The sequence below is a fragment of the Schistocerca americana genome, chromosome 1 (genome assembly GCF_021461395.2).
Source record: "Schistocerca americana isolate TAMUIC-IGC-003095 chromosome 1, iqSchAmer2.1, whole genome shotgun sequence".
Taxonomy (NCBI): domain Eukaryota; kingdom Metazoa; phylum Arthropoda; class Insecta; order Orthoptera; family Acrididae; genus Schistocerca; species Schistocerca americana.
Window position 1 is genome coordinate 829,291,377 of NC_060119.1, and position 288,358 is coordinate 829,579,734.

General features: G+C 42.9%; 1 protein-coding gene and 1 non-coding gene across 2 annotated transcripts; both read right to left on the reverse strand.

The window, feature by feature from the left end:
• Window positions 1-45,739: 45,739 nt before the first annotated feature.
• LOC124594466 lies at window positions 45,740-201,438 on the reverse strand. The gene is made up of 9 exons (XM_047132845.1): window positions 201,434-201,438; window positions 197,353-197,547; window positions 182,194-182,332; window positions 150,866-150,999; window positions 147,595-147,679; window positions 114,513-114,810; window positions 104,146-104,311; window positions 48,114-48,211; window positions 45,740-45,891 (listed from the first exon to the last, which is right to left on the reverse strand). Exons 1-9 carry the CDS (start codon window positions 201,436-201,438, stop codon window positions 45,740-45,742), a joined length of 1,272 nt encoding a protein of 423 aa, XP_046988801.1.
• Trnas-uga lies at window positions 64,362-64,436 on the reverse strand. Its single transcript has one exon. It is a non-coding gene; the product is annotated as a tRNA-Ser (tRNA).
• Window positions 201,439-288,358: the final 86,920 nt, after the last annotated feature.

Below are 288,358 nucleotides of genomic sequence, written 5' to 3' on the forward strand. Positions count from 1 at the left end.
TAGTAAACAGGGAGCATGCTGAACCGAGGTTACCGAAATGCTAATCATTTTTGAAGGACATACTAATGCACATGTCCTGTGAATATGAACATCCAGTCTCTAGTCATTCAAGATGTTCTGTTTTTCTTTTTTTTTCTGAACATGAGTATGTTTAGTTTAAGTACAAATTGTATGATGTAAAAATTATTGTAAACTGACACACGTACTGCTGATCTACTAACAAGAAGGACATTAGTCTAGCATATGGATTAGACATCAACCTTAGCAAGTCCAAACTCATGTTAATTGATCGATAAGAACAGATCAAGCTCAAAGGTCGATTGAAGGAACTATCTTGGGTCAACCATCTGTAGCACGGGAAGTTGTGAAGAGGAGATAAGAAGACGGATCACGCTAGGGCCAGTGGCTTTGGAGCAGCTCACCGAGATCTGGCAGAGCAGAGCAATAACAAATAGCACAAAGATCCTGCAAATCGAAACACTCGTGTTTTCTGTATTCTTTCATGGTTTGCGAAATATGGACACTCAAGGGCAGAGACAAACAGTGCATTGACGCGTTTAAGCATAAAACGGACCAAAAGAATAACAAATGTGTCCATTGTTGAACAACTCAATATCTCCAGACGCCTTTCTTTTCGAGTCACCGAAAAAATTCTCCAATTATTTTGCCATATTGTTAGAAGAGATGGAGAAAATCTAGAGAAAATAATTTTGCAAGGAAAAACCGAGGCACGAAACCACGGGGATCAAATCAAGATAGATCAAATAAAGATGATCTCCGGTCTACCTCTTCAGCAGGCACTAAGAGAAGCTGGCAACCGTCCGGGATAGAGACGCTTGGTTCATGGGGTCACGATGCTCAGCAATGAGCACAATGACTTATGATGATGATGATGATGATGATGATATGATGATGATGATGATGATGACTGCTTCGGTTTAGGAATAAATATAATCTGTACTTTTAAGCGAAGTAGGAGGAAGTTGACAGTTGATAGCAGACAGTTTATTGGAGTGGAAGTAAGCAAGTGTGCACTGTTTTACGAAATGCGGTAAAGAGGAAGTGAGGTGTTAAGAGAAGTGCTTAATAGTACAGTAAAAATTGAAGTCGGTTTTGTGAGATATTGTAGAGTGATAAGGACTGTTGTAGTGTCGTTGGGTAACGGTGATGAGTTACATATGTTTTGATGAACTTGATATTGAACTACCATTTATTTTAAATAAACATGGGCTGTGGTGGTATAGAAGGAAAGTAGAAAAGTGGACTAGAAGTTTGCGAAGTGGATAGAAGTGCTTACTGGAGAAGGGCCACGAGCGAGAAGGAAACAGACGAAGAAATTCTGGAAACGTTAATAGCGGATAACGTCTGTATTAAATTCGAGAACTTCTTCAGCTGAAGGACCCTAAATCAAGGCGTATAGCTGGAAGAGATGTGGTGGAACAGTTGCTGTCTAGAGTTAATAACCTGATTATCGAGGAACATTCAACGTTTGGCAGTGCCTAATTTTCACATGTTCTTGTTGTAAAATACGTATTTTGAAGATAGTCTCATTTGACACTTAAGGTCAATAGCCTTGGGTGTAACGTGTTGGCCGGCCGCTGGTGGCCGAGCGTTTCTAGGCGCTACAATCTGGAACCACGCGACCACTACGGTCGCAGGTTCGAATTCTGCCTCGGGCATGGATGTGTGTGTTGTCCTTAGGTTAGTTAGGTTTAAGTAGTTCTAAGTTCAAGGGGACTTATGACCTCAGCAGTTGAGTCCCATAGTGCTCAGAGCCATTTTAACCATTTGTAACGTGTCGTGTATTAGTCTATAATCTACATGTTTACTTTCATAGAATATTTATGGAGTAAGCAAAAAGCAAGTTGAGGTATAAGCCAAAAATAAACCAAAGGAAAGACGCTGCACGAAGGAGTTTCGTACTTGTCATAAACTGATAGACATACAGGTGTCGACGGAAAATACAAAATCGTAAATTTTGGCGGCTGATGGACGGAAAATTTTGGAAATTTGTGGTAAGGTCTTATGGGACCAAACTGCTGAGGTCATCGGTCCCTAAGCTTTTGCACTACTTAATCTAACTTAAACTAACTTACGCTAGGGACAACACACACACACACACACACACCCATGCCCGAGGGAGGACTCGAACCTCCAACGCGGGGAGCCGCGCAGCTACTCCGCGCGGCCAGATGGATGAATGTGTGATGCTGCAGCGCAGTTTCACGTTGCAGTTGGCAAGTGTAGTAAACAGGGCATGTCGATACCAGCCTACAAAGTCTTTGCGGCTCTCATTCCGTGTACTCAGATGGACAGAGCTATGCCTCGCAGACGGGCACATGAATAATATAGGCAGATGTCAGTATTTGAGAGAGGACGTGTGGTTGAGGTCAAAGAAGCTGGTTGGAGTAATCAGGGAACCGCTCGATATTTGAATAGGAGAGATGCCAATAATCGCCAATGTTGGCAGGAATTTGTGAAACATGGCGAACACAGTGTCAAGAAGAAAGCGGTCGGTCTAGAGAAACTATGGAACATGGGGACAGAATAATCGTCTGAGAGACCCTGCAACGGTACTTTCGCGTTCTCGTCAATACGGTACCAGAACGTTCAAGTTCTACCACTGTAAAGACGGAAGATCCGCGATTCGGAAAGTCAGAACTGTGTAGTAAGTAGCGGCAGGAACACCACCACAAAATCACGCAGCACTAACACTCCAAACCATCAACTGTCGGAGAGAGATGTTAACCGTGTTCAACCCAATGGTAAAGTATCGAACTATTTTTCTCCGAATCATACAGTTTGGGGGAAAAGCAGTGAGAATAATTACTTTTGGAAACCTTTTATTAGACAAAGCCTGTTAGAACAATAAACTGTTTCGCTTAATAAAACGGCCACCAGCCCAAATCGGGCACAATGTCTACACAAAAAGATGAAGTCAATTTTCGACACTGAATAAACAACTACTTCCATTTACTACGGTCTTGGCAATAAGTACTATTAATTCCACTTTCTGTTACTTATGGAATTAATCACTATACTTAAGTAATTATTTGAAGAAGACACAAATTTGTTTCAACAAGGATATAAAGAAAATATTGAACTTACAGCTATCATTCATATGACCAAAAGTATTATTTAACACGACTAAACTTCATTTCTTTAGTACTGTTATTTGTTAACGTTTTACTAACACCAGTATTTGTCTGGCTTTCTTTGACATGGAGAAGCAACACGAACAATTACTGTTAAGATTGTTGCAGTTAAACAATTATATTATTTTACTTTCAGAAATACTATTGAAAACTTATCCCCATGGTCACGCAAAGCGGTGGCCCTTAAATTGATACGTGCAAACTTAAGTATTTAATAATGATTTTCAGAATTTACTACCAAAACAGTACTCTTGCCAGTAATTTACTATTCAATAAACATCAGGATACTCGGAATAAATTCGTTTAGGTAAGGATCCTTCTGAGGTAAAGGAAATCACGGTTAAACACAAACGTACATTTAACTCTTATATTCCACTGATTGAAGATGGATGGTTCACACTGTGATACAATTCTAAATAAAGTACTTTGCCTGTTATTGATGTCGAAGGTGGCGTGAGGCTGTGCTGCGTAGTAACATTGCGCAGGTACGGCTCTTGATGTACATAGCTCTGTCTTCCTCTTGGTGGCGACGATAAAATTGCAAATTTCTGAGCTATTAATTTATTGCCGTACTGCGCCAATCATGTAGAACACGTCCGAGGCCAAAAACCCAGTCTTGCAGGTAAATTCGAGGCCTCTAGTGCTTGTCCAACGTAATGCGTGTTCGCCACTTGCAGGGCAGCTACCGACTATATGAGCCTCTTGCGCGCCAAATGTCACTCGCGCGCCCCCTACCTTTTCCATTCCACCACAGAATGGAGTTCCGTTCTACCTATGATCCCTACACCTTTTCAATTTACACTTCTGCTTATAAAAACCCTAAGTATGAACCATCTACAATTGCATGACAGCATATACATACAAGATTGACATAATTAATTACAGTTGTACTTGAAATACTACATAATTATTTACAAAAATATGTATTAATACATTTATTCCACCTAAGTCAAAGAGGTTATTTTAAATAGATAAACTACACTTAACAAAAGCTTACTCTTGTTATAGTATTTTGTTAATTGTTCAAAATTATTATGGAACAAACAAATTTTAAAATATACAGATTAATGGCAGTATTATATTTACAATAGCATTACAACCCTCAGAATCACTTTTTCCTCATCACCATCTACGCGCCCTGCAATTAGTGTTTCACTGCCCGCAAGGACCATTAACAGGCGGCTCACAGAAGAGCGGTTCAGCTCACGACACCCCTTACGCCGATTTCTATTGACCTGTGTACACCAGAAATCTCGGCTGCGGTTGTCTCTGGCACATTCGGCTTGTAATCTCATTGAATGGAGTGGGACTGTTTTCAGTGACGAATCCCGCTTAGAAATGAGCCCCGATGACCAGTGAAGACCTGTCTGGAGACAAGCCGGACACTTATAGGACGCCAACGTGACTGTTGCCCTCCAGACGGCTCGACAGCCAGGAGAATGGTCTCGGGTGTTATTGCATTTCATAGTGATAAAGCGCATGCCTGGTCGAATTCCGGTCGGAATACGGAATATTCCACTTGTCGATGATGTGAAAATTACCCAGGAACGAAATGTGATTTGGATTCTACGCTAAACGGTGGGTCGCCTTTTATTGGAAGAGTCACTGGGGTGGGTTAGGGTCATCAAGCCGTCGAAGTGGCGTCTAATTCAAAGATTTGCAGAAGACCGCTGACCCATACAGTATTACTATTATGATTATTATTTATCAAAACTAGACATGATTGTCTTAATGGGACTTCCGCAATCGTTCATTGAATAACAATATGGAATTTCAGTCTTTTGATCGCTAGCTGCCCATCTTCAGATATGTTAGGCAAAGTTAAAAATATAATTAACAAGAGAGATACAGTTAGTGAGAGAAATATCTTAGTTTACAAAAAGAAATTTTTTGGAACGTATTACTCGTAAATCCCAACATTAAAAAGAAATTTTAAATTAGTGTAAATTATTTCGGTTCATGGTCCACTCAAAAAAAGACTATTCATATGGTATTACTTTAAAAATTGTTTTATTAAAAAGTATATTCGCCATTAATATGTACGGTGAAAAAATAACAAATGCACAATTCTTAAAGGTAGAGGGCACTTTTTACTGTTTCCAATCAGGTTTCTCTAAAACTGCGATATAAGGTTTTAACAGATTAAAATTTACTTTAGTTACGACACAGAACCAAAATTTCTTTTTGTAAACAAAGACGTTTCTATCACTAACTGTATCTCTCTTGTTAATTATATTTTTAACTTTGCCTAACAGATCTGAAGATTGGCAGCTAGCCTGAAACCGGCCATAGAAAATGAAAAAAATAGCGATCAAAATACTGAAATGCCATATTTTTATGATTATTATTGTTTGAAATAAAGCTTGCATGTTTTTCGTGTCAAGTTGATTCTATAATTTGAAGCCGTGTACTACAGGTAGGTGCTACAGGGCACAGTACTAAAACAAATTTTTCTGTGACCTGTCGAAGTGCACCATAAAGCGTCATTAAACCAGACGGCCCATTTACAGAATGCAAAATAAATTTTAACGTATTTTTTACTTTGTTTGGAAAATGACATGATTCTCCGCCAGCAACTGCTGATAAAAATTTCTTTATTGTAGAGTCTGTTTCGGATAAGAAACCATCATTAGGTATCATGCATACGAATAGGCGAAACACATGAAAAGCATATCAAACTGAACTGTCAACGTACCGCTAACTGGAGTGCACGTTTACGAAAAACTCTCGTACTAATATTCCAAATACATAAAATATTTACAACAGCTTGCAAGGCGTAATGAAACCAGTGCTGTCAAATAATACGAACTCCATGATTCGTCACTGAAAATAAAAGTACGATACAGAAAGTAATGTAACAGACTGTATCAACACATATCACGAAATACTTAGATACACTGCATTTGCCGGCGGTGTGGCCGATCGGTTCTAGGCGCTTCAGTCTGGAACCGCGCGACCGCTACGGTCGAAGGTTCGAATCCTGCCTCGGGCATGGATGTGTGTGATGTCCTTAGGTTAGTTGGGTTTAAGTAGTCTTAGTTCTAGGGGACTGATGACCGCAGATGTTAAGTCCCATAGTGCTCAGAGCCATTTGAACCATACATTGCATTTACACAGAGCTACCTGTCATCACATACACTGAGGTGACGAAAGTCATGGGATACCTTCTAATATCGTGTTTTCCAGGCGTAGTGTAGCAACTCGACGTGACGTGAACTCAAGTAGTTGAAAGTCCGATACAGAAATACACTGATCAGCCCGAAAAAGATGACCACCGACCTGCTATCGATATAAACCAGTCTAGGAGATTAGCTTATGACGAGGATTGGCTGCTAGCCAGGCACAGGCACATGCACATGCACGGTGCACGTAATACCAGTCAGTGTGCTGTCCGTGTCTAGATGGTGAAGGCGCTCGATCTATTTGAATTTGACCGACGGCAGATTGTGATGGCCCGGAAGCTCGGTACGAGCATAGCGGAAACTGCACGACTTGTCGGGTGTTCGAGGAGTTGGGCGGTCACTCCTCATTACAGACGTCGGATGTCGTAGGCTAGGCAGACTGGTAAAACAGGTCAGGCGGCGAACTGTGGCGGTAACATAAGCTTTCATGCTGAGCAGAGTACACACAGTGCACCGAATACTTCTAGCGATGGGCGTCCGCAGCCGACGACCCATGCATATACCAAAGTTAACACTACGACATCGGCAACTGCGACAGAAATCAGCACATGACCATCGACACTGAACGTTGGCGCAGTGGTAGAGCGTTGCATGGTCTGATGAATACCGCTACTTTCTTCTTCATCGCGCCGATGGAATAGTACGAATCCCTCGCCTTCCGGGGGAACAGCGCCTTGACACCTGTACTGCAGGAGGGAGACAAGGTGGCGGCGGCTCCATTATACTCTGGGGAACAATCACGTGGTCATCCATGGATCCAATGGAGCTCGCACAAGGCACCACGACGACCAAGAAGTGAATACTGGTTGCAGACCACGTACACTATTTCATGACGATCATGTTTCCCGACGGCAGTGGCCATTGTCAACAAGGTAATGCGCCATGTCACGAGGCCAGGAGTGTGATGGAGTGGTTCGAGGAACACAGTGGCAAGTTCTAGTTGATGTGCTGGCGCCCCCACTCCCCAGATCTGAGCCCGATGGAACATATCTGGGATGTGATTGAACGTGGTGTCAGAGCTCACCGCCCCTTCCCCAGAATTTACGGGAATCAGGTGACTTTTGCGTGCAGATGTGGTGCCAGCTCCATCCAGTGACCTACCAAGAGATCATTCTTTCCATGCCACGACGCGTCGCCACGATTATCCGTGCCAAACGTGGACGTACCGGGTATTAGATGGGTGGTCATAATGTTCTGCCTGATCAGTGTATTGGCCATGATGTGTCTATAGCCGTCCATTATTGCAGAAATGTTGCCGGAGCAGAAATTTGATTGTGTCCCATAAATGTCGCCCGCCATTCGCTCGAACTGTCCAGAGTATCTTCAAACCAATCACCAACAGTTTTGATCCGGTGACATGGCGCATTTTTATTCATAAAAACTCCATGGCTTGGATGAATGGCTGCATATGGTTTCCAAGTAGCCAACACGCAGAGGATCCACTCAATTCCACGTTAACACAGCCCACATCGTTATGCAGCCACCACCAATTTGCACTGTACCTTGTTGACAACTTGTGTCCATGGCTTCGTGGCGTCAGCACCACACTCGCACACTATGTCTGCATCACACTCGTACACTACCATCAGCTCTTACCAACTGAAAAGGTGTTGCAGACCATGTCGTGCTCCTAGCAAAGGCACTCGCGTCAATAGTTTGCTGCAGTAGCTCGTTAACGCCAAATTTCGCACACACTGCTAACGGATGCGTTCGTCCTACTTCCCACATTGATTGCTGTGGCTGTTTCAAGCAGTGTTGCTTCTCTGCTAACACTGACAACTCTACGCAAACGCATCTGCTCTCTGTCGTTGGGTGAAGGCCACTGCGTCGTCTGCGGTGAGAGGTAACGCTTCAAATGTGGTATTCTCGGTATTCTCGTGATATTATGGATCAAGGGGTACTGAATTCCCTAACAATTTCCAAAATGGAAGGTCCCATGCTTCTAGCACCAACTATCATTCTGCGTTCAAAGTCTGTTAGTTCCCGTCGTGTGGTCATAATCACGTCGGGAACCTTTACACGTGAATCACCTGAGTGCAAATGACATTTTCACCACTGCACCGCGTCCGCAGCTCGTGGTCGTGCGGTAGCGTTCTCGCTTCCCACGCCCGGGTTCCCGGGTTCGATTCCTGGTGGGGTCAGGGATTTTCTCTGCCTTGTGATGACTGGGTGTTGTGTGATGTCCTTAGGTTAGTTAGGTTTAAGTAGTTCTAAGTTTTAGGGGACTGATGACCGTAGATGTTATGTCCCATAGTACTCAGAGCCATTTGAACCACTGCACCGCCCTTTTGTATCTTGTGTGCGCGGCACTACCGCCACCAGTATGTGTGCGCATCTTCATCCCATGACTTTGACCACCTCAGTTCGGATGTGTATCGTTCAAATGGTTCAAATGGCTCTGAGCACTATGGGACTTAACAGCTGTGGTCATCTGTCCCCTAGAACTTAGAACTACTTAAACCTAACTAACCTAAGGACATCACACACATCCATGCCCGAGGCAGGATTCGAACCTGCGACCGTAGCAGTCGCACGGTTCCGGACTGCGCGCCTAGAACCGCGAGACCACCGCGGCCGGCAGGATGTGTATCGTATTATATTATTATGACCTTATATGACAGACATAAGTGTTAAACGTTCTAAACGTTGTATACAGCAGGACATTAAGGGTGTTACAAAAACATTAGCGCTGACAGTGGTAACACCTTAGAGGTTCGTCTCTCAAAAGTCGCTATACATCAGGAAAAATGTGGATACTAAACGTAGGGATAGCTTATTTCAAACAGACGTACATGTATTAATCTAAGTCTTTGCTCACTGCCGTTTCATTACAGTCAACGCTAATGTTCTTGTAACACACTTGATGTCTGCTGAATACAGCGCACAGGACGCTGAACTTTTATGACTGTCGTATATGCTTATAGTGACATATGATACACAGCACGTATAACTGCAAACATACCAGTCGCGGGAATCGCACTGTAGCTATCGATGTGGGCAAACATGGGCAAACATCTGGGTCAGGTTTCGTTGAAACCGTAACCTTTGCAGTCGGCAGTATTTAGAGTGCCTCCTCGAGCAAAGTTCTAAGCTGACTGAAAATATAACACGGAGAGCAGTGCATGATTCAGTTTTAGTACTGACTACGTAATTTATAATACTATTTGACAAAAGATAAAACTGAATAAACAAAATGTATGTAAGTATTGCGTGTTACTATTTTGCTACAGTCTGTTACATTATTTAATATGTCGTACATTTACTTCAAATGACGAACCATGGATTTCATATTACTTGACGACACTGATTTTATATCGTCTTGTAATCTGTTGTAAATATTTTATGTCAGTATGTAACGTTTTATAATGAGAGCTTTTCGTAAGGATTCACACCAGTTAGCGGTATCTTCACAGTTAAATTTGAAACGCTTTTCGTATGTTTCCAGAAAGAGCTTTTCACACTGCAGCGGAGTGTGCGCTGATATGAAACTTACTGGCACATTAAAACTGTGTGCCGGACCGAGACTCGAACCCGGGACCTTTGCCTTTCGCAGGCAAGTGCTCTGCCAACTGAGCTACTAAAGCGCGACTCACGACCCATCCTCACAGCTTCAAGGTAGGAAACGAGGTACTGGCAGAATTGAAGCTGTGAGGACGGGTCGTGAGTCGTGCTTGGGTAGCTCTGTCGGCAGAGCACTTGCCCGCGAAAGGCAAAGGTCCCGGGTTCGAGTCTCGGTCCGGCATACAGTTTAAATTTGTCAGGAAGTTTCATATCAGCGCACACTCAGCTGCAGAGTGAAAATCTCATTTTGAAAACATCCCCCAGGCTATGGCTAAGCCATGCCTCCGCAATATCCTTCCTTGAAGAAGAGTTTCTGTGAAGCTTGGAAGGTAGGAGAAGAGGTACTGGCAGAATTGAAGCTGTGAGGACGGGTCATGAGTCGTACTTGGGTAGCTCAGTTGGCAGAGCACTTGCCCGCGAAAGGTAAAGGTCCCGGGTTCGAGTCTCGGTCCGGCACACAGTTTTAATCTGCCAGGAAGTTTCTTTTCATATGTTGTTTCGACTGGTACACAGGGTACCTGATGATGGTCTGTGTACAGTGATCGGTAGCATAAGGAAGAAATTTTTATCAGCAACTCTTGGAGGTGAGTCATGACGTTTTTCTGATTATTACGAACTGTGGGGCACCACCTCCTTAAAATCATGATGTATTTTGTGCTTATTTTGCAGGATATTCCACATCCATGCGGTCACGTCACTGTGGGCCCACGAAACAGGCCAGATGTCTGATCTGAAACTAATCTAATCAGGCGACGGCATTTCGCTACATTTGCGGACTCGGAAACTTGCGTGACAACTGCGAGCTAAAGAGCCAACTAGCGTTCGGCTGCCGGGTGAAATATCGGCGCACTATTTCAGTGTCACTGCAGTGTTGATTTGCATTTCATTGACGGCTACGCCGAAAAAACAAGAAGCAGAAAATGCGGGGCGCCATTTGTCGGCCGATGAAACCGCCAGAGCCGAGCGGGCCATTTGTCTGCATCAGACAGCGCAGTGCCCGCCGAGGGGGTTCCCCGCCGCCGCGGCGTTGGCTCTGGCCAGTGCGCAGGTGCGGCTGCGGCGGCCGCTGGCCTGGCGGGCCGGGCTGGCGCGTTGCCTTCCGGAGCGCCATCCGTCACCCCGGACACGGCCCGAAGCTGCGGCGCGCTCTTCAATTTCCGGACGAATCTGTGCAGCCGGTCAGCTGGACAGCGATACGGTCTGTTCCGCGCTAGCGCCTCTGCTGCAGGCGGCACTGCCGACGTACGAGGTGTGTGAGAGAGGTAATGAAACCACACTCTAAAATAAGACTCGCGACACACCGACTCTTTTCTGTTACCCACAGAGGTAGCAGTGCCCCAAGAGTAAGGAGTCCATGTACTGCCATAAAAATCGACACTAACTAAAACATTGAGCCGTGCTGCGGCTCGCGTTGGTGCTGTTTGTAGGTTTCCGCCTTTACAACGGTGAAAAATAATATTACGACCATGTCAAACCTTATTTTCATGATATAAAGAAGAATTGACGATACTAAAAATGTAATTATAATTTTATTATTTTAATTTTTGTGCTCAGTGAATCAAAGACTTTCTAGTGCACGGAATAAACTAGCATTGTTTGTACTACGAAACTGTATATGATTGTTAAGTCAGAACTGATTCTATGTAAGACATTTTGTCTGGGCGGATTTTGTTATCATACTGGTCGGTAGAGAAAGAAAAGTTTCTTAATCGAAGTATGTAATGTGAATGTATAAAGGCTATAAAAAAGAGAGAGAGAGAGATAATCCTTGCGGACAATCACCATATTGTATAAGAAAAGGTAAATACAAGTTATTCAAAACAAATATCTCTAAAGTGCATCGTCTTGTGATTTCTAAAGACTGAAAATTGCGGTGTTTAATCTAAACCCGTGCTGAATAACAGCGGAGAACATTTATGTCAGCATATATTTTCTTCGTTTGACCACGGTTGTGATTCGCATGTTACTTTTTGTTACGCGACGTGTTAGGAATATTTTCATTATACGCGCAAAAGTGCACACAGCTTTGATCGAAGCAGCATCTTTCGGAAACGATAACTCTTAATCAGTATAATTACGCGAATACCGTCTAAATCTCAACCGTGATCACAAAAGTGTTTCCCGGACCTGATTTTTATAAATGTGTAGACTTGAAAGCGAACAGCATTGCACCATCGCTGGCTCGCAACAATTGAAAGAAAACAAAACAGGGACTGAACAACTTTAAATTTTAACGCCATCAGCGTTACGAAATCTGAACGACGTAAGTTAATTAATTAAATATTAACAGGAAGAGAATTATTAAATTTTAAAGATTAAATCACAGCAAGAATTTAAAGCATTTTAGCATCATTAGGTTGCTTTACATTAGTACTTGAGTAACCGATACCATCGTATCTATTTAAAAGACAGTGCGTAAATAAAATTGCCACCTTTTATACTTATTATTATAGCAATTCATGCCCTCTGTGGCAGGCCACACGGTTTGGTTTAGTTGGCATGGTTGCAGTTGTCTTCTTCTCTTGTTGACTGGCGCCACTCGATTTCGCAAGCGCTGCCTGTCCGCTAGTGGCAGCAGCGGCGGCTATCGATATGTAGTAACTGTTGCCCTATCATCGGGGCAACGTCGCTGTTTTTCCGGGTCGTGTGAGTGGCTAGTTCGGTTGGGGACTCAGGAGAAGCCAGGTCCGCAGAATGAAGAACACGCCGGGGCCGCAGGCGGCACGCATGGACTGCCGGATGGAAGGGCTGTGGTCACGAGGGTGCACGACCTCGTCGTAAACCTGATCCAGCAAGCTTAAGATGAGTGCATTTAAATCCAAGTAGAGCAGAGTCAGTCACCCGTGTGGGCCCTGTTGTACGTATGTGACGCTGTGACGTATTATCATCGCACCGTCATGAGCAGTGTGGTAGATCTGCGTACCGCATAGTACTTGAAGACCCTACTGTGTTAAAAGCACTTGGCTCAGTGATTACACGGTGTGGTTACTCAACTGTGAATTAATACAGCAGTGAATAGATTTGTGTTATTCTGCCAACCGTCATCAGAGTTGTCATAGTGAGTTCAGTGTGCGTTTGTGTGCCTAATTAATTTGATGTCACTCATTTGGTACTTGTTTTGGCTCGCTTTTCGATTGACGTGTGGTTGCTGATTCTGGTAGGTTACATTTCGGTTTTGCCTCGCACGCAAATCGAGTGGGTGTTAGTTACTGTTAGTTTGTCTGGTGTTCTGTACTGTGACTTGTTTGTTCAGATTTTCGGGTTTGTGGAATCGGACGGAAATCTGGTAGTGGTTCCTTTCTCGTTCCGGGCGCTCTAAACACAGTATTCTGGGGACATAGTGCAGACCGTCGTTGCATTTGGTTTATCGGACGTCAGGTAGCTTCAGAAAGGTTATCATTAGTCATTCGTTAGACTGTCGCTAGTCTGAGTTACCATCTTGTGAAGTGTATGCATCTCTTGTCTGCCTATCTCATCGCTCGCGAAAAAGTTTGTTGCTGGACCTTCTCGGAGGGCGATTCCTGGAGCACCGTCTGTGACTGGTCCTTGTGTTTTATTATTGTGTTCTTTATTACCATATCTTGTAATGCCTACATTAAAGGTTATGTATGTCCTTTTAATAGTTCTGGTCGCCTTCTGGAATAAATCAAACAGTGGTGGTCAGTTGATTGTTTCTTTTAATTAACCTTTGCTCGTATTGGCTATTTTACAGAAGGTTTCTAAATTTTTTACATAGTTGCCGTTCTTGGCATGTAAGGCCTTCAGCAGTGATCACAGTGGCTTGTTTTTTTTTTAAACATTATCTGTATCTGTATTTTATGGTGATTGCTAATTTGTAACGCACTGAAGACACTATTATTTACACAGTTGTTTATTCCTTCATTAATAACGTGTGGTATTTTTTAAAAATTTATTGTTGAGTCTGCAATTACTGTTTTAAAAATAAATGTGTCTAACTGTAAAAGGTATCCAATAGTAACTGATTACGGTCCCGTCCACAGTCGTAACCGACTCCTCCCTTCCATTGACCACCAGGTTTCAAATATGGGGCCACATAGGTCATCCTTTAGTTTCGTAAGCAACCTGGGAGGTATGGAACTGTAATTTACTAGGCAGTTTACTTACGATTCTCGTCTAACGTACAGATATTTTTTGAATAATGACGTTTGCACTTAATAATAAGAAATTGCTAGTAAACTCCAGAAGACCTGATCTCCTGCAGAAAGACGTCGTATATCTCCCGAGCAGTGTAGTTTTTTGTTCGCCACACTTTCAGCCAAATTAGTGAACGTGGATTGTAGGAAACATACACTCAAGAGCCAAAGAAACTGGTGCACCGGCCCAATATCGTGTAGGACCCTCGCGAGTACGCAGACGTGCAGCAACGCAACATAGCGAGGGCTCACCTAATGTCTGAAGTAGTGCTGGAGGCAACTGACACCATGAATCCTGCAGGGCTGTCCGTAAATCCGTAACAGCCCGAGGGGTTGGAGATCTCTTCTGAACAGTACGTTGCAAGGCATCCCTGATATGCTCAGTAATGTTCATGTGTGGGGAGTTTGGTGGCGAGCGAAGTGTTTAAACTCAGAAGTGTGTTCATGGAGCGCCTCTGTAGCAATTCTGGAGGTGTAGGGTGTCGCATTGTCCTGCTGGAATTGCCCAAGTCCGTCGGCATCCAGAATGGACATGAATGGATGCAGGTGATCAGACAGTATTTTTACGAACGTGTCACCTGTCAGAGTTGTATCTAGACGTATCAGGGGTCTCATATCACTCCAACTGCACACGCCCCACACTATTACACAGCCTCCCCTAGCTTCAGCAGTCCCCTGCTGACATGCAGGTACACATCCATCCGCTCGACACAATTTGAAACGAGACTCTTCCGACCAGGCAACATGTTCCCAGTTATCAACAGTCCAATGTCGGTGTTGACGGGCCCAGGCGAGGCGTAAAGCTTTGTGTTGTGCAGTCATCATGGGTACACCCATGGGCCTTCGGCTCCGAAAGCCCATACAGATGATATTTCTTTAAATGGTTCGCACTCTGATACTTGTTAGTGGCCCAGCGTTTAAACCTGCAGCAATTTGCGGAGGGGTTGCGCTTCTGTCAGGCTGAACCATTCTTTTCAGTCGTCACTGGTGCCGTTCTTGCAGGCTCTTTTTCCGGCCGCAGCGATGTCGAAGATTTGATGTTTTACCGGATTCCTGATATACACGGTGCACTAGTGAAATGGTCGTATGGAAAAAACCCCACTTCATTGCAACCTCGGAGATACTGTGTCCCATCACTTGTGCGCCGACTCTACCACCACGTTCAAACTAACTTAAATCTTGACAGCGGCGCGGGGTAGCCGTGCGGTCTAGGGCGCATTGTCACGGTCGGTGCGGCTCCCTCCCTCGGGATTGGGTGTGTGTGTTGTCCACAGCGTAAGTTAGTTTCAGTTAGATTAAGTAGTGTGTAGGCTTAGGGACCGATGACCTCAGCAGTTAGGTCCCAAAAGACCTTATCACAAATTTAAAATTCAAATTTTCCAAATCTTGATAACCTGTCATTGTAGCAGCAGTAACCGATCTTACAGCTGCGCCAGATAATTGTTGTATTATATAGGCATTGCCGACCACAGCGCCGTATTCTGCCTGTTTTCACTGAATACGCGTGCCTATACCAGTTTCTTTGGCGGTTCAGTGTATATGGAATGTAATACTTACGTTATTTAACGTACCAAATAATTTACCACAACTGCAGCTTAAGAGGAAACCACACACACACACACAAACGTGTTAATAAATGTCCAAAAGCAATAAAACTGTTTCTCAATATAGAAAGAAGCTATTCAACAATTGTTGCTAAATCTGAGCCACAAACGGCAAGAACCTTCAACACATTCGCTTTTGAAGCAAAATTAATTTCATTTACAAAAATATTAGTGTATTAGAAAGTCGAGTGATATTTAGGAATGGGCGAATCACTGTACGCGATAAAATCTTTTTAAGTGTCGAGGAAAGTGCCTATGATGATAACTAAATAAACGCCGTTTCCAGGGCTCTCGGATGTGCAGCCGCAAGCGATCGTTGAAGTACCACGAGATTTCGGCGAATAAGAAAGGGAAAGCCTCCGACCACATATCAGAATAAATGTTTCTCATGCATGAAATGTGTGTTTACATTCTCTTGCTGCAAATGCACATATTCGTCAGAATTTCTGCATGAATAAGTTCTAGCTTATGTCACTGAATTGGTCTGATTCGGCTGTTGCACGTGCATTTAATGGTACTTCATGCCTCTTGGTAACTTCCGAACCCATGGAACGAAAAATGTATCAAGTATAACAACTGTTTCGTTTATTAAATAGAAAATAACTGAAAATAAAGATTAGCCTTACGATGCTTGAGACTGTCTGCTTTCTAATCGCTTGGAGCGTTAGTGTCGCTCCAACTGTCAGACGGTAACCACTTTCGCACCAGAGTGTCGTGACTGTATTAGATGTGTGAGACAGACAACACTGCGAGTGATTTGGCAACGACGTGTTGTTCTCGTTGTGTAGAGTGGTGTGTTCATCCCATTCGTACGCTCAGTCCAAGTTTCAGCTCCGTACAGCCATCACTTGATATTTGGGAGAGCTATCGCTGAGCCGGCCGCTGTGGCCGAGCGGTTCTAGGCGCTTCAGTCCGGAACCGTGCTGCTGCTACGGTCGCAAGTTCGAATCCTGCCTCGGGCATGGATGTGTGTGATGTCCTAAGGTTAGTTAGGTTTAAGTAGTTCTAAGTTCTAGGGGACTGATGACCTCAGAAGTTAAGTCCCATAGTGCTCAGAGCCATTTGAACAAACTATACAACTTGACTCAAGACTAATTAGCAAACAGAGCGCCGTGTGTTGTTCATAATGGAGGGAAAGTAGCGTCCAACATACTCCAGTGGAGTATTGAGAGACCTTTATTGTCCGCAATATACAGGGTGTCCCAGGAGGAGTGGTTAGCATCCAGCGATATGAGAGGAATGGCACATTCGGAATAGTTTCTGAGATAGAGCATATTTAACACGCAGTTGTTTTTGGGCTAGTGGCATGTACGTACGTATCTTAGCCAGCCAATCTCTTTGACTTTTTTGTAGCCCAACCTATCTCGTTGCTTTCAGCCTGTTTGCTCGGGGTGCACTGCTGCCATTAAACGAGCCGGTTCAACGCGCAGATGTTCCTGCTGTGTTGTGAGTGAAGCAGTGCGAGGGACTGAAAGAATATCAGAGAGAAACATCTGTTAACTGTGTTTGTACACGTGCTAATCAGAATGCCACACATCTGTACTAATGAAGAATATACGGATAAGGCTTATGTTTACGGGTTCAGCGATGATAATGCTCCTGCTGCTGTCGAAGAATACCGTCAACTCTTTCCGTGACCTCATATTTTTGATAGTAGAGTGTTTACCTGAATTTTTAGTGTGTTTCGTGAAACAGGTATTCTTTCAAGTTTCCTTCTTTCTGTACATGTAGTTAAACAACCTGTGCAGGAACAGCAACACATTTTTGAAATGGTGAAGCGTAGTCCCGCTACCTTGCACGAACCGTAGTACCACGAACAAGTGTATGGTGAAAATTACGTGCTGAAAACTTCTACACAATCTTCGCATTATCGACATGTCACATGATTTTAAGTTTTTCCACTGGTAAATGACAATTATCATTTGCTTCCATTAATAGTATTCACCGATCAATCCGCGTTTACACGGAGGCAATCAACAACACACGTAATCATCGATCGTGGCAGAAAAATCCACCCACTACAATGGGAAGCACTTCGAAGTACGTTTTTCGATCAGTGTTTGGTGCTGCATTATCGGTAACATATTCATCGGTCAAGACATTTTAGAAGATCGAATGACGTGACAGAATTACTTGCACTTTTTTGGAAACTCCATTTGTTGAACAAATTGAGAACGTTCCTTTGGCCACGTGTACGGCAATGTACTTCCAGCACGACGGAGTTCCTCCACGTTTTACCAGACGCTTTAGTTAACGTCTCAACCGCATTTACCCCAATCGCTGGATTAGTCGTGGTATTGCAATTAACTGGCCCTCAAGATCACCAGAGCTAGGGTTGTATGAAGCCTGAGTTGTAGGTATTCTCGGCACACTCTCGACACTGAACTTCGGAATGTTGAATTCCCTAAAGATTTCCGAGATGGACTGTCCCAAGCGTCTAGCACCAACTGCCATTCCGCGTTCAAAGTCTGTAATTGCCGTCGTTCGGCCATAATCACATCGGAAACCTTTTCACATGACTCACAAATGAGAGCTCCGCCAATTCACTGCCCTTTTATATCTCGTGTACGCGATATTACCGATGGCTGTGTGCGTACATATCACTTTCCGATGACTTTTATCACCTCAGTGTATGTTAGGTTGGGACGACGCCAGTCAGTTGTCAGTCGTTTGTGTGCAGGAAGTTGTCGCTCAGTACAGGATGCGACAGAACTAAAGAGTGTCTGTTCTCATGATATGAACACATCTGTTGTTTGGTTAAGGAATTTAATCAAACATTGCTTTAACTGAAATTTCACACTGTTTACAAGAATTACCGTCCACTGCCGATTTGTTATGTTTAATTTCAGACCTTTTTATTGCATAAATAAACCGTGAATTTTGCACCATTTTACATTGTCGAACGCTTTTTGCAGGTCGTGCAAGATGTTCGAAATTTATGAGAAAAATAGGGGTAAGCTATAGGGAGAGACGGGTAATATACAATATGTACAAGAGCCAACAGGGAATAGTAAGCGTGGACGACCAGGAACGAAGTGCACGGATTAAAAAAGGTGCAAGACAGGGATGTAGTCTTTCACCCCTACTGTTCAATTTGTACATCGAAGAAGCAATGATGGAAATAAAAGAAAGGTTCAGGAGTGGAATTAAAATTCAACGTGAAAGGATATCAATGAAACGATTCGCTGATGACATTGCTGCATGGAATGAGCAGCCTTACGAGTACAGAATTTTGATTGAAAGTAAATGGAAGAATGACGAAAGTAATGAGAAGCTGCAGAAATGAGAACAGCGAGAAACTTAATATCAGGACTGACGGTCACGAAGTAGATGAAGTCTAGGAATTCTGCTGCCTAGGCAGAAAAATAACGAATGACGGACGGAGCAAGACATCAAAAGTAGATTAACACTGGCACAAAAGGGCATTCCTAGCAAAGAGAAGTCTATTTGTATCAAACATAGGCCTTAATTTGAGGAAGAAATTTCTAAGAATGTACGTTTGGATCACAGAATTGTACGGCAGTGGAACATAGATTCTGGGAAAACCGGACCACAAGAGAATTGAAGCATTTGAGATGTGGTGCAACAGACGAATGTTAAAAATTAGGTGGACTGATAAAGTAAGGAAAAAGGAGGTTCTGCGCAGAATCGGAGAGGAAACGAAAGGAAAATGCGGAAAACACCGACAAGGAGAAGGAATAGGATGATGGGACATCTGTTAAGCCTTCAGGGAATGACTTCCATGGTACTAGAGGGAGATATAGAGGGCAGAAACTGTAGAGGAAGACGATGATTAGAGTACACCCAGCAAATAATTGGTGACGTAGGTTAGAAATGTTACTTTGAGAGGAAGAGGTTGGCCCATGGGAGGAATTCGTGGCGGGCTGCAACAAACCAGTCAGAAGACTGATGACTCGAAAAAAAACCATGAATTATACAACGTCTTTTTGTTTACTCATTCATTTTACCTGTGTGTGAAAAGTGTGGACGTAGATGTTAAAGCAGGGAGTGTAGTGATAGGCTGTGGTGTAGTAATGATATATTTCTCCCTAGCTGTGGAACGTAAACTCTGGAAGTCGATAGGATATTTATGTTTAAGGCACAATGCTGGTTATGATGCTCAAAAAAATGAATGCATTTTTTGCTTGTACAGAGAAAGAAAATTTTGTGGCGGCGTTCGTAGCGACAAACAATTCGCTGTAGAAACGGCTGCGAAGTCACCGCCACACTTTTAGTAGCGGGCCGACCGGTCCGCTGGAACAGTGAACAGAAAGATGAAAACCCAAACACTGATTAAATAAAAGTCGGTACTTATCTTTATTAACGAAGATACAGAAACAGTAGTGAACTCCGTGTCTACAGAAATCTGTCTAGTTCGAGTCGGAGCGGCTAGGTCAGCGTCGGCTGACGACAAACAACAACTCTGCTGCGATGAACACACAACTGACTAGCAAGTACACAATTCGGTGGCGAGTATACAACTGAGCGGCGAATACAGAACTGTGCTAGCGCTCGCGACTCCAGCGCTTAAGAAGCCAGAAGCCAGCGGTGGCGCGCGCAGACTTGCGGCGATTTCCTGTATCGCTGGCGCTGCTTATGCGGACGGCGCCCGGACTTTGATGCTGCCAACCTTTTGGCAGCGGGCTCGGGTGGCATTACTGGGTAGGATATAACACTCCTCCCCCCCAAATCGCCGCACCGTCGTTGAATAATGACGTGGCGAGCGTCGACGGCGGGGGAGGGGTCCGGCCGCAGGCGTAGCAGAAGAGACCGGGGCGGAGACTATTGTCGGTGGCAGTCCCCGGTCCGCACCCCAGCATTGGCTGGGCGGGGCCTCGGGAAACACCTACTGAAAACCGAAGGCAGGGTGCACGCCTGTGACCACGGGCGCAGCTTCTGGTACTGGACGCGATGGGGCGTCGGGACCCACGAAGAGAGGCAGCGTCTCCTGACGCTGCTTCGACGGCTGCTGAGTGGGCGCCGGACAAGGCGCTGCGGTGTCAGACTCCTTGGGGGTGCGCAAGGAAAGCGGCTGCAGGACAGGCTGCACAGCCACCGCTTGGGAAGGCGGCCCGGCTGAGGGGTCGACGTCCATCAGCTCCGAAGGCGGTGGCGACTGAAGAGGGACCGCAGGCGCCGGAGCGACCACCTGGGGCGCTCCCGGATGAAGCTGCGCGGGAGGCATCAACGGGACGGGCTGTAGGCGTGGTAGCGGCGACGGCTGCTGCTGCTGCTGCTGCCCCGGGGGCGGCAGCGAAGTCGGAAGGCGCGGCTGGAACCCGCCGCGGACCAAATCTGTGGACAAAGAACGAGCGGCAGAATCCGGGCGGCCAGCGCGGTGCAACTGGTTCTGATGCCTCCTGTGCACCCCAGTAGCACCTTGAGCAGTATAAAAACCGCGACCCTGGACACTTATCACGGTACCACGTTCCCAACGACGGCGACCGTGATAAACTCTGAAAAAAACGGCGTCGTTGCGCTGAAAACGCGTGCGATGCTCAGAAGCGGCGGGTCGACCCGGGGGGGGGGGGGGGGGGGGTGCAACAACCGTAGTAGGGTGCGATGACGACGGCCGTGGAGAAGCTCCGCAGGCGAAGGGCCGTCGCGTGGCGTGGTCCGGTACGACGACAGGAACGTGACGAGGGCCTGCTGACGAGAGTGCGTAGCACGAAGGCGGTCCATATGATCCTTGAATGTGCGTACAAAACGTTCCGCTGCACCATTCGATTGAGGGTGGAACGGCGGAGTAAGAACATGGCGAATGCCATTGGCAGAACAAAAACTTTCAAATTCAGCAGAGGTAAATTGTGGACCATTGTCAGACACTAAAACTTCTGGAAGACCCTCAATACAAAAAATTGAAGTCAACGCCTGTATAGTTTGTGCAGACGTTGTAGACTGCATGGGCACAACAAACGGAAAATTACTAAATGCATCTATCACGATGAGCCAACGAGAATTCCAATATGGACCAGCGAAATCAATATGTACTCGCTGCCAGGGACCGGTAGGGCGTGCCTACTCAAAATAGCGTTGAGGCGGAGCAGCTTGGTGTTCGGCACACGTCGAACAATCTGTAGACATCTGCGTAATCTGCTTATCAATGCCGATCCATGTACAATGACGGCGGGCAAGCTGCTTGGTGCGGACCACTCCCCAATGACCTTGATGCAACAAGGCGAGGACCTTGGAGTGGAGCACTTGGGGAACCACTACACGAAGCTGGTCATTCTCGGTGCGTAACAGCAAAACTCCGTGCGAAACAGACAACAGATGACGTTGCGGATAATAGCGACGAACCACAGGATCCGATACGTCCTTTGCCTTGGACGGCCAACCACGTTGAACAAAACGTAATAGTAAACTCAGATGAGAATCCGTAGCTGTCTCACGTGCCACTTGACGATAATCAATCGGAAAATCCCGGAGGGATTGATGCTCATCGGCGTCAATCTGATGGCAAGAGTCGTCAGAGGAATCGAAGACATCATCCGCAGCAATCGGCAATCTAGAAAGCGCGTCAGCGTTGGCATGCTGAGCTGTAGGGCGATACAGTATCTCATACTGGTATTGTGATAACAAAAGAGCCCAACGTTGTAGTCTCTGAGCTGTCCGCTGAGGAACTGGTTTAGACGGATGAAACAGTGACGTCAGGGGCTTGTGATCTGTTACTAAATAGAATGGTCTACCATAGAGGTAGTGATGGAATTTTGTGACACCGAACACAATAGCCAACGCTTCCTTGTCCAATTGGCTATAATTACACTGAGCTTTGTTTAGCAATTTAGATGCGAACGCAATAGGACGTTCGGTGTTACCGACTCGGTGAGACAACACAGCACCGAGGCCGAAGGAAGAGGCATCACAAGCTAACACCAGAGGCTTGTTAGGGTCGTAATGGACCAGACAACGATCATTCAATAAAGCCTCTTTAAGCTGCTGAAAGGCTGATTGGCAATCAGCTGACCACACAAACGGAACATTCTTACGGCGGAGACGATGCAACGGTGCAGCAATCTGTGATGCATTAGGTATAAACCTAATATAATATGTCAATTTGCCAAGAACTGCTTGCAATTCATGCAGATTGCGAGGGGCGGGCAAATCACGAATAGCTGCTAAATGTGACTGGGAGGGATGAATGCCTTGAGCATTAAAAACATGTCCCAGATACTCCATCTCCGTAAGGAAAAATAAACATTTATCGATGTTGCAACGTAGGCCTGCCTGAGACAACACTGTAAACAAACACTCCAAATTACGGAAATGTTCAGAAGGCGTCCGACCGGACACAACAATATCGTCTAAATAGTTGCAACACGATGGCACATTAGCCAGAAGTTGTGACAAAAAACGCTGAAAAACAGCTGGAGCTGACGCACAACCAAAAGGCAAACGCAGAAAACGGAACAACCCCAACGACCTGTTTATGACAAAATACTGTTGTGATTGCTCGTCGAGGGGCAATTGCAAATATGCTTCACGGAGATCAATTTTGGAAAAGAAACGAGCTTCCCCTAACTTATCCAACAGCTCGTCCGGTCTAGGCAAAGGAAAAGAATCAATGACAGTCTGAGGATTAACTGTCGACTTAAAATCAGCACACAAACGTAACTTGCCAGACGGTTTCTTTATAATAACTAAGGGAGAAGCCCACTGGCTCGCTGAAACGGGTTGAATAACACCGTTGTTTTGCCAACGACGAAGTTCATCTGCTACAGGTGCCCGGAGGGCGTGAGGCACTGGACGAGCACGAAAAAATCGAGGCTGAGCATTATCTTTTAACGTAATATGAGCGGCAAAGTTCGCAGCACAACCTAGTTCGTCTTTAAATATGTCACTGTATCTTTTACACAAATCGGTTATGCTGTCTTGCGGAACAACAACAGAATTAATTTGCAACACATTGTCTTGGATAGACAGGCCAAACAAGTCAAAACAGTCTAATCCGAAAATGTTTGCACTGTCTGTAGCGCGGAGCACTGTGAATGAAACTGTTTTTGTATTGCCACGGAATGTGGCTGGCACGCTACATACACCTAACACAGGAATTTGTTCTCCACTATAAGTAGCCAAAGAATGTTTTGCCGCTCAAAGTTTAGGGCGGCCGATAGCCGCATACGTAGCACTATGAGAGTCACAGACGCACCAGTGTCTAATTGGAAATTGAAGGTCTGATCCTGGATGCGTAGCTTCACAAATAGTTTATTACACTGTCTCTGGATCGGTGCAGTGGAGGCGGGAGACACAAAATCAGCGCGTTTAGCGCGTGTTCGCTGCTTGCGACAACTCGTGGGCTGGGCGGGTGGAACAACAACTCCCGCTTCACTTGCAGTCTGTACATTACGTTTTACAGCGTTTGAATTACGCTTGGGTCGCATAGCAGAGGGCTGGGTGGGTGGCTTATCGTGAACAAGTTTATTACCCACACGAACCGTGGAAGAGTCTTTAAACGCGACCTTCTGGGCGGGCTGGCTTTGAAGAACATGAATATCCATGGGCTGGGCAGCACTAGAATTGTTCTTGCGTTTACGCAAACAAACAGTCTGGATGTGTCCTTTCCTTTGACAATAGTGACAAACCGCGTTTCTTAACGGGCAACGTTCACGAGGATGAGCAAGAACACACTTAGGGCAAGACTTAACTATCATTTTGCACACGCGGCTGACGAATGTGTTTAACATAACGTGGCCGGCTAGTGTTTACAGTCTGACTCTGCCGGTGGGGCCGCGGGCGTGACATAACTTGCTTAGCACAGGCAATTTGAGAAATACATGGCTGATGTAACTCACACTCAGCATTTGTCAAAAGTATCTTGGGCTTCAATGATGTTCATCACAGTCTCTAATGACGGGTCAGGCAACTTTAAGATAGCAGCACGAATACGAGAATCTGCAATGTTTTGAGTAATAGCGTCTCGTAACATGACATCACTGTAGGAAGCTCCACACACACAATTAAATCGGCACTGACGGGTGAGGCCCCGTAAATCTGTTAACCACTGCTTATTAGATTGATGTGGCAGTTTCTTTAATCTGAAGAACTTGAATCTGGCTGCTGCCACATGAACTCGCGACTCGAAATACTCAGCAAGCTTGTTAACAACAACGTCATAGTCTAAAGCTTCTGGCTGGGATTCCGGGAACAACTTACAAAGTAGTCGATAGATTTCCACGCCTGCAGTGGAAATTAAATAAAGCTGCCGCTCAGTACCTGTGATTTTGTAGACTGTCATGTGCGCCTGCAACTGCGCGAAATATTCTCGCCATTCTTCTCTTGATGCATCAAAAGCACGGAAAGGTGGTGCTGCCTGTGCTTGTTCCTTTTGTGTTGGAGGATTAGCCGCTTGTTTGGCGATTGCTTCCACCAAACTTTGTATTTGCTGACTCTGTAACAAGATCAACTGTTGTAATTCGGCAGACATAGTGAACACAAATTAAACCAGCCCCCAAAATTTTATCGCTATAATTAGTATAACCAGAAACAAGTTGAACCAGCCCTGCACACGAGTTCGGAAGTCCTTGTCGCCAGTTTTGTGGCGGCGTTCGTAGCGACAAACAATTCGCTGTAGAAACGGCTACGAAGTCACCGCCACACTTTTAGTAGCGGGCCGACCGGTCCGCTGGAACAGTGAACAGAAAGATGAAAACCCAAACACTGATTAAATAAAAGTCGGTACTTATCTTTATTAACGAAGATACAGAAACAGTAGTGAACTCCGTGTCTACAGAAATCTGTCTAGTTCGAGTCGGAGCGGCTAGGTTAGCGTCGGCTGACGACAAACAACAACTCTGCTGCGATGAACACACAACTGACTAGCAAGTACACAATTCGGTGACGAGTATACAACTGAGCGGCGAATACAGAACTGTGCTAGCGCTCGCGACTCCAGCGCTTAAGAAGCCAGAAGCCAGCGGTGGCGCGCGCAGACTTGCGACGATTTCCTGTATCGCTGGCGCTGCTTATGCGGACGGCGCCCGGACTTTGATGCTGCCAACCTTTTGGCAGCGGGCTCGGGTGGCATTACTGGCTAGGATATAACAGAAAATGCTTAACAATGTGGTACTGATATTAATTGGCGAATGACAAATACTTCATACTGTATGAAAAGATAGGTTTCAGTATCGAAGGTTGTGATGGATTCTTCCTATCGTTTTTATTTTTGTATATGTTTTTTTCTTTATGTAATATTATCTATGTTATATGAAAATTTATATGTAAATAAATGTGGTATACGTATATTTTCTGTTGCATGGGTGCCGTTCCCAGAGAGATTAATCTTCTTCTTTCTTTCGTTTTTTCTCCAGCGGTTATCCCTTTCTAATATGGTGTTTGCTATATCAGGATCTGGCAAATTTTACTTCATTATTTTACATGTAGCCCGATGCCCTCCCTGTCGTCAGAGTTGTCAAGGAAACCTAAGGGAGGGAAGTCGCATGCTACAGCTTTCTGCGACAGCGTAAATTTAATTTTGTTCTGCTTGTTATCGTATTCCTTGAGAAGGAATTTGTCAATCAGCCCAGAATTTGCCTAAATAAGCGTGAGAAACTGCCTAAAACCATACTAACCCTCGCCGGTGCACCAGCTCACTGTCGTTATTTCGCCGTTAGGAGTCCACGCGGATCTGGCTTCACTCCATGTCTCACAAGTTAGCGAGCTGAGCATTACGCTGTACGAGCAGGTATGTGCCCGGAGGTATATATATATATATATATGTGTGTGTGTGTGTGTGTGTGTAAGAAGAGCTGAACGGATAACTGAAGTAAGAGGGAAAGAAAAAAGGACGGTTAGCGAGAAGTTTCACCATATCGAATGTATGAAAATTAGGAGTGGAACGACACAGGAACTCACAGTTAGTAATGGAGGAATCGGTCTTTTTACTGAATTACGGCGAGGAATTATTGATTACTAAATAACATTTTTGTGAAGACATAGTACATATAATTAAATTATGTGTCGTTTCCATTTAATAAGGTATTGCGCCCCTACAATTACTGTCCGCATTGGGCATCGCTATCAAATACTGACACTCAGAGATTGAGGCTAAAATGAAAATATAAATCCCACATAGATATTCCTTGCTATACTACTCCGAAGCTATTCGTACTATTCAGAAAAGTTTTTTAATTCAAGCCGGTTTGTCATTCAGGAGTGAATAATTATTTCAGTGTACATTCGCATAAAACCGAGGAAGGCGCCACTCCATTTTAGAAAAGGTAGAGTTTGCAGCAATGTCGTCGTCATTCATTTTGCGTTCCTATATATCTTCAGGCATCAAAAAACAGAGATAGCAAAAGAAAAGTTGTACATAGCAAGAACGAACACATAGTTTAAAGACGTCTTCCTCTTATGTAGAAAGAAAGGCGAAGTTAAGTGTGTAGTAGAATATTTATCTAGTTGAATTATGTAACTCTTAAAACATTACCCTGGCTACCAACAAAAAAATTTTAAAAAAATTCTCTAATCATGTTTTTTAACCTCTAAAATATGTACGTAATGTATGAGGCAACACAGTTTCAAAAATTGTAAATGGATGTTCAGTAGTCAAGTGCAGTTCAAATTAATTGTACTTAAAGTATAAGAAGATTTTTTTATTCTTTCAAGTAATTAAATAAAATCTGCATGTTCATCATATTCGTCTTTCGCGACCTGATGTTGAACACTGGCATCCTGCTAGTATCAATGCTCTCTGATAGATCAGTTGATGTTCTAGTGAGGTTTCCTGAGAAGAAATGTGTAAAACATTTTGTTGGACTGGTTACCGGTGAAAATGAAAGTAAATTCTTGAGAAAACGGCATTCAAAACTTAAATGAAGTAAAGTGATTTTGTTGTTTGAACCTAATGGAACTAATCTATCAGGTGTTACAAAATACGACAATTGTAACATTTTCTAAGAGTCTCAAACTGATAGGTGATAATACTGTCTTTCGTTGTTACTTTTATGGTTACGATATGTCTTGAATCATTCTTTTCTACATGGGTTTACAGTTTGTGTTTGGTAATACTAGCCTTCCCCTGTGGGTTCCCCCGCATATATTTCACACATCTCTTCCTCCCTCTCTGTGTCCACCTCATTGTCCCTCCTCTGAGTGTCGATGCCCTCCTCCTCATTCTCTTTGTCTCCTCCTCCTCCTCTCTTTGCCATTCTCCTCCATCCCTCTCTCCAACCATACCTTCCTTCCCCTCCCTTTGTTCATGTCTTCCTCCACCTTTCTCTGTTCATTTCCTATCTCCGCCACTTCTTTTTCCAGCTGCTCATTACTCCACTACATCTACCACCTGCCTCATGCATCTCCCACTCCTCCCTCCCCCCTCTGTCCATCTTCTTCTCCCCCGCTCTCTTTGTCCATCTCCTTCTCTCTCATTCTGTTTCCTCTTGGCCCCATCTCTCTGTCTATCTCTTCCTGCACTCCTCCCTATCCATCTCTTCCCACCCCCCCTCTCTCTCCACCTCCTCTTCCCCACCTCTCTTTATTCGTCTCTTCCTGCCCCTCTCCCTTTCCATCTAATATTTCCTCCTCTTCCTATCTATCTCCTCCTCCCTCCCTCTCTCTCTCTCTCTTTTGCCACCTCCTCCTTGACCCTACCTCTGTACATCGCATGCCCTTCTCTCTGTCTCAGTCTGTCTCATCGTCCCCCACTCTCCACCCATCCCCTCTTTTATCCATTATTACTGACCTCATTGTTATTTGAAATTATCTCACAACAAGAAGGTCATGAAATCTTTCTTTTATAGGTTGCAGTAATATTTCAATAGGATCAGCTATAAAGTCGTTGCAGTTGTGAGAAGTCGTTATCTAAGCTAAATAACATTTCTGAGCTCAGCCTTGAATTATTGGCAAAGCACGTTATATTTTCCCTTTTACTCACATGTGGAGCCAATTATTTTCCTTCTTAAGAAAAACACGCTGATTTCTGCTCAAGCCAACGTTACTGAGTAGCTTCAGATTGTGTGGTTGCATATCAAATAGTATCTACTGTAAAATTATTTGCAATATTAAATCCAATGAAATATCTGATTTCAAAAGCATATAAACTACGTGCAGGTTCTGTTGAATGGCAGATAAAAGTAGTGACTGTTAAGAATCAAAATAAGTTAATGGTGTTACGAGAATCCACACTAGCTTCCAGTAGTACAATCACAGTTGCCACATTTCACTTTAATGTTTCAGAAAAATAAAGGATAGGAAATGACGTAAAGAAGGTGGAGAGAATCTTTTCAGTCGTTATTATTTCAGTTGGAAACAGACACTTACATTCATCAGAATAAAGGCAGCAATTGCAGTGGTAACCGTAAAGATAAAAGAAGACAATGGAATAGAATAAACGAGTCTTTGCCGTGAATAACTGTTGTTGTTGTTGTGGTCTTCAGTCGAGAGACTGGTTTGATGCAGCTCTCCATGATGTGAATAACTGTATGTACTGAAACATGAAACAAATCCGAAGCTCTAGCCACTTACTGTATGTTTAATCTTAGACAAACATGACATTTAAAGTAAATCATAATACTATAGGATACAATTATTTCCATTATACACATAGAATTACTTTGAAAAAGAATAAATTTTCTTAAATTACGAAGCTGTTCATAGAGAGACACCACACCATCTCAGTATCTGCCCAGCTATGCCCGTCCACACACGGCTCCCCCCAAAAGTTTTTTGTCCCTGATGTGTAGACTGCCTTGCAAAGCAGGTCGATCAGAAAACTCAATATTCTCCACACACGATATCTGTCGTTCAGGACAGTCTATACAGCAGAGGATGAAGGAATGCATTTTTGCCTGTCTGTCTGCTCCTATTGGAGCCAGAGGTTAGAAACCCCACAATGCTGATGCTCATGACGTTTGCTGTTTTTGTGCCATATATTGTTGCAACCGATTCACGGGTTTGGGAGAAGATACTGTATTTACAAACATGCTGCTTTATACGAGGGCTATCCACAAAGTACATTACGTTTTGGAATTAAAAATAAATAAAGTATTGGACAATTTTTTTATTATATACAGATGAAAGCCACACTTAAATACTACTTTTCTACATAGTTGCCATTTAAAGTAAGGCACTTATCATAGCGATGGACGAGCTTGGAAATTCCTTCGTCGTAAAATTCGGCCGCTTGCGCCTTCAACCACTGGTTACCTCTTCATGAAGCTGTGCGTCGTCATCAAAACGCCGCGTAGCCAACCACTTCTTCATTGCTGGGAATAAGTGGAAGTCGCTCGGTGCCAGGTCGGAACTGTACGGAGGATGAGGAAACAACTCCCGCTTAAAAGATTCGAGAACTTCACGAGTGGCATTTGCCGTGTGGGCCCGGGCGTTGTCGTGAATCAGCAAGATCTTTGAGCCCAACTTTCCCCTGTGCTTGTTTTGTATTGCTCTTCTGAGGTTGTGCAGAGTTTGGCAATACCTTTGAGAGTTTATTGTAGTGCCTCTTTCCAGGAAATCCACAAAAATCACACCTTTTCTGACCAAAAAGACAGTCGCCATCATCTTCCTTGCCGAAATTGTCTGCATGCATTTCTTGGGTTTTTGGGGGGAATTTGTGTGCATTGACTGCAATTTTGTCTCGCAGTTCACATGCTTAACCCATGTTTCGTCACCAGTAACGATGCGATCGAGTAATGAGTCGCACAGCTTCAAGTAGAGGTAACCACGTGGTTGAAGGCGCAGGCGGCCGAATTTTACGACGAAGGAGTTTCCAAGCTCGTCCATCTCTACGATAAGTGAATTAATTTAAATGCCAACTATGTATAAAAGTAGTATTTAAGTGTGGCTTTCATCTGTATATAATTAAAAAAATTCCAATACTTTATTTATTTTTAATTCCAAAACGTAATCTTATTTGTGGATAGCCCTCGTATATGAGGCATATCCAGAAAGTAAGAATAAAAGGGCTGTGCAAGACATACAGATTTTGTTTCCAGCGTTGGCGCCAGTGTCGTGTAGAGGGGTTTGTCACAAAACTTTCAAACAAATCTATGGTTCCAGAACGAAATTTTCACTCTGCAGCAGAGTGTGTGCTGATATTAAACTTCCTGGCAGATTAAAACTATGTGCCGGACCGAGACTCGAACTCGGGACCTATGCTTTTCGGAGGCAAGTGCTCTACCAACTGAACTATCCAAGCCGACTCACCACCCGTTTTCGCAGATTTGCTTCGGCCAGTACCTCGTCTCCCACCATCAAACATTTGCAGGGGAGCTTTTGTGAAGTTTGGAAGACAAGGAGACGAGGTGCTGGCGGAAATAAAGCTCTGAGGACGGGTCCTGAGTCGTGCTTGGGTAGCTCAGTTGGTGGAGCACTTGCCCGCGAAAGGCAAAGGTCCCGAGTTCGAGTCTCGGTCCGACAAACAGTTTTAATTTGCCAGGAAGTTTCACATCAGCACACACTCCACTGCAGAGTGAAAATTTCATTCTGAAAACGTCCCCCAGGCTGTGGCTAAACCATGTCTCTGCAATATCCTTTCTTCCAGAGAGCTACTGTGAAGTTTGGAAAGTAGGAGACGAGGTACTGGCTGAAGTAGAGCTCTGGGGACGGATTGCTAGTCGTGCTTAGGTAGCTCAGTTGCTAGAGCACTGGCCCGCGAAAGGCAAATGTCCTCCATTCGAATGCAAGTACGATACACAGTTCCAATCTACCAGGAAGTTTCAAATCTATGGTTCCCATTCACCTTCTCTAATAATGATTTTATGTGGCCCCTCACGTTTCAAATAGCTTGTTAACACTACCTATCAGTACTTACGTGATGCGATGTGCTCAAAATATGCAGCACTAATTCAGCATTCAGATGCTATACATCCCTTCTCTTTGTTATAAGGATTATCTTACATATATGCACATTTAAAGAGTGCTACCATTCACTACAGCTGTGGAAATTTTGTCCCGGTCTTTCTGCAGTTCCTTACGATCGTCCAACAACTATGTTTCCAGCACAAACTCTATTACCCTTGCTCGGAGTACGCCAGTTGTTCCTTTCGTTTCCGTCGAACATTCGACTTACAGTATGTTATTTTCTTCTGTTAGTCAAATATTCCTCAAGCCAGTCACGTGTTTTCGAAAACATTACCGTATGGTCCTAAATTGCTTATGAGGGGAACACGACCGTGAACAGATTTCCCAGAAACTTTGTTCAGTGGAAGAGGGTTCAAACGTGTGTCTCGGCTTATACGTAGATAAACGGCCATTTCTGACAAAACGGCGGTCAAAATTTTCGAAGTAATTTATGTGCGTTTTTGCGAGTAAGTCGTTCAACCTAAGGGCTGGCACAGTGACTAGCACTGCTGCATCACTCTTTTTGAGCATCACGTTCGAAACCCGATTTTTGCTTTTATTTTTGTTTCCCTTTTGTTTACCCATGTCAGTAGAAGATAACTACACAAATGTTTTCCAGTGTATATTGAAATAACGTTGTCCCTTTTCGTCTACTAAATATATGTCTGCTGAATAAATTAAAAAAAGCGGTAAATGAATCAAAAAGTGACTTGAAATTGTTTTCGGAGTAGTTCCTGTAGTGTACCTTGATCCATAATCCATTGCATGCACCAATTTCTCGAAAAGTGATCCGTTGATTTCCAGCAAAATTATTGGCAACGCGTGAAATGTTCAGCAATGTTGACGACGTTTCTTACCCGAATGATATTCATATGAAGAAATGTCACTGTTCTAACCTAGCTTCGCGCTCTGCTCGTGGTGTTTGGAATTTCTGTGTTTCGGATGTTTCTACGGTCTGTATCATCCAAGGGAATGCAACAAAACTTCCTCAAGAATAAATATAAGAATAAAAACAAAAATTAATATAAGCACTTATATAAGAATATGTGAATTTAAAAACACTGTAACCCCTGAAAATACTATACACACATACATAATACACTGAAGCGCCAAAGTAACTGCTATAGGCATGCGCATTCAAATACAGATATATGTAAACAGGCAGAATACGGCACTGCTCTCGCAGCGCCTATATAAGACAAGTGTGTGGCGCAGTTCTTATATCGGTTAATGCTGCTTCAATGGCAGGTTAACAAGATTTAAGTGAGTTTGAACGTGGTGGTATAGTCGGCGCACTGGCGATGAGACACACCGTCTCCGAGGTAGCTATGAAATGGCGATTTTCCCGTACGACCATTTCATGAGTGCACCGTGAATATCAGGAATCCGACACCGCTGTGGCTGGAAAAAGATCCTGCAAGAATGGGACCAATGACGACTGAAAACTTCTACACATTTCACATACAGTGTATCCATAATCTTCGCATTGGCGACATATCACATGACTTGACAGATGTACAACCCTTTCGCAAACTGCTGCATATTTCAGCGCTAGGCCATCAAAAAGTGTCAGCGTGCGAACCATTCAACGAAACATCATCGATATGGGCTTTCGGAGCCGAAGGCCCATTCGTGTACCTTTGATGACTGGACGACACAAAGCTTTACGCCTCGCCTGGGCCCGTCAACGCCGACATTGGACTGTTGATGACTGGAGACATGTTGCCTGGTCGGACGAGTCTCGTTTCAAATTGTATCGAGTGAATGGACGTTTACGGGTATGCAGACAACTTCACGAATCCATGGACCCTAATGTCAGCAGGAGACTGTTCATGTTGGTGGAGGCAATGTAATGGTGTGTGTGTGTGGGGGGGGGGGGGGGGTTGCAGTTGGAGTAATATGAGAGCCCTCATACGTCTAGATACGACTCTGACAGGTGACACGTACGTAAGCATCCTGTCTGATCACCTACACCCATTCATGTCTATTGTGCATTCCGCTGGAGTTGGACAATTCTAGCAGAACAATGCGACACCGCATACGTCCAGAATTGTTACAGAGTGGCTTCAGGGACACTCTCTCCACTACCCACCAAACTCCCCAGACATGAACATTATTGAGCATATCTGGGATGCCTTGCAACGAGCTGTTCAGAAGAAATCTCCACCCCCTTGTGCTCTTACGGATTTATGGACATCCCTGCGGGATTCTTGGGGTCAGTTCCCTCCAGCACTACTTCAGACATTGGTTGAGTCCATGCCACGTCGTGTTGCGGTTCTTCTGCGTGCTCGCGGGGACCCTACACGGTATTAGGCAGGTGTAGCAGTTTTTTGGCTCTTCAGTGTATTTACAGAACGAAAATCTGCTTTGTAGATGTTAACGTTTCGTCACGTCCATGATACCCGGGAGTTGATTCTGTGTCCCTTGACTTCCGGAAGGCGGTCTATACAATTCCTCACTGTGGCTTAATAAACGAAATAAGAGCAAACAGAATGTTAGACTAACTTTATAAGTTGACTGAAGACTTCTTAGCAAACAGAGCGCCGTATGTTGATCATAATGGAGGGCAAGTAGCGTCCAGTGGAGTGTTGTGAGACCATTTTTGTCCACAATGTACAGGGTGTCCCAGGAGTAGTGATCAGTATCCAGCGATATGAGAGGAATGCCACTTTCCGAATAGTTTCTGAGATAGAGCACATTTAACACGTATTTATTTTTGGGATAATGGCATGTACGTACGTGTCTTAGCGAGCCAATCTCTTTGACTTTTTTGTAGCCCAACCTTCCTCGTTGCTTTCAGCCTCTTTGGTTGTGGTGTATTGCTGCCTGTAACGAGCCGGTTCAATGCGCAGATGTTCCTGCTGTGTTGTGAGTGAAGCAGTGCGAGGGACTGAAAGAATATCAGAGAGAAACATCTGTTAACTGTGTTTGTACACGTGCTAATCAGAATGCCACACATCTGTACTAATGAAGAATATACGGATAAGGATTATGTTTACGGATTCTGCGATGATAATGCTTCTGCTGCTGTCGAAGAACACCGTCAGCTCTTTCCGATACGTCATATTTTTGATCGTAGAGTGTTTACCTCAATTTTCAGTGTGTTGCGTGAAACAAGTATTCCTTCAAGTTTCCTTCTTTCTGTACATGTAGTTCAACAACCTATGCAGGAACAGCAACACATTGTTGAAATGGTGCAGCGCAGCCCCGCTACCTTGCACGTATCGGAGTACCACGAACAAGTGTATGGTGAAAATTAGGTGCGGAAAACTTCTACACATTTCACATACAGCGTATCCACAATCTTGGCATGGGCGACATGTCACATGACTTGAATTTTGTCACTGCTAAATGACAATCGCCATTTGCTTCCGTTAATACTATTCACTGATGAATCCGTGTGTACACGGAGGCAATCAACAACACACGTAGTTATCATCAATCGTCGCAGAAAAATCCACCCGCTGCAATGGAAATCACTTCCAAGTTCGTTTTTCGATGAGTGTTTGGTGATGAATTATCGGTAACATATTCATCGGTTAAGATATTTTAGAAGAACGAATGACGGGACAGAATTACTTGCACTTTTTTGGAAACTCAATTTGTTGAACACATTGAGGATGTTCATTTGGTCACGTGGACTGCATTGTACTTAACAGCATGACGGAGTCCAAATGTTCAAATGTATGTGAAATCTTATGGGTCATCAGTCCCTAAGCTTACACACTACTTAACCTAAATTATCCTAAGGACAAACACACACACCCATGCCCGAGGGAGGACTCGAACCTCCGCCGGGATCAGCCGAACAGTCCATGACTGCAGCGCCCCAGACCGCTCGGCTGATCCCGCGTGGCTGACGGAGTCCCTTCACGTTTTACTAGACGCTTTAGGTAAGGTCTCAACCGCACTTACCCCAATCGCTGGATTATTCTTAAGTGGCCCTCAAGATCGACAGAGCTGGTGTTGTATGAAGCCTGAGTTGTAGGTATTCTCGGCACACTCTCGACACTGTGAACTTCGGAATGTTGAATTCCCTAAAGATTTCCGAGATGGACTGTCCCAAGCGTCTAGCACCAACTGCCATTCCACGTTCAAAGTCTGTAATTGCCGTCGTTCGGCCATAATCACATCGGAAACCTTTTCACATGACTCACAAATGAGAGCTCCGCCAATTCACTCCCCTTTTATGTCTCGTGTACGCGATATTACCGATGGCTGTATGCGTACATAGCACTTTCCGACGACTTTTATTGCCTCAGTGTATACTAGGTTGGGACGACGCCTGTCAGTTGTCAGTCGTTTGTGTGCAGGAAGTTGTCGCTCAGCACAGGATGCGACTGCATTAAAGAGTAATATGAACACGTATGTTGTTTGGTTAAGGAATTTAATTAAACATTGATTTAACTGAAATTCCACACTGTTTATAAGAATTACCGCCCACTGCCGATTTGTTATGTTTAAATTCAGACCTTTTTATTGGATATATAAACTGTGAATTTTGCACCATTTTACATGTCGAACGCATTTGGCGGGCTGTGCAAGATGTTCGAAATTTTGAGAAAAATAGGAGTAAGCTATAGGGAGAGACAGGTAATATACAATATGTAAAAGAGCCAACAGGGAATAGCAAGAGTGGACGACCAAGAACGAAGTGCTCGAATTAAAAAGGGTGTAAGACAGAGATGCAGTCTTTCACCCCTACTGTTCAATCTGTACATCGAAGAAGTAATAATGGAAATAAAAGAAAGGTTCAGGAGTGGAGTTCAAATTCATGCTGAAAGGATATCGATGAAATATTCGCTGATGACATTGCTATACTGGCTGAAAGTGAAGAATAATTACATGATTTGCTGAATGGGACGAACAGCCTAATGAGTACAGAATTTTGATTGAGAGTAAATCGAAGAAAGACGAAAGTAATGAGAAGTTGCAGAAATGAGAACAGCGAGAAACTTATCAGGATTGGCGGTCACGAAGTAGATGAAGTCTAGGAATTCCGCTACCTACGCAGAAAAATAACGAATGACGGACAGAGCAAGGACATCAAAAGTAGAATAACACTGGCAAAAAGGCCATTTCTGGCAAAAAGAAGTCTATTTGTATAAAACATAGGCCTTAATTTGAGGAAGAAATTTCTGAGAATGTACGTTTGGATCACAGAATTGTACGGTAGTGAAACATGGATTATGGGAAAACCGGACCAGAAGAGAATCGAAGCATCTGTGATGTGGTGCTACAGACGAATGTTAAAAATTAGGTGGACTGATAAGGTAAGGAACGAGGAGATTCGGCGCAGAATCGGACAGGAAAGGAAAATGCGGAAAACACCGACAAGGAGAAGGAACATGATGATAAGACATTTGTTGAGGCATCAGGGAATGACTTCCATGGTACTAGAGGGAGTTATAGAGGGCAAAAACTTTAGAGGTAGACAATGATTGGAGTACACCCAGCAAATAATTGGGGACGGAGGTTAGAAGTGCTACTTTGAGATGAAGAGGTTGGCCCATGGGAGGAATTTGTGGCGGGCTGCATCAAAGCAGTCAGAAGACTGATGACTAGAAAAAAACCCATAAATTATACAACGTCTTTTTGCTTACACATTCATTTTACCTGTGTGTGAAAAGTGTGGACGTAGATGTTAAAGCAGGGAGTGTAGTGATAGGCTGTGGTGTAGTAATGATATATTTCTCCATAGCTGTGGAAGTCGGGAGGATTTTTATGTTTACGGCGCGTTGTTGGTTATGATGCTCAAAAAATTGAATGTATTTTTACGTGTACTGAGAAAGAAAATACCTTACAATGTGATACTGGTGTTTATTGGCGATGACAAATATTTCATACTGAATGGAAAGATAGGTTTCATTATCGAAGGTTGCGATGGATTTTTGCTGTCGTTTTTATTTATACATATTATACATATTTTTTCTTGTAATATTATCTGTGTTACATGAAATATGTAAATAAATGTGGTACATGCATATTTTATGTTGCATGGGTGCTGTTCCGAGAGAGGTTAACTTTCTTCTTTCTTTCGTTTTTTTTTCAGAGTTTATCCCTTTCTAGTATGGTGTTTGCTTTATCGGGATATGGCAAATTTTATTTCATTATTTAACATGTAGACCGACACTCTCCCTGTCGCTAGAGTTATGAAGGACCTAAGGGAGGGAAGTGGTCTGCTCTAGCTTTGCGTGACCGCGTGAATTTTGTTCTGCTTGTTATCGTATTCCTTGAGAAGGAATTTGGTAATCAGACCAGAATTTGCCTAAATAAGCGTAAGAAACTGCCATACTCCCCCCCCCCCCCCCCCCCCCCACCGGTGCACCAGCTCACTGTCGTTATTCTGCCGTGAGGAATCCACGCGGACCTGGCTCCCCTCCATGTCTCACAAGTTAGCGAGCTGCGCATTACGCTGTACGAGCAGGTATGTGCACGGAGGTATTATTATTGTGTGTGTGTGTTTTATGTTAGAGCAGGTGAACGGATAGCTGAAGTAAAGAGGGAGAGAAAAAAGGACGGTTAGCGAGAAGTTTTCTCCATGTCGAATTCATGAAGATTACGAGTGGAACGACACAGGGACTCACAGTTAGTAATGGAGGAATCGGTCTTTTTACTGAACTACGGCGAGGAATTGTTGATTACTAAAGAACATTTTTGAGAAGACATAGTACATATAATTAAATTATGTGTCGTTTCCATTTAATAAGGTATTGCACCCCTACAATTACTGTCCGCATTGGGCATCGCTATCAAATACTGAGACACAGAGATTGAGGCTAAAATAAAAATATAAATCCCACATAGATATTCCTTGGTATACTACTCCGAAGCCATTCGTACTTTTCAGAAAAGTTTTTTAATTCAAGCTGGTTTTTCATTCAAGAGTGAATAATTATTTCAGTGTACATTCGCATGAAACCGAGAAAGGAGCCATTCCATTTTAGAAAAGGTAGAGTTTGAAGCAACGTCATCGTCATTCATTTTGCGTTCCCGTATATCTTCAGGCATCAAAAACAGAGATAGCAAAAGAAAACATTTTAAACAGTATCAGTTGTACATAACAAGAACGAACACACAGTTTAAAGAAGTCTTCCTCCTATGCAGAAGGCAAGGCGAAGTTAAGTGTGCAGTAGTCAGATTTATCTAGCTGATTATGTAGCTGTTTAAACATTACCATGTCTACCAACAAAAAAATTTTAAAAAATTTCTCAAATCATGTTTATTTTAACCTCTAAAATATGTGCCTCATGTATGAAGCAACTCAGTTTCAAAAATTGTAAGTAAACCTTCACTAGTGAAGTGCAGTTCAAATTAATTGTACTTAAAGTATAAGAAGATTTTTTTAATTCTTTCAAGTAATTAAATAAAAACTGCATGTTCATTTTTCGCGAGCTGATGTTGAACCCTGGCATCCTGCTAGTATCCATGCTCTCTGATAGATCAGTTGATGTTCTAGTGAGGTTTCCTGAAAAGAAATGTGTAAAACATTTTGTTGGACTGCTTACCGGTGAGAATAAATTAAATTCTTGAGAAAACGGCATTCAAAACTTAAATGAAGTAAAGTGATTTTGTTGTTTGAACCTAATGTATCTAATGTATCAGGTGTTGCAAAATATGACAATTGTAACATTTTCTAAGAGTCTCAAACTAATATTTGTTTTTATGGTTACGATATGTCTTGAATCATTCTTTTCTACATGGGTTTGCAGTTTGTGTTTGGTAATACTAGCCTTCCCCTGTGGGTTCATCCGCATATGCTTTCAACGCATATATTTCACACATCTCTTCCTCTTCCTCCCTCTCTGTGTCCACCTCATTGTCCCTCCTCTGAGTGTCGATGCCCTCCTCCCCACTCTCTCTGTCTCCTCCTCCTCCTCTCTTTGCTATTCTCCTTCATCCCTCTCTCCAACCATACCTTCCTTCCCTTCCCTTTGTTCGTATCTTCCTCCACCTCTCTCTGTCCATTTCTACCTCCGCCAATTCTTTTTCCAGCTGCTCATTACTCCACTACATCTACCACCTGCCTCTTGCATCTCCCACTCCTCCTCCTCTGTCCATCTCCTTCTCCCCATCTCTCTTTGTCCTTCTCTCTCATTCTGTTTTCTCTCTCTGTCCATCTCTACCCACCCCCTCTCTCTGTCCATATCCTACTCCCCACTTCTCTTTATTCATCTCTTCCTGCCCCTCTCCCTTTCCATCTAATATTTCCTCCTCGTCCTATCTGTCTCCTCCTCCCCCCCCCCCCTCTCTCTCTCTCTCTCTCTCTCTCTCTCTCTCTCTCTCTCTCACCCGCTCTCTCTCTCTCTCTCTCTCTTTTGCCACCTCCTCCTTGACCATACCTCTGTACATCTCATGCCCTCCTGCCTGTCTCAGTCTGTCTCATCGTCCCCCACTCTCTACCCATCCCCTATCTATTATAACTGACCTCTATTGTTATTTGAAATTATCTCACACCAAGAAGGTCATGAAATCTTTCTTTTATAGGTTGCAGTAATATTTCAATAGAATCAGCTATAAAGTTGTCACAGTTGTGAGAAGTGGTTATCTAAGTTAAACAACATTTCTGAGCTCAGCCTTGAATTATTAGCAAAGCATGTTATATTTTCCCTTTTACTCACATGTGGAGCCAATTATTTTCCTTCGTAAGAAAAACACGCTGATTTCTGCTCAAGCCAACGTTACTGAGTAGCTTCAGATTGTGTGGTTGCATATCAAATAGATATCTACTGTAAAATTATTTGCAATGTTAAACCCAATGAAAAATCGGACTTCAAAAGCATGTACACTACGTGTAGGTTCTGTTGAACGACAGATAAAAGTAGTGGCTGTTAAGAATCAAGATAAGTTAATGGTGTTACGCAAAACCACACTAGCTTCCAGTAGTACAGTTACAGTAGCCACATTTCACTTTAATGTTTCAGAAAAATAAAGGATAGGAAATGACGTAAAGAAGGTGGAGAGAATCTTTTCAGTCGTTATTATTTCAGTTAGAAACAGACACTTACATTCATCAGAGTAAAGGCAGCAATCGCAGTGGTAATCGTAAAGACAAAAGAAGACAATGGAATAGAATAAACGAGTCTTTGTCGTGAATAACTGTTGTTGTTGTTGTTGTTGTTGTTGTTGTTGTTGTGGTCTTCAGTCCAGAGACTGGTTTGATGCAGCTCTCCATGCTGTGAATAACTATATTTACTGAAACATGAAATAAATCCGAAGCTCTAGCCACTTACTGTATGTTTTATCTTAGACAAACATGACACTTTAAGGAAACCGTAATACTGTAGGATACAATTATTTCCATTATACACATAGGATTACTTTGAAAAAGAACAAATTTTCTTAAATCACTAAGCAGTTCATAGAGAGACGCCACACCATCTCAACATCTACCCAGCTATGCCCGTCCACACACGGCATCCCATGATGCTCAAACACAACACACCTACTGTGAATGACGGCCAGCACTTTCGTGTGACTGGGGGGGGGGGGGGGGGGCTGCTGGAAAAAGTTTTTTGTCCTTGACTTGTAGGCTGCCTTGCTGTTTTTGTGCCATATATTGTTGCAATCGATTCATGGGTTTGGGAGAAGATCCTGTATTTACAAACATGCTGCTTTATATATGAGGCATATCCAGAAAGTAAGAATAAAAAGGCTGTGCAAGTCATACAGATTTTGTTTTGAGAGTTGGCGCCAGTGACGTGTAGAGGGGTTTGTAACGATTGAAGCAGGCCATCGAGCACCTCCGTCAGGCCTGAAATGTCGTGGCAACAGCATAACATATCTAGTGCGTCCTCTGTTTGTTTCACCTACAACAGGAATGTGATTTGGTTCGTCATTGTTCCTCACCTTGCCTAACGAATCAGCGACCAGCATCCCTCACCAGCTTGCGGAAACCTACTCATCTGAGGAAATGAATCGTCAGGATTTTATCAAGTGGGTTACCCCTTGACGAAGAAAGATGCTGAAGGTCGTCTGTCAATCCAGAAGAGCCTGTTACTAGACTGCAGAAATAGTTCGCGATGATCGTCATGTGATTCTCAGCTCCATTAAAGAAAATTTTCCATGAGTTTCACGAAGTCTTCTGAGTGAAATCGTGTCACAAAGACTTGGTTTAAGAAGTTGTGTGCATGAAAGGTGTCAAAAATTTTTAAACATTTTCAAACTGAGGTTGAATCCTTTCTCGACTGAGTTGTGACTAGGAAATAAACGGGGTTGTTTCACTGTACTCCTGAGTCAAGAAGACAGTCTCTGCAGTGCTGCGACATCCATTCTCCAGCCCCTAAAAATTCGAAGTTTAATCTTCAGAGAGGAACATCAGGGCGCCCATGTTTTGGGACAGGAAAGGGTACTTGGTGTTCGATTTCATGCCCTAAGGGATCACCATTACCGCTGCTGTGTATTATGAGACACGGTATAGGTTGAGAAAAAAATTAATGACAAAAGGGGGGCAAAGCTGACTTGTAGTGTGTCACACCTTCATGACAACACTGGACTCCATACCATCTGATGTGCTCAAGATCCGATCATGTCAGCTGCATGTGGCATTGTGACTCGTCCATCCTACTCCCCGGCCTGGCACCTTGCAATTACCAATTCGCTGCATTGAAGGAGCTCTTGGGGAGCAGCACCTTTCAGACGATCAGGAGGTCATGGAAACTGTGATAAAATGGCTTCAGGATTTGGGGCAGGTCATATATGAGGAGGGTATATGAAAGCTGGTGCCAACGCTTCAAAAATGCATTGACCTTAGTGGCGATTATGTGGAAAAATAATATGCTTTTGTAAGTTTCATTAAAAACATTCACTGTTCGAATTTTAACAATTGTTGCGTTCTTACTTTTTGGATGCCCCTCGTATATACTAGCCTTTTAGGTGCTTCGCTCATGTATGCATTTGGCGCATATGAATCGCTGACTGGAGAAACGACACATGTACAAAATTTTCAAAATTCGTTTCATTGCACCCAATAAGTTAAGCTGGATAGGTGCATTATTTACTGCAGACACAGTCTTGTTCACAATCAGTAAACGACCTTTAACAGCAATGACAATTCACGACTTACAACAAAAAGGGAACATGTCCTCCATGTATTCCCTTTCTGCTATTAACAATATTTCCTGTGGCAAGTGTACTGCTGCTCTAGTGGCTCTGGAAATATCAGATTACACGGCATTCGAAACAGCTCATCTGTCTGCTGTTCTTTTTATTCTCATGGAAACAGAAGACTTCACAGATTACAATACTTGGTGGTCATTATTCTAAAAAAATAGCTTAGTAAAGATGTTCCAAAGGGGCAAAAGATCTATTTTGTCCTGTCAAAATATCATGAATTTAGTTCCAGCGAAGCTGCACAATTGGTGTAAGATAAATATGAATTGCCCACAAGCTGATAGCATTTATTTAGAAAATACTCATATGAATTTAAAAATTCCCAACGAGCCTGCCTATAAAGCCAAACCACTCATAAACACATTAAATATGGATGATATTAAAAAAAAAAAGTTTAATCCCCTTTGTGTAAGGAAATATGCAATGAAATTTTGACAGATCCAAGAACAGAAGGAGGTGACACTGAAGAGGATTTTTAAGTCCACGAATCTATTTTGATGTAATAATGCTTAAAATGTGTTTAGTTTGAAAAAGATTTGTAAAATAAATTTGTATTCTCAAAATGTATGGCTTTTAATATACGAGTATATTATACATTTTTTTTTGCTGCAAAAGAGAAGATGCCCAATACAAAAAATTTTAGGCAACTATTAACAAAAAGTTGGATAAAAATACGGAAATAGCAATATCTAAAACACTTTAGACACCTTTTTTAGAAAAAATATAGACTAATTTTGCTTGAGTGTTTTTGCATCAAACAGTTTTTGTGTCACTCGTATGAAATTTAGAAAAGTGCAGTTGTTCCCTTTCTGCAGGTACTAGTTCATACGAGGGTAATCCCAAAAGTAAGGTCTCCTATTTTTTTATAAGTACAGAATTCTGTGCGGCAGTTGGTCACACTGTTATGAAACGTGCTTTGTGTAAACATGCGCACGCCACGCTGAGGCGCTGTCTTGGCTTGGCAGCCGTTGAGAATGAAGCTCCCGTTGGATGTTATCGCCAAATGCGAATTGCGCGCAGTTATTCGGTTTTTGAACGCAGAGGGCACTGCGCCGATTGAAATCCATCGTCAATTGACGGAAGTGTGTGGTGAGTCGTGCATGGATGTCAAAAATGTTCGTAAGTGGTGTAGAGAGTTTACAGCTGGTCGGACCGAAATTTACGACGAACAAAGGAGCCGGAGACCGTCAGTTTCTGAGGAGACGGTGTTGAAGGTTGAACAAAGCATGCGTGAAGATCGGCAGATCACCCTGGACTCTGCTCGTTGGTTCCAGAGGTTTCCCTAAGCACATCTTTCAGAATTTTAACGGAAACATTGAACTACCGGAAGGTGTGCGCAAGATGGGTGCCACGCATGCTAACTGAGGACCACATGCGGCAATGAGTTGATGCTTCCCGCGCATTTCTTCACGGCCTTGCAGCCGAACAGGACAACTTTCTGGACTCAACTGTCACGGGTGAAACCTGAGCATACCACTTTACACCTGAGACCAAGCAACTTTATGAACAGCATGGCGGCGAGATGGTATGACATGGGCATACAAAAACTGCCACAGCGTCTACAAAAACTGCACCGATAGAAATGGTGATTATGTCGAAAAATAGCTAAATGTTCAAGCCGTAAACTGATGTAAACCACTGTAGAAATAAACAGGCTTACGTACTTACAAAAAAAATAGGAGACCTTAATTTTGGGATTATCCTCGTATATTGCACAAATCTCTTCCTCCTCAATCTGTGTGACCACCTTTTCCTCCCTCCATCTCTCTGTCCAACTCATTGTCCATCCACAATTTGTCTGTCTTCTCCTCCTGATTTAGAGTCCATTCTCCCCCTCTCTCTTTGTTCATATCCACCATCCCCCCTCTCTCTGACCATATATTTCTACCCTCTGTCCATATCCTCTTTCCTTCTCTCTGTCACCCCCACCTCGCGTTTCCCGGCGGGGTAAGGGATTTTCACCTGCCTCGAGATGACTGGGTGTTTGTGTTGTCCTCATCATTTCATCATCATCCAGGAAAGTGGCGAAATTGGACTGAGCAAAGATTGGATAATTGTACGGGCGCTGATAACCACGCAGTTGAGCGCCCCACAAACCAAACATCATCATCATCACCCCCCCCCCCCTCTTCTCTTCCTATCTATCTCCTCCTGCTCCCTCTCCCCGTCCCTCTCCTCCTCCCTACCCATCTCCCCCATCCTTCTCTCTTCGTTCTTCCCCCCCTCTGTCCATCCCATCCTAATCAACTCCCTCTCTAACCCCTTCCCCATCCATCTCAATGACCCTCCAGCCATGGCCTTCCACGCGTGTAGCTCCTCAATAACAGGTCGATAAGGCAGACCAATACTACTCCAACACGACACACATGTTTTGCTGGGCAAACTACGCAACACAGACGGGAAAAAAACACTCTTTCGACCATATCTCCGTTGCTATGGCAGCTAGGAGCTTCTAACCCGCGCAGTGCTGATACGTCTGACGATTTGTGTTTGTATACAAGTTAGGGTTGAAACTGATCCAGTCGTTTGGAAAGAGATGCTGCACATACATACACACCACACAGTATATATATTGAAATTAATTCTGAAATCCCTGATTTAATACATTTTACCTTTAATCACTTCACATGGAATTGCCATGTAAACGAAAATCTGTAGCAAGGAAAATAATTACATGTTGAAAGTGACCATCACCAGAGTGTGACATTGAACATTTGAAAAATAGTAGAAACAGAATACTGAATATGTGTTGTATAATGTGTGATTTCTCTCCGAACTTATAAATATTGTCAGCACATATTTACGTCGTTTTCGTGAAAAATATTTTTTTAAATGACGAAATATTTTGAATCGAATAATAAACTAACAGCAAGCAATATTACAATTTTATTTATCAGAAACTATGTAGTTTACAGATGTCCAGTTTGCGTGTATGCATGAATCTTACACAGATATGTGCATTGTAAAAACAATTTTTCCACCTAAGTATCAGGAGAACATTAGTAAGGGAAAAAATGGAGTAAAAGTATAGATAGTGTTATAAGGTGTTTGATAGGAAGCACTTGCGTAGCGTCCACTGAATTCAATTGCCGTGCAGCACAGGAGAGATGCTCTAGGTAGGCAACAGCTCTATGTTATGAGAGTGGGCTAACACTAGGACGGACAGCCGCATGCAGAACTTGCTGCGTGACGCCTGGCTACGGCAGGAACGGCATACGTCCGGTCGGCGGAGGCGGCCGGCTGTGGCGTGCGGCGCAGCAGCGAGTTCTGAGGCACAGGTAGTAGGGCAGCTCCACGAAGCTCAGCAGGCTGGCGCCCGCGAACAGGCCCGCCGCGCCGCCGATGGACACTGGCACACAAAGTTACACAGGTCAAACGAGAACAATGCACACTTCTACTAGCACACAATTCGCTCCTGAATCCAGATGAAATTTCAGAATTTCTGTACAAGTCCTGGCTTTTATAAATGCTTACGTCAGTCCTTTGTGTTATACACTGAAGCGACAAAGAAACAGGTATGGGCATGCGTATTCAAATGCAGTGATGTGTAAACAAGCAGAATACGGTGCTGCGGTCGGCAGCACCTATACGAGACAAAATTTGAAACTTCCTGGCAGATTAAAACTGTGTGCCGCACCGAGACTCGAACTCGGGACCTTTGCTTTTCGTGGGCAAGTGCATTCTAAAATTGTGAATAGAACATTTGTTTTAGATATCTTCAACTGCAACAAAGTTCTATCCTACCACATCTCAAAATCTGCTTCTCTAATTTTTTCTTTAGCAGTACCTGTACAGCTTACTGGTGCATACTGTCACGATCAATCACTGGTTATTGGTGTTATTTAGTAGTTGATCATGGAAACGAAATAGAGTCTGTATGTATTTAAGAGAGCATTAGCACCATGCTTTCGATCGGTAAATTTTGCAGCATTCCTCAAAAGTTTGTTTTTGCACATAATTTAGAGTAGGCCTAGGTCAAATGTAATAAAAATCAGCATCATAAAATATATCTTTCTAGCGTAGAACATTGTGCATTATCATCTTCTCACCTGAAACCATGCTCGGTGACGTGATACATTACTGAAAAACTAAAATTTTTGGCATACATTTTAGACATGGAAGTACTGTACATTACATCCTTTAAGCAGTTTTTTGAACTTTTTAAACATGAAAGTAACATTGTGATATTAGACATAAACATTGGCTATGTTGTTATGTACTTCCCACTAAAATGCTGCTTGCTCAGGTTTGCTTTTGTTCATACTTTAGTTTAGTCCTAGGATGAAATGTCAGTTGCCTGCTTAGAAAGCTACAAGTATTTTATACAGCTGTAGAACAATTTTTGATGTAGAATTAACATTAAAGTTTACAATCATGATTTTGGCGTCAAGTGTACGTTACACAGTAACTGCATTCTTCCAGTAGTTGATAGTAATTCAGACAGCTATTTGCGCGTGCCAGCTATCACTGTTCGCTTACTCATCACAGTATTTCAGCAAACATGTCTTTTATGCAACTATAAGCTTGGCCACGTGTCTTTTTCTACACAGCCTCATTTAGGCCTAAAAAGAAAATGTCAGCTTCTTGCTTAGCACTTTATTTTTTTAACCGCATATATTTTGTAACTGTTTAGACATGAAAATGGCATGGGGCTACTAAAATCACTAAAAGTCACGTTTTAGTCGTCAATTTCGATGTGTGTGTGTGTGTGTGTGTGTGTGTGTGTGTGTGTGTGTGTGTGTGCGCGTGTGTGTCGCAGCTGTTCTGTCAAGATATGGCCAAGATCATTGCCCGAAAATATAAATGAGTCACCCGTTGTGACTAACAAATTTTAGCACCTGGTTGTGATTTACGTTTTGAGAATTTAGTGTCTACTGCATCAACACAGTTTTTACGTGTGGCTGCTACTGTCAGCGGGAATGCGTGGCAATGCATACATATCCACAAAAGGAGGAAGCAAGATAGGTGTACTTTTAACACTGCTTTCACGACGAATCAGTAGAGATGTACCCTCTGCTTTTATGTCGGAGGGATGGAGAAGAAAATGAATTGTGTCCTTTCCAAAGGAACCATTGTAATGCATGTTAACCGGGGGCTCCCGGTGGACACATCCCCCCCCCCCCTCCCGTCAGGGAACGTCTCACACCAGACGAGTGTAACCCCTATGTTTGCGTGGTAGAGTAATGGTGGTGTGCGCGTACATGGAGAACTTGTTTGCGCAGCAATCGCCGACATAGTGTAGCTGAGGCGGAATAAGAGGAACCAGCCCGCATACGCCGAGGCAGATGGAGAACAGCCTAAAAACCATCCACAGACTGGCCGGCTCACTCGACCTCGACACAAGTCCGCCGGGCGGATTCGTGCCGGGGACCAGGCGCCCCTTCCCAATCCAGAAAACCGTGTGTTAGACCGCACGGCTAACCGGGCAGGTTCAAAGGGACCATACCAGCATTTGCCTCAAATTATTTAAGGTAATCTCAGAAAACCTTAATATGGATGGTTAGATGGGGAACAAAATCAAGGCCCTTCTGAATGCGAGTTCAGAGTGTTACCGCCTTGCTCGGTACTTACCCACAAGGCTGAGTCCGTCGTTAGCGACGAGCCTGAAGTCCCGTTCCGTAGGCAACTGGTTAAGCCGCAACTCGTAGAATGATGTGTGACTCGCAGTGCTGCCAAAGAAAGGACAGACCGATTAGGCGTGAAAGTCAGTACAGTGACACTGTTTTCCCTACTGGCCTACTGTCCTTGGCTGCAAAGCAGATCAAAGAAATTAGAAAACCCTTTACCTCTTATGCATGTGCACTGTGTTGATTATTTGTGTCAAATAAGAAGCGTTAGCCTCCAGATTCTAATTTTGGTGCAGCAAACTATTTTAATTTTGACGATGATCAAGGAATATCACATCTGTACTGCAGTTTTACTCTTTAACGAATAGTTCTAAAATTACACTATTGAGCGGCACACTGCGTGTTTGTACGCTGCGGCAAAGACTGAATTTCCTCATGTTGAGAAATTACAAGGAGTGAGCTATGTTTTTCTTGGTAACAAAATTTTGACAGCCAAGGTCGCATTAATTCGTCTTTGTTTTCGACAGCCAGTTTCGACAGATAAAACTGTTCAGAAAGAAGAAATTCCTATCTCTGTTTCATTCGGACAAGAAAAGAGTTCATGAAAATTTGTTCCAAGATCAGGGTTTAAACCCAGGTCCATAGCTCACCAGGCAGATCCATTAACAATCTAAGCCACTTTGTCACAGTAGTTAGACACAACTGCATGGACTATTGAAGCACGCCTACCCCTCAATCCAAAATTCCCATCTGACACAAACGTAATGTTCCCCAGTCCCCTAGACCCATCGGAAAGGACGCCACTCATAGAGATAGATACAACTGTCATCTTCTAGTCTGTAACAAACTGCATATACATGGGATAAATCTTGTTGTGGTTTATGACGTTATAATTGAGAAAAAAGTTTTTCTTTGATATTACAAAAACGGAAACGAAAACTGTACACTTACATACAATCAAAAATTTTTGTTAAAAAATGTTGATAGCGAGTTTGAACCTTATGACATGTTGTCATTATGGTGGGTAAAATACAGCACATTACACAAATGTTCGCCAGAAATAAAACATTTACAGTTAAAAAGCACCTTGTGTCACATGGCCATGACTTTGTACGTAGCGCTCACAGATGATATACTTTAAACACACATTTGAGTGATATGTTCCATACATTGAGATTCTTAAGGCGTGTACAGCATGTTACAGCCTCTAGATGGCTCCTACATAGACTAAATTATTCTGTTTCTACATTTAAAAGTTACAAGGTATTGTGAATCGTCTTTAAAGATTGTAACGATTACGAAACTCTACTGCATTTGTACACGAATCATTGTTTGCATTCTCACAAAATCTTTGAAAAGTTCTTATTATTACATGCATGATGTGTAACTCTGGTATTTACTCTGCTACAATATCATTTGATGTTGGGCGTGTGCATGCCACCACAAGAGAACCGCACCATGCCGCAAGTCACCAAATATGGCAGATGTTGTGAAAGAAGGGGGGGGGGGGGGGGGGTGAAGGCGAGGGATTGAGGGATAGGGTGCAAATGTGATGCGAACGCAGGCAACTGAATATTATAGTGCACAAACCTAGCAGGGAAGGTAAAAGGGGGTGGGGGGAGAAGAGGTGACTACAGAGGTGCAATTTACAGTGTCTAGAGAATACTTACACACAATTTAATTTCAGAAATAGTAAAGCACTGAAGCTTGCGGAGGGGGTGGGGGTGGGGGGCAGTTGCCTATACGTACCATGAACACTTGCAAACTAAAACTTACAGTGCACAGATTCAGTAGATCCCATCAATTTACAAAGTGCGTATAAACCAGCCATTACAGAATATTAAAGCATTGAGGCACAATTCATTCACAATGGCAGTGCACAATAGCGTAAAATGATGTAATATAGTGACACTGGTGAATCAAAGAACAAGTGGAATTCAACACAAGTATAAGTCTACCTTATCGCAGGAAAAACTTGAACTCACAAATAATTATAGGTACAAGTAATACTCTGCTCTCGAGCGCTGCGTTAACATAGATGTGAATCAAGTCGTACTTCGTCATATATAGATCTGCACATCAAAGTAATTTCCACATAAGTAGGAGTACGTGACATATAGAAATAAACACATGGAATGCATGTTTTTTACATAATGTAGGTAACTGTAAGAGTGCAATTAAAAGTAAAGGCGTACAAGTGCCATCACTGAACAAGTTAAAAAAATTAAACTGCTATCATTTATAATGAAAAGTCTCGATAAACACAATGGGAATTATGTGGCGTAATTGTTATATAACAGTACATGCAACAATCTTACAGAACACAAAGGAGTTTGGTTGTGCATAATACATCATGATGACATAGGTTGACTATGTATATATGAACAAAAATTTTATAGCACTGTACAGCGAAGTCAGAAAAGTATAATAATATGACAACAAGGATATAAACATTCTTTTCAGTAAAGAGTTACGCTATGTACTTATTATTCCGAAATACAAATAATGGTTAACTACAAGCTCAAATGAAAATGTATCAGTCGATTATTGCGACGTAAAGCCCCAAAAAGCAGAAGGGTAAACTATGTGGTAACATAGAAAAGAAGGAAATGTTTATTGCATGAAGTGCATGTTATATAATATGGTACAAGAACGTAAGCGAATGCACTTCAAGGCAAGGTGTTACTTGCGTAGGTATTTGTGACAAAGCCAAACACAAACAAAAGCAGTGAATAGAACAACATGGAAAAAAATACACAGCACTTACAACACGCTGATCATATGGGATCTTGTGTCGTATAATACATAGGCATAAGCTACCTAAAAATATATACATATCATATTCTGATTCAAAAATTGTATGGTATGAGCACAAAATCGGACTCTGTATATACTTTGGTATGTTATACCCTGCTTTAAAGGTATTCGTGACATTACGTCTTACAAGGACGAATTACTGTCGTTAAGTAAGATTAGCTCTGTGATAGATGTGAGAAAACAGAGATACAGATCGATAAATACTTATGCTGCGCCACGAATAAGTACAGGCGCGGATTTGGGGAATTCTTGTGAATCTGGCGCAGCTATGGCTGGAATGCTGTAGCTAAAGGACCGATTGGCAAATCGGATGGCAGGTGCGAGCAATGTTGAAATTTTGCAAAAGATTCTGCGGAGTCAGGTTTACGACACCGCTCGCAGGCTAGAAGGAACGGCGTGACGGGCACTGTACACTAACGTGAAATAATCAGGACAGCACAAAGCACTGACGATTTGTGAAGAACCCATACATTGCAGCTAGTGACTTGTGTGTAGGGGCCGAATTGGGCTGAGGAAAGCTGACGTTGTAGCCAGCAAAAAAACACTCCACTTGTCCTCTCCAGAGGTATTATGTCAGAGGCCTAGGGAAAAGTGTTAGTAAGCGAGCGCGAAGGTTCAAAGAGAGTAGTTATGTCGCCATTCTGTTTGCGTCTAGAACTGGAGAGAATAACGTTTGTTTAAGTTGCAGGCTAACCACGACGACCTTTAGGTGATGGATATCGGCGGCCAACTGGTCTGCTGGAGCTACCTCCAACCTCCACTGCACGGACACGTCATTGCTGTGGCGCGGTGCGTCGCACCTTGGAGCTACACCGGCGCTAGGAGGGAGAGGGCTGCTAGCCTCCGCTCTCTGGATGGCATCGTCCGACGGACTGCAAGCTGTCGTTAGCAGGGGCGGAGCCAGGCGCGAACTCGCGGCCTCCCAAGTGCAGAGCTGTCTGCGGGCACTGAACGGGCTGCCCTGGGCGGACGGCTGGAGCTGCTAAGGCTCACTACGCCGACGGCGATCGGCTGTTCCCTTCGGCGCTCTACATGGAGTCCACGGGTCGCGCTTGAGGGAGCAGGCAGCCGTGTTCCAGGCTATCGGGCGCGTCTAACATACATGGCGACAACTTAGCCGTGGCCGCGAGGCTGGGCAACCGGACACCGACGCTGCAGGTTTCGACATTTCGCTTTGGTGCTGACCCACGCACGCTGGGCGGCGCCATCGCCGAGTTCAGCAGAAGACTCGCTATGTATCTTCGATGTAACAAAGTCAGTGACACACTTACCTATGTTTCTCTGCACCCTTCGGCGTGAGTCGTCCCTCTCTCTCAAACCATACCACATTACAAACCATGCCACATTACAACCACTGAGCTCGGGTGGTTGTAACAATTTGGTGACAGGAATGGTTGTTTCGCTTTCCAACACAATACGTTGAGTCGTAAATTGTCCTACCACGTCCAACGTTACGTTTTGGTGAGAGGTGAGTGAGGCAATAGCGCTTGACGTAGTTACCAGTGTAAGGTGTCAGGCAAATCCAACACCTTCGATGAAAACCCTGACATGATAAGCAAATCCGGTAGTATGTCATATAGCTCCGAATAAATCCTGACATTAAAATATCCAAAGTAATACCATCAATGAGTGAGCAAATGGAATACCATAGACTAACATAAGAACGCCTAAATGCATGTCATACCTTCCCACCGTGAAACAGACGCAGTTCCGAGGGAAGAAACGAGAACAGAAGCGGAGAGCAGAACCGTGTTAAGCTAGAAGACCCTACGATAAGGGACGGAAACCCACATGGCCCCACCACGAAAAGTAACCGCCAGGACCACCCCCCAGCCCATGTTAAAAGATAGAGCCCTCCAGAAGAACAGTATAGATCTTACGATAACACTAAAAGGGCCACACCAGCTGCAAGTTTTAGCGTGAGACTTTTTCGCGTCTCTGTTACGTTGCAAACGTTTAAAACATTGCCCCACCACGAAAAGTATAACGTTTCTCATTGGATAGAATTTTTGTAGGCAGAGCTTAAGGTTAACATTGAGACCCTGATTGGTCAGATGAAAACACAGCCAGATAGTTTTTTTTAAACCAACTTCGGTAAATTGTAGTAAGGAGAAGTTAGGAGAGAGTTGCTTCCGAGACGGCAAGGTGCGTGGAGCTGTGCCGCTCGCCGCCCCCTGACGAACACCGACAAGGTAATGAACGCACGCGATGCCGCATTTTTGAGCGCATAAGGCTTCACTCAGAACTGCAGAAGTCTCATCTGTTACATCCCCTTTTTACGTAATACTAGTGTCGATCGTCAATTGAAGCTCATGGTATTCACATTTGTTACGTAAGTTAAAATCTGAAACGCGATGATTTTTCTGTTATATAATTATTCAGAAGCCACATCAGCCACTGTAATTTACGACAGGTTAGATAAGTAATTAAAGATAATTGAGGGTCACTGTAGACCATTTTGATAGTTTTCTCTCTTGTGAAACTTAATTTAAACCTAGATTATAGATGTGATATGGCATAGGTCATCCTTTGATCCACTGTAGAACTTGGAAACCCACTCAGGGAATATTCGTTCACATTTTTGTTGAACGCAGTTGGTATTTATCATCCTGTATTAAAATGTTTCCTTTTATCAATAGTGCAATTTATAAACAATATTTTGTGAGTAGAATAAAATTTCCAATGATAAAGTTAACTGCTTTTTCAACGTTATTTTACCAGCTAACTAAAAATAGGAAAGCCTTGAACCCCTTCCCCTAATTTAGTTAGTATTAAGATTCTTTTACAGGGAGTGCAGTGGAGCTGACGCTGAAATCATTAAGTATTTGGTTATATCATCGCTAGTCTCACTGAACTCTTCTGAACTCTGCATGTCATGTGTGGTCTGGCGTCTCCTTACCAGCAACAGGTCCCAGGTTCAAACTAGTCAATTCCCTAAAAAACACGCTCAGAGCGTCGTTGCGCGAAAATGGTAGGGAGACACGACTTAGAACAAACAGACACCACGCAGAATGTTAGACCAGCTCAGCACAATGTGGGGTGGTGAGTTTAAGTTTTAGTTATATTATTTTTGAGGCTTGCTCTCGTTGTCAGAATTAGTTGCGTAAGCAAGGGTACAAGATGTTTAGAGTTTTACTATCGTGATGTCACAGGAATCCGTGGACTTGTTTTGCTTAGAGGTAATGGTGGACGGGATAATTTAGTGCCAGTGAGGTGTGCATTTCGCAATTTGTCGTGGCACGAGTTTCCGTGTACGATAGCTGTTTGTTGTGTATGTAGACGTACTGGTCATCTGTCTAGTAGTTTACTGAATGTGAATGGGCAATGATTCAACGAAGGAATTAATTTTTGTGAGAGTTGAATGAGAGTTAGTGTTTTGTCTTTTTTTTGTTTAAAAATATCGTTTGCTTTAAGGTCGAAGTAGAGTACGCAAAATGGTGGAAATACGTGGTGCTGCCGCAGATGCAGTTATTGCTTTAACTCGCAAGTTCAAGCGTTAACAGCTCAGTTTGAGAGCATGAAAGAGAGGAATTTCGAATTTAATCGTAAGTTAGAGGCTCGTAAAGAGAGTCTTGATCAATTGCAAACCAGAGTCTCTGGAATGTAAATCTGCATTGAGAGTCCCTTCTGTTTCGCATGACCCAGCAGTGGTACCACTGATTGATCCCTTCACGGACAAGGCAACGGAGGACATGGCAATTTTCGTTAAGGATGTTAAAGATGCTGCAGAATCACATGGCTGGTCAGATGACGTAACCCTATATGTTGCTAATATGCGTTAGGCGGGGTATGCCAAGGCATATATTGTCTAACACGAGACATTGAATAAAGCACTTACTTTCCAGGAGTGGGCCGCGTGATTGTGCCAGCGATATCAAATGCAGAACAGTGCGCGATTTTTCCAGGAGGAATTAAGTATGTTGTCGATGCAGCCCAACGAGTCTGTGGAAGCGATCTCGGATAGAATCCGTAAGCTAAGCGCAAAAACATATGTGGAGACGCAGAATGCAGAAGCTAATAGGGTGTGTTCTGTATTAAACCGGGGACCTAGAAACGACGAAGAGGCTTCGTTCCACCGTAGCTCTCAGTGGTTCACAACTCCACAACAGGCCACAGCAGTCCAACCACCACAACGTCGCCCTGTCCGTCCCTGATAGATGAGTGGTCAGCGCGACGGAATGTCATACCTAACGGCCCGGGTTCGATTCCCGGCTGGGTCGGAGATTTTCTCCGCTCAGGGACTGGGTGTGGTGTTGTCCTTATCATCGTCATTTCATTCCCATCGACACGCAAGTCGCTGAAGTGGCGTCAACTGGAAAGACTTACATCAGGCGAACGGTCTACCCGATGGGAGGCCCTAGCCACACGGCATTTCCACACCGCCGCCCTACATCGAACCCAGAGTTCCGTCCCGAGTGGAGCCCCCCCAGGAACGTCTTATACAAGACGAGTGTAGCCCCAAATGTTTGCGTGGTAGAGTAATGATGGTGTACGCGTACGTGGAGACTGTTTGCACAGCAGTCGCCGACATGGTGGAGGCGGTATAAGGGGAACCAGCCCGAATTCGCCGTGGTAGATAGAAAACCGCCCTAAAAACCATCCACAGGCTGGCCGACACACCAGACCTCGACACTAATTCGTGGGCAGATTCGTGCCGGGCAGCTAATATAATACTATTACAGGAGGCAGAAAATAGAGCGTTGGATGATTTTTTAAATTTTTTTAATTTAATTTTTTTTTTTTTTTTTTTTTTTTGCGTGATATACCCGGTGAAGTGTGACGGAGGGTACGGATGGAGAAACCAGAGGACTTGGAGTCAGCGCTTAGGATCGCAACATTTATAGAGGAGGTGGATATGACCACAAAGCAGAGAGTGGACTATCGCGTGTTCGCTTCTGAAGTGTTATGGATGTGACAGGGTGGGCATGTAAGGAAGCAGTGTAAGCAACCAGGGTACTATGCGTGTGGCATAGTGGGCCACCGGGCATTTGAATGTAGAGGTAGGAAGGGTGGAAAGCACCGGCAATGGAAGCAGCCATTAAACGCAAACGGGATTAGTTCAACCGTCAGAAAGCAGTCCCCACAGGCCGTAATACGGCACAAGTTAGAGCACCCACGGAATGTAGATTGATGGCCTTACTGGATGGCATGAAACAGAGGCCGGCCGGGGTAGCCGAGCGGTTCTAGGCGCTACAGTCTGGAACCGCGCGACCGCTACGGTCGCAGGTTCGAATCCTGCCGCGGGCATGAATGTGTGTGATGTCCTTAGGTTGGTTAGTTTTAAGTAGTTCTGAGTTCTAGGGGACTGATGACCTCAGAAGGTGAGTCCCACAGTGCTCAGAGCCATTTGAACTATGAAACAGAGTTTTGGTAAACACAGGCGCAAATGTGTCCGTTATCAGTCTGGACCTCGTGGGACAGAGGAGCCTGGGACCACCACGTGGGGTTCGCGATTGTAGGGTGGAATCATTGGGTACGGCAGTACTGGTGTTTTCAGTCGGGAAAACTAAATTTAGAGAACGCATGGAGGTGATGTTATGTGTAAATGAAGGTTATTCAGTGATTCTCGGGCTAGACTTTCTCGACAAACATTACGCTAAGATCGATGTTTTGCAAGGCACAGTGTAACTCAGTGAGACTTTGTTTCAGCTGGGGGAAACAGTTGCAACGGAGACAATGTCGCAAGGGTCAACTATCATGAAGGTGAAACCAACTAAACTATGTACGTTTTCAGTAAAGATCGATCACCAGGATAAGATACCAGCACGTACGGGAAAGACAGTGCGGGTTTCATTGGATGCCGATTTGCCGAGGGAAACATTACATGTGTTTTTTTTTAAATTTATATATATATTTTTTATTTGGCCTTTGAGTGTGTACTCAATTTAGCCATGGGCAACACATAGTGACAATTTACACGTAATTGAATAAACAAATAAAGAAATGCATATATACAAGAATAAAAAGCTTAACTGTTACAGGTTTGTACATAATGTTTTAAAAATCGAATGGAATTGATTTGGAAAATAATTAAAAGTGCCTTGGCTTACAGTTCACACCAATTATGAAATAACTTCATCAGCAAGACATATTTATAATTTACGTACACCACTTAAAATTGCACCTTGCGGCAAGCCCTGGGAGACATAAAAAGGTCCGATCATGGTACCTTTGAAACGGACGTACAAATATTGTCATCGTGCCAAAAAATTCGGCGGACAGGACCCGGAAATACAGATTTTGCTGTGAATACAGATATCTAAACGAGTGACCCATTTCGGATGCTTATACAATTTGAAACATCACTGAAACTTTGGATAATCTGGGTCAGTGTCGGTTCTTTGCAACTATGGACCTCAGGAGTGGATGCCATTGGTTTGGAGGTGGCACCTGAAGATAGGCCGAAAACAGCATTTACCGTTCCAGCAGGACATTTTCATTACAAACGCATGCCATTTGGACTAAAGAAAGCACCAGCAACTTTGCAGCAGTTGTTAGATGGGGTACTAAGAAAATTAAAGCTAAAAACTTGCCTATTCTATCTCAACGACGTAATTGTCCATTCGGAGGATTTACCAGAGCATGTGACACTTTTGGAGGATGTCTTTAGTAGACTACGATCGGCACGTTTCATGTTACATGTGGACAAGTACCATTTTGCGCAAACTCAAGTAAGCTATTTGGGGTACGTGATTAGTGAGCATGGCGTACAGACCAATCTTCGTCTTATACGCAATTCAAAACTATCCGATACCACAAACAAATAAGCAGGTACAATCGTTCATTGGCCTCTGTAATTATTATAGACGGTTCGTGAAAGACTTGGCGAAAATAGCTGGACCCTTGAGTAAACTACTGAAGGAGGGGACGAAACACCATTGGCCACAGGTATGTTCGAAAGCATTTGAAAAATTGGAAGAAATGTTAGTTTCAGATCCAGTACTGGTTCTTCCGGATTTAGAGAAAGAGTTTATCCTTTCAAGTGATGCTTCAAGTCAGGCAGTCAGTTGTGTTTTGGAACAGATGGTAGATAGTCAGGAACTTCCGGTAGCTTACGTTTCAAGGCAATTAATCAAAGTGGGCTAAGCAAAGCTGACGTTGTAGCTAGCAATGGAGAAAGAGATGTTGGCGGTCATGTACGGTATTACATATTTTCGGGGTTCTCTGTGTGGCAGGAAGTTTAAGGTCGTGACAGATCATGCCTCACTGAAATAGTTGCTTGGTTTGAAAGACCCATCAAGTAAATTAACTCAGTGGGCACTTCAAAAATGGCTCTGAGCACTATGGGACTTAACATCCATGGTCATCAGTCCCCTAGAACTTAGAACTACTTAAACCTAACTAACCTAAGGACATCACACAACACCCAGTCATCACGAGGCAGAGAAAATCCCTGACCCCGCCGGGAATCGAACCCGGGAACCCGGGCGTGGGAAGCAAGAACGCTAGTGGGCACTTCAGCTTAGTGAATTCGATTACGTGATAATCCAGAAGCCAGAGAGATCACATGCAAATGCGGATTCAATAAGTCGCGGGGCAGCAATGTTAAGTACGATAGGGAAGAGCGTTGAAGACTGGCAGCAGGCGCAGGCAAAGGATAAGGAGCACCAGACATTTAAGTCATAGTCACATTTCGTTATGCGTGAGGTTTTGTTGTGTAGAAGGACGAGGTGCGGACCACATGTGGTGGTTCCAGAGGGTTTTCAGAAGGAAGTTTTGCAATGAGCTCACGACCGTATGTTGTAAATTCATGATGGGTCACGTACAATGGACAGACGTGCAGCAGAGCAGTTTTGATGGAGGAACAGGAAGCGTGACATGGAGCAGTATGTTAAAGACTGTGTACCATGTGTGGAAAGGGCCGACATTACGCATCAGAAAGTCCCGTTGTATATATAATTTTTCTCGATTTTTGGCAACGGAACTAATACCAGACCAACGGCCTAGTACTGTAGCGCAGGCGTTAGAAAACAACTAGATATTAAAGTTTGGGGTGCCTGGGACCATAATTAAGGACTAAGGTACGAATTTTGTCATGGACTTAATTAAACAAGTACGCTATAAGGAAGTTACAGACGAGTCCATTTCATCCGTGGACCGATGGGAGAACGGAACACGTGAACAAGACAATTGCAAAATATGTTGAGCTACTGCGTATGTTTCAGGAATAACGATTGGGATACCTATTTATCACATGTACTGCGTGCATATAATTCGAAGGTTCATACTGCAACGGGTTTGTCGCCATTTGTGGTGGTGTATGGCAGGAAAACGCCATGTCCCTTTGACGTTTTGATTCCTAAATCAGGACCGGATGGTGAGTCGGTGACGGAGTTTGCCAGAAGAATTAGGGATGTTAAGAGGAATGTGCAAAAGGCAAACACGAAGATGCTAGAACACCAGGAACAATCAAACAGACGCATGGGCAAACTGCCGCAATACCGTGTGGGGCAATGGGTAATGGTCACTAGTTCCTGTACGTCAAAGGGGAAAACGAAGTAATTTTTAACAAAATACAAGGGACCATACGAGGTCGTGGAAATGACCTCACTGGTCAATATGAAAATACACTTCCTCACAAAAACGTCGGTCGCGTGAAACCGTTTAAAGGAATTGGAGAGAGGATACCACAGTTATCAGCAACCAATCAGGAAGTAAAGTTACAAAGGATTTAAAAAAAAAGGACCCTGGAATTGGCGAAAAATGTAAAGTGCCTGATCTGCCATACAGGTTAAGGTCGCATAAATAAGTTGTATAGTTTAAATTTGTCTCTTTTTTATTTTTCTTTAGTATATCACGGAACATGTATTTTTTGCCACACGGATATTTGTGTTTTCCTCTATTTTTGCAGAGTTGTTAGTTTTTCATGTCATTATCACTGATATTGTTGTTTGGTGGATTGAGCTTTCTTGGAAAAAGGGAGGGGTTACAGAGTGATTTGTGATCTGTCTTGTGGCCAAATACGGACTGATAAGCGGACATGGGAAGCGAGTTTTTTTCTAGGAGACGTGTTGTGGGAAGGAGCTTCTGCCAGCCCAAACGTACTTCCAGAGGGTGGGTACTCATTGGTTATGTTCAGTATTCACGTCAGAAAGTGTATGGCTGAATTACTACCAAGAAGATAGATTGTAGGGTTGAAAACACTCGAGCTTTGGGGAAGCAGAATGACCATTAATGGCACGACTTGTGAAGTAGTCAGGACGGATTTTAGTTTCCGGCTGTGCTCACAGTCTCAACTGTTATGACACTATCGCGAATAACGTTGTATTGGCTAGAAGGATCTCTGAGGCTATTACCCGTTCAGCATTTAATGTATTTAAGTGACACACTCAATCTAGAGTTTTTGCAGTCCGTTGACGGAATTATAGAGTTCCAGCAAGGGGGAATTTCAGTGAAACAAATGCGGCAGTATGTACACCATTTCGAGGAAGAACAGGGGCACAAAGTATTAATGGTGAATGTATTGGCCACCAGTTGTTGCGTGTTTCTATCAGCCTTCTGGGTAAGACGCAAGAAGGCACAGATTGTGGATGTGCCAACACACCAGTTACCTGCATAATGGCTAAGCGGCATTGGTCGTGGAAGAAATTAGTTTTAAGGTCTTAATTTGTATATAAAAGGGTATGATAAGGAACACATCGTAGTAGTAAAATCTGAGCGGGAGTCCTGTATGATGAATCTGTAAGATTGTACTGAATATGTAAATTACTGGAGTTATGGTAGTTGAGTGGGAGCACGATGTTGAAGATTCGGGACGAACCTCATAGGATGGGAGGAGGTATGCTGCGCCACGAATAAGTACAGGCGTGATTTGGGAAATTCTTATAAACCTCGTGCAACTATGGCTGGAAAGCAGTAGTTAAGGGACTGACTGGCACGTAGGACGGTAGGCACGGGCGAAGATTTTTTGCAAACGATTATACTGAGGCAGGTTTACGACACCGATGGCAGGCTAGAAGGAATAACCCGACGGGCACTCTATACGAAGGTAAAGTAATCAGGACAGCACAGGACACTGTCGTGCTATGAAGAATCCTTGCATTGCAGTTACAACAGCGCATAGTGACCTGTATATAGGGAGCAAAGTGGGCTGAGGAAAGCTGAGGTTGTAGCTAGCAAAGAGCACTCCACTTGTTCCCTCCAGAGGAACTACGTCAGAAATTAGAAATAAGCGAGCCTGGAGGCTCAAAGAGAGTAGTTGTGTCGCCATTCTGTCTGCATCTAGAACCGAAGAGAATGATGATTGAGGCCAACCACTACGACCTTTTGGTAAAAAATGTAAATGTCGTGTGTCTAGGGTCTCCCGTCGGGTAGACCGTTCGCCGGTTGCAAGTCTTTCGATTTGACGCCGGTGACTTGCGCGTCGATGAGGATGAAATGATGATGATTAGGACAACTCAATACACAGTCCCTGAGCGGAGAAAATCTCTGACCCAGCCGGAAATCGAACCGGGGCCCTAAGGATTGATATTCTGTCGAGCTGACCACTTTTTTCTTTCCATACAGTTCGTTGCGTTTGGTCTGGGCGAACGTCACAAGACATCCGTTCAAGTCGATCGTTGATTCCTTGACTCAGTTTTTTTATTACAGAGAGCACGCAGCCCTCTGACCGAACACGCTGAGCTACCGTGCCGGCGCCACTCAGCTACCGGAGGCGGACACCTTTGATGATGGATATCGGCATGGGTACGAAAGTCATATAAACGTCTTTCGCACGATTTTCGCAACACACAACTGATGCAAAACTATCTGCATTCCATACAGGCTGTGATGTCGTACATAACCAACAACAAGAAAAACCAGCTGTAGACATCACTGACATCGATTTCTGGCCATCCACTGCCCACCTCCCCTCAAATGCCACACCAGCCACTACAGTAACTAACAATGGACAAAAAGTTCTAGTTTAATTTAGTTTCAGACAATTTAGTTTTAAGTAATATTTCTCTGTATTTATGTATGTATAATCGCCTGATGATAAACACAACATGTTCGAAACGCGTTGTGTTATGTTAGATTAAACGTAAAACAAAAAATAAAAGTGACTGGCAGCACAAAATTAGAAATAAATAATTATCTACACAGTTACGGTTCACAGATGTAACCGTTATGGACGAAAATAATCATGTGTGATTCAAATAACTTTATTGCGCCAGACAGTCCAAAATCTGAACGTAGTAATGTTGATACAAGCGATACTAGTGGGCCAGATAGGACAAATTCAGAGAAAGGAGATGTAGTTGCGGATGATTCAGTGGCGTGGTTAGGAAATTCTGACAAACTTGAACTCTAAAATGGGGTGTTGGGTACAGAGATAGGTTCAATAAAAACAGAGGTAGGTTCAGTAGAGACAAGTGTAGTAGAAAGTATAAAAGCTGAGGTGAAGAAAAGATGATGAGTTGAAGAAGAAATTATAGATCCAAATTAGAAGCTGTAAGGGCAGATGTAGGCAAAATTTCTTAAGAGGTTGGCCAGGTTAACACCAAGTCGACACAGTGGAAAAAGATTCCGGGGACAAGTTGGAAAAGACACATTAGTAGCTGGGTGGCGAGATAAAGAATTGTGTGCTGAGGCAAAATGCCCTTGGGGAAGTGACCACTAAGTATATTAACAGTTTGTCTGGTAGAGCGGTAGAGTGTGAAAAAGAAGTGGTGAAAAATAAACAAGTTTTGGAAGCAGAGATTAATAACCAAGTTCTGCGGCGGGAATAGCAAATTAAAGATGTACGGGTAGAATTAAATGCTCCAGCAGCATATCAGGCTGCTGTTGTGATGGGTGTCCTGTGACGTAATTCAGTGCGTTGGAGATGATGAAAAATACCATCTAGTTAATTTTCTTGCTACTTGTAAAGATGGTTTAGTGAGAGGAATGTCGGAAGAGGCAAAGATTAAGTTCGCTAAAAGACAGGTTGAGGGCAATGCACAATCATGAGCAGATTTAATGAGTGCTTTATTTATTACCTATGAAGTGACTAACAGTCGTTTCCTGAACAAATTATGGAGTGAAGCGAAACCAACGCGACTTCAGAATGAGTTGCTAAACGGACCAAGTTTCATCTATGGCAGTGGGTCGATGCGGGGTTTTTGTGAGCGTGAACTGCTACGTTAACGCTTATAAATCGTCCGCTGGGAGTGTTGACGGAGATTTCGATGCCCAAGACACAATTACCGGAATTTTTGCAAATAGGGGGATCTTGGCACGATCCGACAAATTCCATTGAGGAGTTTTTAGATTTTATTGAGAAACTTGATCCAGCTTTGAATTTCAACCCACATAATTGGAACTGTAGAAAGGGAAATGGATACCAGAGCAAACATAAAGAGGGCGGAAAAAATACTATAAAATGTGTTGAGAGATTCGATAATTATTGAGACGTGGGGCCCTAAATTTTGGTGGGCATGCCACTCCACAGGCTACACTAACTACTTGTACAGCCGATATCGATCCTGGTCATGTGCCAGGACCAGGGTCTTCGCTAGAGGAGTGTGTTCTTGGGCTAGGCGGGTCGTCGTACCGGAGTGAGCGGGAGCCCACAAGGATGGCGAGTTGGTTTTCGCGGTGTTCCTGTTGTACGGGCTTGGAGCTCCATAAAGCCGCGACTTGTTAAATTGGTCGCACCCAAAGTTTTCCGACTGGATTAAGTACTGATAGTGGTGAGCTGCGGGAAGGGCAGCTGACGCAACGTGCAACCTGGCCAGCAAGCACCGGGCCAACTCTGGAGGCTTAAACATTACGGCACCTGCAGATCACCTGCACGGATTGGAGGCAATAACACCCCTACTGGGAATTCTGGAAGTCATGGCTCCTTCACACATGAATGAAGTTAAGTACTGAAATTTTATTGGTACTTTTGATCGCAAGCCCACGTCTGTGTTAATCTTGAATTTAAGAAAAAAAATGGTTCAAATGGCTCTGAGCACTATGGGACTTAACAGTGGAGGTCATCAGTCCCTTAGAACTAATTAAACGTAACTAACCTAAGGACATCACACACATCCATGCCCAAGGCAGGATTCGAACCTGCGACCATAGGGGTCGGGCGGTTCCAGACGGAAGCGCCTAGAACCGCTCGGCCACTCCGGCCGGCAATCTTGAATTAGACTCGTCATGAAACTTCCTGGCAGATTAAAACTGTGTGCCGGACCGAGACTCGAACTCGGGACCCTTGCCTTTCGCGGGCAAGTGCTCTATCAACTGAGCTACCCAAGCACGACTCACGCCCCGTCCTCACAGCTTTTCTTCTGCCAGTACATCGTCTCCTATCTTCCAAACTTTACAGAAGCTCTCCTGCGGACCTTGCAGAACTAGCACTCCTGAAAGAAAGGATACTGCGGGGACATGGCTTAGCCACAGCCTGGGGGATGTTTCCAGAATGAGATTTTCACTCTGCAGCGGAGTGTGCGCAGATATGAAACTTCCTGGCAGATTAAAACTGTGTTCCGGACCGAGACTCGAACTCGGGACCTTTGCCTTTCACGGGCAAGTGCTCTACCAACTGAGCTACCCAAGCACGACTCACACCCCGTCCTCACAGCTTTACTTTTGCCAATACCTCGTCTCCTACCTTCCAAACTTAACAGAAGCTCTCCTGCGAACCTCGCAGAACTAGCACTTCTGAGAGAAAGGATATTGCGGAGATATGGCTTATCCATGTCTGCAAGGTTCGCAGGAGAGCTTCTGTTAAGTTTGGAAGGTAGGAAACGAGGTACTGGCAGAAGTAAAGCTGTGAGGACGGGACCTGAGTCGTGCTTGGGTAGCTCAGTTGGTAGAGCACTTTCCCGCGAAAGGCAAAGGTCCCGAGTTCGAGTCTCGGTCCGGCACACAGTTTTAATCTGCCAGGAAGTTTCATATCAGCGCGCACTCCGCTGCAGAGTGAAAATCTCATTCTGTGGTCTCGTCATGTTTATTATGCCTCCGAGTGATTGTTTGGATGGTCACCCGTCAGTGTAAATAATTTTAATTTGTTTCTTGCAGATCATATTCATTACGGGTGTATGAATACTCCCTCTTTTTAACTGAGTTGATCTAACGGGGACTAATTATTCTGTGTCGAAGGCAATTCTCTGCTAAAAGAGGGGTGCCCTGATATTTGGATTTGCATGTGGTGGTAGTTCACGTCGTCAATTTTCATGTACTATTAAGGAGCGTCAAGTTCGTGGCTTGTACACGTAGCCACTTCCCCAATAAGTTAATATTCCCTACATCTTAGGTATTGTCATTTGTAGCCTTATTTGGACAGATTACTGTCTCCTTTCTGATGCATGTTGGCAGGTTAGTTATGGCAGAGGACGACTCGTTCCTGTTTCCTGGGGCCGTAGCAGAGACGTGTTTTCTTCCTGCTGCGGCGACACTTCCGTCTAGGTTTTCCCTTAGCCAACCGCCTCTACCAGCTGCCTCGTGTCAGCTCAAGTTAAGCAAATTTGATCGTTCTGTATGTGCCACTGCGGAGTGTGCCCCAATTAATTCCGGAACCCTTGATCTGCTCATACTGAGAGCTGAGCAAGCACACAAGCATTATGGTATGTTCTACAAGTATGAACCTCCTTGTGATTATATTTGCCCTTCAACGACTTTTTTACATCTTGCAGGCCCTATTTGCTATTTCTGGAGCGCGTTTCCTTTTAAAGGCTTTTACTTATGAGTATGTATTGTTGAGTTTTGTATCCGTAGTCATTAGCTAACTCCGTTCACTCAAAAATTTGCGTGGTTGCTGCCAGTTTGCTGTAACTTGTCACCCTTCTTGTACTTTTAGGGATTGTATTTTTATTTAAGGGTCATTATTAATGTTGCTGCTGGTGTGTACCAGTTGGAAGTCACCTTTATATGCCTTCCGAACTTTTCTTGTATTTTGGGGGACTGTGTATTTTATTGCGTAAGCGATTTTACTGAGGTTTATATGTTGTTAAGGGCCTTCCGACAGCCACAATCAGTGATGTGACCTGTTATCCCTTCTGTATTTTGGGTGAGCGTTGTCTGTTTGTTTAAAGTTTTGTCCATGCTTGGGGATTGTTAGTACTTTTAATGGCAGTCGTTTGTAATTCATGTTACTGATAAAATTCGGTTTGTAGAACGAACTTGTGACTTCTTACCTGTATTTGAGGAGTTATGTATATTCCTGGTTTTAAGCCCTGTTCTTAATGGTATACATTGTTAAAGTTTTTATTAGTGAATTGATCTTGTTCAAGTTATTTAAATTATTGTGAGCGTTGTTATTCATTTTTTGACAAGGTGTTTAGTCTGTCATCATAATAATTTTCGTTAAGTATTGAATTGTATTCCATGAAATGACAACTGACGAAGTATGTGGGTCCACCTTCCATGTGTTTTTCCTCAAAATTATCCCAACCCTTGTTGTGATGCATCAATAATGATATGAGGCTGGAAAATTATTTTGGTGGACGATTTGGTGAAAGGGAAGTGAATGACTGAATGAACGTATGTTTGCTGAAAGATTCTATGTTCAAAAGAGAGGCAGAGGTGGATCTGAATATAGTAGTGGTTGAATGTATGAGGCATAGGTCAGTAGCAACTATTATACAAAGTAGTGATGTATGTGAAAGTAAAGTAGATGATTTTGTGTCGGTGGCAGTAGATGGAGCAATGTGTGAAGGCGGCGAAGCTGTAGGCTCGTTAGCCAGCCGTTATGACCGAGCGGTTCTAAGCACTTCAGTCTGGAACCGCGCGACCGCTACGGTCGCAGGTTCGAATCCTGCCTCGGGCATGGATGTGTGCAATGTCTTAGGTTAGTTAGGTTTAAGTAGTTTTAAGTTCTAGGGGAATGATGACCTCAGATGTTAAGTCCCATAGTGCTCAGAGCCATTTCAACGATTTTGTAGGCTCGTTAGCTGGAGATGAGTCTTGTAGCCTATGGACGGATGTCTGTGAAGCTGTTTATGAAGGTGGCGTAGCATTGTCTCGTCAGCTGGTGATGACTTTTATTATGTGCCGGCGGAAGTGAATGTTTTATTGTTAAAGGGAAGTGAAGGTGATGTTTTAGATGGTCAAGGTGAGAAGGTTGACGCTACTGGTTTAGATATCTCGTAAGAAGGAATATGTGCATTTATTTTCATTGATGGAAGCGGACCAATGGCTCTTGATAAAAGAATGAATTATGGATGAACGTTGAAGAATGAATGTGAAAGTAATGTGTTGGGTAGTGGATCAGAATCCAAAGTTTCGGAGAAATCTTAGAGTAGGGGAAATGTGAAGGAGAAGGGATTAGATCCGAGTTTGGCAGAATTCGTGTGCACTGTAAGTTCTAATATGGAACGATGTAGTAGCGGCAATTTATATGGTATATCGATGGAGGTTAACAGAGTTATTAGTGCTGACTTCTATAACGTATCGACGGATGTAATGGATATTTTAAGTAACAAATCTTATGAGTTATCGGCGGATACTGATACAATTAATTCTGCTAAAGTTTGTAGTGAATTGGGGGAAATAAGTGAGAATTTCTTTAAGAGAGTCGAACTTTTACGTTGTGTGGTTAATTTTGAGAATGTTGTAACTATTGACATTGCTAGTTCAGAGGAAGGGAACAGTATATTTGACCCTTACGAGGATGATAAGATGAAGGACTCTGAGGTCGATTTAAGGCCTATAGATGAGCTGGAGGTAGATATGGAGAATTTAGGCATGGCTAATGAGATTGAGGGCGCAATGTTTGGAAAGGGATGAAAATAATAATGTGCAGCCTATAAGTGAATTGATTGATTTTAATGAGGATGAAAGAAAGTGTGCATTTCTCGAAACTAAAAGTGGTGCTCCAGCGGTAGTCACAAAATTTTCCTGTAAACGTAGGAGTCTGTTGGTGAACGAGGGAAGAGGGCTCGAGTTTGAGCAGTTGAAAAGACGCAAAAAAGTGAGTTTCAGAACACACCCACACAGGTGAGAAAGATGTCATAAGAGGCAACGGTTGCAGAGTTGGCTTTGTGAATGAAAAATGTAGCTTGTATTGATATACAGTACGTGTGTATATAAGTGTAATTTCATGTGTAGTATGTAAGAATATTGGAGGTTTATATTACTTGTGTAAAGGGTAAAAATGTATTTAAGATGCTTGTAAAATGTGCGGAGGCACAACTTAGTGCAAGGAGAGTGTCGACATTGGCCGCACGACTATTGGTGCGCGGAGGTCAGCAGAACATAATTAATTTCGTTATTTACGTAAGAGTAGAATATGAATTGTTCTGTACGTAAGATTTAGTGAGGGGGAGGGGAGGGGGGGGGGGTGGAAATTAAAGGGGTTATTAAAATGTGTTATGTGTAGTATTTTTGATGGGTTTCTCGAGTAATATGTGTAATTTAATTCTAATTATTGTTCGCGCAGAAGTTAGTGCTTGGAGGTCATCAAATTTTTATTGCTTGTGGGAGTAAAACAACTAGTTCCATGCAAAGCATGAGCTGATTTTTGGGAGGTACATTTCGTTGAGTAACTCTATAATATACATTGCTTTGGAAGGGTTTGAATAGATTTCTATGCGAAATTTTGGGGACAATTCCGTAATATGTTTAAGAGAATAATTTTCGGGATGAGCTTTTTATCATCCGAATAGGATATTGATGAAATTAGAACGAAGTTATCTGTGGAGTTGGAAGAAAAGTTAAAAGAGGGATATCTGCGCAGGGGAGTATTAACTTTAAAGTTTCTAGTTGTAAGCGGTAAAATTGCAGACAAATGACGAAATGTTAGTTGCTTTGTTGTGCCGAACAAATTAAACAACTCGAAAGACATGCTTCCTAGTGGAAACATGTACTGAGTGTATGAAATGTCGAGCTGAATCAAATGTTTTGTGTACGCTATAAATTAGTTTTTGTTTACTACCCTGTTTGTGAATGTATCGATTCCACTGGGGAGAGCATTAAGCGTCTGATCTATGGAGATTCTGGAAGTCATTTGATTATTGGTAACTAAACCACATTCGTATTTCGACTGCTATCATCCTCCAGCACTGGCGCTGACTGCGGACTGACGCATGTTTTGGCGTAGTACGTGACCAAAGGGGCGGTGAATTTCGATAGAGGTGGTTGGACTGCAAACGATCTGAACTTCGACGTTAGAAAACCGATCATGTGGTGTGTTTCTGTTAGTGAAGTGCTGCGATGTGGTCAATCCAAAAAGTGCTATCAAATGAGTGCAGAAGAGCTAAAAACTTTTCAAAAGGACGAGCTTACTCGACAGTTTTGATGTGTTTATTCGGTCATCTAATTAATATGCCGCAGTATCTATGATTTGGATTAGATTTAGTAGATGTACGCTGATAAGGTGTTACGACACACCCTAGGAGGAACATGCTGTTTCATACAGCACCAAAAAGACACACTATTGTTCTGACACACAAGTAGGGTATTCTATTTATTATGTAATGCACGTTTTATTATGTAAGTATGGAAAATTTGGTGCGACTTAATGTGTTAAATTAACGAACTAATGCGCAATATTAATCGCAAGTAACGTTACGCGTATTTAGGCGAGCTAATCGACTGCCCAGTATTGGTACAGGGTGATATGTGTTTGTTGTGTGACTGAATGCAAGCGGGCCCAGGTCTCAGGGCGCAACGCGGCAGTTTCGGGTTCTAGCTAGGTGGCCGTTATGGATCAATCGAAGTACAAAGACTAGCAGCGCCACTGGAAACGGGTAAATCCCAACGCTGGGAATCTGGATGGCTTTCGCTTGCATTGCACATATGCAGGAGACAGTGCTCCAAGAAATGGTGGAGTGTCAGACAGTCTCAAAGATGGCTAAGTTACAGCTCTTTGAGATTCGACAATAACTCGCAGACAAATATTAGAGCAAATCTGAATACCGGGTGATCAAAAAGTCAGTATAAATTTGAAAACTTAATAAACCACGGAATAATGTAGATAGAGAGGTAAAAATTGACACACATGCTTTGAATGACATGGGGTTTTATGAGAACCAGGCGCTCCACCCCATATTGCTAGACGCGTGAAAGATCCCTTGCGCGCGTCGTTTGGTAATGAACGTGTGGTCAGCCGCCACTTTCGTCATGCTTGGCCTCCCAGGTCCCCAGACCGTGCGATTATTGGCTTTGGGGTTACCTGAAGTCGCAAGTGTATCGTGATCGACCGGCATCTCTAGGGATGCTGAAAGACTACATCCGACGCCAATGCCTCACAATAACTCCGGACATGCTTTACAGTGCTATTCACAACATTATTCCTCGACTACAGCTATTGCTGAGGAATGATGGTGGACATATTGAGCATTTCCTGTAAAGAACATCATCTTTGCTTTGTCTTACTTTGTTATGCTAATTATTGCTATTCTGATCAGATGAAGCGCCATCTGTGGGACATTTTTTGAACTTTTGTATTTTTTTTTGTTCTAATAAAACCCCATGTCATTCCAAGCATGTGTGTCAATTTGTACCTCTCTATCTGCATTATTCCGTGATGTATTCAGTTTTCAAATTTATTCTGACTTTTTGATCACCCGATACATCTGTGATCTCAGAAAAATGAGGAACATTCAATGGCACAATAATACTTCAATATCTTTAAAACTATAGAAGTCAATATTTCGCAGGGAATAAACATTCACACAATGAACGTTTGAATTAAAATTTAATCACACCATGCGATTTCAGCAAACAGTATCTCGGATGGCAGCATTACACTATAGCTATCATTGCTAAAGCTAGGTATTTGTACCTATTTCTTGAATTACGCCGTCTTTATGCAAGTATCTGTTTCATTATGCAAATGTTTGTCAGACATCATATCTGCCACAGTTAAAAAGCAAATGAATACAGTATGAATACCTCATATTTTGTCATACTTGTGTAGTTATTTAATGAACAGTTTACTATTTTGCCAGTAACTTTGTTTAAATTTTGATTGCAATGCTATTAATAACTGTGCTCATTTAAAAGTGGTCAATCACATGCGTTAGTGGACACCAAATCTGAAAAGAGAACCAAAAGATGCTTCCGCAAATGCTTGGTGCCACAATAGTGCGATCCTACCATGCGGTGATCACATGTAATTGACTGGACCTTGACGACTCTCACGTCAGAATCTCTAAAAAAATCTGGATATTCCACCATTTGTCCAGCTGCTCAATTGCAGACTCACGATGAGGCCCTTTCAAACTCTATCAGGTGCTGATAACACAGTCTTACACGAGTAGATGGCATCTCCATGTCCTTCACAGAGGTCACACGATATATGACGCTGCTGATGGCCTTTACATACCTTACCAGGCCTGTTAACAACACTAAATACTAACAATACTAATGCACTCCATTGGCCGTTCTGTCAGTCAGAGAATTGCAACTTTTATCATTGACATACCCGCCAATGAGCTGTACGAAATTACATGGACTTCCGACCAAGTCTTTGGGGCTTCACTTTCATTGTCAAGCAGAGTGTGTAGCATCTGACCTTCTATTTAAGTTGTTCGGTTGCCATTGCCTCAGCAGATTATTTCAGATACAGCATTGTATCTTACCGGTAATTTTACTATGGGTTTTATGATGTGTCTGGAGGACGTATTTTATTTGTTACATCATTGATGATGAATATGTGAGTGCAATTGAGTGAGACTGGAACAAATATCACCTACGAATTTCACCATCTAGAACGCGGTTTGAAATATTTTAATAGCATTCACCTCAACAATTTAAGTGAGGGAGTTAATGACCTAATTATTAAGCGTCCTATACATTCAACAATAAATCAGACAAATAAGAATTATGACGTACCTTTCGAAGCCCCTACTAGTTATCAATCTGAGAAACTGTTTTGGCTTATATTTATTTTCTTTTGAATATACATAATAATTTTATGTGTTATATTAATTATTTTCCCTCGTCTGTAGTCGTCGTAAAGAAGGGGAACGGGCTGATGTTTACTGTAGCGGATATTATAGCGCTTAGAAGTCGTTAAAGATTCGTAGAAGTTTGTATTTCATTTCATCGCCAGCAATTTAACTTTCAGCGGCAGATATCTCGAAGAAGATGCTTGAGATAAAGTTAATTGGAGAACTATATTACGAAGTAGCCTGAAAGGAGGATTTCTTTACAAGAAGTCCAGCAGTTAGCTTGTTGACTGGACAGGCCATTAAATTGGCCGCGAGGCTGTGTTAACATTGCGGAAAGAGTACCAGACAGAGCGAACAGATTATACTAATGAGAACTCTTGCCGTATAAGTAAACATCTCACTGGACGTGCCTCAAAAGTGTTTGTTGATGTCTTAGAGAATCTTAGATCAAACACTTAAAGAAGAACGGAAGATAAAAGAAAACTTGAAACAACTCTTTTAATTTGTTTCTCATCTCCGGCGCCGTAGGGCAGCGTATGTGGTACCCACGTTAAGCCCGGAGAATAAAGAAAGGAAGAAACAAGCATTTCTTTTCTTTGTGATAATTTCGAGAAAGAGTGCAAAGTATAGAGCGTGAAACCTGTATCTGACCAACTGAAACAGCACCAGAGACGCAATAATGTCGGACTGTTCGAGATCCCTGAGAGCAACAGCGAATACAGACGAGTTAGTGATCAATCTTGCCCGGAAGAAGCTAGGTCTTCAGAATTATACTGAATGACATCAACAGAAGTCATGGAGTGGGACATAAGACGCTAGGATCTTCAAAGCCTAGACCCATAATAGTGAAGTTTGCATCGCATGGTGAGAGATCGGAAATCTTCAGAGCGACAGGTCTGACAAAATGAGTGGATCTCATCTCTGAAAGACTAAGAGTTTTTAACAATGCAGTCTCGAGATCTGGGCTGCAAAACATGTGGACAAACGACCGCAGGGTAGCTTTGAAGACCGAAAATGACAAACGATCAGTCTGCAATGCAGACGAACTCGAACGCCTGTGGTTGTGGAGCTAAAAAGGTGTCTACTCTTTTTGCCTCTAGTTTGTGTGTTTATTTTTGTGTCTTAAATTTGTAAAGAAATAATTTATTTTGTAATACCTTCCTTCAAAAAGTTTCCTGTTATTGTCATATGTTTGCTTAGGTTTACTTATAGTACCAATTAAAAATTTTCGTTTTTAGTTTTCATACTTTCAATGGAAATGTCGTGTGGCTAGGGTCTCCCGTCGGGTAGACCGTTCGCCTGCCCGTCGGGTAGACCGTTCGCCTGGTGCAGACCAATGTAGTTCGTTATTTCACTATTACTTCATTATTTCCACAGGGCTCTGATTCAGATGATTACCTTACTGTCTTACTTCCATTGTTATTTAGCATTTTATTATCATATTATTGTTGTTATTCATCATTAGGACCGTTAACACTATTCCCTGTTTTATTCCGTTTATCTATCTTTAATACTATTGCCCACAGATTTTTCTAGCTCTGTGTATCTAGTCGGCTGTTTAGCAACGGCTGCAACGCGTGCAGGCATTGGCTGCAAAAACCTCCATTCTCCCTCGAGATACCTGCCTTCCTCGCTTCCGGGATCCCACTTCCCTGCCTCAGTGCGATTCGCTATGCTTTGTTTCTTCGCCAGATCTGAACCATAATCGCTAATGTCCAGCAGCATCATCCTCGCAAGCTTTGCACCCGAACGCACTAAGCTCCAATGTGGAATCTCAGCCAGTTCATCTCAACGAGTTTCGTAATATATTCCATGACATAGACATCCATGTAATTCTTCTGTCAGAGACCTGTCTCAAACCAAGTGTTCCCATAAGTTGAATATATCTGGACAGCTGCATCTTTCGAAGATATGACTGATGTAACCGATGAGGGCATGGAGTAGGGGCGTTCATAACCCCTGATTTATCACCATTTATCACCTGTGCTACACATATCCAACAATAATGGTCAACAAGAGGAATATATGTTCATACAGACCAAATTCCTTAACAGACAGTGCTTGATACATGTCCTCTACGAAGCTTTAAAGAAGGCGGATTTGCCTGCTTCAAAATTGGTCTTTCAAGACTCGAACCGACATCCGAGGATATAGCTGGTGACTCTAACATAAATTTTCTGCAGAGTAATTTTTCCACTGTAAAATTTAACTGGGTGTTTTCTTCTTCAAACATGTTGCTAATTCAGCTTGTTCCCACCCATCACACAAACAACAGTCCCACTATCTTAGATTTGCAACGAAATCCATAAACTGAGTAGTTCGCACCTCTGAAGTATCTGCACCTTCACTGCTGCCCATGACATAGTTTGGTGATGTACTCGCTAGAATGCCCCAGAAAGAAACCGCAACTGACAACATACCGAGACTTCCAACTGAGGCACAAGAAATAGTTTAGGGGACGTCTTCTACTCGCATCTCGGAGATACAGGAAAAACTTAATGGATTCATTAACAAATTTATTCAATTAGCTGACAAATATGCTGTCCCAAAAGCCGAAAAAGTAAGAAGGAAACCAGTACTTTGGCTAACTGAACAACTAAAACACCTCATGAATCTCAGGGACGCTTCGCATAGGACATACAAACTGTGCCCGATGCCTGAAAACGATATTGCTTAGAAGAAGTGGAACAGAGTCAGTCAAACTGTGAGAAATGCATAACTCGGGCATTCCTATACATTAACCCACAATGAAAGTAGACCAGCTTTCGTATTGAAAAATCTGCGTAGACTAGGTATAGACCAAGTAAAAGCTGCAGCTGATCCCACTGTCCCAGCCAAAGAACTGAACCCATACTTCACTTTACCTGTAACTACAGCTGAACTACAAACGAAACAGAGACTCATTGATTACTTCATGGGGGTTAACGACGATAGCCACGATAAATTCTATATAAAACATGTTACTTGCAACACCGTCAGGAAAGCCATCACGCATATCAGATCAGCATCTACTAGACACGATGGCATCACAGTCCAAAATCATGAAACTTTTTGCTGATCCATTACTGCACACCATAACAGATATCTTCAACTTCTCTTTAATCGCAACTGTTTTCCCTGAGGTCGATAAACAGGGGCTAAGGTATGGTGGTACAGTTTCGATATAGGTACAATTCCGATCAGCATAATGTTTCGCGCCATTTGTCAGTCTCGTAGTGCTGGTAGCACTTGCCTTTCAAAAAATGGTTCAAATGGTTCTGAGGTCATCAGTCCCCTAGAACTTAGAACTACTTAAACCTAACTAACCTAAGGACATCACACACATCCATGCCCGAGGCAGGATTCGAACCTGCGACCGTAGCGGTCGCGCGGTTCCAGACTGTAGCGCCTAGAAGCGCTCGGCCACCCCGGCCGGCGCACTTGACTTTGTGTGGCGTTATAGTGTAGCAGGTTTCTACAGCTCCTCCTGTCTTTTCCAAGAATACACCACTTTGTGCTACGGAGATATAAATTTTTTCCTGTTAACAGGTAAGTGAAGCTACTTAGTCTAACGTGCTCTTACAAATTTTCTAGTTTTCACGCGCTTGCAAATTATATATTAGTGAGGTTAGAAACTTTTCCGTTCGGTCGTGTTCTGAGGCACCTACAGAGAAAGCCTCTGTGAGATGTGCTGCCATCTCCTGGCACGATTCACTACTATTTTCTCGTCATTTCACTCACTCCAATAGTACATTTTCGATCAGAAAAATGGTACAATTTCGATACCCTAGTACAATTTCGTTCAATGCAGTTTTTCAGTTTAGTCCATCACTATTGGTTACCATAGACATGTTATACACAATTACTGCAAATAATTTCTGTATATTTAAACTTTTCCAACGTGATTTTTTAAAGTCAGCTCTTATTTTCTAAATGCCACGAAAACGAGCAGAAAATAAAATCTACAATAAATGGAGTCCAGCGGCATTAGATGATGCAATAAAGAATGTAATGAGTGGACATTTGAGCCTTCGAACTGCTTCAGAATTATATGACATTCCTTTCGGCACTTTACATGGTAAAATGCAAATGAAAATGAAAATGCAAGCTGGATTAACTCCAACTAGTCCTATAGAAAACAGAATTGGTCGTCCCGCAGCAAGAGAAAACGTTTTCAACAGGTCACAAGGAAAGCAATGAAAAAATGCAACAAGAACAATAAACAAAAGTGTATGTCTGTGAGTAATGATGAAAGAAGTGTACCAAGCTTCAAATCACCAGCAAAAAACGAGAATAATTGTGGATTTTGTTTATTGAATTATTATGGTGCAGAATCAGTAGCTAAGGGTGTCTGGATTCGCTGCCAAAAATGCAATGTTTGGTACCACGAAGTATGCGATGCAGCCAGAGGGGAAAAGTGCTTTTTATGTGGAAGATGCCAGTGATCAAAATTGTACCAGGAAGTGATCACAATTATACTTAGTTTGGTACATTTTCGATTGATTTTTCTCAATTCTGTAACCTTTTTTGTGTTTATACCAACATTTGTAATTGTCTGTTATTTGTGTTCATTAAACATCCAAGAACAAGTGCATAGTTAAAGTTAATTCCTTTCTCAATATATTTCCAGTTACAATTATATTTGTCTGAAATGATCGCAATTGTACCACCTTAGCACAATTAAGCCACTACCTAAAAAGGACGTTGCCTTATCACCGTCTGAGTACCGACCTACTTGCATTCTTCCTGCGCTGTCCAGGGACTTAGAATATATAATCCACAACCAGCTAACAAACTATCTAACTATGAGCAACCTACTAGACGAATAGCAATCGGGTTTCTGTAAACATCGCAGCCCAACATAGATGCCCTCAAACTTGCTGTGCATACACAAGAGGCAACTATCAGGTGCTTCTTCAGCAAAGTCATTAACACTGACGACTTCGACATTTTATTCGCCAAACTTGGCAGCCTAAAGTTTTCGCCAGGTGCAGTGCAATGGCTTCACTCATAACCTTACCTCTCGACAGGAATGCGTCATGTTTTCCACCATAAAGTCGTAATGGCGCAGGTGCTATCAAGAGTCTCCCAGGGCTCGATATTAGGTCTTATACTCTTTATATTGTATGTCAATGATGTGTCATCAGTTTTGTCCTACTGGAAACACCACACATGCTCTGGTGACCATCAGCTGTATCTAAGTGCAAAACCAATAAACCTGAAGACAGCCACCGAGATTCTGAATACCTACCTTTGAGCACTCTAAAAAGTGGGCGTAGGATATAGCGTTAAAGCACAACCCATCCGAAACCCAAGCGGTGCTGATTGGTCATCCCAGGCTCAGTATCCTGAAATATCGCGAACCCCTGCCATCTTTAATCCTAAATGGGACAAATATCAGCTTTGGTCCATCAGCAAAGACTCTAGGAATAATAATAGATGGAAATATAAATTGGACTGAGCACGTAACTGCAATGTGCAAGAAGGCATCAGTCTCACTCCGTGCCCTACAAAAATATAGAAAGCTCTCCCATCTTAATCTGATAAAAAGCTTGTACAAACACTTATTCTTCTGTGTATTGATCAAAACGATGTTATCCTGGAAGACCTTTCTCAGGAAAGCTCAAGGCACCTTGAACTGGTTATGCTTGCCTATTTTAGTTATATCTATGACGTTCGAGTTTTGGATCACATTTCACCATAATATGCACAGCTATCCGGGCTGCGTGCAGACAAGTGCAGAAATTTCCATACCCTCCGCCTTCTCTACTGTATTATCATCGAACACTGTCCCTCATATCTCTCCTCGACCTTAACGCTCTTCTGCGAACAAAATGGCAGAAACGACCGTTCCCATCAGAGAAAAATCCTTTCTGTTTCACTCTATTGTTCAGCCACTTTCTCGATATCCTTCTCAGTAACAAGAACCTGACTGCAATAACCCACCGCATTGTATTGGAGAACTGAATAGCATCTCTTGCTTCAGAAGACAGTTAATGACGTATCTACTAAAGCAACAATTAAGATTACCGTTGCCCTTGGATTCACCTGGTATCCTTGTATATATTTGTTTCCAAACTGATCTTCCTCGTTCTTCGCTGATGCAGTCTCCTTAAATTTCCTTTCTCCAGTACTCACAATATCAGAAAATATGTTTTTTGTACATCTATAAATTCTTTTTATATCTGCCACTATAATTGTTATTACTGTCATTATTATTATTACTATTCGTGGTAGCAGCTGCAGTGATGCAAGTACTGCCAGTATTAACTTCATTAGTTTGTAGTCATTATTATTTACTCGCAGTATCATTTCAGACACTCAAATCATTTTGCAGTGAACACATCGTGTGTAGGGGGGCAATCACACTGTTGTAGAAATAATTCAAAAGCCAAGATCGCTTAAATACTGTTTACTGGATAACCGATTTCAACATACTAAAGGTGCCATCATCGGATCTGATGTAGATTAACATTTATAAACCATTTGGATGTAACGATACATGAGCTGGTCTACCCTTGGATTATTGCTAATTTTTTTTTTTTTTTTTTGGTCATCAGTCTACTGACTGGTTTGATGCGGCCCGCCACGAATTCCTTTCCTGTGCTAACCTCTTCATCTCAGAGTAGCACTTGCAACCTATGTCCTCAATTATTTGCTTGACGTATTCCAATCTCTGTCTTCCTCTACAGTTTTTGCCCTCTACAGCTCCCTCTAGTACCATGGAAGTCATTCCCTCATGTCTTAGCAGATGTCCTATCATCCTGTCCCTTCTTCTTATCAGTGTTTTCCACATATTCCTTTCCTCTCCGATTCTGCGTAGAACCTCCTCATTCCTTACCTTATCAGTCCACCTAATTTTCAACATTCGTCTATAGCACCACATCTCAAATGCTTCGATTCTCTTCTGTTCCGGTTTTCCCACAGTCCATGTTTCACTACCATACAGTACATCCTCAGAAATTTCTTCCTCAAATTAAGGCCGGTATTTGATATTAGTAGACTTCTCTTGGCCAGAAATGCCTTTTTTGCCATAGCGAGTCTGCTTTTGATGTCCTCCTTGCTCCGTCCGTCATTGGTTATTGTACTGCCTAGGTAGCAGAATTCCTTAACTTCATTGACTTCGTGACCATCAATCCTGATGTTAAGTTTCTCGCTGTTCTCATTTCTACTACTTCTCATTACCTTCGTCTTTCTCCGATTTACTCTCAAACGATACTGTGTACTCATTAGACTGTTCATTCCGTTCAGCAGATCATTTAATTCTTCTTCACTTTCACTCAGGATAGCAATGTCATCAGCGAATCGTATCATTGATATCCTTTAACCTTGTATTTTAATTCCACTCCTGAACCTTTCTTTTATTTCCATCATTGCTTCCTCGATGTACAGATTGAAGAGTAGGGGCGAAAGGCTACAGCCTTGTCTTACACCTTTCTTAATACGAGCACTTCGTTCTTGATCATCCACTCTTATTATTCCCTCTTGGTTGTTGTACATATTGTATATGGCCCGTCTCTCCCTATAGCTTACCCCTACTTTTTTCAGAATCTCGAACAGCTTGCACCATTTTATATTGTCGAACGCTTTTTCCAGGTCAACAAATCCTATGAAAGTGTCTTGATTTTTCTTTAACCCTGTTTCCATTATTAGACGTAACGTCAGAATTGCCTCTCTCGTTCCTTTGCTTTTCCTAGAGCCAAACTGATCTTCACCTAGTGCATTCTCAGTTTTCTTTTCCATTCTTCTGTATATTATTCTTGTAAGCAGCTTCGATGCATGAGCTGTTAAGCTGATTGTGCGATAATTCTCGCACTTGTCAGCTCTTGCCGTCTTCGGAATTGTGTGGATGATGCTTTTCCGAAAGTCAGATGGTATATCGCCAGACTCATATATTCTACACACCAACGTGAATAATCGTTTTGTTGCCACTTCCCCCAATGATTTTAGAAATTCTGGTGGAATGTTATCTATCCCTTCTGCCTTATTTGACCGTAAGTCCTCCAAAGCTCTTTTAAATTCCGATTCTAATACTGGATCCCGTATCTCTTCTAAATCGACTCCTGTTTCTTCTTCTATCACATCAGACAAATCTTCACCCTCACAGAGGCTTTCAATGTATTCTTTCCACCTATCTGCTCTCTCCTCTGCATTTAACAGTGGAATTCCCGTTGCACTCTTAATGTTACCACCGTTGCTTTTAATGTCACCAAAGGTTGTTTTGACTTTCCTGTATGGTGAGTCTGTCCTTCCGACAATCATATCTTTTTCGATGTCTTCACATTTTTCTTGCAGCCATTTCGTCTTAGCTTCCCTGCACTTCCTATTTATTTCATTCCTCAGCGACTTTTATTTCTGTATTCCTGATTTTCCCGGAACACGTTTGTACTTCCTCCTTTCATCAATCAACTGAAGTATTTCTTCTGTTACCCATGGTTTCTTCGTAGCTACCTTCTTTGTACCTATGTTTTCCTTCCCAACTTCTGTGATGGCCCTTTTTAGAGATGTCCATTCCTCTTCAACTGTACTGCCTACTGCGCTGTTTCTTATTGCTGTATCTATAGCGTTAGAGAACTTCAAACGTATCTCGTCATTCCTTAGTACTTCCGTATCCCACTTCTTTGCGTATTGATTCTTCCTGACTAATGTCTTGAACTTCATCCTACTTCATCACTACTATATTGTGATCTGGGTCTATATCTGCTCCTGGGTACGCCTTACAATCCAGTATCTGATTTCGGAATCTCTGTCTGACCGTGATGTAATCTAATTGAAATCTTCCCGTATCTCCCGGCCTTTTCCAAGTATACCTCCTCCTCTTGTGATTCTTGAACAGGGTATTCGCTATTACTAGCTGAAACTTGTTACAGAACTCAATTAGTCTTTCTCCTCTTTCATTCCTTGTCCCAAGTCCCCATTCTCCTGTAACCTTTTCTTCTACTCCTTCCCCTACAACTGCATTCCAGTCGCCCATGACTATTAGATTTTCGTCCCCCTTTACATACTGCATTACCCTTTCAATATCCTCATACACTTTCTCTATCTGTTCATCTTCAGCTTGCGACGTCGGCATGTATACCTGAACTATCGTTGTCGGTGTTGGTCTGCTGTCGATTCTGATTAGAACAACCCAGTCACTGAACTGTTCACAGTAACACACCCTCTGCCCTACCTTCCTATTCATAACGAATCCTACACCTGTTATACCATTTTCTGCTGCTGTTGATATTACCCGATACTCATCTGACCAGAAATCCTTGTCTTCCTTCCACTTCACTTCACTGACCCCTACTATATCTAGATTGAGCCTTTGCATTTCCCTTTTCAGATTTTCTAGTATCCCTACCACGTTCAAGCTTCTGACATTCCACGCCCCGACTCGTATAACGTTATCCTCTCGTTGATTATTCAATCTTTTTCTCATGGTAACCTCCTCCTTGGCAGTCCCCTCCCGGAGATCCGAATGGGGGACTATTCCGGAATCTTTTGCCAATGGAGAGATCATCATGACACTTCTTCAATTACAGGCCACATGTCCTGTGGATACACGTTACGTGTCTTTAATGCAGTGGTTTCCATTGCCCTCTGCATTCTCATGTCGTTGATCATTGCTGATTCTTTCGCCTTTAGGGGCAATTTCCCACCCCTAGGACAAGAGAGTGCCCTGAACCTCTTATCCGCTCCTCCGCCCTCTTTGACAAGGCCGTTGGCAGAATGAGGCTGACTTCATATGCCGGAAGTCTTCGGCAGCCAATGCTGATTATTTATCAAAATTTAGGCAGTGGTGGGGATCGAACCCGGGACTGAAGACGTTTTGATTATGAATCAAAGACGCTACCCCTAGACCACGGGTACAATTTGCTAAGAACGGTAGTGATATCAGTGAATGCCAAGATTATGCCATCTTTTCCTATCGTTTAGCCTTCTGATTGGAAATCTTTCCATGCAGAATAAAAGACACTGCTTTTGAGCTGTAGTCTTGGGAGTCATGGATAAGCCACTCCTGGGTCTGCAGGCCGAGATCACCACAGCGACACTTTGTAAAGGATAGAGGTTTGCTTCTGAGGCCCGGCCGATGGGAGGAGGGGTAGCGCTTCTGGTCTGTCGGGCTGCAAGTACTCATCCAACATAGTTCTGCTACGCGCCATTCAAGATGCCCCGCAAATTTTTTCCACGAGCTGTAAGCAGCCAGTGCACGCATCCCATATCCGATTAAAGTGCGAAAATAATGAACCGTGGAGAGAGTCACTTGTAGCAAACCGTTTCATAACCAGGCCGGGCCTTGTACTCGGGCCACTGAATTCTTCGAAGGCATGTGCAGCGGGGAACAGTTTCCGCATATCCCTGTCTGCCGTCCTCCCCAAGGAAGCGACGCTCTTCAGCATTGTTTACTGCACTGTCTATCTCCTGGTGAAAGCAAATTGCGTCAGGCGATGTCGACTCGGAAGAACAGGGAAGTTTTCCTCCCAAAATATGGAGATGTGTTCACTGGACGTTCTTAAAAAATACTAGAGAGTAGAAGGCTATGTAAGGGATCCATGATCCCACCGACATAGATGCTAGTTTCCGACGCCCAGGTCGATAGTAGACAGGAGCCGATTGTCGAGTACTGCAGTAGGCAGTGAGACGAGTGTCAAGTGAGGAGTAGCACTGGAGTGTGTCGAGTGAGAAGTAGTGCTGGAGAGACAGGCAAGAATGGTGGTCGAGTGGTTGTAAACGGTAAAATTCACCGGAGTATGACGAGTGAGCACGTCCCCCTGATCTTCGAAGGGTTGACCCTCAGTGATACCGATTCGCGAGTGATATGAAACCGAAAGTGACAAGTGCCGAATTACGTGTTTCGCGTCAACCGTGTCGGCCAGCAACAACCATGGATTGCAGTGAGGATTGTTGTGAATGTTAACCATCAGCATTGCGTGTGACGAAGTACTGAAAATCAGCAACCAATAAAAAGATATAACTGTAATTAGAAGTGTAAGGCGAAGGTAGCAACTGCTTCAGAATTTGTGTGTTCGTAGAAAATACAATACAGTTTGTACATCGCAACCTTTGTGGTCCTTGATAATAGACAAACTTTCAATCATTCCACTATTCAGTCTCAGAACAGCCGCACTCGGTTGAAATACCCCCGAAACCACAGCAGAAAAACCGACAGCCTTTCATCCATTAAGCACACGGTCATATAATTATAATAATTAGCTGTTTGGCGGCTTCGGTAAATTACACAAAACCCAATAAAGGAATTTAAATGGGGGTGTTTCATCATGGCTCCCGTGAAAAGGACAGTTGCAATCTTCGGATTCGAACAATGGTTTATTAAGCACCATTTTTGGTTCCAGTGGAAAGACATTGGCACTTATCGGATGATTTTTGTGCAAAAATAATTTGGTATTGTCGTTACCGTGACTAAAATCAGAGTGTTTCAAATAGAAACATTGTAATGTAACATATTTATGGTGAAATTAGAAATCGCGGGAACGAAGCACATTATTTAGCAATACAGTGTAAAAGTGACTTTAATAGACAATAAGTGCAAAAGTGACTGAGAAACAGTAAACAATTTGTTTTTACGAGTTTAAGTGACAAAAGCAGTGTTAATAAACAATGTATTGCTGTAAAATTCATATTCTAAGAAAAGGCGCGTTTGTGCATAGTCGCGAGTGAACCAGCCAAAATTCCGTTACGAAAGTATCAGGACATGTTTTCAAGTGACTTTGTATGCGAAATTGTTTTCTGAACGGTGTAAATCACTGAATTTGATGTGGACCCATAAACTGTTACCGCATTTGCGAGTGTTGAGTTGACTGGTGTAATTGTTGGATGACGTCACCCAGACTCCGTGAGCGGCTAACCAAAGCATCTGAAGCAGTGAAGAAGTTCCACAGGCCGCGACAGCGAGGATTTGGATAGCGGAGATGTACCACACTGACCAGTGACCACAGCGGAGCCAAGTGGCTGAAGTAGAAACAACGACGACGTGGAATTCGACATCTACTGGCGAACCCCCGAAGTATACGACGTCTGCGCCACCTACCCGCCGATCAACAAAATACGTGTCCGCAGCTGCATCCCATCGCCAACAACCGAACTACGAAACTGCGTCAGCGCGATTCGCCACGAGCTTCGCTTTGCATATGGCACCACACACCAGCTACAGCAACGCATCGCCTGACAGCCGCCGCGCCGGAGGAGCCAACGCCAACACGACTAGTAGCGCGACTTCAAACGTCAAAACATCGCGACTTCGACGAGCGTCGAGGGGTGAGTGAAGACGATTTGCTGGCGCGAGATTAATTAATATTGCACTATCTTCAGAGCGCGGAAGGAACTTCAAATTAAATTTGACAATTGCAGAAATTATAAAAACAATATTTTTTAACATTTCTTTGCGAATTTGCTCTGAAGCATGGTATGCTAATATGCGCCTGTTTTCATGCTGTAAAGCACAGAATAGTGCTTCATTTGCATTATTTACTGTAAACTACATATTTATATGTCTTCTAAGTTGTTGTGTGTATGTTACTCCAAGAATTTTGTGTATAAATACGGTTATTGATGTTTGATCTGGATAGGGATATGTAATTTATGGTGTTCAATGGAGAGGTCTCGTTTGCCAGTCTGGGTTAACTTAATACAGTGAAAATTTTTTTAATTTTTAGCTAATTAGTGAGTGTTTGGGTTACTAGGAGGCTACTTTTTATTTTCCTTGTCTGTGCATAGTGAATAGTTGAGAATGGATCCTGAACTGAAAGAAAAGGTTGTGGAGGAGGTAGTTAGAAAAATGGAGATAGGGCAGGAGGACAAGGATGAGTCAGGAATTGGTAGTAGTGGAATGTCAATGAACAGCCCATTGGGTCATTCAACCAGTTACCCTGAGACACCAGTAAAACCTATTGGAAAAGAATTGAGTCTAGAGGATGGAGAATCGCAGTTAACAATATTCAAGATGTTCCAAGAAATCGAGAAAGGAAATGACGAAATCAAGAAAGAAAACAAAGAAATCAAGAAAAGTATAGCAGAGATGTTCCAAGAAAACCAAGAAAACTTAAGGAAAGGACTGCAGGAATTCCAGGAACAGATGAGAATAACTCTTCAGGAGAGAGATGACAAGCTTCAGGTGAAAGTAGATCGACTCCAAGAAGAGATGAACGATATGAAAGTAGAGATAATCGGAAAAGCTGAGGAAGATGTCAAGGATGTCAAAACTGAATTGGAACGGTGTAGGGAGCCAGCAACTCTCTTGCTGGTATGCCAAGTGGCGACTGGTACTCTCCCAGCTGGGTGAGACTTTATTTCTCATTTCAAGTTTCACTCCTCTACCATCTTTCTCTATCCTTAGGTTAAGAAAGTTAGTGTTTAGTAGTTAGTTAATTCAGTCAGGAACCATGTAGCAGATTTATAGTTGACTTAAAACAAGGATAAGTAGTTACTGTTGATGTAGAGTGTGAGATGTCAGAGAATCAATAAGTCAAAAATCAGCTTAGTGCCAGTACATTGCAAAATTATTAGTGCCAGAAGTAATAAAATGAGAACCAGATCAGAAAGCTGGTGTTTATGAAATGTGGTGGGAAGCTAATTGATCAAATAAGAGTTTGTGTAATGTTATAGAGTTGTTTTATGAGGCATGAAAACGTCAAGCAATTGTAAGAGAATTGAAGTAATGTATCAGCTTGTAAGTAGATGAACTTATAAAGAAACAAATACATGAGGAGATAGTTGTTTGAATAAATGATGTGAAATATGATGAATGGAGAGGCCAAGGAGACGGGAGTAATATTTTTATGTAGTTATTGCAGTGAATACGGAGGTTTGATGTAGGTTGAAGATATATATTTATTTCCAGTTGATCTTGCTGTTAAGTTGAGGGAGTTATGGGTAATGAAGTGTATTCAGTATGAGATGTTGAAGTATTGAAGTATATGGAGGATTGATGTAGGTTGAAGATAGATACACATTTATTTGCAGTTGAAGTCGCTGTTAAATTGAGGGAGTTACATGTAATGAAGTGTATTGAGTATGAGATGTCTAAAGTGTTGAAGTATGTCATTTAGCACATGAGCAATATCTGTTTGCAAGTTATTTGTAGGTATACATGTTGATCTGAGGTATGCTGATAAAACAGAAAGTGTAATTTATGAGTAATGAGTAATTCATGTATCCAATTAGCTATCAGAGTCAATTATGGTTATACTTAGGTCAAGCTTTAGAAGCAGAATTCTGGCTCTGTGTATGAATAATAAATATACATATAGCAGATTTGAAATAATGTCAATATAATAGGAAATATTGTACCTCTCATCTAAGCTTTAGCGATAACAATTCACATATGGCAGTAAATGTTTGGCAAAATGAAATGATGAGTAATTTAAAATTTTCATTGGGTGAACACATTAGTTATAGTGATGCAAATAGTTATGTAAGGTGTACTTAGTGCAATAATGGAGCATTTAATATTATTGAATCTGTAGAGGTATGAGGGATTGTAAAATAATTGCATAAGTCAAGGCGTAAATGCTATATTTTGTTTTGATATTCAATTTTGCTTGTGTTCAAGACTCAAATGAATAAGTTGTGAATTTCTTCCTAAAGTTCGATGTGTGTTGGCCAAGTGAGTTATAAGTTAGAGTGATAATAGTATGGATGGCAGGAACCCCGCTGACAGGACGGGATACCAAAGGGGTACCTGGCATTCAACTAGTTTGTTTTCTTGTCTTTGCTGTAACAAGTTATAACGAATACGTAGTTAAAAGACCATACAAACATTTGAAAGTGAAGATTTTTGGTAACTGAATGTAAGATAAGTTTGTAAAAAAAAAATATTTACCATGATATGTTAATTAAGATAGAGTGATCTTATGTGATGTTTCTGTAGGGGCAGTTTGCTACCAGAGTCAATAGCGTATTATTTGTGATACGATGTAACTTTCAGTATGTGAACCAGAACCTATGTTCCTCATTTTCAATTATATACTATGTGATAATTTTTTCCTATTATTCTTTTTCGCCTGTGGCTACAAAGAAGGTTTTTAGGGCGGGGATGTGAGGGATCCATGATCCCACCAACATAGATGCTAGTTTCCGACGCCCAGGTCGATAGTAGACAGGAGTCGATTGTCGAGTACTGCAGTAGGCAGTGAGACGAGTGTCAAGTGAGGAGTAGCACTGGAGTGTGTCGAGTGTGAAGTAGTGCTGGAGAGACAGGCAAGAATGGTGGTCAAGTGGTTGTAAACGGTAAAATTCACCGGAGTATGATGAGTGAGCACGTCTCTCTGATCGTTGTGGGGTTGACCCTCACTAATACCGATACGCGAGTGATATGAAACCGAAAGTGACAAGTGCCGAATTACGTGTTTCGCGTCAACCGCGTCGGCCAGCAACAACCATGGATTGCAGTGAGGATTGTTGTGAATGTTAACCATCAGCATTGCGTGTGACGAAGTACTGAAAATCAGCAACCAATAAAAAGATATAACTGTAATTAGTAGTGTAAGGCGAAGGTAGCAACTGCCTCAGAATTTGTGTGTTTGTAGAAAATACAATACAGTTTGTACATCGCAACCTTTGTGGTCCTTGACGATAGACAAACTTTCAATCATTCCACTATTCAGTCTCAGAACAGCCGCACTCGGTTGAAATACCCCCGAAACCACAGCAGAAAAACCGACAGCCTTTCATCCATTAAGCACACGGTCATATAATTATAATAATTAGCTGTTTGGCGGCTTCGGTAAATTACACAAAACCCAATAAAGGAATTTAAATGGGGGTGTTTCATCATGGCTCCTGTGAAAAGGACAGTTGCAATCTTCGGATTCGAACAATGGTTTATTAAGCACCATTTTTGGTTCCAGTGGAAAGACATTGGCACTTATCGGATGATTTTTGTGCAAAAATAATTTGGTATTGTCGTTACCGTGACTAAAATCAGAGTGTTTCAAATAGAAACATTGTAATGTAACATATTTATGGTGAAATTAGAAATCGCGGGAACGAAGCACATTATTTAGCAATACAGTGTAAAAGTGACTTTAATAGACAATAAGTGCAAAAGTGACTGAGAAACAGTAAACAATTTGTTTTTACGAGTTTAAGTGACAAAAGCAGTGTTAATAAACAATGTATTGTTGTAAAATTCATATTCTAAGAAAAGGCGCGTTTGTGCATAGTCGCGAGTGAACCAGCCAAAATTCCGTTACGAAAGTATCAGGACATGTTTTCAAGTGACTTTGTATGCGAAATTGTTTTTTGAACGGTGTAAATCACTGAATTTGATGTGGACCCATAAACTGTTACCGCATTTGCGAGTGTTGAGTTGACTGGTGTAATTGTTGGATGACGTCACCCAGACTCCGTGAGCGGCTAACCAAAGCATCTGAAGCAGTGAAGAAGTTCCACAGGCCGCGACAGCGAGGATTTGGATAGCGGAGATGTACGACACTGACCAGTGACCACAGCGGAGCCAAGTGGCTGAAGTAGAAACAACGACGACGTGGAATTCGACATCTACTGGCGAACCCCCGAAGTATACGACGTCTGCGCCACCTACCCGCCGATCAACAAAATACGTGTCCGCAGCTGCATCCCATCGCCAACAACCGAACTACGAAACTGCGTCAGCGCGATTCGCCACGAGCTTCGCTTTGCATATGGCACCACACACCAGCTACAGCAACGCATCGCCTGACAGCCGCCGCGCCGGAGGAGCCAACGCCAACACGACTAGTAGCGCGACTTCAAACGTCAAAACATCGCGACTTCGACGAGCGTCGAGGGGTGAGTGAAGACGATTTGCTGGCGCGAGATTAATTAATATTGCACTATCTTCAGAGCGCGGAAGGAACTTCAAATTAAATTTGACAATTGCAGAAATTATAAAAACAATATTTTTTAACATTTCTTTGCGAATTTGCTCTGAAGCATGGTATGCTAATATGCGCCTGTTTTCATGCTGTAAAGCACAGAATAGTGCTTCATTTGCATTATTTACTGTAAACTACATATTTATATGTCTTCTAAGTTGTTGTGTGTATGTTACTCCAAGAATTTTGTGTATAAATACGGTTATTGATGTTTGATCTGGATAGGGATATGTAATTTATGGTGTTCAATGGAGAGGTCTCGTTTGCCAGTCTGGGTTAACTTAATACAGTGAAAATTTTTTTAATTTTTAGCTAATTAGTGAGTGTTTGGGTTACTAGGAGGCTATTTTTTTATTTTTCTTGTCTGTGCATAGTGAATAGTTGAGAATGGATCCTGAACTGAAAGAAAAGGTTGTGGAGGAGGTAGTTAGAAAAATGGAGATAGGGCAGGAGGACAAGGATGAGTCAGGAATTGGTAGTAGTGGAATGTCAATGAACAGCCCATTGGGTCATTCAACCAGTTACCCTGAGACACCAGTAAAACCTATTGGAAAAGAATTGAGTCTAGAGGATGGAGAATCGCAGTTAACAATATTCAAGATGTTCCAAGAAATCGAGAAAGGAAATGACGAAATCAAGAAAGAAGACAAAGAAGTCAAGAAAAGTATAGCAGAGATGTTCCAAGAAAACCAAGAAAACTTAAGGAAAGGACTGCAGGAATTCCAGGAACAGATGAGAATCTCTCTTCAGGAGAGAGATGACAATCTTCAGGTGAAGGTAGATCGACTCCAAGAAGAGATGAACGATATGAAAGTAGAGATAATCGGAAAAGCTGAGGAAGATGTCAAGAATGTCAAAACTGAATTGGAACGGTGTAGGGAGCCAGCAACTCTTTTGCTGGTATACCAAGTGGCGACTGGTACTCTCCCAGCTGGGTGAGACTTTATTTCTTATTTCAAGTTTCACTCCTCTACCATCTTTCTCTATCCTTAGGTTAAGAAAGTTAGTGTTTAGTAGTTAGTTAATTCAGTCAGGAACCATGTAGCAGATTTATAGTTGACTTAAAACAAGGATAAGTAGTTACTGTTGATGTAGAGTGTGAGATGTCAGAGAATCAATAAGTCAAAAATCAGCTTAGTGCCAGTACATTGCAAAATTATTAGTGCCAGAAGTAATAAAATGAGAACCAGATCAGAAAGCTGGTGTTTATGAAATGTGGTGGGAAGCTAATTGATCAAATAAGAGTTTGTGTAATGTTATAGAGTTGTTTTATGAGGCATGAAAACGTCAAGCAATTGTAAGAGAATTGAAGTAATGTATCAGCTTGTAAGTAGATGAACTTATAAAGAAACAAATACATGAGGAGATAGTTGTTTGAATAAATGATGTGAAATATGATGAATGGAGAGGCCAAGGAGACGGGAGTAATATTTTTATGTAGTTATTGCAGTGAATACGGAGGTTTGATGTAGGTTGAAGATATATATTTATTTCCAGTTGATCTTGCTGTTAAGTTGAGGGAGTTATGGGTAATGAAGTGTATTCAGTATGAGATGTTGAAGTATTGAAGTATATGGAGGATTGATGTAGGTTGAAGATAGATACACATTTATTTGCAGTTGAAGTCGCTGTTAAATTGAGGGAGTTACATGTAATGAAGTGTATTGAGTATGAGATGTCTAAAGTGTTGAAGTATGTCATTTAGCACATGAGCAATATCTGTTTGCAAGTTATTTGTAGGTATACATGTTGATCTGAAGTATGCTGATAAAACAGAAAGTGTAATTTATGAGTAATGAGTAATTCATGTATCCAATTAGCTATCAGAGTCAATTATGGTTATGCTTAGGTCAAGCTTTAGAAGCAGAATTCTGGCTCTGTGTATGAATAAAAAATATACATATAGCAGATTTGAAATAATGTCAATATAATAGGAAATATTGTACCTCTCATCTAAGCTTTAGCGATAACAATTCACATATGGCAGTAAATGTTTGGCAAAATGAAATGATGAGTAATTTAAAATTTTCATTGGGTGAACACATTAGTTATAGTGATGCAAATAGTTATGTAAGGTGTACTTAGTGCAATAATGGAGCATTTAATATTATTGAATCTGTAGAGGTATGAGGGATTGTAAAATAATTGCATAAGTCAAGGTGTAAATGCTATATTTTGTTTTGATATTCAATTTTGCTTGTGTTCAAGACTCAAATGAATAAGTTGTGAATTTCTTCCTAAAGTTCGATGTGTGTTGGCCAAGTGAGTTATAAGTTAGAGTGATAATAGTATGGATGGCAGGAACCCCGCTGACAGGACGGGATACCAAAGGGGTACCTGGCATTCAACTAGTTTGTTTTCTTGTCTTTGCTGTAACAAGTTATAACGAATACGTAGTTAAAAGACCATACAAACATTTGAAAGTGAAGATTTTTGGTAACTGAATGTAAGATAAGTTTGTAAAAAAAATATTTACCATGATATGTTAATTAAGATAGAGTGATGTTATGTGATGTTTCTGTAGGGGCAGTTTGCTACCAGGGTCAATAGCGTATTATTTGTGATACGATGTAACTTCCATTTTCAATTATATACTATGTGATAATTTTTTCCTATTATTCTTTTTCGCCTGTGGCTACAAAGAAGGTTTTTAGGGCGGGGATGCGAGGGATCCATGATCCCACCAACATAGATGCTAGTTTCCGACGCCCAGGTCGATAGTAGACAGGAGTCGATTGTCGAGTACTGCAGTAGGCAGTGAGACGAGTGTCAAGTGAGGAGTAGCACTGGAGTGTGTCGAGTGAGAAGTAGTGCTGGAGAGACAGGCAAGAATGGTGGTCGAGTGGTTGTAGACGGTAAAATTCACCGGAGTATGACGAGTGAGCACGTCCCCCTGATCTTCGAAGGGTTGACCCTCAGTGATACCGATTCGCGAGTGATATGAAACCGAAAGTGACAAGTGCCGAATTACGTGTTTCGCGTCAACCGCGTCGGCCAGCAACAACCATGGATTGCAGTGAGGATTGTTGTGAATGTTAACCATCAGCATTGCGTGTGACGAAGTACTGAAAATCAGCAACCAATAAAAAGAAGTGTAAGGCGAAGGTAGCAATTGCTTCAGAATTTGTGTGTTCGTAGAAAATACAATACAGTTTGTACATCGCAACCTTTGTGGTCCTTGATAATAGACAAACTTTCAATCATTCCACTATTCAGTCTCAGAACAGCCGCACTCGGTTGAAATACCCCCGAAACCACAGCAGAAAAACCGACAGCCTTTCATCCATTAAGCACACGGTCATATAATTATAATAATTAGCTGTTTGGCGGCTTCGGTAAATTACACAAAACCCAATTAAGGAATTTAAACGGGGGTGTTTCAGCTAGGAGCTGACTTTGTTCGTGGGAAAAGCGCGCTTTACCAGACTAAAAAAGAATTTGATGAGACCGGACTGTTTCATAGAACAGCCAAGATTTTAATTGAGTCGTTAGTGAATCCTTTTTGCATGCAGTATACTTTCAATGATTTTTGTGAAACCCAACACCCTGGACAAATTTCGTCGGGCCACCCCTTTTGCTATTCTCAAATGTAGTGTGCAGTGATGGTGATACAGTATCTGTACCCCCTGTGGAGTGATCTGTCTGTCAGTAGCCCAGCTGTTGCAGATCTTTGTAGCAGCAGGAAGGACTGCATTTGTTATATCGGTTGGTGCTTCGCAATCACAACCTAAATATTCATGTAACAAAAGTTGTGAAGACTTTAGGGGTGGATGACCTCTATGGTAGGTGGTGGAAATGGACTGTTACTGATCAGGAGACCTGTAGTTCATCGCCCTATCAGTGGTTGCAGTAGTGTGGTGGGTTGGAGCCAGGTGGTTGCACGATACCCTGCCATAGAAACAGCAGTCACAAATAACTGTTTTGTTCCAATAAAAAATAGCTTTGGAAGTAATGGGCGATGGCCAGTTCCCACAGGATGCAGCTGGACTTGGCGTCCAAAGCGTGCTCACTCTGCAATGGCCTGTCGTCACGGCCATCAAGTGACAGGCTTACTTTTGTTACGTCAGGGCACCATTATGATTCGTGGTGACTTCAGGGCAACTATTATCTTTGAATAAAGGTTTCATTTCTGCTCGTCTCATTGCATATTTCTTGGAGGTATCTTCTGTATCGGACTGCACTGTAGCAGTTATTTCTATGTATGCTCTAGATTTCATAGAGGTATGTTACCTGGCTGTGGCAAAGCATGTGAAATTTATATTTCTCCTTAAGTTTTGCACACCAGTGTATGTTATAAATACAGCTACCAATCACAAAGTTTGAGATGTCATTACTTTTACCATTGCTGTTACTGGAAAGCAGTATCTAAAGCCGCCCAGTTGTATTGTACCTTTACTTCTGGAAGGCACTATGTACAGTTCCGCACTTCCGCCTGTTGAGCAATATACGAGCGAATGGAATATCAGACCAACTGTATGATTGGATTAAAGAGTTTTTAACAAACAGAACACAGCATCTCATTCTGAACGGAGAGAAGTCTTCGTACGTAAAAGAAGCTTCAGGAGTGTTCCAGGTGAGTATTATAGGCCATTACTTCTCACAATATATGAAAGTGACCTATTAGATAACGTCAGAAGTTCCACGAGGATTTTCAAGAATGACGCTGTTCTATATAGAGAAGTCCGATGCCAGAAAATTGTAGCTAAATGCAGGAGGACCTGCAGGGCATCGACGCTTGGTGCGGTGAGTGGCAATTGACGCTCACCAGAAACGGATGTAACGTAGTACCGATATATAGACGGAAAGACCCTTTATTTTATGATTACGAAGTTACAGGACAATCACTGGAAGCACTTACTGCCATAAAATAAGGAAGAATATGCGCAGAGAGCGATTTGAAATAGAATCACCACACAAAACGAATCGCGAGTAAGGTAGACGCCAGACAGAGATTCAGTGACGGAGTCTTCAGGAAATGTAATACACCAGCGACGGAAGTAGCTTACAAAACACTTGTTCGACCAATAATAGAATTAGAGTCGTCAGTATGGGATCTGCACCACACCGGACTGACAGAGGAAATAGAGGGAATCTACAGTAGAGCAGTGCGTTTCATACAGGTTCATTTAGTAGGCACAAATGCATCACAGAGGTCACCAACCAACTGCAGCGGCAGACGCTGCGAGAGGAGCGTTCTGCATCACGGTGTGGTCTACTGTTAAGGTTCCGAGGGCGTAAGTTCGTAGACAAAATGGTTCAAATGGCTCTGAGCACTATGGGACTTAACATCTGAGGTTATCAGTCCCATAGAACTTAGAACTACTTAAACATAACTAACCTAAGGACATCACACACATCCATGCCCGAGGCAGGATTCGAACCTGCGACCGTAGCGGTCGCGCGGTTCCAGACTGAAGCGCCTTTAACCGCGTGGCCACACTGGCAGTTCGTAGACGGGTCAACTAATACACTCCTGGAAATGGAAAAAAGAACACATTGACACCGGTGTGTCAGACCCACCATACTTGCTCCGGACACTGCGAGAGGGCTGTACAAGCAGTGATCACACGCACGGCACAGCGGACACACCAGGAACCGCGGTGTTGGCCGTCGAATGGCGCTAGCTGCGCAGCATTTGTGCACCGCTTCCGTCAGTGTCAGCCAGCTTGCCGTGGCATACGGAGCTCCATCGCAGTCTTTAACACTGGTAGCATGCCGCGACAGCGTGGACGTGAACCGTATGTGAAGTTGACGGACTTTGAGCGAGGGCGTATAGTGGGCATGCGGGAGGCCGGGTGGACGTACCGCCGAATTGCTCAACACGTGGGGCGTGAGGTCTCCACAGTACATCGATGTTGCCGCCAGGGGTCGGCGGAAGGTGCACGTGCCCGTCGACCTGGGACCAGACCGCAGCGACGCACGGATGCACGCCAAGACCGTAGGATCCTACGCAGTGCCGTAGGGGACCGCACCGCCACTTCCCAGCAAATTAGGGACACTGTTGCTCCTGGGGTATCGGCGAGGACCATTCGCAACCGTCTCCATGAAGCTGGGCTACGGTCCCGCACACCGTTAGGCCGTCTTCCGCTCACGCCCCAACATCGTGCAGCCCGCCTCCAGTGGTGTCGCGACAGGCGTGAATGGAGGGACGAATGGAGACGTGTCGTCTTCAGCGATGAGAGTCGCTTCTGCCTTGGTGCCAATGATGGTCGTATGCGTGTTTGGCGCCGTGCAGGTGAGCGCCACAATCAGGACTGCATATGACCGAGGCACACAGGGCCAACACCCGGCATCATGGTGTGGGGAGCGATCTCCTACACTGGCCGTACACCACTGGTGATCGTCGAGGGGACACTGAATAGTGCACGGTACATCCAAACCGTCATCGAACCCATCGTTCTACCATTCCTAGACCGGCAAGGGAACTTGCTGTTCCAACAGGACAATGCACGTCCGCATGTATCCCGTGCCACCCAACGTGGTCTAGAAGGTGTAAGTCAACTACCCTGGCCAGCAAGACCTCCGGATCTGTCCCCCATTGAGCATGTTTGGGACTGGATGAAGCGTCGTCTCACGCGGTCTGCACGTCCAGCACGAACGCTGGTTCAACTGAGGCGCCAGGTGGAAATGGCATGGCAAGCCGTTCCACGGGACTACATCCAGCATCTCTACGATCGTCTCCATGGGAGAATAGCAGCCTGCATTGCTGCGAAAGGTGGATATACACTGTACTAGTGCCGACATTGTGCATGCTCTGCTGCCTGTGTCTATGTGCCTGTGGTTCTGTGAGTGTGATCATGTGATGTATCTGACCCCAGGAATGTGTCAATAAAGTTTCCCCTTCCTGGGACAATGAATTCACGGTGTTCTTATTTCAATTTCCAGGAGTGTATATTGCTTCCTGCTATGTACATCTCTCAAAAAGACAATGAAGATAAAATCAGAGGGATTCGAGGCCACTGGGAGGATTAACAATGATTGCGAACTATTAGTGACTGGAATAAGAAAGCGGGTGGGGGGGGGGGGGGGGGTTAGTGACAGCGATAGATAAACTACCTTCCGCTACACACCGCAAGGTCGCTTGCGGAACGTAGATGTAGTAGCAGTAGTACTAGGCAGAGAGCCTCGATGCTGACTGGGCCTGTGGCTGAACACCAAACGGAAGCCAGCAAAGGTGGCCGCACCAGCAACTACAGATGTACAACTCAGGGCTAGACACACTGGGGTGTGTAGTGTCGAACCGTGGATTCCAGTGCGGACTGCTGCTGCTCACAGAGGTGACGTGCCAGGAGGTGGTGAGAAGTAACAGTGTGTCCTGCATAGGGCGACGATCAGCGACAGTGTTCGCCCACACAGGCGACGGTGGTTAAGCAACTAGAAGGCGCGAGCTCAAACCGTGGATCAGCTGCCAGCAGGTGGCCCAACGGTTTGAGGGTGCCAAGTCAGTTGCATTCAGACTTAGCCCGGGTGGTGAATCCTTAGCTACTCGAGACAGAGTTTGGCAGTACCAGCTTGTTGGCCCATGCTGACCCGTACACTGGTGTAGACGTGGCGTAGCTGGCGGCTTACAAACTGAATATCACCTGTCTCAAATGCGTAGTATTTACACGTCTCTGTTTCTCCAAGGCATCTTTTCCTATCACGTAAGCCACGACAGAGACACAGCTCAGTCGCCCAGCAATAGGGTCACCACCACAACTGCTTCCGCCTTTCTGCTGTCAGTGATATTGTGGCTCTAGGTCCAGTGTCAGGGTTTGAGTATGTGATAACTGCTCCAACGCGGTGCCAAAAATACTTGCAGTACAGCCGGTAACGCTGGCGCAACTGCGTTCTGCCAGCCTCTGTCTGACCTGCTTCCATGGCGTTTCTTGTATGGGCGGCGCCTTTACTTTTATTTACTCATGCCACATAAAAAAGCTCCAGTGCAACAGTTAGTTCAGATGTAACGTAAAAGACAGTTACGAGGGCTATTTTTTTTCAAAGTTCGGTCGATTGTATAGTGCAAATTGCAACGAAAATAAAATAACTGTTTTATTTGCAACATTTAGCTATACCTTTTAGCTCCTATACGGCGTAGTCACTTCTCCGACTTAGACATGTGGCCTCATGTTGTACCAACTTTCCCATCAGAGAAGACAGCAGCCTGTGCTTTCCACCAGTTCTCTAGCAAGCGGTCATTGAGCAAAGAGACGAAAGTCGGAGGGAGCCAGGACCGAGCTGCATGCTGCCTGACCTAACACGTACAATCGAAAACGCTGCAGCAGCGTCTTTGTTGGAGCTGCAGTGCGCGGCCGAGCATTGGCACAAAGGACAACATTCCTCTTAGTTTGTTGTGAATTTCCCTCCGTAGATAATTTTCTGTAATCGCCTGATCTACTCACTGAGCAATATCGTTGGTTGACAGTCACTTCCTTCCCAGACCTCCTGCATCATGATCGTCTGTGCATCCTACTTCAGAGTTCCTCCACCAAAGCCGAAATCTGCTATGCCTGGCAGTTGCGTTGTGGCTGCCTGAAATCAGGCGGAAGCCCTTAGCATAGAGAAATGTAATGACAATACGCACTTCATACTTAGCGGAGATTCTATTGCTGTGGCCATCTTTATGTGCTCACTGTGCGATCAGAACTGAAAGGAACGACTCGACGCGATCAACAGTCGCACTAGACACACCGTGCAACAATTCTGCGCAAAGCTTCATTGAATTTTCACTGTGGTTTTAATTTCACGATTAATCGAACATTGAAAAAAAAAGCAGCCCTCGTGCTAACTACTTAAAACATTGATTTAAATGTTTTGATAACTTTTGTATCAATTTGCTTGACGAAATTTGACTTCATATTTCTACTTCCCTGTTCAAACTGAATCATTTAATATATGTAAAACAGTGTTATGTTCGATTTTTATTTTAACATTTTTATACTGACTTGTTTTTCTACGCCTTCAGCAGTAATGCCATATGAGTTTATTTTAGAGGAATACTCGCAACGTGGTCTTACATTTGCACTACTTTAAAAATACGCTATTTGATTTTTCGAAGATGGCCCTTATCATATATAAATGCACGTCATACGACATGCAAAAGTAAGTTAGTCATGATATATAAGTAACATTTATGTAGACTGCAGTTTCAGTTTACATCTTTTCTCTGTCTACAACATGCAAGTATCAATTTCAGGACATTACACTTACAACAATGTGCACAAAGGCAAGTACTAGTCACGTGTTTTCGAAAATGAGCAGTACACTGTTCACTTTGCATGACGAAAATGCCAATCACGTTGTGTTATAATGAAAATCGTATGCGGCTTTAATCGAATTATATACTGAACAGTCGATTTATCAACATAATTTGACACACATTCTCGGTACTCATCCTTTCTTAATTCGCTGATGAGCGTTTTACTACTTTCATTTTATGAATGACGGGCTAGGTTTCAGTTTTGAGAGCTCACATGTTTACTCTCAGTCCCACGAATTCTGTATTAATACCACCTGATAACAGACCTTTTATGATGCCCACTTTCTTGTTATTGACGCAGGGAATATTATAAACGCTACTATCAGCGTACTCCAAACCGTCAAATCACGTATGCACAGCACATTTAATAACATTATAAATATGTGAAGAAGTTATGTGATATAATAAGCTATCCCTGTTTGTGTAACATATTTTACCATTTTTCCCTCAAACTTCTGAAACAAATAATCACGATGGAAATTTACTAGAGGCAATTTATAAATATATAAAATAGCCATCCCTGCAGCTGTGTATCTGTCAAAAACAGTATTAAGTCTACTTAATTCAATGACAGTCAAACTGACCATGAAAACGACACTGCACTTGAAATTCGATCTTGTACTCCGAAAACAGCTCGGTATCTACCTTTCCAACTTATTACTAGCTTCACATCACTAATTTTTCGCACATTCTGCACAGTTTTTCCATAAATACTATTATTCATTAGTTTGAAAAAAAAAGTTTTTCGAATTCGTTTTTTGCATTCATACGTTTCTCAGCTTTAATGTTGATACATGGTTTCATCGAGCGAGCTTGACGGAATGATAATAGCCAGTGAGTCTGGTCACTACTTCAGATTTCTGTTGTGAACCGCATAATTTATTTTCATAATAAGGAAATAAGGTTCTTTGGAATTCCTGGCTTGTTGATTGCTGGTGATGGTTCTATTTCCTCTGAATATAATAGTGGATCAAAGTGAAGTTCATGGATACTTTCTGGGTATTACTTCTAAAACGTAGCCGATGTCTGAATAATTTGGTAAGCTCATTTCGTGAAAACTCTACATAGACAGCCATGCAAGATCAGAGTGTTAGGTACTGCATCGTCCCCGAGCTATAGAGACTATTAATATAGAGATATATAATGTAAGAGGCATTGTTATTTTCATTACAATCAGCTATGAACCTGTTGTTTGCAACAGCCTGTCTATGTGAGCAATGGGCAATACCGCCTCTGCTGCCACACTTATCAAATTATAGTTGTTATATGTCCGTAATAGCTGCAATTTTACGATAGTTATTTTCAGCAAAGCAACCATGCTTTACGAGGTGAAGAGTTAATGGAAATCTCCAAAGACGTAGGCTAAAAACATGATCTCGGTTTACAAATATAAGCCAGAGCAATCTCCTCATGTCTTGCATTCAAATAAACACCACACTTTGCATGCTGTTTGGTATTCATATTATTTGATAGTTGTTTGACCAGTCAACAAGCATTTGGAAGCTTTAACTGATGGCAAATGTACATTCAACAAAACGGGTTCGGCAGTTACATATATGGAAACACAACTTTATTATTAATCAAACTAAACTTTTCACTGTAGGTGAAATACTATATTGTTATTTTCAACTCATCAGATTTTAAATATGACACACTCTTTTCTACAGAATGTGGCATAAAGTTGAAGGAATCTGCAAAGCGAAATTTAATGTGACAGTGGTGTTACACTGCGATAGATCCAGTGAATATTTTGTATCTCCCTTTTCTTATGGTCAGTTTTTTCCACGTATTTGTGTAATTTACGTTATAGCTGGTAAGTGAAGCTCCTCGAAAACTGTCAGTAAACTGAAAATGGCCTCTGTGTTTTGCTTAAATCGTTCCTGAAGTTACTGTAAATTCCTATTGCTCGAAACGTTTGTTCTTCATCGAAACTAATAATGATCTGCATGTTCTGAAACAAGCATTTTTTATATTGTCAGCAGTCAAGTACAGCTGCGTGCTAAACCATTCCTCATAGGACCCCAGTACACCTGAGACTGTGGACATTCCTCACTGTAGCTGCAATGTAGATAGTAAGTAGTACTAAATGATTTATACACATGAATTTCACCAGTGACATTCTGTTTTAGCAAGCAGTCAGTATCTGCTTATATGACAAATGGTAGCTCTAATTGCTTGCCTGTCGGATTTTGTGTACGGTTTCTCTGCATTGGGCATCACATCTACATCTACATCTACATGGTTACTCCGTGGTTCACACTTAAGTGCCTGGCAGAGGGTTCATCGAACCATTTTCATATTACTTCTCTACCATTCCACTCTCGAATGGCGCGTGGGAAAAAGGAACACCTAAATCTTTCCGTTCGAGCTCTTATTTCTCTTATTTTATTATGATGATCATTTCTCCCTACGTAGGTGGGTGTCAACAAAATATTTTCGCATTCGGAAGAGAAAGTTGGTGATTGAAATTTCGTAAATAGATCTCGCCACAAAGGAAACCGTCTTTGTTTCAGTGACTGTCACCCCAACTCGCGTATCATATCAGTGACACTCTCACCCCTATTGCGTGATAACACGAAACGGGCTGCCCCTCTTTGCACCCTTTCGATGTTCTTCGTCAATCCTACCTGGTAAGAATCCCACCCCGTGCAGCAATATTCCAGCAGAGAACGGACAAGTGTAATGTAGGCTGTCTCTTTAGTGGGTTTGTTGCATCTCCTAAGTGTTCTGCCAACAAAGCGCAGTCTTTATTTCGCTTTCCCCAAAATATTATTTATGTGGTCTTTCCAATTTAAGTTCCTCGTAATTGTAATTCCTAGGTATTTAGTCGAATTGACAGCCCCTAGATTTGTGCGATTTATCGTATGCTCGAAATTTATCGGATTTCTTTTAGTACCCACGTGGATGACCTCGCACTTTTCTTTGTTTAGTGCCAGTTGCCACTTCTCGCACCATACAGAAATTCTCTCTAGATCATTTAGTAACTGGAATTGATCGTCTGATGATTTTACTAGACGGTAAATTACAGCATCATCTGCAAACAATCTACCTGATTATGTAGCTGCTCAGATTATCTCTATGGCACTACCTTGCGGAACGCCAGATATAACTTCTGTTCAACTCGATGGTTTACCGTCCGTCACTACGAACTGTGACCTCCCTGAGAGGAAATCACGAATCCAGCCACACAACTGAGACGATACTCCATATGCACGCAATTTGATTAATAGTCGCTTGTGAGGAACTGTTGACACGGTTGACTGGCTTGAATTGTGAACAATCAACTAAATGAGCAGTTATCTTCTCTTTAGAATGAAAATAACACAAACAACGCTAACACACTCATTTGGATGGTGATTAGGAGCAATGCTACTACGTGATATGTTTCAAAGGTTTTTTATGTAACAGAAATTGTAAAAGTTCTGTATTTTCAATTGGCAGGTTTAACAGGTTCACATGTTACGTTTATGTTGTTGGAGACTTGCAATGGGACGACACTAAACTCTTTTCCTTCGTACTCATTTTTTCCCTGCTGTAATCATCCATCATGCTCAGAATACTGAATATCCTACATATTAAATGAATAATTTTCGTTGTTTTTCCCAAATGTGTGTACAATTTTCAATTTAGTAGGAAATGATAGGTCTAATAATTTTAATATATCTGAATAAGGAATATAATTAGGCACACAGCTCACATTCTCAGTTATAATTGGCAATTTTAAGCAATAATTATCATTCGTCGAATCAACACTTATGATGGCATGTTCATTTGAAATAATTTTTGGTAATTTTCTGCTCATTCCCACACAAGAGCTTTCATTTATATTTAGAGTGAAGCAAAGTTTTCGAATTTCTTTTATCTCCCAACCAGAATCATAGACTTCGAAAATTTACAGTGTGTGTGTGTGTGTGTGTGTGTGTGTATGTGTGTGTGTGTGTGTGTGTGTGTGTGCACGCGCGAGCGCGCGCAAAACCTCTGGATGACACCTACACACGGGACCAGAAACAATATCAGTGGCTTATTAGTAGTTGTTGCCTTGCTTTTAAAATCTATCTTTCCGTTTTTTCAGCAATGTCTCAGATGAGTCAAGAGTTAACGTATGTCCACGGGTATTTAAGGAATTGGTTACACAATCTTGCAGGGTATCATACTCCACCGTGTCGACATAAATGCATGAGCGAGAAGCATTTGTTTCAAGAAAAAAATATATCGTACACTCCTAACGAAATTTCGATTCTTTCGATACATTACAGTCCTTTCTGATTCTTTTTGATACTTTTCGATACATGTGATATTTTTTTATACTTAAGAATTTTTCCGGTACTTGTCATAATCTTACAATGCTTCCAATATTTTTAGGGAATTTTTTTAATTTTTTCGATTTTTTTCAATATTTTTCGATGTTTTTCGAGCCTTTACAAAATGGTTTTTAGGCACTTTCACGCAGCCTTACACAAACATCAACTGGTTTTGTAGCAATACGCACTGAATTTACAGAAATATTAAATAACTTGAGAAACATTCACGCTTTCATAACCACATACCAAGAAACTCGGCAGACATAGTTTCCATAAATTACCAAAAGTGACTGTAAACATAACATGATAAGTGTTGATTCAGAAAACGATAATTGCTGCTTCAAATGCTTGGTTGTAGCCGGTAGCAGATGACAGTGTGAGCCATGTGTCTGATTACCTTCCTTATTCACTTATATCAAAATCGGTGGATGTTCAATATCATACTCAATTGAAACATGTGAGAAAAGAACGAAAATTTTTGATATTCTGAGCATGAGTGGACAATTATAGGAGAGGAAAAAAGTACCAATGGTGTGTTTTACTTTAGATAGGATGAGATTCTCTCTGGTTTCGAGCGGCTAAGAAAAGTGGCAAAGGCTGCCAGTCTCGCTTGCGGGATGAAAGCAGAGCTCGCCATTTGCAGACGAGTGGAGGGTCTGAGTCAGAGACTCAGACGGGTCTGCAGCCGTGTAGATTGCAGATTCCTCTACTTACACCATAGTGTGGTTGGATTTCGGGTTCCGCTGAATAGGTTAAGAGTCCAGTACACGCAGGAGGAGGCTACATGGGTAGCAGGAACTGTGGCGTGAACTGGGAGGTTTTTTAAGTTAGAGGATCTCGGAAAACACAAGAAGGGCTTCTGTCACAAAGGGTGCAGGCCGAACACAGGAAGAACGTAGACAAAGGAACCATCGGTATAATAGTTGTGTTGGGAAAGTACCAGAGCTCCAAGCGCTAATAGAAAGCACTGATGCTCAAATCGTTATAGGCACTGAAAGTTTCATAAAGCCGGAGATAAGTTCAGCTGAAATTTTTGCGAAGAACCTAACGTTGTTCCTAAAGGATAGGCTAAACACAGTTGGCGGTGACGTTTTTGTTGCTGTTAGAAATAGTTTAGCTTGTCGCGAAATTGAAGTAGGTAGTTCCTGTGAGTTAATATGGGCAGAGATCATTCTTGGTAACCGGAATAAAATAATAATTGGGTCATTTTACCGACGTCCCAATTCAGATGATACAATTGCTGAAAGGTTCAAAGAAAGCTTGAGTTTGATTTCAAATACGTACCCGACTCATACAACTGTAATTGATTCAAAAATTGTTCAATTCACGTACAACTGTAATTGGTGGCGACTTTAATTTACCCTCCATATGTTGGCGAAAGTACTTGTTTAATTCCGGAGGTACGCATAAAACATCATCCGAAATTGTGCTAAACGCATTCTCTGAAAATTATTTCGAGCAGTTAGTTCATGAGCCCATGTGAATAAAAAAAAGGGTTGCGAAAACACATTTGACCTCTTAGCGCATCCACTGATGTGGATAATCGTGGATTAATGCGTTTAAACGATCTTCCTGGACGTGGAGAGTCACTGATGTCAAAACGAAATCCTTAAAACGAGATAAACCATTTTCTTGCGGTGCTCTTTCCAAGGGGGATTACCCCCAGGCATGACGAAAATGTTTCCGGCTGCCTTTGCTGCTGTCACCCCTCTATTGAACTGAAACAGAATAATATGTTGGAAATGTTCCGATTTCTCCACTTGGCACTCCATTTCCTAGCGTCCACAGCTCCACTCATCTCCAAATGACAATATGTAAACTCAAATAACAACAGTGAAATACAAATAAAAAATAACACTCGATAAACAAACCCGTAGCAACTGGAATACCAACGTGCAGAACAAAAACCAACTGACGCACCGATCTGATATGTTAGAAGTACGGCTCCAGGAAAGGTAGAAACATAAAATAAAAAGAGTAGTGGAAGTAAATAAGGGCGTAAGAGTGGAGTGTGAGCAGCAGCAGCAGCAGCAGCAGCAGGTGCGACGCTCACCTGTCAGCGCGCTGGTGGACGGTGTCGACTTCGGCGTCGAGGCAGGCGAGCGGGCAGTCGCAGTGCAGGCCGCGGCCGGGAGGCGCCCAGCTTGGCGCCTGCCGCAGCCACTGGCCGGCGCTCCGGCGCAGGCAGCCCAGGCCCGCCAGGTCGCACTCCTCCGCACCTGGCGACACGACACCACCGCACACCGCGTCACCTGCCGGCTCGCCGCACCTGTCCAGTGGGTAGACCGCACTGCCCCACAACCGGGCTCACAGCTCAGCTACACTGGGGAGCTGAGAAGAGCGCCTGCAGGAAGTGAGGCGGGGAGTGGGGAAATCTTACCCTCTCTCCCTTCCTTCTTGCGGCTGCTTACGGCCTATGATATTGGCCGTCAAAAAAATGTTGTCTTACCAGTAGACTTCAATCAGTGTTTCATCATTCGCCATTTCTAGACTCTCGATTTTACTATTTTAGGGTTTCGTGCCTTAGTCTGCAAAAACAGAAGTCTTACAGAATCATTTTGTTTCTCGGTCTAATAGTTAACAACCCTTTTTTCTCAGGAACAGAGAGACGTATCAACTGACCCGGTACCGCTCACTTTTTAAATTTTGTTTGAGAGGTGGCATGCCTTTACGATGTACACAGTGACTTGCCCACTCTCATATTTGTATCTTACTTTGAGTAATTCGATTTGGGGAAGTACGGCCGAGTATTGTCATTACAAGGCTAGTATTGAGAACTCAGAAGATATGAATAATTTCCTCTCTAACTGCATGCGGTGAAATGTTGCTATTCCTTCACACACGGACTTCCCATGCAGCTTCTCTTGTCACCTGGGTAGTCCGGTGACAGGCGGGTTCTGCTGATCTTGAAAGGGTTATGCCAACGGGTGTCAGGCAGTCGAGTGGATGCTGTCCAGACGCCGACACTGTCATAAGAGCGAGGGCGACACGCCCACAGGGGTCTGAAGGAGCGGCTCGGGCTACAGATTCCGTTACTTCGCAGAAACTTAGTGAAAACACTTTCTGACGGGCTACCAGCGAGGCGTGGGAATGACTTACGTTCCCAGGCAGTCTTGGCGGGCAAATTTCCGCGTTTTCTGCAAAATCATAACTGTGACTGGCTTGCTCAGGGGATAGCTCCGTGACGTAGCAAAATCGGCGCAGAAATTGGCGCCAAGTATCTCCATTGGTGGAGTAGTAGTGCTTCGGCAATAGAATGGAATTTTCCGCCGGTTTTCGAGTTGCTGATTGGCACGTTTAACCACGGCCACTGTCGTGGGGGCGGGAATGTTCTGTGTTCGGATTGTACGGGTGCTCTTGAGTAAGTCGGCTCTCGCCTTTCGGTCGGAGTAGGTTACGAGATTGAGCTCTCGCTGCTCTGGACAGCCTGCCTTCTGGTGGGTGTCTAATATACTTTCATTTAATTGTAACTATTTGACGAAGTTGCTGAAGTTTAGACTTCAACGTAACTTTCCAAGTACAGTTGGCAATTGAGCGTTCTGCGTACAAGCGGCCTATGTTGTCTGTCTTGAGCAGTTTTGGCTAAAGTTGACTATATCGGGGTTACTGTGTGACTTCGCTCGTTAAAATCAATCACTGTACCATCCATGATTGTGTAGCGAGCCTTTTCCATCTCCCTCAGAGGCGCATTTGTGTTGCTAGGATGTCTTCAGTCTGGAACAACCAGACCAGGATAATTTGTTTCGGGCTATACTCGAGATATTATCATCACCACGACGGGACGTCGAAGCAACCAGCCATCGCCTCCGGTATGCCAGATCGTGTCCTTGCAGTTAAGAAGACAGCTTGGTGAAGTATGTTCGCAGCACCGGCAGATTAGAGAACTTTGCGATGTGACAATCAGAGCTCAGCAGAGCGCGCCTGTTCCCGTCTTTTCTAACGTGGTTCTGTCTTGGATGTTCATTGTCTGAGTTCTCACTACTGTAGCAGCAATTAACGTTGGGTTGGCTGGGTGTCTCTGATTTGAGTTGCAAGGAATTGGCTCAACATGCCACTTGGTCATAAATGTCACAATCTAGTTTATCGACAACTTCACCTTCACAGCATTTATTTGAGTATCTAATTTAACGTATTTTAAATGTTTCATGTTTTTTGTTTATTATTTTGAGTTTAGTCATAATAAATCAAATTGTTATTTTGGACAGAACTTTCATTGTGTTGATCGGTAGAGCAATCCCTTCATTTCTCACTACGTTAATGAAACTTTCCTTTATCAAATTAATTTCTATCAAATTAAATTATTGCAGGTGCCAAACTCTTTTCTACTCCACTTGCAGGGTCGATTACAGTCAGTTCGCGTTTCTTCTTAATCCATGTGCAACAGCAAAAGTCGGAGTTAGAAAAGGGGGGGGGGGGGGGCGGGGGCTTTGAGCATCATTTCCATATGAAGATTGTAGAAGAATTTAGTGTTACATACACTGCTAGCCCTGGCACCTCGCATGTTTTTTGAAACCATCCGCCTTCTCAGTACTCGCCGCGATGTCAGAATCGAGATCGGATTAGAGTATCTGGTCGCCGCATATCTTTGGCGAGTTGGCTTCTCGAGTGCCGCGAGGAGACAGAACGATGAAGAAGGGGCTTGTTGTGAGTAAGCTCGGGACTGTGCGTGAGGAGCGACGTCGGCGTCGGAGGCATGGCTGCTTGGTCGGTGGGCCCCGGAGAAGCAGTCGGACGGGAACTGAACGCCGTGGGCTCGCAGATGCTAGTGTGGAGGGTTGGTGTTGTCCCTTCGGCGATCATTGAATACAAGGGCTGAGAAGTGATTTCTAGTTTCTGCCTTTGGATTCCGACGAAGAATTACGGAAAGTTTGATGTAAGAGGTAAACATAATAATTCTAAAAACGTGCACGCCGGTGGCGCGTATATCAGACTTGTGAGTGGTGTAAGCTTGGCTTCTGTACTGCAGTCTCCAGTTAGAGCGCTGCTTGGGCGGAGAGCGTCGATATCGCCATTGACATTTATTTAGCTGCTTTAAAGTAAATGACTGTTTTGTGTCGAAGGTGGATCCAAGTGAAGGGCCGAATCATTGCTTGTCTTATTGAGAAACCTAAGTCTGCCCCAGTGTGTTAAACTTTGTTATCTACAGTTATAACGAGTAATTGACAATATCGTAGTGTCCATGAGTGAACTTTGCAGCTACTGTTAAGTGTTTGTAGTAGGGGAAAGATTGACTGCCGGCCGGTGTGGCCGTGCGGTCCTAGGCGCTTCAGTCTGGAGCTGCGTGACCGCTACGGTCGCAGGTTCGAATCCTGCCTCGGGCATGGACGTGTGTGATGTCCTTAGGTTAGTTAGGTTTAAGTAGTTCTAAGTTCTAGGGGACTGATGACCATTAGATGTTAAGTCCCATAGTGCTCAGAGCCATTTGAACCATTTCAAAGATTGACTGTTCTTACGGCTCCCCCCATCGGAGGTTCAAGTCCTCCCTCGGGCATGTGTGTGTGCGCGTGTGTATGTGTGTGTGTGTGTGTGTGTGTGTGTGTGTGTGTGTGTGTTGTCCTTAGCATAATTTAGTTTAAGCTTAGGGACCGATGATCTCAGCAGTTTGGTCCCTTAACACCTTACCACAAATTTCCAAAGATTAACTGTGGAGCTTTTCCGTCGGACGCTTATGAATCGTGTTAATTGCAGTTCACTTCTTATAGTATTTTACAATTTTTCTTGTCGTGGTGAAATCGCTGGTAGTATTTTCATAATTTAGCTTGGGACGTCATTCTGTAGAATGGTGTAGCCCTCCCAAGTCCCAGATATTTTCTTACTGCCTTGCTGAGGTTGCTCTGCAACAGTTGTTGATTTGTCTCTTGTCTATCTCACAGTACTGCTGTTTGGTGCGGTGTGGTATAGTCGAAGTGTTCATTAGTACCGCATCTACTCCCTCGCCCGTTTTAAGATTTGCGAACCGCATCCATATCGACGTATAATTCCAGTATGCAACTTGTGTAAGCTGGTTGCGCCCTGTTAAAGTTTTGTACATCGTGCCGCATGTGATCCTGAAGGAGAGCACAGTGCACAACAGCGCATGACGACGACTAAATCAAAAGATATGTATTGTAAATTTTTTAATGGATATATCCTCTGTGATTTAGAGTTGATTTGTGTTTTTTTTATTTATTTTGAAAGTAAAAGATTACATACCTGGTTAATTATAACATCTATGCTTAGTTGTCATAATTCGTTGGGCGTAGTATGCATCACATGCAAGGAGGTTTATGGGATAAAGTGTTTAATGTAAGGAAAATATTTTGTAACACGGGGCGCATCGTAGTGGCTACGGGGTTTGAGTGTACGCTGATAGTAATCAGATTTTATTGTATTTAAGTTGTTTTAATTTAAAAATTGTGATCAATATTTAATTGACTTTAGAGATCATAAGTCATATCTAGGTTAATTTTGGTATTGCAATGTGGCGTTAGGATAATTAACCTTGAATTATGCAATTTGTATTTTTTTCCTTTGCTTGGAAAGGTATTTTGAGTTTTAAGCGCTGTAAATTGATTTTTAGAGCTGTTCTTTGATCGGTTAAAATAACTCGGGACCTTTCATTAACAAACTATATTGAGGGTCTTATTGTTCAGGATAACGAATGTTTACTTACTATTTTAAAATCAAGTGAATAAAGTTGTAAAATTTTGAAAGTGAAAGAAAAGGCTTTTATTAGAGGAACAGTGCCTGCCCGTACTCCCCGCAACTTCCACGTATTCAAAGCATTGGCCTTCGGGGCGTTCTCTGATGTCATCCCTGGTATCTACCCCAGCTAACGCCTGCGGAGCCGTGTCAAAATGGTAGCAGAGCGTGGTTGCGATCTTTCGTGACCTGGGTAGGGGGCATTATAGGACACCCTCTCTCTAAATTCTATTAAAGCTGTTAAGAACTTGTTTCATCAGAACTTGACGTAATAATAATTTATTGTTGAGAACTCGTTCTATTAGGATTTGACTAATATTAAAATTTTACGTATTTGTTTTATTAAGATTTTTGCTAATATTAAATTGTTTTCCAGGTTATAAGCCGATATGGAAGCGCGGCGTTATCTAGTTCCAGCGCTACTGAAGCGTAAACAGAATATGAAGCGCGAGTGCGCAGACAGACGGGCGAGGGAGGAGTGCCTGAATTACTGACTCAGGTAAAGGCGTCCTTGGAAAACCCGGTGGTAATTTCTCTACAAGTCATCGCTGAGGTAGGAGATGCCTTGAGTTTTGAGTTTACATCGTTGTCCTCGTTGGATCAGTTCAAATGGCTCTGAGCACTATGGGACTTAATATCTCAGATTATCAGTCCCCTAGAACTTAGAACTACTGAAACCTAACCAACCTAAGGACATCACACACATCCCTGCCCGAGGCAGGATTCGAACCTGCGACCGTAGCAGTCGCGCGGTTACGGACTGAAGCGCCTAGAACCGCACGGCTACCGCGGCCGGCTGTTGAATCAGCAGGCTGAGCTTTTTGAGAATGTTTCACCGCCTTGCCGGCCGCGGTGGCCGTGCGGTTCTAGGCGCTGCAGTCCGGAACCGCGGGACTGCTACGGTCGCAGGTTCGAATCCTGCCTCGGACATGGATGTGTGTGATGTCCTTAGGTTGGTTAGGTTACACACATCCATGCCTGAGGCAGGATTCGATCCTACGACCGTAGCAGTCGCGCGGTTCCGAACAAGCATTATTAGTGGGTGCAGGGGGATAATGGACCCTTGACTAAATTAATCGAAAGTGTGCGAACATCCAGCCTGGCTCTTGAGCTACAGGTGTCGGAAACATTTTGGGGGGAGTTAGACCCGAAGACAGGTCGCGGATGACGCTTGCCAAGAAACCTACCGCTTTGGGCGAACTTAGTGTATTAGCATCAGAAACTGAGAAGCTGTCTTACGCTGACAGTCAGCGGGTGAGCTCTCAAATTAGGGGTCGACAACAGAATTATTGTTCACTCCAGGGCAAGGTGGCGCGACCGATAATTTGCAAATCAAAAGTATGTTATCGTTGTCGCCAGGAAGGTCATCTTGTTCGCGACTGCCCATATGATCGGAAGAAGTAAAATAATAGTTGAAGGTGTAGGAAGGAGGGTAGAAATACGCAGGTTAGGATTCCCAAGCGTTTTCGCCGAATAGTGGGAGTTACGGGCACCCAGTTGCCTTTCGTGTGCGCCCAGCTGAATCAGGAACCGGTTGTGCTCTGCTGGTTTCGGGTAGTACCATATCAGCACTGGCCTATCAGTGGCTTTGGAATTTCGCACATTATGTCGCTTGGGTCCCCTGTGTCAGTCGTTCTAGGTTTGTCCCTCGGTCAACCGATAAAAGTTGGAGATAGTGGGCGAGTGTTCGGCTAGTGTGGGCATAGGAAATTTTACTTGGTCGTTTCGATTCGTTCTTTGGTATACTTCGTCCGACCCTGTGTTCGCGCGCGACCGCATATGGTAGTCTTCAGTCTAACTATTGTCGCGCTGGAGGGCACTAGAAAACACGCAACCGTAAATCTCACTGTCGGTCCCAGAGAGGCTTAACCGCTTGTTGTCGCTCCTCATAAAGGTTTTACTTACTCTTTTATCGACTGAGATGCAGTAACTGTGACCTCACATGCCGCAGCATAATTTATTAATACAGAGACTCTGTAATACGCTGAAACGCACATCGAAAACTAAAAATAAGCGGTGGGTACCCATTCTTTTTGTATAACAAAAGAAAGTCACATCTGAGGTGTGACACTAAAACGTGAAGTGCCCTTGTGTGTCTCTTTACAGCTTTAAGAAAAGTTCTTTCCACGTATCGACTGAAAATTGTTAAGGCGCCTATGAATCCCGTGTATCAAATCCACTGTGCTACTACCCGGGGTTTGTGTGAAGATCATTCAAAATCTACAGAGTGCTCATGGGAAACCTTGAGGGACCTACACACCTATAGCTTATCTATATAGTTATCCGCCCAAGCCAGTATCTTTACGATTACCTGACCTGAAGATATTTAGGTTACATTTAATTTTTCTCTTAGATCCATTGTGAGTTCTCTCAGATCTGGTGTTCCGTTCAGTGTTAGTAAGATAATGTGACAATGCCTGAGCCGGCCGCGGTGGTCTCGCGGTTCTACGCGCTTCAGTCCGGAACCGCGCTGCTGCTACGGTCACAGGTTCGAATCCTGCCTCGGGCATGGATGTGTGTGATGTCCTTAGGTTAGTTAGGTCTAAGTAGTTCTAAGTTCTAGGGGACTGATGACCACATATGTTAAGTCCCATAGTGCTCAGAACCATTTGAACCATTTGACAATGCCTGACAGAAAAATAACAGCCGCTATTTTCTGCATACTTACAGCTGTGTTAGTTCTCCGACTGTTTCAGAAAAGCGAATGGAACGTCGTTTATTTTCTTCACTAAGCTCTTTGAATCGTGTCCGTCTCCAGAACATTGTACGCCCTGCTATTTCTTCTTTTTTACACTATTAGAATGTGAGCATCGAAGTTCACGGAGATACAGGTAGCCGTCAATAAGAGCTAAAAGCTTATGTTTTTTCATGGATGTCGTGAGGACAAGGGGTTGAGATTCAGATGACTTGGGACGACAAGACTCTGCGAGCTATACAATTACCGGAGAGAATTGCGCAGTTTATCGTCACGGAATACTCGCGTGCACGAGAACGGGCTGCCTGAACTGCGCAGTTGTATCTGGTATTTTGACGATTTATCGGACAGATATGGCGTCAGGTGCGTATATACGTCGCACCTTAGTCACGTGGCTTTGGGGGTGACATATGTCGGGGACAAAAATTCTGTTCTGTGCATCTGAATGTCCACACCACGGCTATTCTTACTCAGGCACGGCATTTTCTTAGAAGTAATGAGCCGAATTCGCCACAAAATGTACATTAAAAAAAATATTTTTCAATTATGTGTTGTAGAACATAAATTATCAGGAAGTACTTAGAATATTTTTCACATGTCAATAGTGGGTTCCATGTGGTTCCCAAGTAGTGCAGCTACCGTAAACCATAAAATTACCAAATATGCAGCAACCAGTCGCAAAATCATGTTTTATTTATTCACTTTTGCAAATCGATTTCAATTGATTAACAGCCATCATCGGTGCCTTCAACCAATATGTGCCCTGAGTAGTAATACTGCCTTAAGCAGAGGTCAAACATAAAGTGACTATTCCATGTCTGAATATCAATATCCGTGCATTGGAGGAAGAAGATAAAAGATTAAACGTAGCAATATTAGTACAGATAATAATGTTTTTAAATCTTCGTCAGTGTTCTAATCTGAGAGGTTAAATTACACCATTGACTAATTACTTATACACTCTTGGAAATGGAAAAAAGAACACATTGACACCGGTGTGTCAGACCCACCATACTTGCTCCGGACACTGTGAGAGGGCTGTACAAGCAATGATCACACGCACGGCACAGCGGACACACCAGGAACCGCGGTGTTGGCCGTCGAATGGCGCTAGCTGCGCAGCATTTGTGCACCGCTTCCGTCAGTGTCAGCCAGCTTGCCGTGGCATACGGAGCTCCATCGCAGTCTTTAACACTGGAAGCATGCCGCGACAGCGTGGACGTGAACCGTATGTGCAGTTGACGGACTTTGAGCGAGGGCGTATAGTGGGCATGCGGGAGGCCGGGTGGACGTACCGCCGAACTGCTCAACACGTGGGGCGTGAGGTCTCCACAGTACATCGATGTTGTCGCCAGTGGTCGGCAGAAGGTGCACGTGCCCGTCGACCTGGGACCGGACCACAGCGACGCACGGATGCACGCCAAGACCGTAGGATCCTACGCAGTGCCGTAGGGAACCGCACCGCCACTTACCAGCAAATTAGGGACACTGTTGCTCCTGGGGTATCGGCGAGGACCATTCGCAACCGTCTCCATGAAGCTGGGCTACGGTCCCGCACACCGTTAGGCCGTCTTCCGCTCACGCCCCAACATCGTGCAGCCCGCCTCCAGTGGTGTCGCGACAGGCGTGAATGGAGGGACGAATGGAGACGTGTCGTCTTCAGCGATGAGAGTCGCTTCTGCCTTGGTGCCAATGATGGTCGTATGCGTGTTTGGCACCGTGCAGGTGAGCGCCACAATCAGGACTGCATACGACCGAGGCACACAGGGCCAACACCCGGCATCATGGTGTGGGGAGCGATCTCCTACACTGGCCGTACACCACTGGTGATCGTCGAGGGGACACTGAATAGTGCACGGTACATCCAAACCGTCATCGAACCCATCGTTCTACCATTCCTAGACCGGCAAGGGAACTTGCTGTTCCAACAGGACAATGCACGTCCGCATGTATCCCGTGCCACCCAACGTGGTCTAGAAGGTGTAAGTCAACTACCCTGGCCAGCAAGATCTCCGGATCTGTCCCCCATTGAGCATGTTTGGGACTGGATGAAGCGTCGTCTCACGCAGTCTGCACGTCCAGCACGAACGCTGGTCCAACTGAGGCGCCAGGTGGAAATGGCATGGCAAGCCGTTCCACAGGACTACATCCAGCATCTCTACGATCGTCTCCATGGGAGAATAGCAGCCTGCATTGCTGCGAAAGGTGGATATACACTGTACTAGTGCCGAAATTGTGCATGCTCTGTTGCCTGTGTCTATGTGCCTGTGGTTCTGTCAGTGTGATCATGTGATGCATCTGACCCCAGGAATGTGTCAATAAAGTTTCCCCTTCCTGGGACAATGAATTCACGGTGTTCTTATTTCAATTTCCAGGAGTGTATATGTGAATAAAACGGAGAAACAAATGGTTTTACGGAATGTAAATGACATTACATGTTTTATTATTCTCAGTTTCTAACAAGGTCGTTGCTTGCTATTGGTGTTAACTTAATAAAGTATGTTTTTTGAATAAAGATATTGTTGATTGAGACGTATTTTCATGTGTTTTGCAATCTGTGCGTTACAGAGAACTACCAAAGCACCTTTTTAAGACATAGTTGAAGAGGAGAAAAAGGAAAATTGTAAGGACTCTTCGTCACTGGAGAATTGGAAGATATTCGCAACCATTCCCGTGGACGGCAGGTGGCGAGAAACACTATTGAGAAAATTTAGGGAACCGGTATTTCAAGCTGCTTGCCGAACGATTCTACTGTCGGCAACATACATTGCCTGTAAGGACCACTGAGATAAGATACGAGTAAGTATGGCTCTACGGATGCATACAGACAGTTGTTTTTCCCTCGGTCTGTTCGCGAGTGGAACAGGAAACGAAATTACAAGTTGTGGTACAGGGTACCCTACGTCACACACCGTACGGTGGCTTGCGGAATACCTACGTAGATGCAATTGTACTGAAAACGAACTGTCGCTGTCGCTTCTCAGTGTAGGTGACAAGGTACGGTATACGAGCGTGTTGGAGCGTTCTTGTGTGGAGTGGCGCACCTGGGAGCCGGGGCGTGAGCGGCGGCGTGCAGTTGCAGAGTTGGAACAGGCGGTGCGCGCGGCAGCTGGCGACGCAGGCGCCCCGAGAGTAGACGGGGTACAGCGCCGGCGGCCCGTCAGCGAGTTCGCCGGGCAGGCGGCAGCCGCGCCGCGCCGCGCCCATCCTACCCACGGCCGGCTCGAAGCGCGCCTCGCGCACCCGCACCATGTGAAGGTGGCGCACGCCGCGGGCCGGCACCACCGCGCGCGCCATCGTCGTCGTCAGGTGCGGCACCTCGTCCCGAGGGTGCACGAACATCTGCCATTTTTAAAAATATTGTGAAATGCCAGATACAGGAGCTTCGTGGTTCCCCTGGCCATTAAAATTGCTACACCAAGAAGAAATGCAGATGATAAACGGGTATTCATTGGACAAATATATTATACTAGAACTGACATGTGATTACATTTGCACGCAATTTGGGTGCATAGATCCTGAGAAATCAGTACCCAGAACAGCCACCTCTGGCCGTAATAACAGCCTTGATACGCCTGGGCATTGAGTCAAACAGAGCTTGGATGGCGTGTACAGGTACAGCTGCCCATCCAGATTCAACACGATACCACAGTTCATCAAGAGTAGTGACTGGCGTATTGTGACGAGCCAGTTGCTCAGCCACCATTGAACAGACGTTTTCAGTTGGTGAGAGATCTGGAGAAAGTACTGGCCAGGGCAGCAGTATCCAGAAAGCCCCGTACATGACCTGCAACATGCGGTCGTGCATTATCCTGCTGAAAAGTAGGTATTCGCAGGGATCGAATGAAGGGTAGAGCCACTGGTCGTAACACATCTGAGATGTAACGCCCACTGTTCAAAGTGCCGTAAATGCGAACAAGAGGTAACCGAGACGGGTAACCAATGGCACCCCATACCATCACGCCGGGTGATACGCCAGTATGGCGATGACGAATACACGCTTCCAATGTGTGTTCACCGCGATGTCGCCAAACACGGATGCGACCATCATGATGCTATAAACAGAACCTGGATTCATCCGAAAAAATGACGTTTTGCCATTCGTGCACCCAGGTTCATCGTTGAATACACCATCGCAGGAGCTCCTGTCTGTGACGCAGCGTCAAGGTTAACCGCAGTCATGGTCTCGGAGCTGACAGTCCATGCTGCTGCAAACGTCGTCGAACTGCTCGTGCAGATGGCTGTTGTCTTGTAAACGTCCCCATCTGTTGACTCAGGGATCGAGACGTGGCTGTACGATCCGTTACAGCCATGCGTATAAGATGCCTGTCATCTCGACTGCTACTGATACCAGGCCGTTGGAATCCAGCACGGCGTTCTGTATTACCCTCCTGAACCGACCGATTCCATATTCTGCTAACAGTCATTGGATCTCGACCAAAGCGAGCAGCAATGTCGCGATACGATAAGCCGCAATCGCGATAGGCTACAATCCGACCTTTATCAAAGTCGGAAACGTAATGGTACGCATTTCTCCTTCTTACACGAGGCATCACAACAACGTTTCACCAGGCAACGCCGGTCAACTGCTGTTTGTGTATGATAAATCGGTTGGAAACGTTCCTCATGTCAACACGTTGTAGGCGTCGCCACCGGCGTCAGCTTTGTGTGAATGCTCTGAAAAGCTAATCATTTGCATATCACAGCATCTTCTTCTTGTCGGTTAGATTTGGCGTCTGTAGCACGTCGTCTTCGTGGTGTAGCAATTTTAATGACCAGTAGTGCACACGACAGAAGACAGAGTATGGATGTCAATCACTGAGCAACAGTCACTCACAATTTCGTGAAATCTGTGTACTTCATGGTTATCTTAGTGGTCCTATATCATTTCTGCTCAGGGCCGTATTTAGGATCGAGAAATCCCTAGCCGGAAACTCTCCGCAAGTGAAAAAGAGAGATAACGAGAGGGATTTATGTGTATATGATAAATCCCTTCCCTCGGAAATGTCCTTCCCTCATACCTCTTCTGTGTTACCACATACGACGTGTCACTCATCTCGTTTGTACAGGCGAGGTGCCTAATTTCTTCCACCGCCCTGAGAGGAATGCATAAATTCTGAATGATGTTCACCAACCTGCAGTCTTCTGTACTCGTTGTCCTGTGCGTAGAAAGCAGTACGTAGGTCGTGATTCAGTTGTCTTGAAGCAGTAATAAACTGTTAGCGAAGAACTGGTATTGTATAACTAAATTTTGAATTGGTTTGTTTAAACGGGATGGCACTCGCTTTTTGTTAGAATACGAGAAACTGCACAATTATAGTCCACTTTATGACTCAAAAATAATTTGTATTCTTCACAATTTTACAGGAGTAAACAAAATAATGAAATTAATGTTTGCATGGTTACTATCAAACTAGTTCTCAGTTCCATGTCCAGAAACCAGAGATTGCTAATTAAGTTCTTAACCAATACCGACTGCTGCAGACAACATGTCTGTCCTCCGAGACTGCCCATCGAGATCTAATCTGACAGCCGAACCACGACGCTCACCATCCAAGTTAGGCGCCGACCGAAGATCTCCGAAGTGCTTCTTCTGCCTTTTCGTTTAGCGGTTGTTTGTTATTCTCCTGGTAATTAACACTATTGAAATAATGGAACGATAGCCTGCTATTGAGACATGCTTTTGTATGAAACGCAAATAAATTCACTGTTTAGTTTCTCTAATATTAATAATAGTAGTTTATCATTTTGGCGCGCTATTCCGAACACAGTAGCCAATCGCAGAGAACGATCAAAAATTCGGCGGTCTGTCTCACGATACACGTACCCGACAAGCCATCTGTCACCGGTACCTCACATCATATTACGTCATCTTCCCACTGCTGCCTTCTCAACTGCTCTAAGAAAAGCTTCTTATTGCTGATTATGATGGTTGTAAAGGCAGAAATATTACAACCTGTGGTACGAGCTCTACTAAATGGAAGTTTTGTGACAACTGTTCTGTAAAAACCTCATTTTGGAGCAACTTTAGAATTAAAGCCTGTTACGTAGCATTTAAGTATAAAACTTCACTGTTTATGATTTAATGAACTGGTATTGGAAAATGAAGACAATTTGACATCGTTAAGTTATTCGGTCTTGTTCCTCCTCGCCTTTTCCCCTTACTATGTGGGATCCGTTTTCTTATGTGGGTTTTCGCAGTCGGTCGCCGGATGCCTTCCTGGTGTCTCCACTGGCCCCGGGACGGAAGCTGTGTACCCTGTCTGTCTGCGTCTAGTGCAAATCTCATGTTAAAGTGGGAGAACGATTCCTAAATGTTTGCCTAGCGTGTTTCTGACTTGGGTACCTGCCCGGTATTCACCTAGGTGGATGTGGGAAAGCGCCTAAAAACACATACAGATGGCCAGCTCATCAGTCCTCGCCGTTTATCCGCGAGGCATGTTCAATATGTGGTATGCTCGCCTTCCCGAATTCCGGAAGCGGCATACTAACACTCTCGGCTGTCTCAGTGGATCATCAATTTATTCAATAAGATTTATTAAAATCGCTATCAACAACTGATTTTCAAAGTAAGAACAACATTTAGAGACTCATGTCGATCCAAATACCTGTCTTCCAATTTTAAAAATGGCTTATTTTAACTATAAGCAAGCATGTTTCTTAGGTGAATGCAAGATAACGGAAGGAATATAAAAGCAAACTCCACCTGTAATTAACTCAAATATAATTTTCAAGCAGTCAGCCTTAAAATAAATGTTTGAAGTATTCTTATAAGCTAAAAGCTTTCTATATTTAGTTCGTACTAACGAAGCAACTTCCAATGTAATAATAACGAAGTGACTTAAAATATCAATTTCATTATTGAGTGAAGCCATGAACGTTGAGCCTGTCTTCTAATGTGGAGATCTTAAGCCTCTGTTTGGTTAGCTTCACTTCCGAAAATGGGTATTTCCACTGTTGTACGTGATCTACATTCGTAGAGCGATCTTGATACAATGAAAGCTATCTTTCAAGTTTTATGGATCATGGTTAGGATGCAATGAGGTATGGAGCAAAATAATTTTCCCCGAAAGCGACATCATTTCATAATTGACGGTTCAGATACTCTTCCTGCCATGCTGATTTACGTATTCCGTGATGTCCCTAAATCCCTCCAGGCAAATGCCGGGATGGATCCTTCTAAAGTGCACGTCCGATTTCCTTCCCCATCTTTGTAACAAACCCAGCTTGTTACCCGCCTCCAATCACTTTGATGTCAACGGGATGTCAAATGCTAGTCTTCCTTTGTTCATTTCAAACTCCAAAATTCCGTCAAACATGTTTTGAAAAGTCTCAGTCCTTTTGGCTGATGGAGAGCAACGCATTTGACAGGATGCCACTCGTAATTTGATCATTTGAACGATTCTTTTATCAAAATGATTTGGAACGAGTCTGTTTACAGGATATGTATAGATGATTAGTGTTAACATTAATGAACACATTATTATTTTAGCTCTACTCATGCAGCTACGCTTAAAACAATTTTTTTTACTGGTCACTAATTTTTAAATAGAAACGCATCGGTGGAATAGGAGTGACCGGGAGAAATGATTTGAAAGCTTGCTTTGCTACATGTCATACATTTTATTGGGAAATGATCAAAAATTTTATTGCTGTATACTGAACTTCGCTCCGAGCCACTGATAGCTACAATAACAGAGTGAGATTTTCACTCTGCAGCGCATACTCCCGAGTTCGAGTCTTGTTCCGGCAGACAGTTTCAATCTGCCAGGAAGTTTCATATCAGCGCACACTCCGCTGCAGAGTGAAAATCTCATTCTGGTAACATCCCCCAGGGCGTCGTTAAGACATGTATCTACAATATCCTTTCTTCCAGGAGTGCGAGTTCGGCAAGTTTCGCAGAAGAGCTTCTGTGAAGTTCGGAAGGTAGGAGACGAGGTACTAGCAGAATTGAAGCTCTGCAGAGGAGTCATGAGTCGTGCTTGGGTAGCTCAGGTTGTAGAGCACTTGCCCGCGAAAGCCATAGGTCCCTAGTATGAGTCTCGGTCTGGCACACAGTTTTAATCTGCCAGGAAGTTTACGCTTCAGTAATAGGTAGAACAAGTAATTTTTCTCTCTAATGTTGTAGGTACGGAGATCACTGTTCTTCTCAAGTAATTATGGAGTATTTATGACGAATTTCATTAGCGAATATATGTATTGTGACGGTACAGTTAAATTACCCAGATTCGTGAAGAGGAACCTACATGACGTCAGTCGGTGAACACGACATATTGTCTTTACTGTTCACTTTTCCGCAATCAGTACTTTCTAAGTGACGAGTTAACCGAGTAAAATATTGCATAGGACATTACTGAGTAGAAATAACAAAGTACGTCAAGAGATTAGTTGGTTTCTTTCCAGGGTTAGCAATTACATGAACAGCAATAGTCGCTTAATTATTTGAGAAGCCAGTGATACCATTCTTCCAGTTCAGCTTTTCATCGATGTGTACACCCAAAAATTTGAATCATTCTACCTATTTGCTGACTTTTGCTCGTGTGCTACTTCAACTGTTGATATGGCTCTGTTTGTTGAATACACTGTTTTTTTTTTTTTTTTCAAAATTTAGGGAGAGTTCATTTTCTGACACCCACTTGGAAAATTCGTTGGAAAATATAATTTACAATCTCTTACGTTGCCTTCTCCCTCCTTGGATTTATTATAACTCTGGTACATCTACATTTATACTCCACAAGCCACCCAGCAGTGTGTGGCGGAGGGCACTTTGCGTGCCACTGTCGTTACCTCCCTTTCCTGTCCCACTCGCGTATGGTTTGCGGTAAGAACGACTGCCGGAAAGCCTCTGTGCGCGCTCGAATCTCTCTAATTTTTTATTCGTGATCTCCTCGGGAGGTATAAGTAGGGGGAAGCAATATATTCGATACCTCATCCAGAAACGCACCCTCTCGAAACCTGGACAGCAAGCTACACCGCGATGCAGAGCGCCTCTCTTGCAAAGTCTGCCACTTGAGTTTGCTAAACATCTCCGTAACGCTATAACGCTTACCAAATAACCCTGTGACGAAACGCGCCGCTCTGCTTTGGATCTTCTCTATCTCCTCCGTCAACCCGACCTGATACGGATCCCACACTGATGAGCAATACTCAAGTATAGGTCGAACGAATGTTTTGTGAGCCACCTCCTTTGTTGATGGACTACATTTTCTAAGGACTCTCCCAATGAATCTCAACCTGATACCCGCCTTACCAACAATTAATTTTATATGATCATTCCACTTCAAATCGTTCCTCACGCATACTCCCAGATATTTTACAGAAGTAACTGCTACCAGTGTTTGTTCCACTATCATATAATCATACAACAAAGGATCCTTCTTTCTATGTATTCGCAATATATTACATTTGTCTATGTTAAGGGTCAGTTGTCACTTCCTGCACCAAGTGCCTATCCGCTGCAGATCTTCCTGCATTTCACTGCAATTTTCTAATGCTGCAACTTCTCTGTAAAGTACAGCATCATCCGCGAAAAGCCGCATGGAACTTCCGACACTATCTACTAGGTATGAAAAAAGTGTGAAAAAAGTACCAGATCTGCTTGTTGAATGTTATGTGATAGGTCATTCACATACGACGAAGCACGAGGTTTCAGAGTTTAATGCTGCGTTAATAACTATGACAACATATAGTTCAGACGTGGAAAATTCAGAAAAAGTATGTTTAAAATTGAAAGATGGTGTCAACTGCGTTCTGGATGTGTAAGTCCCAGGTAAAACAATAAAACTCTGCAAAGACTCACGCTGGTTTAATGATACGATTCGCAAAATGTTGCGAAAACAGGAACTAATACATTATCGCTGCGAAAGATGTTACAGGGGAACTGATAGACAAGAGGCAATGAAGCATAATAGGAACTTCCACATACGGGACACGGTGCATTATAAGACTGATCGCTGACGATACGATTGTGTACAGGGAAGTACCGTAATTGACAATATTCATAACGAATTGGCAATAAATATATGGTAATGAGTATAACAAAGAGAAGGACAAAGAACCGTATAGCGTCTTATTAGAAGATTAATGGTGAGTATTTTGAGCATGTTACATCGTGTAAATATTTAGGGGTAACGCTAAGAAGCAGTATGAAATTGGACGGTCACCTAAAATCGGTGTTAGAGAAGGCGAATGCGAGATTTAAATTTGTTGGAAGTGTTATGAGGAAGTACTGTAAAAGGAAGTCCCACACAAGACACTAGTGCGACCAATTCTAACTACTTTTGCAGTTTTGGGAGTCCCTATCAAGAAGAATTGACAACGGACATCCATCGAATTCAGAGACTCGCCGCTTGGATCATAGTACTTTGGTCCAGACAACGCAAAAGGCCAACAGAATTGCTCTGGGTACTTAAACCTGAAATAATTTTAGAACTCATAATTGGAACGTCAGCGATTTTATATCGTAATCTAAAAAACAAAAAAAAAATAGAAACGACAGGTGTTTCTTGCACTCACATCGGCTCCACGCATTGACTTATCGCGTCACCAGTGGAGACATTACTGGTCTGAAGACACTGTATGTACTACTGAAAGCCGGCCGCGGTGGCTGAGCGCTTCTAGGCGCTTCAGTACGGAACCGCGCGACTGCTACTGTCGCAGGTTCGAATCCTGCCTCGGGCACGAATATGTGTGATGTCCTTAGGTTAGTTAAGTTTAAGTAGTTCCAGGGGACTGATGACCTCAGATGTTAAGTCATAGTGCTCAGAGCCATACTACTGAAATCGGTTACCATACCATAGGAATAAATGGCATTTGTGATCTAGACTGGTATTTTTTTTACTTAAACGATGAATCCTTGAAGAAAAGGTGTTATAGTTTTTACGACAACCTTTCACGTTAATTTAGACAACATGTAATTTGAAAACGACTTATACTGTCCCCAAAATATACCTCGCGTATGGATATCGAAGAAAAGATGCTAGATGTTGGGGCGCGTAAGGATTCTTATAGACAGTCTTTGTTCCCTCGCTCAGTACCTGAATGAAATAGGAAAGAACGTTGATAATGTTGGTACAATACACCCTCCATCATGTTCTATAAAGTGGCTGGTGGAGTATCTGTGCAGATAGAGGTTATTACATTCTTCTTGAAGTCTACGGATATTTCATTGCCTCATGTATCTTGCATACCACGTGGAATAGTTTCGTCATGGCTCGCTCCCCTAAGAATCTCAATAATTCTGATGGAAACCCGTTTACTCGAAGGGCGTTGGTTCCACCTAGGTCTTGATAGAAGACAGATATAAAATGTGGTGCTGGTCTTCTTACTGAAAAGGCAGCTAGTGGAATGTCTGTAAACACAATGATGTTTCAAAGAAAACGGATCAGCGTAATGAATTTTGGCAAGACTCAAATTATAATTCAATAATTATCATAGGACTCCACAAGCTATAAAAAATATTCAGACAATGAAATAAAAGCACTTAAAGAAGTTAAGTCTTTGGGATTAACGTAGATCACCCTCTGCATAGAATTAAATGCGCATTGTTTCGGCTATATTACCTATATTATAGGTGACTTGATGAGGAAATTAATTCATTCTGATCATTTATATTCACTAAACAAACACAAAATACTCGACATATAGGGATAATATTTTCAAAATGTAGAATCGTATTATAGGAATTATTCATGGTGGTCAGAAATAGTCTGAAAAACTTGTAAGGGAGTTGCATGACAGGTTGTACTGAGAAATAACTGTAAAAAAAATTAATATGTTGCGTCATTTTCGGGTTAATTAGCATCGAAGTTAGCCATCAGTCCGTTGCTCGTGTAAATTCAGGCTGCCCGAAACATACAATTAGTATAAGTTGTTCTCATAGCGTAGCCGATAGTCCACTAGACTGCTCAGCCTTTGGCTCCGGTTTGATCCTTACTATTGTCCCATGGACAACTTTTGTGTCGCTCTCTTTCTCGGTTTTAGGAAATCGGACGAGGAGCACGTTTGGCGATACCGTCTCTGGCGGGCCTCTTGAATTTTCCGCTGCTGATGCTATGAAATCCACCGTCCTGCACACGCCAGTCTGAGTTAGAGACGAACATCCTGACAATCGGTGTCCGCATCCCCGACACGATTGCAGAGGGAATGTTTTCGTTGTCTGTCCGTTTCATCCTGTTCAACCTTCCGATGGCCGGATTCCAAGCTGTGCTTGACAGCAAGTCGCCTTCTTTATTGAGGGTGTTGTCAGATACTTTTATGACACTGACCCAGACACCATTTCTAAGATGTGATAGCTGTCTTGTCCTATACAATTCGGTGTTACGTTTTTCCGAGCATGTTCTGCTACAATACCTTCAGTACAGGTGATGGCTTGCCGTTAAGCCGAGCCTGGGACCTGGTCACCGGAATGTTGAAGCGGATGCGGCAGACGTGCGACGAAAACATTGCCTTATTCGGCTCTTGACAGGACACCAGCGACGTCAAGGAGACAGCACGACTGTTTTACGGGCACAAGCAACAATCACAGGAGAGTCATCACTTGATGCTGGCCGAGGGCCACTCCTCCGAAATTTCATGTATATTTACTCACTTGACAGACCTGGAAGCTCGAGAAAATGTTATAAATTAATGTCACAGTGACACTCTGCATTTGTTCAAGGACTGAACTGTTGCAAACAAAACCTAAATCAAGCTGAGTGTGGCTTTTTGTGGTTTCCCACACTCGTTTAGGCATACGCTGGGCTGAATCTCCGCCTCATAAAATACTAAGTACGATCACACACAGAAATTTTCAGATTTAGATGGCCCGAACGACTTTCCCCTTAGCTAACTGACGAGTATGGCTCTAGGAATGGCATCCGGCTGCAACGTTACATAAAATAAATTTGCGAAATCCTGAGTACATCGTCGATCCAACTAGCGTGGATAAAAGACGGACAGGCAGAACTGCTTGTAGGACAGTATAGCAGTACTGTTAAACGCTATGTTGTGTACAGTAAAGGCAGTCATTGATTTAAAACTGTATCATTAAAGTCCTAGAGCCCGTGACAAAAAACTGCAACTATTTTATGCGACTTGGTGTTTCATTGTGTCGTTATTGGCTCTGAGCACTATGGGACTCAACTGCTGAGGTCATTAGTCCCCTAGAGCTTAGAACTACTTAAACCTAACTAACCTAAGGACATCACACACATCCATGCCCGAGGCAGGATTCGAACCTGCGACCGTAGCGGTCTTGCAGTTTCAGACTGCAGCGCCTTTAACCGCACGGCCACTTCGGCCGGCTGTGTCGTTATTGACGACTTAGCAAGAAAAGCGCATTATTGTAAAGCCTGGGGTGTGCGACCCCCACGCACTTTCAAACATGTGCGGAAACTACCTTATACTAGCTAAAACTTTTTTATGCGTTATTAGCAATGTGAATTGTTACTAGAAAGAGTCAGTAAGTACCTAAATGGTGCGACTCTGTGTTGCAACTCGTCCCTTGGTTTTATTTATACTAAGCTGAACTATTGGATTAGCACTTTTGGGAGCATCCATGTAATCAGGGGTTTTACTGACATGCTGTATTCTTATTTTTTAATCGTATGCACGCAGCGGTGAACATTTGGGGCTGGGTGAAATAGTGTGCTGAGCACAAAGCTGGGTTACATTCCCAAATGAAAGTACATTGCGCAACCAAATTAAAGGTCACTTTTTCGAAAGCTCGCAACTGCCTCCTGTTACGACGCATAAGTTTGAAATTTATCTCAAAGGTGCCTATAACCTTCTTCTGTAATGGTGGACAAGCGTGGCACCCCGCGACGCCACCTTCGGGCTCAGCGACGCTTCACACAAGATGTCGACACATGCGAAAAAAAAAAACAACCGCAGCTCGGAAGTTCAGGTAAGATGTAAGGTCAGTTAATGAGGTCACATTGGCATCAACGTCACTACAATTCTGTCCAACCTCACGGTGGACGTGTCACACGATGAGAAGGTCGTCGCAGCCCCTCTTATCCGTATTTCATCCATTCTTTTGACGTCTCTGCGATTGAGGTCAAAACCGCGATACCCAGCGCGGTTTTCTAATGGGTGGCCGAGGAAAACAATTGAGACACATCGCAATTCAGAATCGAAAAGGCTCAAGGGGCGGCACAAAAGGCGTCAATGATACAACCCCTTTCCCTGAGTCGTTGTTTCACAAATGTTTTGCAGTCGAAAACGACAGTTAATAGAGCAATTAGCAACGAGAAAATGTTCTTGACAACCTTTGACGCTATAAGGACATTGTGGGACTGCATCCTCACTGAACGTGATCGTACCCCTTTGGAGTGCAGCGTGTCCGCAATTTTGCACTTGTGTACAGGTTGGGACCACTATGGACCGTTCAAAATCATTCGAGTAAATTTGAACATGATCTGAAGCAGCAAAGGGTACTTGCTGTCAACTCTCCTGTGTCCGCCCCCGGTAGCAGAATGGTGGGCGCGACAGAGTGTCAATCCTAAGGGTCCGGGTTCGATTCCCGGCTGGGTCGGAGATTTTCTTCGCTCAGGGACTGGGTGTTGTGTTGTTCTAATCGTCATCATTTCATCCCCATCGACGCGCAAGTCGCCGAAGTGGCGTCCAATCGAAAGACTTGCACCCGGCGAACGGTCTACCCGACGAGAGGTCCTAGCCACACGACACTTATATTTAACTCTCCTGTGACATGATCACGCGGGAGTGCAACATTAACAAGTGCGTGAATAGAACAGCAATAGGTCCCTCTAAGACGCCCAGCTCGGCAACACCCTAGGTGCCCTCACGAAACTTTGTTGAGCATTTTAGAAATGTACCTTCAGAAATTTCGACACCAAATGAGCAGGCAAACTGGACAGTCAGCAACGTTGGAAGTGAAAATGTGTGTGCAATGTACGTCACACCCACGTTTTATTGCTTTTTCTTACAATTCTTTTTATTTATACAGGGTGTCTGGGATAAACATATAATGATATAAAATGTAATACCTTGAAAAATAACTGAAATATTTTTGACGGTATGCATTAATTGCGTGATTGTTTACTGTGCCGAAAGTGTGGAATGTAGCATTGTTCGAGAAACAGACGAAATCGAGGAATGCCATTCTTTCATTCGTTGTCTCCGCCAATGCCTTCTGTCGTGGCCTGTCCTTTGGCTTGATTTTGTGACGAAGCTGCAGTTTGTACGCCTGTAGGCGCAAAATTTAATGGACGACATCGTGTACTGTCGAACGAGGTGACTGTAACTGCATACTTACTTGTCTGATTGACTTACGAGGGCTCCGCAGTATGGACGTCAGGATTAATTCAACAGTAGCCTCTGGGATTGCGTGCTTGGCGTGGTGGCCCGACGTCGAAAGCAAACTCCCGATTTCCCCGAACCGCTTGTCCCATTTCGTTATTGTTACGTACATGGAAACAGCTTCAGTTGGTCGCAGTCCATACTCACTCCGAAAACGACGTTGTACCACTGTAACAGACTTTAGCTCCGCGAGGCAATGCTCACAGAATTACTTTTGCTGCAGAGTCGACATTGCTACTGTCGCGTGCTTACGTGAACAAAGCAGTTCACGCGGTACTAACTGCCGCAAGCAAACACAGGAAACATTTTAAAATGCCATATTTGTAGATTCAAATCGCCAACAAATATCTCAGTTACGTCTGAATTATTACGTTTTATATTATTATATGTTCAACCCGGATATCCAGTGTAGCACTTTTTTTTCAAATTTGATTGTTTAAAATATTTATAATAGTAAACAAACGTGTATTATTAATATAATTTTATTTTTTGGTATTTACAATGCAATTTTGTTACCATCAATAACATGCATTACAGTGAATACCATACAATGAATATTTTTTGAATTCGAAACCAAGTATACAGACTAGTTTCGACGCAGGAATATAGCAGCATATTAGAGCAGCTGTTCTCTCGTATTTTGATCTCACTTTTCCTGTTCTCATCCCTCACAGCAATGATTCCCACTATTTGTAGAACGGTCGGTCCTTTCATGACAGCTTTGGCTATAGTCATCCGTACAGACTCAAAAACGTACAATTTTAAAAGTACTGACGCTTGTTTCAAAATTATAGCCAAGAATGTTGATACCTTTAATTTTCCACCCTGCCAGAAAGAACCCAACAAACAAATCGAAAGAGCTTGATGTATCACCTGTGTATATAGAATTGCTAATATGATAATACCGACACGTGAATTATCTTTAAATAACGGATGGCTAGAAGTTGGTAATTTACATGAATGCTATTGGTTCGATGGGGACAGACGAGAGCAAATGGATGAGAGCGACTAATAATTACACATTTTAAGGACGTTCGAAAAACTGTTTATTTATTGCGAAAAGTACTGTTATAGCTTTTATGATGTAAAAATACTATGCGAATAAAAAACTTACAATAACAAACAATAGAACACAGACGCGACGTCCATTGCGCTCACTTTTTCTATTATATAATATTTTTTATATTAATGTGATGAGACTGGAAGAAAATGACAAAGATTTCAAGTGTGTAAAACGGTTGTACCATATACACTGATGAGCCAAACATTATGGTCACTTGCTGAACAGCTTGTTTGTCCGTCTTTGGAACGAAATACGTCACCGAGTCTGCGTATCAGGGAACTGACAGTTTCTCGGTAGGTTTGTGGAGCTATGTGGCATTATATATCTACGTACGGGTCATGTAATTCGTGTAAACAGCTGGCCGCTGATTGACGTACGTGCTTATGGTGGCCGATAGCGATTCAGATGGGTTCCGTAGGATTTACATCAGGCGAATTTCGTCACCGAGACATCAAAGTGAGGTCACTATAATGTTCCTCAGACAACTGTAGCGCGGTTCTGGCTCCGAGACACGGACAATTACACTGCTGAGACATGACAGCCCCTTAGGGCTGAACGGGTACAGGTTGTCCACAGCTGTTAACGTGTGTTCGATTGCTATCACAGGTGCCATGCAAGCGCAGGAGAATAGAATGTCCCCTATAGCTATACTGCTCCCACCAGCCTACGTCCGTGGCGCACTGCACGTTTCGAGCCGCCGTTCACCTCGATGACGGTCTTTGTGAAGACGACCATCGACTTACTGTGGCAAAAATGTGATTCATCCGAAGAGACGACACGTTTCCATCGATCGACGGTAGAAACCCTATGGTCTGCTGCCCACTGCAATGGTAATTGACGTCGTCATTCGGTCAACATGTGGACACGTAGGGGTGGTCTGCTGCGAAGCTACATGTGCAACGATGTACAACGAACGGTGTGCTCCGAAAGACTTGGACGTGCACCAGCATTGTGCTCTTTCGGCAGAGATACCACAGATTAGCATCTATCCTCCTTTACAGAACAGACAAGCCTCCGAACCCCACGTTCTTTGAAGAGTCGTGGATGTCCAACCATTTAGCGCCTAGTGGTAGTTTCACTGTCTTTCTGTCTCTTTCCTTAGATGCTCACCACGGTAGCAAGTGAATATTCGACCAGCTTCGCCGTTTTTTGAAGATACTCGTTTTTATTATTAAAGTATTAAGTAACCTGCTCCTTGTCAGGAGTCGCTTATCTCAATGGATATCCCCATTTACAGCTCATATCTTCACTAAAGTGATCCCCCGTCCGGGCCTGCTCCGCTTACATACTTCTGTGATCGCGTCACGTGCCCACAACGGCACCAGGTGGCATCCAACGTCGCTTACCAGTGTACGTTTTTGACACCTTTGAAACGTTTCGCCGGCCGCGGTGGTCTCGCGGTTCTAGGCGCTCAGTCCGGAACCGCGCGACTGCTACGGTCGCAGGTTCGAATCCTGCCTCGGGCATGGATGTGTGTGATGTCCTTAGGTTAGTTAGGTTTAATTAGTTGTAAGTTCTAGGGGATTGATGACTTAAGATGTTAAGTCCCATAGTGCTCAGAGCCATTTGAACCATTTTTTTTGAAACGTTTCTAACGGTGTTAGTCCTAGTCAGATTCTTGCAGACTTTTTGTGTTAACGATTTCATCTTCTTCTTCTTCTTCTAGTGTTCAAATCTGAGGTTGGTTTGCAGCAGAGCTACAGTCCTCTCTTCTGTCTGCATTCATCTTCATTTCCACGTATGTGTTACATCCAATATCATTCATGATCTGTTGCATGCATGATATCTTTGCTCGCTCCCTCCGATTCCTTCCCTCAATAGCTCCTTCTGCTATTGTTCCAATGATGTTATTGTGTCGTAGGATGTGCATTACAGGTTTGTCTCTTCTTGCTTCAATGTTCCTCCATAGAGATCTAGTTTCCTGTACTCTTATAAGCACCATTTATTACTTTGTCTTACCAGCTGATCTTCATCATCCTTTTATAGCACCACATCTCCAGGGCCTCTAGCCTTCTTCTTTCTTCTCCTCCAATTGTCCAAGCTTCACATCCGTATAGGGCTACACTCCAAACGAAAGCTTCCTTATTTTAAGACTGATGTTCTTGCTGGTGAGTAAGTTCCTCCTCCGATTAAATGCAATTTTGACCTTTAATATTCTGCTCGCAATTTCTTTCCGGCTTCTACCATCCCTTGTGATTTTGCTTCCCAGGTAAGTAAATTCCTCTATCACTTCCAATTCTCGTTCTCCAAGGCTCATACTCTCCTCCTGTACTGCAAACCATCACTGAGCCATGGTACAGTTCGCGTTGGTGCTGTTTATAGGTTTCAGCCTTCTCTTGGAGGCCAGACGGTATCGTTTAGTTGGCGTGGTTGCGGTTGTTTGTCTTCTTCTCGTGTTGACTGGTGCCACTCGGTTTCGCAAGCGTGTCCTGTCCGCTAGTGGCATGCAGTAATTGTTGCCCTATCTTTGGGGCGACGTCGTTGTTTTTCCGGGTTGTGTGAGTGTGCGAGTTCGGTTGGGGACTCAGGAGGAGCCAGGTCCGCGCAGTGAGAACACACTGGGACCACTGGCGGCACGCATGGACTACCGGATGGAAGGGCTGTGGTCACGACGGTGCACGACCTCGTCGTAAACCGGATCCAACAAGCTTTAAGGTGAGTGCATTTTAATACAAGTAGAGAAACCTCCACTACTGTGATGTCTCGCGATTCTCCAGTGACTTGGGTTCGTGTTGCTGCTCGTAGTGTCGCCGAGGCGAAGAGCAGCGAGTGGAATGCTTGGAGAAGGTGGATCTGATTAGCTCTCCTCGACTTCGTATTACTATTTACTCCGTTCAAATTGTTAGATTTGTTAAGTTCAACCAGTCGTAATTTTTGTTGGGTGGTTCCCTTAACGCCCCAGTTACCTGCCCTGGGGGTAAGTGTATGTAACGGCAGTGTACGTTTTCTCGCCTTGCCGCTGCTGTCCGGTAAGGCTCGTAGTTTTGATTGTAGGCCGGTTGGTGATTCTTCTACTCTGGTGGTAGTGGTTCCTTTCCGTTCTGGGCGCTTTAAACACAGTTCTCTGGGAACATAGTACAGACTGCCGGTTCCAGCTTTGGCATATTGTTCCATCGTTGAATTTGGTTTATCGGACGTCAGGTAGCTTCAGCAAGATTATCATTAGTCATTCGTTAGACTGCCACTAGTCCGAGTTACCATCTTGTGAAGTGAATGCAACTCTTGGCTGCCTAGCTCATCGCTCGCGGAAGTGTCTGTTGCCGGACCTTCTCAGAGGTCGATTCATGGAGCACCGTCTGTGGCCCCTTGGTTCTTGTAAGACATGTGTGTTCTAAAAGGAGGTTTGATGGCCAGTAGTTCAGTGTAACACTTCTTCAGGCCACGCCTTCTGCGGGTATAGTCTGCCTTTAAGGAACTTATGTACTGGTCCTCGTGTTTTATTATTGTGTTATTTATTACAACACCTTGTAACGCCTACATTAAAGGTTATATTTGTCTAGTTCTGGTCGCCTTGTGGAATAAATCTAGCAGTGTAATGTTCAGCGGATGTTAAGGGCTGTGTTACAAAGTTTACTGTCATCTTAGTTCACCCGTTTGGTGATCAGTTGCTTGTTTTTTAATTAACCTTTGCTATTGTATTTGCTATTTTACAGCAGGCTTCTTAATTTTTATATTATTGCCATTCCTGGCGTGTAAGGCCTTCAGCCGTGATTATGGTCACTTGCCTTAAAATTCTAATTTGGTATTTATATTTACGCAATAAGCCTTTAAAACCTTATTAACTGCCATTACTGGCGTCTGATGCCTTCTGCTGTGTTTGTGGCGACTTGCCTTTAACATTTCAATACCTAATTTTTAAGTTGGAGCGAGTTTTAAACAATTCTTAATTTGTTGCCATTTCTGGCTTGTAAGGCCTTCTGCCCAGATCACAGTGGCTTGCTTTTAAAACATTATCTGCTCTGTTTGTATTTAATTGTGATTTGCTAAATTGTAACTCACAGAAAACACTGTTATTTACAGAGTTGTTTACTCCTACATTAATAACGTGTGGCATTTTTATTTATTGTTGAGTCTGGAATTACTGGTTTAAAGTAAATTCTAACCGTAAAAGCCAACCAATAGTAACTGATTACGGTCCCGTCCACAATCGTAACCGAATCCTGCCTTCCCTTGACTACCAGGTTTCAATCACTTTAGTCATTTTCTTGTTTATTCTCATTCCATACTGATTGCATAGAATCCTTTCCGTTGTTCTGGGGACATCCTCTAGACCTTCTTTTGTCTCCGTGCCGATAGCAATATCATCTGCATAACGTAGCATGTCTATCTTCTGTCCATTAATTTTGATCACCAATCTTGCCAGATAACGGTATCAAAGGACTTTTCCAGGTCTACAAAGGCAATATAAGTTGGATTATTTTTCTGTAATTGCTTTTCGATAAGGAGTCTCAGTGCCAGAATCGCTTCTCTTGTTCCCAATCCCCTTCTGAAACCAACCTGATTTTCACTCAGCATATCCTCCACCTTCTCTTCAATTCTCTTCAGAACTATTTTTATGAGAATTTTTGATGCATGTGATATTAGGCTTAAAGCTCGGTACTGTTCACATTTTGTAGCTGCTGCCTTTTTTGGTATAAGAACAATGATGCATTTCTGGACGTCTGTCGGTATCTCACCTGTGTTATAGAGGGACCTAATAAATTAAAGCGGCATCGTTTTCATGCTGTCACCAGCATTCTTTATTAGTTCTGCAGGGGTATCATCAATACCTGTCACTTTGTTGTCCCGTAGTTCTTTTAGAGCTTTGTCAAATTCTTCTTGCAGAATGTCATCTCCCTTGCCATCTTCGTCTACTCGCTTTTCTCTTCCTATTATTTCCTCCGAAATAGGTGTTCCGACATACAACTCCTATATGTATTCTTCCCATCTTTTCACAATGTCTGCACCTAACAGCATTTTCCCCTCTTTATTTTCTATTGTGCCTGAGAGTGTTGTTTTACGTTTGTTAAAAAATTGATTTGCTGTTCTGTAGGCTAAATCAGTCCTTCCGTTTTGCATATTTTCCTTCACTTCCCTGCACATTTCCTCAAGAAAATTTTCTTTCGCTTTCCAAGCTTCTCTATTGACTAAATTCCTTAGTCTTCTGTATTCAGCTTTTCCTAATTCATCAGATGCGTTTTTGTATAATCTGTTTTCTATAAGCTCAATAATATCTGCTGTAATCTATTGCCTCTTGTTTTTGGGTTTAATTTTTCCAACTATCTTTTCTACTGCTTAGTATGTACGGATTTAATTTGATCCCAGTCTTCATTTACTTCGCCATGTTGGAAATTTTTAGGTAGGTTGACTGTTTCTTGCGCATAGCGCTTTACCAGCACCTCAGTTTTCAGTTTTTCTAGTTCCCATTTAAGTTTTACTGGCTTCTTAAAACATTTGTATCTGAATGAATTTTTCATCAGGACCAGGTTATGGTCACTGCCTATCTTGTAGATGGATAGCTCCTGCAATCTTTTACCTGGTTCCTAAAACGTGCTTCCACTAAAATGTAATCAAAGTGTTGTCTCCTCAGGTCTACAGGGGACTTCCATGTGTATCTTCTTCGTTTGTGATGTTGGAAAAGTGTGGTTGCAACAACTAATTGGTGCCTCGAGCAGAACTTGATTAGTCGGTCTCCTCTTTCATTTCTTCCTCCAAGTCCATATTTTTCAACAATTCCTTCCTCCGGTTCTCCACCAACAACCGCATTACAGTCCTCCATGGTAATCAGGTTTTCATCTCCCTTAACATTTATCATCGCATTAATTATTTCTTCGTATATTTTGTCAACAACTGCATGTTCTTCTTTGGATGTTGGCATGTGTATTTGTATTATCACAGTATCAAAAAAAAAAAAAAAAATGGTTCAAATGGCTCTGAGCACTATGGGACTTAACATCTATGGTCATCAGTCCCCTAGAACTTAGAACTACTTAAACCTAACTAACCTAAGGACATCACACAACACCCAGTCATCACGTATCACAGTATCCTTTGGTTTGGTTTCAAGTATGACTAGTATTATTCGAGAGCTATATTGCACATGTCCCTTGAAACGTGGAACATAGTCTTTCCTCAAAATTATTCCAACTCCTCCCATTCCTGGTCTATCTTGGTTAGTTCCGGTGTGAATGACTGTATTCTTCAGAGCATAAATCACCTCGTTGGGGCCATCTTATCTCCGAGATGCCTAGGATATCGATTTCCAGTCGTTACATTTCAAGTTTTAGATTTTCTAGCTTTATATTGTGAATAATGCATAAAATAGTTTTAGCTAGTATAAGTTTCCCGACGTATTTTAAAGTGCGTAGGCATCACGCGTCCCAGAATACAGACTTTAAGAAAAAGTCCTTTTCTCGATTAAGCCGTTAATAACGACACGTTAAAACACTAAGAAGTAAAAAAAGTTGCGCTTTCTTGCCACTGGATACTGGGCTAGTATGACTTTTATTGTGACTGAATGTAGTCGTAATGCTAGTCAGGCAGAGCTATATCCTTACAAAGACGCACCTTCTGCACGGATGTTTTCTCATCTTGTTCTGGCGCTACAGGAAACACGAAAACTCAAGCAACACAATCGCCTAGGATTTAATATAGGAACCGCCAAAATTACTGTTCTCATTTCTGTTGGAATGATTTCACACGAGAGTGCACGACGGCTTTAGCAGAAGACTGCAAATTTTAAAACCAGTGTACATTGCATTTAAAGACGTCATCATCTGCTCCATCTTATTATGTGCATTTACACCAAGAATTGCATGCGAATGCGTTCGAGAATCGTATACTACAGTTCTGTCGGTGGCCATAGCAGTGAATCGTCGTCCGTGAGAACTTCTATTCCGATTTTTAAAATATTTTTTTTTTATCGTTGTATGTTCCTTCTCAAGCAAACGACAGATAAGTACAAGGAATATGCATTACTGTTCCAGCGAAAATCCACATTGGCTTAGATGGGTGGAATATCTGCATCAATGGAGAGATAATGTCTGATGACGGGTGCTTGTTACTTCAGTTATTGGCCTTTATTTCATCAACAGTAACCTAACTGACAGGTAGACGCCATCTTTCTCGTGATCTCTTTCTCATCTTCTGGAAGAAGTGACGCTAAGATTCGAGATGCTTACGTGGTACCAGTGCGATGGATATCCAACACGTAATGCCTTGCAGTTGTATCGTGTTCGTAGCCGAAGGTATCCAGCCACATAGATTGGTCGTGGGGGAGCGGACGATTGGTCTGCTCGGTCTCCAGACTTTACTCCTCTGGACTTTTTTCTGTGGGAATGCATGAAAAACTTTCTCTGTCGAAACATTCCAGCTATTCCAGATAACATAAAGGAACGTAATTCATTTCAGCAGGCAACATTGGAAACAGCGATGAATTCCTTCAATGTGTCCGTGTTCATGGTCACTACTTTGAGCACCTGTGACTGCTCTACCCCTTTTTTGCCCACAAAATATTACGGTAGTACAGAATGATATTAAATATTCTATTTTTTGTTTCTTATTAATTTGAATGTTGTGCTTACGCGCATACGGAAGACGTTTTGAGTAGCTTTTGAGGAGAGGAATAAATTGCCGAATAAAAAATATAGGGTGTAGTTTAAAAGTGACCTACTGCTGTTCATATATTCGTGACGAACAAAGAGACAATGAAAGAAATCATAATGATTAATGTGGCCCTTGTAGTTATTTATTTGATATGATTTTTTATTGTTCTTCTGAACCAGAAGTTATCTGCGGTTTTCAAGGTACATGGGACACCCTTGCACATCCCAATGCAAAGGAGCGCTGTCACTGACACTGTTAACGATGGAAATGTCATAAACTATAATCCTCTGTAAGGTTTCGACTGTCAAGTTATCATAGAATTTCCGGTTTCGTGTAGTACGCAAACGATGGTGTTGACACAATTAACAATTCCAATATTTGCTGTGGAGCTGACGCTCACGGGCTGGTTGGGAAATGTGTACACTGGAATATCCAAACACTTTTGTGCTGTTCATCAGGAAATTTCATGTTTCTGTTAATGATTATGTAATTAGCTCTCGAAAATACCAGAAACAAGTGTAAGGCTCTTGTAGCAAGTTTGATCAAAATTTCTTTCGCTTACCCGTGGGTAATATACTTATGTCTGTAATCACTAATGAAAATAAAATGTTGTGTGAATCAGGATAAACAGTCGTCAAAGCCGCAGTATGGGGTATTATCTTCCTAATATAAGCACATAAAATAGACTGAGGTGAAAAATTCACGTACAGACACATACACACATATTTTATAACGCGTCATTCACGGATGTAACAATACTGGTATCTATGCCAAATTCTGTTGCAGTCTTTATTCTTTGCTTAGCGCAAACTGCATCCTTGTGTATTGGAGACAGTAGTTGCGATCCCGTGCGATTTTCCGTTCCTCGAATGAATTGTGTCACTTTATAGCCTCAAATTAAATTCGAGATGTTCGTAGAAAGAAATATTATTTTCTTCAAGCTGCTATAGTCACATTTTTCAGTGAGAACAAAGCGATTTCGCTAAAATCTGTATCATGTGAAAAATAAACTCCTTAGTCTTAAGACTCCTCAGATCAGCCAGCTTGGCAGTACTACAAGGAAGCAGGTAAATGAGACGCTTTCCCAACACACATACACACACACACACACACACACACACACACACAAACGTATCCAAGTTTAGAAGTGACAACGACTATTTCGTTCTGCCTTATAAAGAAAGGAATGTTACATGTTTAAGCAATTTAAAATCCAAGTGCAGACTGAGGGTGTAAGAAGTATGTTTAATCACGAGTGAATTACATGCATAATTAATGGGCAGATAAAATTCATAGGCACTTTTATCGTTATAAGTAACTTTTCCAGCAGTTCTGAAGCGACCAACGAATTCTCAAGATAAAGAACAACTGGATGAGAGCCCGCATCTCGTGGTCGTGCGGTAGCGTTCTCGCTTCCCACGCCCGGGTTCCCGGGTCGATTCCCGGCGGGGTCAGGGATTTTCTCTACCTCGTGATGGCTGGGTGTTGTGTGCTGTCCTTAGGTTAGTTAGGTTTAAGTAGTTCTAAGTTCTAGGGGACTTATGACCACAGCAGTTGAGTCCCATAGTGCTCAGAGCCATTTGAACCATTTGAACTGGATGAGAACTTCAGGTTAGTTTTTCTTTTCCAGACACCACGATGCAAGGCCTTTCTCGGGAAAGCTAACAGTGGCTTTAACTGGTTATGAATGTCTATGTTCATTATACCTTTGACATTTGACTCATTGATCATATTTCGCTAGCTTATGCGCGGCTTTCCTGACTGTGTGCAGACAAGCGCAGAGATTTCCATACCCTTTGTCTTCTCAACTGTATTTTCAATGAACAATGTCCTTCATAGCTGAACAACATGGTAGAAACGACTGTCCCCATCAGAGCGTAATACGTTCTGACCCATTCCATCGTTCAACCACCTTCCTGAAGTACTTCCCAGTAGCAGGAACCCGAATCTGAAACAAATTCCCGTATTATATTAGAAAATTAAATAACATCTCCCGCTTCAGGAAACAGGCAATAACATGCCTACCAAAGCAACAGTAAGGATTACCATTGTCTCTGCACGCAATCGTTATCCATGTACATCCCTCTTTTCAACCCGATCTTCCTCATTTTCCAGTACTCTTACTTGATGCAGGCTCGCTTAAATTTCCTTTCCCAGAACTCGCTACACCAGAAAATATATATTTTGTACACCTATAAATTCTTCTTATATTTGCCATGATTGTTATTCATCTACATCTGTATTTACATCTACATAGATACTTCGCAAGCCACTGTACGGTGCGTGGTGGAGGGTACCCTGTACCATTACTAGTCATTTCCTTCCTGTTCTACTCGCAAACAGAGCGTATGAGCCCTTATTTCACGAATCTTATCTTCGTGGTCTTTACGCGCAGTGTATGTTGGCGGGAGTAGAACCGTTCGCAGTCAGTTTCAAATGCCGGTTTTCTAAATACTCTCAATAGAATTTTTCGAAAAGAACGTCACCTTACCTCCAGGGATTCCCATTTGAGTTCCTGAAGCATCTCCGTAACAGTTAAGCGTTGTTCGAACCTACCGGTGACAATCTAGCAGCGTGCCTCTGATTTGCTTCGATGCCTTCGTTTAATCCAACTTAGTAAAGATCAAAAACACTCGAGCAGCACACAAGAATTGATCGCACCAGCGTCCTACATGCGGTCTCCTTTATAGGTGAACCACTCTCTCCTAAAATTCTCCCAATAAATCGAAGCTGACCATTCGCCTTCCCTACCACAGTTCTCACATGCCCGTTCCATCTCATATCGCTTTGCAACGATACTCCCAGATATTTAAACTACTTGACTGTGTCAGTCAGGACACTAGTAATACGGTATCTGAACATTACAGGTTCGATCTTCCTACCCATCCGCATTACCTTACATTTTTCTACATTTAGGGCTTGCTGGCATTCATCTCACCAACTGGTCGAAGTCGTCTTGTATCTTCCTAATGTCACACAACTTCGTCACCTTACCGTACACCACGACATCACCGGCAAACAATCGCAGATTGCTGCCCAACCTGTCCGCAAAATTATTTATGTATACAGAGAACAATTGGGGTCCTATAAGACTTTCCTGGGGCGCTCCTGACGGTTCCTTTGTCACAGTTATTGTTATTATCACTATTAGTGGCACCAGCTGGATTAGTACAAATAACCTCTTACCCGTGTTTACATTCCGCGCTGACCAGTTGCAGCTGTAGCGGCGCATCGAAAGCTAAGTACTAATTAATTGTTTGTGTATAGTAGTTTATTTAGGAGCTTTAGTAGTCTTCAACCGGTGTTCTTGGTGTTTTCCGGTGAAATAACTTCAGAAGAAATTTTTGCGAACTGCTTTCAGTTTCGTTACTGTCATTAGACGTTTGATTTTCTTTCTGTGTTAGTATTTTGTTATATTCTCATTTGTTGTTGATTAATACTGTCAATAATAGTAGTTACTTCCCTTGTAGAGCAAGTTTGTCATTATTGTAGTCAGTTTTTAACATCTTCTTATTGTAGTAGCGGAACTTAGATAAAGTTGTTTTCTTGTTTCAATAATTGTAAAATTTTACCATGAGTGAGAAGTGTGGGCTTTGCCGTAGGTTCGTGAGTAGTGGATTGCGGTGTGAGACTTGTTCGAAGTATTTTCACTGGGGGGAATGCAGTGGGGAAGCCAGTGGGCATTCTGGTGAGATCCTCTCCTGGAACTGCAGGTTATGTAGCAAGAGTAAGTTGATAGAGGAGCAGGAGCGTAAGATCTGTGCCCTTCAGGTGCAGTTGAAAAACGCACAGGAGGAGCTAGATAGGATGAGGAGGGAGAAGGGGGTTGGGGAATGGGAGCTGGCTGTTGGCAAGAGATCTGCTAGGAGAAGGAGATTTTCAGATAGTTTTACTATTGGTGTTTGTAATAGATATGACCAACTGTCAGAGTCTAGTGGAGAGGAATCTCTAGTAGCTGTAGATGTAGGAAGTACGCAGCAGACCTCAGCAGTTACGGTGGCTAGGACAGTTGCAAAGTCTAGGAGAAAGAAGAAGGTTCTGCTGTTAGGTAGTTCTCATGGTAGAGGTGTAGGCCAGCAGTTGCAGGAAGTTTTGGGGAGTGAGTACCAGGTCACCAGCATTGTGAAGCCTAATGCAGGATTGGCTCAGGTGACTTTTAACGTAGGGGGGTTATGTAGGGATTTTACTAAAGAGGATCAGTTAGTGATTGTGGGTGGGGCTGGTAATAGTATTGATAGGGATGGGGAGTATGACATAGATGGTGACCTGGAAAAGATAGCCACTCAGACTGGCAACACGAATGTGCATTTCGTGGAACTGTTTCAGCGTCACGATCGGCCTCATCTTAATACAGCCGTCAGGCGTAATAACATGAGACTTGGGGGTGCGCTGATGACAGAAGGCATGAGTCACATTTCAGTGGTGTCGGTGGAGTCTATCAGTAGGACGGGTTTCACTAGACATGGCCTGCACCTCAACAGGTATGGGAAGGGGAGGTTGGCAAAACTTATAGGTGACAGCATAGGTGGGGGTGGTGGGATCACTCATGGGAAAATTCCGGTAGTTGTGGGTGTTAGAGCTGTACCTTTTTTAGATTGAAGTCAGCTGATAGGTATTCCTGCTTAAGGGAAGTCTCTCTAACAAAGAAACCACTCTCTACAAAGCTTGGGTATCCGATTAATGAGGGAATTAGTATATTTCATCAAAATATACAAGGTATTAGAGATAAAGTTAGTGAACTGCTTATAGATGTTGACTCTGAAATTATTGGTATATCTGAACATTTCTTAAATAAGGAGATAATTCAGAGGCTTCCTTTACCAGGATACAGGTTGGCTGGCAGCTTTTCTAGGAGCTCTTTGCGGTGTGGGGGAGTAGCCATGTATGTGAAAAACGGTATCCCATTTGAGTCAATTGATGTTTCAAAGTACTGCACTGAAAAGGTGTTTGAATGTTGTGCAGGTGTGGTTAAATTTAGTGGAGCTAAACTTCTTACTGTTGTTATTTATAGATCCCCAGACTCCGATTTCACAACATTTTTGCTAAAGCTAGAGGAGGTTCTTGGTTCACTTTATAGGAAATACAAAAAGTTAGTTATATGTGGTGACTTCAATATTAATTGTATAAGTGATTGTGCAAGGAAAAGGATGCTGGTAGACCTCATTAATTCATATAATCTTATGCAAACCGTATTCTTTCCAACGAGAGTGCAAGGGAACAGTAGAACAACCATAGACAATATTTTTGTTCATTCGTCATTATTAGAAGGGCATTCTGTTAGCAAAAAGGTGAATGGCCTTTCAGATCATGATGCACAAATTTTAAGTCTAAAAGTTTTTTGTGCTGCAACACATGTTAAATATAGTTACCAACGTTTTAGGAAAGCTGATCCAGTTGCTGTACAGACTTTTGTAAACCTTATCAAGGAACAAGGGTGGCAAGATGTTTATAGTGCTGATACAGTAGACGATAAATATAATGCTTTCCTCAAGACTTTTCTCGTGCTCTTTGAAAGTTGCTTTCCGTTAGAACGTTCAAAACAGGGTACTAGCACAAACAGGCAGCCTGGGTGGCTGACTAAAGGGATAAGAATATCTTGTAGAACAAAGTGGCAATTATATCAAAACGTTAGAATCAGTCAAAATCTAAATGCAGCAGCCCATTACAAACAGTATTGTAAGGTGCTTAAAAAAGTTATTAGGAAGGCAAAAAGTATGTGGTATGCAGATAGAATAGCTAAGTCTCAGGATAAAATTAAAACCATATGGTCAGTCGTAAAGGAAGTGGCTGGTCTGCAGAGACAGGTCGAGAATATAGAATCAGTGCGTAGTGGGGATGTCCGTGTTACTGATAAGTCGCATATATGTACAGTACTTAATAATCACTTTCTGAATATAGCAGGTGAACTAAATAGAAACCTAGTCCCAACAGGGAATCATATAGCGCTCTTAGAAAAAAGTGTTCCGAGACTGTTACCTGAAATGCTCCTCCATGATACTGACAAGAGGGAGATTGAGTTAATAATTAAATCACTAAAGACCAAGAACTCTCATGGATATGACGGGGTATCTAGCAGAATACTGAAGTATTGTTCCACGTATGTTAGCTCAGTACTTAGCCATATCTGTAACTTTTCCTTTAGGAGTGGTCGGTTTCCTGACCGATTAAAGTACTCGGTAGTGAAGCCACTTTATAAAAAGGGAGACAGGGATAATGTTGACAATTATAGACCTATTTCTATGCCATCAGTGTTTGCTAAAGTTATTGAGAGGGTTGTATATACAAGGTTACTGCAGCATTTAAATTCACATAATTTGCTGTCAAATGTACAGTTTGGTTTTAGAAATGGCTTAACAACTGAAAATGCTATAGTCTCTTTTCTCTGTGAGGTTTTGGACGGATTAAATAAAAGGTTGCGAACGTTAGGTGTTTTCTTTGATTTAACGAAGGCGTTTGACTGTGTTGACCACAAAATATTACTGCAGAAGTTGGAACATTATGGAGTAAGGGGAGTAGCTTACAATTGGTTCGCCTCCTACTTTAAGAACAGAAAGCAGAAGGTAATCCTCCGCAATATTGAGAGTGGTAATGATGTTCAGTCCCAATGGGGCACTGTTAAATGGGGCGTTCCCCAAGGGTCGGTGCTGGGGCCACTGCTGTTCCTTATTTATGTAAATGATATGCCTTCTAGTATTACAGGTGATTCAAAAATATTTCTGTTTGCTGATGACACCACCTTGGTAGTGAAGGATCTTGTGTGTAATATTGAAACATTATCAAATAATGTAGTTCATGATATAAGTTCGTGGCTTGTGGAAAATAATTTGATGCTAAATCACAGTAAGACTCAGTTTTTACAGTTTCTAACCCACAATTCAACAAGAGCTGACATTTTAATCAGACAGGATGGGCATGTTATAAGCGAGACGGAACAGTTCAAGTTCCTAGGCGTACAGATAGATAGTAAGCTGTTGTGGAAAGCCCATGTTCAGGATCTTGTTCAGAAACTAAATGCCGCTTTATTTACCATTAGAACAGTATCTGAAATAAGTGACATTTCAACACGAAAAGTAGTATACTTCGCATATTTTCATACGCTTATGTCATATGGTATTATTTTTTGGGGTAATTCTTCTGATTCAAAAAGGGTATTTTTGGCTCAAAAACGGGCTGTTCGAGCTATGTATGGTGTAAGTTCGAAAACCTCTTGTCGACCCCTATTCAATAGTCTGGGAATTTTGACATTGCCCTCACAGTATGTATTTTCTTTAATGTCGTTTGTTGTTAGCAATATTAGCTTATTCCCAAGAGTTAGCAGCTTTCACTCAGTTAATACTCGGCAGAAATCAAATCTGCATGTGGAATGCACTTCCTTGACTCTTGTGCAGAAAGGAGTGCAGTATTCTGCTGCATCCATTTTCAATAAGCTACCACAAGAACTCAAAAATCTTAGCAGTAGCCCAAACACTTTTAAGTCTAAACTGAAGAGTTTCCTCATGGTTCACTCCTTCTATTCTGTCGAGGAGCTCCTGGAAGAGATACAAAATTAAGCAAATTCCAGTGTACATTTTTGATTTTCTTTATTTAAACTAACGACTTGTCGCCTGAATATGTTTCTTATATTTCATTTTATCTGTTTCTACAATCGTGTTATAATTTCATGTATTGACTCGTTCCATGACCATGGAGACTTCTCCTAAATGTGGTCCCACGGAACAATAAATAAATAAATAAATAAAATAAAATGTCAGTATTAATTTTGCTAGTTATTAGTCAGTATAATTTACTCTCGCTGCCACTTCAATCAAATCCGTTTAATACCGGTTGTGATACAAAAATCGTTATTTCTTAGGTGACTACGACATGATACTACCGTACGAGTATGTATAAAACTCTGGTCCGATGTAACAGAGGACTTGATGCGCCTAATTAGATTTGGCTAAACAAATTAGTGCCCGCATCTCGTGGTCGTGCGGTAGCGTTCTCGCTTTCCACGCCCGGGTTCCCGGGTTCGATTCCCGGCGGGGTCAGGGATTTTCTCTGCCTCGTGATGGCTGGGTGTTGTGTGCTGTCCTTAGGTTAGTTAGGTTTAAGTAGTTCTAAGTTCTAGGGGACTGATGACCATAGATGTTAAGTCCCATAGTGCTCAGAGCCATTTGAACCAAACAAATTAGTAAAATAGTCCAGAGATGGCGAGTCTGTTGGAAAGGTCGACTTAAGCCGTTACGTTCAGTTGGTGGTTCGCAGTCTCTCTTCCACGTGGGGAGACTTTGTGTTTCACCGGAGTTCTGCTTTGACACATCCTCTGAGTAAAAAACGTAAAGCACAGGAATCGCTCCCGCCCCTTCGTCTGATCCGCCGCAGGAGGGACAGCAGTGCCTCCCTGCTTAGGTCGGTACTACAGAACTAATATTTTCCGGAGTATCAATAGTTCTGTGTCGCTTCCGAGGTAACGAAACCGGGAGACGCACGCTCCGGTGCCCAGTCTGAAGTGGCGCCTAGACGCGGTAGGTTAAATACGGTACATTGTAAGATTGGCGTGCACGTCAGCCACTATATTAGTCGCAGCATGTTCTGGACTTCATTATCATGAAGCCAGACGTGCCCACTAAATATGCGATAAGAATCCGGCTGCATTTTTAGAAGACGCACGGTAGAGTCGCAATCACGGTGACAACACACGCTCGCTTCCGAATCTGTGGGCATTCCACCAACTAATCTTCGATGCACTTGTAACGCGTCCTCGTTTTTTCGTCACCATCTCTTTCATAGCTCATTGTGTAGATCTTCCGTTGGTTGCCTCTCTCTTAATGCAAAGAATACTCTCTCCAAAGGCCTGGAAGAACTCTCACTATGTAATTCATGTATTATTCCATGAATACCTTGCTTGTGCTAGTAGTAATCTGTACGTGTGGACCCTTGGCTGTTTCCACACTGTGAAGGCTGTCTCGCTTCTCCAATTCTTCCTAAGAGTGATATACAGATTTTAATTCAATTGCACCATCGCAGTTACTTCTGTACCCTTGCCCCAATCCATAAATGACATAATCGCTCATCGACTGAAACACCTGGTTTCGTTTGCGAGATCCGATGCTGGGACAAGGAGACGGGTAGTTTTGCAGTAAGGTATAACTTACGTATGAAACTGAAGAGCGACACAGATGTAGGTTGGGTTGTTTGGGGGAGGAGACCAGACAGCGAGATAATCGGTCTCATCGGATTAGGGAAGGATGGGGAAGGAAGTCGGCCGTGCCCTTTCAAAGGAATCACCTCGGCATTTGCCTGGAGAGATTTAGGGAAATCACGGAAACCTAAATCAGGATGGCCGGACGCGGGATTGAACCTTCGTCCTCCTCCCAAATGGAGGTACATTTTTGATTAATCGCACTACATCTTTTCTTCTAATTAATCTCGTCACTGAAATGACGATTCAGAGAGATAATTCTTTTTCAAGGCTTCACAGGTTTGGCCCTTCCTAAGAACTAATTCCGTAAAGGCGCTACAAGGCATACTTTGTGAGCAAAATCCCAACCAAAAGCTGAGCTGCAGCATCTGCAGACGATTTTCCGGAAGAGTGATTACAACCACCGTCACATCCAGCGTGTCATAAAACCGAAGGAGCCTATGCCACATCTTGCAGAGTAAGACGACAAATGTTTTAATCCTTACGTAGGGAATACTTCACCGAAAAATACTCCAGAGATATAACGTCAAGTATGTACTTCATCCAAGACGAAAGCATCGTTGGGATGTGTTAAGGTCGACCTAGGACTAGGCACCCCTTGACAATGCGGAACAGTATAGGAAAGATGCGCAGAGCCAAGCGTCATACAGATTAATAACAATCAACAAATTTTGTTGTCACAGAGCACCCCATCTCCAAAGAACATATGAGTCATGTCGGCTTGTTAAAACAGGCCAACAAATTTCGGAATTGCGTTTTAAAAGAACCTGTAGAGATCCGCCTGCATGCATACAGTCAGTGGTTTCCGACTAATTCATATTTGGGACCCAGCCTTCAGTGCGCTCGAAGTACGACAGTCCATGGGAAGTTCCACTCGCGCCACGTCAACTGAAGGACTGAGACGACACTTCGTAGGCAGTCCTCTTCCCTATCAGCAGCGTGACAACCCCGCGGTGGCGGCACAGGGCTTCGGGACCGCTGTTCGTGCCTCGGCCACGCACTGACCCCTCCACCTCGCAAGTTGCTCCACGCACGGGTACCTTTGGCGTGAAAAGGCGCGGCCTATAATTGAGATGACAGAACTCATGGGATAGCGATAAGCACATATACAAATGGCAGTAGCATCGCTTACGAAAGGTATAAAAAAAAAGCAGCGCACTGGCGGAGCTGTCATTTCTATTCATATGATGCATGTGAAAAGGTTTTCGAAGCGATTAATGGCGGCATGACGAGAATCAACAGTCTTCCAAAGCGGGATGGTACTTGGAGCGAGACGCATGGGACATTCCATTTCAGAAGTCTTTAGGTAATTCAGTATTCCGAGATCTGCAGTGTCAATAGTTTGCCGAGAATAATACATTTCAGGCATTACATCTCACCATGGACAACGCTGTGACCGACGGCCTTCGCTTAACGACCGAGAGCAGCGGCATTTGCGTAAAGTTGTCAGCGCTAACAGACAATCAACACTGCTTGAAATAACCGCAGAAATGATTATGGGACGTACAACGAACGAATCCATTAGGACAGTGCGATGAAATTAGGCTTTAATGGGCTATGGCAGGAGACTACCGACGCTAGCACCTTTGATGACAACGCGTAATTACCTGCAGCGCCTCTCCTTGTCTCATGACCCTTGACGACTGAAAAACTGTGGCCTGCTCAGATGTGTCACGATTTCAGTCGGTAACAGCTGATGGTAGGGTTCAGTGTGGTGCAGATCCCACGAAGCCAAGTTGTCAACAGGGCCCAGTAGAAGCTAATGGTGGCTCTATAATGGTGTGGGCTGTGTTGACATGGAGTGGACTGAGTCCTCTTGATGTTCGGCTGCTTGGAGACCATTTGCAGTCATTCATGGACTTTCTGTTCCTAAACAACGATGGGATTTTTATTGGTGACAATGCGCCACGTCACCGAGTTACAATTGCTGGCGACTAGTTTGAAGAACATTCTGGACAATGCGAGTGAATGACTTGGCCCCACCAGATCTCCCGACATGAATTCCATTGAACATTTGTGGGACATAATCGAGAGGTCAGTTCCTGCACAGATTTCTGCACCGGCAGTACTTCCGCAATTATGGACAGCTACAGGGGCAGCACGGCTCAGTATTTCTGCAGGGGAATTCTAACGACTTTTTGAGCCCATGCCATGTCTAATTTCTGCACTACGCCGAGCAGACAAATGTCCTACACGATATGAGGAAGTTTTTGTCATCTCAGTGTAAGACCACACCCAGCGGTAGACAGTCATCAAGACCGCCTGAAGGTGGCAATACGTTAGTTTTCCGAAGTATCGTAGCACCTGGCCGCATACTCGTGAATATTTCAAATGCCTTACTATTCCATCATTCTACCATAGTACATCATGCAGCAGATGACGTATATGTGTCGGAGACTTTGCTGTGCCGACAACGGCGTCAATTATACTCTCTTGGGATGTTGGGCCAGCGCCATTAGTTACCTCATATGTGTCATTTTTTTTAGATATCCTCTGTTTTGGCGATCGCAAAACTGTGTCTCATTCACCACGGACATTCTCCAAAAAAGAAAACGAGAGCAGATCGAGTTTCTGCTGAGGACAAACGGTAAATGACGTGGCATGTATATGTCTTCCGTTTCACATTCTCACTCTACCGTAGATACCACATTTTAAAAAATGCTATTTTTTCCATTTGATCACTCAAGCAGTAATTGTATCTACTTAGTATCATTCACCAGATATTATCATTTTGTCAACTAGTAGCTCTTCTCAGGTACTTTAGGTATTCACAATTAAGACTCATAACCTCAGTGGAATGTAATTTTAGAAGAAAAATTTACGATTTCTCTTTAATTATCTGATCACAGTGATTGAGACAACAGCTTTTTTTGCTATTTGTCATAATCAACATTCTAATTTACATAAGCCGTTCATTTTCATACAGTCCACACAATTGGATACAGATGAACAACATATCTAAGACGAAGGTAAGTAAAAAAGAAAGAGCACCTACTATAACTTCAGCTTTTACTTCGACCTTCAATGATCCGCGCCCCGTCGTGCGATTACATGTTAATTTTCTTCTGTCGGACTCATTCCTGAAACAGAGAGTAACAAAACGGAATTAAACAAGAGCATTTACGGAATAAATGTGTAACGATAAAACTCACGATTACTTTGGCTTTTTGTATTGTTACTGTGCTTTGTTTATCTCAGGCATTACGACTGACTGTTTCTCTTGTACGCATCTAGCAGTGCGTGCGAAGAGAAAAGCTACACTGACGGGAAAAGTTGCAACACCATAAAAAAATTAAAAGAAAGTGATAAAATTTTGGGAGTAAATTTGTTTAGGTAACATATATAAATGATTAAAATCACAAGATCACATGTTAATATAAATGCTAAATAAGCCATTGCAAATGTGACATGGTGGTACATTAACATATGGCGTAACCGGAAAAACACTCCCTGGAATGCTGTTCATGAATGTCGTATCACCAGGCTGACACATTTGCAGTCCGGATGCGGGGGTTAACCGCGAGATTGCCCCTCTTGTCATACGAAATCGCAACCCCTGACCATTCTTCTTGTCAGTGCTTTCCACTCATTTCTTTCCTCGCTGATTCTGCCGAGAGGTTTCTCATTACTTCCCTTATCAGTCCATCTAATTTTCAGCATCCTTCCATAGCATCACTCTTCGACTGTCTTCTTTTCCGGATATTCCTACGGCCCATGTTCACTACCATACAATGCGGTGCTCCAAACGTACATCCTCAGAAATATCTTCCCCAAATATGGCCAATGTTTGATATGAGTAGACTTTTTTTTGGCCTGGAATGCCCTCTTTGTCTGTACTAATCTGGGTTTTACGTCTTCCTTGGTCCGTCGGTCATACGTTGTTTTTTCCAAGGTAACAGAATTCCTTCACTTCGTCTATTCTGTGGTCTCCAGTACCGATGTTAGTCGCTGTTCTCATCTCTGCTACTCCCCATTAAATTCCTCTTTCTTCGGTTTACTGTCAACCCACTGTACTCATTAAACTGTTAATAACATTCAGAGTGTCCTGTAATTCCTCCTCATCTGTACTGAGGACAGCCGTGTCATCGACGAATCTTATCTTTGTCATTCTTTCGCCCTGAACTTTAATTCTGAACCTATTTTTTATATCTGGCACTGATACTTCGACGTAAAGACTGAACTGTAAGGGAGAAAGACAGCATCCCTGTCTTAGCGTTTCTAATGGGGTTAAATTATCCTTGGTACTCCATTCTTATTGTACCTTCTTCGTTTTCATGCCTATTGCTTATTCCGCTTCTTTTCATACAGCTTACATCCCTTTTCTTGATCGCAAGTCATCCGTAGCTCTGTCGTACTCCGATGATAATACCTCCTATTTCTTCCAAAACGACTTCAGTTTTTCTTCTATCGTGTCAGCAGACTGTTCCTGACATTTGTAGAGGCCTTCCATGTATTTTTCAACTTATTCGCTCTCTCCTCTAAGTTTACTAGAGGAATTCCTCATGTCCTTTTAATGTTGACACCTTTGTTTTTAACTTCTCCTCAGGTATACTGAATGAATCTTTTCGGTGATAATTCCTTCTTCGATTTCTTTACATTTCTTCGGTGCTATTTCACCTTAATATCCCTACACTTTCGTTTATATTTTTGTTGAGTGATTTGTATTGCTGCATTACTGTCTTTTCCTAAGCTTATTTGTACTTCCTATTTTCGTCGATGAACAGAAGTATTTTTCCTGTTACCCAAATTGTCTTCGCAATCACTGTCTTTGTACCCATACCTGTCTGTCCAGGTCTTGGCTGCATTTTTATAGATTTCCATTCCTGTTCAACTGAACTGACTATCGCAATATTCGTCATCACAGTATCTGAAGCTTCAGCGAATTTCAAACACATCCCATGGTTCCTCAGTACTTCAATATCCCTCTTTTTTCTACGTTGGTTCCTCCTGACGTTTCTCCATAGTTTCTGCCTACTCTTCGTCATAGCCAGATTATACTATGAGTTTATAGCTGCTCCTTGGTACTCCTTACAATCCAATATTTGATTTCGGAATCTGTGTTATCATGATGTAATTCAGTTGCATCATCTTCCAAGTGTACCTCCTCCTCTCGTCATTTTTGAACAGTGTATTCACAATTATTAACTTTAATTTCCTATAGAACTCTACTAGTCGCTCTCCTAGTTCATTCCTACTACTCAACCCCTATTATCCCGTGACTCCGTCTCCAATTTTGTTCCAATCGTCCATGATTATTGGCTTGTCATCTCCCTTTACCTACTGAGTTACTCGCTCAGTGCCGTCCTATACTTTCTCTTTTTCTACTGCTTGTGACGTTGGCATGTATATTAGAACTATTGTTGATGGCCTTGGTTTGCTGCTGACTCTGATGAGAATAATCCTATCACTGAACTGTTCAAAGTCCCTCATTCTCTGACCGACTTTCCTATTCATAATTCCTATTTCCGATATATCATTTTCTGCTGCAGTTGAGACTACGCTTCATTCGTTTGACCAGAAATCGTTCCATTTCACTTCACTGTCCCCTCCGCCCCAAGATCTAGATTGAACCTTTGTATTTCCCTTTACATATTTTATAGCTTCCCTACCGCTTTCAGATCCCTAATATTCCACTCTCTGACTCGCAACATGTCACCCTCTCGTTGGGTACTCCCTCTTTATGTCATGGTTATCTGCACCATGGCAGTCCACTCCCGGAGATCGGCTGATCATGAATATTTTCCAATTACGGTCCACGTAATGCTGTGGTTTCCATTGAATTCAGCATCCTCATGTCGTTAATCATTGCTGATTTTCGACCTTCTTTTAGTAGCAGTTTCCCAACTTAAGAGTAAGGGAGTGTATTGGACCCCTGCCTGCTCCTGCACATTCTTTGCCAAGGCCGTTGGCAGAATGAGGGTGATTCGGCATGCTGAAAGTCTTAGGCCGCTTTTGCTGATAGTTTTTATTCTGCATTCGAATCCTGGACCCAGCCTAAGACGCTACCCCTACCCCGCTGTGATACCAATAAGGACTGTATTTTCGACAAATAAGTTTGTAATAAATACCCTAAACTGGATTCCACATTTAAAGGATAATTACCTCCGTAATCATCAAGACCTATTATTTACAGAAGGAATGATTTCGGCCAATGATTTATACTTCATGCTGAACTGGTCTCTCACCCTAAGCAGTCTCACCTGTTTCGAGCTGCAGTAGTTATTTCGAGATATATAATGGTCTTTAGCTCCACATGTCAAGCTCACCCGTCCGTCTGGGCGCTGTTGATGGCGAAGCAGGAGCCCACCTCTGTTCTGAGGGGCGGCGCGTGCTGGCAGCAGGCGAAGGGCTCGCCGTTCCACCAGCACCGGGACAGCAGCTCCTCGCAAGGCCTGTGTATCTGAAACAATGACGTTTATTTACTGCATCTTAATAGCTTCCTAGATGGAAATGCTACGCATACAACTTTATTGGACAGTGCAGCATCAAAGGAACGACTATGGTCGCAGGTTCGAATCCTTCCTCGGGCATGGATGTGTGTGATGCCCTTAGGTTGGTTAGGTTCAAGTAGTTCTAAGTTCTAGGCGACTGATGAACTCAGAAGTTAAGACCCATAGTTCTCAGAGCCATTTGAACCGTCAAAGAAACGGAAAAGTCAGAATACAATTTGTAAGTAGCTTGTTTATGTGTCTGTATGTTGGCAGCGCGATAGACCGCAATAATAACTCTGGCAGCGCTGTGCGAACTCTGTAAGAGACTCTGTGGCTGGTCGGACTTGCAGTTTGAGGTGAACAGCCAGCAGTGATGGAAGAAGGGAGTGAGTAGTCAGCAGTGATGGAGGTTGGAGGTTATTAAAAAATGGTTCAAATGGCTCTGAGCACTATGTGACTTAACTTCTGAGGTCATCAGTCGCCTAGAACTTAGAACTAATTAAACCTAACTAACCTAAGGACATCACACACATCCATGCCCGAGGTAGGATTCGATCCTGCGACCGTAGCGGTCACTCGGCTCCGATGAAGAGTCTGAACTGCGCCTAGAACCGCACGGCCACTCCGGCCGGCGGAGGTTATTAATTAGCAGTGTTGGAGGTTTGCAATATTAGCACGAGCGGACGGTCTGAATATGTATGCGTCACGGAGATTTACTACTGATGATTATATAATTTTTGAATTGGTTGTCACATTATTAAAGTAAATAAATTGTTTGGTCTGCAACAAAATCTTTACTTTGCTAACCACATGCCTATTAATAGTTAGAGCCTTCAGTAGTTAGAATCTTTTATTTAGCTGTCTGTATTGGCGCTTGCGGCATTGCCGTAGTTCGTGTAATGAAGATTTTTGTGAGGTAAGTCACTTATGATATGTATGGGTTATTCTTAGGTTTCCTTCTTATTCAGTGCCATTCTTTTAAGTTAATTTTAAAGCAGTCAGATCGCGTTATTCTTGACTATTGTGGATAATTAATGAATAGGAGAACTTTGAGTTGTGTTTGTCTGGGCTAACTCTGTAGGTCAGTGTTGAAATTATAAGAATAAGAAAAGAGAAAGTAGGCTCAGTTAGGTTCAGTTTCACTCAGCAGTAAGAAGTAAAAACTATTAAGTTTCAAGTTTCTTGGATACGAACTTGGAAAGTGTACGTATTGTTGCCAACAGCTGCGCTACACAAACACTGAATCCTGTTAGTTCTGGAGAAACAAACAACGTAAGACCTCAGTACGTAACTGTTGCAGCGTATATTCGTCATGAGCTCTGGTACACTAAGGGCGGCAATTATTTTCATTCTTGTTCAAGCCTGGTGGGTAGTTATGCTGGAGTATTGAGTAGAATTGTTCTGATATGTAGCCTGTCAACCACAACATTACAGAAATGTCCTATGGAGTTCAGTTAGGAGCTGGTAGGAAGTCAAGATGTTTAATCGACCTGTTTTTCTTCAATATATAGTGACACGGTCCTCAGATTGTTGTAATGTAGTACACTGTTTCACTTGCGCAATACAGTATATTTAACGACTAGTTGCACTAGTTCACGGATGTCACTCGTTCATTTTCAAGTTATCTCTGAGAAGAAAAAAGGCAAATGTTGTTGATATTGTTGTGCAAACTCTACAAGAAAACTATGTATAAATATAACGTAAAAAGCTAACAATTCGTCAAAACCGATGGGGTCCGTTAGCGCTTGCAGCGCCCTGAGACTAGCGAAGCAGTGGCTTCACCGCCAATTATAAGCTTTTTTTCATCCTGTTATATAGGAGTACGTAGATTGCTTGTAGAATCTGCACAATAATTTTAGTAACCGTCAGTTTCTTCTTACTGCAAGAAATGAATCTTCCACAGTTTCAACATACTTCTATTCATTCTCTTATTACCAGTTTGAGATTTAAAGAATCATTATCAAACGTTCATCATCATCTTACAGTAATTGTTGTAAAGCGGACACAGAATATGAAAATTATGGAAAAAATTGCATCAGGTATCTCATTTTCTTGTCAAAGAAAATTATTATTGTTTCGTAGATGGCACAGACATTTTATGAAGTAAATGTTTCAGAGCTATACTTCACTTGTTTGTTTACTTGTAGCTGTGGTGATCTAGCGGGTAGGGCACAAGACTCCGGCTGTAGAGATTCTCGATTTAGTCCCACAGAGGTGTGGGGTTTCTTCCTCGTTCAAGTCCCTCCAAAAAGGTCCCAGATCCACCCAGCCTGCTATCAAATAATTACCGGTGATCTTTCCCCGTGGGAGAAAGGCGGCCAGTGCCGTGACGAAGAAAGTTTGCGCACTGCCTGCAGTCAGGCCTATAGTATGCTCATGGAATTTCAGACAGCGCTTTTCACTTGGAAGAGGGGAATATCATGTGTGCTAGTTAACTCCAAATTGCTGCTGCAAATATTATCAAGGTCCTTAGACTGTGGAGACGACCATTATCATGCCAGTACAAAAAAATGCAAAACAGAACTTTTTTCACTGAGTGGTATTATCTCCAAAGTTTTCATAGACACCTGAGCTCATTTTGCCATCGAATAAAATCGTGATCTGAACCCAAACGAGGAAAAAACACGTGACACCATGGCACCATTTTCATCACCCACTGTTAATGTTTGGATCGATATTGCCCAACAGACACCCAGTTCTACAGACAGTCATTTATGTGTCACGTTATCCTGAAGAACGTTCTCCTGCTACTTTCGACAACAATGACGAAATCGTTTTCACACCTCTACTGCACGATAATCTGCATTACTTTATACAATCATGTCTTCTGCGTGGAATTATGGCAGTGCAAGCTACTGTTGCACCCCTGAAATTTTGGCTTGCGAATTGTGGATTTTTAATGTTTTATTCCTGTCACGGCCTTGCAGTAGACGGAAGCCTGACTGACGTGGTAATCAAGTAAGCCACTGGACGGTATAGTTGCCACTACGACAAAAGGCTCCAGACAGACAGGAGTTTGTGACACAGATCAATGGTCGAGCGCATGGAACAGCTAACACGGTGTGACCAAGGGTGAAGTAATATTTTGTAACTCGGGCACATGCTACCGAGAAACTCACAAGTTAAAAATGTTACTGGGCCCAGCAACCCGTGCTAGTGGCAGAGCGAGCTGGGAAAATCAGACATGACAAATAATAGGAACCAAACTTACTTGTCCCCTTCCAATAGGACTATGTCATAAGCGTAACTGTAAGGGTATAAATGATCGAGTTTAGGGGCTCAAAGCATTCTGTCGTGCCACTATTCTGTCTGCGTCTTGAACGGGAGGGAATGGTGGACTTTTGAGTTCCAGAAAAATCGCGACCTATCCCTGGTAATGAAGATCGGCCGACTAGCCGCTTGCTGACTGAGTTGTCGAATTCCGGCCCAGGCGCGCCTACCCGTGTTGTGATGGCTGCGGGACTTAAGAAACTTCGCCGATGTTGGAAGCTGGACGGGTCACGCTCGTTCTTAATCGCTGGTGGCACGCACCGTGTCGCTTGATGGTGGGCTGCCCGACTTTGCGGTAGCTGCCGCCCGCGACCCAGGACAACGGTGGGCTGGGACGTCAGCACATTCTGCGACCAGCTGTATTTGCAAGCATGCAATTCAGCTATGAGGATGGCCGGAGTGCAGTGTAAGGCTGCTTAAGTAAACACCTGTCAATACTACCGCCATTTGAATGTATGCCCCAGCATACATCTGCCCTCTCCAGTTCCTGTCACCCACCCTGATGTGTAGCAGCCCGGAACAGCCTGGGACTTGACACTACAAACGACGACCTCTGCTATAAAGAGTGTCTCTCCTAAGAGACATCATGGCCATTGTTTGTGCTGTTTTGGCAGACATTAGAAATTTTGTTTTGCAACGTGTAGCTGGAGTCAGCCTAAGCAAATAATGATTGCGTCTTTCATGTGACGCCCAGTGTCAACGGAATGTGCTGGTTTGTTCCCTGTTACAAACAACATGATTTTTTAAGTGGCATTTGACATAACCATTCTATAGAGCCGCACCAAATTATTTTATTTTATTTATTTATTGCTTATTTAGCCTGACCAGTTGTAATGTGGCAGCTTGAATGGATGTTAACTTCGTACCTTACATGAGATTTCATATGACATAACGAGTAGATGGATATGTCACATGACATTCTTCGATGATAGTGAGCGGATTTGCCTATCAAAACGTACGGTATGTAATGCAAAAAGGTATGTCACTCGATTCGACAGTATCAACGCACTGAACCCAAATTCTGCATGTCAATCAGCAAAAGGTGAAAAAAGCTGCTGGAAGAGACGCTTTAGTTTGAGGCGGACTCGGGTTGCACATCCACAGCCCAAATGCAATGAAAGTCTTTTAAAAGGGACTTGCTGACCTGCGGTGAGGGCGGCAATGAAAGCACCAGGCGATACCTCGAAGGTAGCAGGTAACGGCCCAGCCCCGCCTGCGACGGAGAAATTCTTTAGAAAATTGCGTTGGGTTATTTCCAGATGGATACAAACAGGACTGAGACGCAGTTAAAAGAGAGTCACAATTACTGACCACATGAAAGGTTCGTGGTGCTCTTATGATGTATGCGTGTAACTTGTTAGGCGTCAGGAGCGGGCACAAAATGTCCAGTTGGCTGAAATAAACTCGGAAGCAGTAGGAGTGGCGAGATTATGGCGTAGTTTCAGGGTACGCCCTTTGCGATTGGCGGGGGGGGGGGGGGGGTAGTTTCCATGAGATGAAAGGATCGCTCCCATTGGTCAAAAAAGGCCATGATGCAAAGCACGAGAGGATGCAGGTGGGTGGAGAGTTTGGCTACGAAAGACAGGATACCGAAAACTTCGGGAACTCTCCTCTGAACCAGCATCAAGTGTAGAACAGGGCACATCACGCTCTGCACGACTCCAAAAGATGAATTTTGTGTAAACACTGTGTTCACTTTGGTTGACATTCAGCTAGAAGTTAGCTGAAGCGTCGTTGAGCTCCGATAGCGGAGAAACAAAACAGCCACGTAGTTAATTGTTCTTGCAAGAACTGAGAGGATGTTGAAGTACACATGCTGCTTCATCTATGCACATGTATATCGCTATATTTTCCAGAGTAGGGATGACTGCATGTTTTCTCGCCTAACGAGAAACATAGGGCAGTTTCAGCTGATAAAACCAGTAAAGATTTTGATTAGCTTTTCATAGGATTTTCAGATGGCGAGAGCAGCCATGCAGCTGACAACACGTCGCAGCTAAAGGTAAATGCCGCTGGCAGAAGCGTAAAATTATTGGATCACTATCTTGCACCAACTGTGAAAACGAGCAACCTTGAGCGTAGTCTTTTTCATATCTTGTCACAAAAAACTAAGCATCCTCCGTAGACTTGATTGTCATTCTAAATATTACTGTACTCAGAACTGGAAATGGATGATTTGACGTACTCGTAATATTGGCCAACTCAGACAGTGCTTCACTGTCTGGATGTAAGATGAAACTTGTAGAGAACCTTCTATTTAAATTTGATATTGTTGTGTTCAGTGTTATTTCTGCTGAGCAGGATGTAATAGATGATCTTGATAATAGTCCAGAAATTGTCATATGACAATCTATGTAAACTAGTGTGCCTCATTGACAACAATACAGAAATTAAACCAATATATATATATATATATATATATATATATATATATATATATATATATATATATATATATATAAAACGAATAACACACTAGAGTAGTTTGGGACAACTCTGTCGAGTGGGCACGTAAGACACCTATTTAAAAATCATTTTGTTTGTAATGGGAAGCAAATCGACGCTCTTCGTTGACGCTGGGCTTCGTATGAAAGACGAGATCAGCAGTATTTATTTTGGCTCATTCCAGCTACACGTTGCAAAAACGCCAGAAAAAGTGCGCCTGGCGACCCTTAACGATAGACAGCCGGTGTACACGTATAATTCTAGCCGACAAACCCGGCATTGCCCGGCTATTCATTTTGCCAATTTTTTATTAGAAACGAAACCTTATATGTACTCCTGCAGTATACCTGGTGTGAGATGATTCTGGAAAATTTCTGTATGCTGGGTGCTACTACTTTGCATATCTACAACTCGATTTTGTAAAGGACTCTATGGCAACGCCTCCTCATAGCTCTATACACGACTTTTGCTTTCACATACAGCCGTTAGTGCTTCGCTGTATAAATCTGTCAAAAGTCATGCCAAGTGTCAAGGATTTCCTTAAGCTGACTCTACTGAAAGAGTGTCGTAATAGTAAAGAATAAATGTATTAAAACGTCCTATACGACCTATACGGTGCAGCATTTTTCACACATCTCAGTGTTTATGATGTCATATATCGTGTACATGTTTATTTGAGTGTATTGCTTGGAATAGAACATACTCTTAAATTTACGAAATTATAACTTATTTAAGGTCACCGAATGATATGGTGCGTTATGATCCCTTGACCTATAAGGGCAAAAACTACATACTTAACAACATGCATGTGATTTCTTTTCACCATCGATATCATAAATCTTATTGTTTCATTCTTGAAAATTATACCACAAAATCTGATATTAAATTTATTTGCTTTCTTGCGGTATTGGACGTCCCTGTCTAGTAGACACCACAGTTCAAAACCAAGAGTGCCCTCCCAACAGCCCACCGTGTACCATAAAGATATTGTAGCCCACCGACAATTAACAAGGAGATACGAGCAACGGAGTTACCAGCTTCGCCCTGTAGGGGAACATTCCTGTGACAGAAGACCACGCGCTGCCGCGGGACGACTTACGACTGTAACAGGTGGTCTGGAGGAGCAGTTCTGACAAACACTCCCATGGCGCCACAGAGGCAGCGCACTTTTGCGACTAGACGGACAACGGGATTTGTAACTTCAGACAACTTACCAACCCGATAATGTCCTCGACAACCGCCGTTTCGACAGATGAACAGCCTGTCAAGGCAAAAATGAAGCGACAGATCGTTGTGCTTGGCCATTTACATCCGCGGTGGACGGGGCTCGGTCAACCAGTAAATCAAAAGACTGCATATGTCGAAACACAACATACACAATCAAATACGACAGACGTCACATTTTACCGATCGTGAAATATTAACCAACAATTTGTGAACAAGTAGCACTGACTTCATGCCTCTGTACTTTGACCAGAAGGAGAACATGAATCCGAGCAGAATTTAAGAAGGGGGAAGAACGATGGTACGCTCGGACATGCCGTTTGTAAGAAGCCGGCTCTCACTAATTTGTATCTTTAGCCTGGTAGTTGTCTCCTAGAGCGTGAAGGATTTCACAGGGACCTTCCCACACCCTAAAAGTTTGTTGGCTGAGATAATTACCTTTCACCAGAATGGGTGTAGTGAGGGACAGGTAAGGCAGGCGTTGTGCTGTAGACCAACTGTGAAAAGGTGAATGGCGAGAATAATGGGGCGACGTATACGTCTACAGTTTTTTGTCTTACGCAGGTAGTAGTATTTCGGATAGGATTGTTCGTATACTGAGGAAACACGGAGAAAAGATCAACGATTGGTGCCCTTTTAGGACCACTAAAGGGTGGGTATGCCCTGTATCCCGAGCAGTATGTCATACATCGGTCAGACCATCTGGCAATCGGTTTATAAACCATAAGCGTCACACAGGCTTACAGCAGACAGCAAATCAGTAACTGCAGAACATTGCCTTGGAACTGATCATTCGATGGCGTATAAAAACAAAGAGATACTGGGATAGTGCTATAAAGGAAGCTGTTGAGATTAAGTCAGTAAGTGACCTTACTGAGTCGGAGGTATCTGCTTAGACACTGTTGGTCACTCAACGTAGGGACTAGCGAAACTTGTTCACCAGCTGTTGATTGTGTGGCGGCACAAGTTTTTGTTTTTTCCTCTTTTTAGGGTTCCGTACCTCAGTCTGTAAAATCAGAAACCATTATAGGATCACATTGTTGTCCGTCCGTCCGTCTGTCTGTCTGACTGTCAGACTGTTCAAAACTATTTTTCTCAGGAAGGAGTAAACGTTTTATGTCACTTACTAAGGTCTATGATGACTTGGTGGTGTAATGAATGTAAGCTTTATGTCGACGCAAAATAAATATAGGGGCATTTATGTCACATAGTCTCCTCCGATAGCTGAGTGGTCAGCGTGGCGGTCTGTCACGCCAAGGGGCCCGCGTTCGATTCCCGGCTGGGTCGGAGATTTTCTCCGCTCAGGGACTGGGTGTTGTGTTGTCCTCATTATCATTACATCATCACCAGTGGAAGGCAACGGGAAACCATCACTGGAATCACTTCTCTAGACGCTCATGCGGTGGACCTCTGTGACGAGGCTTCCCCCATGACAAGACCTGCCATAAGGAAGAACACATGTAATGTTCTTACTTTAATTTTGCTGTGAACGCGGTACTGATAGCCAATAAAAGCGGGTTAAAAGCTGTGAGCTGTCTGGGGAAGTTAACCTTGCATTACTGCGCAACTGTTTCACCAGGTATCCAGTCTAGCTTACCAAATTCCCAACCAGACTAACATTAATTATAATCTTTTAATAGTTATACGACATCCAGTGATATATATATATATATATATATATATATATATATATATATATATATATATATATATATATATATATATGTATATATAAAGAGAATTTAAATAAAAAGAAATAAATCAGATTATATTTGGAAATTTATTTTAACATTGATGATTGAAATTTCAGCATATTAAATGTGAGTCTTAACTAAGCTGGTGCCTTATTTAGGATTGTGAAAATGTGAGTTTGTACTCTTACCGAACACATCAAATAGGGAGCCAAGATTGGGAGACTGCGCACAACACTGCATTCATAAAATAACACACGAAGAACGTTGAAACAGATGCAAGAGAAAATTAACCACAACCAACCGATTCAATTTTCACCCAAAGAAGTTACATTCGTAGCACAATCCTGTCCGTCGTGTAATTACCACACACTGGTATACTAAATTCATACTAACTCTCTGTGAAATCTTCCCAAAAAGAATAGCTGAGGGCTACTTTGATGATTACACCACATGCTTCACGTGGTCAACTTGGTTTACACAAAGCGTGTAACTCCACAATAATTTTGATAATTAAATTAGATCGAAAAGCAATTTACAAAAGAAAAACCTCGAACTGGTTACTAACGTCTTACTATTAACTTGATAGGTCAAACAATTATATAAGCACGTGGTAGTGGTCTCACAAAGTACACCCCACGTGGGTTGAACATAAAGAAAAGTTGCTATATTGAAAAATATTGTCAAGACGAGATGTTATAATCTCACGCACACTCGCATTTAAGATTGATGATCTTAGTTAGAGTTAATGATCAACACGTGGTTCCACTTTACTCACAAAGTAGTTGAAAAGCAACTACCGGAATATATTCTGAACTTCACACGAGAATTACACTGCGCTGAAATTTAAGATAACATTAGATATTTTAGAGCTAAACCTGAAATAAAGATGATTAAATTTTCAGTTAGGCTGAACTTAAGAAATCCATTGTCCTACGGACTTAGCAGACACGCGCTTAGCCAGAGATCTTACCACTTCAGACGCTCGCCGCGGACAGACTGCCTGGGCCCCTACCGAGGGTGCTTAACAGATTCAAACGGAAGTGGCCAGAGGGGCAGCTTCCTATACCAACATGACAAGAGACGGACAGGACCATACTAAGGATAGAAACCTCTTTGCTTTTAGAAAGCGTAGCTACCTGTTCCGACGTTGGTCCTACTGTTCTCTAGCAGACAGGCTTGTCTGCTACTCTCAAGCATGTAACTAGAAATACATTTGCTCATTCATCCTCTCACACAGAAGGGAAGGGGGATGACAGTATCTTATCATATACAGTATATAAAAGAAAGCGGATGTAAGTTCCGTATGAGACTGTGTGACATGAATTACATATAAACTGTGTTTTAAAGTGTAGTAGTGTGACAGATCGTTCTTGTTTGTGTGTAAAAGTAACACGTTCCACTATACAGTCTCCTCCCAGATAGTCAGAAACGCCACAGTAAATTTAGAAGAGGAATTTATGCCGTAAATGACAACAGATTTAATAAATTAAACATGAAAGGAATCCAACAGAGACCTTTCACACAGTTTAAGTTTATGTTACATATTTCGGTACTCACAAACTTATCAAATCTTACAGGGTAATTTCCGTCGACGTAGAATCATGAAATTAGCGAAGAAGCAAGATTTCACGCTACAGCTAATGGAAAAAAATCAGAAAATTGCGGATTTATGATTGTTGTTGTTATTGTGGTCTTCAGTCCTGAGACTGGTTTGATGCAGCTCTCCATGCTACTCTATCTTGTGCAAGCTTCTTCATCTCCCAGTACCTACTGCAACCTACATCCTTCTGAATCTGCTTAGTGTATTCATCTCTTGGTCTCCCTCTACGGTTTTTACCCTCCACGCTGCCCTCCAATGCTAAATTTGTGATCCCTTGATGCCTCAAAACATGTCCTACCAACCGATCCCTTCTTATAGTCAAGTTGTGCCACAAACTTCTCTTCTCCCCAATCCTATTCAATACCTCCTCATTAGTTACGTGATCTACCCACCTTATCTTCAGCATTCTTCTGTAGCACCACATTTCGAAAGCTTCTATTCTCTTCTTGTCCAAACTGGTTATCGTCCATGTTTCACTTCCATACATGGCTACACTCCATACAAATACTTTCAGAAATGACATCCTGACACTTAAATCTATACTCGATGTTAACAAATTTCTCTTCTTCAGAAGATTATGATTATGATTATGATTATAACACATGAAAAAAATATTTTTTGGTCCTTTCTTATCACGCTATCATTTGTTAGCCGACTTGAAATTTGAACAGTCTCGACAATCTTGGAATCCCTGGGATCTATGTCTTGTCCGTATCAATGTCGATAAGAGGCAAAAGTCGTCGAGATCCTCGATTACCCGCTTGGATGAACTGACGGTACACATTATTCAGTTTGTACAGAACCTTCAGTGCGTGAGACCTACCCGCACCTGGCCATTTTGTTTTCTGAGGCGAGTGTTCTTTCTGAATCCACCGCCTTTTGGCCCCCTGGTGGGCGCTGCCCCATCAACCGACGGTAAATGTTCCCATGCATAACAATCTCTCATCTCATCTGTGCTTTGAAAATGACGATATATTCACCTGTTAAAATATCGGCAGTTGTCGAGAACGACAGCGGGCTACATTCCCGGAAGCTACTTGCACATGCGATTAGCCTGGAGGAGCTGAAGTTTCACAGGAATTTGCAAGCTACATAGGTACGGAGTGGCATGTCGAAGGAAATAACAGCCGGTGGAACCTGATCCCCAGCTTTCGCCAGGCGGAAGCAACAGTTACCTGGTAGACTGAGAAACGGCAGCCTCAGACATATCGCCACAGAAGCCTGAACGAAGTAAAACATCTTAGCGGTATTTGGCAAAAATTTACGCATATTCCCAATGGAGGAAATGGCGAGGTTTCGCCTAGGACAGTGAAGAGGAAAACAATAATTTTAATGCGGTCGTCGGAGAAACCAATCACACTCGTACAGTCTCAAAACGATGCCACGCTCTGGGAGAGAGTAGGAGGTACCGAGCATTTATAAGCTAGTGGATACTCTGATGCACAACCCAGGAGCTGTCAGGGACAATGCTCTGATGGATTCTTCTGATTGTGGGACATTTACCTCGGGCTTTGCTGATGGCAACTGACGAGACGTGAGTATACTGGAGACACGTACTGTACCACAAACTTGTTTCTTTAAGTTACCACAAATAAAAATCTGATAGATGAAGGTCCGGGGAACGTGGAGACGAGAACATTTTTACGTACGCGACCAGTCCATTTCCCTGGAAATGCTTCATTTAAATAGTTACACATACAGTCCGAAGTGTGACGGTGAACGATCATGCTGGCACAACAGCTGATTCCGAACACCGACTGAAACGTTTTCTAATGCGTTAGCCGCAGTACTGGAAAGAAATATTCAATACAAGGACGCATTCGTCTTGTCCGGCGGTAGGTGAGAGCCCAAAAGCACTCCTCCCACGATTCCAGTCCACAGGTTTATGCCAAAGCGTTCCTGAAGGTCGCGCTCACGGGTGAGACGTAGGTTGTGTTCCGACCAATAATGGCTGTTGTGGAGGTTGACAGTACCTTCACTCGTGAAGCTAAATTCGTCAGTACATGTACGTTATTTATAAAATGTTCGTTATCTTCCGTTTAGTGCAAAAGCCATTCACAGAACTTATAACACTCCTGTCTGCTACTGCTATACCATAACCTCGAAGCTGGAGGCAGTTTGCAAAAAAGAATTATTTTGTTAGAGTAATTATGGTATAAAGCAACAGAGCAGTGTTACCCTCTGAGAGGAATTTTGCTATGTTGACCGTATTGTACCTAATGGAAGTGGCTTATCGGAAGTGAAAGTCAGAATTACGTAAACATTTAATCAGTAACAAATAATATTTTACTTAGCTATACTGTTTAAAGACTATGGAAAACGGTCGCCAGCCTAATTAGGCAAGAGAAAGATTAACGTTCTCGTTTAAGGAAGTAGGTATGCGTAACTTTAACGAACAAACACAACCTGGACTTGGCCACATGCGAGTGCAACGAACTCTGACACCTGCATATGTTAACGTTAAGGTTGGAACAAACAGCTAGAGCAGCACAAACTATTTGCAAAAATATAACAGATAACGAAACACACTATTACTTTCAGGGCTTATTCAAACTGAATGGTCTTTATAACGTTACTATTAATATTCACTGCAGAATCATTAATTGGACATAGGTTCAGTATTATTGTTCAAACATTTTCCTAGCTGACATAAAATTATAAATGTAGTTCACTGCAAAATTATGAACTGATCACAGGGTAAGTCTCTCTCAACTAAATACTTTTCTATTAAGAATGAAGGTTATATGGAATTTATCAACAGGTTACTTCTCACTGTCTTTTGAACAAAGAAATTAATGTTTTCATAGATAGCGGTATTCCCATTACTTGTTACCTAGTATTAACACAATAGACAAACTGTGGATCCTGTTATACTATTACTATGCACTTCCAGTACACAAGAGAGACAAACACTTAGCAAACGAGTATATAAACTTCCATAAATGCAATTCACGACTTTTACTACAGTCAGACACAATGTTGACGAATTTGCAAGATACTGACTCACCTTCTGCGATTTACAACAGGCAGCAATGTGATCATTTACTAAGCAAAACTTTATAAGCCTCAGTCTTAAGAACTTTTAATTTTGAAGTTGGCAACAACAATTTAATAAGCAGTTTTAATAGGAAAATTATTTTCAGTAAGCATCATTTACTGTAACTCACTCTCTTGCCACATTAACTTTAACTTTCTTTTTACTATGTTCAAGAGGCATTAATTAGCAAAACACTGGTCTTTAATGTTCTTTCAGTAGGGACACTCGGTAATCACTTTAGTTCAAACGGAGAGGAACCTGAGAGGTGTTATGATAAGGAAAAAGTTGAGGTAGGTACATAAATTCAGTTATAAGCTGCCTTATATTTGTGCACACTAAAACATCCAATAAGCTGATCCTTCACTGTACATTATTATAGTACTCCTTTACAGTGATTGCGCAATGTGGTGGCAACTGCATGTTGGTAGGCGGATTTGCAGACAGAATTGCTGGACTCTGGCCCTTCTTGGTGGCGATGATGAATACCAATTCCAGAATAGCTCCAGCTATTTATCCATCCATCCGAGGCATTGGAAAGTAGTAGACAAAGCCTCTCTCGGAACCAGCACAGTATGCAACATTTACATGGCAGTGCACTGTTTGGTAGCTCGTCCCCGACTGACTCTTGTTCCACCTTTTCTACCTAGGCCAACCACAATTTGCGCGCGCTACACATTTCCGTTCCCGAGGGGAACCTCAACAACTTTTACATACAGAATAACTAAGAACCCTAAGTGAGGATCAGCACTTTACATAACAGCAAACAAACATTTTAAATAAAACTGAACATTTGCACATATTAGTATTTCTACAAAAAATTATTCTTACAGAAATTACAATTATATACAGTAAGTTTTGTTCCCTCCAAATGGGACAAAGAATTTAAATGACAGATATACTACGTTGCATAGAATCAAATCATGACATCAAAGTATTAACAAAGAAAGGAGTATACAGTTTTGTGTTATCGATTCAAACAAACACATTTACAGAAGCTCAGCGATGTAACATTAAATGGAACAAATACAAAATAAATCAGTAGAGCATTAGAGCTATGGTATTACAAACTGTACTCGCCGAAAGCGGTCTTCTGTCCGCTGGTGCTGAGGCAACGAATAATATTATGAATGCAGCTCTTCATCGTGCAACAACCAGTTTTGAGATTCCTGAAACTGTCTTCCAATATCAGGAGTACTTCGCCGAGGTGACTGGTGAAGAACCGTGACCTCTGTTTGTGAAATACGTCTAGTCCTTGGACGACCTCTGTCCATTACTTGTGGACAAAGATTAAAGGATTCCGAAAGGCGTTGCTCCAGGCGACGAAAACCATCCTTATAGGGATGACGCCTTTGAAGATACGGTGCGGCATACGCCCGAGCAGCAGCAGCAGTTAGGTTATCGGATGTACCCGGCACCAAAAGTATATCGACGAGTTCGCCGTTTGTGTACTCCATCGAGAAGCCTCTCTACATGGACCTGACAGGACTAGTTGTTGTACACTGCGCAGTAAGTAGAAACATGCATGCAGTTTAATGGATTCCACTGTCATGTGACAGGATATTATTAAGTGAAAAAATGATGTCCTGTTTATAGACGACAAGAACTAGGGAGCGGATGTCTAAAAAATAAAAAAGGATCCTGATGAGGATGTGAACCAGAGTTCCATGGTGGATGCGAGTTTGATGTCCCAACTTTTTTTCAGCAAATTTGAGTCCCCCTGCATCCATCGGATGAGACAGATATGACACAAAGAACGATTTACTATTTTCAAACCGCCTCAAAAAATAGGGCATTTCAACGTAGACACCCTATATATTCTGACTTTGATCTTTCAACCTATTTTTCGACTTTGATATTGGTTTAGTTATTTTAGGAGTTTAATTCTTTCTAGGAATATTACCAATGGTAAGTCCTTAATCCCAACGAAACTATGTCTTCTGAAACAGCAGGGAGCATGGGAGAGTGGAAGTGGAAAGTGTTGGTGGTTTTATCGGACAAATTTCAATTTACAACTTATTAATAAAAGACCAAATATAAATATTACACATACTTATAAGAATGACTACCCCTGGCTGATCATAACAGTTTGATGTCGAACTATACTTTATCACCTTTGACCGTAAGACAAGGAATGCTCACAACACAGCATCAAGTGGATATACATTTAATGCCATTCAAGGACAAGAAAATAAACATTTGTCTTTACAGCTAGTAGCAAAATATATCTGTGGCTGTAGTGTCTCATGCACAGTATATAGAAAACAATATAAAACTCAGACATGCACACGATTAAGCCGCATTGATTCACACCTTTTTGATGTATTTATTAACTTTAGTAACCATCGTCGGTGTCTATGATGACATCATGATCACTAATACCTGTCTCTATATTGATATCCTCGATAAGGTCAGGCCTGTTTCTAGCAACAAGGGCTATAATATGTCCATTGCATGTGGGTTGACGAACTACCTGTTCAAAGCGGTTTTTGGGAAACGCATCCAAAAGTAATTCAAAAGACTGTCTGCCAGTCCCACCTCAAGCGAATCTATAGACGTCCCCCGTATCCCATGAACATCATCCTAAATGCAGAAGGAATCTAGGGCCCTATGGAATCTGCTGATATGAACCCGACTGAACATACTTGAGACTGCCAGTAGATCGTGGCAGGGACACTACTCACACTTGACAGTGGTGGAATGTAGCAGCCTTGAGAAATTACGCCTCGACCATCCTCCAGATGCAACGCCTCTAGTTACAAAGGAGATTGTTTTGACTAGGTATCCCGAACGAATTATGTGATGGAGTTTACGAGTATTAGCTGCCGCAGATAGCTAAATTTGATTCACAGCAATGTATGATGCAACATATACCAAATGCAAAACCATAGTGACTTTTTTTTCCTTTATTGAATTTCGATTCCCCCCCCCCCCCCCCCCCCCCCCCCCCTCGCGGAGGGGGTGGGCTGGCAGCAGCTTAGTATGCTGCTCTTCAGCCTACAGAATTTTTAAAACATAGAAGAAGATAAGAAACTTAAATTGTAAAGAAGTGAAAAATTGCGGAAAGTTAAAACATAAAACAAAGGGTGGGTGATGCTAATAAAATGCAGAGGAAGCAGACAGGTAAAATAGTACACAGACAATTGAAAAAAACCACGACGACAGTCTGGTTTCTGTTCGCAAGAGTTATAAAAATCACACCGAGCGACTTTTATGATTCACAACACTTCGGAAAAGGCGCACAACACTTAACAACCACTGGAAACACTGCACTAAAAAGTCGGCACGAAGGTGACACACCACAGCCAAGGACTGAGGGCGGGGGGGGCGGGGGGGTTGGACATATGAGGGGAAGAAAAGTGTGAGGAGAGGAAAAATGAAGGGGGGGGGGGGGAGAACAGACAGAGGGAGAGGACTCATAAGGGGGAGGGGGGCAGGTCAGACACGAGAGGGAATGCAGAAAGGCAGAGGAGGGAAATGCAAAAGGACTTGGGGGACAGAAGGGAGGCATAAAGAGGGTAGGCAGGGAAAAAACAGGATGGAAAGGGGGGGAGAGGGAGCCCAGGAAAAGGACAGAGGAAGGGAGTGGGAGTTGAGGATCAGAGTTGATAGGAGGGATAAATGGAGGGAGAGAGGGCATCACCCTGGAGGGGAGTTGACAGAAGTCACCTTGGGAAAGGAGATGAGGGGTGTAGAGGTGGAGGGTAGGGGGACACAACAGTGAAAACACGGCAGAGGGCTGGGTTTGGGAGTAGAGGAGCAATCAGAGGATGAGGCGGATGGCGCTCGAGGATCTGGCGGGACAATCATAGCGATCCTCATTTTTCATTGCAAACTTCCCGTATTTCGCGCCTAAAAAAATATCGCGATAACTATGACTATTAACGAAATGATGGGCACTTCTCTATGAAAAAGCACTCCATCTTCAGGACACAAGTGGCCCATTGGGACCATCCGACAGCCGTGTCATCCTCAGTTGAGGATGTGGATAGGAGGGGCGTGTGGTCAGCACACCGCTCTCCCGGTCGTTACGATGGTTTTCTTTGACCGGAGCCGCTATTATTCGGTCGAGTAGCTCCTCAATTGGCATAACGAGTCTGAGTGCACCCTGAAAAATGGTAACAGCGCATGGCGGCCTGGATGGTCACCCATTCAAGTGCCGGCGCTTAACTTCGGTGACCTCACGGGAACTGGTGTATCCACTGTGGCAAGGCCGTTGCCTACTGCTCTATGAAGCTGGCATATAAAGCTATAAGTAACGTAGTTTTTTTTGTATTATTGTTTATTCAGATTCCTTTGAGAAAGACTGCAGAGTTAATGGAGCGTGTGCGACGCTCTACTCGTAATGGCACCTCTACACCTTAGCTAGCGGGTAACTAGAGGTCTCTCGGAGCGTGTAACTGCCGCTGGACAGCGCTGCGAGTCGGCACGCACACTAGCGGCTTCCTTGTGTTCGTACACTTCCGGGGTCTGGGTGAAAATCACATGGTCTGCAATTCAGGTCATTCAGAAGTTTTTGCGTATGACAGTACAGTTAATCAATTTGTGGATGCTCATCGAGCAATGGACTAAGATTAATTATACACAACGAAAGATATCCGTAACATGAAATAATCAGTATCGTAAACGGATCTGAAATATTCAGGGTGTATCATTAGCAATGGCGTAATCGCATCCAGTGAAAGTATACGATAACAGCGGCAAAGAAGTCTCAGTAAACATAAATCCGAACTGTTTGCGAGATAATTGCAACTTTGTGGTTAACCATTACAATTGCCTTGATTTTGTGTAAACACCGCATGCCCGTCCGAGGCGTTGTCGTTGTTCACATTTTCTTGACATGAAGTTGTAAACAGAATGGATACCATATAAAATCAATCGTCGGTAAAGCAGATGCCAGACTGAGATTCAATGGAAGAATCCTACGGAAATGCAGTCCAAAAACAATGGAAAGAGCTTACAGTACGCTTGTTCGCCCACTGCCTGAATACTGCTCACTGGTGTGGGATCCATAACAGATAGAGTTGATAGAAGAGATAGAGAAGATCCAACGGAGAGCAGCGCGCTTCGTTACAGGATCATTTAGTAATCGCGAAAGCGTTACGGAGATGATAGATAAACTCCAGTGGAAGACTCTACAAGAGAGATTCTCAGTAGCTCGGTACAGGCTTTTGTTGAAGTTTCGAGAACATGCCTTCACCGAAGAGTCAAGCAGTATATTGCTCCCTCCTACGTATATCTCGCGAAGAGTCTATGAGAATAAAATCAGAGAGATTAGAGCCCGCACAGAGGCGTACCGACAATCTTTCTGTCCACGAACGATATGCGACTGGAATAGAAGGGAGAACCGATAGAGGTACTCAAGGTACTCTCGGCCACACACCGTCAGGTGGCTTGCGGAGCATGGGTGTAGATGTAGATGTAGATGTAGATACGAGAGTATAACTCACAGTCAATGTGCCACTAATGTTAGTTGTTTGCGGAGCGTCAGTTATGTTTATACGAGTGTTTGTCAAAACATGGTTCAAATGGCTCTGCGCACTATGGGACTTAACATCTGTGGTCATCAGTCCCCTAGAACTAAGAACTACTTAAACCTAACTAACCTAAGGACATCACACACATCCATGCCCGAGGCAGGATTCGAACCTGCGACCGTAGCAATCGCGCGGTTTCGGACTGAGCGCCTAGAACCGCTAGACCACCGCGGCCGGCTGTCAAAACATGGAACATTACCATAACGAGAAGTATGTGGATATGTACTCCACGTATGGTGGAGCTAATGGCAGTGCACGGGAGGCTTACACCGAGAAGCGTACCCTGCTCGAAATCACCTTGGGAGTCAAACGTTTACAAGGATTCATCAATGCCTACGAGAAACTGGGAGCTTTGCACATGCTGCGAGAGCGGGTGGGCTGCACGAATTACACCTTTGCTTGAAGACGTGGTGCTAGAAACAGTCGAACACTCTCCAGGAATCTCGACAAGGAGACTTGTCACACAAATTCTTGGAATGAGCCTCAGTAGTGTTTGAAGAATAATGCAACAGTGCAATGTACCCGTATCATCTCTAACGAGTTCAGTGTCTTAGTGAGGTGGACTTTAATCTTAGACTAATATTCTGTCAATGGATGCACCAACCCGCTGTGAGCAACTCTACGTGTAACAGTAACACCTTTTTTACATATGAAACAGGGTATATTCGTGATGGTGTGTTTGATTATCACAATTCTCACGAGTCATCTAGGCTCCAATTCATATGCTGTGCGTGAGTCTCTAGATCAACGACGTTCCTCATTAAATGTCTTGTTACAGGTGCTGTGTGATCATCTCATTGAGCTGCATACGTCAAACAATTTGAAAGGAAGGAATTAGCTTCTGTTTCTGCGGCATCATCTTGCAGAACTGCTGGAGGATGTGCCCTTGGAGCAACGGCAGATGACGTTGTATACACATGATGGAGTGCCAGAAAATTTTGCTACTATGGTGAGACATTTTATACACCGGTGTGGCCAAAGATGGATTGGTCTCAGGCAACACCCGTAGCAATGAGACACAACGCGTTACGTACTTGTGGTTGCCTATCATTATTGCGATTCTACTCGTGGTGAATAAATGCGTTCTGAGTGATTACATGTGCCACATTGAGCACTAGCTGCTATTAATCTAACGACTTACAAAAATACTTACTTTCGGAAGGCATCTGAACTCACTTGGGTTTGTAAAAAGAAGTCATAAATCCACCATAAACGCGATGCTTCTAAGGAAAAAGCAAGTAACGGATCATCATATTTTCTTTAATCACGTATCCACACAAAGGTGGCTTCTAAAATCACCTGATTTGAACCCCATGGATTTCTGTTTGGGGTCACCTTAAAGATGTAGTATACGCCACACCGGTTAACACAGTTGAAAAGCTGGAACAGAGACTTCTCTGTTCTTGTAAAGAATGTCGAAATGATCCAGGCATCAGGCATTCTGAGAACATTTGAAAGTCGTTGCGGCGACGGGTTAGGCGTGCATCAGGGTACAAGGACGACACCTTCAACAACTCATTTAACGACGAGTACAATCGTGCAAGTGTTGTCGCGTTCCTTCATAACACCTGAATTTGTATCTATCTCTAATAAATTTTTTAATGTTTTACAGTATTATTGCATTTCCTAACTGGGATGGCATGTGTACAGAATCAAGTCAGTTGTGGCTGCCAATCGCGAAGTCTCAATTATTTCGCAAACTTTTCTTTTGTGGACCAAATGATTACTGCGACGTTTTTGCTTCTAGTGTCGTTTACTTTCAGCTGTGTGTATTTACGCCACTAGATATCGTATATTCTACATAGAGAACATGTAGTATGCATTGCGAAGACAATTTGCAACTAGTCAGCTTCCACCAAGATCTTTTCTAAGACAGGTATGCAATCTGCTGTCAACATATTTGAAATACCTCGTAAAACGTTTCGTGTTACTGTAACTGATGACAAACGTAACTATTTGCAGCAATATGCAACTTCATTTCAGAACACTTGAAAAGAGAAACGTTTTCATTATATTACACAAAAAGAAAGTGACGCATTTGAAGATAAGGTTTACAATCAACACTAGCTTGTTCACTGCTTGAAGAAAATAGTTCCACTGTTAATTGTATTGAATATGTCCTATTATTAATATTCTGTACAATCACGATCGTGGTAAACCAGTCACGTATTAACGTATGATCGTTCAAAAGTGTGTATAGTCAAAGCTCTTTGTCATTAGTCACAGGTAACGCTCGTAACAATGAAACATAACGCATTACGATGCTTGTGGTTGCCTATCGTTATTGCGATACTACTCGTGATGAATGAATGCGTTCTGAGTGATTACATGTGCTGCATTAAGCACTAAGTGCTATTAATCTAACGGATTACAAAGATACTTACTTTCGAAAGGTATCTAAACTCATTTGGGTTGTAACAAGAAGACAGAAAGTCACCATTAAACGGGATACTTCTAAGGAACGAGCAGGTGACCGATCACCACACAAAGGTGTTCTGCTGTGGACATTGATTATAAACGACTATCGCTGAACGCTGTCAAGTCAGATGTCCAGTCATAAATATATAGCTTCAATAAGAGTCAGTTACATTTACCGAATAAAACGATTCCCATTTATTGTCCTGTGTCAATTGCAGACTTTTTTAATTCAGTTACATATTTCGAGCACACTGGATCATCTTCAGATCTAAAACAAAACAAAACTAAATATACTCCATTTACCATTTCACAATAGAAGAAAAGAAAAAAAGTACATAAAAGTAGAATTTACCTATGTAATTGTATCAGCAACCCGTCTTCTCTACTCAGCACAATATATCAGAGTACTGTATTTCGCAACTTCGGTCAGTGTTTTAAATAGGTGGAAGCATATTTGAAACGTCCTACCTGTTTGACCTTCGTAAACTTTTGGACAGTTTACCGAGTACCAAAGCTCTTTTTCGACCATACGTAAGACGTGACTGGTTTACTATGACAATGGTTGTCCAGATTATTAATAATAGAAAAGTATCGAAGCCAGTAATTAGAGAATTTGTATCTGCGCTAAACAGGCTAGTATCGATATAAAAACTCACCCTCAAATCCATCATTTCTACTTTACGTAATAGCAAGCAAACGAATTTCTGTACAAGTGCGTTGAAATGAAGTTGATGTTAGGTTGCCAGCAATTACAAGCAGATGCTTGCGGAAGTCTTAAGTAGCTATAGACTCGAATTTTTATATTACGAAAAATTTTTCCCGGCAACGGTACAATCGACACCTGCAGCTTTATACATACTTTTTCGACAGCTGCAACATGACCATTTGTCTAGAAACGTACGGCAGTTCGCCAAAAATGATATCAAAAAATCAACGCTTTCACTTAAATATTTCCGGGTATGAGCCTTCCATTTCAACAATAACATAATACGCACACGCGAAATAAAAATAGATATTTCAACGATTCCTGCAGGGTACGATACCCCTATGATCGTCTTTCGATGTTGCCAGTCTGAGAGCTCGAAGCCAGGGATAAAGCATTATGAAACTGGTATTAGTAAGAGCCATAAATAGTGCATGACGGAACTGAATGAGCTCATAATGGGCCAATTCAAGATACGAGGGCTATCCACAAAGTATATTACGTTTTGGAATTAAAAATAAATAAAGTACTGGAAAAAATCTTTGTTATATACAGATGAAAGCCACACTTAAATACTACTTTTCTACATAGTTGCCATTTAAATTATGGCACTTATCGTAGCGATGGACGAGCTTGGAAATTCCTTCGTCGTAAAATTCGGCCGCCTGCGCCTTCAACCACGTGGTTACCTCTTCTTGAAGCTGTGCGTCGTCATCAAAACGCTGCATAGCCAACCACTTCTTCATTGCTGGGAATAAGTGGAAGTCGCTCGGTGCCAGGTCGGGACTGTACGCGGATGAGGAAACAACTCCCACTTAAAAGATTCGAGAACTTCACGAGTGGCATTTGCCGTGTGGGCCCGGGCGTTGTCGTGAATCAGCAAGATCTTTGAGCCCAACTTTCCCCTGCGCTTGTTTTGTATTGCTCTTCTGAGTTTTTGCAGAGTTTGGCAATACCTTTGAGAGTTTATTGTAGTGCCTCTTTCCAGGAAATCCACAAAAATCACACCTTTTATGTCCCACAAGACAGTCGCCATCACCTTCCTTACCGGCATTGTCTGCATGCATTTCTTGGGTTTTTGGGTGTAATTTGTGTGCCCCCACTGCATTGACTGCAAGTTTGTCTCGCAGTTCACATGCTTAACCCATGTTTCGTCACCAGTAGCGATGCGATCGAGTAATGAGTCGCCATCTTTTTCGTAAGCGTCCAAAAAGGTTAACGCTGCAGCCATTCGCTGATTTTTGTGAATCTCTGTCAAGATTTTTGGTAACCATCTTGCACAAAATTTGTGGTAACCAAGCTTTTCGGTAATGATTTCGTGCAACAAACTTCGTGAAATTTGTGGAAAACTCATAGAGAGTTCCGTTATTGTGAAATTACGGTTTTCACGGACCGCGGCATCGACTTTTTGACAAGTTCGGCAGTCACTATGCTGGGTCTTTTACTTCGCTCTTCGTCGTGAACGTTAGTTCGTCCATTTTTAAATTTTATGACCCATTGACCCACTCCATCTTCAGTGATTATGTTGTCCCCATACACTTCACAAAGCTGCCGATAGATTTCTATTGGTGTACAGTTTTTTGCAGAAACCTTATTACAGCACGCACTTCACACTTCGCGGCATTTGCAATTAACGCTGACATTTCAAACTGTCACAGTAACTCAACGGAGTACAACACGAACCCCTCAATAGCACGGCAGTATGACGACTGAGCGGCGGAATGCCATGACACCATGATGGCCGCGCTAGCCCCGCCCCTAACGGACACAAACGAAAACGTAATGTACTAAATTACGATCATCAGCTGTGGGGTGAGTGACGCTGAGTTAGTTTAATTACTTACTTCAACTGTTTCGACAAATGTTAGATTTAGTTAGGTTCGGCGGCTCTCTAAAATACTTTCATCTAATACGTCAAATTTATTAGACATTGGAAAGCAATGCTAAGAGACTATACCTATTCAACGACCCAACCAACTAGTCCGAAATGGGACGTTATTAATCCTCTTACCTTGTCATGAGCCTTCAGTGCATATACTGTAAACAAGAATGCAATTAAAATGAACTGCGTAGAGATGACAGTAGCCACTTACAAATAAGATGGAAACGAGGTTTCAGGTGAATGAAATATGACTGAATTAGATTTCTTCGAGAAAATGTAAGACTTACGGGCCGAAGCATTGAGTAATTCTCATCCTGCACTGCGCAGACAGGGGAGGGAAATTTTTAACGAGCGTTTCCTGTGTGATCTACCTGTAGTCTTATGGGGGTTACTTCGTCCTCTGTGGCGCTACTGGCCCTAGAAATGCTGTACAGTTCTAATACAAGAGAAAACTTCAGTTCGCTGGGCAATGAGTAATGCTCTACCGTTAAAAATAACACAGTTTTGGCTCAATTTGATTTCTATTGTGAATCTCTCACCCTGCAAAATCTGTACTATTACATTTCCTTTAGAATCTCTCACTCTGCCAGATTTTACAAGTCTAGCGACTGACTTCTTGTAAGTATAACAAATGTCTGTCTCTCGCGATAGCTACTCTATTCGACTTCAAATATCGTTATTGTGGTCTTTAGTCTGAAGACTGGTTTGATGCAACTCTCCACGCTAGATTATCATGCGCAAGCCTCTTCATCTCCGAATAACTGCTGCATCCTATATCCATTTGAACCTACTTAGTTTATCTGTTCCATGGTCTCACGATGAAATTTTTACCCTCTATTCTTCTCCCCATTACCAAATTAATGATTCCTTGATGCTGCAATATGTGTCCTAACAATCGATACCTTAGTAAAATGAAATTATCACACTGCAGCGGTGTGTGCGCTGATATGAAACTTCCTGGACCGAGACTCGAACTCAAGACCTTTGCCTTTCGCGGGCAAGGGCTCTACCAACTTGGCTACCCAAGCACGACTCTCGACCCGTCCTCACAGCTCGCAGGAGAGCTTCTGTGAAGTGTGGAAGGTAGGAGCTGAGATGCTGCGAAATTGGAGCCGTGAGAACGGGGCCTGAGTCGTGCTTCGGTAGCTCAGCTTGTAGAACCCTTGCCCGTGAAAGGCAAAGGTCCCGAGTTAGAGTCTCGGTCCGGCACACAGTTTTAATCTGCTAGAAGTTTCAATCGATACCTTCTGTCAGTCAAGTTGTGCCATACATTTCTTTTTTCCCCAATTAATCCCAGTATATCCTCAGTCGATGTAGCCATCTAATCTTTAGCATTCTATTCTATCACTACAGTTCGAAAGATTGTCTTCTTGACTGAATTTTTCCCTTCCATACAAGGCTTCACTAAATACTCCAGAAAAGAATTCCAAACATTTCAGTTTGCATTAGATATTAACAAACTCATCGTTTTCAGAAATTCTTTTCTTGCTGTAAACAATCTGCAATTTACATCTTCTCCACTTTGCTATGATCTGTTATTTTGCTGTCCCAATAGCAAAACTCATCTACTACATGTGGTGCCACATTTACTACTCTAATTGTCTCAGCATAGCTCTATTTAATTAGATCACATTTCATTAGTATTGTTTTACTTTGATGATGTTCATCTTACAACCTCATTTCAAGACTAGTCATCCTAGTCAACTGGTCTTCCAAGACCTTTGCCGTCTCGAACAGAATTACAATGTCATCCGAAAGCCTCAGCATGTTTATTTGTTCTTCCTGTAGTTTAATAGCCTTCCAAAATTTTTTCTTTGTCTTCTTCCATGCTTGCTTAACGTACAAACTGAATAAGACTGGGGATAGGCTACACGCCTGACCCGTCTCTACTAGTACTTCTATAGATGTCCTTTGATTTTTATAACTACTGCTTGGTTTCTAGACAAGTTGTAAAGGAACTTCAGCTCCCTGTATTTTATCGCTGCTACTTTCAGAATTTAAGAGACGTAGACCAGTGAACATTGTCAAAAGGTTTCTTTGAATCTATAAATTCCATAATTTTAACCTATCTTCTAAGTTACGTCGTAGGGTCAGTGTTGCCTCACTTGTTTCTATCTTTCTCAGGAACCCAAAATGATCTTCCCCGAGGTTGGCTGTTACCAGATTTTCCATTCTTGTTTAAATAATATTCATGACTTATTATACTGATAGATCGTCTTTCCCACATTTTTGTCCTGGCTGGTTTCCCAAATATCTCAATAATTCTAAGGGTGTGGCGTCTAGTCAAAAGGCATTATTTCTACTTAGTTCTTTCAGTGCACTGTCAAAGTCTTCTCGCGGTGTCGTATCTTTTATCTCATCTTCATCTTCTTCCTCTTCCCTTATTATGCTATTGCTTTCAGATTCTTTTCTCTTGCATGGGCCATCTATATATTCCTTCGACCTTTCATGTCCCATTTCCTTGTCAATACTGGCTTGCCATCCGAGATCTTGATGTTCACGTAGGCGCTTCTCTTTTCTTCAAAGATCTCTTTAATTTTCCTACAGCCAGTATCTATGTTTCTCGTAGTTATGCGTTCTTCCACAGTTTTACATCTGTGCTGTAGCTATTTCTGCTTAAGCAGTTTGCGCTTTCTGTCGACATCATTTTTTAGACGTTTATATTCCTTTTCGCTTGCTTCATTTGAGAATTTTTTATGCACTACTTTCGTTAATTACTTTTAGTGTCCCCTTTGTTATCTAAGGACGTCTACTAGACCTTGTCTCTTTGCCTCTTTGATCCTCTGCTGCCTTCACTGTTTTATCTCGCAAACTACCCACTCATCTTCTGTTGCACTCTTTTCCCCGCTTTCCGAAAAGTGTTAGCTAATTCTTCCTTTGAAATTGTCATCAACTACCGGTTCTTCAAATGGTTCAAATGGCTCTGAGCACTATGGGACTTAACATCTATGATCATCAGTCCCCTAGAACTTAGAACTACTTAAACCTAACTAACCTAAGGACATCACACACATCCATGCCCGAGGCAGGATTCGAACCTGCGACCGTAGCAGTCGCGCGGTTCCGGACTGAGCGCCTAGAACCGCTAGACCACCGCGGCCGGCTAACTACCGGTTCTTTCAGTACATCTATCTCCTTCATTTCCGACCGTTTCGCAGTGTCTTCAGTTTTAATCTGCACTTTGTTACCAAAAGTTATGTCCAGAGTCCGCAACTGCCTCTGGAAATGCCTTAAATCTGATTTCGAAATCTCTGTCTTATCACTATATAGTCAATCTGATACCTTCCAAGATCTCCAGATCTCCTAACATGATTATCAAATGTTATCGCTGCTTAAATATTATTCTCCGTGCAAAATTCCTAAGGCAGCTTCCCCCTCAATTGTTTCCCCCACTCTACGTTCTTCTACTATTTTCGTTCTTTTTCCTCCTATCGAGTTCCAGTTCCCCAACATAATTAAATTTTCTTCTCCTCCGCCAACACCAGACAGCCGCAGCCATGGATGATCGAAGAGACAGGGCGCTGACATGTCCCACCGCCGCCGTCACTGGCCCCATCAGCCATCAACAGAGGCCCGCGGCGCGTGGTTCCAGCCTCCGCAGTACGACCCAGCAAGACCGCAGCGGCGCATAGCAGCTGCAGTCGCTGCAAAAGGGGCGCGTCTGAGTGTCCGTCGGCCACCTCGGTCGCTGCCGAGAATATCACGAGCGGAAGCAAACCTCGCCCAGAGGGCCCACAACCAATGTTGTTTATCTGTCGTCAGAAATCATTCGTGAACACACCTCCTCCATCATCATACACTCGCCCAGCAGAGAACGCATGTTCGCATCCGGCAGTGGGTAGTGGAGTCCCGTGCCTGTTAACACACCTCGTCTACATAACAATCTTTTATCTCATCATGTATTTTTTGAATCTCTTCATCGTCTATGGACATAGTTGACATATAACATTCTGCCACTGTGGTGGGTGTTGGGTACGTTTATATCTTGGCTTCACTGATGTGTCCACTCTGCTCTTCATTATAACCCACATTCCTATTTTCTTATTCAGTATTAGTCCTATTCCCAACCCCTCTATTTCATTTTGTATTTATAACCTTGGGTTCAGTTAACCAGAAGTCTGTCTCAGTAGCTGCAGAGTCATAGTGATAGAATTCTGACTGAAGAGGCCCAGGTCCAATTCCTGACCGAATAGGAGATTTTCTCCACTCGGGGATAGGGTGTTGTATTCTCATCATCATTTCATCATAACTGACATACAAGTCGCCCAAGTGGCGTCGCATAAAAATATTTGCACCCGGCAGCAAGGCCGCCACGTGTGAGAGAGGGAGAGGGAGAGAGAGAGAGAGAGAGAGAGAGAGAGAGAGAGAGAGCTGACCAGAAGTCCAGTTCCTCCTGCTACTGCATTTCTCTAATTTCCGCTATATCTATCCATCACTATATCCATCCATGTCACTTTATAAGTTCTGTAACCTGCCTGGCCAGTTAAGGGATATAACAGTCCATGCTCCGACCTGTAGAATGCCAGTTTTGTTTTCCCTGATGATGACATCTACCTGAGTAATTCCTGCCCAAAGCACTGAACGTGAGAGTGCTGTGTCTTCTGAAAACGTTGTAAAAAGTATGTCATCATTTAACTATACATCGGAACGGAATTCCTTTAGGAGAAATAACAACTATAGTTTCCCAGTCAATCATTCAAACTGTTGCCCTTGAAACTACTGAATGGGATACTGCTGCTATTTAGGAGCCTTACGTTAGTCTGACCTCTCCACAGATACCCCTACATTGTGCTTGCACCTAAGATATGGCTATCATTATGACGTGCAAGCCAACTCATCTTGGCAAGCTACATGGCTCATGGGGAGCTACTTCAGCTATCACGATAATAAGTCTGCAATCGACGTACATCGCACAACAAAATACTTTTATGAATAATCCTCGTGTTTCAGTTCACAGTTCGATGTGAATGTCATGCTTAGCACACTGCGGTATTCACGACTGTAAATCGGCTCCTGCATGAACTGTTTCAAGAAAAACATGGAAGGGCCTCTTCTGTCCCGTTCCGAACATTAATTATTTATTACCGCCATAATAAAAGTAACATCACCATGCTCTGCTCCAAGATCCGACGAGTGGTCCGAGTCGTACAGTAGCTAAAAAAAATGGTTCAAATGGCTCTGAGCACTATGGGACTCAACTGCTGTGGTCATAAGTCCCCTAGAACTTAGAACTACTTAAACCTAACTAACCTAAGGACAGCACACAACACCCAGCCATCACGTCGTACAGTAGCTCCCAACTACTTTTGTGTGGCAGTACTCTTGCGGGATTCCTAATAAAATTAATGGCTCTCAACTACGTACCCTCAGAGCCGAAATATTAAACGTTTTGGCTGGTTTCGTTCTCTATGGGCTGGGATACGCAGTTGACGCATTACAAGCCAAATACTGCTGAATCTACAGTATATATTAACAGAATCTTCCGTCGGTTCTTGGTAGAACAACATTATAATAATAAATGAAAAGCACCAGTTTGCTTTTGTTCTACAATATTATTTTTATTGCTAACCGGTTTTCGGCTTACAAGGCCATCTTCAGTCATAAATGTCTGAAGATGGCCTTGTTAGCAATAAAAACAATATTGTAGAACAAAAGCAAACTGGTGCTTTTGATTTATTACTACAGTATATAGTTTGAATATGCACATGAATCGAATGGTCGAACTTTCCTATCACTCGGCAATTGCGAATTTTAAATATAACATAGAAGTTCATAAATGAAAGATTGCAATTAAATAAAATCTGCAGCTACTGTTTTAACGACTTTCAGTGATGAGTACGATAGCAGAAGTATCTTTAAGAATGCCCTTTAACCCTGTCAAACACATATTGGTGTCGTTCGTCCAGCAATTAAATAAAATATAAGTTGAATAACAGGGAAACAATAGGTTCTTACTTCACGTAATTAGTTATGAGCGACATCATAGCTCGCGAGATATTCACTTCTAATCGCATAGTACGTCTTCACTGCAGAAGCCACTAAAATCTCACACGTGCACAAGTGGGCGTTACGAAATATTTCTATCTCCTGCAACCACGCGCAAACTGCTCAACACTCTCCAAGTATGTTTCCTGCGACCGTCCGTCGTGCCTTCCCGTCCAGCTCTCCCCTCGTGTCCTCTCCGGCCCGATGCTCCTTCCCTACTCCCATACAGTCCGTCCATTGACTTCAGTAGTCGCCTACCGTAGTAACGAGCGCTGTGGTTGGCTAGAGCCCTCCCGCCATGTCTCCAAGCCAAAGCACACTCACAATCGTATTGAAACACATAAGAAATACTGGATTTACATTTAAATAACTAAAATTAAATAAATATTCCCACAGATGGACCATAAACACGCGCTAACACTCATTATCAAATCCATAAACAAATTAAATAAACATATACCAAAGAAACAGAAGCAAAAGTAGGCCAGTAGGCTAATGTCTCTGTGCTTTCTAAAACACAGTAAATATTTGACCAATTTCTTCATGGATAGTATGCATCGGATATAAAGACATAGGCGAATAAATATATATTTATAAGCATGCTGCTACCGTTTTTTCGTGTAACTGTGGAGTACTTATGGCCTGACGCGATCGGTAGTAATCGGCCACTTTGACCTCCAATAACTCTTGTACTATTCACATTACATGCCTGTAATTCAGACCAAGACAGGTTTACACTAACAGCTTTTTAAAGACACGTTGCTGGACAAAATCGGATGAACCGTTTACATTTTGGAAGTTCGTTGCTGGGTGTTACTCGTATAATTTACAGTCAGATACTAAACTTTAAACAAATACAGATACTGAGAATCTGATTACACCATCAGAATCTTCATGGAAATAATGGTAATGTACAGGTTTCTTTTCAAGGTATCATGAGTCCTCTGGCTATTATTAATTTCTACAGTAACTGTGAAATGTCTGCCATTATGGTTTCACAAAGTCCGCTTTTTTTTGACACTCCTGCTATACAAATCTCCTTCATCGACACAAAGCACAGACCTCGACACAGCCACACATTCGGCGTGGATCATGCACTGGGGCTACCCCTCTTGCTCTGGGTAATGTTCGGCACCACGCGGTTGCTGACGAGCCCTGGCTTGCCGAGCTGCCCCTGCGGCCACGCCAACTCCGAACTAAGAATATTTTCAGGGCGCCACAACTCGCCCACTACCTCACAGTCTCCAAGTGCGCGCAAACTAACAAAAGTCTCGCTACTGGTAGAGAACTGTAGAAAGTTTACACAGATTCTTACAGATGCGGAAGCTTATCTGTTTTAGCGAACGGAAGTGTCTCTGAGGCGCTGATTACCTGTGCAACGATGGCGGAGAAGTTGTCTGTGGGACAGCTGGCGCGGCGGCAGAAGGAGGGCGCCAGCTCGCTTGGAGAGTCGTAGGCCAGCGTCTCCAGCAGCAGGTCAATTTGCCAGCTGTGCCGAGCGCCGAACGTCCTGCCGACAAACTACTGCTGCAGTCATCCACACTAACACTCGGTGTCGTGTACACTGCGAGTTAGATTCCCACAGTGTGAAATAAACAAAACAATAACGACATAGCGCAAAAGTCAGTGTGATAAAAATGGCCACTGTGTCATCCCCTGCCGTGTGCTATTGTTTGAATGTGGCAGGAGAGGCATCGGGTTGGCACATCGTTGTCCTGTTCTTCTCGGCTTTCACTCCAATAAGAATTCCTCCTGCCAACCCACAGTTCACTTACTATTTGGCTGTAAACTCACTTATTCCATAATAGGTAAGAACAGCACGCTTTGTCTTTAGAGGGGAGGGCAAGAAATTAACAGTAGTATGTATGAGCCGTGGTAAAAGTTGCTGTTTTGAAGAGCGCGCCGCAGCGCGTTGTGTGAAGCAGTCGCCCTCCGTTTCTGGCGGTGGCACCGCTGTGGCAATCGCAGCTTTGGTGTCTCCCTCTTGTGGGAAGGGGGAAAGGTTGCCTGTTCACGTGCATTTAAGGGGCGCTATGAGCTCGCCAGGGGTCAGTCTGGGTCAGTCTCTCGTCCCCAGCTTGCTTGTCTGTCTCTCGTCCGCATGTGTTAGTCAGTTAGTGTCTGTCCGCCGTTCGGAGTGCTAGTATGTCTGTCGTTCGGATCAACCTTTAAAGCCGGCAAAATGAGAGTCTTTCCACTCCAGCGAGTGGTCGCCTGGTCGGGGCTTAGTTCCTGCATCTGAGTCTGCACGTTAGGCCGCCAGTCTGCTCGAGTTTGCTCAGGCAATGGTCATTGGCGGTTGTATCGATCGGTTGGTCGGTCGCGCACTGAGACACAAGATGACTTGTCCGTCCTGAGTGTCGGCGCATGTGAGGTCGCCACGTAAGTCCAGTGGGCGTATAGCGAGGGGTAGTGACTTCGCGGTGGACACGAGAGCAACAGGAGTCAACCCACGACATCGGTCTGGCCGGTGCGAGCTGCGACGCCGTGATACGGGAGATCGGCGCGCCTTCCTGCGTCCGTTGAAGCGGCTGGCAATGGACGGTTCGGGAGAGCGATTTGGGGATGCTGCGCCAGGTCTTCTTGAGAATCGCAGTTTATTAGAAGTTAAGTTATTGGTGATATCTTGTTTGTTTTACTCTTGTTAAATTCTGCTTGTTTTCTTGGTGAGGTCACCAGCCGTTTTGCTTTGGGGTCGTCCCACCATTCTTCTCCGATTGCCCACCCGCGGGAAGGTGGTTGTTTATATTGGGTGGTCCGTTTTCCCTTGTGGTGTAGGGGCGGGTTAGAGCAACCTGCAGTTCGGGTTGTTCGGTAATCTCCCTATCAATCTACCGCACGTTAGAAGCTGCCTCTGTCATGTTTGTCGGATTTGGTGTGTTAACGAATTTATTGCTTGGAGTGTAACGGCCTAATACCTGAATACCTGAATATTATTGCATATGATCTTAAGAGGCGGTATATGTGTACTGTAGAGCATCTTAACTATTGTTTGGCCTACCTTGTAGAATTTTATTATTTATTTATTTATTTATTGTTCCGTGAGACCAAATGAAGGAGAAGTCACCATGGTCATGGAACGAGTTAATACATGAAATTATAACACGATAGTAGAAACAGATAAAATGGAATATACGAAACGTATTCAGGCGACAATTCGTAAGTTTATATAAAGAAAATCAAGAATGCAACACAGGAATTTGCTTAATTTTTCAGCTCTTCCAGGAGCTCCTCTACAGAATAGAAGGAGTGAGCCATGAGGAAACTCTTCAGTTTAGACTTAAAAGTGTTTGGGCTACTGCTAAGATTTTTGAGTTCTTGTGGTAGCTTATTGAAAATGGATGCAGCAGAATAGTGCACTCCTTTCTGCACAAGAGTCAAGGAAGTGCATTCCACGTGCATATTTGATTTCTGTCTGGTATTAACTGAGTGAAAGCTGCTAACTCTTGGGAATAAGCTAATGTTGCTAACAACAAACGACATTAAAGAAAATATATACTGTGACGGCAATGTCAGAATTCCCAGACTATTGAATAGGGATCGACAAGAGGTTCTCGAACTTACACCACATACAGCTCGAACAGCCCGTTTTTGAGCCAAAAATACCCTTTTTGAATCAGAAGAATTACCCCAGAAAATAATACCATATGACATACGCGTATGAAAATATGCGAAATAGACTACTTTTCATGTTGAACTGTCACTTACTTGAGATACTGTTCTAATGGTAAATAAAGCAGCATTTAGTTTCTGAACAAGATCCTGAACATGGGCTTTCCACAACAGCTTACTATCTATCCGATCGCCTAGGAACTTGAACTGTTCCGTTTCGCTTATAATATGCCCACTCTGTCTGGTCAAAATATCGGTTCTTGTCGAATTGTGAGTTAGAAACTGTAAAAACTGAGTCTTACTGTGATTTAGCATCAAATTATTTTCCACAAGCCACAAACTTATTTCATGAACTACATTATTTGTTACTGTTTCAATATTACACACAAGATCCTTCACTATCAAGCTGGTGTCATCAGCTAACAGAAATATTTTTGAATCACCTGTAGTACTAGAAGGCATATCATTTATATAAATAAGAAACAGCAGTGGCCCCAGCACCGACCCTTGGGGAACGCCCCACTTAACAGTGCCCCATTGGGACTGAACATCACTACCACTCTCAATATTGCGGAGAATTACCTTCTGCTTTGTATTCTTAAAGTAAGAGATGAACTAATTGTAAGCTACTCCCCTTACTCCATAATGGTCCAATTTCTGCAGTAATATTTTGTGGTCAACACAGTCAAAAGCCTTCGTTAAATCAAAGAAAACACCAGCGTTCGCAACCTTTTATTTAATCCGTCCAAAACCTCACAGAGAAAAGAGAATATAGCATTTTCAGTTGTTAAACCATTTCTAAAACCAAACTGTACATGTGACAGCAAATTATGTGAATTTAAATGCTCCAGTAACCTTGTATATACAACCTTCTCGATAACTTTAGCAAACACCGATGGCATAGAAATAGGTCTATAATTGTCAACATTATCACTGTCTCCCTTTTTATAAAGTGGCTTCACTACCGAGTACTTTAATCGGTCAGGAAACTGACCACTCCTAAAGGAAAAGTTACAGAAATGGCTAAGTACTGGGCTAACATACATACACTCCTGGAAATGGAAAAAAGAACACATTGACACCGGTGTGTCAGACCCACCATACTTGCTCCGGACACTGCGAGAGGGCTGTACAAGCAATGATCACACGCACGGCACAGCGGACACACCAGGAACCGCGGTGTTGGCCGTCGAATGGCGCTAGCTGCGCAGCATTTGTGCACCTCCGCCGTCAGTGTCAGCCAGTTTGCCGTGACATACGGAGCTCCATCGCAGTCTTTAACACTGGTAGCATGCCGCGACAGCGTGGACGTGAACCGTATGTGCAATTGACGGACTTTGAGCGAGGGCGTATAGTGGGCATGCGGGAGGCCGGGTGGACGTACCGCCGAATTGATCAACACGTGGGGCGTGAGATCTCCACAATACATCGATGTTGTCGCCAGTGGTTGGCGGAAGGTGCACGTGCCCGTCGACCTGGGACCGGACCGCAGCGACGCACGGATGCACGCCAAGACCGTAGGATCCTACGCAGTGCCGTAGGGGACCGCACCGCCACTTCCCAGCAAATTAGGGACACTGTTGCTCCTGGGGTATCGGCGAGGACCATTCGCAACCGTCTCCATGAAGCTGGGCTACGGTCCCGCACACCGTTAGGCCGTCTTCCGCTCACGCCCCAACATCGTGCAGCCCGCCTCCAGTGGTGTCGCGACAGGCGTGAATGGAGGGACGAATGGAGACGTGTCGTCTTCAGCGATGAGAGTCGCTTCTGCCTTGGTGCCAATGATGGTCGTATGCGTGTTTGGCGCCGTGCAGGTGAGCGCCACAATCAGGACTGCATACGACCGAGGCACACAGGGCCAACACCCGGCATCATGGTGTGGGGAGCGATCTCCTACACTGGCCGTACACCACTGGTGATCGTCGAGGGGACACTGAATAGTGCACGGTACATCCAAACTGTCATCGAACCCATCGTTCTACCATTCCTAGACCGGCAAGGGAAATTGCTGTTCCAACAGGACAATGCACGTCCGCATGTATCCCGTGCCACCCAACGTGCTCTAGAAGGTGTAAGTCAACTACCCTGCCCAGCAAGATCTCCGGATCTGTCCCCCATTGAGCATGTTTGGGACTGGATGAAGCGTCGTGTCACGCGGTCTGCACGTCCAGCACGAACGCTGGTCCAACTGAGGCGCCAGGTGGAAATGGCATGGCAAGCCGTTCCACAGGACTACATCCAGCATCTCTACGATCGTCTCCATGGGAGAATAGCAGCCTGCATTGCTGCGAAAGGTGGATATAGACTGTACTAGTGCCGACATTGTGCATGCTCTGTTGCCTGTGTCTATGTGCCTGTGGTTCTGTCAGTGTGATCATGTGATGTATCTGACCCCAGGAATGTGTCAATAAAGTTTCCCCTTCCTGGGACAATGAATTCACGGTGTTCTTATTTCAATTTCCAGGAGTGTAGAACAATACTTCCGTATTCTGCTGGATAGCCCGTCATTAGTGATTTAATTATTAACTCAATCTACCTCTTGTCAGTATCATGGAGGAGAATTTCAGATAAGTCTCGGAACACTTTTTTCTACAAGCGCTATATGATTCCCTGTTGGCACTAGGTTTCTGTTTAGTTCACCTGCTACATTCAGAAAGTGATTATTAAATACTGTACATATATGCAACTTATCAGTAACACGGACATTCCCACTACGCACTGATTCTATATCCTCGACCTGTCTCTGTAGACCAGTCACTTCCTTTGCGATTGACCATATGGTTTTAATTTTATCCTGAGACTTAGCTATTCTATCTGCATACCACATACTTTTTGCCTTCCTAATAACTTTTTTAAGCACCTTACAATACTGTTTGTAATGGGCTGCTGCATTTAGATTTTGACTGTTTCTAACGTTTTGATATAATTGCCACTTTGTTCTGCAAGATATTCTTATACCTCTAGTCAGCCACCCAGGCTGCCTGTTTGTGCTAGTACCCTGTTTTGAACGTTCTAACGGAAAGCAACTTTCAAAGAGCATGAGAAAAGTCTTGAGGAAAGCATTATATTTATCGTCTACTGTATCAGCACTATAAACATCTTGCCACTCTTGTTCCTTGATAAGGTTTACAAAGGTCTCTACAGCAACCCGATCAGCTTTCCTAAAAAGTTGATAACTATATTTAACATGTGTTGCAGCACAAAAATCTTTTAGAGTTAAAACTTGTGCATCATGATCTGAAAGGCCATTCACCTTTTTGCTAACAGAATGCCCTTCTAGTAATGAGGAATGAACAAAAATGTTGTCTGTGGTTGTTCTACTGTTCCCTTGCACTCTCGTTGGAAAGAATACGGTTTGCATAAGACTATATGAATTAAGGAGGTCTACCAGCATCCTTTTCCTTGCACAATCACTTATACAATTATAATATTGCATTTCATGGGACTTTATTTAAATGATCATTTTAGTATATAAAGTTGCCACCCTTTCACCATAAGACTTTTTTTAGAAGTTAAAATCAAGTTGCACCTTCGGTGGCAAGGTTAATATTTTAAATGTTAGTGTTTTGTACCAATTCCAACCCTCCTACAGGGGGGGGGGGGGGGGGGTGCATAGTTTGTGTGCTTGTGTAAATTGTTAAAGCTCTTAGTTTAAAGTTATCTGGTGTGTTGCAGATTTGCACCAGTGTAAACTTTCAGAGGCTGTTGTGAGCGGTCGTAACTACGGCCGTGTCAAAAGGGAGCGGCAAGGTTCTCTGCCCGAAAGCTCATACAGCCAAAACTTGTTTCTTTCTGCCTCTGAATAAATTGTAACTTTGATATTTATAGGGTGCTTTCTGATTATAATTTTAAATCTGTTTCTTTAAAAAAAATGCTTTTAGACACTATTAAAGTGAATAAAATTTTCATTTGTTAAAAGGAATTTGGTTATGATTTCATCATTCACTCCCTGGCAACTACTTCCATGTTTACATAGTGTGATTAATGTGTTAATGTTATTGATGAATCCCTAGTAAATAAAATAAATTCTTAAGAATATTCTTTGAAAATAAATGGCGGTTCAATGTACAGGGTGAACACTAATAAAACCGACAAACTGCAGGAACGAAACCTATGTTTGGAAATTTGTGGTAAGGTCTTAAGGGGCCAAACTGCTGAGGCCATCGGTCCCTGAGGTTACACTCTACTTAATCTAACTTAAACTAACTTACGCTAAGGACAACACACACACCCATGTCCGTGGGAGGACTCGAACCTTCGACGGGGGGAGCCGCCCGGGCTGTGACAAGACGCCCTAGACCGCTACCCCACGCAGCAACCTATGTTGCATCATTGCCACAGTAGATGGCACTGATGTATGAAAGTTCTTCTAACCACTTGGCGTGTGTTTTTACTTTGCTGCAGGTGGCTGAGCCATGCGGTGGCTCACATTGTTGCTGTGCTGTTGGTAGGTTTCCACCCTCTGTTGGAGGCCAGACGGTAATGTTTGGTAGGCGTGGTTGCCCTTGTACGTCTTCTTCTCGTGTTGAGTGGCACTACTCGGTTTCGCAAGTGTTGGCTATCGGTAACTGTAGTTACTGTTGCCCTATCTTATGGGCGACGTTGTTGTTTTTCCGGGTCGTGTGAATGGGCCAGTTTGGTTGGGGACCGAGGAAGAGCCAGGTCTGCGCAGTGTGGGAACACGTCGGGACCGCTGGCGGCACGCATGGACTGCCAGATGGAAGGGCTGTGGTCACGAGGGTGCACGGCCTCGTTGTAAAACGGATCCAGCAAGCTTTCTGATGAGTGCATTTCAATCCGAGTAGAGAATCCTCCACCATTGCGATATCTCGCGATTCTCCAGTGATTTGGTTCGTGTTGCTGCTCGTAGTGTCGCCGAGGCGAAGAGCAGCAAATGGAGTGCTTGAGGAAGGTGAATCCGATTAGCTTTCCTCAACTTCTTATTACTACGGCAGTGTTCGTTTCCTCGCCTTGCCGCTGCTGTCCGGTAAGACGCGTAGTTTTGACAGCCTTCTTGATTGTAGGCCGATTGGTGATTATTCTGCTCTGGTGGTAATGATTCCTTTCTCGTCCCGGACGCTCTAACCACAGTATTCTAGGGACCTAGTGCAGACAGCCGGTTCCGGCGTTGGGGTATTGTTCCATCGTTGCACCTGGTTTATCGGACGTCAGGTAGCTTCAGCAAGATTATCATTAGTCATTCGTTAGACTGCCACTAGTCTGAGTTACCATCTTGAGAAGAGAATGCAACTCTTGGCTGCCTATCTCATCTCCCAGGAAAGTGTTTGTTGCCGGATCTTCTCAGAGGTCGAATACTGGAGCACCGTCTGTAGCCTCTTGGTACATGTAAGACGTGTGTTCTAAAGGGAGATCTAATGGCCAGTAGTTCAGTGTAATGCTCGTTCAGTCCACGCCCTCTACGAGTATAATCTGCCTCAGTACCTGCAAGGAAGTTATGTACTGGTCCTTGTGTTTTATTATTGTATTATTTATTACAATACCTTGTAATGCCTACGTTAAAGGTCATATATGTCTAGTTAATAGTTCTGGTCGCTTTCTGGAATAAATCTAGCGGTGTAGTGTTCAGTGCATGTTAAGGGTTGTGTTACAAAGTTTACCATCATCTTATTTCATCCGTTTGGTGATCAGTTGCTTTTTTTTTTTAATTAACTTTTGCTATTGTATTTGCAGTTTTACAGCAGGTTTCTAAATTTTTTATATTATCGCCGTCCCTGGCATGTAAGGCCATCAGCCGTGATTGTGGTCGTTTGCCTTAAAATTCTAGTTTGGTATTTCTATTTTAGCGGTTAGTCTTAAAACCTTGTTTACTGCCATTCCTGGCGTCTGATGCCTACTGCTGTGTTTGTGGCGACTTCCCTTTGATATTTCAATACCTATAATTTGTAAGTTGCAGCGAGTTTTAAACGATCCTTAATTTATTGCCATTACTGGCGTGCAAGGCCTTCTGCCCAGATCACAGTTGGTTGCTTTGAAACATTACCTGCTGTATCTGTATTAAAGGTGATTTGCTAAATTGTAACTAATTGAAACCGCTATTATTTACACAGTTGTTTATTCCTTCATTAATAACGTGTGGTATTTTTATTTATTGTTGAGTTTGGAATTACTGGTTTAAAACAAATTATATATAACTGAAAAAGGCAACCAATGGTAACTGATTACGGTCCCGTCCACATTCGTAACCGAATCCTGCCTTCCATTGACTTCCAGGTTTCAGTGATAGGGACAGTAGCGGTTGTCAAACAATATTCATTAATTACCCCATGTTGGATGGCCACTTGCCTGGAACTTCTATTAGGGTTCGTCTCGATATCCTGTTGAACCTAAACATCCAAATCCAGTGTACGCACTGTCAGCCACCTCCCTGCACGTTCGCATGTCTGCAAGAACCCATGGTCACAAAAATGCCCAAAAAGGACTTTAAATGTTGTGTGATGTGGTTGGTGTCTTTGAGGGTACTCGTTTTGGTATGGCCATACTGCCTCTCGACCGTTTCCATCTGCTTGGCTGTACACAAACACCATCTCAGGTTGTTCCCGTTATGAATTCCAGGCCATTCTGCTGCCTACACTACGATGCTTGCGGCATACAAGGAGCAACTGTCATTCGCCAGCTACATCTATAATGGCAACGACGTATTTCCGGACACACGTTCACAGGATCTTTTTCCCTCCATTTTCAGTATGGATCTCGTCCCTGCAGTTTGTCGGTTTTATTTGTGTATACACTTTATAGTTTGCGACTATTTGGAACAGCGGTTCAAATGTGGAAATCCGTTTCCCCGCAATTTGATTGTAACATCAAGCCTGATAATCAATGATTGCTTCAGTCGAGTGTGACATACCTAAAGAAACTTGTGGACTCTCTTCCTCAAAGCATTGAGGCCGCTAGCATAATGTCTCCTGATACAGGGTGTTCATTTTAACTGAATACATTGAAATATCTCGAAAACTATATATCGGGCCAAAAGAAGTTATAATTCCAATTTGTTTGTATCGGAGGGAGACATCCAATGGTACCACATTCGACCACCCACCTCACCCCGTGCATGGGTGTCGGAGAGAAATTTTGAAATATTCAATGGGAAACCCTGTTTTTTTTTTAATCGCAGATTTTCCTGCAATTCGACATATCTTTTGTGTAAAACATTTTCTTTGTTAATTGTAGGAACAGGTATGGGTACCCGGTCATAATTTACTACATGCTTCTCAATGGCCCTTGAATATCCAATGGAATGTGGGACCCCATGTCAGTTCTGCGAGGATAGGCCAGCATTACAGAATGAAATTTCTGTGTGCCGGACCGAGACTCGAGACTCTGCCAACTGAGCTGCACAAGCACGACTGACGACCCGTCCTCAGAGCTCTACTTCCGCCAATATCTCGTCTCCTACCTTCCCAACTTCACAGAAGCTCTCCTGCGAACCTTGCAGAACTAACACTCCTGGAAGACAGGATATTGAAGAGACGTAGTTTAGCCACAGCCTGGGGCACGTTTCCAGAGTGAAATTTCCACTCTGCAGCGGAGTGTAAGCTGATATGGAACTTCCTGGCAGATTAAAACTGTGTGCCGGACCGAGACTCGAACTCGGGACCTTTGCCTTTCGCAGGAAAGTGCTCTACCAACCTTTTTTTCTATTCCATTTTGTTCGTTACAGTTCGTTGTATTTATTCGGAGCGGGCGTCTCATGACACCCCTTCAAGTTGGTCGTTGCCCCATTCACTCAGTTTTTTTATATTATTAATTACAGAGGGCAGTAACCCTCTGACCGAACACGCTAAGCTACCGTTCCGGCAAACATGTTACAGGAGAAGCTAAGGAAATAGCTGTACTATCGGCAGTGCACTACAGGCCACGGATAAGCGCACGGCAATTACACCGCGATTCCGGTATGAGCGTAGATAGTATTATCACAATACTGCATTGTCATAAGTATCATCCTTACCACTTGTCACTGCATCAAGAAGTTCATAGCGCCGATTTCCATAACCGGGTAGTTTTTATCATTGGGCACGTCAGCAAATACAAAGGACCCCCGAGTTCTTTGCCGAGATACTGTTTTGCGATGAGCCTACATTCACAAACCATGATAGCATTAACCAGCGTAACATGCATTATAGGAGTGTAGACAATCCGCACTGGTTACGCCAAGCTGGTCATCAACGTCCTTGATCGGTTAACGTACGGAGTGACATCATGGTCAACAAATGCATTGGGCCGTATTTAATCTTTGGCATGTTGAATGGACACAGATATCGAACGCTTTTGGAACAGGGACTACAGCAGGATGGTGACCTGGACGTTCGACAACGTACATGGTTTCAGCATGACGGTAGCCCAACGCATTACGCAACTGAGGCACGGGAGGTATTAGACGGTGTTTACCCTGGTTGGTGGTTCGAGAAAGGTGGCTATATTAATTGGGCCATTAGGTCACCGGATTTGACGTCGTCGGATTTCTTTCTGGGGGGGGGGGGGGGCGATATTTATAAGACAATGTGCACCAGCAAGTGCCAACAGGCCGTGAAGACATGATCGATCGCTTTAGAAACGCCTGCGCTGATATTCCGCAGATATGCTTCTATCGTGTGTACAATCATTTGATAAGCGGATCACTAAGTGTATTGAAGTTGGCGGTACTGCACTTGAACCCTTACTCTAATCGGGAAAGTAGAGTAGCTTTCGCCTGTAGCCACGGCCGCTGTGGCACGTCGAGTAGTTCCCTGTTCAATATATTGCAACGATGCGAATGGGGTTTCCAATTAGAAATACTGACCTGTTCTACCCTCACAGCATGGAAGTGGGGTCCCACGCGCCATTGAATGTTAAGGGCCATTGAATAGCATGTCGTAAATTATGATTGTACAGTAATTCTATTCCTCTGATTACATCTGTGGCGAAACGAAGAAAATGCTTAAGACAAAACATATGTAAATTTTGCCGCAGAATCGTAACCTGCAATTTGCCCCCCCCCCCCCCACGCCCATCCACGGGGTACGATGGTCGGTCGAGTATGGTATCAGTGGATGTCCCTCTCCGAGACAAATGAATTGGAATTATAAATTCTTTGATCCGATCCGATATGTAGTTTTCGAGATGTTTCAGTGTCATCAGTTAAAATGTTACACGGTGTTAGCGTGATGCCTCCTGTCTCCTGGTGTTGACTCTATGTCAAATAAATGTAAAAAATGAGAGGGCTGGTAGGTTGATTCATAAGAAGCATGTTTCACATAGCAATCCATGTTCGCATCCCATGGTGTACGGCTAGACGGAATTGGACAACGTTGCGCGACGTCAAGATGGTAGGCACACAACATGCCATTCTGTGCCGTCATGGTAGCAGGTCTGGTGGGCGGGGTGAATTTTGTAACCTTTATTTGAAAAGAGTTACAAAAAGGGCTCGAAATTTCGCCCTCCTGCTTGAATGCACACCCTGTAACGACACTGTCGCACTATTTCAAACACTCCTAGCAAAGTGGAAATTGCATCGGAGACTGCTAAATTGCGCGCTATCTGCTCTTCATCAGTCTCAATGGGTGTTTCAAAGACAACAGATTTCAGTTTATCCCAGAAGAAAAAAATCAGTGGGTATCAAGTCGGGGAAACGAGCAGACCATGTCATCAGCTCACTGCGCCCTATCCAGTTCTCACTAAAGGTTTCATCTAAATGTATTTGGACTGCATGTGTGAAATGTGCAGGTGCGCCATCGAGTTGGTACCACACTCGGTGTCGCACATTGAGCAGAATATGTTCCGACTACTCTGGCAAAGTTTCTCGCAAAAAAGGATAAGTATTCGTTTGCGTTCAGTCACCAGGGGAACATTTATGGACCGACCAGATTATCGCCGACCAAGCCAGCCCAAATGTTGACAGCTAAGCGATCTTCGTGACCATGAACAAAGGCAGGCTGCGGATTTTCTCTTTCCCACATATGTTGATTGTGGCTGTTGAACATATCCTTTCCTGTAAAGGATAGCTCAAGTACTCAGTCCAGGAAGTTCAGTTGAACGCACACCTTTGGAAAAAAAAAATCAATTTGACGTGGAAAACTGTCTGTGTTAAGGGTGCGGTCCTTCTGAAGGTGGTAGGGTTGCAAATCATCTTCATGCCACAAATGCCAAATTGTGAAGTGCCTTACGCCCATTTCCCACGCAACACGCCGCTAGCTTGTTGAGGGTGTGTTTTCCAGCAGTGCTAACGCCTTCTCTTCAATGACTGATGCACATATTGTGCACTGACGATTGCGTCCGTCACGCTTCGCACCTGTAACACAAAATGAATACACCGGGTTTAGAAACAGTCCTTAAATGCACGTGCACCATTGCGAGACCGTACTAGTAGAAAACGTATGTCGAGTGAACCTGTCTCTCGTACGGACCTGTGACTGCCAGTAAAAGTGCATGGATCTGGCACTCGAAGACTCGTAAACCGCCGAATGTACAAACGTTGGGCAGCGTGAGCATTTACATCCGCTGCCCCGTAAACACAATACATGTGTGCCCTTTCCTCCCAAGAATAGAGCTCATTTCCTGTCCGCTCCACACTATAACAACCACAACAGTGTCCCCGTTTGATGACACACTGACGCAGGGAGAACCAGTCTTCACAGTGTGGACGGGTACTGCTCTCTATGCAACAGCTATTAAACAGGCATTTGCACACCGCTGCAGAGTGAAAATCTCATTCTGGAAACATCCCCCAGGCTGTGGCTAAGCCATGTCTCCGCTATATCCTTTCTTTCAGGAGTGCTAGTTCTGCAGGTTCGCAGGAGAGCTTCTGTAAGGTTTGGAAGGTAGGAGACGAGGTACTGGCAGAAGTAAAGCTGTGAGTACCGGGCGTGAGTCGTGCTTCGGTAGCTCAGTTGGTGGAGCACTTGCCCGCGAAAGGCAAAGGTCCCGAGTTCGAGTCTCGGTCGGGCACACAGTTTTAATCTGCCAGGAAGTTTCATATCAGCGCACACTCCGCTGCAGAGTGAAAATCTCATTCAGGCATTTGCACAGCTGAAAGCAACGCCTTCTTGTCCCAATAAGAACGGACAACCTGTAGTGTTGTCCCACCTGGAATATTCTTAACTACGTCGACTATAGCGTTTGGAAATAATGGGAATGAAACTTAAACCCGAGATCTCTTTTTACCTTGATGTCACAAATACATTGAAATCGTTGCCCTGCAGGCCTGCTTCCATGACGGCTCGGATGGTGTGTTGCGTGCCTACCCTCTTGGCGCCGCGAGACGCTTTTCAACGGCGGCTGGCGCCGTACGCTAAGGGATGCGGACATGGGTTGCTATGCGAAATATACTTGTTACTACCCACTCTACCAGGCTTCTCATTTTCTACATTTATTTCAGGGAGAAAGAGAGAGAGAGAGAGAGAGAGAGAGAGAGAGAGAGAGATTCACCACCAGGAAACAGGAGACATCACGCTAACACAATGTAACATCGTCTATAGCCCTCATAATGACCTCAGTTCGGTGAGAAAGGAACTCCACAAGATTCTTTAGGTGTGCCACATACAACGGAAGTCACTCTTTGTCATTAGATCTCATGCTACAGCCAAATTACGGGGATGTGTCTTACCACATTTCACCTATCGTTCCAAGTAGTCCCAGACATTTACTATGGGACTAAGACCGGGCGATTTAGCGGCTCAGTCAAGATGCAGCTGTTGTCATCTTGGAAGATGTGAAAGTCCATGTCATACTCATTTCGAAGATGTAGAAGGAAAGGCCGAACTTGCTAACCGAGAATGGTGGAATGAACATCCTGGTCCATGTTCACGGTAACTTCAATGAGTGGACACAAGTCATTGCAACATATCTAACAATGTGTGACGTAGCATATTCCGCCTTTGCAACGGCAGTCAACATTGACACGAAAGAGAACAACACTTAAGTGTACGTTCAGTTGCTGGTGTTGCTCGTTGCTAGAGGGCTGCCCGTACCACGGTGATTTATTTTATTAGGGTTGGGTTACACTGGGCAGTGTTGTCGTTTCAACTACTAGGTTTTAAGTGTTTTACAGCATTTGATGCGTAACTGCATGTCATAAGCGCTAGGTAGCTTGGTGGCTTGTGTTCAGGCGCGTCAACTACAGTGCGAAAATGGCACAGTAGACTCAATTGGCCAATAATGGGAAATCCCTTATATTTACAATCGAAGGAGGGAAATGTCTTTTCAGAAGCAGATCTGCACACAAGCACTCTGCCGTATCTCTGGGTAACTTGGATGGGATGACACATCACAAGAAAACTAGGCACTGCAGAAATATTTACGAACTGCCAAGATACCTCTTGTTCACTGCAAACTCTATAAATCTTTTACGAGGGTAGCACTCTTAGGAGGAAAACGTGGCACTATATTCTAACATAGTAATGAGATGTACATAATATACATTTATGCATTTTTAGTTCTGACATTGTAAACTCCTAATAATCCAGAACCCTTGGATCCAATAGAGCTCCGTAAAACAGAAATGGTAATGTTATTTTATCCATGTTGGATCTTGTGAACTCCGCGGCCGATAATTATAGTAAATGACGCAACCAGCCACAAATATATTTTGAGTCTTTTATTTTACTGCCATAACCGGTTTCGGGCTACCATACCCATCTTCATATGGTTAACATTTCTTGTTACATAGATGTTTTGGTTAACGGCATGTCGTCTGCTCCGCACTCCACAAGTATATTTGAGTATTTAGTGCCACTTTACCAGTTGTTTCATTAATAAAAATACACTAAGTGCTTGGCGAAACAATAGTGTTGACTTACATACATTCCAGGATATGGCGGTTTGTTTTGTTGTGGTCCACTTGAAATGAAATTGACGGGAAGCCTGAGCTGTGCTCTCCGTACGAGACAAAAGAGCGAATACATAGCCGGGCATGGGGCCACTTACCGTTTGGTGTACTCAGTGAGCCTGGACTTGTTCCTCCTCTCGCAGATTGTCACGGCCGGGAAAACTGTGTCCCAGTCGAGGTAGGCGGTGTCCACGGCGAACTTGGTGGGCTCCAGCAGGTAGGCGTCGTAGGCGGAGCTCATCAAGAAGCCGGCGCCCACCCACGACAGGCCGACCAGCGCCGCCCACAGCACTCTGTTTTGCGCACAAAAACAATGTTTACAGGTGAATTACACTTATTAACGCGAATCTCAAACTTAAATAAATTGAATTCATTTTATGTTCATTCGAACTTGTTAATATATGTCTCATGAAAATTTAATCATATGTAATAGTTGTAAAGAGACGTTTGTGAAAGTGCACATGAGCAGTGTAACGAAGTTGCAGAAGTCGTACAGGAGAGGCACCGGCAGAACTGAAGCTGTACTAGTGCTTTGTGAGTCGTTGCTGGATAGCGTGGTGTGCTCAGTCGAAGTACCGAGTGGTTATAATTAAACTTCCCCTATTTAACACCTTATAATACGGAAACTAATTACCGTACGAGTATCAAACTTGGTAGTGTTTATGTCAAGGAGATAGGGAAGAAAAATAATGCAGAATCAATTCAGCTGAAACACTTTTAATGTGCTGCTACGGCACCATTGCATACCAGAACCATTACTGCTACAAAAGGGGCTCAACATGTCGCCCATCAGTGTCCAGAAGAGTCTGAAAGCGCAGGATTGCATTCTGCACAGCAGAACGAAGCACGTCTTTAGATATGTTGGCTATCTCTCTGCTCTTCAGATCAGCACATGTGTGATTGTGTCCCCTGATAAACCCTGTCCTTCAGGCAGCCTCACAGCCAGAAATCACAGGGAGTCAGATCAGGTGGTCGTACCGGCCAAGCATTTGGAAACGATCGGGTGATAATTCGATCGTTTCCAAATGTGATTTCGGAGAAGCAGGTGAACTTCACGAGCGATATGCGGTGGGGCCCCATCTTGTATGAAAACTTTTCAATGCGTCTCTCTCCTGTAGGGGTGGGGGGGGGGGGGTATGACGTGCTGTCAAAGCATATCGCAGTAACGCTGCCCAGCCACCCTGCACGTCTTTGGTCCTAGAGCGCCAATCTGTTCAGAAAAGAATGGGCCAATGATGAACCTAGCTGTGAAGTCACATCATACAGTGACACGTTCACCATACACAGGAATTTCATGCACAGTGACTGGAGGTGAAGATCCCCACTGTCATCAATTCTGTGTGTTCACCTCGCCTGTTAGAGAAAAATGAGCTTCGTCTGTCCATAGGATGGTCCAGGGCCAGCCCTCGTCAACTTCAATCCCTCACAGTAAATAGAGAGTGAAGTCAACAAGTCGTTTTACGTCCTGTGGTGTAAGCTGCTGTGCGATATGGATCTCGTACGGATACCATTTGAGAATGGTTTGAAGCACCTTCAGTACAGTGGACCACGGGATGTTCAACTATTGTGACACAGTACGCACACTGTCTGACGATCGGGAACTGTGCGCATGAACCACCTGTGGTGCAACCGGTTGTCAGCCTCTTCCCGGAGCGATACCCAGTCCTCCCGTTGATTCGATCTTCTTCATCATGCTCTGCGTAGCAGACGGAGAAAGAGGATCCTTCGGTAATCCTTTCAGCCAGTGATAATCTCGAAGTGCACCTGCAGCATTACTGTTGTTTTGGTAATAGAGCTTCACTAATAAGGCCCTGCACCTTTTGTTCAAGCTCATGTTGGCACTTAAAACAAGTGTGAGACTATGAATCACGATGACTGATCGGAACCGGATGGCGGCGCTGTGATGCGTGGAAATCATGCACCCCATACTCTGGACATTAACGCTACCAAGTTTGGTACTCCAAAGGTTATTAATTTCCGTGTTATAACTTGTTAAATACGGAAAGTTTAATTATAACCATTCGGTATTTCGAGCAAAAGGCAACAGTCTGCTATCGAGAAGCTGTCTGACACCGTTTAAATAAGCCCGTTATATGTTATAAGTATTCTTGCTGTACATTTCCCTAGGGCTTAGGCGAATTAAAGATGATATCTTGTCTCTCGATGGAACACAGTTAAGGATCAGGTAATATGAGACTCCATGGTGGTCAGCAGCTACGTGGTAGCGCATGGTCACCACAACAGCCTACAAAGCCAGGCTAGAGGTCGGCATACCAAGGGACACCGATCAATGCGTTTCCCTTGCCCACCGTCAACGCTAACAATGTCATAGACTAGTGAATGTAAATAAACAGCAATAAAGGATTTCCTGTATCCATGAGCTGACTTTTCTGCTGTACCTGCATCCATCTTTGGTGGAGGATCAGCGCCCACACCTAGCCGTCCTACACACCGAGTTACGAGGGCTATTCGGAAAGTAAGGAACTATAGGTCGCGGAATGGAAACCACAGTGAAAATCAAAACTGTTTTATTTGCAACAGTTAGCTACAGCTACCATCTACTTATCTCCATAGTCGCCGATCCGACTTAGACGGTTGTCGTAGCGTTGTACCAACTTTCCAATACCCTCGTTATAGAAGGCAGCCACCAGTGCTTTCCGCCAATTCTCTACGCTGGCCTACAGCTCGTTGTCTGTGCCAAAATGTTGTCTTCATAGCCAGCGGTTCATGTGAGCAGAGATGAAACTCAGAGGGAGACAATTACGGGCTGTATTGTAGGTAATCAAACATTTCCAATTAAAAACGATGCAGGAGCATCTTCATTGCTCCTGCAGAATGTGGCTGAGAATTGTCTTGAAGAAGAAAACCCACAACAGTTATGTAACGTTGGGTGCATAGCTTGAGGCGAAATTTCTCACCAGGCCTTGGTACTTGGCGGGAGACACTATTGTTCTAGGTATCTTTAGGTGCTCCCTGTGTGCTCAGAACTAAAAAGAACGACGTAACTCGATCGACACGCATACTAGAGACACTACCCAACACACCTGTGCAAAACTTCATCGGATTTTCACTGTGGTTTCCATTTCGCGACCGATCGTTCCTTACTTTCCGGATAACCCCAATATAATACTCGTAGAAGTCACTTTACTGCATGAAAATGTTTGTTATTCATTCATTTCATTTGCGTAGTAGTAATAGGTACGACTATCACAGATTTGGTGTTCTACATGGTGAACCTGAACTCCACCAACCAAATTTCAGAGGTCATTAAAGGATAATTTCTGGGTATTTTTGTGTGAGGAACCCGTGATCTGCTGTGACTCGATATGGAAAGAGAACGTAATTATGATTTAGTCGCTTCGTTAGTGCAGTTAAGTTTATTTCTGTGAAATACCTTCAGAATAGTGAAAAAACCTGTAATATGCAAGCACAAAACGTACAACTGCAGAGCAATGTAAAAACCACCAGATACAGAAGTACAATGATGTGGTTGCCATCACTGTATGGATGACTTAGCGTAGCGTCATCGTGTCACTTTCCCATTTCATTTCATTCAATGAATCCATACAAGAAGTGCATATCGGCCAGTTCTTCAGTGGTAAACCTATCCATTCTGCTGTTAACGTACAACGAACTCTGCTGGAACAACTGACTTGAGATAGAAGCGAGCAGTACTGAACGCAAGCTTGAGGATGAAGAGTAAATTGTTGCCAGCGGCATGTACCGCGAGCTAAGTGGAACATGACAGTTCACAAACAGTACACACAGTGAATACTATCGAAATTTGGACGGTTGTTCAGATATTTGCAGAGCGTGGTGGTTAGAAATGAAACGGAACATACAGGAGGCAACGAGTCCCTTCTCCCAAAATACTCATAAAATATACCTGAGTAATCTCCGAAATCCTATCAGTGGAGTTCAGGATCACCGAGTATATGTTCAACGGAAAAAGTGCAGTCCATATGAGGGTTTTTTCACCTAACCAACATTCGCAACACATTAAAATACTTCAGCATAACTGTTTAGCTAAAACTAGACATGGCGTGACCAACTTCTTAAAATTAAATACTTTGCAGCCTGGTATCTGATTTCTACACTTTCGCCTAACCATTTTGTAGTCAAGGTATCATCCACTCGAAGCACTTTTTGATAACACAAAGTCCACCTTCAGCCACATACGTCATCGCTGCTTCAAACATAATGGGTGGTTCTGCAAGAGAGTACTCATTACAATAAATTGAAACTCTCCAAGTTCTAGCCTCTCGTTCCTTTCCCCTATCGACGTTTTCCAATATTTCTGTTGATTTACTAATTTTCAAGACTAACAGATTTTCGTTGATCTTCATATATTTTGTTAATTTTACAGTTTTCGTATTGTCTGTTTCCTCATTATCAGTATGTGGCACCGGGTGTAAACATGTATAATCTTGGCTAAGAGTTGGCTACATTTCAGCTCTAAGTAACATAAATCGGTCTTTAGTTTAGTCATCACACGATGTGGCGCAGTTGCTAAAACCACAGGGCTTGCCTTTAGGATGAGGTAGGTTCATATTCCAATTTGGCCATCTAGACTTAGGTTTCCCGTGGCCTCTAGCTGCAGCCATTCGTCTGAACATCAATAAGTCAGCTGTGACCGATACCAAGCCACCTCCACTAGTTACTAGAGACTCGAGCCATGCATGTGGACTTGCTCTTGGACTACATTCACCTCTTCCTTTGTGGTCACAGTCGACGGCCTGGTCTGCTCTTGCTTTCTTGTACTAGGTCAGAGAAATATGGTAAGAGATTTTGCAGTTGCATTCTTATACTGTGATTCGCGTTCAGTTCATAGAGTGTCATTGCAGCGAACGTACACAGATCCCATAAACTTCACTTAGGTAGAGTTACTTATTCATATCCTTGATGTAACTGCTGTGTTAAATAGAATTTCTAACTCCTTAATTTTTACTGCAATAGCAGTAAAAATTAAGGAGTTAGCAATAATTTTACGAGATCGCTTCGTGTGAATCTTTCATCAGTATACTTTACGGGTTTTATCTGAAATTTAAGTGTTCTCAATAATTGTGGTTATTTCTAAGTGGTAACCAGGAACTGTATGCAATTCAAATTTCAGTTTCGTCTTTATATAGATACCCGACTTCACTAGCCTTGTTCTAATAATTTAGTCAACTTTTCCTTAATTATATCGATGAATTATACATTGTCTTCTAGGCTGCTATATATCAGTATATCAATTACCTTTTTTTAAAGACATATACACTGATGAGCCAAAACATGATTACCACCTATTAGCCGGCCGGGGTGGCCGAGCGGTTCTAGGCGCTTCACTCTGGAACCGCGCGACCGCTACGGTCGAGGGTTCTAATCCTGCCTCGGGCATGGATGTGTGTGGTGTCCTTCGGTTAGTTGGGTTTAAGTAGTTCTAAGTTCTAGGGGACTGATGACCTCAGAAGTTAACTCTCATAGTGCTCAGAGCCATTTGAACCACCTATTAAATAGTGTGTTGTTCCACCTCTGGCACGCAATAAAAAGCGTTTCTACGTTGCATAGGTTCGACAAGTCCTTCCTGGAGGCAGGTCACGAAATTCTCGTAACATATGGGTTGGTGATTTGTGTGGACAGAGCGTTTCAGATTGTAACGCTGGCTTTGTTTCGACTGGTGTGGATTTTTTAAAAAAGATTTTTGAAGTTAGAAGTAAAATGTTCACCAAACAAGACCGCATCACACTGACGACAGCAAGAGAATACTAAAGTAATGAAAACCTGCTTCGTCTAATCACTTCGATTGCTAAAATGTCTATTATCTTCCTGTAAATGACTGATCAGACCCAGGAGTCGTTGTTGTAGGGCAGAAACGTTTGGTGATTCAAGACCTCGTTAATGTTCAGTTTCAATGGAGAGAAATGATTTGCATGATAGTAACAGTGATAATAGTACTTCGAATAAACGATCGTGCGCCATTGCGTCACCAAACCAGTCACTTTCAACGAATTTCGCAGGCTGAAAGGTTAACACAAGCTTTATATATTATTAGTAAAGAGGATCAATCACATTACCAGACAGTAAAAACATCGGTAAGGATATCTCTTATGATTCAAGTAAGATTACAGAATATAAAAATAAATGACCTCACAGTATGACAGTCCGAACAACAAGGTTTATCCAAATGAAGAAAACTTATCGTACTTCGCTTTTTATTAGAAAAAAGGATACAATCTAAAATCAGGAAAAGATATTAATTCATCACACAGCGACAAATTCTGTTTCAAGCATAATGGTTCTGTCTCTGGCAGCGAAATATGATTCCCTACAAGATGTATTCCATCGCATTCAGATCAGACGAATTTGGTGGCCAAGAAAACAACGGGAATTCACCGTCAAGTTCCTTAGACCGTTGTAGCATTATTCCGACAGCGTAACATAGGCAGTTATCTTGCTGGAAGATGCCATCGCTACCGGAGGAAAACCAAGAGTGAAGCGATACAGGTGACCCGCAACAATGTTTAGGTAGTTAATAATTGTCTTGGTGCCTTATATATTATATGGAAGCCCAGTGAATGTCCCCCCACACCATAGTACTAGTCCCAGCAGTCTACGTCAGTAGTGCAATGTATGTTTCGGGCAGCCGTTCGCCATGATGAAGGCACATAACCATCGACCTTTTGCAGCAAGAAATGTGACCCAGGCAACTCGTTGCCATTGATCCAGGGTCCGATCCCGGTGACCCAGTGCAGTCTAAATGACGATGTCGCTATGGCAACATGGGAACATGGCTGCTGTGAAGTTCCATGTTCAAAACGTCCGCCCCGAACGAATGTAGCGTACAATAATGAACAAAATGCGGCAGACAAAGAAAAATAAAATGGATCAGCACGTCTGACTGCCATGCGGTAGGCGCTGGTTCGATGCCCGGATAGGTCGGCCCACATCAAAGGCATCAATTAATTTCCGTGTGACTGGCACAAAAGTTGTTCAATATGCTGTCCACCAGGCTAAACATGACTGTTATGAGAATTGAGAACACGTCCACTGGTGACCTTGGTTTCATCCGCGAAAAGGATCCGCCGGGGGTAGTCGGGCTCCTTCACCCAATGGTGCAAGAACCACATGCAGAAATGGGCTCGTAACGCAAAATCCTATGGCTGCATTGCCTGTACCTTCTGCGGTAACGGGTGTAGTCGCTGCTCAAGCAAAACTTGCCAGACAGTTTCGTGATGCGCATTCAGTTTACTGCTCCGTTTCTGGCACTCGATGTCGCTGCCTCTTTCACTGCTGGTAGTGAAAATACCCGTCCCCGAGTCTGGCTGGTACTCTGTAGCAAAGAAGCAGTGCGGAGGTATTTGGCGGAGTGGAAAACGCCCCGCATACAACAACTCTTATCGCACCGAGCTTCACCATACAGTAACCCAACGTAGGCGTATTCTTCAAAATGTAGTTCACCATCGTCGATAACACACCAAAAATGAAATGTACGTACAGCTTACATTTTGTATTGCAGTGAACCATCGCTACTGTATAACAGTACATTATGAACAGAACCCACAACCACAAGAGCAAGTACAAAACTCTCTGGACGGGTACAGCAGTACAGTATGAACAAAGACCACAAGAACAGCAGCAGTTACGAATTTCTCCGGGCAAATCACAAACTAAATGGCATGTACACAAATATGTACTGGGCATGGGAGATGAGGTACGTAATACACTATATGATCGAAAGTATCCGGACACCTCCAAGTTTTTCACGTTAGGTGCATTATGCTGCCATCTACTGCCAGGTACTCCATATCAGCGACCTCAGTAGCCATTAGACATCGTGAGAGAGTAGAACGGGGCTCTCCGCGCAACTTACAGACTTCGAACGTGGTCAGGTGATTGGGTGTCACTTGTGTCATACGTCTGTCCGCGAGATTTCCACACACACTTAAACATCCCTAGGTCCTCTGTTTCCGTTGTGATAATGAAGTGGATACGTGAAGGGCCACGTACAGCACAAAAGCGTACAGGCCGACCTCGTCTGTTGACTAGCAGAGACCGTCGACAGTTGAAGAGGGTCGTAACGTGTAATAAACAGACATCTATCTAGACAATCACACAGGAATGCCAATCTGCATAAGGATCTACTGCAAGTACTATGACAGTTAGGCGAGAGGAGAGAAAACTTGGATTTCATGGTCGAGCAGCCGCTCATGAGCCACATATCACGCCGGTAAATGCCAAACGACGCTTCGCTTTGTGTAAGGAGCGTAAACGTTGGACGATTGAACAGTGGAGAAACTTTGTGTGGTGTGACGAATCACGGTACACGATGTGGCGATCCGATGGCAGGATGTGGGTGTGGCGAATGCCCGGTGAACATCATCTGCCAGCGTGTGTAGTGCCAACAGTAAAATTCGGAGGCGGTGGTGTTATGGTGTGGTCGCGTTTTTGATGGAGGTGCCTTGCACCCCTTGTTGTTGTGCGTGGCATTATCACCGCACAGGCCTACACTTATGTTTTAAGCACATTCTTGCTTCACACTGTTGAAGAGCAACTCGGGGATGGCGACTGTATCTTTCAATACGATCGACCACTTGTTCCTGATGGACGGCCTGTGGTTACACGATAGTAACATCCCCGTGATGGACAGGCCTCCACAGAGTCCTGACCTGAATCCTATAGAACACCTTTGGGATGTTTTGGAACGCCGACTTCATGTCAGGCCTCGCCGACAGTCATCGATAACTCTCCTCAGTGCATCACTCCGTGAAGAATGGGCTGACGTTCCTCAAGAAACCTTCCAGCACCTGATTGAACGTATGGCTGCGAGCGTGGAAGCTGTCCACAAGGCTAGGAGGGGGGAGGGGAGGGGTCAACACCATACTGAATTCCAGCATTACCGATGGAGGGCGCCGCGAACTTGTAAATCATTTTCCGCCAGGTGTTAGGATACTTTTGATGACATAGTGGACCTTAGTCAGTGGCACCGAAAAACGGGGATATTCGAACGTGTGTTGTGGAATTTGGATGCAGCGGGTATACTTCCGGACATGAGTTGCTACGCTAACCTTAACCGTCTTGGTCGCCACCACAAGTCTTCAGCGTCTGTAAAGCGTATTTAGTTACACAATGTAGAATTGCTGTAGAACTTTTCACAAGTAATTCAGTGATCAATTGTAAAGGAACGTACACGAATAACTGACTAAAATAGGTAACTACATGGTAGAATAAGAGCGAGCTTAATTAATATGAATGTTGGAGGGCTAGAAAATCGCCGTATTGCCTGAAAAGTGCTAAGTACTCTTGCTATTTTAATTGGCAAGCTATACAATAAAAGTTTTTTATTCAAATTACATACTCTCAAGAATCAATGGATGGGGATGCATAGTTGTAGCATGAATAGCATAGCTTAGGGAGGCGCAGGTCATGTTTTTTGTGCCTTTATTTCCAGACAGGCTGAAATTCTTAGTGCACTTAATGAATGTGCTGAGCTCTGCTACAGTCACCAATGGATGTCAGCATCCGGGACCTTATTATGTAATAAACCGCTAGGTATTATCGTATATATGATTAACGGCACGTATGGAGGGAAAGTCTGCAAATTTGCATCGACGGGGCGAATATTTTATTGTACACAAAGTCGAGCCTCCCCTGAACTGTAAATTCCCATCTCTCTATCAATTCTGATGATGTACTTACTTCCTCCCCATATATTCCTCGTCTCATATGTCCTATCATAAACATTGGTCATTACACCCACCTATAAATATTAAATCTCGTTATCACATTGTACAGAACACATTACGTCACTAGCAGGAAGCATTCCCTCCCTAAATTTATCATTACATATTTCAGGTCCTTCCTATACTGTGAAGTGCAGTATTTCCTTTTAAAGTCATGTGGTCTCAATACTCTAAAGCACGGCAACAGTGATTACATGTAGTTTTAACATCGTGGGTGTAAAATCCTTTTTTAGTAATTTTAAAATATTTATAAATTTTCAACATTTTTAAAATTTTATATGTGTATTTTAAAAAAGTATGACAGAGTAGCGGATTACTGGACTGCTGCCATCCCACAGTCGCCTGTGAGAGGTGAGGGAATAAAACAACAACAAAGAATAAAACACAAAAATTATGTAATTGTTTTTGCTACAGTCAAATTTTAAGCCTCCTTTTCCTAACAGGTAGCTAGATAGTCTGTATCTATGAAAGAGGAAAAAACTGCGGGGTCAGTTTATTACTACACAAGAAATTAAACTGCTTACATGGTTCCTTTAAGTGTATCCTGTGCTTTCTTCAACGTTAATCCGAAAGGTATTGAAGGACTGCAGCAGTCTTTCGGTTGTACATTTCATAATATGGGGTGAAATAGAAGAAAAGAAAGAGATTCACCAAAATATTTTATGCGAAGAGTGCTGGCCATCTTCAGTATATTTAAAGAACGACATCATGGGACTACCAAAAGCTGTCGTAATGAATTTGTTTACAAGCAGCTAGCTTCGGTGAGGTGGCAGTCTTCAGTTCGCGGATTAACATTGCATTTAATCTAAGAATCGTTCCGTGGCGTCAGATGCAGAGGTAATAGACTCGCAAAGGTAATAGACTCAAGTGTATGTGACAGATATTGCCACTAACAAACATTATATATTAGGTGCCAAGGAATATTTCTTCCACTTGATGAAATGTTAGTCCGTGACTTGCAGATGGCCGCTTGACCAAAACTACCCGTCTGTAAGTGTTCACCACAGCAGCTTCTGGTGTTAAATGGCGCACACGTTAGAATGAATTCTTATCAACGAAAACCGAACGAACGAACTTATTGAATTATATATCGAGTAACTGTGCGAATCATATCGTTGGTCGGCAGACATCTGTCAAAATGTTGCTCAGCTGAGTGAACACGCCAGTACGGCTGAGTGAACTATCCAATTTACTCACTTGTATGAGTCCTCTGACACAGTCCATCAAATATTCACATTTATCAAATAATTACTTCCCATTACTGCAGCGAGAGTGCCGACACCAAAAGCAACACCTACATATTTTTGACCGTGGGAAGAATTTTACGTAGTTTTATCGACACTTTAATAGATAGCAGTGCCAGAAAGATTGTAGATTATGTTAATCTATGAATGTTTTCTAACATACCTTCCGTTACCTTATAAATTTACCATATATTTTGAAATTATACACTACTGGCCATTAAAATTGCTACACCAAGAAGAAATGCTGATGATAAACGGGTATACATTGGACAGATATATTGTACTAGAACTGACATGTGATTACATTTTCACGCAATTTGGGTGCATTGATCCTGAGAAATCAGTACCCAGAACAACCACCTCTGGCCGTAATAACGGCCTTGTTACGCCTGGGAATTGAGTCAAACAGAGCTTCGATGGCGTGTACAGGTACAGCTGCCCATGCAGCTTCAACACGATACCACAGGTCATCAAGAGTAGTGACTGGCGTATTGTGACGAGCGAGTTGCTCGGCCACTGTTGACCAGACGATTTCAATTGGTGAGAGATCTGGAAAATGTGCTGGCCAGGGCAGCAGTCGAACATTTTCTGTATCAAGAAAAGCCCATACATGACCTGCAACATGCGGTCGTTCATTATCCTGCTGAAATGTAAGGTTTCGCAGGTATCGAATGAAGGGTAGAGCCACACACATCTGAAATGTAACGTCCACTGTTCAAAGTGCCGTCAATGCGAAAAAGAGGTGACCGAGACGTGTAACCGATGGCACTCCAAACCATCACGCCGGGTGATACGCCATTCGTGCACGCACGTTCGTCGTTGAGTACACCATCGCAGGCGCTCCTGTCTGTGATGCAGCGTCAAGGGTAGCCGCAGCCATGGTCACCGAGCTGATAGTCCATGCTGCTGGAAACGTCGTCGAACTGTTCGCGCAGATGTTTGTTGTCTTGCAAACGTCCCCTTCTGTTGACTCAGGGATCGAGACGTTACAGCCATGCGGATAAGATGCCTGTCATCTCGACTGCTAGTGATACGAGGCCGTTGGGATCCAGCACGGCGTTCCGTATTACCCTCCTGAACCCGCAGATTCCATATTTTGCTAACAGTCATTGGATCTCGACCAACGCAAGTATCAATGTCGCGATACGATAAACCGCAATCGCGATAGGCTACAATCCGACCTTTATCAAAGTCGGAAACGTGATGGTACGCATTTCTCCTCCTTTCACGAGGCATCACAACGACGTTTCACCAGGCAACGCCGGTCAACTGCTGTTTGTGTATGAGAAATCGGTTGGAAGCTTTCCTCATGTCAGCACGTTGTAGGTGTCGCCACCGGCGTCAACCCTGTGTGAATGTTCTGAAAAGCTAATCATTTGCATATCACAGCATCTTCTTCCTGGCGGTTAAATTTCGCGTCTGTAGCACGTCATCTTCGTGGTGTAGCAATTTTAATGGCCAGTAGTGTATATTTGGGTTGGACAAAAATATGGAAACACCAAAAACACAACACGTTACCATGCCTACTACGGTGTAGGAAACCAGTTGGCATTTAATATGTCTTCCGGTCACCTTGGACTGGATACATATAGGGACTGTATGGTTTTAAAGAGAATCTTATTCCATTCTTCTTGCAAAATAATGACAAGTTCAGATAACAATGATGGAATTGGATAGCGATCATGCACTGATCTCTTTAACCCTTTTAGTGCCAAATACGATGTGATCGTGATCCAGATTTTCGGCAAAAAATGCCAGTAACGATCTGATTGTGATGCCTTTCTCATTCGCTAGGAAATACTAACAACTTTGCCTTCAAGCGTGGATAAAATGAATGAGAAAGGCATCACGATCAGATCGTTACTGGCATTTTTCGCCGAAAATCTGGATCACGATCAGATCGTATTTGGCACTAAAAGGGTTAAAGTAGACCATAAAGGCTCAGTAATATTCAAATCTGGCGACCGTGGTGGCCAGGGAATATGTGAAAATTCAATCTCGTGCTCACAAAACCAGTCCCGGATAGTATAAGGTGTGTGATGAGGGGTCCGGTCGTCTTAGGACACAGCTTCACCATGGGGGAACAAACATTGTACCATGGGATGGACCTGATCAACAAGAATGGTCACATAATGCCCGGCAGTATTGCGTCCTTTCATAGCAACCGTGGGGCCCACTTAATAACACGGTATGGCTGACCAGCTGATCACTGATCTTCGGCCATGTTTCACTGTTGGGACGCAAACTCGACCAGAAGTTGGAAACTGTGTGAAACAAAACTCATCCTACCCAACGACTTTCTTCCATTCCTCCAAAGACGAGGTTTTATGGTTTCGTACAACGTTTTCCTCGTAATGGTATTTGCATGACTAATATGTGGTTTTGGAATTTCAGCTTGCTCTACAATTCCAGCATGGAGGTCTCGCCGTATTGTTCTGGTGGTGATAGGGTTCGTGAGTGCGACGTTCAGTTCAGCAATGAATTTTGCAGCTGCCATCCTCATATTTTTTTATCACGATCGTCTTCAATGACAGTCCGTCACGATCACTCAACACACACTTTCCTCCGCGTTGTGATTCAACGGATGATATTTGTCCCGTTTTCGTTTATACCGTATAAATAATTGATACGATGCTTCTTGAAACAACAAACAGTTATGCTTTCTTGGTTATGGAGGCACTCATTATACTAGCATCAACAATTTGCCCACGCTCGAATTCACTTAGCTCCGACATGATTCTCTAAGAGTTACAGAGAACACTGGTCTGACCACGTATTGAGGGCACTGCACGGGTACCGCTTGTGGTCAGATATAACTGCTACACCTGCGGGCTTGGCCAACATCTGCATTATGCTCAAGTAAGCATTTCTCGTCGTGTTTTCGTAGTTTTGTCTATCCACAGTATATAAAAAAGTTAATTGAAAGATTTTCCGTACTTATCTCAACGAGTAGCCGACAACTGTTTCCTCTTCACTTCAAATATTAAACAATATTGTCCGTTACCCGCAGTCCTCTGTTGCGTCACCTCCTTGTTCCTTTTCTTTCCCGAATTTATAATTTTTGGCTACCACGGGTAATCTTTTACTTACCATTCTTTACAGTTGCTTGTTCGAACATGAAGCCATTCTGTTCCAGTATCTAATTGATGCTGTATGTCTGTAGTTCTTTCCTTATTCTTTCATACGTAATGCTGTAAGTTGCTAAATAGTCTTTCACTCTTCTATGAAATCGCACTTCTTGTACCTGTATTTCACTTTTAGACTTTTCATTTTTGACAATCGGAATAAATTAATAATTGGTTCGATTTACCGTCCCCCTGACTCAAATGAAATTGCTGCTGAGCACTTCAAAGAAAATTTGAGTCTTACCTCAAATAGGTACCCCACTCATACAATTATAGTTGGTGGTGACTTCAATCTACCCTCGATATTTTGGCAATAATGCGGTACGCATAAAACGTCTTCCGATATTCTACTGAATGTTTCTTCAGAAAATTGCTTTGAACAATTTATTCAGATACCCGCTTGAAGTGTAAATGATTCCGTAAACATACCAGACCTCTTAGCAACAAATAATCCTGAACAAATAGGGAGCATCATGACGGATACAGGGATTAGTGACCACAGGGCTGTTGTAGCGAGACAACACTGTAACATGCAAATCTCCAAAAATAAACGCGAAATATATCTATTTAAAAAAGCTGATAAAAATTCGTTTGACTCTTTCCTAAGAGACAGTCTTCACTCCTTCCGATATGAACATGTAAACTAGATGTGGTTGAATTCAGAGAAATAGTATAACGGCAACTGAGAGATATATACGGAATAAGCTGATAAGAGATGGCACTTTTCCTCCACGGTCCACAAATGAGGCCGAAACACTGTTGCAGTAGCAACAAAAAAAGCATGCCGAATTTAAAAGAACGCTAAATCCCCATCACAATGGAAGTTTTACAGAAACTCGAAGTTTAGCTCGAACTTCAATGCAGAATGCTTTTAATAGTTCCCGGAACGGAACTTGTCGTCACAAGTTTCCCGCCTGTCGTCTTTTTCTTCGTCGTCTTCGTGGTGCGCGTAGCTCGTTGTCGCAATATCTCGCTTTTCATAGTTTCTTGTTTAATTGATTGCTATGCAGATATCTTGCCAAAGGAGACGTCACAAGCCTAGCCTAGTTAGGAATCTTCATGTGTATTTCGTCTTTAACCTTTCGTAATATTCTACCCCGCTAATTGATGGATAACCGTATGTCTAGATAGAAACCACACTGTTATTTCTACTTAGTGTTCTGGCTTCCTGACAGTTGGCAGGAAATGTTCATGCTAATATTCCTCGGCTAAAACGTTCACTCTCATCTATAATGTGAATACGCCTATCATTTGCGTAAGTTCCTTTTCATTTTTATTTTATGTAAGGTTTTCACTGTTTTCAACAGAACAGACCAATCCAGAGATCGTAGCCTGATTTGAATGCAACCGATATTACTCAGACAACTGCGTGTAGCGCCGCCTCGTACCGTACGACAGCGCGTTAATTCTTTATAAAAATATCTCACTTTATTAAAACCCCAGCCTTCAGGTATCTTAATGGGAAAACACATAATTTGGTCTTATAATATTAGAAAAACAAAAAACCGTACGTATTTTAGCTTTTGTAGCTTATACTCTCTTAGTTATTTTAATTATTCTCTATTAAATAATATTTAATAAACTTATTTAAAGTCATTCATTTCCTTAATTGAACGGCTCAAAGCCAACTACGAGTGGTTTCAAATTCTGTCTTGAAATCTCGCAAAAAAATCAAAGAGCTTCTGCCCGTTTGTGAAGTAGACCAGCAGTAAGACGAAATCAATACCTTCACTGCACGATAACAATGGTAATGTCACTGACAACAGTGCAACTAAAGCAGTCACTAAACACGGTTTTCCGAAACTCCTTCACTTAAAAAGACGAAGTAAATATTCCAGTATTCGAATCGAGAATAACTGCCAAAGTGAGTAGCTTAGAAGCAGATACCCTCGGTGTAGCGAAGCCGCTTAAATCACTTAATACAGTCAAGCGCTCCGGTCCAGATTGTACACTAGTCATGTTCCCTTCAGAATATGCTGATGCAATTGCTCCATACTTAGCAATCATACACAACCGCTCACTCGTCGAAAGACCCGTACCTAGAGACTGTAAAGTTGCACAAGTCATCGCTGAATCACAGGTCCATGTCACTAACGTCGATTTGCAGTAGGATTTTAATCCGATAAATCACAGATCCAGGTCACTAACCTCAATTTGCAGTAGGCTTTTGGAACACATGCTGTGTTCGAACATTATGAATTACCTAAAAGAAAACAATTTATTGACAAATAGTCAGTATGGACTCAGAGAACATCGTTCTTGTGAAACGCAACTGGCTCACGAAGTAACTAGTGCTATCGATAGGGGACGTCAGATTGATTCCAAATTTTTGATTTTTAGAAGGTTTTTGACGTCGTTCAAACTTGACGCTTCTAAGTAAATTGCGTGGGTATGGAGTATCGCCTCAGTTGTGCGACTGAATTCGTGATTTCCTGTCAGAAAGGTCACAGTTCGTAATAGCTGACTGAAGGTGACCGAGTACAACAAAAGTAATATTTGGCGTTTCCGAAGGAAGTGCTGTAGGCCCTCTGCCGTTCATGATCTACATAAAAGCTATAGCAGACAATCTGAGCAGCTCTCTTAGATTGTTTGCAGATGCTAAATAACGAAAATTGTGAAGTCATCCATATGATTACTAAAAGAAATCCGATAAATTACGGTTACACTTTAAATAATACAAATCTAATGGCTGTAATTTCAACTAAATGCTTAGTGATTACAATTACGGAAAACTTCAATTGGATGGACCACATTGATAATGTTGCAGTGAAAGCAAAGCAAAGATTGCGATTTATTTGAAGAAAGAAAATACAGCTGGTCTCCCAAAGAGTCTGCTTACACCACGCTTGTCCGCCCTCGTCTGGAATACTGAAGGGCAGCTCGTCTATTATCGCGAAGTAGGGGAGAGAGTGCCATGGGCTTGTAACACGAATTAGGTTTTTCGTTGCAACATGATCTCCTCATGAAATTTCAATCGCCAGCTTTCTCCGAAAATATTCTGCTGGCGCCGACCTACACAGGGAAGAATGATCATCACGATAAAGTAAGAGAAATCAGAGCTCGCACAGAGAGATTTAAGTGTTGGTTTTTCCCGCGCGGCGCTCTAGAGTGGATCGGTAGTGAAATAGCTTGAAGGTGACCCAATGAACCCTCTGCCAGGCACTTGATTGTGAACTGCAGAATAATCATGTATATGTAGATGTAGTAAGGAAACAACGTTCACTTCCATATGTGAGAAGGGTGGAGTGTCATTTCATAAAATTTCATTGATGATCTTTGTTTCTTAAGCTTCTTATAGTTGTTCCACATATGAAATAGTTATTGTTTCGATATCTTGGCAGCAGCATAAGTTATTTCCTAGGTAGCAACAAATTTTACTTCTTCTGTCATTTCATTGTTAACAACCTAATTCTACATTTTCGGATCTTTATTTTAAAACACAGATGGACCGCGACTATATCGTACAACTTTTCTAAATTAGTAGTTTCGGCCAGTGTCCATTATCAGATTCAACTCGGCGTTGTCTCCAGTACAATCAACTCGTCTCATGGTATGACAGAGGTGCCAAAGTCAAGGCCCGCATCGTACACGTGACGATACACTTTGCGTCGAAGATAATATCGAGTTGAGTTGAGTCCTTGCAGTAACTAGTAAGGTTAGAAGGTAGTGTAAGACGACTGTGATATGTGGAACATTTCTAGCCTTGAAGCCATAATATTAGTGTGAAATTGCTTTAACTTAGTAGTCGGATAATCTGGTTGGCTGCCACCACAGAAGATTTAATTGTCACACTTGGCTAAGCGTGAGAAATTTCGAATTTTCATTTATTTGTCTTTTTGAAAACTATAATTCACATTTAGTCGACAGTTATAGTAGCTATACGAATGCATAGTTTCACGGCGACATATACTGCGAAAATTCCCCCGTGCTTCCAGCCGCCAAAAGGGGTTTAAAATTCACGGGCTTTCACCAGAGTGCTCTCGACCATTGTCAAGTGGTGACTGTCGAAAGATTACCCCTGCCGTCGTTACATAGCTCCGCTGCCTACGTGACGTCACTGGTGCTTGCACCAGCGCCATATACGGCAATGTTTTCGTTGCGTGTTTGCCGCACCCGCCTTAACCTTCCAATGGCCGGGCAACAGGCCGTGGTTACATACAGACAGCCGTCTTTACTGAGGGTGTTGTAAGAAACTTTTATCTCGATCGCTTCTTTTACGACTCTCGCACAGGAATTATTATTTCGTACAGTAACAGATGTCTCGGCAAATGCAATACGGTGCCGTCTTCTAAAGCATATTCTGCTACGTCTGATTTCTCAGGATATCGTAGGCGAAAACAACTCACGTGTTCTACATGAAGCCGTTCAATAGTACGTACAGTCTGTCTGACATAAAACGAACGATCCACACCCACACGGTACTTCGTATATTCCTAGCGTTCTGAGACCTCCATCGTCTTTCACAGGCCTCATTAGTTGTCGAATTTTTACTGGGGCTCTGAAGACCGCATCGATTTATGCCTCTTTAGGAACCAGATAATCTTTCCTGTTACTGAGACACAGAACAGCAAAAACGCAAGCTACACACTAATGAGCCAAAACATTGCTTGTTTGTCCGTCTTTGGAACGAATTACATCACTGATTCTGCGTATCAGGGAACCGACAGTTTTTTTGGCAGATTTGTGGAGGTATGTGGCATTAGACGTCTACGCACAGGTCATGTAATTCACGTAAATAACGGGTCGCTGAATCGCGTACGTGGTGATGGCGGCCCATAGCGACCCAGATGGGTTGCATAGGATTTACATCATGCGGATCTGGTCGCCGACACATCAACGTTAGTTCACTATAATGCTCCTTAAACCACTGTACTGTGGTATGGTTCTGGCTCCGAGATGCGGACAGATATATTGATGGAAGAAGACATCGCCGTCGGGGAATGGATGCAGGTGGTTCGCTTCTGTCAGCTTGTTTTCGATTACTATCATAGGTCCCATTCAATTGCAGGAGACTGTCTTCCATAGCGTAATACTGTTCCCACCAGCCTGCGTCCGTGGCGCGCTGCACGTTTCCAGTCGCCTTTCTCCTCGATGACGGCGTTTGTGGAGACGATCATAGACCTAGTGCAGCAATAACGTGATTCGCCAGAAGAGCCGACACGTTTCCATTGATAGATGGTCGAATCCTGATGGTCCCGTGCCCACAGCAATCGTAATTGACGATGTCGTTGGGTCAACATGCGAACACATACGGGTTCGTCTGCTGCAGAGCTCCATGTTCAACGATGTCCGATGAACGGTGTGCTCCTAAACACTTGTACATGCACCAGCATTGTGCTCTTTTCGAAGAGATGCTGCAGATTAGCGTCTGTCCTACTGTACAGAGCAAACAAGCCTCCGAATCCCATGTTCTGTGAAGAGCCGTGGATATCCAATCACTTAGCGCCTAGTGGTGGTTTCACTGCCCTTCTGTCTCTTTCCGTAGATGCTCACGACAGTAACACGTGAACATTCGACCAGCTTCGCGGTTTTCGAGGTACTAGTTCAGAGGCTCTGCGCAATAATAATCTGCCCTTTCTGAACGTCGCTTATCTCAGTGGATTTCATCATTTGCAGCCGATATCTTCGCTAGAGTGATCCCCCTTTCTTGTCTGCTCTGGTTACATACTTTTGTCACCACGTCACGTGCCCGCAACTCCACTAGGTGGGGTCCAACATTGCGGTTGGCTGGATAAGGTTTTGGCTTGTTATTGTATAAATATATATAAGGATGGCAGCAGCAGTCATTCGACAGTCACTACTTGACACTGGCCGAGAAGCACTCGACTGAAAGCTCGTGGATTTTAAACCAATTGACGCTGCTGGAAGCTCGAGAGAATTTTATTAATTACGACTATAATATAATAGTTTCATGCACCGTCGGCTCCGTCATAGGTGCATACCAAGTGAAGTGATCAAGTTGACCGGTTCAGTTTGGTAAGGAGAGGTACAGTTCGCTGTCTAGTGGCCACGCCGTGTATGAAATGAACTTAAGAAATCGCGACTCTGCGAACTGTGCAGGTGGGGAACAGAGTTTAGCTGTATTATTTTACAATATACTTTCATATATATAGTTTACCAGGATTATAGGTGTTAGGTCTGAACTACGTGACGTGCGTCTTTGAAGGAGTACATTTGTTAAAACTCTTGATCTCCGAACTGGGATTTGAACATCTGTACTCTCGAATACAAGCCCAGCAACTTTTTTACCACTGCGTCACCTCTCTTGGCAAAAATACCGAAAGAATATCTTTTTCATCGTATGTTTTTTCGAGAGCTACTCGCAATACGTTGGACACTTTTTCCGCTCGTATCCGCTGTTTTACAAACAAACATAGATGCTATTATTTCTTCTTACACTTCCTTTTCACTTCTTTTTTCCAACAAATTTGAACATGGCTGACGTTTGCAGCAACCCAACACACAAATTTTAAAAATACGTAAAAATCTGCCAACCGGTTGCATAGGTTTTCTATATACCTTGACCAGGTTTCGTCACCTCTAAGGGTGACTTCATCAGAAGGTAAGGTAATTACATGAAGAACATATCGTCAAAGATGTACAGTGATTTAAGAGCTGAGTTGCTCAAGTCATACATTAAAATATAAGACATAATGTTCTTCATTAAAACATAAGTAACACCGGTGTGGTGTGAGGAGACTGACAATGTCCAAGTTATAGAATTGCAATAGATCAGAACGACGACCCAGCGCAATTATGTGAGTCATGCGCCCGATGGAAGTGCAACATCTTCGTAATTATCATCCTTAAATCTCTACTTAGCTACGTCTAGAAACGAAAAAAAAAAACGCTGAGTTCATAAAGACATCCACAAAGTCTCTGCGGGGAGTGGACAGATACACGATGTTGCGTATTTTGAAGGTATTTATTTGCCTATTCCGTTTAACCATTCTTTTACACTCTTTCTGGAGACTGAAGATTTCTGTTTCTCTGCTGGTGCCCCAGTCTTTACTGCTGCGCGTTTCAGATTGATCCAGCCTCGCCTTCTCAGAGTGAGTGCGATCCAGATTGATGCTTGTTAAGCGTTATTAACTTGTTAGGAAGAGAGTACCTGGACTCCCAACCAGGAGGGAGGAACAATTAATGGCTTCATTGCCTAGTCAGAGTACTTCCATCTAGTGGCTCTAAATGCTGTGAAAAAGGTATAGGTCGAACGTTTCTGCAAACAGTGTGGAGTTATCACAGATAATATAGAAATAAAAAAAAAAATTCACGAATGTTACTTTTTGCCAGGACCCGTTAAGGCTTGGTTTATCCAGCATAAATTCACTTTACTCTGACCACTGAAGGTATATCCCCAGCTCTTTAAGTGGAGGTGTCCCTAGAAAGTTCACGAAAAACGGTCGGTGAATGAATCTCGACACCGTGCTGATAAATACAGCCGCAGTCAGTAATACATTATCATTGCAAATGCTCTGTAAAATAGGGTCTCTAGAACAGGGAGCCATTATTATTTTTGTTAGATCTTTGTCAGATATGAACTTAATTTGAAATGTAACTACAACTGTAGTGTTTCACTGTCCCTTGGGTGGAATGGAAAGTTATTAACCGTTTTGGTAAACGGCAGAGTTTACCGAGGTAGGTGGCCGAGAATGGGATAGTATTTGCAAACTGCCAATGGGAGGGACCATCCCGCCTCTAGGGCATTTGCATCAAGCGGAGGAGCGGATGCACTCAGAATTAATTAAATTACACTGCGGATAGAATAACGCATTCGGCAAACCGAGGAAGTTATTTCTGCTCATTCCCGAGCTCTCATGTTTAGAGTAGTTAATTAATGAATTACGACTTCGGTTTGTTGTTGACAACGCAGATTAAATGTTCTTGCAACTCTATGAGGATTTAATTCTTAGAACTCAGTGGTCCGTTATTACTCGTATATCGCTGTTTATTATTTGGAACTCATTTAGTAAAGTGATAGACATATCCAGGCTTACAGTAGTTCTGTACCACACCTTACGCTAATCTGAGGTGCCTCTGCCAGGTGATTATGTTATCATCTGCTGTATCGCAGGAGTCAGAAAGGTCAGTACGTAAATATTTTGGTTATACCAGGGTTTTAGAGTGACTGAGAGCGGTAAAATGAACATACCAATGGAAATAAGAAATAAGGTAACAGCTAAATGCAAGCAACAGTTCACGTCTAACCAAGAGAGCATCTCGTCTCCATCTAGAAGTGGACCGATTAAGAACTTGTAAGGACAGACGTAATGTCTATATAGAGTTGTTGTAACTGCTGGAAAGCTATGAATGATAACTGTTATAGTCACAGCTGGGATTTAATATAGGCGATTACTGGTTCTGCCATTATGGATCATCTTCGGATTTTTATTGGTTGGTTACAGCGTAACAATGAATTTTCACCGTATATGCGAAGCTGGACACTGAAACGCGTAGGAACTTTCATTTCAGTTGATTCTATCGCAGTGACTTTCTTGTGAGTAGGATTGTTATATTCAGCTGTTTCCTAGTAGTGCAGGAAGTAATCTTGTTGAGATGGAAAACGTAACTCTGCGTTCAAGTGCAATGCTTGTGCTTCTGGTTCGTACTTGATATAAGTGGGGTAAAGTGTCAGTCCCCATTAGGAGAGAGTATGATGATATTGGATGACACTCACTTTCATGGACAATGGAACTGAAAATACAGTTATATCAGACCAGAAGAGTCATTATCAGTAACTGATTGGACAAAAAAAAAAAAGCTCCGGAAGCTCAGTTTTCTAAGATTATGACATCGGTAAAGGACACTATGATGGCCGTTACCTGTGTCCACACGACAGAGCTTTATTTGTAACAATGTTGGAGTGTACCTTTATACCTATTCATCTTCGCCATAATAACATTGATGCAACCGTCTTGACTGGAACCGCGATCTGCTACGATGTTGACATTTAAAGACATTTATTTTATGAATGGTGGGCTCCATGTGGTTCCCAAGTTCCATTTATTTTAGCCGATAACTTTTGTCTAATTTAAGACTCGGAGCAAGCTGTTTACTCTGTGCTCGACAGCTAGTAGCTTCGTCTGGCTTTCGTGTTATGCTGTGTGTCACCTTAAGGAGAGTCAATGCATCTCAATAAAGAATTATGACAAAATAAATTTCGTTTTTTCCTAATTTGTGGGAAAACTGCACTTCCATCATGGAAATGAATATGAAAAGGGCCATAAAATCGTCTATTCGAAGGAAAATGTAACAGATATGCTTGGTGGCATAAAGCAAGTGTTGGAGACGTATTTCCTGAGAGGTGTTTCTGGGGCATTTGACATTGTTAAAGGCAGGTTAGTAATTCCAGATTCAGCTGGAGGGGATGTAAGTATAGCGGAAAAATCAGCACGCAAAGTTGCTGCGGAGGTATTTGTATATGCTGATAGGTATCAGTGATTAAAAAAGAAAATGCGATTTGCTTCTGTTCGAGAAGTTCGCACAGAACTGTCCACACTATTTGATTGTATTTCTGAAGATAAAGCGTACGAGTTTTGTTTCCAATGCTTTTTAAGAAATAATCTATTGATTATATTTTTAAGATCATTCAAAAAGAAACGAGCCGGAGGTTGTACAATGAAACCCGCTTGAGGCATCGTACTGTGATCTCATTGCCTAGGTAGGCAAATGTTTTCTCTACAATAGTGCTGAAGCTCCAAACTCGTTGCTAGAAGGACATGGCCGCACACCCATGTGACGACAGATCGAGCACATGCACATGTCAGCTGTCCAACGCACTCAGTAGTGGTGAAAATAGAGAAACGGACGCTTCAGATAAGAGCAAAGGGGGGTAGCGCGTTTCCTTACAGCAGAACCGAAGTATGGCACCAGTATATGGAGACCACTGCATGTCCGTTGCAATTCCGACAGTCAGTCGGACCTCTGCGGCAATGGCAGCCACCATAAATCGTCGGTATTCTATAATGAGCAAATCCACCTGCTGGATAAATACAGTGAGAGAAAAAAACCACAACAACAAGGACTTGTGTGGTATAAGCGAAAGTTGATAGGCATGTTTCTACATTTGAAAGATGATGTCTATTCAAATTTCGTGCCAGTCGCATAGTAGTGGTTCTAGTAGCGTCACTATGAGGTATGCTTTAAATACAAGTTGTAACGATCGTGAGCATTAGTTATCTTCGAGACTGTGCGTGGTGAGCCGATGTTAGACAAGAATGGGCTTAAGATGACAAAGACGCCATTATCAATACCTCACTGAGTTTGAACGAGGTCGTGTAAAAGGAATACTGAAATATGGATGTTTCTTCTGCGATATTGCTAAAAGATTTGCCAGGAATGTGGCCAGTGTGCATGATAGCTGACAGCAGTGGTCACGATAATTTAGAGTTTTAGGAAGACCAGGTTCTAGACGACCACATGGCACTACCGAGAGGGAAGACCGTCATGTTCGGCGTGTGGCTGTGGCACCTGTAGCAGCAATGCGAGCAGAAGTTGCCGCCGCAGCGACACAACGAAGTGTTACAAATCTGTTACTTCTAGGACAGCTCCGAGTCAGTTGCCTGTAGCGTACATTCCACTGACCCCACACCACCGCCATTTGCGACTTCAGTGGTGTCAAGTGATAACTCATTGGAGGGCAGGGTGGAATTCTGTTGTATTTTCTGGTAAAAACTGGTTTCCCTTGGTGCCAATGATGACCATGTGTTGGTTAGGAGGAGGTCAGACAACCAACCAGTCTGCATGTTAGTCGCGATGAACCTATACCTGGACTTATGGTCGGGGGTGTGATTTCGTATGACGGCGGGAGCACTCTCGTGAGTATCTCATGCATCTTGACTGAAAATTTGTACATCAGTCTTGTCATAGGATGCCATTCATGAACAGAATTCCAAGGAGTGTTTTCCAAGAGGATGACGCTCGTCCGCTGTTGTAACCCAACATACTCTACAGAGTGTCCAAATTTTGTCTTTCCCTGCTCCATCACCAGATCTGTCTTCAATTGAACATATAGGGTGCATCATCGGATGACAACTCGAGCATTAACCGTCCTCTTATTGACTGATTAAGTGCACCAGATATGGAACTCCATCCCATAAACTGACATCTGGTGCCTGTAGAACACTGTGGATGCATGTTGTAAGGCATCAAGCAAATAACACGCCTTACATTGAACTCCTGAAACAATTCCGGTTAACTCGATATGTCACACAGCATAGTTACACGAAAATGGACGAATTATTGATAGACAAAGCCAATAAACAAGCCAGAATTTTATGAATATAAACCTCTAACACTCACACTAATAATCGCACACAAGTCATTTTCCAGACCCGAGCTACGAGATGCAGTTCTGAGAGAAGGAAGATTTTACGACGGCAATGCCCTTGCCAACGTTAGGCTGAAAACCACACAGTGGGACCTCTAGCAGACACAATGAGACGCTGGAGTCACTGCGCAGACTGATGGCAGCAAAAGCTCTCCTTGTCCCTGCTTTTAACGACGACCCTTCGGAAAGCCTTTCTATAGGAACACAGCCAGAGACGGCAGATAAATGTCTGGAGAAACCCAACTCAAAACATTGTGACTCACTGTAGCCACCTGTGTTAAAATTTGCATGAAAGAAAAAGCTGTTTATCTCAGTACTACGTAGCAGAAGTTAAACTCTATCCTACGAAAGAAACGACGCCTGTGATAGGCTACAAAAACTGTAGTGGGTGGAATTATAACAAGTACGAACGCTCTGACTGGCCAGAATGATAACGCGTGGCCACCAGCTTTGATACAGGCTAATGTAGAGAGAATAATTCCTTCTTTCTCTTGCAGCAAATCATCGAGTGTTTCAGCAAGGCGACTCGTGCCGCAATGAGACGATTGCGAAAGTCATTAAGTGAAAACCTGTTCACAGGCTCGTCTTAACTCGTAAGCAGTTGAACTGCAAAGTCTCCTTGTACAGAGAATCGCACCAAGTACTGACAGTTGACACTTGCGAGCGATTTGAGGGCAACAACGTATGCTCTATTCCAGCCAAACAGCGTGTACTTTGTCATTTAACTTCGCTAGGAAATAACTGGGAGTCTCGGCATCACCAAAGACGTAGGAAAGGTATCAGACTGGTGTTTAACAGTCAAGAGAGATTTAGAATAGATTCTCAGACTCACAGGTCGCGCCGACCGCCGTCACTGCCGCCGCCGCCGAAAGGTAAACATGCGCGCTCACGCTACGCCAGCAAGTGATATTCAATTGACACTCACTCGTCTCCGTCTCTCCTATTTTATCCTTGTAAATTCAAATTTGTGGTAAGTTCTATGGGACAAAACTACTGAGGTCATCGGTTTATGGTAAGGATAATACACTCACCCATACCCGAGAGAGGACTCGAAACTCCGACGGGCACAGCCGCACGAACTGTGACAAGGCGCCTCAGACCGCACGGCTATCCCGTGCAGCTTTGTAGATTCAACCATGACCTGTAGTTAAACATATTCACGATTGTCGGGCTTAATTGAAACAGAAACGCGAAATATACAATTCATAGGAAAGAACTGCTCAACCACTGTAGAGCGCTTTTTACTCTGAAGTTATTAAGTTGTTTTAGCTGTGTACTTCTTTTGATTGCTCTTTACCGACCCCCATTCAATTTTGGGTATTTTCATTGTGCATTTTAGCATAAGTCATATCTTTGGCCCCAATTATATTTAATTTGTTTGTATTTTATCGTTTCCCAGACATGGTCGTCAACCGCCTTACTATTGAAGAACCTTAGAATAGCTAGGAATTTCGCTTCACAGTTGTGAACACTCAGTATCAATATTTTACCATCATGTACGTATTATAAATATGATATTATGATATAAGGAAGGCACACTTAAGGAAAATATAAACCTGAGTAATGATAACGAAAATCTAAGGTTTTCTTTTTTTGCTACCATGCATGCCTGAATCCGTACACTAATTTCTGTTAGCGATAACGCTTCCTATATAGGGAGTATAGTGGAACCGACATTGAGGTCATTGTCTGATTACATAACTGTCCGCACTGCTGCACTCTTCTGAACACTGCGTGCATGAGATGGTATCTTCCTTCCGTGCAGGCGTTAGGTTCAACGCAAATTCCTAAAACACTCACAGAGTGTCCTTGCGCAACTGTGATAGGAAGATGGACCAGAACCAGTCTCACACATGCTGCAACGTTTGCATCCATACATTTAACATTCTCGCCGTTACACCGGTTATTAATGTCCCAGAATTTCACATATGCAATGGCTTATCTCGCGCTTACATTAACCTGTGATCCTGCAGTGTTAAGAACTGAAATTTATTACCTAGCAAATGCAGCCCGAATTTTCATTACCCTACATTAATTATTTTTTGGTGCTGCGGTTTTCTTCCCGCCGGTGTAGTATCGGTAATGAGATATGGCGTTCCACATCGTCCATCTTCGGCCAACGACACCGATCCTTCCTTGAATGGCATATGGCTCATCTTGACCCTCATAACTGATATGCAATGCTCTTCGTAGACTTGTGCCATACTTATATAAAATTCCATTCCCTGCATTCCCTCCACTGTCAGAAAACGCCTACACCACTTTTCTCTTCTTTTGAAGCTTCCCTTTCTTTATTTTCAGAGAGATAGAATGCAGTTTTCGGCCGATGTGTGCACGTGCTTGCTCTGTCGTCCCGTGGGCGTGCTCCCATGTCCCTCTAGCAGCGATTTTGGAGCCTCAGCGCTTTTGTAGGTGGCATGGCTTCTTCCGTCGGCCAAGGCATTACGATACATTCAGTGGTTCTCATTTTACAACCTCCGGCTGGTTTGTTTTTGAATGGCCGCAATAATATCCACATACAGTACCTATACTGTAAAGTTTGTGGAGTGATTTGAAGCAGGGGATAGACAAAGATAGTACAGGCTTCCTTGTAATGGAAGGCGTATGGGGTACCTTCGTAAACCTTTTCAGAAAGAGACAATACACCATGGCAAGGTAGGTATATCCTTTTTCTAGCACAGGAACACTTGTAATTTACTCCTCTCTGGACATGTATCGAAAACAAAGAAAGAAAAGGAGACGCCGGCCGCTGTGGTCGAGCGGTTATAGGCGCTTCAGTCCGCAACCGCGCTGCTGCTATGGTCGCAGGTTAGAATCCTGCCTCGGGCATGGATGTGTGTGATGTCCTTAGGTTAGTTAGGTTTAAGGAGTTCTAAGTCTAGGTGGCTGATGACCTCAGATGTTAAGTGCTTGGAGCCATTTTTTGAAAGAAAAGGAGACAATCTTTCACTTTTGTGAAAACTGACAAACTTTTTCTTGACGTTTTGTATTTCGTGACTTACAGAAAGCAGCATTCCCGGATGTGATCATTACTCCGCAACAAAAATTAACGCTGTGAATTCGATATGTGGATATTCAGTCCTCTACCTCTTTGGCTCTGACGAGAAATCAGAACTAGGTTGTTGGATGGACCTTAATAATCGACACTGTGCACTTGTTGGTAACCCCAGATACAAGCAGTCCTTTTCCAATTTTCTATGGAGCGGCTTTGATGACATGCCATCTTTCATGACTTGCCTTCCTGCTGGAACGTCCAACCCATGAGAAGCTGATGACTTTTTGCCGACATGATGTTCTGAACGCACTTCAAATGGAATCTCCATTAAAATTCGAGAAATCACGTTTGGATGTTCCGCCAATCGGAAGGCGCTAGCGACTCCTGGAATTTAATAAAAAAGTTGAAAAAAAATTAAAAATGAAAAATTATTAAATAAATAAAAGAAAATGAAAGTGTACATACAAAAAAAACGCAAAAATAAAAAATGCAATAAAATAAACTATAAAAAAGCCTGTGCTCAGCTACATTCATTTTCATCGCTACTCTCTATGTTCCCCCCTAATTTCTTCCTTTCCTACACCCTTGTAGTAATAGGTTAGTTGTTTTGGGATAGGCTTAGATAGACGCCAACGCCTGAAGAGTTGCATTTTATTTTTTTGTCAGAACACAAGCGGCAGTGGCAAGTAGATTTTTTTTGTAGTTTCCCTTTCCCGTCCAGGGCCGGAAAAAAGTGGTAAAGAAAAAAAAAAGATATACGTTTGGGTTTCCGTAAGTTGATGCGTCGCCCAAAGTTAAAGAAAGAAAAAACAGTGGCTCACCTAAAAAGGCTTGCACCAGGCGACCGGTCTACCCGACGGGAGGCTCTAGCCACACGACATTCCATTTCATTTCAACGTTGCCCGTCTTTATTTTTGTTACCAGACCTGGTAGTGCACATAGGGGGCGAGAACAGCGGAAGGTGTGGAGTGATCACTGTGAAGACACGGAGATGGCGTGTCCTCGTGTAAGACAGCGTCGTCACCACCTGACAGTTTTTTAGGAGCCTTGTTGTAGGTCTTCATTTGATCAGCCGATCGAAGAGTGATGTTCAGATTTATGGGGCATTCGGATGTGACATTGGCACGTTGTTGTATTGCATGGGAACAAAATGCAAGGCTAACTTGTCGTCAAGATTATGGTCAACCACAAAGGAGGTCCGCAGTATTGTGCACCAAGGATATCGTAACCCCTTCACATGTCACCTGCCAGCCGAGAACAACAAGTGGAGTCTCTGCAATAATCTGTATCACTCTGCACCATTGACCGGAGACTAGCAGCAGCCAGGATATTTAATTACTGTCCCGTACGTCGGCTGCCGTTAGCACCACAACACAAACGACTGCCTCTGGAAGGGTACCGTGCCCAGGAAGTGCGGACTGATGATAAATGGCGTCGCATTGTGTTCAGCGATGAATCGCGGTTTTGCAGTACCCCAGACGGCTATTGCTGACGAGTATGGCGGCGAACTGCTGAGAGGTCCCATTCTTCAAATGTTTTGGAGAGACACCAGGTACGACTTCAGGACACTGCTGGTAGTGCCTGAGATAACTCTGGCGGTACAACGGTACGCCACGGCTATCCTGTGCCCTTATTTGTTACCTCTCATGTGGTAGTGTTGTGGTACCATTTTTCAACAGGACAATGGTCATACACACATGGCACATTTCCTTATGAACGATGACACGGATGTGCTCCAGTGGCCAGCAAGCTCCCCAGACTTTTCCCCGATAGAACAGGTATGGGACAAGCCCCGATGTCAGCTCCATCGTTATGCCAGTATCCAGAATATCAAGCACTGGTTACTTAAGTTGTGGACCAGCTTGCCTCAGGAGAGGATACACCTCGCCCAATCGAATCATTGCATGCGCCAAGGCCAAAGGGGGACAACTTCTTACTAGTAAATGGGCTAAGACTGCCAAGTTTTTTTGTAAATTTGACACGATTTTATAATCGTTAAAGCAATATGACGCACCCTCTCAACCTGTAAAGTTTAATTTCGTTTCCACCTGTCCACTGAGTGCTTCATTTTTAGGGTTTCGTATCTCAGTCGGTAAAAGACGAACTCTTGTAGGGTCACCTTGTTGTATGTCTGCGTGTCAGACTGATTAGTTTCCTTTTCCTCAGGAACGGGTAGAGGCATCAAGTTGAAATTTATGTCACATACTAAATCTTCGATTCCTTAACGTTGTGAAAAAATTAAGTTTTTAAGTCAGTGCAGTCACATATCTCGGTACTCGCAGACTCATTCATCAAACCCTGTAGATGAGCTGTGGTTAAGAAACAAAGCACTTGCCCGAACACCGAAAGGTCGCAGGATCGAATCTTGGTCGGGTCACCAATATTTCTCTCCTCGTTTTGAGCCTTCACCTCTCAATGATGCGAGAAGTCGCCAGAAACAACACGTGGTTCGGATTTAACATTGAAGTATAGGCCCTTTCCCCAGCTGGCCAAATGGGGTAGGACAGGGGCACGCAAGTGTCGCCGAAGTGGCACTCAGCAGAAAGTGTTGCACCAGGTCATTATTGTTATTATCTATATAAGAGTATATACACATAATTAGCCTCACAGCTCCACTTCTATTCGCACTTTTTTTTCGCAAGCTGTGTAAAATATAAAAGTGCTTACTGAGCCCCATGAAACAACATCGTCAATAGTAACAGTTACTACATCATCACATTACACCGTGATCTCGATGTCTCGTCTATAAACAAAACACTACAGTTATTATCGCGCTGTGTGAAGCTTGTATACAAAATTAGGAAAACGTCCTAGGTCATATTGTAAGCTCAAAGATAGTAAAGCATTTGGAGGAAAACTAACGTGTCACACAAAATCGGCATGTTTACAGGGAAAACCACTGGCGTGAAACACCTGGCTGCTTTTGTTAGCACACGACGTCTTGCAAGCAACAGATACAGTTGAACAGGTAGACTCTGTCTTTCTAGAGCTCCGGAAGATCTTCGACACTGTGTCACATCGGCTTCCACAAGCCAAGGCTGGATGATACGGAGTGTCTTCGGAGATACGTAGGAATAATTGACTGATAAAACCCCTTTTTTATACTGGATAGTGAAAGTTCTGTAGAAATGAAAGTGTCTTGCAAGGAAGCGCAATAGGACCTCTAAATTTCTTACTATGCATACATGATTTATCAGTTACTATCATCCTCTTTATGCAACTCTTCGCTGGCGATGCTGCTGAGTACAAGGAAGCGTCGACGTTGCACGATCTTAAATAATAGCAGAAAGACTTGAACAAAACATCCACTTGCTCCAATGAATGACAGGTCTTTTTAAAAGTGAATATACATAAGGTAATGTCTGTAGCAAAGAGAAACAACCACGATAGTAGCTGCTTACAAGGATAGTGGTGAACATATTCAGCACGCAAAGTCGTCTAATACGCGTAATAATAAGAAGTGATATGAGATGGAATGGTAATAGAAAATGAGCTTTAGGGATGGCGAAAGAATGACTTAGATTTGTTGAAATTTTTGTGCGGAAATGGAATGCATCTATACAGTATATGTCGTACAAGACGCCAATGTGGCCTACTCTAAAATATTGTTCCATAGTTTGGAGTTCATATCAGGCAGGCATGAATTTAGAGACGCGCTGGTAGGACAGATCAGATTAACCTCTTAAAAAACGTATAAGATATGTTTGGGGAGCATAATTTGGAGTACTTGGAACAAATACGATATAGTTCTCGCGAAACCCTGTTCGGAGAATTTAGAGAATCTGTATTCGAAGAAGACTGTTCGGCCATTAGACTGCAACCAAATGGCTCTGAGCACTATGGGACTTAACTGCTGTGATCATCAGTCCCCTAGGACTTAGAACTACTTAAACCTAACTAACCTAAGGACATCACAGACATCCATGCCCGAGGCAGGATTCGAACCTGCGACAGTAGCGGTCGCGCGGTTCCAGACTGTAGCGCTCAGAACCGCTCGGCCACTCCGGCCGACAGGCTGCAACCATCGTATATCCTAAGCTCTTAAGCTCATAAGCGTGAGATGATAGAGTTCAGTGTACGTACAGATGCATATGGACAGTTATTTTTTTCTTAGCTCAATGCGCAAATGGAACAGGAAATATAATCAATAATAATGGAACGATATACCCTCCTCCATGCACCGTACAATGACTTTCCGGGGATAAATCCAGATATAGTTGTAGAACACCAAAATCAGCTTCCTTTTTAATTGTTTTATTTCATCTATAGTCAGCGATTTTTCATACTTTCATGTTTTCCCCTTGTTCATTGAAACCATGACATACAATCGAGACAAAAAAAAAGCTGCACCACGCAGGAATTATCCGAATAGGATTGAAATCTGTAGATGTGACTTACATGTACAGAAAAAGAAACGACTATAATTACAGAAAAAATGGATAATTTATTCAAGAGAAACAGATTCACAAATTGAGCAACTCAATAATGTGTTGGTCCCGCTCTGGCCCTCAAGCGAGTAGTTACTCGGCATGACAATAACTGATAGAGTGGTAGGCTGCCCTCCTGAGGAATATCGTGCCAAATTCTATCCAATTGGTGTTTTAGGCCTTTTCTCCCATTGACTGGAGTAGAATTGTCTTCAGTGATGAGACCCGCTTCGTACTGAGCAGCGATGATGTGTCTGGAGACGATCCAGACAACGGTGGGTCACCAAACACACTGTCACCCACCACACGGCCCGATAACCAGGAGTGATGGTCTGGGGTGGCGCTTCTTTCATAGCATGGCCCCTTTAGTTTTCATCCGCGACACCCTTCCAGCACAGCGGCAAATCGACGATATTCTGCGCATCGTTTTGTTGACCTTCACGGAAAGTCATCCTGGTCTTACATTTCAGCCACATAATACCCGCTTGCACGCGGCGAGAGTGTCTACTGCTTGCGTTCGTGCTTGCCAAACCTTACCTTGGCCAACAAGGCCGCCGAATCTTTTCCAAATTGAGAACGTTCGGATCATTATGGGGAGGGCCTTCCAACCAGCTCGGGATTTTGACGACCTCACGCGTCAGTTGGAAAGCATTTCACGGTTATCGCCCAGGGGAACATCCAGCAACTCTGTTAATCAAAGACAAGCCGAATAACAGCTGGAGGTGGACCAATGCGTTGCTGACTTGCTCAGCTTATGAAGCTCTTTATCTTGAATAATTCACCCAATTTTTCTGAAATTGTAATCATCTGTTTGTCTGTACATGTACATCATATATATCGATTTCCGTCCCATTCGGATGATCCCTTCGTGGTGCGTCGTTTTTTTTGTCTTAGTGTGTGGATGCCAAGCAGCAATTTTATTTTATATCTCATGAACATGGAAGCTGTAGTGCTGGCAAGAGCTCGCAGAAACGTGGATGCCAAGCAGCAGTTTTATTTTATATCTTATTAACAAGAATGATGTAGTACTGGCAAGAGCTAGCAGAAACCTGTCTGTCCACGGGAGGTCATGCCCGGCGACATATCGCAGGCCGTGCACGCTGGTACTACGACAGAAATCCACAACGGCTGCCGCGATCCTCGAGAGAATTCCTCGTCGGGCACGCATTGCTACTCTCAAAGCTGGAAACATCTACTGGCTAGGCGCACGCACACACAGGTTTATTATATATGCCCACAAATCACTGCGGTAGTCATGAATAAATTATACGGCAGGCACGTCTGTCGAACTCTGTGGAACACATTTCAATGCTGCCACGCCCGCATAACGTGGCAGCCAAGTTGATTCCGTCGGCGATACTACTGTTAACCGCAGAAATCGTACTGTGATGTGGACATTCGCGTACACAGTCTGTAAAGAAAAGTCGATAACGGCAGTGCTTGGTGTAGTTTCCAGCGGTATTAAACTGATGGGGTTGGAGGCGACTCCGCGAACAATTTTTTTGAAATGTATCGGTATTCCATCTCACACGTAAAGCTGACTGAGACTGGTAGTTCCTTCCTAGTGGAAGGTGAGCGATATAGTACGATATTTTCGAAAACAGTGTCTGACACGGCGTGTACGGTTGTTGCATGGTACCTCTGAAATTCCATCTACGAGAACGGCACCGTTTTTTTTAATTTTTTTTATTTTTTATTACAGAGGATTGCCAGTTTCCTGAACGAACACACTGAGCTACCATACTTGCTTATCCATCACATGCGTACCTAAACTTGGGAAATTTGCAGCAGTTTGTTTCGTAAAAACGTGCAGATTCTTCCAGAAGCTGAAGTTTTGTTAGGGAAAAGTTATATTATATACAGTGTGATAAAACCTACGGGTTTTATGCAACTCACAACGCCTTCAAATACATGAGTAAGATTTTCATATTCTCTGCCTTGCTACGTGCAAACTATTAGTCCCGCAGAAAAAATGAACAGGACATTTTCGTAGGAAATTTAATGTACCTAAATTTTGAACTAGGATAAGTTTTCGCTAGAGCCATATTTTTCGAATTACTCAGGAAAAACGTACAAGAGTGACTTTCGAGTGCCGTTTCCTTGACTAACTCGGAAATTGTGGCGTTCAGCAGAAATGTATTCCAGTACGAAATTTAACCACATTAAATTTCCTACAGAAAAGTCTTGTTCATTTTTCTTTAGGACTAGTAATTTGTGCTTAACAAGAGAGAGAATATGAAAATATCACCTGTGACTTTTGAAGTTGTTGTGACTTGCATAAAACCCATAGGTAGGGCAGCTGACTTACCCTGTATATACAGGATGGTCAGAAACAGTCCGAAAAGCTTGTAAGGGTGTTGCTGAGAAATAATTAGTCAGAAAAAAATTCTATGCGTTACGCGTTTTCTAAGTTAATTAGCATTGAAGTTAGCCAGTCGGGCCGTTACAACTTTGCTGTTTGCTGAAAGTAGGCAAATTACGCACAGCCCCATTACACCCACAGGCAAACGGATGGACAGAGAGATGCTTAGTTATTTTATCAACGACCAACACAACAATTGGGATACTGTCATTCAGTACTGGTTAAGCGCCAAAACACATGAAGAAACGGGCATGCTGCCTTATGAAGTTATTTATGGAAGGAAGATGATGTAGCCATTCGATGTTATTGAGCCCAAATGAGGAAAGAATGGAGAAGCAGTTAGGAAATTTGCTCGAATCATTAAGGACGTCTATAAAAAAGTACAGAAAGCAAATACTAGAGCACTAGAATGGCAAGAGAAATTATGCAACATACATGCTAAGTATCCAGATTTCAAAACTGGACAATGGGTAGTCCTATCCACTCCCTATGTTGCCTACAGGAAAAACGAAAAAAAATTATGACAAATTACTAGGGTTCTTACTAAGTGGTCGAAATCACGTCAGCAGTTAACGTCAAGCTACAGTTACCCACAAAAACAACTATTCTTCATGCAAGCCAATTGAAACCGGGGCGTAACACATGTAATGCCACCGATGGTAGAAAATACTGTTCTGAGGCGTACTGGACAATGGAAACCCGGCCGGAGTGGCCGAGCGGTTCTAGGCGCTACAGTCTGGAACCGCGCTACTGCTACGGTGGCAGGTTCGAATCCTGCCTCGAGCATGGATGTGTGGGACGTCCTTAGGTTAGTTAGGTTTTAGTAGTTCTAAGTTCTAGGGGGCTGATGACCTCAGAAGTTAAGTCCCATAGTGCTCAGAGCCATTTGAACCATTTTTTTTTTGACAGTGGAAACAGAGGACCGCTGATCCACCAACACAGAACACGCACTTGGCCCCGAATAACCTTCGGCCACGCGCAGTCAATTATGCATCGCCAGTATAAAATCTACCATTATAATGCAAATGTAAGTAAGCTTTGTATACTACAGATTCTAGTGATAATGTACTAAAAGCGAATCAGGTACAGAAAAGGGAATCAGAAATATACACGAAGGGGCATTCTCGGTTTTAAATGATAGGAAGTACCGACATGTGATTAGACAACGTGTGCTTAAATAAGTCATTCAGTAGAATGTGTCGATGAGGGTATCTAGGTCATAAAAAGTGCACAATAATTATTCTTTTACCCTAAAATCACAATTATGTAAGATGCGCTTAGACATACTACTTCCCATATTACAGGCACATTATGTTCTCTATCAGGAGTGAAATTTCAGTTACCCACAGCCATAACCAGTTCGACCATTGTCACCTCATCGTACCCACTAATTTACTGGTCAGAAACACCTGTTGCAACAATTGGCTCCTCAAAACTTGTCTTACCTAAACAACTCTCTTGATTCCTCCATCCCGCAGTCTTTAGATGTTCTTATCACCGCACAAAAAGGCAATATTGATGCCAACGCTATTATACAGCATACTGTACAGTTGAAAGAGGAACTTACACCGAATTATGATATTGGGCACAGATATTTCTGAAACCTCCTGATTCGTAATTATACTTTGCACTGATTTCCTGCGTGTCACACGAAAACCCAAGACACATAATAATACACACATCAAAAAAAAGTTTTGCATCACCTCGGTTCCGAGAGTTCCGGAACCTGTACAGAAAATTGGAACATAAATCAATATAAGCATCATTTCCGCCCTTTTTATTGCTCACGAAAACCAAACATTGCATGTTGTACCACGACACAGCGAGAGTTTCAGAGGTGGTTGTCCAGATTGCTGTACACACCGGTACCTCTAATACCCAGTAGCACGTCCTCTTGCATTGATGGACTCCTGTATTCGTAGTGGCATGCTATCCACAAGCTCATCACGGCACTGTTGGTCCAGATTGTCCCGCTCCTCAACTGCGATTCGGCGTAGATTCCTCAGAGTGGTTGGTGGGTCACATCGCCCGTAAACTGCCCTTTTCATTCCATCCCAGGCATGTTCGGTAGGGTTCACGTCTGGAGAACGAGCTGGCCACTCTAGTCGAGCGATGTCGTTATCCTGAAGGAAGTCATTCACAAGATGTGCACGATGGGGGCGCGAATTGACGTCCACGAAGACGAATGCCTCGCCAATATGGTACACGTTTCGTACAGCCGTTACGGCGCCTTCCATGGCCACCAGCGGCGTACGTCGGCCCTACATCATGCTACCCCAAAACAGCAGGGAACCTCCACCTTCCTGCACTCGCTGGACAGTGTGTGTAAGGCGTTCAGCCTGACAGGGTTGCCCCTAAATACGTCTCCAACGATTGTCTGGTTAACGCATATGCGACACTCATCGGTGAAGAGAACGTGATTCCAGTTCTCAACGGTCCATTTAGCATGTTGTTGGGCCCATCTGTACCGCGTTGCATGGTGTCGTGGTTGCAGAAGATCCACCTCGCCTTGGACGTCGGGAGTGAAGTTGCGCATCATGCAGCCTATTGCACACAGTTTGAGTCGTAACACGACGTCCTGTGGCTGCACGAAAAGCATTATTCAACATGGTGGCGTTGCCGTCAGGTTTCCTCCGAGCCATAATCCGTAGGTAGCGGTCATCCACTGCAGTTGTAGCCCTTGGGCGGACTGAGTGAGGCATGTCATCGACAGTTCCAGCCTGTCTGTATCTGCTCCATGCACGAACAACATCACAGGTTCACTCCAAGACCCCTAGGACACTTACATTGTTGAGAGCCTTTCCTCGTACAACGTAAAAATGCGGACGCTATCGAACCGCGCTATTTACCGGCTAGGCATGGTTGAACTACAGACAACACGAGCCGTTTACTTCCTTCCTGGTGGAATGACTGGAACCGATCGGCTGTCGGACCCCCTCCGTCTAATAGGCGCTGCTCGTGCATGGTTGTTTACACCTTTGCACACTCAAAGGGACTGTGTCTGTGATACAATATTCACAGTCAACTACTATCTTCAGGAGTTCCGGGAACCTGGGTGATGCAAAACTTTTATTGATGTGTGTATATCGCTACATCAAATTCCAGTTGAGTGGCTACAAAACTACTGAGCATACACATGTTCTGCTAAAATATACATAGAGATAATTGTTGCTTGCTACTTCATTGTATTATTGCTGATCGTTATTCTGCCGTATTTCTAACACTATTTCCAGAAGTTTTCTTAATGCTGATGTATTTCAAGCTATGATATAATTTTCACTTTGTTTTTGTTTCTTGTACGTTAGTAATTTGTAGATGAACGTAAAAGAAAATTGGACAACGAGTTTTTCCGGACGGGGGAGGAATGTAGGATGTAAAATAATTATGTATAATAGTTATGTGTTATTTATGGTTGTTTGGAGCAGAGGTCTGGCAGAAGAATACGTAAAGACTTGTTATATGTTAATGTTTTAGAGAGTTTGACAAGTTAAGCCACAATATTCGGAAGCGGCAGGAGTCGTATAAGGAGGCCGATGACTAGCTGAGTTTGCGCAGCAGTGTTCATCACTCCGACAGATACGCAATAGTATCAGCACATTTGTACGCGCATAAACGAAATAAACAATACATAAATAGACAATGAAATGAATAAATAAACCAAATAGACAATAGCAATAAATAAATGACATATAAATAAAGAGATGATGGTCACACCACACCGACTTATGTTACATACACAACGGATTCGCGAGCGCCCTCTCGTACTGACGATATCAATGTCCACAATAAACATCCCAAAAACAGACCATACCACCTTTGTGAAATACCCACGCCACTGAGGCGTCTATGTCGTTAGGACACCATACTGCCCTCTATTGGACTCCGATGCAACGACGTCGATAATGCCACCCAAAGGCACAACAACGCCACCTATGGGAATGTGACTAAACTACATTGACATCCAGCACAGAAACGACACCTCCATCTACAGGAAACCAACGAAACTACGCCAACCGTACTGCCAAAACACAGCATCGCCATCTACGAAAATACGACGAAACCACATGCAATATCTCCATCTACGCGAATCTGACAACACTACGTCCACCATGTCGAGCGCACCACAATAAATACCGCCATCTGTAGGTCTCCCGCAACATGACCTCCTGCAACGACGATACAGATGGGCAATGCTTCCAAGGAGAACAACGACCAGCACAGTTCGCACATCAGTGGTGTACGGTTCAGGAACTCTCAGCATACTGAACTTACGTGCCTGACCTACGTGGCGATCACACCAGCATAGAGGTAAAACAAGGAAAGCCGACACCTGTGTCGACACGACGTGAGAAGCAATGATCAACGACAGAAGGTCTTTTAGCCCAAGTAATCACTTGAGAGCAGCGTGGTCCATGATTATCTTGAATTTATTCCCGTACAGATAGCACCTGAAATATTGAATACCATAGACGATACTCAGTAACTCCTTTTCGTTGTTGAGTATTTCTTTTCTGCCATATTTAATTGTCTGGATGTGTAGGCTGCTGGATGTTCAACACCGTTAATGTTTTGATCGAAAACTGATTCGACAGCATCTCCAGATGCATCGCAGGACAGGATGAATTCTTCGCTGAAATCTAGCTGGATTAGTACAGGACTATGCGTTAATTTGTATTTCAGTGTCTCAAATACTGTGTCGCATTCTCTTGTCCAGTGAAATTTAGTACCTTTTCTCAGTAATTGCTTGAGAGGTCGTGCTATTTTCGCATAGTCTTTTACAGATTTTGGATAATAATTTGAGAGGCCTAGAAATTGCTGTACTTCCTTCATAGATTGCGGTGTCGTAAAATCTTTAACTGAGGTTGTTAGCCATGGATCGGTTTTGATAGCTGACAATGTGGCCTAAATACGTTACTTCCTTTAATGCGAAATGACGATTTTCCAAATTTAATATTAATTTAGTGTCCCTGAGAGGTTGGAAAACTTCTCGTAAGTGAATCTTATGCTCCTTGCTGTCTTTTGAAAATACGATTGTGTCATCGAGGTAATCGTGCACTGTCGAGGTTTTAATCCATGTAACACACCATCTAGCAATCATTGGAATGTTGCGGGGCATTTATTTTTAAATCCAAAAGACATCCTTAAGAAGTGCCAATGACCTAAAGGGGTGGAGAAAGCAGTTTTATGTCTGTCCTCTGCTGGAACTTCTATTTGATGCTATCTGCTCCTCAAGTCAGTTGTGGAGAACTGTTTACTATGGTATCTATGATATTCCGTAATGGAAACAGATCTGAAATTGTTTTGCTATCTATTTAAATAGGAAAACAACAGAATCTATAACATTTGGCACAGTCAGCAGATTTCTTTGGCATAATTACGACATTTGTGCTGTGTGGCGAATCCGAATATTCTGCTATACCATCCGTTAATTCCTCATCTACGAATTCATAATTAACGGTTGTAATTGCTGAGGAACTCTTCTGTATTGGGGTGTTATCTCTCGTTAGAATCCTGTACTGTTTGATGTTCCACTGACTAACCGTCAGCCCGTCCAGCCAGACGACGTTTTTTCGTCTTTTTTTTCTCCCGTTGAAGGTCCCCCTCATACCCCTTTGCCGGCCGCGGTGGTCTAGCGGTTCTAGGCGCTCAGTCCGGAACCGCGCGACTGCTACGGTCGCAGGTTCGAATCCTGCCACGGGCATGGATGTGTGTGATGTCCTTAGGATAGTTAGGTTTAATTAGTTCTAAGTTCTAGGGGACTGATGACCACAGCTGTTAAGTCCCATAGTGCTCAGAGCCATTTGAACCATTTTGAGCCATGCCCCTTTGTCGGAGGTATTTATTCGTTTTTTTCCCTACAGACTCTGCGATCATTGATTTATGCTTCTCACGTTGGGTAGAAACGTGACCAGTATCGACACAGGTGCCGGCTTTCCTTGTTTCACCTCTACGCTGGTGTGATCAGGCATTGCCCTGTCGTCCTCCTCCGCATTCCCAGACAGGTCATGCACTTGAGTTCAGTATGCTGAGAATTCCTGGAGTGTCGACCGCTGATGTGCGAACTGTGCTGGTCGTTGTTCTCCGTGGAAGCATTACCCCATCGTTGATCTGTCGAAATGCTGACTGCTGCTGCGCAAACTCCGCTCGTCATTGGCCTCCTTCTTCGACTGCTGCCGCTTCCAAATATTGTGACTTATGTGTCAAAGTCTCTAAAATGTTTTCTTAACCTGTAATAAGTCTTTACGTGTCTTTCTGCCGAATCCCTACGTTGAACAACCATAAATAACACATAATTATTATACACCTTACACCTGAAGCGAAACGTGTTCTCTCCAAACTACCGGTGATGAAAACCAGATGTGTTAGTGTTGTGTACCCATTGGCATCCCATACCATTATGTGCTGGGTCCATATGAGGAGGAATGCAATAAATCGATGTTATCCTCAGAACCTCCGTAGACGAATACATTCGTGGGACATTCAATAAGCTATGCAACACATTCTCTTCTTCTTCCGTTTCGGTTGAAAAAATGCAGAATTTTTTTATGTTCTGATAGGCGGTGGCGCAACACGTAGCCTTCAGAATGGCGTCTATAACGGAGGTGTGTTCTAAGCGGGTAGCCGTTATTGAGTTTTTTCCTCGGAAAACCAGAGAATCACAGATTCTTATAGGTGCTTGCAGAATGTCTACGAAGACCTGGCCATGTCCAAAAGCACAGTGAGTCGTTGGGCGATGCATCTGTCATTGTCGCAATAAGGTCGTGCAAAATTGTTCGATCTCCCACGTACCGGCTGGTCAAACACAGCTATGATTCCTGCAATGTTGGAGCGTGCGGACATTGTCATTCGAGGTGATCTACGGATCACAATAAAGGAGCTCGCTTCTCATCTCGACCTCTCTGTTGGGGCACGCAAAGGTGTGTGCCTGCTGCGTTCTTCGCAGCCAAACAGAAGACCATATAGACAAAAGAAAGACCATTGAGGGGAATTGCTTGCGAGTTACGAGCCTGATCGTCACAATTTTTTGTCGAACATCGTTAAAGGCGATGCAACGTGGGTTCATCACTTCGAACAAGAGACAAAATGACAGTCCATGGCGCCACATCACCTCCCTCGGAAAAAAGTGCAAAGCCACACCCTCAGCTGGTAAAGTCATGCTGTCAGTCTTCTGAGACTCTGGAGGAGTTACTGTGTTTGATGTTCTCCCTCATGGTGCAACGATCAACTCTGAAGTATATTATGCTACCTTAGGGAAACTGAAAGAAACGACTTCAGAGTGCTCGTGTCCACAAAAATGCACGTAAACTTCTCCTTCTCCACGACAACACAAGCCTTCACACAAGTCTGAGCCCCCGAGAGCAGCTAACATAACTCCATTGCACTGTCCTTCCTCATCCACCCTACAGCCTGAATTTCGCAACTTCCGACTGCCATCTGTTAGCCCCAATGAAGGATGCAGTGTGCAGGGAGCAGTATTATTGATGCAGCAACAAATTGTCACCGAATTTTTCTATGTCCATGCTTCTCACTGAAGATCTGAGGGACTTGGGGCGTTCACTTATATAGAAAAATGTAACACTTGCAGCCGCCCATTCAATGTTATTTATTATATAGTTACCAGTTTCCCTGATTCAGTACACCAACTTCAGGCCTTAAGTGACGCTGAGGAAGTGGACATGGTCCCGAAGCATAGATGCACACTTGCGTTGATGCATTGTGCCTTCCAGAATGACGAAATCACCTAGAAAATAACATGAGAACATTCCCCAGGCTAAAACATTCCCTCCTCCGGTCTGGACCCTTCCGACAATTGTTGTAGGGCGTTTCCCTTCAGACGTTTCATTCCCTAAACGCCAACGATCATTTGATCGATTGAGCATAAAACTTTATTCATCAGAAAAGACCACATGTCGCCCCTCAATGACGTCTGGTTATGATAGTGGCGTGCAAATTCTAGCCTTCATCGCCGGTCAACAGCAGTTAGCATGCTTGCGTGAAACTGGCGTCCGCAACAAGAGACCCATAGCAGCAACGTTCGCCGAATGGCTGGTAGCCCCTTGGTTCATCGGGTCGATCAGTTGCTCAGCAGTTGTACCATCTATTCGTTCATACACATCTCCACAGCCATCGTTCACTCTTATTATCTACGGCCTGTGGTGCACCACAATTGTCTCGGTGCAGGTTTTGCCGCGGTGCTGTCAGAATAGTTTCTGACAGCGATCTATCAATTTCCCCAGCTTCCACCGTTGGGACACTATATGTTCACTTGCGCTAGAGGGCAGTTACGACGATACCTTGCGCACGCACTGATGGCCTTCAGTCACGTCTAACGGAACCGCCGCCCGCAGTGTGAATTCAGTTCCGGCGAGATGGTGCAATAGCTTACATTCACCAGAAGATGGCGGCCAGATGGACCTCGGAAATATTGTGTCAAGACGACTTCGTGATCCAGCTGTAGACCTGGGAAAAATATTACAACTATAGTAAGTGAATGGGTTACAAACTTTGTCGTTTTGGAAATGCTTACACCCTTGGCTCGGAAGCCAATGATCATGCTCCTTTGGACGCCGGCGAATCCCTTCTTTCTGTATTACGACAACGATGCACTGTTTTCCGCGCACCTCCAACATGTTTTACACTTAGATGACAAAAGTTTTGAAATACCTCATCACAATGTGCCGGACCTCGTCCTACCCGACGTAGCGCAGCATCTCGACGTGGCATGAACTCAAAAAGTCGTTGGAAGTGCTCTGCAGAAATACTGAGTAATGCTGCCTCTACAGCCGACCGTAATTGCGAAAGTGTTGCCGTTGCATAATTCTGTGCAAGAACGGACCTCCAGAAACATACGTCTCGGTTATGTCCCATAAATGTTCGATGGGTGGTCAAATCATTCGCTCGAATTGTCCAGAATGTTCTTCAGACCAGTCGCGAACAATTGTGGCCCGGTGACACGGCGCGTTGTTTGGGAAAATTAAATCCATGAATACTGCAAGCGGTCTCCAAGTAATCGAAAATAACAATTTTCAGTAAGTGATCGGGTCAGTTTGACCAGAAGATCCAGTCCATTCCATGTGAACACTGCCCACCCTGTTTTGGAGCCATCACCAGCGTGCACAGTTCCTTGACGATAGCTTGGGTTGATGGCTTCGTGGAGTCCGCGCCACACTCAGACCTTACCATCAGCTCTTACAACTGACATCGGGCGTCACCTAACCAGGCAAGGGTTTACAGTCGTCTAGGGTGCAAGGAGAGGCGTTACAGGTGATGTGTTTTTATCAAGGGCAGTCACGTCGGTCGTCTGCTGCAACAGCCCATTGACGCCGAATTTCGCTGCACTGTCTTAACGGATACGCTCGTCGTACGTCCCACATTGATTTCTGCGGCAGTTTCAAGCAGCGCTGATTATCTCTTAGCACTGACAGCTCTTCGCAAACGCCGCTGCTTTCGGTTGATAAGTGGAGGCCGTCAGCCACTTCGTCGTCCATGGTGTGCGGTAATGCGTGAAATTTGGTATTTTTGACGCTGTGGATCTCGAAACATTGAATTTCCTAACGATTTCCGGAACAGAATGTCTCATGCGTCTAGCTCCAACTGCCGCTCCGCGTTCAGAGTCTGTTAATTCCCATCGTGCTGCTATACGTCGCAAACCTTTTCACATGAGTCACCTGAGTAGAAACGTCAGCTCCACCAAAGCACTCGCCTTTTATACCTTGTGTACGCGATACTACCGCCATGTGTTTATGTGAATATTGCTATCCCATGACTTGTCACCTTGGTGAATATACCATCCACTTGTCGTGCTGCCTCCTGGGACCTATGAGTGGTTATTGAACTTTGACGTCGAACATGGGCGGCGTCACATTTTATGTCCGTCCTCTCGGACAGACTCACTGACATCCTGCATGGCGTTTATTGTGACCCTGCTGCGTCCATTGATTTCATATTTGCATGACAGTCGTGTGGTTACGACAAACGCAAGCACCAATATCGCGGATCGATAAACGGCATCGTCGATAGTTGACGATCCTGCCGGTGTCGAATTGTGGCACACGCTGAGTGACGTTTTTTCTTCTTATGTGGTCTTCTCACAAAAAACCAACTTTTATATACGGCTTCCGAACGGGAAACCCACTGGGTAACCTTTCCTTATATGTGGAATTTAGAACTTTTACTCCCAGTTGACTTGTGTAGTTGCTCTCAAATCATTTACATACCAAAACATGTACTACAGTTCATGCCAATTTATGTTTGTTTATTGCTGTCTTCATGACATTGAAGCTTTAGTGGCCAGCGGGGTACATTCTTTTAATCATTGATAAATATATTGCCCTTTCTGTGAACACGCTTCTTGTCAGCGTGAAATACAATTATGTTCTCTACGCAAGAATAGCAGAAAGAGGGTAGGCGATCCGAAACAGAGCAAAGGCAACTTAACAGTCCTTCCTGTACAACACAACTATACTTGTGACTACGTATGTGTTCCTGGCGTAGGAACTGTCAACGTTATTCACGGGTATGCAGCCGGAACATGAAGTCGTCATGTTTTATCACACATTAAAATACAACTGTCTTTAACTCAGCTATTAGTTTTTGACAGCGATCTAGCGATTTCACCAGCTTCCACCTCAAGGACGTTGTATGTTCACTTGCGCTAGAGAGCAGTTACGATTTTTTGTGCACGCGCTGTTGCCCTTCCGCGATGTATATAGGAGCCGCGAGTTGGTGCAACAGCCTACACTCACAAGATGGCGGCCATGTAGACCGCGGAGATATTGTGTCAAGACAACTTTGCAATTCAGCTGTAGACCTGAAAAAAACAGTTATAGTTATTGCATCATCTCATTTATTACATCGCATTCTGTAACTTACAAAACAAAACATGGCGATCATAACGCTTCGAGGTACCAAAAACTCAATCATGTTTTTGAACAACGCTACAGTCATTGTCTCATTCAATGAAGCATGTGTACAAAACTACGGAGATCAGAATGGTAGTAAGAATAACTGCTTTGGTAAGAATAAATTCTTTTATGTGATTGTATGGGTCACAAATGTAGAACACCTAATACAGTAGTTGTATCATAGTTAAAAGTGTTATATAAAAATAATATAAGGAACAAAATATATGAACGAAATCGTTTTAGAAGAGGACCGAGTAGCTTTTATTTCATTTCGGTCAACAGGCGGCCTGTTAGTTTGCGTCGGCACTTGGAAGGGAATACGTTCTAACTGAATGCAACAGTGCAGTGGCAAAAGAATTCAGGCAACCATGTAGAGGTTGCTCTGAAGTATGGGTACGCAATTTCCATGCGAGCTGCCGTGACCACACGGGTTCCTGCGTCGACGACAGGCTCGGCTCAATCATACACCTGCCGACAGCAATCGCACTCGCCGTAAAGTTCCGAAACGGCAATCTGTTTTCGTCACTGGAGATCACTATCCTGTACGACTCATATTACACACTGATGAGGAAGACTGTAGAAACACAGAGCAAATGTGGTGACTTCGGCTCTGCAAATCCGCTGGTTCCTGTACTCTGTAATGAGTGTCTTTTGGCTAATCTTGTAAGAAACAGGTCCACTTGAAAGCAAACTGGCGAGGAAAGTTATGTCCAGAAATATGTTTAGTTCGCAATGCATACCTTCCCTCCCAATAATATTTTCGATGAGTCTTCACGGTAACTGTGACCAAGTGAGCTCTGATTCGGTAGGGCCAGTTTAAATTCAGCTGTCGTCCTTCAAATGAATATGCACTTAAGCATCAAAAACTTCACAATATTCACAAACACTAGGCATGTTAAATATCCAGAAATGCTTATACAGAAATAAAAAGGGAATTTTATTATTTTGAGACAAATTTTTTAAAAAAATCAAGTCTCATAATAACGACTGATCTAATTCAGGTTTTCCTCGTAGTCCGGAACTGCGCGACTGCTACGGTCGCAGGTTCGAATCCTGCCTCGGGCATGGACGTGTGTGATGTCCTTAGGTTAGTTAAGTTTAAGCAGTTGTAAGTTCTAGGGGACTGATGACCACAGTAGTTAAGTCCCATAGTGCTCAGAGCCATTTGAACCATTTTTTTTCCTTGTACGTAGCAAGCCGGAATTTCTGCTTCCAATCGTCAATCCGATAGGGGACAGTAGAAAAATAAATGAAATCGACAGTTCAACTGAGAAAACAGTTATTCTCAGAGCGACTCACTGTTTCAACTCGTCACTTGGTTACATTTCTACTAAGCTTCTTCCCCATCTGTGCTACTGGATGAGCACTTCTGGGACATCCCAAATCGTACACTTTAAACACACGCTGCCTTCTTATTCTTTAGCAATGTACACGCAGTAGCGAACATTGAGGCAAGTTGAAACTGAATGCTGAACTCAAAGCTGTATTCCAGTCCCAAATGAAAATATGTTAATGATAACAACCAACAATCTAAAAATAAATTCAGAAGTTACATAATAAAGACTTGGGTGCAAAATATGCAGCATCAGACAGAAAATATGAAACATGCAATAATAGGAACTATAAACCAGGTAAGAGACGAAGAAAGTGATTCAAATTTAACCGTATCTATGGATGAGCATACCTTCTGACACCATCTTCACAAACACCTTGTAGCTTCACGATATTTAATACATCAACATGTGGTTATGTTTCAGATAAAGCATTACCAACAGACGTGGAAATATGCGGAATTAAGTCTATATGTGAACATAGTTAATTCATATAATTTCAGGTCTATTGACAATTGGTTTATCTAAAAATATGTCCTAGTGTTGATAAATAATACACGGTGTGACGGACATAAGTGCTGGTATTTTTCTATGTGGTACCTTAATATGTACTGTTTGTTCTTTTTCTGTGTCAAACTTTTTTCTCACAAACACATCATGTAGCCGACTACTTAATATTTTCTGCACAGTCGTATCTGCACCACGACGCGGAGTACGACCGTCAGCAAGGACTGGTGACCGCTCTTCAATACCTGGCCTGCTGCTGCGGGTCAAATAAGCATTAATGGCTTGCTCTTGCCTCTTGGAAGTACTAACTAATCTAAAAACATGCGACTTCCGTAATTATTAGTCTGCAAATGACGTAAATACTCATGTAATTTTCTGTACACCGTCCTCAGGCACCAATAGAAATATCTGCTCTTATACCCGTTACACCCTGTACTTTGTACAGTGTTCGCCAATCTAAAAACAAATGTTTGTTGGCTGCTAGGTATGATGCTTTCAAAACGTTTGAGAAAGATATGAATCTGCGTAAAGATCCAATGCTTAGTTATCGTAGTCTCGTCGACAATAACACCTTTAACCTACTTTTTCCTCCTCTTAGGTTTAGACCACTTTGTACGACCTATGTCTTCCACGGTGATGTTCTCTACATATTCATCTAATTAAAATTATGAACCGAACATGAGAAAATTGTTTCACCTAAGGTGTGGGATTTATGAGACAGGCGAAACACTGACAGACTTCAGGGATGTAGTGATCCAATAATAGAGGAGACAGGTGCTGACGGATTTGAGTATTACAAACTATCAATTTATCAATAAATGGCTGCAAAATACAGCATAAATTATCTACAGAAGAATGGAGGGACTGGCAGAAATCGACGTGGCGGAAGTTTACTTTAAGTTCCTGATAAATGTAGAGATATGCGATGCAATACGGATCCTAGGTTGATTCAAGGCTTTTGACACTGTTGAACGTAAGTAGTCTTTCAAATTATGTTTGTAAACTGCTGTTAAAACTTCTTCAGTTACCAACATGGAAATTCATCAGATTTTTTCATTTCTGATTTCATAATTAAAGAATTCCCCCCATGAGCCATGCACCTTGCCATTGTTGGGGAGGCCTGTTTGCATCAGTGATACAGATAGCCCTACCGTAGGTGCAACCACATTGGAGGGGTATCTGTTGAGAGGCCATGTGGTTCCTGAAGTGGGGCAGCAGCCTTTTCAGTAGTTGCAGGGGCGACAGTCTGGACGATTGACTGATCTGGACTTGTAACGTTAACCAAAACGGCTTTGTTTTGCTGATACTATGAATGGTTGAAAGCAGGGAGAAACTACAGCAGTAATTTGTCCTGAGAGCATGCAGCTTTACTGTATGTTTAAATGATGATGGCGTCCTCTTGGGTAAAATATTCCAGACGTAAAATAGTTCCCCAATCGGATCTCCAGGCGGGGACTACTCAGGAGGGCGTCATCGATAGAAAGAAAACTGGCGTTCTACGGATCGGAGTTTGGAATGACAGGTCCATTAATCGGGCAGGTAGGTTAGAAAATTTTAAAAAGGAAATGTGTAGGTGAAAGTTAGATATTGTGGGTATAAGTTGGGTGGCAGGAGGAACAAAGTTTTGGTCAGGTTAATATTGGGTTATAAATACAAAATCAAGTAGGGGTAATGCAGGAGTAGGTTTAATAATGAATAAAAAAATAGGAGCGTGGGTAAGCTACAACGAACAGCAAAGTGAACGCATTATTGCAGCCAAGGTCGACACGAAGCCTACGTCTACCACAATAGTACAAGTTTATGTGCCAACTAGCTCCGCAGATGACAAAGGGATTGAAGAAATGTATGATGAGATAAAAGAAATCGTTCAGATAATGAGACGAGACGAAAATTTAATAGTCATTGGGGACTGGAATTCGATAGTAGGAAAAGGAAGACAAGAAAAACTAGTAGGTGAATATGGAATGGAGCTAAGGGATGAATGAGGAAGCCGCCAGATAGAATTTTGCACAGAGCATAAGTTAATCATAGCTAACACTTGATTTAAGAATCATGAAAGAAGGTTGTATATGTGGAAGAGGCCTGGAGACACAGGAGGGTTTCAGTTCAATGGGAAGACAGAGATTTAGGAACTAGGTTTTAGATTGTAAGACATTTACAGGGGCAGATGTGGATTCTGACCACAATTTATTGGTTATGAATGTAGACTAGAACTGAAGAAACTGCAAAAAAGTAGGAATTTAAGGAGATGGGACCTGGGTAAACTTAGAGAACGAAAGGTTTTAGAAGTTTCAGGGACAGCATCAGTGAACGCTTGACAGGAATGAGGGGAAAGATCTTTGCTATAATTTTGACTAAGGGAACGGTGCTGAGAAGTAATGGAGAGAGTGACCATTGAGGAACCGAAGCGCGGTTCATTGATCCATAACGATTCGGTCCAAGTAACAACATGGGGTGCAAATTTCAGTCACTGTCCAAGCAGATGGACAACAGATACAGCAACGTACATTGGGAGAGAGAGAAGAAAGATAACAATAACCGTTCAAGATGGTTTAAAATATTCTTTGCAAATGTTACATTCAATTTGTTTTTCCAGCAAAAATGTCAAATTTAAATTCATCTCAGACATTAATCATTTTTATGTAGATTAAAAATTCAATATGTGAGAAAATTTTTGTTGATTTGATTTTATATTTAATTTTGTGGGTGGGATGGGTTTGAACATAAAATAATCCCACAGTGCACTCAAGGGACCCACTTACTACTCTTGCGGGAGGCACCTGTTCACGGTGAGCAGCTTTGTCTCCATCTAAATCACGTTTCATAAAGGCAAGTGACGGATGTCCGCCCATTACAGTGTTGCAGAAGAAAGATTATCTGAACACACTTATAGGCCTCAATATTATTATTATTTTATCGTCATTTTATCTAAGAAACTCATGCACTTTAAACAGAAGTGAAAACTAAATAACTGCTTATGAGGCCTAGTTAGCACACTAAACATCAGGCAACACAGACCAGAAAATGAAAATAAATGAGAAAAGTCTGTGAGTTTAGACTTTCTCAGCGTTTCGTTATTTTGATATGTTCTTGAGTATTTAACTGGGTGACGTCGTCCTTGCTAACGGCTGAATACCCGAGAACATTTCAGAATGAGAAGCTCTGGTATGAACTTGGACTGGAACCAATACAGGTGTACATACACCAGTAGCAAGTATTATAGGTTAAATAAATAAATAGACCAGTTCGTAATTACGAAATAACCTATAACCTTATCAATGTAGATGGACTCCAGTCATTGCAGTACACACTGACGAGACAAAAACGAAGGGACAGGTGCAAATATAGTAAAGAAGGTGCGTAGCACACACCAGTAGCAAGTATTATAGGTTAAATAAATAAATAGATCAGTTCGTAATTACGAAATAACCTATAACCTTATCAATGTAGATGGACTCCAGTCATTGCCGTACACAATGACGAGATAAAAACGAAGGGGCAGGTGCAAATATAGCAGGGTGCGATTTGTGCTTTTACCAGTGGGGGGGATGTCTTACGGGGTTAGTAGAATTATATATGTTACTAGCTTGGACCGTGGCGTTACGCATGGTTAAACAGCTATTTATAAATAGATGTTAATGCCGAAACTCAGTATTGACGCGTATGCACTCTCAGAAAAGCCATCCCTTGTTATATCTTTAAAAGTACATCATAGGTAAAGCTTATTTACAAAATCATCTACATACGGGTACAGATATACGAGGAGAATTCAAAAAGTAGAGGCACATTTGTGAAAAGTTGTACTTATTCCGATGATAGAAAACTGAAACATAATAATAGTATTAATAGTAAGACTTACTAAAAACTTTCAGTGTTCGGTTCCACAAATTTAAATTATATGTAAAGTTTTACTCCAGTGTGTGAGAAATAAACATCCCAGGTTGGGAAGCATAAACTAAAACCAGAGGAGTGGATGGTCTGATGCAGCGCTGCAAATCGCCCACTGAAATATAGTAAAGAAGGTGCGTAGCTCAGGTAACAGACACAGCGTGGCATCTACTCAAGAAGTGGAAGGCTTTTTGTAGCCATGCTACTTGTCTTTCTCTTTATTGACGCAATAATGAACATGAGCAACGTAAAGGCACAAATTTTTTTGTTATCTCCTCAGCCAGAAGTTACTCATTGCATTATTATCTACTGTACTCTTCTAGGATCAAGCTCAACATCTAAAATCTCACCAATGAACCTGTACTCTTAACTCTTTTTATGTATAAATCTTGAACTTGCGTTTGGTGTGAAGCGAACCGTAAATAGAAATGTGTTGAACAAACATCTGTGAACGAGTACTGGAAGGTATAGTACATACAGATTGTTATTTGTAGTATGTACTCGGATATTAATAGATTGTTCCAATATAAAAATACTAGTAAACAGAACGAGATAATGGGCTAGCAAAATGGGATAAAAATGGATGTTTAAAATTGGAACCTGTTTCAGATACAGCCATTTCTTCACGTAGTTCTAACAAAGGTACCTTTTACACCAACATAAAGATTGAATATTAATTTGTTGCAAAATTACAAACAAATTTCGACTGCTTTTCACTCATGTTCTCTAGATTTATGAATCACAGAAAAACGATGCTACCAGGAAGCGCAACGCGCCTCAGATAGAAAAAAGAGCTTTGTTCCTTAACGACTTTATCGAGATTTCGCCGGCCACCAAATCCATTGATCTACTAACGGCTGGCTCGTTGCCAGCAGTTAATAGGATTGTATTGAGTTATTGGTTCACAGTGCGATGCGGTGGTTTTCATTGCTAACCTGTGGCTTCTCTCTTTTTCAGTAGGGCAAGAGATTACCGTTCGTATTATCCACACTCTTCAACCACAAGTATCTTTGACAAACCATGCACCGTGAAAATGTTTCCGACATTAGTCTTCAGGACACTGTCCATGATACGAAAGATAAGAAGCGTCATCATCCATCAGCATTTTGTAGAAAGCTTAGCTTCTTTCACGACACAGAATGAGGCACTTGCTTTTTGTACATATGTATTCCAGAATGTGCCTTCCCTATAGTTTTTACCCTCTACAGCCCCGTAAAGTACCACAAAAGTCATTCTTTTATGTTTTAATGCCAATCCTACCCTGCTGTCCCTCCTACTCGTCAATATTTTCCACATGTTTTCCTCCTTGTCAATTTTGTAGAGAATTTCATTTCTCATTTTATCAGTCGAATTAATTTTTTATAGCGCCATATCTGAGACGCTTCGATTCTCTTCTTTTCCGGGTTTCCCACCGTTCAAATGGTTCAAATGGCTCTGAACACTATGGGACTTAACATCTGAGGTCATCAGTCCCCTAGAACTTAGAACTACTTAAACCTATCCAACCTAAGGACATCAGACACATCCATGCCCGAGGCAGGATTCGAACCTGCGACCGTAGCGGTCGCGCAGTTTCAGACTGAAGCGCCTAGAATCGCTCGGCCACATCGGCCGGCTTTCCCACCGTCTCTGGTTCACTTTTATATAGTGCTAACCTCCAAACCTGTATTCTCAGATTTTTTTTCTCAAATGAAGGTTATTGTGTGGGGTAAGATTGGAGCGTGAGTGATGGAGAATGGAGTGCGCTGGGGATTTTACTGGACATAGTTCCAAGCTACTATTATTAGTAAACGTAGCATCAGCATATAACACTTTTACAGTCACTACTAAATTTGATAGGTATTTGCATTTAGGTCACAATGAGCAATAACTTGAACAACTCTTTGATCTTATCAATCACAAAGACGTCTTCGACACATATTAAAACAGACATGAAAACATACCAAATTATTATACAGGTCTTAAACTTTCTCATAGCCCTAGTGCAACAAGCATTCTAAACTTTAACTCAATCGAACGATACCAAAACAAACACGTGCTGGCCATCAAATTAAACTTTCAGTCATCATGGCTCTAAGTATACACGATACCATATATATACACCAGCCACCCTAAACGTCGCACGAAATCTTTCAAAAACAAGGGGGAAGGGGGCTCCTTCCATAACTCAACAAACATTAGATTTCCTTACATCACTTAAAGACATATGAAGAAAAGGGAAACCAAGATAATTTAATTAAAATAAGGTATGGACGAGGAATATCTTGTTGTCATAAAGAAATCCCACACTTGTGCTAGATACATATACAGTTTAAGATACGAATCCGCGGTAGAAGGAAACACTAACACGATGCAATACTTCACCAAACATAACCAAAAGGATATCGCCGACAAGGACAACGCCGTAATAGAGGTCAAGACAGTTTAAAACAACGTCACTTGTACACTGACGAAGTACAATACCTCTCAAGCAACGTCACTGAAACCTGAACAATGACTGCCACACAACGTCGATTAAACATAGTTTACCCACACTCTTGGTACGCATCACACTGCTGTTCCGGTATGCAGCAGTAAAGAGGAGAACACGAATGGCCTCTACAAAAACAGATGTTCACTGAACCACAGCAAACATACCATGACTTCACTCTGGCTACCACTGGTATTTTGGCTACTAGTTCTCTTCCATCAGCAGCCGAAACCCATGGTAGTATGTGCCTGTCACTTCTACATCCATCCGAACGTGCCACGTACAGCATGAACCAGCGTATCGTACTTCGAACACGGCAGCGAGAAGATGGTCTGTACTCGTTGCTAGTAGCTCAGTAGCATCTGTCCGGGCATCGTAGTCTGCACACGCCAGCGAAAAAGGGCAGGCACGCAGCTTGCAATCTATTCCGGTGTCTGCACACCATCCGTCCGGACGCTGTAAAACATACACGGCGGAGAGCAAATGATACGTAGATGGCCTGCACCCACCGTCAGAGGCTCTGCACAGCCGACGTGGCCAAACGGTCGCACTTCGGTGATTCTGTGTATGTGAATAGCAGTGCCTCTGTTATTAAGAAATACGATTCCATTCCAAGATGCCACTCAAGGCGGGTGTAAAATGAATGCGCGCAACGGAAAATACTGAACGCGAAAATGAAGATTTGGCCCTGTCTGACTACCCCCTGAAGCAGATCATAACATCATTTGATGGTGATATCTCCTCCTTCTTGCTCTTTAACATACAAATTACTACATCAACATAAATGGATAATTAAGAGAACTTGTAAGTACAAATGATAAATGCTGTTTCTGCTTATACGTTTATTGTGGATTAAAACCCCTTCATATATTACAAATGTTTGTGTATCAATGTCCAATGGACATAAAGATACAAATGGACTTCCTAACTAATATGATTGATCAATTGCCCAAATGTGCCCTTTTTTGTGGCTATGCGATCTAAAATAATTCGAGATGAGTGACATGACCTACTTACCAAACGCTAGAATACACTACTTTCAAAGTTGATCTACAGTGGTGTGCAACCTCAGTGGAAATAAAATTTACGTGATCACAGCTGTTTAGCTTTATAGCCCTAATAAGCCGAAGCAATTAGCAATGACACCGTATGTACTGCGTCCGGTGCGTCGGAGTGATGGTTCTCGTACACGTCTGCGACGACGGAAGAACTCCAGCCACAAAATACAAAAGAACCGCATTCAAACACTAGAACGGAAGAAGAGGGTCCTCTGACTAGTAAAATCTAATACTGTCTTCTCCTCTCTGTGTTCTACAGACGAGAAATGCGAACTCCCAGCCACAGGGATAACGTCTCAATGTGAGTATAGGCAGAAGAAGTGCTCTCAATCACTGAACGCTGCGTACGCAATGACGACTCCCTACCCGGAGGCGAAGTCCAGAATCGTACAAGTTCACAACAGTACTGTGCCTAATCGTTCTAACTACAAAATCTCCTGAGAGCAAAGACTGCCAGTCCGTGTGTACCAACAAAGCTGACACTGAGCGACCGTCAAACATGGGCGCTCAAAATGGAATACCTCTTTCTCTACACCGCTGGTTTGCCAGCAAAGCTCGGCTCCCCTCCATAACTGCAGAAGGCGAATCATATTCTCGAAACCACGGAATATTCTCCCTTTCTACAGATTCTTCCGAACGCCGACCAACCCTATTTTAGTCTTTTATAGTCGTCCAGTGCGGAAAGTTTTCGAGGAAATACCTATCCTTGTTAATTAGGAATTCATACAATGGCACGCTTCTCAGAGAAAAAACCCTCGGAAATAACCCAGCCTGCGTGATTTCCGAAGTAACGCTTCATTGTTCCCCTCTGCTGCGTCCAAGATTTTCAGAGTTTATGGTTATCCTTCCGGCGTAGCTACAACACCGGCCAGCCGCCACTGTATTGTTCTTCAGCGCTCAGGTACTTCGACCGTCCGTCTTGGGCTACGGCCTGTTTTTAGCAGGACAAACACACCTGTGCGGGCTTTTCCACCCAGGGCGGATTGCCTTTTCATTTCCACTGGCGTTCCGACCTCTGCTAGTATAGTCAATCATCACGTTTCTTGCAATAAGCGTTAAAAGCTGTTTACAAGGTGTACGTAACAATGTCAGTCTTCTTTAAATAATCAAATATACGATGTACAACCTATCAAATGATAACTAATTCCGGTTGTGAAGCACGGCAAAGTATGTAGATGAGTGCTTGTAAGGTCCGAATTATAGCCACCTTACACCATGTTGTCCGCCCCGATAGCTGAGTGGTCAGTGCGGCGGTCTGTTACGCCAAGGGGCCCGGGTTCGATTCCCGGCTGGGTCGATTTTCTCCGCTCAGGGCCTGGGTGTTGTGTTGTCCTCATTATCATTTCATCATCGTCAGTGGAAGGCAACGGGAAACCACCACTGGAATCACTTCCCTAGACGCTCATGCGTTGGACCTCTCTGATGAGGATTCCCCCATGACAAGACCTGCCGTAAGGCGGAACACAAAGTATATAGTACACCATGTTCCTTTGGACATGCATGCCTATGTCCTTCCTTGACGGAAATATACGTAACATATGAGTGCAGGTTGTGAAACATGGATGACGACATCAGGAAGTTTGGCTCTGGCCATGATTCGTGCTCCGATGGCCGAAGTGTTAAAAAAAGAAAGGTGTGGGTAAGGCGCACTCTCGCGTAAAGTGGGAAGTACAGGTTCGAGTGCCAGTCTGGCACAACTTTTCATTTTCGTCATTCCAGTATACAGCTCAAGGTTGTTCATAACCGTAACTGAAATTACGTTTCTTGTACTCCGTATGCAGGCTGGGTGCTCACCAAACGCAACCCAGTCGACAGAGTGCTGTCTTCCTCGTCCACAGGCAGACTGTGACTGAGCCTCTGCACTAGTTGACGGTACTCCACTTCCTTCTCGGCCACAGATAACACTCCCACACAGCAGTTATGGGAAGCTCCTTTGATATCAGTGGTAAAGACATTCTTAGAATGGCTCGGCGTGAAATTAGTAAACTTCACACAGTTAAACACATGTCATATCCAAAGAATCTACCATTTCTGACGGTCTGTGTAGATTCTGGAAAGTACCACTTGTTTTGCTTGCGTTATACATAAATGTGATACGTAATAAAACTCTTCACAGCAATGAAAGCGCTCTGTGTTGAATAATAAGTTTTGTTGTTGCTTCTGGGCGAAATTACCTATGTTATTTTATCAAATGAAACAATAGGTTTCAGAGATATTCTCAAGTCTCAAAAAATAATGTGTATCAGCAAACTGAGAAAATTTTTACCCAGGGCAGGGTTCAATCTCGGGTCTCGTGCTCAGTAGGCAGATGCACTGACCACTACACCATCCTGGCACAGTGGCTTGGAGCAACTGCACGCTTCCTCCCTCAACCCAAATTCCCATTCACGCCTCAGCCCACTTGGTATTCCCTCTACACTCGAACAGCATCGCAGGGGCTCTCCTACTGCATTGGGGTAGCAACTCAGCATCGAACAACACGGGGACCCTACTCGAAACCCAGACAGATGCTTTACTAAAATGAAAATATATGGTTCCGGGGACTTTTCCAAGTCTCAGACATCTATGATGCATGTATAAAGACTGAACCGACGAACAAAAATTTGTACCAAGACCAGGATTCAACCCTGGGTCTCCTGCTCAGTAGGCAGAGGCGCTACGCACCACGCCACGCTTTGTGCAACTGCGCGGATTACTCAGCACGCCTCCCTTCTCAGTGTTATAACTGACCAAATTATGCTAAGCTTAATACGGTTTTGAGATTATCTGGTTACTAATCATTGGTTGTTTTATGTTTTAAGTTCTTCCAAGTATGGCGCCTCAGCCCCTTATCTAGAGAGTATTATGAAATGGATTTCGGGACAATGTTTGGGCTAAAGCTAAAACTTTGATACACTGTCTGTGCTAGGGTTGATCACACAAACGCATGGTAGGTACCGGAACTTAAAATAAACGAAATATTCAGTGTCTTATATTACTCAGATAGCAATTGTTTATAAAATAAATGCTTATCACTATTTAAATAAACCCAAAACCAGACGTTATTGAAAAATAGAGTTTGAAATTGTTGCCCCCGACCGTGACCCAGCCCCAACTGTCCTAGCATCATGAATTAAGTTTTAATACATTTATTCTTTACTACTACGACATTCGTTCAGTCGAGTCAACTTAAGGAAATCCCTGACACCTTGGAGCACTTTTAATAGATTTGATATGCGAAGCGCAAACGGCTATGGGCGAAAACGTTAGCCGTCTACAGACCTATGTAGAGGTGTTGCCACAGAGATGTTAACAAAATCGCGTTATAGACACGCGAAGCAGCTGCTCGGAAACTGTCCTGGATCATGTTTTCAATCTGGCTACTGTACCTATACATTTGTAAAGTATGCCTATTTCTTTGCACGACTATTTCATAATTTCAAAAGTGTTTTCACGAGTCCATGGAAACGATATTTCTTCGATACTTCACTATAAACACAGTACATTTTTCCCTTTCTAATAGAAAATTGACTAAATGAATACCCGCACAATGCCTGGTTTGTCAGCGTGTAGAAAAATAAGCTTCAGAGATTCTGCCTGGGTATAAAAGGCTAAAGTATTGGTGCCTCCATTAAATCTGTATAGCCACACCTCTCATGCTTTACCGGAAAGGACTGTATAATATATATATATATATATATATATATATATATATATATATATATATATATATCATGGCTATTCTATAAATGCCAACTTGCAAAGATTCGACAGCCAGTATTGAGTAATCTAATGATTTACGACAACACGTATTGCCATCCTGGCTAGGAAAAGAGAAGATTAGACCAATTACAGCGCTCCATATGCCAAGGGGATGGAGAAAGATCCTAATCTGCTGCTTCAGACTTTTCATTTGATAGTGTGTCACGCTTACTCTCTCCCATCGTGCCGCTGTGATGTGCAGTGTCACTCTTGGAGCATATGCGGCTGTGAGCACAATCTTTAGATCCTTTCCTGCTCCTGTGTGCCGCTGCTGCACGGTTCCCATCCAAAGGAAGAGTTCGGCCAGCGATGCATGCAGAGCAAGCTACGTATGTAGGAGAGATACAAAGGTTGGAAAAAATACGGAAACGCCACAAATACATTACCATGCATAATATGGTGTAGGAAGAGCGTTAGTACTCAAAACAACTTCCCGTCGTCTCGGAAAGGATAACTACAGATCCTGTATGGTTTCCAAGAATTATACCATTATTCCTACAAAATAGTAGGAACTTATGGTTTTGATGATGAACGTATATACCGATCACACAAGCTTCTACCCAAAGCAGACCGCAAAGGCCCAATAGATTCAAATCTATTGACACTGGTGGCCGGGGGATGTGCAGCAATTCATGCTCTTGCTCACAAAACCAATCCCGGGCGATCCAGTTGTCTAGAAACATAGCATCACCGCTGAGGAAAAAACATTGTACCATGGGATGCACCTGTTCAGTCAAAATGACCATATAACCCTGGAAGTGACGCGATGTTTAGAGCGATCATGGTGCTCACGGAATATCACAATATGGCTGCCCAAATCATCACCGAACCCACGCCTCGGCGTTAATCCGACAAAAACTTGGAAACAGTGTGAAACAAGACGCATCCAACCAAATGACATTCTTCCAGTGCTCCACAGTCCAGGTTCTGTGCGTTTGGCATCACGTTTTTCAGTTACAGGCATTTGCATCTTTCAAAAGTGGTTTTAGATTACCAGCTCGCCCTTCAGTTTCCAGATTATGCAACTCCATTCGATGTTTTGGTGCTGACAGGGTTCGCGAGTGTTACATTCAATTCTCCAGTGACTTTTGCAGCTGTCGTCTCTTATTTTTCGTTACAATCATCTTCAGCGAACGTCCATCGTCATAAATCAACACACACATCCCTTCCGCGTTTCGACATATCGGACGATGTTTCACCGCTTTCCATTATGCGGTATAAATTTTCGATATTGGTACGATGCTTCTTGCAACACCAAACACTTCTACTCCCTTGGTTTCGGAAGCACCCCGTAAGGTGTCAGGCAAATCCAACACCTTCCATGAAAACCCTGACATGATAAGCAAATCCAGTAGTATGTCACATAGCTCCGAATAAATCGTGACATTAAATTAACCAAAGTCATACGAGTAACGAGTGAGCAAATGGAATACCACAGACTAACACAAGAATGCCTAAATGCATGTCATACCTTCCCACCGTGAGACAGACGCAGTTCCGAGGGGAAAAACGAGAACAGAAGCCGAGAGCAGAACCGTGTTAAGTTAGAAGGCCCTACGATAAGGGACGGACACCCACGTCGCCAGCTATCCGTTAGGACCACCCCCCAGCCCATGTTGAAAGCTAGAGCCTTAGCGTGAGACTTTTTCGCGTCTCTGTTACCTCAGGACCACCCCCCCCCCCCCCCAGCCCATGTAAAAAGACGGAGCCCTCCAGAAAAACAGTATAGATCTTACGATAACACAAAAAGGGCCACCCCAGCGGCATGTTTTAGCGTGAGACTTTTTCGCGTCCCTGTTACCTCAGGACCACCCCTTAGCCCATATTAAAAGATGGAGCCCTCCAGAAGAACAGTATAGATCTTACGATAACATTAAAAGGACCACACCAGCTGCAAGTTTTAGCGTAAGACTTTTTCGCATCTCTGTTACGCTGCAAACTTTAAAAACATTGCCCCACCACGAAAAGTATAACATTTCTCATTGGATAGACAGAATTTTTGTAGGCGGAGCTTAAGGTAAACATTGAGAACCTGATTGGTCAGATGAAAACGCAGCCAGATAGTTTTTTTAAACCAACTTCGGTAAATTGTAGTAAGGAGAAGTTAGGAGAGAGTTGCTTCCGAGACGGCGAGGTGAGCGGAGCTGTGCTGCCCGCCGCCCCCTGACGAACACCGACAAGGTAATGAACGCACGCAATGCCGCATAACAGCACATAAAGCTTCACTCAGAACTGCAGAAGTCTCATCTGTTACACCCCCTTTTTAATCGTCAATTAAAGCTCATGGTGTTCACATTTGCCACTTGAAGTAACAATCTGAAATGCGATGATTTTTCTGTTATATAGTTATTGAGAAGCCACATCAGCCACTGTAATTTACGACAAGTTAGATAAGTAATTAAAGATAATTGAGGGTCACTGTAGACCATTTTGATAGTTTTCTCTCTTGTGAAACTTAATTTAAACCTAGATTATAGATGTGATATGGCATAGGTCACCCATCGATCCATTGTAGAACTTGTAAACCCACTCAGGTAATATTCGTTCACATTTTTGTTGAACGCAGTTGGTTTTTGCCATCCTGTATTAAAACATTTCCTTTGATCAATAGTGCAATTTGTAAACAATGTTTTGTGAGTAGAACAAAATTTCCAATGGTAAACTTAACTGCTTTTTCGACGCTATTTTACCAGCTAACTAAAAATAGGAAAGCCTTGAACCCCTTCCCCTAATTTAGTTAGTATTAAGATTCTTTTACAGGGAGTGCAGTGGAGCTGACGCTGAAATCATTAAGTATTTGGTTACATCATCGCTAGTCTCACTGAACTCTTCAGAATTCTACATGTCATGTGTGGGTTGGCGTCTCCTTACCAGCAACAGGTCCCAGGTTCTAACTAATCAATTCCCTAAAACACGCTCAGAGCGTCGTTGCGCGAAAGTGGTAGGGAGGCACGATATAGAACAACAGACACCACGCAGAATGTTAGAACCCACCATACGAGCACCAAAAATTTTCCCATGTTCGAATTCACTTGGCTCCGAGATAGTGCACTCTCAAATACAAGGGACCACGAATGGGACCTGCAACATATTGAGGACGTTGTACAGGTGCCGTTCGTGGCCAAGTACAATAGTGCAACGTGAAGTTATGTTCAAACATGGATTTCTCGCGGTGTTTACATATTTTTGTTCGCACCTTACCCCATAATTATGATGATTATCGCATGATAATGTTGTAAGTAGGCTGTTTATGTTTTCTCTATGTAAGTAGGCTGTTTACGTTTTCTTATTGCAACGTTACGTAGCGCTCAATATGAAAATCACTGGCTGTGCTGTGTGCAGTCTGTGGCTGCTTTGCATTGTTGTAATACTCGCCATTGTAGTGTTAGGCAGCTGGTTGTGAACAGCGCGTAGCGTTGCGCAGTTGGAGGTGAGCCGCCAGCAGTGGTGGATGTGGGGAGAGAGATGGCGGAGTTTTGAAATTTGTCATGAACTGCTATATTTATATATGATGATATCAAGGTAAATACATTGTTTGTTCTCTATTAATATCTTTCATTTGCTAACTATCCCTATCAGTAGTTAGTGCCTTCCATAGTTTGAATCTTTTATTTAGCTGGCAGTAGTGGCGCTCGCTGTATTGCAGTAGCTTGAGCAGCGAAGATTTTTGTGAGGTAAGTGATTTGTGAAAGGTATAGTTTAATGTTAGTCAGGGCCATTCTTTTGTAGGGAATTTTGAAAGTCAGATTGCGTTGCGCTAACAAAATATTGTGTGTCAGTTTAAGCACAGTCATGTAGAATTGTTCAAAGGGGAAGTTTCATATGTCGACCCTTAGCCTAGGATACCTCACTGGAATCTTCTGATTTTTTCTTGTAGTTTGTGTATTTAGTGTAGCTTTTGTTTATTGCTAGCGCGTAATTGTAGAGAGAATCTCCTTTGTAGTTGTAGCCTTTCATTGTTGTACAGTAAAACAGTTGTGGCATGCATGTAGATTTGCACCAAGTATTTCGCAGCTGCAATTAACTAGATATTATTTTCAGTGCTATGTTAATGTGTTCTCTTATTTTTGATCTTCAAATTGTGTTTTTCTGTGTTGTCGTGTGAAATACTGTGACAATAATGGCGTGTGAAAAACGTAAAACTAGGCTCCAAACTAAACTGAGAAATAATAGTGACGACGAGCGTAGCTTATCAGCGCCGCAGAGTAATGAATTTACTAATGTTCAAAGTAGCAATTTGGTAACTGTGCACAGGGAAATGGAGCGGGCGTCAAACAATGGCGTGGACAGTGAAACAATTAGTGAAGAGGGAAGCATTATCGATCGATCGGTCGGCAATAGCTCGCCTCAGGAAGCCGAAATGACACGACACGATCTCGCAAATACTGTAGATTCAGGTTTTGGATCCTCACCGTTTTCTCAAATAAGTCAAGACACATTTTCTGCTTGTCAAAATGTGAATGTTTCCGGTGTAAATTCACTGCCGAAAAGCACTGAGGAACATGTTTCAGACAGCAATGCATTGTTATTACAATTAATACAACAAATGGGACAAACACAGCAAAAGCTTCAAAAGTTAGACACAGTGGAACAAAATCTTAAAGAGTTAGACACCACACTTGAACAAACACGTGAAGATTTAACTACTGAGTTACATAACATTGAATCGAAATGTCAAAAAGTCTGTAATGACGTAAAAACACAAATTTGTGAGCATTTTCAACCTATTTTTTCGCGGCATGAAAATGCATGACAGAATCACGAAGCAGCCATAAAAGAACTGCAAACCATTGTTCATGAAAATCATGAGACCTTGCGGGCTAAAATTGACTCAGTTGCATCTACCGATTCGGTTAAGCAACTTGCAAAAACTCAGGAAAACTTAAAGGACACAGTAGATTCGATTTCAACACAAATGGACACTCTGAAACTTGGTTCAGAAAAACACACTGAGGAAATGTGTTCACTATCGGAGAAAGTAGCCGAACTTTCGGATCAGGTTACTAACTTATCTACAAAGGTAGATGATGATCTGAATGACACAAGACCTGTAGCCTTCACTGACACAGAAGAGTATGAACAAATTAGAAAATTCAAACAGAATCAAAATCAAATCAATACACAGTACAAAAGAGAAATCTGGGAAGTACAAGATCAGCTGACACAGGTAATACAAGAATTACGTATTTCAGAGGATACTCGCGCCCCAATACGGGAAGAGGGACACAGAAATACGGAACAGCCACAAAATAATAACACAGGGCATTTCGGAATTTATGAAAGAAATTGGCAATGTGCACCGAATTTTGAGATGGAACGGCCGACACGACCTAACAATGACCGATATGCGACTCGCCGACATGATGATTTTGACTATAAGCTGTTCATTACTACACGTAAATTCAAAACGTTTAAGAATTCTGGCAACGACATTCATCCACAAGCATGGCTCCATCAATTCTCGCATTGTTTTCCTCCCAACTGGTCGTTAGAACACAGATTAGAATTTATGTGTGGCTACTTGGAGAATGAACCAGCTGTAAGAATGCGATCGGTAATTCACGATTGCCACAGTGAAGGAGAGTTTTACCATGCCTTCCTCTCAGCATATTGGTCTCAAGCCACACAAGACCGAGTAAAACATAGCATCATAATGATGAAACGTTTCGAACAATCTGAATTTTCCAGTCTTATGAAATATTTTGAAGACATGTTGCATAAGAATCAGTATCTTTCAAACCCATGCAGCCCCTCAGAACTCATGCGCATTTGCTTAATCAAACTGCCTGAACATTTACGACATATTATTTTGGCAGGACGTTGCAAAGACGACACTGAAGCATTTCAGGGACTCTTACAAGAATTAGAAATTGACACTGACAATCGCGGAACGCGAAACCAGGAACACAACAATTACAGGTCACATCCGTCGCAATTCCGCGATGAAAGAAGTAATAACTTGACACGACAAGTCTATTCTCACAACACAAATCGTGACCAAAACAGACACCACCCGTATGACAACTGTTGGCAGAGTAGTAATAACTACAGGGAAAGATCACCTCTCCGTGGTAATGACTATCACAGAGACAATAAGAGAAACAGACAATATGGGAACCAAAATAAATACTATCAAGGGAGACAGAATAACTTTAGACGTGCAGTTACGATTCAGGGAGAAATTCTCCACCATGTGACCGACAAGAAAGAAACTATGGAATCTACCGACATGACGACAGGCGATATGATCGTAACGACAGACCTGAATTGCATCAGAACTGGCGGGATTCAAACAGAGCAGGGCCCTCTCGTCACGGTGAATATGTAGAAGTTAGGTCTCCAAATCCCAATAACGACGCGCGCCAACAAAGAGACAATAGGCAATGACTCACACCGCTGGCAGCAACAAAACGTACTTATGAAACATAGACTATGTAAGTAGGCTGTTTATGTTTTCTCTATGTAAGTAGGCTGTTTATGTTTTCTTATTGGCAACGTTACGTAGCGCTCAATATGAAAATCACTGGCTGTGCTGTGTGCAGTCTGTGGCTGCTTTGCATTGTTGTAATACTCGCCATTGTAGTGTTAGGCAGCTGGTTGTGAACAGCGCGTAGCGTTGCGCAGTTGGAGGTGAGCCGCCAGCAGTGGTGGATGTGGGGAGAGAGATGGCGGAGTTTTGAAATTTGTCGTGAACTGCTATATTTATATATGATGATATCAAGGTAAATACATTGTTTGTTCTCTATTAATATCTTTCATTTGCTAACTATCCCTATCAGTAGTTAGTGCCTTCCATAGTTTGAATCTTTTATTTAGCTGGCAGTAGTGGCGCTCGCTGTATTGCAGTAGCTTGAGCAGCGAAGATTTTTGTGAGGTAAGTGATTTGTGAAAGGTATAGTTTTTGTTAGTCAGGGCCATTCTTTTGTAGGGAATTTTGGAAGTCAGATTGCGTTGCGCTAACAAAATATTGTGTGTCAGTTTAAGCACAGTCATGTAAAATTGTTCAAAGGGGACGTTTCAATGTATAGGGAATCAGTTTAAAGCTTTCTGTCCATGTACTAAATTGCCGTTGTAACTGTTCATCAGGAATAAGTGCTGTTTTGCAAAAAAAAGTTATGGGTTAGAGATTTTCGTTCAGCTAGTAATCTAATTTTAAGAGTACTGACATTAAGTTCAACACAGAGGACGCAAAGCGCGCATCCACCCAATACTATAACACCTTAAATTGTGAAATATTAGCTTCAGAGCGTGCTTCAAAAAGATAATATTTCAAGTTAGGCAAATAAACAGTACATAAATGCAACTTCTCAACTGCAGTCACCCACACTCTTACTTTAAATTGGAAGAACCTGATACAATTGATACAGCTGATAAGTTACTACTCCATCAGTAAATGAAATCCAGGAAGCAATAAAGAAACTAAAGAATAACAAGGCTTGTGGTGAAGACCAGATATACGCTGAGTTTTGGGAGAATGCAGGCCCACGACTGGAATTAGAAATACAGGCGTTAATAGAAACAATATGGAAGACAGAAACCATTCCTGCATATTGTAAAACTCCAATTGTGTGCCCCATATTTAAGAAGAATGATCCACTTGGTTGTGATAACTACAGAGGAATTGCCTTACTGGAGGTCACCTACAAAAACTTATCGAGCTGCCTATTCCACAGGCTGATACCAATAACAGAAGAACTGACTGGGGACTACCAATGCGGTTTCCGCAGAAACAGATCCACACTAGATGACTTATTGACCCCAAGACAAGTAACTGAGAAGGCGTGGGAATTCATTGTAGATGTCCACATATTATTCGTAGATTTTAAAAACGCCTATGATGGCATACAGCGACAGACACTCCTAAATATAATGAAGGAATTTAAAATACCATCAAAATTAATCAGATTAGTTAAAATGTGTATAGACTAAACTTTATGTCGCATAAAGACACCGGTAGGGGAAACTGAACATTTTAAGTTGTACACTAGACTGAGGCAAGGGGATGCCATTTCATCTATTTTGTTTAAGCTTGTCCTAGAGAAGATCGATAGAGAATTTTCTAAAACCAGTCCACAAGGGATGCAGCTACAGGATGTGAACATTACAAGACTTGCCTATGCAGATGATGTAGCACTAACAAGGAGTTCGAAAACAGAATTAATCAGAATGACGCAAAATTACTACAAAATTGCTGAGAAAACAGGATTACATGTCAATGAAGGAAAGACAGAATACCTGCCCATAAGTAAGAAAACCAGAAAAGATGCACCTTTGACTGTAGATGGATTCAATTTCAACACTGTTGACCACTTCATGTACTTAGGAAGTCTTTTTAGTAATAACAACACAACAGATACAGAAATAGATGCCCGTTAAGCAACAGCAAACAAGACACTTTTTAGTTTCATCAAAATTCTAAGAAAAAGATCTTAGCAGTAACTTCAGAATCTGCTTAAATCAATTGACCATTATACCTGTGCTGTTATATAGATGAGAAACATTAATATTTAGAAAGAAAGATGAAGAAAAACTGTTAATATTCGAAAGAAAAGTGCTAAGGAATATTTTTGGACCTGTATACGACGAAAATAACATGGAATGGAGAATAAGAAGAAATGAAGAATTAAGAGGGCTGTACAAACACCGTAAAATTGTCGAAGAGCTCAAGAGGAAAAGGTTGAATTCAGGAGGCCATATAGCAAGAATGGCATTCAGCGAGAGGAAGAGGAAGACGCAGAATTAGATGGCGAGATAACATTCTGGAGGACACAACTAGGATGAACAACAACAGCAACTGGACAAACAGCGCACTGGACAGACAGAAGTGGAAGAGGCTCATAGAGCAGGCATCCACATCTACATCTACATACATAATCCGCAATCCACCATACGGTGCGTGGCGGAGGGTACCTCGTACCACAACTAGCATCTTCTCTCCCTGTTCTACTCCCAAACAGAGCGAGGGAAAAATGACTGCCTATATGTCTCTGTACGAGCCCTAATCTCTCTTATCTTCTCTTTGTGGTCTTTCTGCGAAATATAGGTTGGCGGCAGTAAAATTGTACTGCAGTCGGCCTCAAATGCAGGTTCTCTAAATTTCCTCAGTAGCGATTCACGAAAAGAACGACTCCTTTCCTCCAGAGACTCCCACCCGAGTTCCTGAAGCATTTCTGTAACACTCGCGTGATGATCAAGCCTACCAGTAACAAATCTAGCAGCCCGCCTCTGAATTGCTTCTATGTCCTCCCTCAGTCCGACCTGATAGGGATCCCAAACGCTCGAGCAGTACTCAAGAATAGGCTGTATTAGTGTTTTATAAGCGGTCTCCTTTACAGATGAACCACATCTTTCCAAAATTCTACCAGTGAAACGAAGACGACTATCCGCCTTCCCCACAACTGCCATTACATGCTTGTCCCACTTTTCATATCACTCTGCAATGTTACGCCCAAATATTTCATAGACTTGATTGTGTCAAACGGTACACTGCTAATGGAGTATTCAAACATTACGGGGTTCTTTTTCCTATTCATCTGCATTAATTTACATTTATCTATATTTAGAGTTAGCTGCCATTCTTTACACCAATCACAAATCCTGTCCAAGTCATCTTGTATCCTCCTACAGTCACTCAACGACGACACCTTCCCGTACGCCACAGCATCATCAGCAAACAGCCGCACATTGCTATCCACCCTATCCAAAAGATCATTTATGTAGATAGAAAACAACAGCGGACCTACCACACTTCCCTGGGACACTCCAGATGGTACCCTCACCTCCGATGAACACTCACTATCGAGGACAACGTACTGGGTTCTGTTACTTAAGAAGTCTTCGAGCCACTCACATATTTGGGAACCAATCCCATATGCTCGTAACTTAGTTAGGAGTCTGCAGTGGGGCACCGATTCAAACGCTTGCCGGAAGTCAAGGAATATGGCATCCGTCTGATACCCTTCATCCATGGTTCGCAAGATATCATGTGAAAAAAGGGCAAGTTGCGTTTCGCAGGAGCGATGCTTTCTAAAGCCGTGCTGATGCATGGACAGCAACTTCTCTGTCTCAAGGAAATTCATTATATTCGAACTGAGAATATGTTCGAGGATCCTGCAAGAAATCGATGTTAAGGATATGGTCTGTAATTTTGAGGATCCGTCCTTCTACCCTTCTTATATACAGGCGTCACCTGCGCTTTTTTCCAGTCGCTCGGAACTTTACATTGGGCAAGAGATTCGCGATAAATGCGAGCTAAGTAAGGAGCCAATGCAGTAGAGTACTCCCATCAGGACCTGGCGATTTATTTATTTTCAACCCATTCAGCTGCTTCACAACTCCAGGGATGTCTATCACCGTGTCCCCCATACGGGAATCTGTACGAGACTCAAACGGCGGTATGTTTGTACGATCCTCCTGCGTGAAAGATTTCTCAAATGCTAAATTTAAAATTTCATCTTTCGTTTTGCTGTCTTCCGTTGCCGGGCCAGACTGATCAGTGAGTGACTGGATAGAAGCCTTCGACCCGCTTTCCGTTTTTACGTAAGACCAGAATTTCCTTGGGTTTTCAGCAAGATCTTTTGCTGTGGTATGACGGTGGTAGTGGTTGTATGCTTCGCGCATCGCTCTCTTTACAGCAGTACGAATCTCTACTAACTTTTGCCTGTCCTCATTCTCCCGATCTATCTTGTACCGCGAGTGCAACTGTCTTTGCTTCCTGAGCATTCTCCGAATTGCGCTGTTAAACCACGATGGGTCTTTCACGTCCGTAACCCACTTTTTCGGCGTGATTTACAATGGGTTTAAAATTTGCCCATAATTCTTCCACGTCCGTCGTGCCGGAAGTGAATGAAGTCGATTCATTTACTAAGAGGGACGCTAACAACTGCTTATCTGCTCTTTCTAGTAACCATAGCCGTAATGACAACATCATGATCTATATGGTCGATAAGGCCCTTGCCACATGTAAAGTAAAGTAAGTAAATGCATTTTTATTCCTCTTTAAATTTCCACTATCAAACCGTTCGGAAATATTTCTGAGTTGCATCTAGTGAGTCCGCGACATCAGTATCCCTGGTGGACAAGAATATGGAATTAAACACTTCTTGTTATCTCTCTACGGAACGACTCACGTGATGAGTAACTAGTTAATAAGGACACTACGATTTTTGATTTAAGAGAGAAGGCATCAAGAAAAAAAGTAATGTTAACAGGAAATAATACATAATATGTAAAGCTATGACAGACGTGAAGGAGTAGCAGCTTCAGATTTCAGAAATGGCCTTTCTAGTACGTCGAATTAGAATTTTACAAATGTTGACCAAAATATTAATTTTTTCCGCAGATTCGGATAAGATTTCTTTGTTTCGTGGTCAACATTTCTAAAACTCTAATTCCTCTCTCGCAAACCCCACCCTATGGGGAGAGAGGGAGAGTTTTAGTTTTAGCGAATCAAACTTTACAAAGTAAATAAGTATTTTTTATTTATCTGTAACCATTTTCCACTCAAAAATGAGAACATGGATTTTCATGAATTACAGCGCCAGCTACCAAGAATCAAAACAAGTGTTTACGTCAAAAAGTTCGTAGTTTTTTATGTAGAGTCTGACCCTGCAATAAAAAGTGGGGGTTTCCATTTGAAATTTTAAAGTTGCCTCCCGCCCCACTTACAGGGGGCTGGGGTTGCGGGCTGATTTTAGCACCTGCAGTGTCCCCCTCGAAAATAATCAACTTTGGATACTACACATTTTTTCGTGTGAAGCTATTTTTCGAGTTATTATGACTTGTCAACTTAAAATTTACACTCTGTATATTTGAACATTTACAGAAAGCTGTCTCTCTGGTTTCTCTGATATTCACTTAAACAGGGGTCGAAGACGATGTTCTTTTGGCCGTTATGACTCTCAGCGCCTCATTTGTATTATAGACAAGTGACCTTGTTGGTAAATAGTACTACTTGAATTTAATTATTTCCTCAAACTGCAGCTTGTGTTTGGAGTTGGTTGTCTACCGTACAGGAATCGGCCTTCCTGTGGATTGTCAACATGAACTCTGTTGAATCTGTATTAAGCACTAACAAAAAAAATTATGTATGAAAGCTAGCCGCAAAGGAACTAGGGCTTTCCAGACAAGTTTTGTCGTCTGTGACGAAATCAAGTAAGCTTGATTACAAGCGAAGATTTAACAAAGCAGTGTATAGTAAGCGTAAGTCGTAATGTGGGTGCAACGTACGAATGCCCGATTTTCAGCCCAGAAGTTAATTCGTTATCTAAAATATGAATTAGGTATCCTGTACATTTGTCCGAAAAAATAAAAAAACACGAAAACTTGCACTTTCACACAAATGCGAAACAAAGAGTAGCGAAAGTTTAAACATTATTACGTTCTTGGCGTAAACTGTACTTAATTATGCACAGAACAACAAAAGTCCACAAAAACAATTCTTCCGTTTTTCAGGCAAGTTATGCGTATTATTATTATTGTTATTATTATGTCTGCCCCTTGTAGGTGAGTGGTCAGCGCAACGGAATGTCATGCCTAACGGCCCGGGTTCGATTCCCGGCTGGATCGCAGATTTTTCTCCGCTCAGGGACTGGATGTTGTGTTGCCCTTATCATCATCATTTCATCCCCATCGACACGCAAGTCGCCGAAGTGGCGTCAACTCGAAAGACTTGCACCAGACGAACGGTCTATCCAACGGGAGACCCTAGCCACACGGCATTTCCATTTCCATAATTTTTATTGACAGCAGCTGAAGTTGTATAAATATGTTGATGAGCATAACTGTTATACAGAAGATATTGTTAATTTCGTACTCTCATATTTAGCTAAATTTAAAAATTTGTGAACACCCAGAATGTATATTACGAACCGCTAGTGCTTCTTTTAGTTTTCGTTTTTCTATCTCAATCATTCTCCTGATTTGTAGTTGCAAATTCTTGAAGGAAATAAGTGTCCTGTGTGACGTGCTTTTTGCCGGCCGGAGTGGCCGAGCGGTTCTAGGCGCTTCAGTCTGGAACCGCGCGACCGCTACGGTCGCAGGTTCGAATCCTGCCTCGGGCATGGATGTGTGTGATGTCTTTAGGTTAGTTAGATTTAAGTAGTTCTAATTTCTAGGGGACTGATGACCTCAGATGTTAAGTCCCATAGTGCTCAATGCCATTTGAACCATTTTGACCTGCTTTTTATTTCCATTTCAGTATTATTTTGCGCACGGCGACGTTTCGGCAGAGTAGCCAAACATAGGCTGCACAGAGATCAGTGCTATCGGATAGTAGTAAATGGTGCAACTGTATGATGCTGTTTGAACTGTACTAAATAGCATGGCTATAGCTTTCAAGCTTGTTACTTGAGAACGGTCGTACAGTCGAAACGTCACGGTACGAAAAATAAAAATGAAATGGAAATAAATAGCAGCCCATGCACGAGACTGATTCCTTTCAAGAAAATTCTCATTTTTATTTTTATCTTCATTTTATCGAAACTTTTCTTTTCCTCCTCATCTACAATTTCCTTCACTCACAATGCTGCAGAACGCACAGCGTAAAACCTCCCCGAACAGTTAGCGCAACAACGGTCATTTGTTTTGTAGCTGTTATGGACCATATTGCACGTTAGTTTCAATACTGAATATAAGACATTTGCGATGCGTGTTTCAATGAATGTTGTGGTAAAATGTAAGCAGTGTGTAATTAGATGCAAGCGAGGGCTTTAGAAACTCAATCTTGAGAAGAAAAACAAGTAAATAAGCCAGAGTGAATTTTAAACAGAAATAAAGATCTTCAATTTCAATGAATGGTTGTTAGTCACGTCTGATTATCTTCAGCGAAGCAGGAAATTAATTATCTCTGCAGCACCCGTAGATGTGTGTGCGGATTTATCTTGACCCCGGGGTGAGTACACAGTTGATGAGCTCATCTGCTTTGCTAATTAGCTCTTCGGAGATTATCGGCTTATTGTACGATACTTCACTGCGTAATACCGCGGCCCTTTCTTGCTGGCGCTAAGCCTGTTTACCTAGGAACTACGTTCTTGCTCGGCAACAGAACTTCTCAGAACGGAACAGAAATTGCTAGATACTCGTAACAAAAACTATCGGACAAATTAGCATTTGAGAATTCCTTTTCAAGTGGAAATAAACAAAAACTAATTATTTACAATAATATGAGTGAGGTATATAATATCTTACGATTAAGCTACGAAAAAACAGATATTGTGTAAGAAGACAGCGCAAGTAAGTCAAACCATGCCCTTCTAACGTCGACAGGATGTAAAAAGCAGTACGATACTCGAATGACACTTCAAGCTTTCGTGGATACTGCTACATGTGTAACAAAAGAATCTTAAGTTGATTAATGGAATGGAAGATCTGTGAACCGATGATTCACAGTTAGATCTAAAAGTTGGTGGTGTTGGGACAGCAACCAGCCACAAATTCACTTTCAGTTCCTTTATTCAAAGGTTACCGTTACGGGTTTCGAATTGTTATGCTTCATCCTCAGACGGTTTACATGCTTTTCTTTTCAACATGTGGTGCGTTTTTTTGCAGATTAATTGTCCTAAAATATAAATAACACATAATTATAAACACACAACATAAAGATGGCTGCGTTACAGGTTTTCATTGGATGTGACTTACGTGAAATGTCGGTTTGGAGTGTTAGTTCTAATAACATTCGTCCAACAGATGTGAATACATCCCCACTTCATTCTTATCGTTGCACACGCAAATTTTTCTCAGTGAACACTTTAGATTTGTCACTGAAAAGACTTCTACCACGCTCCACATGTTTTGATACATACAAAGTGCTTACAAACATATGAGTATCAAAAATGCTATGACATATCGTAACATTTGAAGATGTCCTGCGTTTGGAAAAAGATCAAAAATTCACTTATGCAATTAAAACGCCTTTTACACTAGTACAGCGAGACATTGATTTTGTGACTTTTTTAGCGAATACTGTTACAGTAATTATAAAGTTGTTCCTTTTTTTGGGTAAAACAATACATTTGCTGTCCTAACACCATCAACATTTGTCTTCAAATAACAGCCACGGCCTCTAAGCGTGTCATCATATGACAAAATTGCAGATGCAAAAGTAATTGTAGTTTATAGCAGATGCTAGCGACTGAAATGCTAGAGCTGATTTACGAAGTATTTCTCCAGCACAAGATAATTACATCCATATAATGTGACAGACATTCTGTATTAAGGTGATGAGATACCGAGTGATTTATTTAAGTAGTTCACTGTACTTGATGGAAATAGTGGCCGGAAATGGAAGAGGAATAATAGCAGAATTGGAAAAATGTGCTTACGTCACTTGTGGCAATACTGAAAGTACTGTTCAAAGACCATCAGAAATAAAAGATATTATATTAACGCTATATGACTTAGTTTGTAAATGTTAAGGTTATCTATGTAACGAAATAAAAAATATAGTCTGAAGACAGAGATGAATAGGGTGGTTTGGTATGGTCTGCCACGGTAGAATAAATACGTATTGAAAGAAAGCGGTCAAGCGAACCTGTGATTAAAACTGCAATTAAAAAATATTCGTCTTTGAACCTGGATTAAATTAGCACAACTGCTAAAGACTTTCAGTCCGTAACCAGAAGAAGGTGAATTAAATAGATGAAGAAATGGAGGGGCTAATCATTGTTCCGATTGGTTTATTCAAAAGAAACTATTGGTGAAAAGGAAAGGATCCAGCAGCTCAACATTAATGAAACAGAAATCTCATAGTTGAATGTTTACAGGCTTGAGTAATACATGTAAGCAATTTGAAGATGGTTCAAGACAACTACGCCACAGGGATACATGTAACTTAAAGATGAAGTCAAGTTACCTGAGATATAAATTATCAGTGGTTACGAGTACTGGAAGCAGTGTAGTGGAAAAAAGACCGGAGAGGAGATGTACCATACTGCCATGAGAAACGCTCTGAAAGAAACAACTGGTTCATAAAACAAAGAATGCTGGAGTTCACAACACATGAAAACTAAATTAAGAAAAAAAGATTGCAAACCTAAGAACTTGAATAAAAAATAATTCGAAGAAGAAAAGAATGAGTAAGATGGGTGGCTATGGTTTTACAAACGTTAGTTATTTCCGTCGTTAGTAGAGGACATACGTAGTACAGAGTAAGGACGTTAAATCCATTTTTATGACATGGTTCAAAATGGTTCAAATGGCTCTGAGCACTTTGGGACTTAACTTCTGTGATCATCAGTCCCCTAGAACTTAGAACTACTTAAACCTAACTACCCTAAGGACATCAGACACATCAATGCCCGAGGCAGCATTCGAACCTGCGACAGTAGCGGTCGCGCCGTTCCAGACTGTAGCGCCTAGAACCGCTCGACCACGCCGGCAGGCTATGACATGGTGAAGCAACTCTTGAATGAGAAGCAAATCACACCTCCTACAACTGAAAAATGGGCTTTGTCTATAGTCGACCTACGATATACAAAGAAAATATTGAACTCAATCGTTTAAAGTAGAATTATGCTTGTAGGTGAAGAAGAAGAAAGGTGGGATCATTTGCCGGGCGCCGTGGTCTAGCGGTTCTAGGCGCTCAGTCCGGAGCCGCGCGACTGCTACGGTCGCAGGTTCGAATCCTGCCTCGGGCATGGATGTGTGTGATGTCCTTAGGTTAGTTAGGTTTAAGTAGTTCTAAGTTCTAGGGGACTGATGACCATAGATGTTAAGTCCCATAGTGCTCAGAGCCATTTGAACCATTTGGGATCATTTAAATGGCTCTGAGCACTATGGGACTCAACTTCGGAGGTCATTAGCCCCCTAGAACTTAGAACTAGTTAAACCCAACTAACCTAAGGACATCACACACATCCCTGCCCGAGGCAGGATTCGAACCTGCGACCGTAGGGGTCTCGCGGTTCCAGACTGCAGCGCCTAGAACCGCACGGCCACTTCGGCCGGCTGGGATCATTTAAAGTATTATCTTGCTGAGGAAGAGTAAAACATTAATTAAAGAATGAAAACGACAAAAGTAATCAGAACCGAATAAGAAATGTCTTCAAATCAGTAAAAGGATGGCGTTTGGTGCTAATAAGGCTTATGAAGAATAAAAATATTATGCAAACAGATATGAACGTATACCCTATCTGAGGTTAAAGCTTGCTTTAATGTCGTCAGAGAAAAGGACCAATTAAAAAGCAGATAATTCATTTATAATTTAATAAATAGTACGGATACTCAGCTACTCAACTACCTGGAGTATAGGACAAATAAAAATGAAATTTTCCATAGAAAGCAGCTGTTTGAAGATATATCATCCGTGGCAAAAAACCATAGAGTCGTTCGTTTTTTTCAGTCACTAGTAATGAATCATGTGATGTAACTTTTTACTAAACTGGCGAGAGCTGAATCTCGCCTATGTACAGACGCACTTATCGCTAGCTCAACGATGGCGTTATGTAGTCTAAATGTCGTCTACAAGTTGCTAACCACAACTTCGTTTCTTGAAGACTGAGATCCAGTAGTTCGTGGCATGAATTACCAGTGACGTTGACTGTCACTGCCTTGGGACAAGAGTCTCGTACTATTTTTGCAGAGGGTAGTCTGCTGTAAGGCCACACGTTTTGTATCCAAAGGCATTTGTCACTCAGCGTCGCACAGGAGACGTCGACACTGCCTGGTTTCCTGTCGCAGCCTCATTTTGTCCAGTATTGGCCTCAGCTCCGACAGGTAATCGCGGGCTGTATGCGTACCATGTTATTCAGTATGCCTTTGTTCTCGTTGCAGAACTATTGATTATATGGCCAGCGCATTTGCGTCGAAATGACGGTAATGTGCTTCAGCTAGATTACTATTGATTTCAGCCGAGAGAGGTCCCTCGTGTCCACTCAGAGCGAACACCAAACCACCCTCTGTCCTTTGTAAATATATTCCATACTTGTCCGACATGCACTCTCCAGCTTTGCTTCCAAAGTAGCTTACTTTAATCAAGCAAAAGGTCTGGCTTCAACTGCCAGAGACTGTGGTCACGTGTGTGAGTTGCGTTTGTGTGCGTGTGTGTGTATGTATGTTGTCTATTTTCGGCGAAGGCTTTGTTGGCCGAAAGCTTTCTTTCTGACAGTTTTTATGTTGTGACTATCTGTGATTTAGCATCTCCACCATGTGGTGAGTAGCAACTATACTTTTGATAATAATGCTACATTCCAGCCTGGATTTTCCATTCTTTGAAAAATCGTATAAGGTACTGCACTTAAAAAACGATATACGCTTTCCATTCACATTAATGTGTCCACCTGTCAAAAGACTGAGTAAATATTTTTCGCAGCGCGGATTGCTGCGAGATTAGAAGGACAGAGTCAGTGAGGATTTCGAAGGTACTGACAGGGATATGGAGCCACGCCAACAGCAGGCCAGCTGCTCTAGGTTCCTCCGTCGAGGATTCATGGCGCGAACAGTCTGGTGGAGGTGGTCGCACGGCTACTTGGCTGGGTTTAAATGTTCGCGTATAATGACTTTTCTGGAGACTAGAAATCTACTCTGTAGGAATCAGCATAGATTTCGAAAAAGACGGTCGTGTGAAACCCAGCTCGCGCTATTCGTCCACGAGACTCAGAGGGCCATAGACACGGGTTCCCAGGTAGATGTCGTGTTCCTTGACTTCCACAAGGTGTTCGATACTTTTTCCCACAGTCGTTTAAAGAACAAAGTAAGAGCATATGGACTATCAGACCAATTGTGTGATTGAAGAGTTCCTAGATAACAGAACGCAGCATGTCATTCTCAATGGAGAGAAGTCTTCCGAAGTGTGATTTCAGGTGTGCCGCAGGGGAGTGTCGTAGGACCGTTGCTATTCACAATATACGTAAATGACCTTGTGGATGACATCGGAAGTTCACTGAGGCTTTTTGCGGATGATGCTGTGGTATATCGAGAGGTTGTAACAATTGAAAATTGTACTGAAATGCAGGAGGATCTGCAGCGAATGGACGCATAGTGCAGGAATGGCAATTGAATCTCAATGTAGACAAGTGTAGTGTGCTGCGAATACATAGAAAGAAAGATCCCTTACCATTTAGCTACAATATAGCAGGTCAGCAACTAGAAGCAGTTAATTCCATAAATTATCTGGGAGTACGCATTAGGAGTGATTTAAAATGGAATGATCATATAAAGTTGATCGTCGGTAAAGCACATGCCAGACTGAGATTCATTGGAAGAATCTTAAGGAAATGCAATCCGAAAACAAAAGGAAGTAGGTTACAGTACTCTTGTTCGCCCACTGCTTGAATACTGCTCAGCAGTGTGGGATCCGTACCAGATAGGGTTGATAGAAGTGATAGAGAAGATCCAACGGAGAGCAGCGCGCTTCGTTACAGGATCATTCAGTAATCGCGAAAGCGTTGCGGAGATAATAGATAAACTCCAGTGGAAAACTCTGCAGGAGAGACGCTCAGTAGCTCGGTACGGGCTTTTGTTGAAGTTTAGAGAACATACCTTCACCGAGGAGTCAAGCAGTATATTGCTCCCTACGTATATCTCGCGAAGAGACCATGAGGATAAAATCAGAGAGATTAGAGCCCAGACAGAAGCATACCGACAATCCTTCTTTCCACGAACAACACGAGACTGGAATAGAAGGGAGAACCGATAGAGGTACTCAAGGTACCCTTCGCCACACACCGTCAGGTGGGTTGCGGAGTATGCATGTAGATGTAGATGGGGTGTTCTGTGGCCAGAGAAGTACGGTAAACTCGTCCTGATGCTCTTCTAACCATGCACCACCACCGCAAGCTGTGTGACACATTGCATTGTCCTGCTGGTAGATGCCATCGTCCCGAGCAAACTACGTATAGGGGTGGTTCGCAAGGATAAATGCGTACTTGTGTTGATCCGTTATCCCTTACACAACAACAAGGTCACCCAGACAACGCTACGAAAACATTCCTCAGATCGTAACGTTCCCTCCTCTGGAATGGATCCCTTTACTTTCAAATGTTTCACGGAGCACACACTAAACGGCCATTTGGTCGATAGAGCATAAAACGTGATTCATCTGAAAAGGCCACCTGTCGCAAGTCAGTGGATATTCAGTTGCGGTGCTGGCGTACAGATTCCAGGATTCGTCACGAACAGCAGTCAGCATGGGTACTTGAACCAGGGGCCTGCTGCGGCGGCCCGTATGCACCAACGTTCGCTGAACAGTCGTTGAGGAGATACTATTGAAAGCGCTTTCATTCGTCTGGGCTGTCATTTAATCAACAACTGCACGTCTATTCCCCGTATACATCTCCGCAGCCGTTGTTCACCAATGTCATCTATGGTCCGTGGAGCACGACAGTTACTTTGGCGATGGTTTCGGATAGCACCGTTTTGCCATGTCCGGCAAAACACTAACAGTTTACGGACTTGGTCGTTTGGGAAATGCCTCCACCTTTGACACGAAAGCCAGTGATCATATTCCTTTGAAATTCAGATAAATGATTTCGCATTATGACAACGAATGCACTGTTACCCCCTCCCCCCCACCCTCCCCCGCGCCTCCACTCTTCGCCTGCCACCGACATCCTCCAATACTATCGCTATTACCTACCGTTTGTGTGTTATTGCATGTTGACGAATATAGGCGGTGGTCACATCAATGTAACTGGACCGTGTATACGTTGTACGCGATAGAAGTTGCCAAATGCCACATAACACGTGATACTTTCAGGAAATTAAATGTTGCAGTTTATAAGTGCAGATATTTCCTGGGGGAAGACCGAAAAATTGGACCCAGAAGATTCCTTAGGACTGAGGAGGTACTAATAACCAAGGGCTTTCTTCATTGTGACCGCGTAAGCCTTATATGTGTATATCATATTAGTATAGTATAAATTACTTCAGAACATAATATGATTACGTATTGTAGCTACACAGCATTTAGGATGACACATGTTTATGGGTTTCATTCGAAGTGACTTCCACACTGCGAAGCCATTTTAAACCCCGAAATAGTCTACGGAAGACGGCCGTGAACAAAAGGGCAAGACATCCGAGGGGCTCTCGGACGTACATTGGGATTCAGCATTGGCGATGTAGACGGCCGCACTGTACGCCGATCGTTTGCTGATGAAGGTGTAGGTCCACGAAGCGAGCCAACTACAGTCGATCGTTATTGCTTTGTATCAGCATCTACAGGGTGAAAAGTATTTAAACTGACGAACTCTGGGAGGTTGTAGGGAACATCAAAACAAATATTTTTCCCTAATGTCATTTTTTCCTATGAGGATTATTTAAACCGGTGGAGACCGTATTACGCTCTTCAGTTGTTAGAGGGCGTATTACGCTCTTCAGTTGTAAGCAACTGCTGTCCACCAATGTAGTGTGCATTGTCTCTGTTTACTAATGGAGCGATACACCTGGAGTGAGTACACTGATATGGTTGGTGCGTACTACGTAGCGCACCACAACGGACGAGCTGCACAGCGGGTTTATCAATAACAATATCATAATCGTCGTATTCCGCATCATACGATCTTTGCTGCTGTGTACCAATGTCTGCGTGAGACCGGATCATTTAGCAGATTACCTGGACAGGGTCGCCGTCGCACGGTAAGAACTGTGCAATTTGAGGAAGCTGTCTTGCAGCATGTGGAGTGGGATCCTTCAATCAGCACTCGTACAATTGCACGTAACATGGGGACGAATCAGACGTATGTAAGAACAGTCCTTCGAGAGCAGTTGCTACTTCCGTTTCACTTACAGCGTGTCCACAACTTGGAACCAGTTGATTATCCACCCAGAGCACAGTTTTCGCAGTGGTACCTGGAACAGTGTGAAATACATCCTACATTTCCAACCTCTGTGTTGTTTACCGATGAAGCAACGGTCGGGCGTGATGGAGTCTTCAATATGCACAATTCGCATGTTTGGAGTGAGGATAACCTACATGCCGCAGTTATTAGCGCTCATCAAGTGCGGTTCTTCGTTAATGTGTGAGTCGGTGTTGTTGGAGACTGTTTAATTGGGCCGTATCTGCTACCTAGGCCATTAAATGGCAGGCACTATTACAATTTTCTCTCCAGAGCATTGCCAGAATTGCTAGAAGACGTCCCGCTACCTACAAGACAACGCATGTGGTTCCAACATGATGGGGCGCCGCCACATTTCAGTCGTCGTGTGCGTCGATTCCTGGACCGACGGTTCCCAGAAACGTGGATTGGCAGAGGTGGTCCTGTACCATGGCCTGCTCGATCCCCAGATGTGTCTCCACTGGACTTTTTTGTGTTGGGAGAGATGTGCAACCTTGTTTACGCAACCCCTGTTGCATCAGAAGAGGATCTGGTTGCCCGTATAGTAGCAGCAGCAGGTACAATTCAGGATACTTCTGGGGTTTTTGCCCGTGTCAGACAGAACATGATCCGACGGTGTAACCTTTGTTTACGTGTCAATGGAGGCATTTTTGAAAATCTACTGTAATTGAAATTGGGTTGTGTTAATGTGTTGTCTCTTGGTCATAAAAAAATGGAAAAGTGTTTGTTGATTTAATTAATTTGCCGCCAGAGAAATCTTCCTCTACCGGTTTAAGTACTCCTCATAGGAAAAAATGATATTAGGGAAAGATATTTGTTTTGATGTCCCCTACAACCTCCAAGAGTTTGTCGGTTTAAATACTTTTCACCCTGTATATCTGTTACCCGCAAGCCACCATACGCGAATGTGCGTAGAAAGAAGGAGCCCCGGAAATCCTCCATATCAACTTTCACTTCTCCTACTTTCTCGTCGTAATCATGTCGCGAGACATATTTGGGAAGAATATGGTTACCTACTCTTCTTGGAGCGTTCGCTTTCGGAATTTCAACGCAAGCCCCTCTTGTAGCGTCTGCCTCTGGAGTTTGTGCAGAATCTCCATAATATTCTCGCACTTACTAAAAGAAGATGTGAAAAAAAGTGCCGATTCTCATTGAATCTTCTCTCTTTCCCCAGTTAATCTAGGGTCTCATACTGGAGATAAAAACTCAAGAATCAAACGAAAGTTATTTGAGCTTTTTTCTTTCGTGGATGGACTGTGTTTCTGTAAAATTATTCCAGAACATCTCAGTCGGCTTTTTCTACAGCTAGTCTTATGTGGTCAAGCCAAGCAGTACAGCAATTCACACAATCAGCTGACCAATATGGCAAACAGTCTGAGTTAAATTAGTCGTTTGTCGGGAACTGTTGAGGGGGGAGCAGATACGGATGAAAGTTAGAGCAAGAAGAAAGAGAAATGACAATAAAATGAACTTCATGGCACAGATTAGTAACATTAGAACTTACAACTTATTAGAATCACAGAACTGTACATAAACAATCCAAATAAACAATGCAACACGCAAAAAGAATGTTTTGAACGGATGTAACCTCAGAGAATGGGAAGAAGAGTGTGTCAACAATATGTCGTTGAGGCTGCAGGAAGATGGTTTACATACGAGTCGAGCAGTGCCCCTCTTCGGAAAGGTCAATGCGACGCCAAACTCATTGAGCGATGGGCCGGTAAACAAAGCGCAAACGTGAAACAAGTGCCAGTATGCCTGACTGACGTCAAAGGACGCAATGCCAGCGTGTTAGGGAGTTCGATCGGGGCGGAACGATTGGTCTCAGGGTTTGTCATGCCCTACAGTGCATTCTGCTACTAAAACAATGAGAGTGTGACGTGTGGGAGAGTTAATAACAGTTTAAAAGACACCAGGGCTCGTTTCATTTTCTTATGTTTATATTTTGTGGCAGGTAATTTAATAGTGTAGGGTTTCACCGTCTACAGTCCAGCAAATTAGTTTTAATTTTGCGTTCTCAGATCGGATTATTTAGTGTGCGTAAGTTTACTTGTACTCTTCTTTCTTTTCTTGTGTTTTTTTTCCACATCGGTGCAGCGCCGATGTTGTTATGAACGGATTTGGCATGGTTAGTTGAAGGGGTGGCGGGATGCCAGTCCTGTCGCCGTCTCGTTACCCTGCGGGATAGACTATCTGTACCCCAACTGTCTGCCTGTTTACTTGCGATTTGGTCGTTCATTTGTAATTTAGTACTGTCTAACTTTATGACAGACTGATATCAACCATAGTCTCTTGATTGAGTTTCATATCGGTGCTCTATCGCGATTATTGCTTGTACTGCACTAGTCTTTGAGATATCGTTACACAAACCTAGATGAGTCAAAGAAGAGGTCAAGTGCCCTCTGACTTTTTTCGCACTGGAGTAACTTCTTTTTGTACAGCTAATTCTGTATGTTTCAAGGCAGTAAATTAAGATGTTTGCCTTGAAACAGTGGGCCATCACCAACCATCGGCCAAGTAGTAACCAAATTGTCGTCCCTGTGTGTTGGACAAGCTTTTACTCGACCATTTCAACCCTCTTTTACCAGTGAACATGTTTGACTGTCATCTTTTACTTCCATACTGCTCCCGATTGATGACCACAAGACAGAGAACAGCTGCGTGGTTTTGTAGGCACTGCTGCTCTACCCAAGTTTTGATCAGCAATGTTTCTGGAATTTTTATTTGCTGTTAATCTCATTCCTTGAAATTGTTTGTTAGATTTACAGCCGTTTCACAGGAGTTGAAGTTTCGTGTTGTAGCCAAAATGTTATAATGCTCCAGATTACTACAACATTCTTCAAGGAATTTTGTAAGATTAGATTGATGCCAAAGGCTAGGATCCCTACTCTCACCAGTAGTAGCAAACATCTTTATGGAGTTATTTCAAAGAACCAAACCTCCAGTCAACACTATAGGGATCCGGATGCTGGTTTCAGTACGCAGATGACACTTTTGTCACTGAGTCACACATAGTGAAGTGTAACTGTGTAGCTTCCAGCAACACATTCAGCAACAGCATGGCAAACGTCCAATTCATGGACAAAATGAAAGAAAGGTATGCTAACCTTCTTTATCGTGGAAGTGTGCAGAAGGACTGATACTCACTTTGAAAACGGTCTGGACTGAAAACTCGTGATGACAGACTATCCACACAAACCCCCATCAACACCTTTCTTTGTTTTTTAAAAAGAAAAACAAAGATGTTTAACATAGTGGCAGCGTATAGCAACATCAGAAAGGAGGAGGGATGCAACAACAGCACGTCGTTCGCTTACTGTATGTGCAATCAAGTGCTTCGCTGAGGGTCATCAATCAGATCTACTGAAACAACAGCAAAATCAGAGAAGTGGTCGGTTCCACAAACAGTGCTGCCAACAAGACATAGTCAAGTCAGTGATAGCACAATGCAATAGAGTAAAAATTGAAAATTTGGGAAGCCTGCATACTAGCCAGGCAGCCATTTGCATACAAGACACGCGAAAATGGATAGTCTTGCATGCTAACAATGGTCTACTTATGGGCTTACAGTGCTCGAGATGCGGCCACATTGGGCACAGCAGTCAACATGGCTGCCGAAAAGCCACAATGCCAAGTGTTGTCTCAGCTGGTACCAGACATCATGCAAGCAGCACTACGACACTGTACTGGCTTGCCCCTCATTCATCAATAATAATATAAATGAAAATAAAAGCTAGAATCAAAAAATATTTGAATGCCCGCCCCCTCACGCCTATCTTCCGCCTACAAATTGGGTTTTATGGTGTTCTTGACAAGCTAACACCAGGAGCAGGATGAAGTACACACAACAGTGAAAAAAATCGTTAGTGGTAATGTGACCGCTATGTACCACACTGTCTGCCTTATACTGAGTCAGCTACTTGATATAGTCCGAGCAAAATGCCATGGCCGGTAGATGCGCGATCAGCAGGGCATGCGTGGGAAGAGCAATAGTGGTGGTGGCCGCAGGCAGGCACTGGAGGGGAAATGCCGAGCGCTGGGGGGAAGTGCAGTTCTAAACTGAAGCCTAGGCTCACATTTTTTGTAAGTACTCTGTGGAGTGCCTCCATGCCCACTATTGCATCGTGACCATTCAAAAAGATCTGTCACCCTGCGTTATTAGTATCTAAAATGTAGCGACTTGTTTTCGCTTGGTTTGTGAACCCTTTGTAACTTTCAGAGAAGCATCAAGAGTGACGAATTTTCAGTGAAACTTACGCAGTTCACTGGCTGCCATATTAAAATTTGCTTCTTTTGCTAAAACACAGCAGAGCATACAGAGTGTCACCTCTCTAACATGTAGTGTAGATGCAGTTGCGAGGGGATTCTGAAATAGTGGTTTATTAATCACTCGGCATTGGAGTGTGCACTGATATGAAACTTCCTGACAGATTGAAAACTGTGTGCCAGACCGAGACTCGGGTTCTGAGTTCGAATCTCTGTCCAGCACACAGTTTTAATCTGCCAGAAAATTTCATATCAGCGCACACTCTGGTGCACAGTGAAATTTCATTCTGGAAACAACCCCAGGCTGTGGCTAAGCTGTGTCTCTAATATCTTTTCTTCTGGGAGTGATAGTTCTAGAAGGTTCGCAGGAGAGCTTCTGTGAAGTTTGGAAAGTACGAGACGAGGTACTGGCGGAATTGGAGCTGTGAGGATGGGCTGTGGACCCTGCTTGGGTAGCTCAGTCGTTAGAGCACTTGCCAATGAAGACAAAGGTCTCGTGTTCGAGTCTCGATCCAGTGCATAGCTTTAATCTACCAGGAAGTTTCAGTGGTTTATTAAGTTTGTTAAGTGAGCAACTGAGGAAAACTAAGGTCAATAGCTTATTAAAAGCACATCCTAGGTACAAAATAAACGTATCTTGTGTTCACTTACGTTGTTAAAAAACCCGTAGCATTTCTCTTTGAGTTTTCCATAATAACTATAAAGTAAAATACTCTCCTTTCTGTGTGTTATCATTTGCCAAAATCTCATTTCGATATCTCAAACCGTTTATGAAACATGAGGAATATAGTGGGTATTTCATTCTGGATTCATCACTGACGCGGCCCGATCGCAAATGAGTATGCTTCATCAGATCAACTTTTTCGAGACTGGTGCGAGATCGAGACCTTCACCAAAGGATAAAGAAAAAATTCTGCATTTTAGCTAAATTTCATATGCAGCAACATATTATGTTATCTGCACCAATCACGGCGACGCCCTTTTTTATTGCAAATTTTTTTCGAACTTCACGCTGTGTATTACTTCCATGTAAATCTCACAATAAGTATGACCATTAATGAAATGATCGGCATATCATCATGAACCTGACGCATAAAGCTAAAAATAACGATAGAACGATTTTTTTTACCGAATAGTTTCTGTAAAATCGTTCGAGAAAGATTGCAGGACGTGCGCCTTGATCCTGTCATCTCCGACCAGCCATAATGTGGCAAACATTTGTCGTCCTTCCCTTCCAAACAAACGAATGAACTGGCCCGGCGCTTTGGACTAAAACTGGACATTGCCCATCGCCCACCTAATCCTGAGCGAACTGTACGTGAATACAAATGAATACAAACACTCATGCCAGACTCACATTGTTTCCACTAGTAACGTGAGTAGTATATTTTCATTGCATGTTATGTCCATTGGTTGCCTCGAAATCTTACAGCAGTTGTTCCCAACGCTTGTGTTAATAAACAGAAAGTGAAATTTATCGATGTATCCACGTTTTTATTACTACATCTCCACCAATCTTCTTATAAATCAAGTGTACAGAACTTCTAAGGGGGGTATTACGCTGCTTGATATGTCACAAATACTGTTCTCCTCTAGGCCTACTTACAGGTTGGAGCTAGGGGCTCAGAGGGTTGAAAGTATTTGAACCGCTAATAAATAGCGCGGTGTTACGTGTGGAGTCTTGTTGGTATGTGGTTTGCTTGACGAAAAGGGTGTTAGTGATCTTAGGTTTAAATCGACCCAGTAGTGTTTTGAGTATGGGAATAAGTCATTTTCTGTGGGTATGAATGGTATTGACTTCGCGTGTATTTGCCAGGGCAGAGTGACAAAGTAACCTTGGGCCGTGCGAAGCTGATTATGGAAGATTTTCCGTTTTGTAATACAATATTTGACATTGGCACCAGCTATCAGGATTTGTAAAATTTTAGATTTGTTTGGCAGAGGAATTTGAGACGTTGATTGCCTTCTTTAGGTTCCACCTACATGAGTTCAATAGTCTGCCCTTTGGCTTTTCGACTACAGTCGCAGTTTGTCTCTTCTTTTAGATAATGTTTTACTTGGATTGAAATTTAGCTGTATGTATAATTCTTTAGATGTCTCTATTTTCAATTAATGTTAGGATATAGCCTAGTTTCTCAGGATGATGTATTTTTTCGCAAATTTATATCAAATTTTACACATGAATAAAATTAGGAAGAAGAAAAATGATTTCGACCGTCTCGTTAAACACCTTGCTTTATGGTGTACCTTTAAGATTCTTTCCGGCACCAGTTAATTTTGTTACGACCTTCAAGTGTTTCAAATCTTAAAATTTTGTTGAGCCTCATGTATTCCAAGATTAACTTGGATTTATTAGTTTTCATGTGGTCAGTTGTAAACTGCTTGTATTTCTACGAGGGCTGTTCGGTGTCCTAGATAATAATGCCTCCCGCCAAGTACGGGTGCCCACTGCGAGGTTTCGCCTGATTTCATGCAACCCCACACAACGCAGCAGCCGTACACTTCCTTCCTCGCGACAATTCTCGGCCGCACACTGCAGTGACTATGAGGACGCCCCCGCAGCATTTTCGATGGGTAACGCTTGATCAGGCACCATACAGTCAGGACTTGGTTTCCTCTGATGTTTATTTCTGCTCACATGAACCGCTGGCTATGTAGACAGCTGTTTGGCACAGACAACGAACTGCAGATCAGCTTAGAGAAATGGGGAAATGCACAGTCGGCTGCCTTCTATGATGGGAGAAATGGAAAGCTGGAACTGCGCTACGACCAATGTCTAAGTAGGAGCGGCGACTATGTGAAGAAGTAGCTGGAAGGTGAGGGAACTGTTGCAAATAAAACACTTTTGATCTTTACTGTTGTTTCCATTTCGCGACCGATTGGACCTTACTTTCCGAACAGTCGCCGTACATTGTTTAAGATACACTTGCAAACATTTTCTTGTAAGTAAAGATCGGAAGTGGTTCTCGAAATGCGCCTGCTCACAACTGCATCAAGCCTTCCACTCCCCATCCTCATTTCATTAGTTGGCGTGTTAAATACTGGTCAATGTTTTGGGATAGCAAGAGAAGATAAGGGCAAGAAACGGAGCCGAATCATCGTAACAGTTCATGCATTCAACTTGCTGACAACAATAATATACAGCAGAATGGAAAATAAAACTGAGGAACTGTTAGCTGTCGATCGGTTTGGCTATAGGAAACGTAAAGGCACCTAACAAGGGAACCTCCCCATCGCACCCCCCTCAGATTTAGTTATAAGTTGGCACAGTGGATAGGCCTTGAAAAACTGAATATAGATCAATCGAGAAAACAGGAAGAAGTTGTGTGGAACTATGAAAAAATAAGCAAAATATACAAACTGAATAGCCCATGCGCAAGATAGGCAACATCAAGGAGAGTGTGAACTCAGGAGCCCGTGGTCCCGTGGGTAGCGTCAGCAGCTGTGGAACGAAAGGTCCTTGGTTCAAGTCTTCCCTAGAGTGAAAAGTTTACTTTCTTTATTTTTGCAAAGTTATGATATGTCCGTTCGTTCATTGACGTCTCTGTTCACTGTAATAAGTTTAGTGTCTGTGTTTTGCGGCCGCACCGCAAAACCGTGCGATTAGTAGACGAAAGGACGTGCCTCTCCAATGGGAACCGAAAACATTTGATCGCAAGGTCATAGGTCAACCGATTCCTCCACAGGAAAACGTCTGATATATTCTATACGACACTGGTGACGGCATGTGCGTCACACGACAGGAAAATGTTGTCGACCCACCTAACTTGTACACTTGACGAATGGGTAAAAAGATTCTTCTACCTTCCCCGATTTAGGTTTTCTTGTGGATGTGATGATCACTCCCAAAAAAGTGATGAAAACATAAGAGTTTGTCATGAAAACCCAAAATAAAAAATTAAAATTTTCTCACAAGAACTTCTCGTTTCGCAACTGCTCACGCTAACCACGGGACCACCGCGCTTCTCAGCTCACTTTCTCCTTGATATGGCCTATCTTGCGCATGGGCTACTCAGTTTATATATTTTGCTTATTTTTTCATAGTTCCACACAACTTCTTCCTGTTTTCTCGATTGATCTGTGTTCAGTTTTTCAAGGCCTATCCACTGTGCCAACTTATAACTAAATCTGAGGGGGGTGCGATGGGGAGGTTCCCTTGTGAGAGGCAGTCCTGACATAGCGCTTGCTAATGGACAAATCAAAACACGTTCATAGGATTTGACGACCTAGAAAAACGATCGACAATGTAAAATGGTGCAAGATGTTCGAAATTCTGAGAAAAATAGCTATAGGGAAAGATGGCTAATATACAATAGGTACAAGAACCACGAGGAAACGTTAAGACTGAAGAGCCCAGAAAAAGGTGCTCGAATTAAAAAGGGAATAACACGAGAATGCACTCTTTTCTCCCTCTGTTCAATTTATACATCGAAGAAGCAATCCCAGCCGGAGTGGCCGAGCGGTTCTAGGCGCTACAGTCTGGAACCGCACGACCGCTACGGTCGCAGGTTCGAATCCTGCCTCGGGCATGGATGTGTGTGATGTCCTTAGTTAGGTTTAAGTAGTTCTAAGTTCTAGGGGACTGATCACCTCAGAAGTTAAGTCCCATAGTGCTCAGAGCCATTTGAACAATTTTTTTTTTTTGAAGAAGCAATAACAGAAATAACAGAAAGCATCAGGAGTGAGACTGAAAATTAAGGATGAATAGATATCAGTGACAAGATTCGCTGATGACATTGCTATTCTCAATAAAGATAAAAAAGAATTAGAAGATCTATTAAATGCAAAGAATAGTCTAATGAGAACAAAGTATGGATTGAGGGTAAACTGATAGAGGTAATGAGAAGTAGCATAAATGAAAATAGCGAGAAACTTAACATCGGTCACAAAGTACATGAAATTAAAGAATTCTGCTACCTTGGAAGCAAAATAATCCGTAATGGACGAGGCAAGGAGGACATGAAACGCAGACCAATATAGGCAAAGAGGGCATTTCCAGTCAAAATAAATCTTCCAGTACCAATCGAAGGCCTTAATTTGAGGAAGAGATTTCTGAGCACGTACGTTTGGAGTAAAGAATTGTATGGTAGTGAATCATGAACTGTAGGAAAATCGGAACAGAGGAGAATAGAAGCATTTGAGATATGGTGCTGCAGAAGGATGTGGAAAATCAGATGGACTGATAGTGCGAGGAATAAGAGGGTTCTACTAGAATCGGTGAAGAAAGGAAAAACACTGAAAATAAGGAGGAGGAGGAGGAGGAGAAGGACGACGATGAAGATAGGAAATGTGTTACCACAAAACAGAATAACTTTCATGATATCAGAGGGATCAATAAAAGGAAAAACTGTAGGGGAAGACAGAGATTGGGGTACATACAGCAAATAATAGAGGACATAGGGTGCAAGTGAGATGAAGAGTTTGGGACAGGAGGGGATGTCGTGGTGGGCCGTATCAAACCAGTCAAACGATTGATGAATAATAATAATAAAATTAAAATATGTGAAACCCTATCGGTCCATACCAGCAAAGGCATTATTTTGGTGTCATACTCATTATTGTTTCATTTACTGTTGCCCATGTGTATAGCCCACACGGGTTGGGAGATATGCAGGCGGAGCAAAACTTTTTATGAACAGTTTATTTTGGTGCTTTGTGAGTCAGTGTTATACCGCTTCGTAAGCCCACGACATGTGGAGACTGGCTTACCGCAGTGTGCGAACAGCGCCCGTTACAAGCATGACGTAGTACGGCGAGGAGTCTCAAGTGAAGCGCGCAGAGCTGTGGAGTGATGGTGGCGCTCAGCGCTACACGGCGGCCTCGCCGTAGATTTATAAGCGGCGCCGCGCCGTCATCTGTTCATATCAGGCTCTCGCCCCCCTAAATTACCCCGCAGGCGGGCTAATGGGGCGCCCCGCAGGCACCGCCGCTAATGACGTATGTAGCTGCGCAGCGCCTTGTT

Excerpts from the sequence above, each read along its gene's own strand:
- LOC124594466 (XM_047132845.1), bottom strand. Across the intron at positions 114,811-147,594 it reads AAGTAAAAGCTGAAGTTATA|ATGTTCGTGCACCCTCGGGA; the intron begins GTAGGTGCTCTT and ends TAAAAATGGCAG. Across the intron at positions 48,212-104,145 it reads GTCCACCAGCGCGCTGACAG|CACTGCGAGTCACACATCAT; the intron begins GTGAGCGTCGCA and ends TTTCTTTGGCAG.